The sequence below is a fragment of the Cheilinus undulatus genome, linkage group 6 (assembly GCF_018320785.1).
Source record: "Cheilinus undulatus linkage group 6, ASM1832078v1, whole genome shotgun sequence".
NCBI classification, from domain to species: Eukaryota; Metazoa; Chordata; class Actinopteri; order Labriformes; family Labridae; genus Cheilinus; species Cheilinus undulatus.
In genome coordinates this window covers 2,873,733-3,143,641 of record NC_054870.1, presented here as the reverse complement: position 1 = coordinate 3,143,641, position 269,909 = coordinate 2,873,733, and the positions used below count along the sequence as shown (strand labels likewise).

The 269,909-nt window shown below is 39.8% G+C and overlaps 12 protein-coding genes across 23 annotated transcripts; 7 read left to right on the top strand and 5 right to left on the bottom strand.

Annotated features, from left to right (window-relative positions):
- Window positions 1-2,746: 2,746 nt before the first annotated feature.
- LOC121511108 (transient receptor potential cation channel subfamily A member 1) lies at window positions 2,747-25,485 on the bottom strand. The gene is made up of 19 exons (XM_041789662.1): window positions 25,169-25,485; window positions 23,971-24,121; window positions 23,735-23,892; window positions 21,348-21,434; window positions 21,016-21,166; window positions 20,471-20,632; window positions 17,900-18,009; window positions 17,601-17,706; window positions 17,450-17,478; window positions 15,013-15,104; window positions 14,769-14,883; window positions 14,359-14,529; window positions 13,144-13,214; window positions 12,454-12,621; window positions 9,941-10,059; window positions 5,472-5,676; window positions 5,010-5,217; window positions 4,834-4,892; window positions 2,747-3,236 (listed from the first exon to the last, which is right to left on the bottom strand). Exons 1-19 carry the CDS (start codon window positions 25,253-25,255, stop codon window positions 3,023-3,025), a joined length of 2,463 nt encoding a protein of 820 aa, XP_041645596.1. The 5' UTR covers window positions 25,256-25,485; the 3' UTR covers window positions 2,747-3,022.
- Window positions 25,486-26,689: 1,204 nt separating this feature from the next.
- Window positions 26,690-54,470, bottom strand: prkn (parkin RBR E3 ubiquitin protein ligase). Of its 3 annotated transcripts, none has more exons than XM_041789548.1 (11): window positions 54,430-54,470; window positions 40,037-40,200; window positions 39,671-39,938; window positions 39,479-39,594; window positions 38,859-38,942; window positions 36,367-36,482; window positions 36,088-36,224; window positions 35,053-35,114; window positions 33,296-33,526; window positions 31,583-31,700; window positions 26,690-27,520 (listed from the first exon to the last, which is right to left on the bottom strand). In XM_041789548.1, the coding sequence occupies exons 2-11, from the start codon at window positions 40,157-40,159 to the stop codon at window positions 27,417-27,419; spliced, it is 1,359 nt and encodes a 452-aa protein (XP_041645482.1). In that variant the 5' UTR covers window positions 40,160-40,200; window positions 54,430-54,470; the 3' UTR covers window positions 26,690-27,416. The 3 variants fall into 3 exon arrangements, with proteins under 3 accessions (XP_041645482.1, XP_041645481.1, XP_041645480.1); XM_041789547.1 differs by lacking the exon at window positions 54,430-54,470 and adding an exon at window positions 42,716-42,755; XM_041789546.1 differs by lacking the exon at window positions 54,430-54,470 and adding an exon at window positions 42,562-42,697.
- LOC121511049 lies at window positions 42,941-54,807 on the top strand. 2 transcript variants are annotated; one of them, XR_005992018.1, is made up of 6 exons: window positions 42,941-43,081; window positions 45,987-46,143; window positions 47,465-47,835; window positions 48,969-49,197; window positions 49,277-49,586; window positions 54,717-54,807. XR_005992018.1 is itself a non-coding variant. In XM_041789550.1 (5 exons), exons 1-5 carry the CDS (start codon window positions 43,019-43,021, stop codon window positions 49,396-49,398), a joined length of 942 nt encoding a protein of 313 aa, XP_041645484.1. In that variant the 5' UTR covers window positions 42,941-43,018; the 3' UTR covers window positions 49,399-54,379. The 2 variants fall into 2 exon arrangements, 1 of the variants encoding a protein (XP_041645484.1); XM_041789550.1 differs by lacking the exon at window positions 54,717-54,807 and having other exon boundaries at window positions 49,277-54,379.
- Window positions 54,808-63,143: 8,336 nt separating this feature from the next.
- Window positions 63,144-84,698, top strand: LOC121510683 (protein quaking-B-like). Of its 3 annotated transcripts, none has more exons than XM_041788844.1 (6): window positions 63,144-63,575; window positions 75,540-75,676; window positions 77,187-77,303; window positions 78,250-78,393; window positions 79,988-80,075; window positions 81,790-84,698. In XM_041788844.1, exons 1-6 carry the CDS (start codon window positions 63,434-63,436, stop codon window positions 82,194-82,196), a joined length of 1,035 nt encoding a protein of 344 aa, XP_041644778.1. In that variant the 5' UTR covers window positions 63,144-63,433; the 3' UTR covers window positions 82,197-84,698. The 3 variants fall into 3 exon arrangements, with proteins under 3 accessions (XP_041644778.1, XP_041644779.1, XP_041644780.1); XM_041788846.1 differs by having other exon boundaries at window positions 63,441-63,575; window positions 75,547-75,676; XM_041788845.1 differs by lacking the exon at window positions 78,250-78,393.
- Window positions 84,699-94,578: 9,880 nt separating this feature from the next.
- On the top strand, window positions 94,579-104,466 carry LOC121511503 (potassium voltage-gated channel subfamily G member 3-like). Its single transcript, XM_041790241.1, has 2 exons — window positions 94,579-95,153; window positions 103,821-104,466. The coding sequence occupies exons 1-2, from the start codon at window positions 94,579-94,581 to the stop codon at window positions 104,464-104,466; spliced, it is 1,221 nt and encodes a 406-aa protein (XP_041646175.1).
- Window positions 104,467-123,150: 18,684 nt separating this feature from the next.
- LOC121511510 (cytochrome c oxidase subunit 7A-related protein, mitochondrial-like) lies at window positions 123,151-129,707 on the top strand. The gene is made up of 3 exons (XM_041790247.1): window positions 123,151-123,324; window positions 123,820-123,954; window positions 129,357-129,707. Exons 1-3 carry the CDS (start codon window positions 123,256-123,258, stop codon window positions 129,495-129,497), a joined length of 345 nt encoding a protein of 114 aa, XP_041646181.1. The 5' UTR covers window positions 123,151-123,255; the 3' UTR covers window positions 129,498-129,707.
- A 7,409-nt stretch (window positions 129,708-137,116) lies between these two features.
- Window positions 137,117-151,174, top strand: tspan14 (tetraspanin 14). Its single transcript, XM_041790239.1, has 9 exons — window positions 137,117-137,221; window positions 137,862-137,942; window positions 140,455-140,505; window positions 141,035-141,181; window positions 142,177-142,347; window positions 144,096-144,221; window positions 144,363-144,413; window positions 146,548-146,661; window positions 149,218-151,174. The coding sequence occupies exons 2-9, from the start codon at window positions 137,862-137,864 to the stop codon at window positions 149,281-149,283; spliced, it is 807 nt and encodes a 268-aa protein (XP_041646173.1). The 5' UTR covers window positions 137,117-137,221; the 3' UTR covers window positions 149,284-151,174.
- A 2,369-nt stretch (window positions 151,175-153,543) lies between these two features.
- LOC121511500 (echinoderm microtubule-associated protein-like 4) lies at window positions 153,544-201,244 on the top strand. 3 transcript variants are annotated; one of them, XM_041790235.1, is made up of 24 exons: window positions 153,544-154,515; window positions 161,182-161,367; window positions 162,633-162,753; window positions 163,863-164,087; window positions 171,909-172,049; window positions 172,483-172,508; window positions 176,794-176,829; window positions 180,233-180,356; window positions 181,831-181,980; window positions 182,071-182,140; window positions 182,239-182,349; window positions 183,446-183,541; window positions 186,095-186,229; window positions 186,523-186,658; window positions 189,202-189,350; window positions 189,610-189,735; window positions 190,612-190,743; window positions 190,827-190,894; window positions 191,039-191,127; window positions 192,774-192,871; window positions 197,439-197,526; window positions 197,600-197,698; window positions 197,907-198,037; window positions 198,517-201,244. In XM_041790235.1, exons 1-24 carry the CDS (start codon window positions 154,491-154,493, stop codon window positions 198,970-198,972), a joined length of 3,018 nt encoding a protein of 1,005 aa, XP_041646169.1. In that variant the 5' UTR covers window positions 153,544-154,490; the 3' UTR covers window positions 198,973-201,244. The 3 variants fall into 3 exon arrangements, with proteins under 3 accessions (XP_041646169.1, XP_041646170.1, XP_041646171.1); XM_041790236.1 differs by lacking the exon at window positions 176,794-176,829; XM_041790237.1 differs by lacking the exon at window positions 163,863-164,087 and having other exon boundaries at window positions 153,545-154,515.
- Window positions 201,245-207,109: 5,865 nt separating this feature from the next.
- Window positions 207,110-209,827, bottom strand: wu:fj16a03 (uncharacterized protein LOC335475 homolog). The gene is made up of 3 exons (XM_041789875.1): window positions 209,673-209,827; window positions 207,579-207,680; window positions 207,110-207,262 (listed from the first exon to the last, which is right to left on the bottom strand). The coding sequence occupies exons 1-3, from the start codon at window positions 209,716-209,718 to the stop codon at window positions 207,177-207,179; spliced, it is 234 nt and encodes a 77-aa protein (XP_041645809.1). The 5' UTR covers window positions 209,719-209,827; the 3' UTR covers window positions 207,110-207,176.
- Window positions 209,828-240,023: 30,196 nt separating this feature from the next.
- LOC121511171 (nicotinamide riboside kinase 2-like) lies at window positions 240,024-242,092 on the bottom strand. The gene is made up of 2 exons (XM_041789762.1): window positions 242,089-242,092; window positions 240,024-240,583 (listed from the first exon to the last, which is right to left on the bottom strand). Exons 1-2 carry the CDS (start codon window positions 242,090-242,092, stop codon window positions 240,024-240,026), a joined length of 564 nt encoding a protein of 187 aa, XP_041645696.1.
- An 852-nt stretch (window positions 242,093-242,944) lies between these two features.
- ttl (tubulin tyrosine ligase) lies at window positions 242,945-263,057 on the bottom strand. Of its 3 annotated transcripts, none has more exons than XM_041789048.1 (8): window positions 262,327-263,057; window positions 257,221-257,299; window positions 256,851-257,083; window positions 256,549-256,684; window positions 256,171-256,440; window positions 253,056-253,199; window positions 249,501-249,695; window positions 242,945-244,913 (listed from the first exon to the last, which is right to left on the bottom strand). In XM_041789048.1, exons 1-8 carry the CDS (start codon window positions 262,493-262,495, stop codon window positions 244,901-244,903), a joined length of 1,239 nt encoding a protein of 412 aa, XP_041644982.1. In that variant the 5' UTR covers window positions 262,496-263,057; the 3' UTR covers window positions 242,945-244,900. The 3 variants fall into 3 exon arrangements, with proteins under 3 accessions (XP_041644982.1, XP_041644981.1, XP_041644983.1); XM_041789047.1 differs by having other exon boundaries at window positions 242,945-244,266; XM_041789049.1 differs by lacking the exon at window positions 242,945-244,913 and adding an exon at window positions 251,623-251,659 and having other exon boundaries at window positions 249,573-249,695.
- Window positions 260,371-268,817, top strand: fignl1 (fidgetin-like 1). 3 transcript variants are annotated; one of them, XM_041789044.1, is made up of 2 exons: window positions 260,371-260,423; window positions 266,238-268,817. In XM_041789044.1, the coding sequence occupies exons 1-2, from the start codon at window positions 260,414-260,416 to the stop codon at window positions 268,193-268,195; spliced, it is 1,968 nt and encodes a 655-aa protein (XP_041644978.1). In that variant the 5' UTR covers window positions 260,371-260,413; the 3' UTR covers window positions 268,196-268,817. The 3 variants fall into 3 exon arrangements, with proteins under 3 accessions (XP_041644978.1, XP_041644979.1, XP_041644980.1); XM_041789045.1 differs by lacking the exon at window positions 260,371-260,423 and adding an exon at window positions 263,815-263,929; XM_041789046.1 differs by lacking the exon at window positions 260,371-260,423 and adding an exon at window positions 263,827-263,848.
- Window positions 268,818-269,909: the final 1,092 nt, after the last annotated feature.

The window sequence follows — 269,909 nt, the reverse complement described above, 5'->3', positions numbered from 1 at the left end:
AAAACATAAGTAGATTAACTTTTTTCTTCCTCACATATACTGAATTGTATATATTTTGGGTACCAGATGGAAACCTGGCAACTTTTGCCCATTTTTGCCTTTTTTTCCAGTTTTAACCGTTTTTCCTCGTTGTTGTTTGTCCCTTTCAAGCTGCTTGATTCAATTTTTTTACTTTTTTTTTGTTGTTGTTGTTGTTGTTATATGCTCATTTTTGTCCTCTTTTTCTTTCTTTTTTTGGGGGTGGGGGGGTCACCAACTTTTGCCGCTTCTTTTTAGCCACTTTTTGCCAATTTTTGCTGCTACTTGCCACCTTTAACCCATTTTTTCCCCCCATTTCTCCACTTTTTTAGCCAACAGTTACCAACTTTTGCCAAGTCTCATTGCCACTTTAAACAAGTTCTTGCTTTTTGCCCTTATTTGCCACATTTTCTGCCATTTTTCTCTCAGTTTGCAACTTCTATTTGCCACTTTTATCAATTTTTGCTGCTTATTTGCACCTAATTTCATTTTTTTGGTCTCTCTTCATGATTATTCAGTTGTTGTCCAATAAAGTTGTCTCAGTTTCTTCTACTTTATTTCCTTGCATCGTGGCTATGGAGTCTAGCAATACTTTTCCAGTCGTTTATTATGTCAGTGTGCCTGTCCACATTGGCAATGTCATCTAAAAAGGTCAATTCTGTTTAAAAAAAAGAGGGTTATTTTGAAAAGGCTACATTATACTAGAGCATTAAATAAATAAAATATTGTTTTGGTGCTTCAGTAAGAGTGGTTATTATTCAGGTTAAAGATAGAATATGGTTAACTTAAAAATGGACCATGAACTTGTTGACCTCCATTGGCCCCCAGTTTGGGGGCCAATGGAGGCCATCTCTAACCCAAAGATGTGGAATTTGTTATTTTTTTTCCAACAGATTTTTTGCCCCTGGTAATATGTAAAAGTGCCCCCCCCCCAAAAAAAAGAAACCAAATGTCACAAGGCAAGGCATACTTTCAGCTCCTTTTCCACAAGAGAACATTCACATTCAATATGTGCTTTTGCTTTGAAAATACTTCTATATTCAGGAGTATTAACTACTAAAATAATCTGCATAATTAATCATTCTTTATTGGCCTCATTTGATAAACTGATAAATTGACAAACTTGACCAATGTTATATCAAGATGTACAGATGCTCATCATGAGCTAAGCTACATTAAACTGAGTTAGAGTGTACAGCTGGTGCCTGATCTTATTATTAAACCCAGTTCAGACCAAAGATTCCTGAACCAACGGGGCAGGACAACGTCCACAGCTGTCCGAACTGAGCCGTCACAGCCCAAACCAAGCTGTCTGCTGATGCTGCCTGTGATTCAGCTTTTTTCAATCACAGACAATTCTCTTTCTGGATGTTGCAAGCAGATCTATGTGAGATGGGGAACGGCTGTCTTGTTTTTACAGGCTGTAAATGCTGACAAACATTTGTTCAAAGGAAAACAAAAAAAACTGTGAGTACTATTTTTTTTTTACATTGAAACTTCAGCCAGAAAACAAACATGCCTGTCCCCTCCATCAGCTGTTCACGTAAGCAGGATGAACAGCACCATATTCCCCAAAACAGATGAGGATGAAACTCTTACCCCATCTATGAAAATGTCAGTTTTCCAGTTTTGGATGCTTACACTGTTTTATGTTGTACACAGAAAAAAAAAATTATTTCACAAATCCCAAAACTACCAGGGTCTAAATTATTAGCCTCCTGATGCTAAAAGTCAATTGTGTCTCAGTTTTGCTGGACAAGAGCCTGCATGTTGACGCAGTGAAATGCCAAAACAGCATATGCTCCCATACCTGAGCTGAATACTAATACACTGGTTCCCAGTCTGGGGTCCGGGTCTCCTTGGTGGGGCACAGCGCTCTCTCCCCTGAGGCAGTCAAAATGGATTGGAATATGAATTTTCTTAAAATCACAATTAGAAACATGATGGAAAGTTTTGTGTGAGCTCTTTTGGTTAGATCACTTGTGTGCAGGCCTCTTCTGTAGGTGTTTTATCGATGTAAACAAACTTATGTTGAGGTTTTCTGTGTGGGTCTTGGGAGGACTCAGCTTTTCTTACAACAGCTTTAAATAATTATTTGCAAAAAGCCTAAAGAAAACTGAGGGATGTTAGCCATTTAGATGCTGAAGAGGGCTGCAGAGGCCATCAAAAGGTTGACTTAAACTTTAAACTAAAAGTGTGTCATGGGAATTTGTACAACCATATCGTCTTAATATGACTAAAGATACTATAACAAGCATTAAAGAGGCTATTTTGCATTGATATGAATATGTTACGCCTTGAAACTTTATCTGAATCTCATGTGAGCCTTGGGCAACCTAGAAACCCACAGAGAGGCCTCCTGACAAACAGATACAATGTGCTGGCAGTTAAATCAGCCATACTCCTACTTATGCCTAACTTCATGTCCTTATTTAAACCAAAAGAGATGAGTTATGAAAAAACCTAACTGCTATACAGTGTGTGCCAGTAAGGCATGAACTCTTCAGACCTAAATCATTCTTTGAACCTGGCTGTAAATATTATAATTTTATCCCAAATGCAGGTATTTTAACATGAATGTGACTTCTGGAGCTTCAGCAGTTTTCTAAACCTCCATGTTGGCTTCATTTTTCAACCATGCAGGCTGAAGCTGGCTTTATAAATGCATCAAACATCACTCTTTATCTCAAGTTTTTACTTCAAGGTCATCAAAACAGATAAATCCCATTTCATTTTCTGTTTTCATGAAATCTTCTTTTATCATGGCAACATTGTAGAGTTAAGTGAGGATGAATTGAGCTACAATAACTTATTCAAATGAAATGAAACAATTATGATCAGATTCACTTCAGCTTCCTTCACGCTCCAACCTCTGTTGTCACACAAACTTCCTCCTTTTTATCAGTTATTGCTCCAAAATCAAAGGAGCTCTTTCTTCTCATGGTCTTAAGATCTGATGGTTCTGGTCAGGACGGATCAGTCAGGTTCACCAGACTCAGATCTGTTAAGACTCGGACCTGGTCTGAATCAACTGCTGGACCAGGGTCCGGAGCTCCTTCAGTTCTGCTTTGATGGCCTGAAGCTCCAGTGAGTTCAGATTCTGGTCCTGCAGACCCTGGTTGGATGGGCTCTTCTCCAGAGGCTCCTGCTTGTGTAGTTTCTGGTCCCTCTGCTCCTGATTGTCCAGGCTCATGTCCTTCGTCTGGATTTCCTCGACTCTGACAAAAAGAATAACATGCTGCTGTTTTAAAATGTTTCTTTCAGTTGGATTTTAAAGGAACAGTTTTTTTGAGCTGCTCACTGCTGTTGAAAAAAAAGGTTAAATGACTCATGGTTCTAATTGCAGGGAGCAAAAAGAGACATTAGCTTTGATATAAAAAGTACCTATTTTTAGATATACAGTACCTATAAAATGTTGACCACTTGGATGTTTAACCCTTTTTATTGATCTTATAAATCAACTATGGTGAATATAATTTGGCTTTTTTGACCAAAAAAAAAAAAAAATTTCAGAGTGAAAACAGATTTCTACAAAGAAAGTTCTTTGGTCTGATGAGACTGTAATGGATCTTTGTGGCCATCAGACAAGACACTTAACTCTGCACATCATCACAAACACACCATCCCCACTGTAGAGCGTGGTGGTGGCAGCATCATGCTGTGGGGATGCTTCTTGGCAGCTGGCCCTGTAAGGCTTGCAGTAGAGGATAAAAAGAATATGGAAAAATATGGGAAAATCCTGGAGGACAGTCTTATTCAGTCTGCTAGAGAACTACGTCTTTGGAGTATATTTATTTATTTATCAATAAAGACAATGAGCCGAAGCATACAGAGAAAGCTACACAGAAATGTTTTAAAGAGGAGAATGTTCTGGAGAGGCAGAGTCAAAGCCCAGACCTCAATTCAAAAGAGAATTTGTGGCTGGACTTGAAAAAGGCTGTTCATGCAACCTGACAGAGTTTGAGCAGTTTTGCAAAGAAGCATGGAGTGAAATTGCAGTGTCCAGATGTGCAAGCCTGTTGAGACCTTTCCACACAGACTCAGGGCTGTGATTGCAGCCAAAGATGACTCTGCTGGATACTGACTAAAAGTGGGTGAATATTTATGCAGTCACTTACTTTGCATTATACATTTTTATTCAATGAAACTAATTTGTAGAAATCTGTTTTTGCTTAGACATTAAAGAGGATTTTTTTGTCATTGTTTTGATCAAAAATGCCAAATTATATTGACCATGATTGGTTTATAAAATCAATTAAAGGGTAAAACATCTGACGGTGTGAATACTTTTTATAGACACTGCATTCAAAGTTAGTTAGACATTTCCAATCAGTTTGAATGTACTGTTTAAGAGGTTGAGGATTCCTCTTACTATACTTTAACTCTTTGATGCCTGTTAACTCAAATAATCACCAGAAAATTCTAATTTTCTGAAACTGGCATATTTATTTAACCTTCTACAAAAATCCAAAAAAGAAAAATTGCCATAAAATTTCGGATATATATTTTTTTATATCACATTTGATACATTATGCATATTGGCAACTGATAATCCACTGGAGGGCATTTTTATCATTTCTCAGATTACATTTAAAATGTTTAAAGTAATTCATGGATCATGTTGATTAGATAGAGTTCTCATAAAAGTGTATATCATATACGATTCAATGGGCATTAAGGGGTTAATATACTGGTTTCAGTCTGTGATTTACATCATTGTCTATTGGCAAGTTAAACATTTAGTTTAAATGATTTGAGTTCAAAAAGCAGCATTTTTATAAATATGAATGAAAGTGAACCCTCAGTGATTCTCACCCTGGGCCTCTCACTGGGTCCATGTCTCTCTGCAGCACCAGGAACTGATCCAGTGTATTCTGCAATCACATGAAATGTGCTTTATAAATGAAGTTTGACTTCACCAACAGTCGCATGCCTCTAAATGTCTTTAACTCATTATAATTAATTGAAAACAAATCTTTATCTGAACTCACTTTAATCTGGGCTGTGATGCGGCCCATCTCATCATGGTATAAGGGGTTTGTTGTGATGTCATCGTTGTAGGCTTCGGCCAGCGGGGCACACTGGTTTGCGATGAACTGGTTGTCATAGAAATGGCGGAGGAAGGGCATGGAGTCCTCCACCTGTAGGATCACTGTGGCCTGCTGCATCACAGCATTTGCCTTTGAGTTGTCATGGACCCTAAATACAGAAATGAAGTTACACATGCACAGACAAACTCACATTAGACATCTCTGCTTTAGCCTCATGACAACATCAGATTTCGATCTGCGCAGTTTTTTTAATCATTGGATTGCTTATAAAAAATAACTGTCAGGACTGGTCCTTGGTATGGCATAAGTTTCAAAATTTTCTGAGAAGTCTGGTTCACTTTGGTTTGGCATGGTGTGTGTTTATTTGTAGAAGGTAAGGATGGAGTAAGCGTGACCTCTGACCTCTGGAAGGTGTCGCTCAGCAGGGCGATCAGCATGTTCACGCACAGGATGGAGGATGCAGCCAAAAATGTCCCACACAGAAGAGGAGCCATGATGTTGTCCACTTTGTACATGGCAGTGTACTCGTACTCATCCACCAGAGTGATGCGGTACAAACTGAACAGCAAGTCGGAGACAGATTGCATGCTGGGAACTGACGAGGAGCCTGAAGAAGGAAAGGGGGTCATAGAGTCACGGAAATATAAACAGAAACTACCTTGCCAATGGCTGAGTTCTACTTTTCATTTGCGTGGTTCCAGCCTACGTGCTTTAACCTCAATTCAAAGTTTTTTGATTTAATGGCAGCAACACCTCAGAAAAGTAGGGATGGGGCCATGTTTGCCATGTTTACATCCCGTCTTCTTTCAACAACAGTCTGGGAAAGTGAGGAGAACAGTTAACAGAGTTTAGGGAAAGGAATGTTGTCCCATTCTTGTCTGGTGTAGGATTCTAACTGTGCAACAGTCCTGGGTCTTCTTTGCTGGATTTTTTTTTGTCTATTATGATACTTCAAATGTTTTCTGTTGGTGAAAGGTCTGGAAAGAAAGCAGGCCAGTTCAGCACCCGGACTCTTCTATTGTGAAGCCATGCTGTTGTGATGGATGTGGTATGTGGTTTAGCATTGTGTTGCTGAAATAGTCAAGGCTTTCCCTGAAAGAGACGACATCTGGATGGGAGCATATGTTGCTCTAACACTTCTATCTACTTCTCAGCATTGATAGTTCCTTTCCAGATGTGTAAGCTGTCCACACCATAGGCACTAATGCAACCCCATACCATCAGAGATGCAGGCTTTAGACCTGAGCCAGGAGAACCAGCTGGATGGTCCCTCTCCTCTTTACTCCTCAGGGTATGGCGTCTATGGTTTTACAAAAAGAATTTTGAATTTTGATTCATCTGACCACAGAACAGTTTTTCATTTTGCCTCAATTCTAAACAAGCTTTGGTCCAGAGAGGATGGCAGTGTTTCTGAATCATGTTCACATATGCATTTTCTGCAGGATCCAGCTTTAACCTGCTTTTGTGGATGGCACGGCCAACTGTGGAAGTGTTGCTGAGCCCATGCAGTGATTTCCAGTACAGAGTCATTCCTGTTTTCAATGCAGTGCTGCATGTGGGCCCAAAGGTCATGAACAACCAATACTGACCTTCAGCCTTGTCCCTTGCACACAGAGATTTCTCCAGATTCTCTGAGTCTTTGATGATATTACGGACTATAGATGATGGGATTTTCAAAATCTTTGCAATTCTGCATTGAGAAACATTTTTCTGAAATTGTCCCACAATTTTTATACTCGTGTTTTTACAGATTTGTGAACCTGAACTTACCTGTAATTCTGAGAGACTCTGCCTCTCTAAAAGGCTCCTTTAATACTCAGTCATGTTACCAGCATGTAGCCAATTAACCTAACTAGTTGTAAAAAGATGAAAAGGTAAAGCGTCTCAGTTTTATCATCTAATATATAGTTTATTTTCCACTGTGAATAAAATATGGACTTATGAGATTTGCGAATCATCGCATTCTGTTTTTATTGACATTATTTACAGTGCCCCAACTTTTTTGCAGTAGGGGTTGTGCATTGTTTATTTGTCAGGCTGCTTTGTGGTGCAGCGATCAGTGTTGATGTCTTGCAGAGAGAGGGTTCCTGTTGTGAATAGTCTGATATGTTTCTGTGTGGAGTTTGCATGTTCTCCCTGTGCATGTGTATGTTCACTCCAGGTACTCCGGCTTTCTCCCACAGTCCAAAGACATTCTCTAGGTTAACTGGAGACTCTACATTGTCCTAAGGTGTGAGTGTGAGCGAACCAAATACACCCGGATTAAGTGACAAAATAGTTTTATGTATTACACTTTTAAAAAAACACTTAACAGTTTGTAAAAATTGTGAGAGTAGTGTGAAATGGGCCTTTTTGGTCCAAAGTGGCACTTTTACAATCACTGTTTCTTCCAACCAAAAGTCCAAACCTGTAAATAATTACAAATACATACCCAACTACCATCTATTATCTCCACTACTTATCCTGTTCAGGGTCGTGAAGGACTGGAGCCAAACCCAGCTGTCACAGGGACTGGACACACCCTGGACTGGTTGCCAGTCAATCCCAGGGCTGAGATATAGAGACAAACAGCAGCTATGCTCACACTCACACCTTAACCTCCTGAGACCCCAGCTTTTGTTTGTACTGAATTTTTTTTGTTTCTCCCACACATTTAGGATCAGGACCTGCAGTAAACCTAAGCCCTGTCTCTAAACAGGAAGTGGTTTTGACTAAAATATGGTGTCTACATATGGGGACAACAGGCTTTCAACATTTTATTTCACTTATTTTTTCTCAAAATCTCAAAGCAAATTCCACTTTAAATCTTTAAATCAATTCCCCCAAATTTACAAATAGATTCCAAGGAAAATCTCCCCCTGAAATATCCAAACAAAGTCCCTAAAAATTCCAGGAAATTTCTGGAAAATTTAGAAGAAAATTCACAAGCCAAACTTCCAATCAAATGTCCCAAACTTTGAAAATTATCCCAAACTTACCAAAAAAGTAAAACATTGCTAAGAACCGCCCAAGAAAATTCCTGAACATTTTAGGCAAAATACCCAAAACTTAAAAGCAAATTCCACTAAAAATTTCAAAGCAAAGTCACAGAAATTTACAAATAAATTCCATTTAAGTTCCATGGAAAAATTCCCCAAAAATCTCCCGAACATCTGAACAAAGTCCCTAAAAATTTTAAAGGAAATTTCCTACCCATCCTACTCAAATTGTCATTCAAATTCCCAAAACTTTGAAAATAATTTCCCCAAATTCTCCTTAAAATACCAAAAAAAAAAAAAAGAAAAAAAAAAAACTGGATCAAAAAATGCAATTTCAGCTGCAATTGCGTTGGGATGCTGAGAGCTAAATTGTGGAAGAGCAGCTGAAAATAGCCAAAAAGTACAACAATAGCTCGAAAAAAATAGTCTAAAAATAGCTGAAATGGCATTCAGTAGCTGAAAAAGCATAGAAATAGCTTAAAATAGCATGAAAATAGCTGGAAATAGTGGAAAATAGTTGAAAATAGCATAAAAGCTGAAGAGTGTAATACCTGATTTGTGAAGAACATGAAATCATTGCTCAAAATATAGAATTAAAAAGCATAGTAACTGAAAAAGTATCAATAGTATAAAAAAGTTTGGAAAAAAAACTGAAAAGAGCACAAGAAGCTGAGGAGTATGATAGTAGAATAGTTAAAATAGCTCAAGGAGGGCCAAAGTTATGAGAAGTTGAAGAAAGTGCAGATTTGTGAAATTTTGCCACCTGTTTAACATTGTTCAACAAAGTTAAATATTTGAAAAAAAATTATAAAAGTTAGAAATGAGAAAAGTCATAGCAGTCGAATGATGAAGGAACTGAATTTTTAAAAGTTTAAACGGTGTTGATATGACAAAGTATGAAGGAGGAGATAGTGGACACTGAAGAGGAATAATAACAAACAAAATGGCCGACGCAATATCAATAGTGTGGATGCTTACTAAGCATCCCCACTAAAAAAAAAAAAAAATCAAAATCACCCCCCTAGAAAATTCCTATAAAAAGAAAGGAAATACTGTAGTCATCCCAAGCAAATCGTCTCAAAAATTCTAATCGCAGAATTTATTCCATTTTTTAAGGGAAGCCAAAATGTGCCCATGTCCCCATACAAGCAGGAGGAGGTTAAGACAACGTAGTGTCTCCAGTTAACCTGGAGGATGTCTTTGGACTGTGGGAGGAAGCCGGGGTACCGGAGTGAGCGAACGAACAGGAAGAACGTGCAAACTCCACACAGGACCATACTGGAACATTGACAACAGAAACCTTTCCTCTGTAAGACAAAACACTGGATCGTTTGTGTGTGTGTATTTATGTGTGTATTACTAAGTATATTTCTTTATTCTGGTATTTATGTATCTAAACTTGTGTATGTGTGTTCATGTTGGTTTATTCTGAACATTTCCACAGCACAAATTTTCAGCTTTAACCTTTTAATCTTTCTATTATCTACACCACTTCTCCTGTGGCAGAGAGGAACTGATCTCAGTTGTGAATTGTCTATAGGCAGAGTCCTCCCTGAGCTGGTCGCCTGTTATTCCCAGAACTAACATGTAGAGACGGACAAGCTGTTTCAACTGTGGGCAATTTAGAATCACTAAATAAACCATATCTCTGGTCTGTGAGGGAAACCTGAAGGTGAGATCCACGCATCCAAAAAAAAACCCTCTAAACTAAACGCAGAAAAACCCCGTCCCACTGTGGAATCAAACCAGCAAACCTCTTTCTGTGAGGTGACAGTGCTAACTACTGCACCAACATGCAGCCGCTTTTGTAATCCTTAATTTGATATTCAACAGTAAAGACTTTATCATGATCTCAGGAACAAAGAAGCAGCGCATGAATAAACAAAGACACACCTCCAAATATAATCCAGAAGCTGCAGGCGTAGGGAATAAAGATCTCAGCGTACAGGAACAGGAAGCACATCACATCCCCGATGATGTTCCCCAACATGACGATGAATGGACCCATTAACCTGAAAACACACAGACATAGACATGGATGAATGGGTGGATTTTTTTATTTTAAATTTAATCAGCCAAAATCAATATAAAGTAAACACATTAAAACACTGTAACATTTAACTGGTTTAAAATGATGAAAACACGGACACACTTCATTTGGACAGTGGAGAAAAATCATGTATTTTACATTTCCAACAGTCCAGCACGGATATCTTAGTCTCGTTTTAGTCTCCTTGAAAAAAACTTTTCATCAGTTTTAATAACCAAAGATCTGTTTTAGCTGGTCTTAGTCTTCGTCGAGGAAAGAAACATGGCTGACAACATTTTTAGTCACAGTTTTAGTCGATGAAATTAACAATGCCTCTGGGTAGTGTTGTACTCAAGACCACACTATCCTAGGCCAAGACTTGCCCGAGACCAGAGTGCACTGAGACCAAGACAAGACCAAGACTTTTGGGAGTCCAGACCGAATCCAGACCGAGATCGAGTCAAGCCAAGGCCAAGGCAAGACCAAGACCATAAAAACCAATTTAAAAAACCCTGACAAGGTTGAACAGTTCAAGAACATTCTCTCTTTAATTTTAGTTTTCTTTTAAATAAATATGACAGATAAAAACAAGCTGTCTGCAACTCTTTCAAAGAACAACACGCAAAAATCTCAACTAATAACAAATCTGTTCAACTAACTTCTTGTAAGAAATAAATCCTTGTGTGTATTTAAAAGGCACTGACAAGTCTGGGATTATTTTAAATATCTGAAAATGAGATGAGGCTGCACGGCGGTTAGGGGTTAGCACTGTTGCCTCACAGCAAGTAGGACCTGGTTCGCTTCCCGCTCAGGGCCTTTCTGTGCGGAGTTTGTGTGTTCTCCCCGTGCACGCGTGGGTTCCCTCCGGGTACCCCGCTTCCTCCCACTGCCAAAAACATGCTCATTAGGTTAACTGGTGAATCTAAATTGGCCGTAGGTGTGAATGTGAGCGTGCCTGGTTGTCTGTCCCTATGTGTCAGCCCTGTGATTGACTGGTGACCAGTCCAGGGTGTACCCCGCCCCCTTCAATGACAGCTGGGATAAGCTCCAGCCCCCTGTGACCCCAAATGGAATGAACAGTATAGAAAATGGATGGAAAATGAGATGTTTATCCAGATTTGTCAGGTGAGTGAGGCCTAAAGGAAGTGTTCAGAGGTATTTCTGACTAGAAGATGGACTGATGTCTGAGTTTTTGCAGGTGTAGGTATTTGTTGTTTTAGCTTCTCCTTATTATCACACTAATGAAGTTGAAGAATAGCAGATCACTGCTGGTCTCCACCGGTCTTGATGGAAAATCCTGAGCCCGGCCAGTCCGAGACTGAGTCAAAGTGCTCTTGAATCCAAGACAAGACCAAGACTTTTATAATGTAGACCAAGACAACTACAACACTACCTCTGGGTACATTTACATACTAAGCCTCTATATAGTTACTGTCATAGTTACTGTCATAGTTACTGTCATAGTTAACTGTCAGTGGAGCCAGTTGGTAAATTCGACTCTTGCTGATGTCAGTCAGGAGAATTTCCAACAAGAGAAGCTTCCAGCGGAGCTCTCTGCTCTTCTTCTTATAAAAATGTTGCTAATAAAACGGCTGCATCCATGCTAGCCTCTTCACTCACCACCATTGTTTACAGGCTTGCACAACTTAACCACGCCCTTAGCTACTGCCTCTTTCTCCTCAGATGGCTCTGATTGGGCTGGTTGTTCTCTGACGGGGAACAGGGGGATTAAACTGGAGCTTTGAAAGATGGATGTGCTTGATGTCAGACAGAGAACCTGGCTAATCCATGTTCTTTGCAAGGCTATGATAGTCCCACTATATGAGTAAATTATAATTATATGATTTTAATGATTTGGTTCATTAATTTAGTTTAAGAAAAGGTTTTGGGTCAAAGCAAAGACTAAAATGTGAAGGATGTTCTGTAGAGTAAAAGTGGATTCATCTGCTTTGTTTATTTGTCGACTAAAATGAGACTGAAACTATAAAGGGTAAAAATGACCTAACTTTAACTAAAACTAGTGTGTGTTTTCATTTAAAGACTTGGACTAAGCTGCTAAAATCAACACTACCCCGGCGAGTGAGGGAATCTCTAGTTCAGCGGCCTCTCCTAGAAGACCTCCCCCACATTTCTGGGGCTTGATCCTGCCCACAGTCTGATCAGATAGATCAGGACCACAGTGGATTATAGAGGAGTCCCAACAGAGTCAGACTTCATCTTTGAGACGATCCTCCTGTGAACATCTGGTCCCCCTGAGCTCTTTTGTGTAACCTAACCTGACTAGTCCATGTAGATTTCTATCACCACAGTACCATGGTAACGAGAGTACATCCAAACAACAGATAGTAAGCATCAAAGCAAACAGGTGTGCGCCTACCTGAAGGCTCTGACGTGCTTCATCAGCCGCAGCCACAGGAAGATGATGGTGACGGAGAACAGACGCATGCTGATGGTATGAAGGCCGGCAGATGGTCGAAACACGTCCACCATGTGGACGCTAAACGACGCTGTGAGCAGAGAGTAAACCAGCCAATCAAACACGTTCCTGACAGCACAGACACACAGACACACAGACAGACAACAGAGGGTTAATCAGGCTGTTATTTGAGCTCCTTAGGTTCACTGAGTCATGTGAGTCCCAGAACATGAATAATTCAGTCAAAAAGAAGTAATGCTGTGAAAATATAAAAGAAGTTTAAATCAATATCTTTTAATTATCTAATTTATTCAGGGGACTTAAAAAGAACTGTTTGAGTTTTTATTTTTTTTATTATGGCACATTGTTTTTTTTCCTTACCACTCTTTTTTCCAGTTTCAACTTATTCTTTTAAGGATTAATCATAAAACTCCAATTCCAAAAAAGTTGGCCTCTGTGAAAAATCTAAATATAAGTGGAATGAAATGATTTGAAACTCCCACGAACCCATATTTTATTTCAAACATTTGAATTTCTCCATGTAGTATTTTTGGTCTGTTCCTTTTAATTTAGAAATACACATTTATTTAGACTACTCTTCATTCTTCTTTTCTTTTGTCCAATCACGACTGTGTTATTGTGGTCTGTTACCAAAGATCCCGGCGGTAGTTTCCTCTCATCCTGTAAATCCGCTGGTTCTGTTCTTGGAGGAAAACTCTCTCCTACACGGAAACACACAAACACTTTATCAGAGGTTGAAACCACTGGTGTAGTGGTGTGTGTAGATGTGGGTGTACTCTTCATTTTAAGGTGGGTAAACTCTGGTGATGAACAAACAAGTAGGCACTCTGTATACCCTAGACCAGTGGTTTTCAAACTTTTTTCACCCAAGGCACACCTAAGGTTAAGCCAAAATCTCAAGGCACACCATATTCATATCAGTGCAAAATAGACTTTTTAAATAATATAACAGTCAAGGCGGTCCATAAGGGGGATAAAGGGGAGAGGTTTCTGGGGCCCAGTCAGCTGGGGGTGGCAAAAATGGGCAAAAGTGGCTGAAAGGTGGCAAAAATTGGTTAAAAGTGATGAAAAAAACATGGCAAAATTGTGCAAAAAGTGGCAAGACAAAGTAAAAAATGGGTAACAATGGGCATAAGGGGAGAAAAATGGGTTAAAAGTGGCAAAAACATGTTGAAAGTGTCAAAAAGATGGCAAAAAATGGGTTGAAAGTGTCCAAAAAGGGTTAAATGTTGTAAAAAGGGGTTAAAAATGATGACAAAAACTGGCAAAAAATGTCCAGAATATAGCAAAAGTAGGCAAAAACTGGCAAAAACATAGCAAAAATGGGTTAAATGTAGTAAAAAGTTCAAAATAAGTTGCAAAAATGGGTCAAAAGTATTTGAAAAAGTTGCAAAATTGCAAAAAAGCAGCAAAAATAATTCAACTTTAACTTGTCAAAATAAGTGGCAAAATGGGTAAAAAAAAAAAGTTAACTTGGTTAAAAGTAGCATCAATTAATAATTTCAACACCAATTTCAACTCAATAGTTGCTGGCCAAATGAGGTAACTGTTAGCCAGGATGCTAGCACCAATGCTCCAACAAACGTACACTGATATCATCAATAAATCACAACTTGGGGGGACCAATTCTCTAGGGTTTTTTCAGGGGCCCAGCCAGATCCTCAAAGCACATCATTTGAGAACCACTGCCCTAGACTACGCCACTGGTCGTAACAATGTTCCCCACACTGCTCTTTAAAGGCCTCCTCTTTCCAGTGCTTATATTCAGATAGGATGGTTGTTGTATGATTAGCTTTGGGGGTCTAGGTTCATATTTAACACAAGTGGACTTCACTTGGTTTGTACCTGCGGCCACATAGGATGTAAACATTCAAGGTCATCTTGGAGACGCCGCTCCGCCCACTGTCGCCAAAGGCGCATCTTCTTTCTGGAACGCAGCATGTCCAGCACCTCTCTCATCACCTCCTCCAGAGTTATCAGGAGGGCCAGGACCACAAGGAAGACCCGCCACCAGTCCTGAGGAGGACCGACAACGTAAAGAAACAGTTTAGACAGGTAAAGACAGAGATTCACCTGCGTCTCTTTGGTCACACTTGAGTCCAATCACTCCTAGTCTATTTAGTTCCTCTTTTCCTCTCAGCCTTTATTAGTTCATTTTATGTCTTCTGCCCCTTTTTAATTTTGGTTTAGATTTGTGCTTTTTTGTTGATCTTTTGTTTTTTTGACAAGATGACAGAGAGAGAGAGATGCACTACCTCAGGGAGGGTGTAGCGATCAGGTGAGTCTCTGTGGACAGACACAGAGATGGCCACGGTTGTCCAGGAGACATTGAACAGGATGTTGAGGATGAGGAGAAGCCACGCCCCCAACCTGGCATCAGTGAACAGACCGGTTGATAGAACAAAAACAGGCAGGTAAAGCTGGACATTTTCATCTACAGTGAGGGTGAACTCTGAAGTTGTACTGTGAAAGATCAGATTAAATCAGGTGAGGGTTTACCTGCCGTAAAGCTTCCATTTGGTCTGTATCAGTTTGAGAAAGACTGGGTGCATGATGAGGTCCAGTTTCCCCTGGTGAACCACCACCTCCAGCTGAGAGCAGGAACCAAACACAAGCACATAAAGTCCACTTAACACCATGCACTGTTCAGTATACATGGGTTAAGACTCCCACCCTGTTCTTTAGTTTGCTCTTTACTGTGTTTACTACAGCCTCCACTAAACACAGGCCTCAACCTGGAACGACTACAGTGAGCTAGTACAGCAGGCGTCTTGAGCTGTGATGAATTCACACTGACATGCTTCGTTTTCACAATCACCTGACAAAAATATCCTCCTGAAGTGGCCGTCTAATTGAGCTGTAAGATTTAAAACTCTTCCTCTGCTCTGCCATTGTCAGCTGAGTCCTGCATCACCACTGTGCTCTTGTTTTCAGCCCCACCAACACCCCAGCATATATCTTTCTAATGAATGTAGTCCTGACACCATTTTTTTGTGAAGAAACATCCATCCATTCATTTTCTATACAGCTTATGCTGTTGAGGGTTGCTGGGTTGCTGGAGCCTATCCCAGCTGTCATTGGGCGAGAGGCGGGGACTGTCTCAGACAACCAGGCACGCTCACACTCACACCTACGGGCAATTTAGAGTTACAAATTAACCTAATGAGCATGTTTTTGGTGGTGGGAGGAAGCCGGAGTACCCAGAGAGAACTAACCCATGCATGGGGAGAACATGCAAAATCTTCAAAGAATGTGAATTATATTTTCCTTCTCATATCTTTGTTTTGTGTATTATTATTGAGTGTATTGATCACTAGCCACTGCCAGGGTTGGAGTAAAAACACAGATAAAATTCTGCTGAAACAAAAATTTAACCACACCCACTTAAGTTTTAATTCAGCTGCCATCACTCATGGACCGTCCCAGCTGCAGCTTGTTAGCTGCCCCAGCTGCAGAAAACTCTTGGCAGTCAAGATCTCCTCACCTGGTGAGGAACTGTCAGACACCTGTGCACTACAGCATCTAGCCAGGTAATCTGTCTCCTCTTAAACCTTTAAATCTAGTAATTTTTGTGTGAGTTTTTTTCCTTCTATTGAGTGCAGTTGCTGTAGAGTTGTTTTTATGCTTTTCAGTACATCATCATCATTTAGAATTAAATAAAAACACTTTATAGAGTAAAAACAACTCTGATCCTATTACTTTATAAGCAGAGTAAGTGTCACTCCAAATAGACTGGGACCAAATGTTTTCAGTGAGTCAAATTTACTGTGATTTTGAACATTCAATGTATTTCCATACCTGACTACACTCTTCTCAATCCACACAGCTGTTCACTGCAGTGTAGTCCATGAACAGTACACATTGCACTACAGCACATTGTACAATGACCTACATCAGTGGTTCTCAACTGGTGGGTTTGTACCCAAAAGTGGGTCACAGAGGCCTTTTCACAGGTCTCTAATGTGTCCCCAGAAACACAAGTGTGGTAAAAAAAAAAGTCAGCAAAACTCTACAAACATGCCTCCAGGATACATCACGTTTCTGTTCTGTATGAAGTCTAATGATGGGCTTACACCAAAAGATTTTCACAGTCACAGACTAAAAACTGAAAGTCTTTTGTAAATTTTAGGAGTCTTACTGGAGTCACGGCACACTCCCATCATCTCTATCGTTAAGTTTAAGGTGGTAATCTGTGCTGTTTTATATCAGTCTTTTCCTAGTCTTGGACTTGCGATCATATCAAACATGTTTGATATGATCGCAAGTCACAGTGACGTACCACTATCAACAACCAATAGATGATCCTTTTACGTGGCTTATGCTGTACGTACGGACTTTACCTCTGAACCAGCATCCGTTGCCTTCGTCTTTTGTTCAAACTTATCAAGGAAGCTGCTGTAGATGTAATCATAACCGTACCAACAGGCAGCAGGGTTTGAACGTCCAACTTCCTTGGATTCACGGGGGATGAGATTTTACAAGGCTCGAGGTTCATGCCCAAAACTACCTTCAATGAAACTCATTCAAAGAACAATTGTACTTAGTGGAAATTTAAGAAATGTTGCTTTTATTTTACGAAGAACTGTGATGGAAACCCAGCTAGTGACATCCTCCACGAGGAGGGTAAGCCACAGAAGGTTACGTTGCTTTTCAGTGTATAGACTGTTGACCTTGCAGGCCTAAATCACTCTGATCTGATTTTATACATGCAATAGAAAACTCTATCATATAGGTATGTTAGACTTTAAGAATAGTACAATTTCAGTGGCATTTTAAAGTCCAGTTTTAGTCAAACTAACAATAATCTTAATTTTTCTTGCTGAATGTTAACTAGTTAACCATTCACTGAGCACCTGTCGACTGTAATTAAACAAGTCAGTGCAGTAAGATCGGTCCAAGTCAGCTAATGTTCTACTAAATAAATTGGGACACTTACTGGAGATGTTGGCTCACTGATGACAGCCTCTTCAAAACGAAACCCGACGGACAGTCAGACGGAAAAATACAGACAAGTAAAAGTACAAAAACCATGTGAAGGAGGGTCATCATGGACCAGTGAAATGTGGGGGAACAAATGTCGCTGTTACCTTGTGTGGGGGTCTTAGGAGGTTGTGGTTCCAGCAGGTTCAGGTAGTAGAACTCCTGTCTGGTCATTCTGTCCGTCACATGGAACTGACTGAGAGCCAACAGGGCCTAAACATGGCAAAGACCAGCATCCAGAAAAACTATAATAGAGTCTTTTTTCTTTTCTCATCCATAATAGGTGCATTAATTGTTTTTAATAGCATGAAATCACACGTTAATTGTCACTTTCAGCACAATTAATTATCACTCATTTTTGGACTATAATCCTGTTATTTGTAGTCAGTTGTCAGTAGATGGTTACCACTGGGCTCATCCGACCAGTCAAGGCAGTGATGCAGAGTTGTCCATCAGCGTCGATCATCCCAGCCTCTGCTCCATGCTCCAGCAGTACCTGGGCTGCTTCACTGCGCTCTGAAACAAACAGCGAGAACTGATGGAGTGAGCTTATTGTCACTGATGACATCATTAGAAATATCTCTAAATCTGGTGTGAGCGGTGATTTCAGTGATTTTGTCCATGTTGGTTGTTGGAGAGATAATGTGAGTGGTAATATCCTGGTGATCTCAGTAGTGGTTGGTCATTCATGAAGTTAGCTGATGAACTCTGGTGATGTCTGAAGTACCATCAGTGGGTATGCTGATGTCAGCTGTGAGTTCAGTTGTGAAGTGGTCTTGGGTGATGTTAGGTTGTAGTATGTGGCTATGTGGCCCAAAAATTACAGCCCGACCGTATGTGATCCCATACAGACTTTCTCCAAGCCTAGCCTGGCCCCTCCTCATTGGCCTGAGCATGATTGACACCTGGCAATCAGTTGTGAATGGAAGCCCTGATGGGACTTTTCCATTACATTGAGCAGCTTGGCCTGACTTGGTTTGACTCGGCACAGCAGCCCAGTGCAGAAGGGGTTTTGCTTTTCCATTACAGCTGAGCTACCCGTTTGAGGGTAGCTCAGTTTCCAGAAGTGAGAGGCCAGTCAGATTTCAGTGGGGCCTAGTTGGCCTTGACTACCACTGGCTCTGCCCCCAAATGCATTTGGTACTACTGCTTGCTGCTGTAATCTATCCCGACACGCCAGATATACTGTTTCATATCTCCATCGCATGAATATATTTGACATTCATCTGGGAAAGCGCCCATAGAAATCATTTGGGAAAGACAGGATTCTTCAAAAAACTTCTTGAAAAGTGATTGGAGGAATGTTCTGTCTGTCACATTCATGACAGGCCTAACGACAAGACGAGGCAATGTCGTGTGTTCACGCGCTGCTCTTGAGCTGACAGGCTACGACTGCATTTGATTGGGATGTGGACGTGCAAAATCATCGTCTCTGCCAAGACAAGCTTCTGGTGTGGCTCTATGCGCTTGTTCTAAAAAGAAATGAAGAACGATTGCAAACCTATACAGAAGCAGACCAGGAGATGAGTGAAAACATCTTTTCTGTCATGAAAAGCTTTCAGTGTTGCTCTCTGCACTTGTTTAAATGAAGCCACATTGTCCTGTTATGATCAAACTGCCACTGGGGCTAAGTCTGAGTTAGTCACTCTACTAGCAGCCTCTGTATACAACCACAACTTACCCTTTTCCCTTTTAAAGTATTACCTCCAATTTCCACATACAGCGAATGCGCATCGAACCGCCAGCGAATCGTACTGCGGAGCAAATTGCCCCCTCTCCACTCTAACAGAGCATTTCCTCAGCCGGTGCTCCAGACCCGCAGTGGCGCGTGCCTGGACCGACACTTTGCTCTGCTCCGTTTGAGATAAGCTGCAAGTCTAGTTTCAGCGCCGGCCGAACCTGTGGCGCTTCAGGGCGAGGCACAGTCATCCTATGTGGAAATTGCAGGTTACACACTCATGCCGAAGCAGTTCAGCAGAAGAGCGAAAATGTTTTTCATATCCTGAAAAGCTTTAAGTGTTGTTTTTATTCTTTATTTCATACAGAAACATGGTCCAGTTCTCACAAAACTCCCGCTATGCTAAAGCTACATCCGAGGTTATTCCCGAAGTAGGGTCAGCCATTACCAACGGCTTTGAGTACAACTAAACCCCGCCCATAGCTACTACCTCGTTCTCCTCAAATGATGCTGATTGGCACAAATAATGTGGAGTGGAGCCTCTTCTTGCTCTGCAAGGTTAGTAATCCATCTGAGTGTTATAAATCAAGATATTTCAGTTGCCAATATGGTTACCATTTACAGTGTTGTCACAATTTAGTCACAATAAAACACGTCAATAAATTCTTCTTGTCAAAATGTTTGTTAACAGAATTAGCAGAGTAGCACAACCTTGTGCTAAAACTAGAAAGAACAACAAATCAAGCTCAAGCTTTATGTTCCATAGTGCCATGTGGACAACCCCTGCCCTAAGTAGACGTATACAGTACACTTTATTTTACTCCATTTTGCAGGATAATTAGTAAATTTTGGTTGTTTTCTCAAGACCATGACTAATTTTCCGTATAATGTAAGCTAGTATTTGCAAGTTAAAGGGGTTGAAAATTTCAGAGGTTTAGGTTGAAATTTCTAGTTAAAGCTGCAATAACTGGTGAAACCAATTAAAAGCCATAGTTCCACACTACTTACACAACATATCCCCCCAGTAACACCTCTGATGAGGGGTGACAGCTACTGAGACAAAAATGTAGTGTGCGTATCAGGATTAACTTATTTACACATTTCTATCGATGTCATTGGAGAGTGACCCAGGGCTAGGTGTCTTGGCCAAGAACACATCATCATGTAGCTCAAGGATCTAAAGATTACAACCTTCCAGTTGAGAGATAATTAACTCTACCACTGTGATGCTGGTGGTTATGCTAGAGGCATTGTCAGTTATGTAGTAATAGATCATGTCAGCGTTGATGACAACTGTACCAAAGTTGGCGGCGAGCTGCAGTGGCGTTCTGTGCTTGTAGTCGGTGCAGCTGATGGAAGCTCCGGCCTGCAGCAGCAGTCTGATTGAACCTGCAGCATCGTTCTTGGCAGCATAGTGAAGAGGAGTCTGCTGATCCAGAATGGTCCGGGCCTCTGGATCGGCTGAGGAGAGCAAATGCACATACCTGTTGTAGATTTGTAGTCAGTTGAACCAGTTATGTGTAAGTTCTGTTGTATGTCATGGCATAAAGCCTACACTAAACCTGATAATAAAACTAGTCAGACTGTAACTTTGCATCTTACAGCTTAATTAGACAGCAACTGTAACTTTATTGTTTGGTTAACACAGAAAAGGTTGGTTCATTTCAACTAGAGAAGAGTTAAACCCAAGCTAGCCACGGTATTCCAATATTGCAACACAATACGGTTTTCACTTTGTTTGACTGATCTTTATGTAAAAGATGCAGCAGAATCTGTCTGGCTTCTTCTCTAGTTTTACTTTGTTTATAAATGTGTTTACTTTATCTCTTTTTTTCCACACTGACCTTTGTGGTCCAGCAGGAACTGAACCATGTCTTGATAGTCCAGCGCTGAGGCCACATGAAGAGCTGTGACTCCAAACTGATCAGGTCTGAAGAGGTCTGAGCCCCGGTCTAAGAAAAACCGCATCACATCCACACTCCATGCTCTGGAAATCTGACCACATTCACCAGTGTTTGTGTGAAAGTGTGTTTTGTCCTAAAAGCAGCTGATTCTGAAGATGTGCTTGTTCACCAAGCAACTCAAATTAGACAAGGCAGGAAAACACAGTCCACTCAGTTATATTAGGATACAGCTGAATTTCTGCATACAGGATAGAATAAATACATTTATTAACCTCATGTAGGATTGTCTGTCCGTATCGGTCGCTGCTGTTTGGATCAGCCCCGTCAGAAATCACCTCATCCACAAACTGAAGGTCAACCTGATTTAAACAAACAAACACACAAATATCTTAAGAACAATTATATTATTCCTCCTTTATCAAATCAAAATAAACAATTAATCCAAATTCAAAACATGTCAGCTTGGGTCTGGTAAATAAACTGAGTAAAGGTCTACATTTAAAAGCCTACATTCCCACAAAAACTAACTAAATAACACAACAGACTGATCTGATGGTGACTCATAAGAGAAGACAATGTTTTGTTAATTTTTAATTTGAGGTTGTAGCTTTAAAGTGGAGGGTTCAAATGCAGGCTACAGGTCCAATACAGTTACCTGGTCTTTGCTACCTGGTCTGTGTTACTTATTTTTTGTTACCTGGTCTATGTTACCTGGTCTGTGTTACCTGGTCTTTGCTACCTGGTCTGTGTTACCTGCTCTTTGCTACATGGTCTGTGTAACCTGGTCTGTGTTACCTGGTCTATGTTACTTGTTTTTTGTTACCTGGTCTATGTTACCTGGTCTGTGTTACCTGCTCTTTGCTACATGGTCTGTGTAACCTGGTCTGTGTTACCTGGTCTATGTTACTTGTTTTTTGTTACCTGGTCTATGTTACCTGGTCTATGTTACCTGGTCGTTGCTACCTGGTCTGTGTAACCTGGTCTGTGTTACCTGGTCTTTGTTACCTGGTCTATGTTACCTGGTCTGAGTTACCTGCTCTTTGCTACATGGTCTGTGTAACCTGGTCTGTGTTACCTGGTCTATGTTACTTGTTTTTTGTTACCTGGTCTATGTTACCTGGTCTATGTTACCTGGTCTTTGTTACATGGTCTGTGTAACCTGGTCTGTGTTACCTGGTCTATGTTATCTGGTTTATGTTACCTGGTCTATGTTACCTGGTCTGTGTTACCTGGTCTATGTTACCTGGTCTGTGTTACCTGGCTTTTGTTACCTGGTCTATGTAACCTGGTCTGTGTTACCTGGTCTATGTTACCTGGTCTGTGTTACCTGGCTTTTGTTACCTTGTCTATGTTACCTGGTCTGTGTTACCTGGTCTTATGTTACCTGGTCTGTGTTACCTGGCTTTTGTTACCTGGTCTATGTTACCTTGTCTATGTTACCTGGTCTGTGTTACCTGTTTTTTGTTACCTGGTCTGTGTTACCTGGTCTGTGTTACCTGGTCTGTGTTACCTGGTCTGTGTTACCTGGTCTTTGCTACATGGTCTGTATAACCTGGTCTGTGTAACCTGCTTTATGTTACCTGGTCTGTGTTACCTGTTTTTTGTTACCTGGTCTATGTTACCTGGTCTGTGTTACCTGGCTTTTGTTACCTGTTTTTTGTTACCTGGTCTATGTTACCTGGTCTGTGTTACCTGGTCTATGTTACCTGGTCTGTGTTACCTGGTTTTGTTACTTCATTTTTGTGTTACCTGTTTTTTGTTACCTGGTCTGTGTTACCTGGTCTGTGTTACTTGGCTTTTGTTACCTGGTCTATGTTACCTGGTCTATGTTACCTGGTCTGTGTTACCTGTTTTTTGTTACCTGGTCTGTGTTACTTGGTCTGTGTTACCTGGATTTTGTTACCTGGTCTATGTTACCTGGTTTGTGTTACCTGGCTTTTGTTACCTGGTCTATGTTACCTGGTCTGTGTTACCTGTTTTTTTTACTTGGTCTGTGTTACCTGTTTTTTGTTACCTGGTCTACGTTACCTGGTTTACGTTACCTGGTCTTTGCTACCTGGTCTATGTTACTTGTTTTTTGTTACCTGGTCTATGTTACCTGGCCTGTGTTACCTGCTCTTTGCTACATGGTCTGTGTAACCTGGTCTGTGTTTCCTGGTCTATGTTATCTGGTTTATGTTACCTGGTCTATGTTACCTGGTCTGTGTTACCTGGTCTATGTTACCTGGTCTGTGTTACCTGGCCTGTGTTACCTGGTCTATGTAACCTGGTCTGTGTTACCTGGTCTATGTTACCTGGTCTGTGTTACCTGGTTTTGTTACTTCATTTTTGTGTTACCTGTTTTTTGTTACCTGGTCTGTGTTACCTGGTCTGTGTTACCTGGCTTTTGTTACCTGGTCTATGTTACCTGGTCTATGTTACCTGGTCTGTGTTACCTGTTTTTTGTTACCTGGTCTGTGTTACCTGGTCTGTGTTACCTGGATTTTGTTACCTGGTCTATGTTACCTGGTTTGTGTTACCTGGCTTTTGTTACCTGGTCTATGTTACCTGGTCTGTGTTACCTGGTCTGTGTTACCTGTTTTTTTTTACTTGGTCTGTGTTACCTGTTTTTTGTTACCTGGTCTACGTTACCTGGTTTACGTTACCTGGTGTACGTTACCTGGTCTGTGTCCTGGTTGGTAAAGGCCAGATGTCTAAAGTGGTTCAGTAGTTTTCTGTTCAGGTGCTGGTTTTTACTCGTGTCGATCTCATCTCTCTGTTTCTCATCACTTTCATCGTCCTCAGCCAGGCCTCTGTACCTGGTCTCCAAGTGAACACCTGAACAGAAATCACATGATCATAGCTTTAAGGAATCCAGACCTGAGAAACCAAAACCTCAGAGCTTCTGTGTCTCACCTTTCAGTTTTCTTCTTCTTTGCCTCCAGCGGCTGCAGGAATACGAAGCCCACCAGGCAGCAGATTTTACTGCTTCTGACACTCGGGACTTGGACCCATGGGGAGACCCAAAGACCTGAGGACTCTCTGAGACTTCAGGACTATCTGGGTCCTGAGAACAACCAGAGACCCAAGGACACACATAAGTTTAGTGAACAAATAATTCCTGTGACAGTTTGATCATGGAGGATTTTAGAGGAGCAGGGGCCCAAATTCACACAAGGACAGTTTAAAGAAAAAGGTAAATAAATACATTTTAAATCAAATCAGCTTTTCAGACACTGTTGACAGAAAAAAATACATCTAAAACAAATTCATGACCAAAGTTTACTTAAAACAGTGATGCATAAACCACTTAATCAAAGAAAAAACTGTTTGTGGAGGTATCTAGCCTTGTTCTCTCTAAAAATAAAAGCATTTCACACACAAGACAAGGAACTCATATTGATTTGCAATCGGAATACTGGGGGGAGAGGTCACAATTAGGTTATTTTTCCAAACTGTTCAGCCCTAGAGGCTACTGAGGAGTTGTAAAGTGAATTATGATCTTTGGTAAAAACAACAAGAGTATGCAGATTCCCAGCCAGTTCGTTCAGGTAAAGTCACACCTCTATAATAAAGTAAAATACATCAGCTGTTTATGGATGTGATGTGGAAGCATTCTCTCTATATGCTACTGCAGAGTCAACAAAAAAGTACCGAAAACACGGCTCAATTCCAGTAATTTGAGTTAATGTAATAGGATACTCTCCACCTCTGGTTACAACTTACCCCGGTCTCCCCTAATCCAAAAATGTCCCTTTCTCTGCAGAGGGAGAAACAGCAGGTGCTCAAACCTTTCTCCTGTCTGCATTTGCACATGCCTGGTTTGGTTGATTTTTAGGAAAAATTCTACTACATGAAGAAGACTGTTTTATTTTACTGTGTGGACCAGAAGGATGGATTTTATATCCTTTGTCTTAACATTTCTTTATTTCTGTTTTATTTCACCGTCTTTAGGGCGTCTCGATCTCTAATTGTTTTATTTTGTCATTAAAAAAAAAAAAAAAAAACAACTCATAGCTAATGAGCTAAGCTCCACCCAGCTGGAGTGCCCAGCAGACTAAAACAAACGTTCACACTGCAGGTGGAGCTTACTCTAGTTCTAGCTCTGTCTCACCTGGGTCTTGTTGGGGCTCTCAGTCATCTCCAGCTCAAATCCAGGATTCCGCTGGCCTGTCAGACCACTCCGGACCCCTTTGTTCATCCTGTTCGTTTATTTAGAGCCTCAGCTGCTCAGGTTAGAAGTCCACACTCACACACCTGCTTCACCCCCTGAAGTTCACCTGGCCTCCTGAAGCTGCTCCAGCTCTTGAATTCTGCTCTAGTCCCGCTTGTTCAGAAAGACTAAGCTGGTCTGAGTCTTCAGCTCGTGGTTTTTGTTTCAAGTCATCAAAACAAAACCATAAATCCAGCTGACAGGGATGTTTGTCAGCCTGCTCAAAGGTTTATGGTTAGTCTTATCAGAGGGTGGAGGCGTCAGGTCCAGGTCCTTCACTCATGTCGATCCAAGCAAAACAGTCAGAACATTTTTTTTCAAACAATAAAAGATCATTTTCAACAAACATTAAACACCCTAGGAGTGATTTATCTACTAAACTTCAGAGCTATAAAACAGACCCGCCTCCTGTTGGATAACTGAGGTTTGTTCTTTTTGGACTCAAGAGCTTCACCTAAAGCAGGGGTGTCAAACTCAATCACAGCAGGGGCCGGATTCTGAATTAAGGTCTAACCTGAGGGCCTAACAGGGTAGGCAAACTGTTAACCTCATTTTCACCAATAATAAATTATGGGGAAAAAACTAGCACTGATGGCTCATAATCTGAGAGAAAAAGTCAAACTTACTAGTTCAAAAGGTCAAAACACAAAATTAGATGTGAAAATAATCCTTTGAAAGGTTAAATATATTAAAAAGAAAGTCATGTTTTGAGGAAAAATATGACTAAAAATTTAAAATGGTGCAGCTAAAGGGACGAAATATTAGACAAAGGTCGAAATAATAAATTGAATGGGTCAAACAATTAGATAAAAAGTCAAAATTATAAGTTGAAAGGGTCAAAATATGAGATAAAAAGTGAAAATCATAAATTGACAAAGTCAAAATATGAGACAAAAGTCAAAATAATAAATTGAAAATGGTCAAAATAAGAGATAAAAAGTCCAAATAATAAATGTAAAAGGTCAAAATATGAAATTAAAGTCCAAATAATAGATTGAAGTCATAATTGTGCCATACAAACTTAAAATATGAAAAGAAAACACTAATTTATTTTCTCACTTTTCTTGGAAATCTGCAGACCTCATATTTTAGGGCCAGTTATAATAAGAATAGGATATGATCTTGCAGGCCAGTTGTAACTGTACCATGGGCCGGATTTGGCCCCTGGGCCTTGAGTTTGACACCCCTGACCAAATGGAAAGCTTCATACTTACACAAAGCTGCTAAATCCTCCTCTGACATTCAGAGACCAGCCTTTAAGGGTATAAAATGTAAATCTTTTTTAAAGCAGACCATTGATTTGTTTCTAAATGATCAACTACTAGCACCAATTAGCTGGACCTCTTTTGAATCAGGGCAGTCACTTTAAAGGAGATGAGTATTTATACAGTCACTTATTTCACATTAAATATTTGTGTTTATTTGTCATTACTTAGAAGAAATCTGTTTTTACTTTGACATTAAAGAGGTTTTTACTTGCATCGACCATGATTGATTTATAAAATCAATAAAGGGTAAAACATCCGAGGGGTGGAATACTTGAAACTGTTAGGTAAAATCGGACTTTAGTGTTTATTTTCTCATCCAACCCATCCTCAGTGGGGACCTCCAGCAGGCACTGGGACAGTTTGCAGCTGGGTGCCAAGCAGTCGGGATGAGAAACAGCACCTCCAAGTCCGAGGCCATAGTTCTCTGCCGGAAAACGGTGGATAGTTTCCTCCAGGTGGGGAGTGGCTCTGCCTCAGGTGAAGGAGTTCAAGTGTCTTGGGGTCTAGTTCACAGTTTAGAGAAGGTTTTCAGAGGAATGGTTAATAGGGACTGTGAAAAACTGAACTGTGCCTTGTGTTGATTTACAAGAAAAAGGAAAGAGGAGAATTTTGCATTAAAAACAAGAAAAAATCTTGACAGCAATATTGTGTTGTCACACTGATTTACTGCTAATAAATAAAACGTCTTTTGATAATATTTGGAGTTCAGATAAACATTAAAACAGTTTTGTCTGTAAATCTAAACTCTCCAGGTCACAGAGATGCAGTAATCATTCATGACTCCATCCTCAGAGTTTGTTTTCATAGCTGTGCGGTCAGAGTCCGTGGTTTGATTCCTCCTTTAAGCTGAAGTGTGGATGAACAACTCTGATGACTGTCTGCTATCCAAACCAGTGGTTTCCCATACACTCTCTGTTCCAGGCGACTCCACAGAGCCAGCACCACTCTGCTTTACACAGAGGACACTGCATGTGCATACAGCCACCTGCAGGGGGAGACAACACGTCACAAATCAATACACACAACATGCTATAATAAGCTATTATTGTGTAAATTATACAGCCTTTGAGACATGTATTTCTGTCTGACTTACTGACAGAATACTGATGAGGCTCAGACCTCTGGACAGTTCTCTGTTTGGTCCGAAACACCTGAAACTGTTGATTTTTAATCTACAATACAAACTGATACAGGCAAACTCCAGAACTCAGCTGCAGGGATGCTGACAAAGACCAGAAAGAGAGCACACATAACACTGGTTTTAAGGTCTCTGCATTGACTACCTGTTTGTTTTAGAATTTATTTTAGATTCCTCTATTGGTTTTTTAAGCTCTTACTGATCTTGGCCCTTCTTTTAATCTGATTTGCTTTTATCCGATGAGCCCAGTAGAGCCCTCAGGTCTTCAGGAAGTTCTCTGTTAACAGTACCCAGAGTCAGAACCAAAACCTACGGTGAGGCATCTTTTTATCACTAAGGCCCCGTCTGTGGACCTGAGGGCCACACCTGCTATTAATGTTTTTAAAAGCAAACTCAAGACCTACCTTTTTAGCCCGGGCTTTCAATTTTAAATCATCAACTTAAATTTGTTTGAGTGTTTTAGCATTTATCTCTCTCTAGTTTTAATGTCAGGATTGTTTTTTAGTATTTCATCCTCTTATCATAATTTACCAAGTTCTCTTTATGTGTTTTAGATTTATTTTATACAATTTTATCAAGTATTTTTTTCCCCTTTTTTCATTTCTATTCATTATTATTCTTTAAATGTTGCTTTGTTTTTACATCTTAGCCTAACCTCATGAGTTTCCTAATTTTGAATTTGAAGATGGTGTTTCCTCAGTTTGTAAGTTCCTGCTCTCACTGAACCCATTACTCATGACATAAAATGGACTTGATAAATGGATTTGAGCCTGTATAGTGCATTTCTAGTTATCTGACTACTCAAAGCGCTTTATGATAGACTTTCCAATACTGAGTTTGGATTACGGGCTGGGGAAGAGGCGACAGGGACGGGGAAAGGGATGGGGAGGGTGGGATGGTGAGGGCCAGAGTCATGTATTTCTCTTTTTTTATTTTGTTTTTGTGTAAAGCACTTTGTGCTACATTGTTTTGTATGAAAGGTGCAATACAAATAAAGATTGACTGATTGATTTGTGTTACAGAGATAACAAAGGCAGTGCAGCGGTCCCTGCAGACTTTAAGAATCCAAGAAACCCTTCATTCAGTCTATTTAGGACAGAATTTAACGTCAAACCCACTAACACAGTTTTGACCAAGATTCTGACCTTAACCGAAGCTTTCTTACCTTTAACTTGTTCTTACTCTCAGAACACTCTTAAACACTCTTGAGCGATGATATGATAATAAAATGAGTTATTTTGCACTCATTAGCTCTTAAATATGCTGAATTAAGTTTAAGACACAATAACATAAATTTGAATTATACATCATGCATGTTTTTAAATAATTTACTCGACTAATATTATCAAATAAAAAGCTAAAATACACGACTTAAATATGGTTAACTTCATTTAACCATGCAGTGCACTGTTTGATCCTAACTGCAGAATGTAAAAGTATATAGTCAGCATTTTAGTCTTCTTTTTTTCATCAAACCCTTACTTAAAATAAACAAGAACTACCTTCACACATGTATTTTTATACATTTAGATGATGCATTATCATTTAACCACATAGAATTTTAGAATAAATGTAGGTTTACACCGAGTCATATAACTTTTTTTAACATCCATCTGGAGTGCTACCTTTTCTTATTTTTGCATAATGCATGTCTGTGTTTGTAGTGTATATTCAATATACACTGTTGGCCCTGAACAAATGTCTAAATGGGTCTTTCTCTTTCATTGGAGCAGCGATACTTCCACTATAGAACGACCTTAAGTAGAGCTAATACTTGGAGTCAAGTGTGCATTTATAATGGATCATTTTAGTTTGGAAATTACTGACATCTCGTTACTTCTCTCACTGGTCCTGAGAGAAGGATATGGTGTTCATCAGTTTAGAAACACAATTTAGCAGTTCAAGAAGACCTCATGAATCTGGTGTAGGTTTCTCTACGAAACTTCTAAAAGGGGACATATTTTGCAAAAATCCCTTTTTCAGGCTTTTCTAACTAAAATAAATGCCCCTGGCCAATCCACAATCTTCTCAAGTACCACAAAAATCCATTCCCTTCCCTCCTCTCTTTCTTCTCCACCTTTCACAAAATGTGTGCTGAAACAAGCCGTTCCCAGATTTTCCCCTCATGATGTCATGTGGGGAGTTAGCCCCGCCCCCAGGTTCTGTTGGTCCTCCCCGCTTGGAAAAAAGTTTCGCTCTTCTCTCAGCTGCCAGAGGAGGATCAGGAGAGCCACATCCATGAAACCACATCCATTTCCTGATAGGGGTGTGGCCAGGGGTGGAGTCAGACAGCTCATTAACATATAAAGCCACAGAAACAGCTCGTTCTGAGCAGGGCTGAAACAGAGGGGTTTTTAGACGTGCAAAAATCCAATACTGGAGTGTTTTTTTCAGCAACAGACTTCACAGGCAGGTTTTGGGGATGTCTGAGAGCAGTATTAATTTGTCTTAAAAGCATAAAATATGTTAAAGAACAAATTTAAGAAAAATCTTAAGAAGATAGTGATGGTTGAGGCTGGGCGTTTGCAAGACTGGAGTTCATGAGTTTAAACAGCTGAGTGTAAAAACCAAAAGAAAAACTAGAAAGCTTCAGTAAGGAAAATGGACTCTGAGACTGAACGGAGGAAGGATCTTTCCTCAGTTTTCAGTGATGATGAAACCACACACCACATGAGTTCAGCTCCTGCTGGTTCAGACTCAAAGGGTTTAATAAAAGGTGCATGAATGTGCAGTCAGTCTAAATCCAGAGTTCCAGTTTCACCCATTTATGACTGCCATGCTAATACATGTTGCACTCATAATCTGGTTAGATGCAGATTATTAATAAAAGAAATAAATATTTCAGTTGCCTCACTGATGTTCTCTCCAGTGGTACTTTATGTGAGCGACACAGATTCTCAGCTAAGAGAATAAAAAATAAAGGTCTTTGAAAACTTGTTTCGGAACTTTAAAACTTTTAGGAAACTACATGAATTCAGTAAATCTGACTCCCTTCATCCTCCCATGTATGGGTGTAGCACAGGGGGACAAAGGGTACTGATTACCCAGGCCCACAGTAGGGAGGGGCCCTTAAGAAGCCTGCAATGAAAAGTGTTTTTATTTACTTTTTCTTAGTAATTAGTGTCCTTATTGAATTAAAAGCAACTAAATGAATCAGTCAACAGGCTGAAATTTGTATAGAGTGAAGTAAAATACTGAGGGGCCCTGCTCCTCCCTGAAAAATGTCCAAATGGCATAGTCCAGCGCTGCAAAATAATGTAATTAAATCCAATTTAACCATAGTAAAAATGTTGCTCTTACATGCGGTAACTATGGTTCAGAAATACATTTAAATGCATAGATATTTGTTAAGATGACACATTTGTTGCTTGGCTAGCTGGTTAAGGGGGCCCTGTGTAGTATTCTTTCTGGGAGCCAAAGATCCCTAGCTATGCCCTGCTTCCATGTCATTATTTCCTGTGTGATTCCTTGAAAAACAGGTTTTTAATCCTGCAGGTCATTCTTAAACTTAGACAATAATGAAGCCAAAACAGTAATATGTTTATGAATAATGTTTTTTTTCTCTAACTTTGCTAAAAACACAATGATTTCCACATGTTCCTCATTATATAACAGTGCTAGACCTAAATGCAACACTTAGTTGCACGGTTTTCTGCAGAATGCTCCTCTATCCTCTTTAACAAACATTTTGGAAAGATTTCTTCTTGCTGTCAGTTTTAACACCCTGAGAGTCGTCAGCCTGTGAACGCTACATTTTGTGCAGAACAAGTGTCAAATGATGCATCATTCCCCTCCAACCAGATTATGTTGAGGTTGTTTTTTATACTACAGCCGTCTGTTCTCATAAGGTCACAGCAGTTCAAACAAGTTCACACATATGCAGACAAGTTAGGATGGGTTCATTCTCACCATTTCTCTCCACAGGAACAGAACACTTGGGACAGCGTTTAGTTGTCTCCTGCACCAGGAGCAGGGAGGCTCTATCCCACCTCCCTCTGAGGGACGCCTCCTCCTCAACAACAAAACCCTGAGGAGCAGAGAGGGGGGACAGGTTAGAGTGCACAAATAACAGTGACCAAGATTAAAACCCTGAGGTTATTGCTTGATAATGCCATAAAATCTATGCTCTTGGAGCAACAGCCATTTTTAGGGCTTCCTTTGCAGCCTGCATATTCCAGGCAACAGCTTCATTTTCTATTTCTGGTTCATCCTTTAAAATCTAACTAGCACTCTGATGAAAGTTTAGAGCAGTGTTACTCAACCCTACACAACCAAAGAGCCAAACTGTTGAGAAATACAGTGCAATAAGTTAAGGGAGGTTAAAAAATGGTCAAATAGCAACAAAAATGGGTGAAAAGGGGCAAATATGGGGAGGAAAACGTGGAAAAAGGGTCAGAAAGTAGCAGAAATGGGTGAGAAGTGACAAAAAAATGAGTTACAGGGCAGAATGGATAAGGCGCGCGCCCCATGTACGCGGGCGACCCGGGCTCAAATCCGACCTGAGGCACTTCACTGCATGTCTCTCCCCGCTCTCTTCCCTGTTTCCAACTCTATCCACTATCCTCTCCTCTATCAAATAAAGGCACAAAATGCCCAAAAATCAACCTTTTTTAAAAAAAAAAAATGAGTTACAGGTGTCAAAAAATGGTCCAAAAGGGGCAAAAATGTGGCCAAAAAAAAAAAGGGAAAAGTGACTAAAATGGGCAAAAGCAGTCAAGATTGGCAAAAATGGGCAAAATAAAAGAAACAAGTGGTATTTAGTGGCAAAATGTAACTTAAATGGGTGAAAAGTGAAGAAAAGGGGAAAAATTGGATAAAAGTGGCAAAAGGAAGTGGCTAAAATGGGCATAAAGTAGGAAAAAAGTTGTATTTAATGACAAAAGGTATCTTAAATGGGTGAAAATGGGGAGAAAATTGGTGTAAAAGGGCAAATATAGGATAAAAGTAGCAAAAAATGTGTAAAAGTTTTTAAAAAAAAGTGTCAAAATGGGCAAAAAAGTGGTAATTAATGGCAAAAGGTAATTTGAATGGGCAAAAATGGGGAAAAAAGTGGCAAAATATGGTTAAAAATTAGGGAAAAAGTGGTATCTAATGCCAAATTGAAGCTTCATTGGATGAAAAGTGGCAAAAAATGGTGATAGAGGGCAAAAACGTTTCCCTTTTTTGGGTTTTCTGGGGGAATAAAATTTAAAATAAGACATAAAGGAGCCACAAATAATTGCAAAAGAGCCACATGTGGCTCCAGAGCCACACGCTGAGTATCACTGCTTTAGAGCTTGAGGTCTACGATCCATGTCCAGTTAGACGTTGTACACCTTCATTATGCTGGCATCATCCTTGTTTCATAATCAGGCGTTTGTGAGTTGTATGAGGTGCTTTCAAAGGAATGATCAGTTACTCTACTGTCACAGGCCAACTGTGACTAATTAGCTACCTCAAGGCAGAAGAGGCTAGTGAGACTGCAGCCGCAACCTTTCCAAATTTTTAGTCATTGCTAAATGCAAATAGCTTGCAAACTATGTCAGTGCTATAATGCTGCAGTTGGCAGATGGAAGAGGACAAATGAGCATGGCAAATATGGTAAAAATAACAGTGAAGATGTCCACTGATTGGTTTACCTACCTGAGCGGCTTCACCTGGCGGTGGGGCGGGTTCTGTGTGACAACCCCCCTCATGGTACACTTCCCTACAGTCTCTGCAGAAGACAAAACCACATCCCAGCTGTCGGTCACACTCCACCCTTCTGCTGCCCTCTACTGGGACAAGCCCTGCCCCACAGCCAGGTGATGGGCACATGAGTCCTCCAATCTCCTGCAGGCATTCTTCTGCTCCGTACTGCAGGTAACGCCCATACTGTGAAAAACAGTACACGCTTTGTAGGCCAGATTTTCAAATGAAACACAATAAAATACACATTTTGGTCCAAATACCATATCATTGTATTAGTATTTATATTTTCTTTCAAAATGTAAGTCATTTTAAGCATGAAGAGAGAGATCACTCCTTACTACCAAAATTTTTTAGCTACATATTTCTAGGATTGCCATGTAATCCATTTCTTGGCGTGACACATACACTATATTGCCATAAGTATTCACTCACCCATCCAAATGATTGAAATCAGGTGTTCCAATCCCTTCTATGGCCACAGGTGTATAAAATCAAGCACCTAGGCATGCAGACTGTTTCTACAAACATTTGTGAAAGAATGGTTTGCTCTCAGGAGCTCAGTGAATTCCTGAATGAATTCTCGCTCCTAAATATTTCACAGTCAACTCTCAGTGCTATTTTAACAAAGTGGAAGCGACTGGGAACGACAGCAACTCAGCCACCAAGTGGTAGGCCATGTAAAATGACAGCGGATGCTGAGGTGCATAGTGTGTAGAGGTGGCCAACTTTCTGAAGAGTCAATGGCTACAGACCTCCAAACTTCATGTGGCCTTCAGATTAGCTCAAGAACAGTGGTAGAGAGCTTCATGGAATGGGTTTCCATGGCCGAGCAGCTGCATCCAAGCCATACGTCTCCAAGTGCAATGCAAAGCGTCAGATGCAGTGGTGTAAAGCACGCCGCCACTGGACTCTAGAGCAGTGGAGATGCATTCTCTGGAATGACGAATCGTGCTTCTCCATCAGGCAATCTGATGGATGAGTCTGGGTTTGGTGGTTGCCAAGAGAACGGTACTTGTCTGACTGCATTGTGCTAAGTGTAAAGTTTGGTGGAGGGGGGATTATGGTGTGGGCTTGTTTTTCAGGAGCTGGGCTTGGCCCCTTAGTTCCAGTCAAAGGAACTCTGAATGCTTCAGCATACCAAGAGATTTTGGACAATTCCATGCTCCCAACTTTGTGGAAACAGTTTGGAGATGGCCCCTTCCTGTTCCAACATGACTGTGCACCAGTGCACAAAGCAAGGTCCATAAAGACATGGATGAGAGAGTTTGGTGTGGATGAACTTGACTGGCCTGCACAGAGTCCTGACCTCAACACCAGAGAACACCTTTGGGATGAATTAGAGCGGAGACTGAGAGCCAGGCCTTCTCATCCAACATCAGTGTGTGACCTCACAAATGCGCTTCTGGAAGAATGGCCAAAAATTCCCATAAACACACTCCTAAACCTTGTGGAAAGCCTTCTCAGAAGAGTTGAAGCTGTTATAGCTGCAAAGGGTGGACCGATGTCATATTAAACCCTATGGATCAAGAATGGGATGTCACTTAAGTTCATAAGCGAGTCAAGGCAGGTGAGCAAATACTTTTGGCAATACAGTGTATGTATGTATTTGTACTATATGCAGATATAAGGCACTGTGAAATAAAGATAAATATTTCAGTGGAAACATTAAAAAATATGTGTTAAGCTTTACAGTATGAACACAAACTCACCTGATCTTCACCCAGAATCCGGAAATGATGCAACTCCTTAATGAGAGAGTCATCACACCCAGCTGGAGACACAGAAATCTTCATCAAACACAAATAATCACACAAACACACAGATACATAAAGTATAAATCTCTTTTCTCTTGCATAAATCCTGATACTTGTGATGACAACTACTCACATACAAGGAAGCAAAGCTGGATTTGACAGTGCTGCTGATAATGATGATTAGTTCTAATGATGCTACGAGGGCCTGAAGTATTTTATAGAATAGTAAAGTCCTGAGGGGTAACCTGACATTTCATATATCCATTACATGCATATGTTTCACAATCATCCAGGAAACTTCACATACAAGGTGTCTGGGAAGGGTAGGGATTTTCAAAAACCTCTCAGCAGGTGATTGGACAAACGATGAGTTCATCACATTCTTTACAGGCCAATCAGTGACAAGACCACAATCAGTGACAAGACCACATGAGAAGGTAGTCTTGCACAGCTCTGGTAGTAACCTGAGCTCCACAGGCTGAGAATGTGCTGCTGTAATTTATCAGCAGTGGAGTGGTACATCCAAGGTAACAGCTACACCGGCTGCAGCCATTGTATATACCAGCTCACAGTACAACTACCACCATAACTATCACAAACTCACATTGAATCAGGTCAGAAGAAGAGCAAGAACATCTTTTCCATTATGAAAAAGTTTCAGTGCTGTTCTTTGATCTTGTTCTGCTGAAACATACGTGATGATATAGCTACACCAGAGTTAAACACTACACTAGCAGAAGCCATGACCGTAGCTACCGCCTATTTCTCCTCAAATGACGCTGATTGGTCAGGTCTGTTCTCAGACCTGGCCCAGTTGTTTCAGATTGGAGCTTTGCAAGATGGATTTGCCTGATGACAGACATGAAATCTGGCCAATCCATCTGCTTTGCAAATTTACCCAAAGGGTAGGAGTGGTTCAAACCTCACCACAGGGACTTCAGACCCACATGACCACATGTTCTTAAAGGTACACTCACAACACTCACTCACCAGCACATGGAAGTGAGTAGCCAATCACAGGATGATACACAAACTGGCGCTCGTTTAGTCGTGTCTGACAGTAAAGGCGGAAGCAGTCAAGACAGATCACATGACGCTCCAAACACTGGAAGACTACAACCGCGTCCCTGAGACATTGAGGTAGAGACAGAGTGGACAAGGAATGACAGAGAGAAAGAGAGTTATCTCCTGTTAGATTTCCTCTTCATGACAGCAGGTAAGTTAGAGATGAACAGAAAGGATTCCAAAGTGTGCGTTTGTGTCTTTTACATGATGTCTGTGCAGGCGATACAGGGGACGTCTCTGCTGTTGGTCATGATGAGGTCCAGGGCTACAGAGACATCGTCATCGGAGGTCGGATGGGCCGCACACTTCATGTAGAACTCCTGAACACAAACACACAGGAAGTGACACACAGTTCATTTTTTAATGCTATTTAGAATTTAATTTAAGTCATTAGATTAAAATGACTTTTAGTTTTGGTCACATTTGTAACTGTTATCTAGTTCTAGTCAACAAAAACTCAAAAATATTTCAGTCCAGCATTAGTAAATTAAAAAGTCCTTTATATTTTGGCCTTAACTTTGAGTCAAGGCATTATTTACTTTGAAATTATTTAATTATCAATATTGCAAATGAAAATAATACCCTGATATCAGTGCACCATGACAAATTGGAGAATAGAAATAAACTGCAACAGAAGAAATAAAGTGCCATCACCAAAAATTTCCTGGGAGAGGATTCCCTAAATCCCTAAATATGGCATAATCTAATGTCATTATCTAACTTTCTTTGCTTGTAACTTTAGGAAATTTAAACTGTCATCAAAACTTCATTGCACTTTGTAAAATATATATTTTCTTTAGAGAACCTGTTAATACCAATTTTTAATATAGAAGTAGTTCATTTAAGGGGCCAAGCTTCTTTTCTCATTTGTCTAGTACAACTTCTCTTGAAAAAGCAAGTGACTGAATAAAAAATGCAATGTTTCTTATTAGAGTACTCAATTACTCACCAGAAGAATCGATAGAGTACTCGATTACAAAAAGAATCAATTACTGCAGCCCTATTTGTAACCCCCTATCTGCCTTAAGTGTTCTTTCTTTAAAAATGAAGTTGCAATTGTAAACCTTTACACCAAATTCCTACCCTACCTTTATAGTGTAACATAAAACATAAACACCAGACATTATTAGAGGCTTGATGTATCGTGATTTTAGAACAATAATGTCTTTTTTTTTTGCACAACTGGATTAAGAAGAAACTGATGTAAACAACTATTTTTTTTCACATTGGACTGCTTCCTTTTTTGCCTAAATAATGTGTAAACTTGTTGGTATTTTAAATCTAAATTTCTGTTTATAAATGTGTTTGCCAGATAAGCATAAGATATCTGGGGAACAGCCCCCCTGCACCTTTCTTTGTTGGGGTCAGCCCTGGATGTTTAAAACATCTGGCTCCGCCCCTGCTGAGGAGTTTCGCTGTAGTTACAGAATCACACCTGGCTGTGCGAGTAGAAACGAGTTAGGTGCCATAAAACATAATAAACACGTGTGAAGCAATTGTTCTGAACTTCAGGAGTAGGATGAACTTGATTTGTCTCTGTTTTGTCCTTTCATGTAGATTTTTCTGCTTCTATGGGTCAGTGACACTTAATAGATATATATACAGTGCTTAACAAATTTATTAGACCACCTGTCATATTTGTCTCAAAGACCATCCAGCATCATGAAGTGCTTTAATGCGGACTCTTTCGTTTTCAGTGAGCTCTCCACGTTTTACCATTTTCAACAGGAATGAGGAATTTCAAACTTAACATTTTCATTTCATTTCACCACATAGCGTGGTGAATTTGCAGGTCACAACTTGTCCACAAGAGCGTTTTGGAGTTGTTGGGTTTTGTATTTGATGAGTTTGATGAGGGAAAGCAAAAAATTCCATCTGCTTCCATAGCGTTAGCTGTGCAGCTGGCATATCGGTCCCCCCAGATCTAAAAACATCGTGCACCAACAACTAAAGGAAACAAACCTATTACTAAGACTATAGGAATTATGGCAATGGGCGAATTTGCCAAAATGTTGAAGTGTCCCTTTAATTTTTTCTGCATATTCAGAGACCACAGGTCAAACTATTGAACCATGACCTTTTATCGGTCTTTTTGGTGTGCTATCAAAAGATCTGGCCCTGCCAAAAGCACAGTTAAGCAGTACGGCTTCCTCATCCCTTCTGGCAAGACGTCTCATTCTTTCAAACTGGAAGAGTGACCATCCTCCCCCTTTTAGCAGGTGGATTTGTGAGGTTATGTATTTTCTCAAAATAGAAAAGATAAGATATACACTATCGGGGACCACTGGAAAGTTTGGTGCTGTTTGGAAGCTTTTTATTTCCTGTGTGGAGAATCTTTGTAAGCCTCTTGATACTTAATAATGGTATTGCTGTGTGCTCATATTAGTCTTTGAACAAGTATTTTAAGTTACTTTTAATTTTATTCATTTGTTTATGGTTTAATTTTCCCTTTTTGTCACCTTTTTTCTTCATTTTGTGTTGTTTAATTTTGACTTTGAGATTATTATATCTGCACTTTTCATGTTCTCTTTGTATCTTGTTTATAAAAGAAAAAAATCAATAAAAATACATTGCCAAAAAATAAACTAAAATGTGACTACAGCTAAAAAGTATGTTAACTTAAACCATTTAGAAATAGCTGATAGAATTATCACTCCAACTGTGATCACCATAATAAGCAGCCCCTGCCCCCTTACCGCAATGTTGCCATGACAGTCTTCTGTTTGACAGATGCCATGAATACGACCTCGTATGAGGACATCATCCCAACAGGACGGACCCTGAAGACAGACACAAAAACCTCTGATGCTTATTTATCCTTACTGAGGATGTCTGATAGCAGAAAGTCTCTCTGAGTAAGAAGAGATAGTAATGAGGCATTATGATTGTGGGTTATCATGCCTGACTGTCCATCAGTAGGCTATCATTCTTGTGCACTTAATATCTCAATAACACTCTGAGGGACTTTTTTCAGACTTTGCCTTAATATCCACTTTGACCCAACAATGAATTGATTTGGTTTTGAAGGTTGTAGGTCAAAGGTCACTAGGCCTTACTTTCATTCCTTGCTAGTTAATGCAATATCTAAAGAACTCTGTCTGGAATTTCTTAAAGCTTGCACACATGTCTGCTCTGACTCAGGGGTAGACTGACTACATTTTGAGGATACAGGGTCATGGTCAAAACACGAGGAGTAGTGGAGGAAATACTGTCAAAAGGTCTATTTTTAGGTAAAAGAACACCCTCCTCCAATAAACTGGCAGTAGTTTAAGTAATATGTGACATGTGTATTGTTTAGTATGAGTATCAGGCTCACTCTGCTCAGTGTCAGTGTGGTCTGTTTGCAGCAGCTGCAGCGTACTCTCAGTTTCCCAGGTTGGATTGACCTGCAGCTCTTACAGTACACAAAGAACATACTGCAGACCCGTGAGCCTGGAAACACAAAGACATACAGTCATGTGGACTAGCACTGATAGAGTATGGGAGAACTGTTTACACCTTTACTGACCTTTCGAACAAGCAGCCTGGGCCCCCTCTCCTGCCCCCTCTACATCTCTGACACCTTCCCCTCCCTCACTCCCAGACTCTAAGACCACCGCCAGGCCAGAGGAGGTGGAAGGAAGGCGTGAGGAGCTGAGGTCCAGCCTGGTCAAACTGTCTAGTTCCTCCTCCCCATTTCGAGCCAGTCGCTCCTGCAAGAGGCCCAGCTGGGAGGAGGGAGAACCTGATGGGGGCAGGACTACATGGATGGTACTCTGCTCTGGGAGGTCACAATCCTGAAACAGGACAGAGAGGAGAAGAGGAGGAGATTAGAGAAGATGAGAGATCTCCATCCTATCTTCTCTTTCCACTTTTACATCTTTATATGTCTGACCTGCAGCTTAGCGTTGCTTCTCAAGGATCTCCCGGCAAAAAGCACCCTGAGATGCTCCGGTGGTACCCCCTGCTGACTGCCCACCACCTCCTTTAGCTGGGCAACACTTGCCTCCTCCTGCATCTCCACGGGAACACCTGGCCCCAGGTTGTAGCGCACAAACACTAGACAAGACACATGAAACAAACCAAATTTGCTGTGCTACTCTTAAAAACAAAGAGGACTTACAAGAAAGAGTGATAAAGAGAGCTATAAGCAGAGAAATAGAGCTAAAACACGTTTTTAAAAATCTTGCATTCAGTGCAGTCTACAGTGTTAAAAAAAGAAACAAAACAAAAACACAGTTGCATACAGAAGAGAAGGACGGAAAACCCCAACAACACTATTAATAAATAAATTTAAAAATGAATTAAAATTCACATGGTTATTAGTGATCTTATTGCCCCGGCTGAATTTCACAAGATATTGCATCTTCAGAGTAACCATTTTGCATATTGCATGTAATGATGTCAGTCAGTGTTCTTGGGGAACTGGTGTCCATTTCCTGAGAGGGGCGGAGTCAAGGGTGGAGTCAGACAGCTCACACATTGCAACGCTCATTCATGTTCGCTGGGAGGCGCTGATTTGAGAAACACGGGTCCTAGTTCTACGGTCTTGACTGGGCGGCCCTGAACCTGCTGCCTGTGAGCCTGCAGATCTGTAGTAATAGGTTATGTTGGAGTGGACAATGAAAAACTATTTCACCAGAGGTCGCCGAAAATGGCGCTGCTTTGAAGCTGCTCCATTCGGCCCATACACAGTCCGCTCTCTGCCCAGCTGACGGTTGAGCCCAGGTGAGCCAACATCATTGCTATGTTTGCATTTTCTAACTCACTCCATATTCATAGACACTTCCTCAGAAAACTGAGGAAAGTTCCGCCTTTGTCACATTATTCTTCTTCGTTGTGTTGTACCACTCTGCTCTATCCTTCAGCACTGTCCGACAACTGGCGGTGGTGCTGCAACGTTGTGAAATAAATGGATCAATAAGTAAAACCTTATTTGTTTTATTACAGTGTTAATAGTCCAATCGCATGATACAAACATTTAATTCTAACCTGGGCTTCTATTTCACTATAAATATACTACAACTTTTGTGTTCAGTGAACAGCAGGCGCCCTTTCATTAGGATTGCCCCTGTCCCAAACACATCCTTAGTCCGCCTCTGCCATACATGAACACTAGTGATTGTAGTGCTCTGAGTCGATCACATCAGTCTTAATTAAGCTCCTTCAGACAGAAGCATGGATAACTGTGTTTTGTTTTGGTGAAATGAAATCTTTCTGAGTAAAAGGGATATGGTTTTGATTGCTGTGTTTCATTCTACAGATATTTGTAGAAATTTGCCAAAGTAGTTGGTGAATTATTTACTGGAGCGATCCATGGCTGCTGTGATTTGGTGTGAAATGCCTGCCGAGGAGTGTTTTCATTCTATCTACTGCAGGGGTGTCCAAACTTTTTCCACTTTCATATTCCTCACCATGAGGATGTTAATGTTTTTAAAGCTAAACCAGTGTAAGTTTATACATGCTAAGTCAGATGTGTCAAACTCAAGGCCTGGGGGCCAAATCCGGCCCGTGGTGCAGTTATACCCGGCCCACCAGATCATATGATATTTTTTTATAACTGGTCCACCAGTATGAGGTCTGCAGATTTCCTCCAGGATAATCATGTGAACTTAACCTTGATGATTTTTAATATCCTTGTTGAGACATAAAAAATAGAAAAGGTAAATAGCAAAAATAATTTGATAAAAAGTCAGGAACGTGGGGAAGAAATTTGCGTTTCTCTATATTTTCAATTTTGCATCTCACAGTTATGACTAAAACTTATGGTTTGACCTTTAATTTCATATTTTAACCTTTTAGATGTATTATTTTACATTTTAAATCCTATTTTGACCTTTTAAAATCCTGATTTTGGCTTTTATCTCATTTTTTACCTTTAAAACTCATGGTTTTTAATTTTATCTCAGGTTTTTACCTTTTAAAATCATGATTTTGACTTTTATCTTACGTGCTGACCTTTTTCAACTCCTAACTTGAACTTTTACCTACATTTTTTTACATTAAAAACTCATGATTTTTTATTTTATTTCACATTTTGACATTTGAAACTCATGATTTCAATGTTTACCTCATATTTTGACTGTTAAAAATCATGATTTTGAATTTTATCTCAGTTATTGACTATCAAAATTCAAGGTTTCAGTATTCCATCTCATATTTTGCCTTTTAAAAACATTATTTTGACTTTAAATGTCATGTTTTTACCTTTTAAACTTATAAGTTTGACTTTTTATCTCAGATTTTTGAGTTCTTAGCTCGTCATGTTCACCTTTCGATGAATGAATATGAATGAATTATGAATAAAGTTTAAAAACTAGATATTAGAGAGAAAAGGGAGAAAGCCTAAAAGAAATATGTCATTGCAACTGTGAATACCTGTACTTATCAGATTTTACCTATCCAGAATTGCTAACTGACCCTTTCTCCGGTATCTTTCAAACAAATTCATGAATGAAACCCAGCAGAACTAGCCCGTTAGTTCTGTGAAGGTCGTTAGAGTCCACTATAGTCCAGTGAAGTCCGCTTAATGACAGAAAAGGTCAGTAAAGTGCAGTTAAACCAGCACACTCACCGATCATCTGTCTGTTCGCCCTTCAAACTCCATGTGAATGTTTACAAACTGCAAACCGCTGTGCACGCTGGGAAATGTAGTCCCTCTGTACGCAAACGACCATTAGAACGTTCTTCCCTAAACTACAACGATGTCACGCGGAGATGACGCGCAGAATGGCACCGGAAGTTGATGTATTCATGAATTTTAATAAACTTGTTTTTTTCTTCTTTATGTTCTGCTGTGAGAGGCAGCTGGCGGCCACAGCACGGTACCACAAAGGGCCCTCATAATCCCGTTAGTGTCTCCGGTTCGTGTCCACTAATGACGGAGAGTCCGGACAGTAACGTCCAGCAGCGGACACACAGCGGCGGTACCGGGCCGACGGTAAGACGCCTTCATGTACAGAGTGCCGCTGTGTTTGAGACGTTAACATTTACATATCTGGTAGAGGCCCGTGTATGTGTTTCCTATCATATTACAGCTTTTTATAAATGTTTAACTATAGGAGGGCAGTGACGTCATTAGGTTGGTTTCCCTTACATCCTCAGCCATCTGAATCCAGTGCACATAAATCTACAGTAGTATGAAAATTACTCATGTTCTCATCTGCAGGGTTTTCTCCCCTTTAGGGCTGTGCTGGGGTTATAATTCCATCCCAGGTCACCCTTTCTGAACTGTGTGTGCTAACTGTGTCACTATCTGTACAGTGAAAATTAAGCAAAAGCTCCAACAGTATAACACAGATGTTTGCTTAACTGTCTCTTTACACTGGATTTGAAACAAAAACATGCCGTGAAACAACAGTTTGACTCTAAGAAAATGTTATTTGACTCCAGCTAGCTCAGAACCACTCTGTATCCCTCATATTAATTACAATATGACTTTTTACTGTGTAGTGCAGCTCTTATATATAGGCTACTGTACCTAAAACTGAAAACCTTGTGCATCATTCTTTATTAAAATGTATTCACTGCCCATTGGAGTACTCCTAATCTTATAATATACCAGGAAATGAGGATCCCAACCAGGGACAGCCCCAGTCAAAGGGAGGCACCATAAGTCCCTCCAACTCTGCATTTTAGTTATTAGATTCTTTGTTGCAATAATAGAGATAATATTTTTAATTTCCATCTGTGTCTTTAATTTAAAAATATGGTCATTGCTGTGGGTTAATTATTTTCATTATAACATTAATCCCAACATCATTCTAACACTATTTCAACACCATTTCTTGCACACATGTAAATACATGTTTACATTTGCACACATTTATTCGTAAACCCTTGGGTGCATCCATGTGAACATCTGCATAACTACACATAGCCTATTTAAGTGTATGTTAGTGCTTATAAAAAACTCTGTTGGACACATATGTCTGCTTTGTTAATGCATTGTGACCTTCTGATCACAGGACTTTGTAATTTTCTCTTTAAATTGTTTTGCCCAGGTATTGTTCCCTTGTAAAGCACTTTGAATTACCTTGTGTCTGAAAGGTGCTATATAGATAAACTTGCCTTGCCTTTATTAGCTATCTGTTTTATTGGAGTCTTTCCCTCAACATAAAACTAGCACTAACCAGTTGAATACAAAGGTAAAGTTTATGTGTGGTCAGCGTTTTACATACATTACCTTTATCATATCTGTCTCATAAACACTAGCCTGATGTGCAGAGAGAGAGAAGTGAGGCCCCCCAGGTGATGTGGCGCTGTGTGTAGTCTGCGTATAGGGAGGGGTGGGCCTGATCCCAATAAAGCTTAGTCTTAATGCCTTTAGGACAGGATAGATATACACCCAGCCGTGATCAGCTGACAGCCAGCCTATCCCTATCACCTCACAGCTCCCACAGCCAATCACAGCTCCTTCTGTCAACACACTGGTGCGTTTAAACATGACCTACTTCTCACTAACCCCTGCTTGCATGAATGCTGGTGCATCATGTTGCTGCCTCTGGCAAGCTTAAACTCCTCCACCCCAACCTCCTCCTTAAAGCATAAATCTTGTGGCACCCTCATATTCAGATTCATGCACTATGGACTTCTAGTAGTCTTGCAAAGCTCCCATCTGAACAGTTTGGGCCCGCTTAGAAAGTGACAGGACCAATCAGCGATGAGGGGCAGTACTTTCAGGCAAGGCAGAGTCGTGACATAAACAAGCAGCAACAAGAGACCGGTGCAATTATGGTGGAAGACATTAGCATGGATGCTGCTAAAGCGCCAGTTTTATCAGAACTTAAGGACATGTCTTTGTTAAAAGAAGAACAGAGAACAGCAGCGAGTTGTTTTCTTTTCAAAAATGACAAAAGTCGTGTACTGACATGTCTACAGTCGCCATGGTTCATGTTATACAGTTCTCTATGGAGTTTAGTCTTCGGTAGCGGCTACGTCACGTGTTTTGTTGCTCTGATTGGCTCGTAAAGATGTGACGGACAGAACATTCATCCAGTCACCCTCCGAGTTTTTTTTCAAAGGCTCTGCCCTTTCCCAAACGCTGTCTATGAATGGTTTACCAGATGGATGTGTGAAACAAATCCATCTGGCATGCCAGGTTAGACTTACAGTGCACTGTGTGAAAGTCAGAGCATGCTGCTAGACTAACCTAGGGAGCTTCTTTAAAGCAGAGCCATCTCCACTAATGGTTAAATGTATGACTTGTGTGTAAGCTTACAGCTACTGTAAGACATTAATTTCATGTAGGCTTCACTAAGTAGAGGTAGATCAATTATCGGCCGGACTGATCGTTTAAGCCGATATATGGCATTTAGCTGATCATTAATATCGGCATTTTATTTTACCGAGAGACAGATGTGGAAAGACTGAAATGTAAATTATGAGCCATGATATTTTAAAAAAATGACTGAATTAATGATTGGACATACCTAATTTTGCTAATATTATAAATGATAATTTTAACATTTGAGTCTTTCTATCCTCCATAAAGGCTACAAAATGGTTTTGTTTTTCAAATGAGGATTCTTAGCACATGTAATTACAGCAATGTGCCCTCTGCAGATGATGACGATGCATTGTTGTGCACTGTCTTTGAAGTATGAGCCACATCGTCCCTAGGAATAGGAACCTTGGATTCCAAAAAAGACTAAGAAAGACAAGAGGAATAAACTTGGTATGGCTCAAAGAACATTATTTTTGCCATACCACCCATCCTCAGTTTAGAGTAGAGTTGACAGCCTTATTTACAACCATGGTAGGATTCTATTACTGGACATAACAGGGATTCATATCCGTTTTGGGCCTTCAGATACCAACTCACACTATGATCTGCCCTCCTGTAGGTGGTGAAGGTGGAGTCATGTGTGTCAGATGTGCCTGTCCTCAACCCTACACATAACCCTGAGCTTCACTTCCTCCGGTCACGAGTTCGAGAGCTGGAAAGAGAAAAGGCTGAGCTGTCAGCAGAGAACCAGAGGCTGAAGAACATGCTCGTCCACGGTGAGTCAAGCTCCACATCATTTAAAATATTTATTCATTTATTCATCTTACCATGGGTGTGCATCAAAAATAAGAATTACCCCTAAAATTAATTTAGATGATTAAAGAGTTTATTTTGAATGATAATAAGGGGCCAAGAGTGAATGTAAGAGTATCATAAAAGATTTTAATCATCCAAAAATGTCTGTGGGGAGGACCCCATGTCCCCATCAACAAGGTCCAAGCCCCACAAAAGCTCCCCATGTCTCCACATTACTCTATTTATTTATTTATTTATTTAATTATTTATTTATTTATTTATTTATTTAAGGGGGAACAATACATATTAATGAACATTTTATAAAAAAATGTAAATATGCCAGATTGTAGCCTAAGGCTAATTTCCATCTGCAGACCCCCTGGCAGGTTGATATAAGAAATAAAACATATACACATACTATTTACAGATAGGACACAGCCGCGAACAAGGACAAAAACTGTGACAACAGGATCATGTTAGTACAAACAGACAACAGTAACACATCAGACGAGCCAGACTTTGTCTGTATTGCACATACCCTCGTATTGCACTGAGTCCAACTGGACCTACCCCTATATTGCACCAGTTCATATTGCACATATCCCTATATTGCACTGATCCATATTGCACATAGCCCTGTGCTGCAATGATTCATGTTGCACATATCCTTGTATTGCACCAATTCATATTGCACTATGTCCAATTGCACATTTCTCTATAATATACTGCATTTTTAACAAGGTGCTTGGTTAGAAAAGATGAGTTATTGCACATGTCTGACTTTTAAACATGCTGTTAAATCCATTTATAATTATAGTTAAATAGATGCCTATATACATACTGAAACAATAATTAGGGGATAAATGTGCAGGAAAATGGCATGCAATAAAAAACTAGTGATTTTTGGAAGAAAAATAACTATTTCGTCAATAATTTTTACTAAGAAATAATATGAAAATCTGAGTTATGATGTTCTTCTATGAGGTGATGAGCGACTACTGGTCTGCATGTATTTTTAACATCTGCGACAGTATGTCCTGCAGTTCTCTGGCTTTGTAACCTGACAGAAGATGTTTAAATATTTCGTTGACTTGCTATGATTGTTTATTGCTAAATGTGGAAGAGTGGTCTTTGCCTGGGGCCTCCAGATCACTAAAACCTCTCCTGTCCACAGGTGACCAATCTGAGACAAAACCTAAACACACTGGCCACTTTATTTAAAAAAGAATGTTATGTGTGTTCTGGGTCAATTCTGATCAAGCAGTTAAAAGCTTGTTTTTTTACCATCCCTGTATTTCCAAGAAATCCCTGGGCTCCTGTCCACAATGTGGCAAACGCTGGGCCAGGCCAATGGTCAGAACTCCATGTCCACAGCAACAGGCAGGAACAACAGTTACGCTCCATACTCTCATCACCAACCCCCAACTACCAATCAGGATGGAGACTTCAGCCCACAGGTCTACGTCCAACAGCTCCAGGATGAACTGAGTGGAGACATGTCAGAGTCCTGGGGCCCGCTGGGCTCTGACCAGGACGAGATGTCAGGAGGAGCAGACCTGGGTCTGGGGAGCCATATGGCCGAGGAAGCGCCGCTCTGTAGTCAAACTGACATGGAGGAGCTGAGGAGGAGCTGCTCTGAGAGCCAGTGCACTAGCGGACATGCTAATGGACAGGTGAGGACAGGTTTGAACCGGTTTACACAGAATGGGCCTCATTCACCAACTGCTCTTAAGATGAAATGTGCTCTTCAATTTAGAGCGTCAGGTTTTAGAGTGAATGTACATTTTAAATGAAATCATACTCTGATTTAAATTAAATCATACCAATGCTTGATTTAACAATTGTTTACACGTTTTTTTAATGCCTAATTTTCTTATTAACAGCACGATGCTTATAATATCTGATGGAAGCCCAGTCTGAAACTGTGATATCATCCAATACATGTCTTTGTGGCATAAATTTAATATCCACTACTGTTAGAAAAAATATTTCTAAATCTTTCTCTTTCGGTGTCATTTGGAGCAGCACTACACCGCGCCCCAAAGTATTATGCAAATTGGATTTTAGTGTCATAAGAAGTCACCCCTAACCAAAGCACACAAGCAGGAATAGTTGCAGTGGGCCCAGAAATACATGGAGACTCATTTTCAAACAGTCTCGTTTACTGATGAGAGTCTTGCAACCCTGGATGGTCCAGATGGAGGAGTAGTGGACGGTTGGTGGATGGCTGTCATGTCCCAACAAGGCTGTAACGTTAGCAAGGAGGGGGCGGAGTCATGTTTTGGGCCAGAATCATGGAGAGAGAGCCCCTTTAGGGTTCCTGAAGGTGTGAAAATGACCTTGGCAAAGTATAAACACCGTCATTGTAATGGTGTAAACTTTTTTTATTTCGACTTTACTGATATTTTACTTCTTCTCTCACTCTTGTGTACCTTCTGTGTTTGCACACTACCCTGCAGTTTCATGCTTTTATAGGGGTGTAAAAGGGGCATTTTTTCTATGCTGGTTAGGAAAATTGTGCGGGTACTTACATTTTTCAGCACCAGGCATTCATCAATTTAAGGACAGAGGTGTGAACAACTCAGCAGTTTAATAACTTGACATGAATCCCATGAAAAGTTAAAGAAAAAGACATTTGAGAATGAGGCCCAATGTTGTTGGTATCATTAAAAGCTCTTCAACAGCGTGAAAACTTTTATTTCTCCCAGTTAACATTGTTTACACTTTACTTTGTTTACAGCTCTGTTGACAGTTGGGGAATTGATTGTTCAAGGTTCATTATGAAACGGTTACCTGTTCTGTCCAGGTGAGTCAGGTGGAGGTGTATCCTGGCTCCGGTGTTCTCTGTGATGTCCGCTCATGGCAGGCGGCCAATCAGGCCCAGTCTCCAACAGCAATGGCACGAACGCTGTTGATGGGTGTGTTTGATATGAACACTCTGATGAACAGTAACCTGCGAGGAGGACGGAGTCGTCGGCCAGCCTTCCACCCACAACGCAGCGCACTCGACCCACACAAGATCAACGCCATCTTCAGTAGGTTTAAACAGTTTGATCCACCAATCTTTTTGCTCCACTTGACTTCCTGTGACACTCTGCCTCTCTTTGGTTTCAGACGCCATCTTGGCTCGGTTTCCTCTTGCAAAGAGAGGAGTCATCGGTTCTGGCATCAACTCTAAACTGTCTGAGATTCGTTTCCGCTCTCGCCGAGCCAACCGGGATCCAAGGTTTCTCTGACCACCCTATTGCTGACTCCGCCCACCTGCAGACATAAACATCTAATATGAATGCCAAGGTCTTCCTCTGCTGGACCATGAGAAGCTTTCTGATTGACTGACAGTTTGAACCTGAGCCTCAGGTTGGGTGATTCAGCATCCGTTATCATAGCGGTCTGTTGTGGAGCTTTGTGTTGTCATAACTACCAGGTAATCGACTTTAAAACTAAGACACACAGTGTGTCTGTGAAGAGACACAAAACTACCTCATTAAGACTCAGAAACACACTAAGACTTGAAAAACGACTGAAATGATACAAAGATCCCACAAGGAGTCACTGACAATACTTAGTAAAAAGATCCATAACATTACGAGAGACTTAAAATGACCATGAAGGAAGCTGATAAGCATGAAAACATAACAGAAAGACTGAAGAGAGGATGGCAAAAACAGTTAAAACAATCACAAACCGACTTACAAAAAGACAAAAAGAGACAAAGACATGTTCATAAAAATACACTCAACCCCCACTTTTTATAGTAGAACAACCACATAGAGACTATAAAGAACTTCCTACTATAATTTTCACCAGTTACAGAGGAAAGCAAACTAACCACAAGGACTGAACAAAAATGGTGGTTTCCAAATGCAAATACAGCACACTTAAGTCCAGTTCAGACCAAAGATCTGTGATGAAACAACTTGTGGTGGGCCGCTCTGCAACATTTTTAAAGCTGACCAGTTCACATCGCTGCAAATAGAATTAAAATCTTCAATTTTCCTTGGGATTAATAAAGTATCTTATATCTGTCAGTCTGTTCGTCCAGCCATCAGTCCATTGAGGAGACAATGCATTACTTTCACAGAAGGGACTGTCAAAGTCACTCAATTTAAAGTGATTTATTTCTTAAGTTACTGCTCAGTAAATCTGTCTCAGTAAAGTACTGCACATTCACTGTTTTTCGTGTGTCTTTGTTGCCATGATAATGTATAAAATTTAGATCAAATACAGGTGCATGAGAGTGATTTATCACAAAAATCCACCAGGTGATTACCATTGTAGGGTGATCAACGCTTTGTATGGGAGGTTTCTCAGCTGAATGTGAAACATATCCCATGCAGTGGATAAATGAAACGGTCTATCTGGCATGTCTTGCAATGCTCTAAAACCAGCTGTCTGTGACTTACCAAGCTGGATCGTAAGTGGCATCATCAGACGGTGTGATTCATGCTGCAGCAGCTCAATCCAGACATCTGTGATTGCCACTAGTGTCATTCTAAAACTGTCTAGTCATGTCACTCTTTGGTCTGAACTGGGCTTTAAGAAAGGACTACAAAGACACAACTGCAAAAAAAGAACTGGAACATAAGTAGATGTCCAAGCAGGAACCACAGCAAACTCAGAAAAGACGACCACAATTAGTTAGAATTATAAAATATAACTTCTGTTACAAAGCAGCGATGAAAAAGACAAAACCACAAACACTGAACCATAAAGAACATGACATATCACCTCACTTCAAACCTGACCTTTAAAATGACTAAACATGACCGAAAAGAGACAGCCAACTGCAAAGACGCGACATCAAGACGCATTTTTGTTTCTCACTCAGTACGTTTACATGCACAGTGAAGCTACAGTTACAGCTCGATTGAACTACTATGTACAACCTAGCACAGAAGCACTGGAGGACAGTGGATTTATAAGCATGTCCACCTCTGCTACAGTAGATTTGGTTTATGCCCTCTTTGGACAAGTCAGTTTGGACCATCTTCCTGGTGGCCTTGCTAACAAGTTAGCCGATGATAAACTGGTTGTTTAACAGTGAATATGGGCTAAATTTACAGATCTGCACTCTTCATATATAAACTAAACTTTGCTTTTGATGTCAATGAAATGCACGCGGAACCTCGTGATTATACAGACATCTCAAGACATTCAAAACTGCAACCTCTGCTTTGCTGCGCTTTGACTCCTTGCTTCTGTATGAGACCGATGTCTGCTTATCCATAAATATATGGATGATGCATCCTAGTGTCTGACACAAGGAAGTGCACGTTTTCACAGATGGGAAACTGATGGAAACTTCATGAAGCCACGGGGGGAGGAACATGTTTGAGAATTACAGAGACAAAAACATTGCATGTTAAGAAATAAGTGAAGTAGTTGGCCTGCCACTGACGTAGTATGTTTGGTAAAATATTAAATAATAAAGGTCATAGGAACAGCTGAATGAGCTCAGCTAAGCTAACTCATTTAACTATTCAAATGTTTGGTTGGAAGGTTAAAAACAAACCTGTTTTGATCTAATCATGCCATGCTAATCCACTTAAATGTAAAAATATATTTCAAACTGCAAAGGCAATTTGACAGCACTCCATATTGACTGATAAATTGTGCTGTATCACACATCAAACTGATTAATCTGGCTGTATTTCACATCAAGTTGAGAAAAACACAACTGTTAGCAGAGGTGGGAAAAGTACAAGACTGATTTTCTAAAGTAAAAGCACAGTCACTTCGGTTAAAGGTCACATATTATGCAAAATACACTTTTTTAGACTTTTCCAACAAAAATATGTGCCCCTGGCCTCTCCTCAATCCCCCAAAACACAGAAAAATTACTCAGTAATTGATGCTTTTGAAATTTAAAGAAGTAATGCAATTCCCCTCACACATATATAAGTAAAAGTAAAATTACTGAATTTAAAATGCAACCAAAAAAGTAAAAGTTCACAAAAAGGCTACTAAATTACAGTAATTTAAGTAGATCCAGTTGGGTCCTTCCAACCCTGACTGTAGAACCATATTTGAATAACATGACCCAGAATCACAATCTGGTGGAATCAGATCAAAAACTTTTTTTTGAGTCATACAGCATTATAAACTGAATCAAAGAAAAAGTCCTGTTTGCTAGTAAGCAGCTTGTTTTTTAAGATATGTTAGCACACTGTCATACCGTCTTTCTGAAATCCATCAAAAAGTTTTTATTTATTTTATTTTAACAAACTCATAGCCTATTTTGTATCAAAATATCATAGTAAAAAGGGGAGAAGTTTCGCAGGCATGTCAGATATCACAGTGATTCCCATAGGAATTAAAGGACTTCTGGTTGACTTGGAGCATGCTCAGAGTCCAGTTTGGGTCCAGTTCAGGTGAAAACATGCAACAATAAACTGACCTCCAACTACATTATCGAGGTGTATCAGTCCAAGTCTGAGTTATTTGCTGCAGTGTGATTTCAGACTAACAAGTCTGCATTAGGGCTGTCAGTCTTAATCGCAGTAAAGTGTCCCTTTAAGCACACTTTAGTTCCTCCATGTCAGAGTCTCCCTGCAGCCACAGTGAAGCAAAACTAGTCCACCACTGCTCCTTAATGTCTCATTTCACCTTTAAACTCACAGACAGCTCAGTGAACAAGTCAAATGTCATCTGCACATTGTTATCAAACATTTGTCTTTTTACAGGTCCTGTATTTCCTTTTCAATCCATAACAAGATCCTTTTTCCATGGGTTAAGTTTATGTCATAATCTTCAATATACGTATAATAGCAGATCTGTATCCAAACAAGAAGTGAGTAACTCCCAGTTTAAAGGCCTTACACATGAAAGACAATGCAAAAAATGAGAAGGGTCAGATACTCCAGGAGTAGCAGCAGCACTTGAAGGGCACATGGTTCACTTTCCCAGACCTGATCCAGTTCCACACATGCTGGCTCACAGTCACTGTTGTGGTATTAGGCTTAAAAAGTGAGGTTTCTCCCTCTCTCTGCTCCAGTCTGTGAGTTTGGCACTTTTAAGCACATCCAGGAGGTCTGAGCCGTCCGGTTTCACTGTTTTATCCATTTAGCCAAGCTTGCTGGGAGGAATGGCCAACTTTTTCATTCATTCTATGTTAAATATTATTCCTAATAATATTAAAGGAACTCTAGAGGTTTTATATGAGAGGAGTTAACTCCCCTCACAACGAACCAATTAGCGCACCTGTTTGTGCTACAGACAGGTAGAGGAGTAACTCTTGATCTGATTGATCTGAAGTGTTTGTTAGCCGTATGTCAGAGGTGAGAGGAGACTGTGGCGTTAAATATTTCATTGGACTAAAGTACTGTAAGTTTGGAAACAGCTCCAGCTGTGATCATAGTGCATTTACATTCACACGGAGAGGTGAGGCTGCCTGTCTCCCTCTCTTACCAGGCTACGTAAGGCTAAAACCACAAACACTGTCTACAGACAAATGTGAAAAGAAGACAAACATCATGTGATGTTGGAGAGGAAGACATTTATACTTCTCTGTCCTCAAAGCTTAAAACAAGTGTTTTGATTGGCCAGATGTGTAAGTTGGGAGGGAAACTTTGCAATTTCACTCTGAAAAATTACACAGCTGCTGTGAAAGCTTGCATTGTACAGAAGAGGATTAGAGCCACTGGAAAAACATTTGAGGCCTTTTTTTTTTACTTGTGAGAAAAAAAGTCAGATTTCTTAGTTTAAAGTCAGAATTCTGACTCTTTTCTCACATGTAAAAAAAAAATTGTCTAATTTTTCCTTTTTTTCAGTGCCCCTTCCATAGCAATTACCTACTATATGCTCGATTAAAAAAAATTGTGTGAATTATTTGCATGAAAAAAAGAGCTGTTGGTGTGCAAGGACCTTTAGACAATAGAAAAATCCCCCAGACCGTTTTGAATTCCGTGTTGTGAAATTTGAAAATGGGATAAACTGAAGAAATTCTGAGTTAATCGAATTTAAAGTTGTCTTTTGACAGCTCTAGGTTTACATGTGCTAAAGGTCCAGTTTTATGAGAACCAGCTCAATAAACAGACTTTATTCTAAGTGCATGTAAACGTACTGATTGTGAGCCTGCCACTCACATTGAGGACTTTTTCTGTTTACTTTGTACATCATGAGCTGCTGACGTGAAGACATCACATGAACTGGCTCCTCTTTTTTGTAATGTTGGTTGTGTAAATTATTGCATCATCAGCATAAATTAAACCATGTTCAACCCCACTGTGGATTAGAATGCTATTTTTTTATTTTATTTCCTCTCTTACCTCCTTAATTCTTCTTCATGTCCTCATTGGATTCCTCCTCTCCTTCTCTCTTAACACCACCTCCATGGATGACATCACTCCCAGCTACATTCAGCCTTTGTAAAGAGTGTGTGAAGTGACTATTCAAAGACTTGATTTGAATATGAATCAGCTGTCATGGCGCATGAACACGAGACACAAAAATCCTCCTGCCTTGACATTCTGCTTCTCCTCTTCCTCCCTCTGCCTTTCTCTCTCTCCACCACCCCTCACACACCGCCTGGTGTCTTTGTCTCTGTCCTTGGCAGTGAAATCCAGTCCTCAGAGCGTCTTTCATGAGGAAAGAATAGCTGATTGTCTTCATTAAGGAGGACGCCTTGTTTCAGGAAGTCCAGCCCAGGAAGAGAAGCAGGCAGGGTCAGACCTCTCCCTTCTACAACACGGAGTCCGGCTTTGACCACATCATCACAGAGAAGATCAAGATCAAATCAGAGAAGTAGGACAACTGTGACTGACACTTCTACAAGAAAAAGAGCAAACAGAGAAGAGGAACTACAGAAGGCGAGAGTCTGGGAATATGACGATGTTAAAATAGACAAACAGATTCAGGGGGATCTGTTACCACATAATCATATACTTTTACTCCTCATATTGGTAAAAGAAAGAGGTTGAAGCAGGAGAAGGTGGCCCACTTTATATTACAGATCTCTTTTTGGGTGCAATTTCCCTTTAACTGAATTTCCATTACTGCCAAAGCCTCACCAACTTGTGCAGCCATATGTGTTTTGTAGGTAATCCATAATTAACCTGAAACTGCCAGACTCCATGTCTGTCACCAGGAAAATACATCTTTAAAAGCTCCAATCCACAACGTGAGCATGCTGCTCAGGACCAATCAGTGACATCTGAGGAGAATGTTGCAGTTATTGTGGGCGGGGTTTAGTTGCACTGCCTCCCCTGTGGTGATTACCTCAGAAGTAGCTTTAGCATGGCGACACTTTTACTAGGACTTCACGACATTTCTGTATGGCATCAAGAGTAAAAATGGTGGCACAGGGGTCGGCGCTGTTGCCTCACAGCAAGAACGTCCCTTGTTCATGTCTGGGTCAGGATCTTTCTGTGCAGAGTTTGCATGTTTTCCCCGTGTATGTGTGGGTTCCCTCCGGGTACTCCAGCTTCCTCCCACCACCAAAAACATGTTCATTAGGTTAATTAGTGACTCTAAATTGACTGTAGGTGTGAATGTGAGAGTGCCTGGTTGTCTGTCTCTATGAAACAGAGGCACTCTCACATCACTCTCTCCCTTCCAGATCAATGACAGTGTCCCCCTTCCAGTTGGTAGAGATGATGCCTGTTCTCCATATGGAGCAGATGTGAGCATGAAGTTTTCACCGCCCACCTTGAACATCTCAGCCAGGATACGCCCTCTGTTTTCCCAGTCTGCAGCGTGTTCACCTCCTGTCAAGCCTTCATTAGAGTTAGTGGATCACAGCTTACGGGTGGGTCCACACTAACTGCATCTGCTCCACTTGGAGCTTGTGACAGGAACGATCTCAAAGTAGCCAAAGCATCATTCCTTGATGTCCAACTCCTCTGTCAGGATCGTGCCATCAGGCAGCTTTACTGCAGAGAATCATGGACAGGATGCAGCAGTCTTGTGGCTCTGTATGGCCCTGTAGGTGGGGTGGGCATTACTTGTTCCCAAGTGGCCTTTCACCTTCTTGCACAGGCCACAATCCTTGGCCTGGACATTGCCTTTGCAGCCTCTGAGCCAGTTTGTTTTTACCATAAATTCTGGCCTTGTGACTTGCCTCAATGATATCAATGCTCTCCTCAGAAATGAGCCTCTCCCTTCCTCCTTGGTAACATAGGAATGCATTCAGGTCAACAGCCACCTGAAGTCAACCCAGAGAGGCTCAGTATCTCTAGAGCACTGATCATCAACTGGTGGCCCGAGGGCCAAATCAGGCCCCCCAAAGCTTTGTATCCGGGCCCCCAGAAGATCATTAAATTCAGAAAAAGAGGAAAAGAAGATGTTCTGGTTTTAGGAGTGTCTTTTGGCTTCAAATGTCTGCAACTGTTAAATCCATCCAAAAAAACATTACTATTGAAATAGTTTTAGAATGATCTGATTTTGACCTGTTTTTACAGAAATTCACTCATCATTCATAATTAGTAAATTTATTTTTAAAAACGGGTTAAGACTGGCAGAAATGTGGCAAAAATGGCCTGAGAAAGTGATGAAAAGGGGTTAGAGAGTGGCAAAATGGGTTGTGGAGAGACACAAAGGGGCAAAAATGTGCAGGAAAAGAGGTTAAAATGTGGCAAAAAATTGGTAAAAGAGGAAAAGAGAGGCAAAAATGATAAAAAATGAGATAGTGGCAAAAATGCTGCAAAAAGTCATGAAAAGGGTTAAAAAGTGTCAAAAATGGATACTAGAGTGGTACAAAGGGGCAAAAATGTGCAGGAAAAGATGTTAAAATATGGCAAAAAATTAGAAAAGGGGAGAAAGGGGCAAAAAGTATTAAAAAGTCACTAGTGGCAAAAATGTTGCAAACAAGTCATGAAAAAGGGTTAAAAAGTGGCAAAAATGGATATTAGAGTGGCACAAAGGGGCAAAAAGTGTGCAGGAAAAGAGGTTAAAATGCGGCAAAAAATGGTAAAAAGAGGAGAAAAGAGGTTAAAAGTATAAAAAAATGGGTTGTTAGTGGCAAAAATGCTGCAAAAAAGTAATAAAAAGGGTTAAAAAGTGGCAAATGGATATTAGAGGGGCACAAAGGGGCAAAAAGTGTGCAGGAAAAGAGGTTTAAAGGGGGTCAGAGAAAAGAAAAATGGTTTTAAGGAGGCAAAAAGGTATCAAAAATGAGTTAAAAGTAGCAAAAATATTGCAAAAATAGCCTAGCAAAGTAGTGAAAAGGGGTTAGAGTGGGACACGGGAACAGTAATCGGCAGGAACGCTGCAAAAATGGGTTAAAGAATGTCAAAATGGGCAAAAGTGGCAAAAATTATCAAAAATAAGTTTAGGGGCAGAAAATGTTGCAGAAATGGCCAAATGAAGTAATAAAAGAGGTTAAAAGTGTCAAAAATAAATGAATATTAGTGCTTAATCACAGTTAGGGAGGGCCCATTACTTGGGATTTTCAGGGGCCCAGATAATTCTGTGGGCCGGCCTGTCTCTTTGTGGCCTGCTGCATTATAGATAACAGGGATAGATCTCGCTGTAATACCTTAAAATTTCCTGGGTTTTTAAACAAAATACAAATACTAATACAATAATATTTTAATCAGACCAAAATATTTGTTTAATTTTTGTGTATTTGAAAGTCCGGCCCCCAGAGTCTCTGTGGAGACTAAATCTGGCCCTTGTGCAGATGTGGTTGATGACCCCTGCTCTAGAGGCAATAACAGCAGAACTTTTAAACTGATCTTTGAGTCCCTGTGTACAGACAGATGTTTGTTTTCTTTAGTTTTATAAAAAATAATGAACCAACATCCACTCACAAACACTTTTCATTCCTCGTCTGTTTGCTCTTCTTGTTTTTTCACAGATCAGACTCAGAGTGACTTAAAGCCAGCATAGGTTGTGAAGGTTTTTAAACTGTTACCATGCAACAGCAATTAGTCAATGCTATCCCAACCATTCAGAATCTACAAGGCATTATACTTGCAGCACTTTGATAAAAAAAACCTTAATCACTGACACTTTCATTTAAATGTTGCTTATAAAGTAATAACCTGGTGTGGTTAACTTTCAGAGAGGAAATATGCAAAGATGCTTCACAGTATTGGTTTCACTGATGAGGATTCAACAATGACAACTCTGTTGAGCAGAGAAAAATGTTTTCAGTCAGCAGAGCGGCACAATAAATCCTCCTCCAGTCTGATCGCTGATTGCTGTTTGTGTTGAGCTGCAGACATTTTGTTCTATTGTTGGTCTAAAAGAAAAGATCCTTTGCTGTGAATCTCTACCGCAGCCTTCAGCACTTATTCATCTCAGTCTAGTCACATGACTCTCTTAGGTGGCTGCAGGGCTGTGGTCTTATAGGCGTTTTTGCACAGGAAACGTTCCAAACTGAGTGACAATTATGTGAGATGCATGTGTGCTAACTGACGCACATGTCAGTTTACCCAAGGTCATGTTTTATGTTTATTTCAGTTTTGCTGTCTTTTTTTCTGATTATCTGTCTTCCAGATCCTGGTAGTCAGTGTATTTGTTCCCAGTGTGTCCTCCTTCATACTGTTTTCCTTCGTTTTTCCTGGTCCAACAGTCAGTACTGCCTGCTCGTGTACGATTCCTGCTAGTTTTTTTTAGCCTGCTTTTGCCTGCTTCTCTGGATTTGTCTGCCAAGGTGGAAGGCAGACCTGTTTGAGGTTCAGCTTTAGACAACGCTTAATGATCTCTACCAGCCCCCTCATGCTAACATGGTCTAGTACCATGAATGTGGTCTTGTCCAAATGGGGACTTGCTTCTTTTCTTTACTGTGTACTGGATATTGGACTTCAATAGATGACTTTTTTTTTTTTTTTTTTTTAGCTCCTCTGGATTCATTGTGTGCGTGTCTTTGTATTACTTATTTATTACTTACTTTTAGGATGTTTTCTAAGGCAGCCTACCTGATGTTCAGGAGTATATGTGTAGTTGTGTAATTGTGAGTTGTGTAAGGAGAGTGAGGATGAGAAGGGTCAGATACTCCAGGAGTAGCAGCAGCACTTGAAGGGCACATGGTTCACTTTCCCAGACCTGATCCAGTTCCACACATGCAGGCTCACAGTCACTGTTGTGGTATTAGGCTTAGAAAATGCAAAGGGGCAGCTTGGGGCAGACTGTCGAACAGATATTTGAAAATATATATACACTTTTATTGCCAAAAGTATTGGCTCACCTGCCTTGACTCATATAAACTTAAGTGACATCCCATTCTTAATCCATAGGGTTTAATATGATGTCCGTCCACCCTTTGCAGCTATAACAGCTTCAACTCTTCTGGGAAGGCTTTCCACAAGGTTTAGGAGTGTGTTTATGGGAATTTTTGACCATTCTTCCAGAAGCACATTTGTGAGGTCACACACTGATGTTGGACGAGAAGGCCTGGCCCTCAGTCTCCGCTCTAATTCATCCCAAAGGTGTTCTATGGGGTTGAGGTCAGGACTCTGTACAGGCCAGTCAAGTTGATCCACACCAAACTCTCTCATCCATGTCTTTATGGACCTTGCTTTGTGCACTGGTGCACAGTCATGTTGGAACAGGAAGGGGCCATCTCCAAACTGTTTCCACAAAGTTGGGAGCATGGAATTGTCCAAAATGTCTTGGTATGCTGAAGCATTCAGAGTTCCTTTGACTGGAACTAAGGGGCCAAGCCCAGCTCCTGAAAAATAGGCCCACACCATAATCCCCCCTCCACCAAACTTTACACTTAGCACAATGCAGTCAGACAAGTACCGTTCTCTTGGCAACCACCAAACCCAGACTCATCCATCAGATTGCCTGATGGAGAAGCACGATTCGTCATTCCAGAGAATGCATCTCCACTGCTCTAGAATCCAGTGGTGGCGTGCTTTACACCACTGCATCTGACGCTTTGCATTCCACTTGGTGATGTATGGCTTGGATGCAGCTGCTCGGCCATGGAAACCCATTCCATGAAGCTCTCTACCACTGTTCTTGAGCTAATCTGAAGGCCACAAGAAGTTTGGAGGTCCATAGCCATTGACTCTGCAGAAAGTTGGTGACCTATGCGTTCCCAATCGCTTCCACTTTGTTATAATACCACTGACAGTTGACTGTGGAATATTTAGGAGTGAGGAAATTTCACCACTGGACTTGTTGCACAGGTGGCATCCTATCACAGTACCACGCTGGAATTCACTGAGCTCCTGAGAGCGAGCCATTCTTTCACAAATGTTTGTAGAAACAGTCTGCATGCCTAGGTGATGATTTTATACACCTGTGGACATGGAAGTGACTGGAACACCTGATTTCCATTATTTGGATGGGTGAGTGAATACTTTTGGCAATGAAGTGTATCAATGTGATCAGTCTACTGTGTCTTTAGGAAACAGTATGGGCCTCTGTCTAGTCCAAACTCACATTTTCACCTGTTACCCACTGAGTTAAATTGCAGGCACTACTCCAAGCGATCCGACTGATTTATTCAAACTCAGAACTCTTAAAAAAAGCTCAGTCAGTCCCTGAGCAACCAGACCATCCACTATTTAAGGAGTTCTTGCTGCTTCCTTCTGGACACAGATATGTCCCTTTGTCATGTAAGACCAGCGGACTAAAAATTCCTTTTTCCCAACTGCCTTTAGCCCTTTTAATAGCTCAGTGTAAAATTCATCTAGGATTGATTTATTTTACTGTCAATACTATTGTTCTTATGTGTTTGAACTTTTATTTTATTCAGATTTGTGTAATGGTTTGTGGCTGTGAAGTAAATTGGCCCTCAGGAATAATAAAGATGTCCTTGATCCTAGACAGCAGTGTATCTGACACTCAGTCTGACCGAGCCGTCAGTGCGAACCCTCTGTTCTCTGCATGACAAATGAGGCAGCAAACCTCATTTAGCAAACCATGTGACTCCCAGTGTACACAGGGCTTAACACAATATTCTACCTGCATGTAAACGTACTGACTGTTTTGGTCTTACATAGGCTCTCATAGATGAGATGTGGCTTCTTTTTTTCTCAACACTCATCAACATGATTTAAATAACAGCAGATAAAGAGGGCGGATTCCAGATCATCTCTTCTGGTTAATCAAGGAGGATTTTGTAGCCATGAGCGTTCGCTGCAGGCCTCCTCACAGTCAGCTGGCTCCCTCCAAAGCTTTGAGCCTCTGACGGTGGTTCACACGTTCTTGTTTTTGTGTCGTTCGGAGAGACGAGTTTCCAGCCAAAACAAAAGAAGAAGTTTAGTTACACCCCTCCATCCCTCTTTCCTCTCCTTTCATGGCTTTTCTTCTCTTCTCTTGCATCCAGGAGGGGTGTGGGGGGCTCATTTCCATATGAAATGGAAGTAAAACCAGTTAACCCTTTGTAGTACTGAGTGCAACTGATTCAAACTAACTTATTCACTGAGAACAACAAAAAAAATCTCCTTCTCTCTCTCTTTTTAATTCTATGAAGAGAAGCCGGGCATTTCTCCTCAGATCCAGCATCTTCACAAATGTCAAAACAGACACTTCAGACACAGTCAGGGACCTTTAAGAAGCCTGGATTAATAACTTCATTTCTAAGAAATTATTGTCATTTTTAACCAAAAGCCACTAAAGAGATTTTTTTATCAAGAGTAAACTAAAAATCTGGAGAACCCCTACTCCTCCCTTCAAAAGACTCTCCAACCCTACCACCACATGGGAGAGCAGAGCCTGGAGGAGAGAAGCGAGGAAGGATGGGGGAGGAGCAGAAAGCAGCGATAAAGAGTAAGATGATGATGATAGAGAAAAAGAAAGCAGCGACTGAGATGGGAATGATGAAGGAGAAGAAAGCAGTACTAGAGAGCTAGACGACACTAATAAACACATAAATGTATGTGAAGGAAAGAGTACAATTCAATTTAACCCTTTAAAGCCTGAAAACACAAATAATAGCCAGACAATTCTAATTTTTTGGAACTGAAATGTTCATTTAACTTTGTACTAAAATAAAAAAAAACCCCAAATTTCCATAAAATGTAACATTTATATATCTCATTTCATTCATTAGGTGTTTTCGGTAACTGATAATCCACTTGAGGGCATTTTTATCATTTATCAGATTGTATTCATAAGTTTTTTTGAGTAAATTATTGAGCATATTGATTAGATAGAGGTATCATAAAAGTGTGTATCAAATTTGTGACAACAGGTGTTAAGGGGTTAATCTAACAACAGTAAAAATATTGCTCAATGCAGGATAATTATAGTTAAAAATAATTTGAATTAAGCTGATATTTGTAAAACAATGCAACATTCTTTGCTTGGCTGTCTGGCTAAGGGGGGGGCAATGGGTAATTGTCTTTCACAGTGCCAAAATTTTCTAGCTACGCCCCTGGTCACCTCAGTAACATCTGCTGTGTAAGAGCAGTCAGATTCCCCTTTCACGGTGGATCTCTTCTCCTATCCCCGCTCACACCTTTCCTTGACCCCGTGCCGTTACTAATCGAGGTAAAGAACACACCCATGGAGTCTGTCTCTGTCCGACCTGGCTTTGGAAGGTTACAAACAAGTGAAGTATTTGCTGCACGGTGGTGAAGTGGTAGGCGCTTTGGCCTCACAGCTCGAAGGTTCTTTGTTCAGATCCCTGATTGGAAGGACACGGCTCTTTGGTGTGGAGGTTTCATGTTGTCCCTGTGGCTCTCACTGGATCCTGCCACAGTCCAACTTCAACACCTGTTAGGCTGGTTGGTGACACTGAAGGAGGAGAACATTCATACCTGTTTGTCTCTGTAGCCATAGAAACGGATGAACTAGAATATAGAAAAGAAAGATGTAGATGAGTTTTCTGTATTTGAGCCTTTAATTTTTAACGTGCCGTAACAGACGTCAGAAAATTTCACTGTAGTTCATTCAAAGAAAACTTTATTCGTTAACAGCTGTGGACACTGAGACAATCTACATTTGTTTGTCTGATTTGAAGCTTTACCCTTAGACAGATCTTTCATTGTTAATGCTGTATTGTTGTTTAGGCTCCCCCTTCTCCCGTCCCCACACACCAACCATCCGTCTCAGTGTGAGTTTGTCGCTGTGACAGACTGAATTAGAGACCAGAGGAACAGAAACGGAGCAGTGTGGGGCTCCGGAGAGTCGGGGGACCATTGGAGCAGCAGAAGGGACAAAAGCTGTAGTTCTGTCAGATTCTCCTCTGATCCGGATGGTTCTACCCCCAGGAGTCAGTTTGGACGTCTGTGCTTTTGAACTTGTGGAATTAAAACAACAGGAGTCAGAGAACAGCTCTGGGATCAGCTCTAGATTTCTCTTCATGCTCTGTACCCAAACAGGAGGCCCTCAGTGATCAGGGCCTTATTGTGTGTGTTTTATTGTTGGACCATGGTGGAGGAGATGGAGGGGCAGGACAAAACTAAACCTGGTCCAGATTACCTGATGCAGCTGATGAATGACAAGAAGCTCATGAACAGTCTGCCAAATATCTGTGGGATCTTTCAGCACCTGGAGAGACTCCTGGACGAGGGTGAGACCTGAGCTCTCTGTTTATAGGCCTGTCTGTGTGTCTGTGTGTGTGTGTCTGTCGGTGTGTGTGGGGGTGTGTCTGTCTGTGTGTCTGTCTGTGTGTGTCTGTCTTTACAGGAAACAAGTAAATACATGCAGTTGTCTTTAAGAAACTGTGGGTGACTGAGCACTCTTCAGTTAAAGTGGGCAACAAAGTGAAGTTTTATGTCTGTAGCCTACTTTTATTTTTTTTAAAGTACAGATGCTGATTTGAGGCAAACGTGATGTTTATGCTCAGGTACAAAAAAGTACTTTAAGTACTTTACAATAAGGACTTCTATGATGAATTTTAGAGACTTCTAATTGATTTGCATCCTTTTTTTTATACTTTTCATTGTATCATCGCTCTATAGAACTATTGTGTATTTTTACCTCTGCCAAGGAGGTTATATGATCGGGTCTGTTTGTACGATTGTTAGCAACATAACTCAAAAAGTTGTTGACGGATTTTGATGAAATTTTCAGGAAATGTCAGAAATGGCATAAGGAAGACCTGATTAGATTTTGGGAGTGATCCGGATCACCGTCTGGATCCAGGAATTTTTTAAAGGATTCTTTACTATTGGGAGACAGGGCTTATGGCAGAGCTCTGCGCTGTTACCACTTTACACCAGAAGATGGCGGACATGAGTAACTTCAATCCCAGAATCATTTTGGCTGTGTTTCCATTCAAAGTTTTGGAGTTTATAGAGTTTGAAAGACGCACACCCAGTCGAGGAGACGAGTCGGAGCGTAACAGAGAGAAAGACAGCGAATTGTAGCAAGAATACTCACAATGCTGGGAGGAATAGAGGAATATTCACCCTCTGCCATGACTTCCTGTAGCAAAGCAAAGCCACTGCTTTGCCTCATGGTGTTTCCACGCCACCGGGAAGGGAGTAATCAACGAATGCCATGGTGGGGGGCACATGGGGACGGATCCAGAAATTTTTGAAAGGATTTTTCACTATTTGGAGATAGGGCTAATGGCTGAGGTCTGTGCTCTCCGAGTGCTTTGCTAGTCATTGTTTGTTTTTTAATCCTTACCTTCATTGACTTTCCCAGTAAAAGTGTAGACTTTGTATTACATCTAAGAATAATTCACTGGTTGTTGGGAGGGTGAACATTTTATTGTGCAGTATTGTAACATTTTAGTTACAGCATCTATAATGTCAACTGAGGAAAGGAGTCAGACCTACAAGGGCCCAGCCCCCCTGCATAAAAATAAATAAATAAATAAATAAATAGAAAAGAGGAAATGGAGCCGAACACGATGGTAGCACTGCTGTTGATACATTTTTACAGAAAGCACAGTTAGCAGACAAATTAAATGTTTGAATTCAGTCATAAGTCTGTCTGAGCTGAGAGACTTCATTCTTTATTATACTAAACTCAACTCTGCTCCAACAAAGAGCCAAACTGCTGAAATATCCTTTTGCAAGAGCCACAATTTTAGTGGTGAAAAATGGGTTAAAGTGGCAATAAAAATAAGTTAAAAGTGGCAAAAGTGGGCAAAAAGGGGAAAAATAGGCATAAAATGGCCAAAAACTGGGTGAGAATGGGCAAAAATGAGGAGGAAAAAAGGGAAAAGTGGCAAAAAATGGGTCAGAAGTGACAAAAAAAGAGTTAGAGGTGGCATAAAATGGTCAAAAAGTGTCAAAAACGTTGCACAAAATGATTGAGAAGTGACTCAAAAGGGCCAAAAATCAGCAAGAGTGGAAAACTGTCAAAAAGTAACATTTAGTGGCAAAAGGCAGCCAAAGTGGGCAAAAAGTGGCAAAAAAAAAAAAAAAAAGGCCGGGACGGGGCAAAAACTGCAAATAGCAGTAATCAGGATAAAAGTGGCAAAAAGGGGTGAACAGGGGCAAAAACTGTTTGTAAATTGGCAAAAATGGGGAGAAAAAGTTATCATAAAGGGCAGAAAGAGGCAATCATGGGTTAGAAGTGAAAAAAATTAGTTATAGGTGGGAAAATGGGTAAAAAAGCAGCAAAGACTGGCAAAATGTCAAAAAAAAAGGGGACGCAGGTGGCTGAGTGGTTAGGACGCGCCTCATGTACACGGAAGGCCCGGGTTCGAATCTGGCCTGAGGCCTGTCGCCACATGTCTATCCCCAGAGTCGTCCCTGTTTCTGACCCAATCCACTATCCTTCTCTATCAAATAAAGGCACAAAAATGCCCCCCCCCCAAAAAAAAGTCAAAAAAAGTGGCAAAAATAACCAAATGGTAGCAAAAAAATTGTAAATGGCAAAAACTGGTTAAAAGTGGCAAAGAGAAGTGGCAAAAATGGGCTAAAAGCAAAAGGAAATATGCAGACTAAAAATAAATGGTTGACAACTAAGTTTGACAATTAAAGCCTACAGTATAAGGTGTGGGAAACAAACTGTTGAAGTGACTTGCAATGGATAGTTTCTGACATCAAAGTTTCCTTTTTCAAAGGAATAATATTTCAAAATAGAACACAAAAGAGCCACAAATCATCACGACAAAGCCACATGTGGCTCTAGAGCCACGTGTTGAGTACCACTGGAATAACACCTCAAACTTCACACAGGGAACCACCAGTCCTGGGCCCTCTGGGAGGGACAACGTCATTGTTAAATAGTATTTTTAAAGTCTTCAAATCGCATTTTATTTTTTCCACTTCGTTATTGAACAATCACCCTCCACACATTCATTGCATTCTGTTTTGAAATTCTTGAATCACCATTTTTAAAAAAGTAGATGCCATTTCCTGTATTCTAGTGCATTTTAACACCATATTAGCACCAGATAATCCAAACTGGTCCTGTGAGATATAGTTCTGGCTCAATATAGATCAAAAAAGGGCCCAACATAAAAGTCATTGCAGCAATGTTTCATAGTATTTCTTGGTCCTAATGGTCTTCTGGAGTTTAGTGTTTTCTACACCCAGGAGGGCAGTTTAGTGTGTTTTGCCAACCAGAAGGGCACTTTAGCACACATTTAGGCTCCCAAGAGGGCACTTTAGCGCGTGTTTTTCAACAGTTGGGCCACGAAGGCGGGACCCCCCCCCCCCCCCACACACACACACACACACACCACTGATTGCTATTTTGATTGCAAATTTGCAATACCATGTATCACCGCCATTATTTGTGATGCAATTTTGAAGGGGGACCTTAGCCAAGCATGTATCCGTAGGGCACTTAAAAGACACACTTACAGTATGATTTTTTTATTGCTCTAAAGCAGAAAGAAATTAATTAAAAATGTCTGTGGGTGTTGATATGAATATAAACTTGGGATTAGCATGTTAGATATGAGAAATTGCATCTCTGGAGCGCCACTCCAATGTGCTTTGTTGGGGATATGCTGCCGGTCTGTGTTCAGTGTCAGTGCTGCCAAACCACATCAATACCCACTGATCAGAAATCTCCAAACAGGAAGTCAAAAGTTTAGAGTATCAGGTATTTCAAATGATGCCACGATTAGAACTGGAGGGGAAAAAAAACTGGAAAACTGGAAAAAAAATTATCAGTCTAACCATATACACTGCATTCCACATTATTATGCAAATGATATTTTTCTCTGATTTTCCTAAATATTAATGCAAATGACAGTCAGAATATTTTTCAAGTCATCAGCCATTAGAGCATAATTCAAATGCTTTTGAACAAACTTCATAATGACAAAAATTATTTTTTTAAAAATAAAAACCTCAAAATGCACTGTTCCACATTATTAAGCACAACAGCTTTTTAAAACATTTTATAGGTTGTAAAGAACTGAAAATGGTCATTTGTAGAAATTGCAGCATCAGGGGGTCATATTTACTGAAATCAAAGCTATTTCAATCAAAAACATCTTAACAGGCCAAGGTCCATGTTAACATAGGAGCCCTTCTTTGATATCACCTTCACTATTCTTGCATCCATTGAACTTGTGAGTTTTTGGAGAGTTTCTGCTTGAATTGTTTTTGCAGGATGTCAGAATATCCTCCCAGAGCTGCTGTTTTGATGTGAACTGCCTCCCACCCTCATAGATCTTTAGCTTGAAGATGCTCCAAAGGTCCTCAGTAGGATTGAGGTCAGGGGAGGATGGGGGCCACACCATGAGTTTCTCTCCTTTTATGCCCATAGCAGCCAATGACACAGAGGGATTCTTTGCAGCATGAGATGGTGCATTGTCATGCTTGATGAAATTTTTGCTACAGAAGGCACGATTCTCTTTTTGTACCATGGAAGAAAGTGGTCAGTCAGAAACTCTATATACTTTGCCGAGGTCATTTTCACACCTTCAGGGACCCTAAAGGGGCCTATCAGCTCTCTCCTCATGATTCCGGCCCAAACATGACTGCACCCCCTCCTTGCTGACGTCCCGGCCTCACTGGGACATGGTGGCCATCCACCAACCATCCACTACTCCTCCATCTGGACCATCCAGGGTTGCATGGCACTCATCAGTAAACAAGACTGCTTGAAAATGAGTCTTCATGTATTTCTGGGCCCACTGCAACCGTTTCTGCTTGTGAGCATTGGTTAGGGGGGGCTGAATAGTAGGTTTATGCATGACTGCAAGCCTCTGGAGGATCCTACACCTTGAGGCTGGTGGGACTCCAGAGGCACCAGCAGCTTCAAATACCTGTTTGCTGCTTTGTAATGACATTTTAGCATCTGCTCTCTTAATCTGATGGATTTGTCCGTCAGAAACCTTCCTCATTATGTCTTTATCTGCACAAACCCGTCTGTGCTCTGAATCAGCCACAGATTTCTTCAAAGTACGATGATCATGCTTAATTTTTCCTGAAATATCGAATGTTTTCATTCCTTGTCCAAGGCATTACACTATTTGACACTTTTCAGCAGCAGAGATCCTTTTTCTTTCCCATATTGCTGAAACCTGTGGCCTGCTTAATAATGTGGAACATGTGGAAAAGTGCATTTTGAGGTTTTTATTTAAAAAAAAAAAAAAAGTTATCATTATGAAGTGTGTTCAAAAACATTTGAATTATACTAACTGTTGATGACTTGAAAAATATTATGACTGTCATTTGCATTGATATTTAGAAAATCACAGAAAAACGTCATTTTCATAATAATGTGGAACATGGTGTAAAGTAGGGGTCAAAATGTTTCCTAGGGGTCCATCTTTTGCATGGTTTCCACCAATTTCTATACACTGCACAAAAAATGAAAATGCATAAAATTTGATGTTGGTGGTAACTGATGACTTGTGACCATATTTGATAATAATAAAAAAAATCACTTAGCATTTTTAATATGGAAAATATCTCATTCTGCCGAGTTGAAAATTGAACAAACTGGCATTTAAAGAGTTAAAACATATAAAATCATGACAATGACTGAAGATTTGCTATGTCATGATCAGAACTGGAAGTGTTAACAAAAAAAAAAAAAAAAAAAAAATCATGAATTTTAGCATTTAAAGATGTGCAGAAAATGTCCCTTAAAGGTAGACGATGCGATTTTTTTTCCACTAGGTGTCGTAGGAGAGCAAAGCCTTGAAAATGTAAACAAAGAGGAGTTTTTGACACACCTCTGCCACTTTGAAGCCTCCCCCTTTAGCCACTTTAGCTTCTGTTGATCCTAAACACCGATCATATACAAGTTTATATGTAACGTTTAAGGCAACCTTTACTGCTAATGTCTTTTTTCAGCTGCAGTAAACCATTTCACGAGCTCTTCTTATCCTGGCTGGTTATGTTATAGCATCAATTAAACATGAAAACATCAGCTTCAGACAAGACTTGGGTGATTTGAGATAAACATATTTTGAGACACTACCTGATTTGAGTAGAGCTACCTCCGTCTGCAGCCTCCATTTATTAGCAGCAGGCTAACATTAGCACACCTAGCTTCCATTCATTTTACCCCACATTTATTTCAGCCGTGCTATCACACTCAGCTTAAATGTCCAACCATAAGAATATTGCTGTGTCAATAAATCAACACTGGATAAACGTTGAGACAATGTGCACGATGAATGAAAAGATGTACCCTACTTATGCATCCACGAGAAGCAAAGCCAATTCTGAGTCATGTGAGAGCTTTTCAGCATCGCGTAGGGCTCGCCACCAAGAAAAGCAAGTCTGATATTAACTCTAGTTTTCTAGTTTTGTCAGAGGGTTTCCTAGATAAATGTCGAGGCTTTTTAGGTGGAGGGGAAGCCGGTGGCAGGCCTTCGGTCGGCCGCTTCGGACTGGAGTCTGCCATTTACACTCCTCTCAGCTGTTTGGCTGAAACATTTACCTGCAGCAGCACTGCTGCCCCTGGGGGTGCTTCTAGGAGGAGAGGGGCGTGTGCCAGAGGAGAAGGTCACTGCCCCAATCCGGTCCGGACAGAGTTATAAACATCCCATATAAACAAAACTACAGGGTACCGAAGTTTTAGTTCAGTGTGTTGATACTGTACTCAGAAAAACATTTACATAGCATATGTTTGATTTTTATTACATTTAAGTGTAAAATGTCGGATATTCTACCTTTAAGGATAGATGTGTGTAGTCGTTTAAAGGGATGCCTAAAAGGGTTAAATGAAGGAGAACAGTCACTTATCCAGTCAGAATAATTCATCCCTGCTGTTGCTAGGCAGGACAATGGCTTACATTCAGCTCTGTGATTGTGCCCTCTACAAAATAAAGTAATGGTGCGTTACAGTTAATCTCGGATCTCGGAATCCACCCTGAACTTTAAAACTCGGAACAACTTCAGTCACCAACTCAAAGTTTCTGGAACGTGTTTAGCTCAGGTGTGACGTCATTCCTCGCTTCCTTCTCACTCCGCATGAATACCCTCCTTACTGAGAGGCATCTGGCTGCAGCCCTCGGGCAAACCTCTACGCTGGGGCGTTCGGTTGGAGACCTCTACGCTGGGGTGAAACCTCTACGCTGGGGCGAAACCTCTCGGCTGGGGCGTGACGTATATTGCTCGAGCCGGCGGACCTCCCCGCTGGGGCGTGATGTATATTGCCCGACCCTATGCTAGGGCAAGCCCCAGTGTAGGCGGCTATGCTAATGTGTTATAAGCACAGTGTTGCAGTCATGCTAACAACAGCTAGGTCATGCTAACAACAGCTAACACGCTTCACACCCAAGCGTAGACGTCATGCCCCAGCAAAGAGGTTTCGTCCCACCGTAGAGGTCTCCAGCCGAACGCCTTAGCGTAGAGGTTTGCTCGAGGGCTGCAGCCAGACCCTGTTGTCCTTACTTGTTCCCAGCGGCATGGGCGTAACACTGGGGGAAGAGGGTACTGATTACCTGGGCCCACAGTAGGGAGGGGCCCCTTTGAAAGCCTGCAATGAAAAGTGTGTTTTTGTTTAGTTTTTTCTGAGTAATTGTTGAATCAAAAGCATCTAAATTCATTGGTCAACAGACTGAAATTTGTATCAAACAGAGTGAAATAAAATACTGGGGGGGTCCCTGCTCCTTCCCCAAAAATGTCCAAACGCTACAGTCCAGCGCTGTGAAACAATGAAAATACATTTTATTTAACCATGGTGAAAATATTGCTCATAAATCTGGAAATTACTGTTCAAAAAAACATCTAAATATGTAGATATTTGTAAAAATGACACATTTGTTGCTTGGCTAGCCGGTTAAGGGGAGCCCTGCATAATATTCTTTCTGAAGGCCCAAAATCCCTCGCCACATTCTTGCCCAGTGGTGTAGTGCGGGGTAGACACAGACATACGGAGTATACACACTCCTGAGGGCATTGGTTCCCATTCTGGGGTCTAGGATGGGCGAGAGGCTTTGTCTGCTCTGAGGCTGCCGAAATTATATTTGCAAACATTGACTAAAACAATGACAAAGCAGTTATTAAGTAGTGCATAAAAAATATCTGATTAAAAAAACATGCATAGGCCTTTTCAGAGTTTTATCAGTGAAACGATTCAAAGCTATGTTGATTTTTGGCGTCAGTGTGCCACTTTTTCTTCTCTTGGGGGGGTCCTGGGGGTGCTCCACTTTTCTTGGGTACATGTAGGGAGGGCTCCAAGGACAAATGGTTGGGAAACACTGCCTTAGAGTGTACCCATTTCTAAATTCTCACTGATGCACAACATTCAATAGTATGCTGCATTATTTCCTACTATAGGATGGAGAAGAACTCGCTTTACTTTACCTCAAAACTGGCTAGTCCTCATCATTGTCTTTGTTGATTCATTGATGCAAATCTAACTCATGGCAACACTTTCTTTATAATTCCTTAGTAATCATTACGACTTGAGGTCAAGCAGGAGAATTTCGGTATCATCAACAAATGCAGAAGGCCTGTTTTTAGTTGTACTTGAAATCCAAGAGCAGTCTAACACCGTCCATAAATACTTCCTGGATGGGTCGCTTAAAAATGTGGTGCAAAAATTAAGGGTACATGCACTCCTGCAGGCACCACTACAGCGCTGCTTATTCCTGTGTAATGCTGCTGTCCATTTACTCCAGCAGTTGGGTTTCAGAGTTTGGGATGACATCACACTGGAGTTGAATGTGGTCCAGATACTATGAGTTGGTCACCCGGGGTAGAAGACGCTCAGAGAGTCAGAGTAGGAGTTCCAAGTTCAGGGGGCACCACTGTTGACGTATCAGCCTGGAACTACATTTATGAGGGGATGAATGTGAATGACAGTAAAATGGACCAATCACATCTCTCCTCTTAGTGGTGGGGTGTTTGTTATCCTTGACTTTGTGAGTACTTCCGCCCACTGTCTCCCAATTAAGGACAAAGCAGCAAATTTATATCAGTGGCATTTAATGTTGAAGAAAATTTGAGGTTTGTCTTTAAAGGAAGAAATATATGAGAGATCAATTTGGAACAGAAAACAGGGGCTTGTGAGAGACATAACTGCAAGAATTACAATTCAAACCAGTGCTGGGCTTTAGATTCTAGTAACATGATCATCAAAGGGGAAGTTTCATCTGTGAGGCTGTCATACTGACTTATTTTATTCTAGCGCTGCTGCTTTCAGTGATTTCTAAAAACCAGAACTGTTGCTTAATCAGTAATTATTTAATCAGTGATCATTATGTGCTTTAATTCTGCATAATGGCTGTTTTTATATTTACAGGTAAATTCAGACTCTTTTTAAATAAGTGACTGTTGTTCCAGTTCAGAAGTTTTATTTATGAACAATTTTGCAGATTTCTGGTGCAGGACTTAAAACGCCACGGTCGCTGTCCATGGTCCTGAAGTATCCGTCTCTTTCCTGGCTGTGTGATGTCATGATGTGTCCGACATGACATGCTGTTGGTCTTGTGCAGCAGGGAGAAGAGTGCAGCTGTCATTGCTTTACTCCACAGTCTGTTAGCAGGATATTCTGATCAAGAGAAAAAGTGTTTGAGTTAAAGGATGCTGTTTCTTGTTTCTGTCTCTGTGGTCACGCTGATTTTTCTCATTTCTTTGCCAAGGCTGGACTTACAATGGCAGGAAAAAGTATGTGAACCCTTTGAGATGATTTGCTTTTCTGCATTAATTGGTCATCAAACGTGATCTGATCTGCTTCTTAGTAACAAGTATAGACAAATACATTGTGCTTAATCTAATACTACAAAAATAATTATAATATTACGTGTCTTTATTGAACACAGCCATTAAACATTTACAAAAAAAGTACACTATAATGCCAAAAGTATTCACTCACCTGCCTTGACTCACATATGAACTTAAGTGACATCCCATTCTTAATCCATAGCGTTTAATATGACGTCGGTCCACCCTTTGCAGCTATAACAGCTTCAACTCTTCTGGGAAGGATTTCCACAAGGTTTAGGAGTGTGTTTATGGGAATTTTTGACCATTCTTCCAGAAGCACATTTGTGAGGTCACACACTGATGTTGGACGAGAAGGCCTGGCTCTCAGTCTCCACTCTAGTTCATCTCAAAGGTGTTCTATGGGGTTGAGGTCAGGACTCTGTACAGGCCAGTCAAGTTGATCCACACCAAACTCTCTCATCCATGTCTTTATGGACCTTGCTTTGTGCACTGGTGTACAGTCATGTTGGAACAGGAAGGGGCCATCCCCAAACTGTTTCCACAAAGTTGGGAGCATGGAATTGTCCAAAATCTCTTGGTATGCTGAAGCACTCAGAGTTCCTTTGACTGGAACTAAGGGGCCAAGCCCAGCTCCTGAAAAACAAGCCCACACCATAATCCCCCCTCCACCAAACTCTACACTTAGCACAATGCAGTCAGACAAGTACCGTTCTCCTGGCAACCACCAAACCCAGACTCGTCCATCAGATTGCCAGATGGAGAAGCATGATTCGTCATTCCAGAGAACACGTCTCCACTGCTCTAGAGTCCAGTGGCGGCGTGCTTTACACCACTGCATCCCACGCTTTGCATTGCACTTGGTGATGTATGGCTTGGATGCAGCTGCTCGGCCATGGAAACCCATTCCATGAGGCTCTCTACCACTGTTCTTGAGCTAATCTGAAGGCCACATGAAGTTTGGAGGTCTGTAGCCATTGACTCTTCAGAAAGTTGGCGACCTCAGCATCTGCTGACCCTGCTCCGTCATTTTAGGCGGTCTATCACTTGGTGGCTGAGTTGCTGTCGTTCCCAATGGCTTTCACTTTGTTATGCTACCACTGACAGCTAACTGTGGAATATTTAGGAGCCAGGAAATTTCACCACTGGACTTGTTGCACAGGTGGCATCCTATCACAGTACCACGGTGGAATTCACAGAGCTCCTGAGAGCGAGCCATTCTTTCACAAATGTTTGTAGAAACAGTCTGCATGTCTAGGTGCTTGAGTTTATACACCTGTGGACATGGAAGTGACTGGAACACATGATTTCCATTATTTGGATGGGTGAGTGAATACTTTTGGCAATGTAGTGTAAGTGAACCTTTAGGCTAATGACTCTAAAAGAGCTAACTGGAGTCAGGAGTTAGCACTCCTGAAGTGATCTGAGCTATTGTGATTTAAACACTTAAACTTTTTGAGGTAACTCTTCACAAGAAGCACCTGATGTGAACCATGTCTCTCAAAAAAAAAAAAAGGCCTCAGTATAAAGTATACAGTATAAAACAGTATAAAGCTGTAAGGGCTTACAAAGCCATCCAATTTAGCCTGAGTTACATTTGGACCGGGGCAGATTGTATTTGAACTCCTCCACCGTGCACAGTGATGTTTCTTTATTCCCTATTATTGATATCAGCACGCCGTCTCTCTCTCGTTTCACTCTGCAGGAGGAATTTATAATTTATAGCCAACTAGTTCTAGTATCAGAGATTGATGTTTTTCCCCTGCGTACACCACAAAGAGGGACAAGCATAATCTTATTTTTTATTTTACAAGCTGGTTATTTTAACTGCGTCTGATTTTGGAGCTCTTGATGTTGATTTTGTAATGTGAAAATGTAAAACAACATCTCTTCTCACCAATACTGCTGCTCAGACAAGCTGAAATGTAAACAGTTTCCATCCCAACTTGTTTTTTGTGAGTGTTTTTTTTTTTTTAATTCAAAAGTGGGTTGTGCCAGGACCGTCCTAACCCTAACAGTTCCACGATCCATGAATCATAATATTAGCATTAACATTTCTTCATACTTCCTGTTTTGGGAGGCGTGTGCAGGTAGTCTGCAGCCATCAGACAACAGAGTAAAAGTGTGTAGAGGCCACAGTATCATGTTTTCATCTTATTTATTCAGGTAGCAAATTCTGGTTAAGTCCTGGTTCTGATTATTGAAGTATAATAATGTAAAGAAGCACACTCATTGAGCCTTGAAGTTTGTTTACAGGAAGCTCCTGAGATGTCAGTGACACTGTTAACTACGTGGCATATTTGCTTCATTATCAATGTTTTAGATCAGCTCTTTGAAAATCTACATACTGCAAATCACAGATCAATGTCTGACCTACGGCAGAAACCACTAATGTGTGATTATTTATGTACATTAAAAGTTGTGTTTTAAAAAGCTGTGTGCAAACACATGTGACGTGTAAGCTGTAATTCTGTGGTGTGTCCTAGAGATCAGCCGTGTGAGGAAAGACATGTACATCGACACTCTGAGCGTTTCTGGGAAGATTAACAATCTACCAGAGGCCGTGGGTCCAAACGTTCACCTGCAGGAGAAACTGTACGTCCCCACGAAGGAGCATCCTGATGTGAGTGCGGTTAATGCTGCTGTGAAGGGGTGATGGTAGACTGTTATGAGTCGAGTTAGAAGATGAAAAATGTTGACATTCAAAAACTGGTGACATTTCTTTTCTGTGTGAAAAATCTGTCTGTCAAAATTAATGAAAAAGTGAAAGAGCAAGCAGAGATGATTGGTTCTGTGTGCAGAAGTTTGGCAGAGAGAGCACAAGCTGTCAGGTAGGTTGAGTTTCCTGCCAGCAGACGCTCGCCGTCATGCTACTCCCCAGGTCTGGCTCCAGGGTGTCCCTATTCTGGGTGCGTTCACAAGTTTAGACCAAATGTCATTAGTTTTTATTGACTTAAACCAGAGTAAAATGTATCTTTGACAAGTTAATACTGTATAAACCTAATCAGTTTTTTCATCTGTTTTAAATGACTGCCAAAATAAACCCTGATGCAAAAAATGAAAATTAAACCACTGAATGATGAGATCATCCAATTTGGTCATTGATTGGCCAGATACAGTGTCTGTCATCAGGCAGATCCATCTTGCAAAGCAAAGCTCCAACCTGAAACATTTGTTCCAGGTCTGTTAATGGATCTGGCCATTCAGTTTTATTGAAGAGAACCAGGCGGTAGCTGCAGGCCTTTAGTCGTGTTACAAGCCAGTGATGGCTGCTGCCGCTGTAGCTTTAGCGTAGCCACAGTTTTATCAGAACAAGACCAGATTTATTTATTCAAAGAAGAGCACAGAACAGCACTGAATACTTTTCTTGTTTTTGCTCTTCTCTCAGTGGCTTCAGCGTTAGTTTGAGAAAGTCCCTGCTGAGGTAGGGCTGGTATGTAATGTTGGTGGAGTGATTAGCTTGGATGTAGCCAAAGCTACAGTTTTATCACAACTAACCAGCATCAGTTTATTTAGAAAACAGCAAAGAACCACACTGAAAGCTTTTCTTGGAGGAAAAGCTGCTCTTCTTTTGACAAGCTTCAGTATGTTTGTTTCACTATCTATAGTTAGCAAACATAGCAGCTACTGCAGCGAGCTGTGCATGTCGCTCTGACTGGCCTGTAATGTACGAGACAGAAAGTTTTTCAGACCACCCTCTGAAGTTTTTTTATGTTCTGCCCTTCTTAAACACTTTCAGTCGGCTCTTGTCTAGCTGGATGTGATAAATCTCATTCAGTGGATTTGTGAAACAATCTGGCATTTTTAATTTCATCAAAACAAGCAACTAGGTCTAGGATAAATCTCATCAACTCTGCAGAAATTACGCAGTTTTGAAAGTAAGCATAAGTGTTTCAGGTAAGCCAGGAGGAGTCAGAGAGGAGCGGCATGTTAGGTTGAAAGAAGGGCGATGAGGGCAGTCGGCATGAATAAAGGGATCAGAGAGAGAGACTGCATGGAGCAGGCAGGAGGGAGGACGTGATGGCTGTGTCTATGATTGATACTGCAGGGAGAAGGCAGTTTAATTGGAAGTAGGAGTTTTCAGCTTGGTCTGCTGGTGTTTTTACAAAGTGTGACCTCTACCTCTCTTTCAGTTTAACTTTGTAGGGAGGATTCTGGGTCCTCGGGGTCTGACTGCAAAGCAGCTTGAGACGGACACAGGATGTAAGATCATGGTGAGAGGGAGGGGCTCCATGAGAGACAGGAAGAAGGTAAGACTCACAAAACACTCTCTGTAGCCTTCACTGTTGTGCTTTTCTCTGCAGCTGTAACTTTAAAAACTGCTCTTTGAGAGGCTTTACAGATTTTCCTGTTAGAAAATGCTGCTGAAGTTTAACAGATTAGTTTGTTTTCTGTTACTCTAATATCAAAGTGCAACACATTTATGATCAGTGTAATATGATCTATCTGCTGTGTTCATGTGGCTGTGACAAAGATTTAGAAGTTTAGACATTCCTTGCCCCTGCTTGTTCTTCTTTCTTTCTCTTCTTCTTGAAGCAAAAATGATCTACCACTGTTTGGAACTCTTTGGCCCTGTTTACATCTGGCATTAACATCCGTCACACGCAATCTTATACCGGCCGAGACGTCAGAGTCTCCTTCTTTCCGTCGCTTATTTACGTCCTTTCCCCCTTCTTGGTCACTTGTTGGCTTGAAGTAAGGAGTCACTTTATTCTAAGATGATCCAGAAACACAGTTACTTTAGATGCATGTTTATGAAAGAATGAGGGAGAAAAGCTGTTAAAAGACTCTTAGCTTGTATCTAGGTTCCCCTGTATGCTAAATGAATGGGGTGAATTAGCAACTAGCTATGTCCGTAACATCCTTTACGATAAAAAATAAAACAAATAAAGCCAAAGCCATCCTTTCTGCTTATTGGTTGACGGTGCAGCCTTTGAATCATGCCGGTACGTTAAACCACCAAACTAATGTAGATGAAGGCATCACAGACCAACCCTGTTAGTCGGAGCTATTTGATGCCAAATCGTCTTCAGTATGCACTGAGATGCGATCACTCCTAGCATCAAGGGTCACCACTTTATACCCAGCCAGGGTGTTAATGCATGGTGCACACAGGGTCTCAGTCTCCACCTATCATGTGTGTCCTCCTCTACCTTTCTCTTCCTGTCTGCCTTTTCTCTAACCGTCTCTGTGTAGGAAGAGCAGAATCGAGGGAAGCCGAACTGGGAGCATCTGAATGAGGACCTTCATGTCCTCATCACAGTGGATGATGCACAGAATCGTGCTGAAGTCAAACTCAAACGAGGCGTGGAGGAGGTCAACAAGCTGCTGGTTCCTGCTGTTAGTCACCTGATCTATCACCATCTAACTTTATCTGTTCATTCTCTTTCCTCCATCAGCATTCTGCTTTCCTGCTCTCTCACCTGGCAGCGTAATATCATTTAGCCATGACTAAGATTTTTGTTTGGGACACATGATGCTAGGAGGGGGAATGATGTAACTCCAAGAGATCAGTATCCCTGCCAGTAAATGACCCACTGGTCTGCACTCTGACTGCATTACTGCGGGGAAATTACCGCGGCTGAGAGGGGCAGACGCCCTAAAATGGGAGTCGGTATGTATAGTCATGGTGGCAGTGTAGTCAGACCTTGGACACATTTCTTTTAAACAAAGAAAGGGGCCAAACTGAAAGTTTCTCTTAGCAGAGATATTTTTGCTGATGGGGATGGGATGGGCCCTGGAATGTCACGCCCCCCTCTTCAAACAGCGTGGTAGCGTTAGCCTGTATGAAGCCTGATTTTTGCTTCTGCATCGCATTGACAGCGTAGCTACACGTAGCCTTCTGCGTCGATGCGGACCCATACGCCGTAGCCTGACGCGCACCTCCAAAAAATCCTAACTATGCCTCACGGCGACGCGGGCCGCAAGGGCTGTGATTGGTCCGCTCAAAACGCCATTTCTGGCAGTTGCAGCCGTTCTCAGCCTCGACTCGTTTAGTGGTCGTACAGACCACCTCTGGAAACGTCTTCCCTGTCGCCTGCGCTTCAACTATGAGCTCCAACTCCAAACACACCTGCTCCACCTCGTTTCTGTGACTGGAAGATGAAGCATAAATCAGGCTTAAGTCAGCTTAGCACTGGAGCCGTACATGTCTGCTACCTTATTTTGTCTCATCACTCTGATTGGCCCGTCACAAATGTGACAGACAGAACATTCATCCAGTCACCTTCTGTGATATTTTGTAAAGTCCTGCCCTTCCCAAAGGCTTATGTTGGAGGTTTTCCAGACAGACTGTTTCATATATCAATACTATAAAAATAAAACAGTCTATCCGGTGTGTCAGCTTATCCCAGGACTATTTTGGCCTTAACTTCATTTAACAGAGAAAAAGTTGGAGCCGCAAAGTCCTTTCTATATCCAGTGAGTGGTTCACAGAGAGGCTTAAACCAACTGAACATGGACCTTTTACTAACAGGCTATCATCAAATATTTAAACACAAGTTACTTTAACTATGTAAACCATGTGGAGAGTATTTTAATTTTGATCATTGGCCTTGTAGAAAAACATCCATTCACAGACGCACTCTGAGCCTGCTGTCGCTGACATTGTCACCCATCTTGTCACTGATGACTCCATTCATTCCGACTGACTGAGTAACAGGACAGCCAGGGGAATAACCATTTAACCATAAACTCATATGAGGCTTCTTAAGAAGTAACAACAATGCTCTGCTGTATAGAAACCATGTTAATGCCACATATTTACTGATCATGTATTTTTAATTTCAGTCTTAATAGCTTACTTTTCAGCTGTTATATAACCAAGAGTTTTAATGAAAATACTCCTATAAAAATACCTCCAGATTATTCCGTAGATGAGAAATCCTGTAGTAAACTTCAGTAAAAGAAGTTCAGTTTTTTCTGTGGATTTCAGGCAGAAGGGGAGGACAGCCTTAAGAAGATACAACTGATGGAGTTAGCCATCCTGAATGGGACGTACAGAGACGCCAACATCAAACCCTGTAAGAGACAGCCAGTCATGTGTCCTGTGTTTTTATTTATTCATTTTTGTTTACACATCCTTGTATTTCAGACACTTCCTCTTCTGTTGTCTTTCCACTCTGTACGGTTATTCATCATACCTAAAGCCTGCTGCACACATAGACTTACAATTTTTAAAATCGAAATTTTTTTTTTTTTTTTCAGTGTGTGGAAGAACAAACATGGCAACGATTAATCCCTGGTTTTACCATTTATTCTGATAGTTTGTGATGTAGAACAAGAGGATTGACACAGCACACACTAAAAGATTCTGTTCACTGACCCCCAGAGTCTCAGCCTGGTCTCAACTCTCAAAAATCCAAATCATGTGTAATAAAATCTGACTTTAGAGTAACAAGCTAATGTGGCTATCTGTAAACTACCAGTTACTTTCATAGTGGATGGATTTTTGGTCCAGCGCCATCCAGCGTAAGTTTACTAATGGTGTGTTTGAAAGTACAGGTTAGTCCAAAATTACAAATTGTTCTACACATTTGTAGATCTATACACACTTTTGCAGATATGTGCACACCTTTGCAGAAATGTGCACACATTTGCAGATTCGTGCACACATTTGCAGATATGTGCACACACTTATGGATTTGTGAACACATTTGCAGATACGTGCACACAGTTATGAATTTGTGCACACATTTATGGATTTGTGCACACATTTGCAGATTTGTGCACACATTTATGGATTTGTGCACACATTTATGGATTTGTGCACACATTTGCAGATATGTGCACACATTTATGGATTTGTATACACATTTGCAAATCTAAACACATTTGTGGATTGCTGCATATATCTGCAGATTTGTGCACACATTTGCAGATATGTGCACACATTTATGGATTTGTGCACACAGTTATGGATTTGTGCACACATTTATGAATTTGTGCACACATTTGCAGATATGTGCACATATTTATGGATTTGTGCACACATTTATGAATTTGTGCACACATCTGCAGATATGTGCACACATTTATGGATTTGTACACACATTTGCAAATCTAAACACATTTGTGGATTGCTGCATATATTTGCAGATTTGTGCACACATTTGCAGATATGTGCACACATTTATGGATTTGTGCACACATTTGCAGATATGTGCACACATTTATGGATTTGTGCACACATTTGCAGATATGTGCAGACATTTATGGATTTGTGCACACATTTATGGATTTGTGCACACATTTGCAGTATTGTGAAGACATTTATGGATTTGTGCACACATTTGCAGTATTGTGAAGACATTTATGGATTTGTGCACACATTTATGGATTTGTGCACACATTTGCAGATTTGTGCAGACATTTATGGATTTGTGCACACATTTGCAGATATGTGCACACATTTAATGATTTGTGCACACATTTGCAAATCTAAACACATTTGTGGAGTGCTGCATACATTTGCAGATTTGCGCACACATTTACAGGCCTGTGCATGTTTGCAGATTTGTACACACATTTGCAGATTTGTGCACACTTTTGCAGATTTGTGCACACGTTTGCAGATCTGTAGTAACACAATTTTTCTAGTCTTTGTATGCATTAGCAAATAGTTTTGCAAGCATAATAGTTTCATTTGATAGCTTCATACTATAAACACACAACAATCCCTCCTCCTTCTTCTTTAACTGCTGACCCTCCTCCCCTCTCTCCCTGTTTTCTCCTCAGCCTCCCTCGCCCTCTGTCTTGCAGCATCTCCTCAGACTCCTCGTATGCTCTCTGGTCCTACCTCTGTCATGGCTCCATCCACTGGCCTGCGTGCCCCCGCCCCCACAGGCCCTACTCTGATGCCCCTGATTCGTCAGATCCAGACTATCCTGCCCAATGGGACGCCTTACCCAGCTGCTCTGATGCCTGGGGCGGGGCCTGAGTCTGGCTGGATCTACACAACACCTTATGACCACCAGTATGCCTTGGCTGCACCGGCTACCATCTTGGAGTACCCCCTGGACTCAGGTGGTGTTTTGGTGAAGTCGTCCCATCCCTGCTCCTGTGACTGCTCCCCTCAGCCACATCACCACCCCCACAGTCAGTGGAGCCCAGCCCCCACACTGCTCCTCAGACATGCCTCCTGAGAGATGCTAAGTGCTCTGCCATGTTACTCCCACGCACCTTGTTCACAGCCAGGACCAGAGGTGAAGCCCCCTGCTGGACAGAGTGATGACCATAATGACTGTTATAAATGTAAAGAGTTTATCCTTTAATTTATTGTTGGTACATTTATGGGAATGATTATGACTCCCGCTGTTCCCCAGTAGACGAATCCTATGGCTGGTTTGTGGGGACAGCCATATAAGCCCCCATAACTGTGGTGTATGCTGCTGCCTGCTGACTGTGACAGCAGTGAAGATAGTTGTAGATAAAAAAATCAGACAGCAGCTGATAAAGATACCTTAATCAGATTAATCAGATTATCTTACCTGTAGTTAGATTTAAATATTCAACATAATATATTTAGAGTATATTTAATATTGTCCCAGAATTAAAAGGAAAGCTTAACTTTCAGACTCATATCTATGATGAAGTGCTGTGTAAAATAAGGTAATTCTACTCACTAGTTAGCCTAATAAAATAAGAGCATTTAATTATTACAGACAAGCAATGGAAAATACATTCATAACATTTTCTTAGCAAAGACTTTTTTTTGCATGTGATGAATATATTTAGCTCTGGCTTGATAATGCCTGCTACTTTAGCCTAGCACACACTAAAAGAAACTTAATTTTGTAACCAACTGTTTTGAAGTGATAGTGCCAACACGTGTATGATGACAGATTTAACAGTTTTCCTCTTGAAGTGTGCGGTCCACATCGAGATGACCAACACGGCACACCATAAACTAACAACCAGTCTACCCTCTCAAACCTTAAATCTCACATGGTCTTTAGAACAAACAAGCTAACTGAGGCTACATCTCAGGTTCCTGATACATCCTTTGTAAAAGCAGTTTTGATTAAGCTCCATTTGATTAAGCCCATCTTGATGCTTGATGCTTCCTGTTTACTATTTGTCGCCATAGTGTTTCTGTTGTGCTTCCTTCATCCTGTTTTCTTACCATTCAATTCCAGGTAACAATCCTGCTCAGTGTTTTTGGTGTTCCCACTACGCTACAGAATTTATGATCAGAAATATAAAACATGTTTAATGTCTATGATCTCAGATCAGAGTGGCTCCAACCGTCTTCTGGGCAGATCCCTCTCAACGTACTGCACATAAGGCAAAATTGTAATGATATTTTTAGAACCTTCCGATAATCAGGCTTTTGTTGACTTTGGTCAGGAAGGTGAAATCAGGCTGAAAACTGGCTAAATTATCTTGTAGTGTGCAACATACATCATGAGCAAAGCAGAGCGGGGTAGTGCTCCTCACTCCCACAGGAGATGGACCAGTGGAACTGGAAAGATTGACTGCAGACTGGAGATTTTCTCTGGATTGTGCTTTTAGTGCAGACGGCTGCACTGACAGAGTAGGTGGAATTCTGAGGTTACTTTGCAATTCTACAGCAGGCGCTCTGGTCTGTCTCAAACACGTGCCAGAAGTACCGCTCCTTGCTGCTCTGCTCAAGATAGTAGGCCACTGTTCATCTGAGGCTGATACCCAAACATGTCAGTCCTGTTAGAGCAAATCGACTCAAACTGGAAACAGAAACTATAACGTACAGAGCATCCAGTTAGTTTCCAAATACATCACAATGTGCAGACTGCCAACTATAAATCTCATCACATTCACATAGAATATTACATCCAAATTACATCCAATTATTTGGCACAGGCCAAAAGTCATCAGTTGGTCAGAGGGCCTCAGAGGGAAGAAAAAAAAAACTTTTTTTGGCTGAAAACCACAGAATTGTCTATGAAACTTCACATCCAGTCTAGGAAACACAAACCTTTTAACTTCCTAACTACTCACCCGTGGTAGCTCACACAGCGAAGGATGAGTACGTCAGATTTGATGGTTAGGGGGCACAATGAGATGGAGCCTAACTGTTCCTACTCCTACGCCTCTTCATTCACTTCCCATTCTTGCATCATCATCATCATCATCATCATCATCATTACAGTATGGCCGCACTGAATCCGTCCAAGCAGAGATCTGGCAGAGCGTTGCCTCTGTTGCTGCGATGTTTTTGGAATTAAAGAGTCTTTTCTTTAAAAACTGAACTCCTTAAGGCAGGGGTGTCGAACTCAGTCACAGCAGGGGCTGGATTCTGGATTCAGGTCTAACCTGAGGGCCTAACAGGGTCAGGGTTTAACCATAATGTGAAACTCAGCCCTTTTGATAAATGATTTTGAGATTAAAACATTCAACTGTATGAGTTTAAAGGTTCAAAACATGAAATTGAAAGTCAAAATAATGTTTTTAGAAGGTAAATATATGAGATAGAAAGTTGATAACACGATTTTAATGGTCAAAATATGAGATAAATATCAGTCATAAATTTGAAGGATCAAAATGTTACTTAAAATTTAAATCAGGTGTTTACACGATCATAGTATGAGATGAATACCAAAATCATGAGTTTAAAAGGTCAGATATCAGATAAATTCAAAATCACAAGTTTGAAATGTCAAAATGTACCTTTAAATTTCAAATCAGAAAGTTAAAAGGTTAAAATGTGACTTGGAATTTAAAATTGTGAATCTAAAAGGTTTAAAAGATCAAAATGTGAGATTAAAAGTCAAATTTATAAGTTTAAAAGTTCAAAATGAAATTTAAAGTAAAAATAATGTTTTTAAAAGGACAAATATGAGATAAAAAGTTGATAACGTGATTTTTAATGTTCAAAATATGAGGAAAATTACAAAATCATGAGTTTAAAAACTCAAAATATGACTTAAAATTTAAAAATGTGAATCTAAAAAGTCAAACTGCACTGAAATTCAAAATCATGAGTTTTAAAGGTTGAAATATGAGATCAGTTTCAAAATTATGAGTTTAAAAGGTCAAAACATGACTTAAAATTTCACATTTTAAATCTAAAGGGTCAAAAAAAGATAAAAAGTCAAAATTATGAGATGTAAAGGTCACAATATGAAATAGAAGGTGAATTCCATAACTTAAAGTCATAATTGTGAGATGCAAAATTGAAAATGTCAAATGAAAACAAATTTCAAGTTTGCTTTTTTATACTGGAGGAAATTTCCACAGCTCTTTCTACTGGGCCAGTGATAATAAAAATATAATCTGATCTGGTTGGCCAGGTTTGACTGTACCATGGGCCGGATTTGGCCCCCGGGCCTTGAGTTTGACACCCCTGCCCTGAGGTGTAGGTGCTGAACAACACACCAGTGTTCCATTTCTGTGGATGAATTTCTCATACTAGAGGAGGAAAATGTGTTTTAAATGCCAACACCCCCTGGCCTCATCCTGCATCAGGTTCCCAAAATGCTTTGCGAGTAGCTCCACATGTACCCTGAGATTTTTAAAGGAATTTAAAAAGAATTATTGGGAAGATTTTTATCTGAATATTTAGGCTAATGACAACATTTCACTGAAACTTTTGAGGATTATTCCAAGAAAATAAGACTTGGGGTTCTTCTAACGAGATATTTCAAATGTGAGATTCTAGGTAATTTCTGTGAAATTTTAGTGAATTAATGTTTAATTTAATTTAAAGGAACATTTCCAATAAATTCAGACTTTTTGGGTTTAAATATTGCTGATGCTTGTCCTTCACCAGTCCTTGTGGTCCGTCATCAAAATGAGTCCCCATCCCTCTCTCAGTGACTGACAACACTCAGACAAATATCTGCTGTAAAACTGATCCAGGGCAGGATTTTCAGCTCTAACAGGATCTTCTGGAGATTTTAGGACATCTTGTTTGGTCCAAGTATTTCCTGTTTAAAATTAAGGCTGAGCTTTCAAACTTATCAGTTCCTACTCATCCCAGAAAGAAAGAAACTAAAAATGTATTCAAACCAAAGCTCAGGACTCTGGAGGCGGGGATGTTTCCATTAACTCATTCCCTCCTCTGTTTGTGGTTCATGACTATCAGGTGCTGCTGGGATTGCTGAACTGTTACGTGGAAAGGAAGAAAAGGAAGAATTCATTTGCACTTTTCAAACAGCTTTTCTCTCTCATTATGTGAAATCCATCCATGGAAATGAAATGTTGGTTTACTGTGTAGCACCTACAGTTCAGTTTTTCATGAAAAGACAAGTCAATAGAATACAGTAGACAGTGGAGGTGGGCTGGTTGGACTGGACGTGTTCAGTGGAACCACAGCGGATATCGAAGACCTCAAACAGGATCATTTTTAGAAATTAAATAAAAAACATGAGGGTGCTTTTGTTGATTATTTATTATTTTCTGGTTACATGTGTAGTTTTATCTTGTGGCCCGATGAAATATATGAATATATAAAATCAGGCTACAAGAGTCTCCTTTAAGAGACCAGTCTCTATGAATGAATGTGTTTTTATTATCATCATTTTCAGGCATCAGTACACTCAGTGCTGCTTTATATCCCAACATTAAAGCTGTTATTGCATAAATGTTGACATCAGTGTCCTTTTTTAAGAGAATTTGGTCCTTTTGACAGTTTCCTGTTTTATTAAGCTTCAGTGAGCCGTGGTCAGAGGCTGGATGTGTTCAGGTTGTCCATCCGTAGGTCTGTCGGTTCCATTCTTGTTGTGAATACAGAATCTTAGGGGGCTTTTACACCTAAGTCGTTTGGTCCAGACTTTCGGACTTTTCTGTTTGGTCCAAACCAAAACGATAGGTGTGAAACCTCCCCTGGACCGTGGTCCAGACCAAACAGCCAGCCCTGGTCTGACCAAAAGAGGTGGTCTCAGTCCGGACCAAACGGAACCACTGTCTGGTTCATGCCCAGTGTGACAGCATTATTTTGAAAGGTTTGGACCTTCGTATCAATTACAGGAAGTTATGCCATGACTACCGGCAAAGTAAATCACCAAAACATCACCAAAACAAAATGAGCCACTGAAGAGCCCACAACAATCTCACGCTACCGAAATTAACCAGCAGCTTGGACAGGGTGGGCTAACGATAGCTCCTTTACGTTACGCAAGGAGTAGAAGCGTCCATTATGTTAAATGGGGATTGTCTAAGCACGGAAATTTTCATGAAATTGTAGATAAAGTTGTACCTCACCATTGACAGCTCATCTTTTCAAGAGTTTACAACACATACCTTCTCTCCTGAGTCGGTGTTGCAATGGCTCGCAGGATTGCATACTTTCTTCTCCTTTCCTGTTGACGATGATAAAGTTGTCGTCTAATGATAAAACTTGTAAGACGAACTCGAACCAGCCTTATGTACAGCGCTCCAAGATGTCGCTTTTGGTAGTAGAAAATCAAAAATAATATGATAGTGGGAATGACGATTTCTTTCATTGTTTATAACATTAAAGACTCGCGTTATTCAATGCGTTGACATTAGACGCCTGCCAGCCAAATGACCAATCAATGTAAACTGTAGAGACATGCAAACCACGTAGCTGATGACGATATCACGTAGGCTCCTCATGTAAAGTCTGTTAGTCAGGTTGCAATAATGACAGTGTGAAACCCAAACAGACCGAACCAAATGTATACGATGTAACAAAAACACAGATCTTGGTCCAAACTTTCAGGTGTGAGAACATCCTAAGAATGATGAGATAGTAGAGTTTTGTCAAACTGCACAATTCTTCACACTGACACAAGGATGAACTGCTTGGGTTTTGGAGGTCAAAGGTCAAGGTCATTGGCTCATGCATCCATTGCTTGTGCATGCAACATCTCCAGGATGCTTTGAGGGATTTCTTCAAAATTTACATGCATTCACTCTCATTCAAAGGTGGCGTTCCCACTAGGGGCCCAGTCCCGGATCTCAGTGCACTTGAGCCTGAAGTCCAGTTCGTTTAGGTTAATGTGAATGCAAATGAACCGCGCCCGGGCATCGGGCCCACGTGGGGAGGTGGTCTGGGCGCGGTTGCATTCACATCTCATCCGAACCATGCCTAACAGAGCGTCGAATCAGCTTTATGCGTCATCGTAAAAACTAAACTTCTTTCCACAGAGTGGCAGTTTGTTCAAATTTTTCCTCAATAAAGAGCAGAAATCATCTGAATCCAGTCAATAAATGGTCTGTTGTGACTCACCTTATGGGTGAACACAAGTTGGAGTCAGTGAGAGGAGGTGCAAAGGCAATTAAAGTCTCCTGTCACCTCAAAAACCGATGTATGTGGGCAGCGTGAGCCCATTTAGTCCTCTGAGCTCCTCTGAGAATAATCCATGGCTGCAAGATGGACTTTTTGCCATGTTGAAATAAAAACAGTCTTCGCTCAGGTCATGACCCCAGTGGTTGCCATGGTAACTTCTTCTCTCTCCTCCTTGGTGGGGTTGTAAACCAGCTATGTGCATACCACCACCTGCTGTTTCAGACGGAGTACATGTGCAAGTGGGCCCGAGCACGGATCAGTGTTGCTAGTGTGAAAGCAAGCCAGCAGTGGAAAGGGGGAGGGGGATGGTTGGTACCAGCACTGAGTTCTCCATGATAAGTAACACTGTTGTTATTCCACGAGCAGAGATTATTTCCACCATCCACTGTTACATTATCTCGTGTTATTAGCGAATTTCATCTCTTGATTTTTGTGTTTTTGATTCATACTGGCTGCAGGTTCATGCTGTAAGCTTCAAAACTCACATATGCAAAATGTCTGTCATATTTTCATCCACACTGGACACGGCATGAGGACTGACAGCAGTCAACATACATTATGGTATGGCCATAATGTAGGACCTGCCTTCAGCTTAATCAGCATTTTACACAGCGCCCCAGCTTTGCTGGAATTGGGTATTTACGTATATGAGGCTTCAGCTCTTTTTCTGGTGTTAGGATAACTCAAACTTAGGTTGAGGTGGCATTTCCACTGGTAACTAAGCAGGACAGTTTACCAAAATTCAGATGTATTCCAATAATTCCTTATGCAATTTTATACTCCACAAATTCTGCAAACATCCAAGTACAAATTCTTCTCAGATTAGTTTTCAAAATTTATACTTTCTTTATTTTTGTATGTTTTTCTTATAAAAATGATTATTCCCATGAGGACAGTTCAAATCAAATTTGCAGTCGGAGTTAAAATAATCACAGATATTTTTGCAGAATAGTTCAGCCAGTAAGCAGGAGGCTTTAAAAGTCTCCAGGTAACTGAGATGAGATACATGTGTACAGATGATTAATGGCTGAGGCCCAAATATGTGCAACAAACAGGAGGTTTCTCTGAACCCTGGGGAACCACAGGTAATCAACAGGTAAACTTACACTGGCACTCTGAGCTAATGTTTGGAGATAGAAGGCTGAGGCATTTTTCTGCAGAGTGGTCGGACAATCAGAGGCTGCAGCTAATCAAGGAAGAGAGCTGGGAAGGCTTGTATAAGTGGTAAAGAACCATCTTACCTTGTGTGGGTGAGCGGGAAAGGTTTGAAGTTTAGTGGCTTAATTATAGATGAGGAGCAGCTGTGTGCACAGGTCAGCTGAGTGGGCGGTGACCGGCAGAGAGGGAGCAGCAGAGGTGAAACAAGATGAAAAATACGGAGACCCTGAGAGCAGAACTGTAACATTTTCTCTGGCTTGGTGTGAAAATCATTCCCAGTCAATTTACAAGACTTTCAGATCATCCTGCATCATCTGGAGCCTTTGCTTCTGAGTGTAAGTCTGTTTACCACTAATGGAGGCTTACCCAAGAGCACACATGTAATGAGGGTCAGTTTGTGGGGGCCCTAGACCCTCTATGGTCAGCCATGCTCAGTGGACCAAACCCCAGAGTAGCTGTGTGGCCCCTGCTCCATGTTAGATAGGGAAACAGCCTCAGAAATGTTGGCCCTTCTCTGGGAGGAGGCTGACGGCCACAGGAACACAGACATGGAGAAAGACCAGAGGAGAAAAACAATCGTACGCTGTAAATACTTCATCTAGACGACACTTAGGCAGACTCGTCTGTTTGGTCTCCAGCAGCTGATTCGAGTCTGACTGTGGGTACCTTCAGGTGTTCAACATCAGAGAGTGACGGTGCTTATTGATGGCTTTTCCTTTCTTGTCTGTGACACAATATAATTAGTTTCAACAGCTACTGAAACCCCCAGAAACACAAACATAGGCCGTTTTCGGCAGTAACCTTGCAAAGCAGTTGGATTTGCACGTTTCTGTGTTTTTTAGTGGCAAATCCATCTTGCAAAGCTCCGGTCTGAACCGCCCAGTGACAGGACCAATCAGCGTCCAGGGGCAGTACTTTCAGGCCTGGCAGAGTCCTGATGCATGCAAGCAGCGAGAAGAGACGATTATACGACATTAGCTTGGATGCTGCTAAAGCTCCAGTTTTATCAGAACTTAATGACATTTTTTTCATTAGAAGAAGAACAAAGAACAGCAGTGAATTGTTTTCTTTTCAGAAATGACAAAAATTGTGGACATGTCTACAGTCGCCATGGTTCGTATTATGTAACTTTATTCCTAGGTAGAGGCGCACCTCGGTAATGGCTTCGTCACATGTTTTGTTGCTCTGATTGGCCCATAAAGATGTGACAGACAGAACATTCATCCAATCACGCTCCAAGTTTTTTTCAAAGGCTCTGATCTTTCCCAAATGCTGTCTGTGGATGGTTTTCCAGATGGATGTGTGAAACAAATCCATCTGGCGTGCCAGGTTAGGGTTGCAGCTCATTGACCAGTGGAACGTGAGGCCTGCTGTAAAGTCATTAGCCTGAGCTATGAGGCTCTGTTGCCAGGTAAAATCTGCTTTTTATGTATACTTTAGAGTTAGTAAGCCAACACATGACTGTGTTCCTTGTTTGTTTTGTTGACATAAGGCTGGTGCTAAGCTATCTGCAGTAGTGTGGTAATGAATTGAGAGAGAACTAGAAAAGCACTCGGAGAGCGCACACCTCCGCCATTAGCCCTATCTCCCAATAGTACAGAATCCTTTAAAAAATTCCTGAAACCAGACGTGATCTGGATCACTCCCAAAATCTAATCAGTTCTTCCTTATGCCATTTCTGACATTTCTTAAAAAATATCATCAAAATCCGTCCACAACTTTTTGAGTTAGTTTTCATAACAAACGAATAAACCAACAAGCCCTCCCGATCACATAGCCTCCTTGGCAGAGGTAACCAGGTTTGCAGGGACGGTGTTGGCATTCAAAATCTCTGGCCTTGTCCACACGGAGACGAAAAAGATATATTTCCATTTCGTTTTGAAAAGTTTTCCGTAAACACAGCATCAATTTAGGAAATGTCTGCGTAAGCACAGAACCACTGAAAATGCTGTAGTATATATACCAAGCCTGTAAGTGGCGCTGTAACGCTGCCATTGAAATGCACCAAAACAGAGAAGAAGATTACAGAAAACTGACACAAACATTCTCCTGGTTGCCCTTCTGGTCGTTCTCTGTGGTGGATTTAAGAATATCTGGTGTATGCTGTTATCGATAGGGCTGGGCGATTAATTGCAATTTAGATTCAATTGCAATTTGGCCTGCTGCAATTTACAGATTGCAGAAATTGCAGCATTTCTTTAACTTGAAATGTGTGAAAATCAAAGTTTAATAAAACTGTTTTTTTCAGAGATTTTATGCACATTAATCAAACATTCAAGTGTCATTTTCTTTATAATCGTTTACAAAAATCCTCCTCTCCGTGTTTTATGTATGTTTTTCTTCATCAAAATGAGTTACATAATAACAATAATGTCCTTAAACAAAGCGAATGGCATCACATTTGTAACTTGAGCAAAAAGATTAAGCTCATTCTAAATAAAACTGATGAAGCCTATGAAGTCGTACCTCAGCTGGTAGCCAGCCTCACCTCCCCCACCCCAGCCACCTCCTTTATGGCTTAAAGCCTGATACACCCCCATATTCAGATTCATTCTACTATGAATTAATGGCTTTTGAAATTATTTGTTTTCAATGCACATGTTCTTCTTATTATTTATAGCTTGAATTTGTCAAAAAACAAAACAAAACAAAACACAAGACTGACCTAAGAATAATCGCATATTAAATTGCAATTGCAATATTGGGGGGAAAAAAATTGCAATTGGATTATTTTTTTTTTAAATCGTTCAGCCCTAGTTCTCGATGGTGGTAAAGGAGCATCAGATTTAGCTGTAAAAGCCATAATAAGTTTAGTAGCTTCTGCAGCACAGACACAACCCTGGAATCTGCCATGGTTGTTTTGGTTTGATTCGCGCATGCAGCGTAAGTGGACTACGCTGTGTGACGTAATCGTTTAAAAAAGATGTGGTTGGCTGTCCACACAGAGACGAGATGGTAGCGTTTACAGATTTGTTCACTCTGGGACCTGGTTTCAAAAAGTAGTGATTAGGGCAAACACTGATACAACTAAAAACTTTTGTGTATACTCCTAAATTCATTTCTGTGTGGAGGGGGAGTTTTGGAAAACACTCAAATACTTCTGGGTCATTTTCATCAGTTAAGGCCGGCTCAGACTACACGAATTTAGCCAGATTTAAGCCTTCAGAGCCTTCAGTGCTGCAGCTCCCACCCTCTGGAACACTCTTCCTGCAGACATTCGTAGCGCTCCATCTCTGGACATTTTCAAAAAATGTCTCAAGCACCACCTGTTCACCACAGCCTACAGTCTTCACTAAACCACCCCTTACACTCATCCTACCCCTCACATAGTTTGTCCATGTCTATGTGTTCCTGTAAAGCGTCCTTGGGTTTCCTGAAAGGCGTTATATAAATTCAAGATATTATTATTATTATTATTATTATTATTATTCTTTCTTATTTTACTTTTTTTTGAGCAATATATCGCTGCAATCACACGGAGCACTTTGACACTCTTTAACCCACCCCCCCACAACCTGTGAACTCGCACTCAGTCAAGGAGACGGTGGTGACGTCAGCATACGCTGTGCGGTCAGGATCACACTTGTAGTGTGGCCAGGCTGTCGGCCAAGACGGGGCAAGATTTTGGTCGCATCGTCTGGCATGATGCCATCGTGAACGACCAAAAACATCATGTAGTCTGAGCCGGCCTTTAGGAAGCTTCCTAAGTAAAAAGGACGATTCAAACCGTCCAATGGTGTTTGCCTATAGGAGGGGTCACTGATTGGTCCGGTCATTCTCAGACCAGGAACAAGCCAATCAGCTTGAAGGTTTGTGAGATGGATCCACCTGCTGGCAGACATGGAATTTAACAAAGTCTTCACACACACACCCAAACAAAGGTAGGCAGGTGTTGAGCCAAAAGAACAGAAAAAACGATTTATTAAGTGACGTATCGAGCACTGCTGCTCTTCATCGGTCAGTTTGATCAACAGTAGCATCGGGCTGCAACACAACAAAACTGAGGAAAAGGGTTTTTTTTGTTTTCTCACTCTACATGTGTAAGATGCACGGATGTTATTGTCCTTTAATCGTCTCACCAGCCACAGCTTTGTGTGTGTTTGTGTGTAAAGTCAACATTTTGTCTGCAGAACAGTAAAAAAAAAAAAAAAAATCTGTTTTTACTTAAAATCCAAGTAGAAGCATAATAATATGCAGATTTCCCAATCAGCCAACAGGGGGAGCCATTCTATCACAAACAACTGCAGCTTAATGAATTAATAAAGTCTTCTTCATTATTTATAGCTGCTTTTGATGTTCACTGAAAAATTAAATTAAAATGAAGCAGATTAAAAGCTGAAGTGTGGCTGATGAAGCTCTTGAGGAAACCGGAGGAGGAACACAAGACTGAGAATGAAAGAAGGAATGGAGAAGATGTGGAGCAGAAAATCAGGAAGAGGAGGAAGATGTTTCTCTCCAGTCTGTGAGACACGGAGGAGGTTTGTGGAGGATCATATTCTCTCCGGCTCAGACTAAGAGCCGCTTGAATCATCGACTCTGATCCTCCTCCTCTCAGACACAAGGAGGAGGAGGAGGTGGTAGAGGAGGAGGATGTGCTGCTGCTTTTCAGTCCCAGATCCTACAACGACAAAAAAAAAACAACCCAGAAGTCAAGGAGAACACAGATCTTCGCTTCAGGACGGCTAAAACATGCTGGGTGAGTTTTTAGTGTTTTTATTTCTTCACAGCTTCCACAGATTTAACAGAAAAGTCACAATAACAAAGTGTGAGGAAAAACAAGATGAGCCAATTTAAAGTGGGTCAAAATAAATGTTTTTTCTAACACATTTTTAAAATTTATTTTCATCAGGCTCTGAAAAGATGAGTTCTCCATAAGAAGTGCTGATAGATTTCAGAAGCATCAGGATTTTCTCCAGCAGTAATTTTTGTTTGGGTAGAGAGTGCGTGAGAGTCTGACAGCTGCTGGGGTTTGAATTGATGCAGAAGAATGTCTTCAAGTCTTCAGTGACCAACAGAGAATGGAGTCTGACAGGATTTCTGCACAAAAGCAACATGAAGTTTGGAAACAGTTGAAACTTTTTGGCACAGAGATGACAAAGATTGGGACCAGGTTTGTGATTTAAAAGGTAAAGACGATGAAGTTTGGGGGTGGTTTTTGCACCTTGAACGTTGGCGGCCGCAGGTTTTCCTTCTCTGCAGATCTGATGAAGCGGCTCCCTCTCAGCAGACTCAGCCGACTGCATCGCTGTGTGTCTGAGAGCGAGCTGCTGGAGCTCTGTGACGACTATGACCGTGACAGGAACGAGTTTTTCTTCGACCGCCACTCTGAGGCCTTCAGCTTTATTATGCTGTACGTGCAGCATGGAAAGCTACGCTTCATGCCCCACATGTGTGAGCTGTCTTTCTACAATGAGATGCTCTACTGGGGCCTGGAGAGTGGTGACCTCCAGCCCTGTTGCCAGCGACGCCTGGACGACCGCCTCTCGGACTGTTTCGTCCACTTCTTTCCTGAAGAAGAACCACGGAGCCACAAAGAGCCCCAGAGCCGCTGGTTGGAGAGGATGAGGAAGACCTTTGAGGAGCCCACGTCTTCACTGGCAGCACAGATCCTTGCTTTTGTGTCGGTGCTGTTCGTGGTCATCTCCATGGTGATGCTGTGTGCCAGCACTTTGCCGGACTGGAAAACTGCTGAAACCCTGGACCAGCACAGGTAGGACCTACCCGGGTGTACCTCAAACAAAGACCAGATATAAGCACAATCGAACATATTTACAAAACAGATACAAGCAGGAAACCAATATCATCACCCATTATTTGTATCAGCAGATATTATAAAGTCAAACATCAGAATCAGCAGGTATGGACATTTCTGCCCATGTTTACAGCCGATATATCAGCTGTGCGTATCTGCAGTATATTTTATATATCAGCTTTTAAAAGTAAAAAATACAACTGTACCATCAGGTGTAGGGGTTTCCCAGGGGCTAAGGAGGCCCACCATGAGCCCTGAACATTTTGGATTAAGTCCCAAACATAAAACAACTACAGGACTGTCTACTTCCCCAGCATCCCTGCACAACAGACACTTTAACAATAAAACAAGCTCTTTATGTATCAGTTTTGGTATTGGTTAAAATGAGTTGTCATGTGTCGGACCACCACAAGCTGCCAGAACAGCGACGTTGTTTGTTGGCATTGACTCTAAAAGTCTCTGAACTGTACCAGAGAATTAAACTTCAGAAGAGACTCCCTGATTTGGTGGTTTGATGGTATTAGGGAGTAACCTGACACGCCAGATGGATTTGTTTCACACGTTTATCTGGAAAACCTTCAATACTAAGAGTTTGGGAAAGGGCAGAGGCTTTGAAAAACACTCAGTGTGATTGGATGAATGTTGTCTCTGAACCGTCTCTTGTTACTGCTTGCTTATGTCACGACTCTACCGCGCCCAAAAGTACTGCCCCTCGATGCTGATTGGTCCTGTCACTTTCTAACTGGGCCCAAATGGTTCAGATGGGAGCTTTGCAAGATGGATTCACCAGTGAGAAACACAGAAACGGGCATATCCATCTACTTTGCAAGGTTAGATTGTAATGGCTTCCTTTATGCAGTGATTACCCCGGATGTAGCTTTAGCATAGCGTCAGTTTTACTAGAACTGGACCACAGCTCTGTATGAAATAAACAAAACTCGAAGCTTTCTATGGTCTAAAAGATGTTTTTTCACTGTTGACCTGCTTCAGCTTGGGTTTGTGATTGTGATGTGGGAATGCGTTAGTTGTTGTATGAATGGTTGTATACAATGGCTGCTGAAGGAGGGATTAGCTGAGACTTAGCCACAGCGGCAGTTTGGTCTTAACTGGACAGATGTCTTCATTAAAACAAGGACAGAGAGCCACACTGAAAGCTTTTCATGATAGAAGAGATGTTTTCTCTCTTCTCTGGTCTGCTTTGGCATGAATTTGTGATCAATAGCTGCTACTGTGGATGTAGCTGTAGGAAAGTGGCAGCTTAATTTGAACTGGACCACATTTCTTTTAAAAACAAGAGCATAGAGCCACACTGTGTCTCTTCTTGTGCCCCCCAACCTGTGGAGTTCCCCAAGGTTCTGTTCTTGGTCCCATCCTTTTCTCCCTCCACCTCCTTCCTCTTGGCCTGATTTTTAAAAAGCATGGCATTTCTTACCATCTGTATGCAGACGACACTCAGATTTACCTGCCAATAAAGAAAAATGATGGCAGCTCTCTTTAATGTCTGCTAAACTGTTTTGAAGACTGGATGGCCCCGAGCTTTTTAAATTTTAATGAAAATAAAACCGAACTGATCATTTTTGGCCCAAGTGGAGCCCAGGAAGCACCTCTCAGGGACCTGGACCCTCTTTTACCTTATTTTAAACCCACAGTTTTAAATCTTGGTGTAAAAGTTGACAATGATTTTAAATTGGATCAACAAATAAATTCTGTTGTTAAATCCAGTTTTTATCATCTGCAACTTTTATCCAAGATTAAATCAGATTTATCTTTCAATGACTTTGAGCAAGTAATTCATGCTTTTATTTCTACACGGTTGGACTACTGTAATGCTCTTTACGTTGATGTTAATCAGGCTTCCCTCGCACGTTTACAGTTAGTCCAAAATGCTGCTGCTCGTCTTTTAACAGGTACCCGAAAACATGACCACATCACCCCAATCCTGCCGTCCCTTCACTGGCTTCCCGTTCATTTTAGAATTCATTTTAAAGTTTTATTGTTTGTTTTTAAATCTTTAAACGGATCAGCACCCCAATACATCTCTGACCTTTTAAATGTTTAAACCCCCTCCCGGTCCTTGAGGTCTGCTGATCGGCTTCAGCTTGTCGTCCCAAAAACCCGATTAAAAACGCGAAGCGATCCAGCCTTCTCTGCAGTGGCTCCCAAATTGTGGAAAGAACTGCCCCTAGAAATTAAAACATCTCCCACCCTGCCGACTTTGAAATCACATCTAAAAACTCATTTTTACTCTTTGGTTTTTAACTCAGTATGAGAGTTATGTGACCTCTGTCCTTTTATGCCTTTTATGGTCCTAACCCCTGTGTTTTTATGGCTTTTATTCGTTTTATGTGTTTTTATTTCTTTTTAAATGTTTTTATGTTGTTCTTGCTTGCTTTTATGCCTTTCTTCTTGTTGTTTTTTATTTCAGCAGTGTTTGTGACTTCTTTGGTTTTACTGTGCAGCACTTTGGAAACCTTGAATGTTTTTCAAATGTGCTATATAAATAAAGTGGATTGGATTGGACACTGAAACCTTGTCATAGAGGATGTTTTTGCACATCCCCTGACCGGCCTTGGAATCAATTTTATTCACCAAGAAGCTCCACCATTAACAATCTATGGCAGCTTATCTGTCAGCTCAAGAGCTGCGCATACGCACAACTTAATTTTGTTTTGTTGCTCTGATTGGCCCGTTATGAATGTGACAGACAGAACATTCCTCCAATCACCTTTCAAGAGTTTCCTGAGAAGTCCTGCCCCTCCCAAACACTTTCTGTGGGAGCTTTCCCAGATGAATGTGAAATATATTCATGTAATGGAGATATCATTAGCCTCATAGCATCATTGCCTCATATTTTAAGGTTTCAGAAAAAAAGAAAAAAACATATTTTGGCAAACACAGGATTTTTTTTTTATTTATACTGTAACAGTAAGTTCAATCAGGTGTGTGAACAAATTTCTCAAAAAAACAAAAGCCACGACAAGGTCTACATAACCAATAAAATTGATTTATTAGATAATTAATAGATGACTTAGGCATGTAGTGATTATGGGCTGTATGGACTACAACAGTGAAGAACCACTGCATGCTTAATAAACAAACCAACAGCTACTGCATGCACTCTGAGTCATAGGAAACATATGTCCTTGGACAAATATTACAGCTCAGACTGTTGCCAAAACTTTTTTTTCCCACAGCAACCTAAATTTGCATAACAGATGGATTGGCCAGACTCCTTGTCTGTCATCAACATAATCCATCCTGCAAAGCTCCAGTCTGCTGAGAACAGACCAAGCCAATCAGCATTGTCTGAGGAGAACAAGGCAGCAGCTATGGGCAGGATTTAATTTTGCTGGAAGTTAATAGCAATGGCTACTACCAGTGTAACGATTAGCTCGGATGTAGCTGTAGTATGGCAGCAGTTTAATCAGAACTAGACCACATTTCTTTATTAAAACAAGAGCAAAGAGCCACACCAAAAGCTCCTATTGTTAAAGATATTTTTGCACTTTTAATGACCAGCCTTGGCATGAGTTTTATCCACCAACAAGCTCCAATGTTGATAAACTACCATAGCGCCAGGGTACAACCAGAGCTGCACATGTCTACCACCTCATTTTGTCTTGTCACACTGATTGGTTCGTCGTGAATGTGACAGAGAGAACGTTCGTCCAATCATTTTCCAAGAATTTTTTTTACCCTTTAATTCCTGAGTTTCTGGACTGTTTTTCTTATTTTGACCATAAAAGGCCCAGCCAATGTCCTATGGGTTAGTCCTTATGCCCATTTTCCACAATACTTAAAACTTTTAATAAATGGCAGTTATTTACATTTTACTGCATGTTAAGAGTGTTCTAACAGAAGAACTACAATAAAGGGGGGACTTTATGCTAGATTTTTAGCAAGAAAAGGTGAATTTACAGTAATAACCACATGTTGGCTGTGAAGAACAATTTATCAGCTTTCAGAAACTGTTTGAGTTTCCGATAACACAAACATTCGTGTAATTTTTGTAATGCAAAGTGTGCTTAAACAGCACGTCGTTGGCGACGCATTAGGTTTTAAAGGGTTTTAAAGTCCTTCCCTTTCCAAACACTTTCAATGGGAGGTTTCCCAGATGGATGTAAATTATGTGTGAAGTAGGGCTGGGCAAATAATCACATTTTAGATGAAATCACGATATTATACACTGCAATTTTCAAATCACAAATCTTTACCTGAAATGTATGTCAAAATACCAGTTTAGTAAATGTTTTGCAGCAGAGATGCTACTCTACACATCAGGCAACTGCAAAAATTCCCGCTTTCCCTCTTTTATATGTCTCATTCAAAATGAGAAAAACATAAAATAATTATTCCTGTCAATACAACAGGAACTCAAAATGATCACAGTCAAATTGTTTAGTCTTTGTTTAATCTACCTATATATATATATAAAAACACAATGATTTATTTCTTGTAAGTTTAGAAATACACAAAATGAGGAACTTTAAAATAATCATACTTTAAATCATAATTACAATATTGTGAAAATATATCACAATTAGATTATTTTGCCAAATTGTTCAACCCAAGTGTGAAGCAGTCTCTCTGCTGTGTCAGGTAAAAGTGACCCAGTGAAAACAGTTCTGCAACCCACTTTTGGGTCCCAAACCACTGGTTGAGAACCACAGCTCTAATAATAGCTTGCTTCCCCCATCATAGAGTCATAGTGATCCTTAATACCTGAAGTCAAGCTGCAGAAGTTTAGTATCATCGTGTAAATAGGGCAATTTTTAGGTTATGTAAGAGCAGTCTTACACAGGCTGTTTATCTTTTTCTGGATGAGTCGCTTTAAAAAAATCTGGGACGGATAAACATTATTCCCACTTCTGCAGACATCACTACACTACTGCACATATGTATTCAGCTGGGTTTAGCTCTACTGACTGTGAAGGCCATAATGTCTGATTCACACGCTATTCATCCTGATCAAACCATTCAGTGAGCCCACCTGAGCTGTGGATGAGGGCACTGTCTCTGTCAAGAAAAGACATGTTACATAATCAGTCAGAAGGCTGTGCCAGTAGAATATGCTCCACTTAAAGACAGATCTACATACAACAACAGAAGAACTTTCAGGGTTTTGCTTCAGTTTGTCTCGTACCTGCACAAATCATGTTTCTGCCTTCTTCCACCTGTGAGTCCTAAAGGAGAGCGAAGAGGACTAAAACATGATGAAGCAGAGGTCTGTTGAGCTCTGAAACTTAACTGAAACACAAAAAAGCTGAGAAGAATTCAACTGGACTAAACTGAACTGGACTGAAACAGACTTGACTAATTTCACTGAACTCTACTTCAGCTCAACCGAGTATTGGGCAGTGAGACTCTGCTGATCTCTTCAATTGTTTTGAGGCTAACAGTCCCGCATGTTTTCAGAAAGTAAACATATCATGCTGACTGTAGCTTTCCATTAGAGGGTTAAAGCAACATTTATAATCTTACATGGATGACAAATTTCCATTCAGTTCTTCTGGTTGGAGTCAAGTTCATCTTCAGAAAGTTTAAGGTCGACAAAACACCAGCATTTAGTAAGGCAAAGAACTCTATATGGGGGGTGATGCAGGCTGCAGGACCTGGGTAAAGTTAATAATATAAAATATTCACATATTCAGCATTCCTAGGACGATTACTCAGCAGCAGAACATCACATTTAAAAACCCACACCTCTTTTCAATCACTGTGAGACAGACTGTAAGCTTCAACCTGATTTTTCTCTAAATGAACCGTCACCTGGGCTTGACAGCTACATTGTCCTCCATGAACAGCCAGCTGTGACTAAGAGGCTATTTATTTATTTGAATTTATTTAACCAGGGAAGCCTCATTGAGATTAAGAATCTCATTTCCAAGAGCTGCAGACATGAAACATTAAACATGGAGCTAGAATTAGAGAACATTTGAACAATTTAAAGAGAACAGCTCCCTAAGACAAACTTTCCTGCAGAAACTTCCAGGCTGCAGGAGCAGCATACTAAACTCTTTCTACCCATTTTATGACAGATTTTGGACTCAGATATCAAATGTGGTTCAGGGACCATCTGCGAATTTCAACACTAAGTCAAATGTGTTAAAAACAACAACAACAAAAAAAAACATTAAATTACACCACACTCTGGATAGGTGTTGTCAACAAAATCACTGACTGCAGAAATGAGCGGAAATACAAAACCTCCCACTTTGGAAATTATACTTTCATATAATTTAAAACATTGTATAGTAATTTTTTAACAAAATCACTTTAAGTTACTAGCTAGAATTTAAATTTATTAACAGTCCGTGGAAAAAAAAACTACATTAAAGCTCTCACATTTTACCCCTTTAAGGCAAGTCTACATTGGTCTCAGAGATCCCTAAAACACTCCAGTGTTGGACTTTTGCATGTCTATAAACTATCTGTCTCATCCCTGCTCAGAATGAGCTGTTTCTGTGGCTTTAAATGTTAATGAGCTGTCTGACTCCGCCCCTCTCAGGAAATGGATGGGGCTCTTTTTTTAAACAATTTACATTCAACTGTAACATAAACATAAAATCTGACAAACATGTTAAAATATACAGAGAAGTAAATTGCAGACCTAGGCAGCTGAGAGGAGGACTCAGAGGGGAGGGCCAACTGAACCTGGGGGCGGAGCTAATTCCCTGCATGATGTCATGCAGGAAAAATCTGAAAATAGCTGTTTTTTAGCACATACTTTCTGAAAGGTGGTGGTGGTGGGGGTGTTCTGATTCTTAAGGGAATTGTGCACAGGCCAGGGGCACATATCTCTATTAGAAAGTCATGAAAAATGTATTTTGTATAATATGAGACTTTTAGGAAACATTTATTGATGTCTCCTGCTGTTGATAAATCAGCAGACAGTCTTTTGCATCTAGGAAACTTATGACACATTTTTACTTATCAAGTTAAGTCACTAAAACTCACTACATTAGAACAACTCTGCCCGTCTGTGGCGCTATAATCCACCCTCTTTAGAGCAGCGGTCACTGACATCTCTGGAGGCTCCAAGCACCTCATCCACTCTAAACCCGAATTAGCTGACATTACTAATAAGCACGAGTACACCAACTGCCTTATACCACTGAAGTTTTTCACACGCTGATACTAAAGAGGTCAAGTTGTATTAACATAGAACCTTAATTTTATGCAGTAGGCATATTAACTGTATAATAGTAGTCTTTACTAAAAATCATTAGTTCACATAAATGAAGTCTAAGTTGTATGAAATAACAATACTAAGTTTAACTTACATAAATATATTTGAAACTAGAAAAGCACTCAGAGCGCAGACCTCCATCATTAGCCCTGTCTCCCAATAGTGAAGAATCCTTTAAAATTATTCCTGGATCCAGACGGTGATCCAGATCACTCCCAAAATCTAATTCTCTGATTACTCCCTCTCTGGTGGGGTGGAGACACGGTGAGGCAAAGCATTGGCTTCACTACGTGTGGACTGTCATGGTGGAAGCATTGCCTGCCAGTGCCAACAGATGCACTGACAGTCTCACCCTAGGTTTTTTAATTTTGAAATAGCCCCTCCCCCCTCTTAAAGAACTAAACATACTAAATCTCACCTTAACATTATCATTATCATTGCATCTTTCAGCTGAATAATACAGACAACTAATTTCATTTAGTAATGTCAACGTGTTTTGACAAAACATGAAAGAATAAGTAATGATTGCTAAAAAGTTTAATTAGAAACAAAATCCGGGTTTCTAACTTCAAAAATATTGAAATATCCCTTTAAATGTAATTCAAACCTAAAACTTCAGTCTTTGAAACACAATTGAAGGTTTGAGGATGAACAAATGAACACATTTCAGTCCTTAGAACAGACTTTCGAGTGTAAAATAAGATGATAAAGAAGGAAACTTCAGCTGAAGGAGGTCTGTTGGTCCAGCCTTAAACTCTGCTAACTTATTTCTTTATGTGTTCTAATGACAGCTGATATAGGCTGATTTTAAAGCTAAAATATCTGTATAAAATGTTCATGTCTGCTGATATTTTCCTATTCACACTATCTGCCGATACCTCTATCATAGTGATAATGCATCCCTAAAGTTTAGCTTTTAATACTTTTATAGATAATTATTTGTTACATCAGCTATCCTGACAGACATCTTTAATTCCCAGAGTCTTTATTGTCATGGGATGATAGTTAATAAGGAGGTTCTGATCTAATCTGACCTGGACTGGCTGGACTAGCTGGAGAAAAGCTCCAGAGCTTTTGAGAGAAAAGCAGCTAAAATGTGTTCGACCGTCTTGCTAACAGGATGTTTTGTGTTTTTTACTTAATGATGATGTTGAGCTTTATCTTCATTTTTTCCATGTTTTACATGGTTGTTCATGTGCACCTCTGTGATTGGCTGCGTCTCTCTTCTTTCTGTCTTGCTTGTCTTGACTCCCTCTAATTGTCGTCTTTCCTTTTTTTCTGTTTTTAGTCTGATCAGATCCGCCGTCATCGTTTCTCCTGCCTCTGATTGGTCCTGTCTCTATTGTCCTTTCCTGTTTTCTAAAGTTGCTGTCTCTCTCTCTCGGTCCTCTCATCGGTCCCTGTCTCTCTTTTCTCCCTGGCTGTCCTCCCTGCAGGATCATTGAGGCGGTGTGTATCGGTTGGTTCACAGCTGAGTGTATCGTCCGTTTCCTGGTCTCCAGAGATAAATGTGAGTTTGTCCGTCGTCCTCTGAACATCATCGACCTGCTGGCCATCACGCCGTACTACATCTCTGTTACTGTGACCAACCTGACAGGAGAGAACTCCCAGCTGCAGCGGGCTGGGGTCACTCTGCGCGTCCTGCGCATTATGAGGATCTTCTGGGTGATCAAGCTTGCACGCCACTTCCTGGGTCTACAGACTCTTGGCTTGACTCTACGGCGCTGCTATCGGGAGATGATGATGCTGCTGATCTTCATCTGCGTTGCCATGGCGATCTTTAGTGCACTGGCACAGCTGCTGGAGCACGGCCTGGACCTGGAGGCTGGAAACCAGGACTATGCCAGCATCCCCGCTGCCTGCTGGTGGGTGATCATCTCCATGACAACTGTGGGGTACGGGGACATGTACCCGGTGACGGTCGCCGGCCGTGTGCTGGGCGGCCTCTGCGTGGTCAGTGGCATCGTGCTGCTGGCTCTTCCCATCACCTTCATCTACCACAGCTTTGTCCAGTGCTACCATGAGCTCAAGGTGCGCTCGGCACGCTGCACCCACAGCCTCTCTGCTGAGTACATCCACTGACAGCTGCTGGTGGAGGAAAACACGGTTCAACCCAGAAACGTTTCGATGGACAGACAATGTGGAGGTCATCCTGTGACTGCTGATACTGGGATAGAAACACGGAGTTCAACTCCTAAACATTTAGATGGACAGACAATGAGAAGGTCATCCTATGACTACTGCTGCAGGAGTGACAGGATGTTAAACATCAACATTTTTAGATGGAAAAACAATGAGGAGGTCATCCACTGATGCTGGAGGAGTAACACGGAGTTCAACACCTAAATCCATCCATCCATTTTCTACACTGCTGGAGCCTATCACAGCTGTCACTGGGAGAGAAGTAGGGTACACTCTGGACTGGTTGCCAGTGGGAAATGTCTACGGTGGTGGAAGGAAGCCGAAGTACCCGGAGAGAGCCCATGAATGCACGGGGAGAACATGCAAACTCTGCACAGAAAGGCTCTGATCAGGGGAGAGAACCAGGAACCTTCTAGCTGTGAGGCTGGAGTGCAGCTCGTTGATGAAAAGACAATGAGGAGGTTGTCCTGGGACTGCTGAGGTGGAGGAGCAACATGAATTTATTCACTCCTTTGATGTCGAAGGCGCTCTGGAGAAATTCAGAGTGTCATTCAAGCTACAAAAAACTACAAAACTGTACAAATGGTCTGTAAAAAACTTAATCAAATCAACAGAGTTTTTTTTGTTTTGTTTTGACAAATGAAGAGCTGTTTTTACGTATTCTGTTCAGGATTGTTCTTAGTGGTAAATAGTTTTAGTTTTTTAAATGTCTTTATATTTAATAGCTGGAATAATGTTACTTTCTATGTCTATAATAGATTTCCTTGAAGTCCCAGGAGCTATGGCTAATGAGGTTTCCTTGAAAATGAAAAGTTTGGTAACACTTCCTTTAAGCAGGCCCTGATTACCTAGCAATTTCAATGTAATTACCTGGTAATTTTGGTGTAACATTTTTTAGTAATAAGCATAATTTTATAATCATTCCTACAGAATATGGTGGTAATGACCTGTAATTTTGATCTAAATATCTAGTGATTTAGTGTAATTACATAGTACTTTTTAGTAATAAGAAATGAATTTCTAATAATTTCTGAAGATGATAATCACCTAGAAATAAGTTGGTATTTTACCAAGTAATAACTTGGAAATATGGTGATAAGTAATAATGTACCATTTACTCAGTAATGTCAGAATATTTTGGCTCCAGTTAAATTGTGTTTTACAAAAGTAATTTCTTAGAACTAAGATGCTTTAAGTTGCTTATGCCAAGTTACAATAAAAGCATTGTGCCTCTAATGTAACTTGACATAAGGCTGTTTTTATTAATTACAGACAAATTACTTGTGAATTATGGAGGAAAAACTTACTTTAATTTTTTGGGCCAAAATGAAGAAATTGGAATTATCAAGCATCTTAAATAGAAAAACTAAAATCTTATTTCTTAGAAATTACTTGTTAAAATACCAACTAATTACCAAAGAACTGCCAAAATATTATGAGGAATTATTTCATAATCAATACATCATTACTAAGTAAACGTTAGGATAGCTCTGAGTTATTACTTGGTAAAATTTCAAGTTTTTACTAGGTAGTACAGATTTTTTTCAGTTTTATATTCATTACTATAAAATCACTACTTACTACTCTAAAATTCCTAGGTATTAGGGCCCACTTTAATAAAGTGTTATAAAATAAAGTTTCAGTAGTTATTTAATAAAGAAAGCAAGCTGTGACTGAGAAGCATAAACTGTGTGAATAAAAGACTCCGCTACGTCACCTCACTCTCTGGTTTTTCAGCTGCAGAATTAAAGTCTTTATTGTGGGAGTTGGTTACAGTGACTTTGGTTTTGTGGAGTTTTGGTATGCTGAAGGCGGAGTGAGACGTGTTTAAAGCTAATCAGTTAGCATGGCTAACACATTAGCTGATGAATGAGCTAGTTCACCACCAAGGCTCTCACATAAAGAGAGATAATGTTCTTTCATTTCATTCACATGAACACTACACACTACGTAGATATAAAAGTTGTGAGAGAATATCATTGAACACTGCAGAGAGGAACCATTTATGACGCAGAAGCTAAATTACAGTGCATTCAGAGAGTATTGAGACCTACTTCACTTGGTCATGTAGCAGCCTGATGCTACAGCTCATTAAATTCATTTTTCCCATTAATCTACACTCAGCAGCCCATCACAACCCTTTGCAACAACACCTGACCTTTAGCTAAGGTTCCTCCCATTTCTCTCATCTTTTCTGAAATGTTCCTACACCTTGATTGGAGTCGAATAAATTAAACTCTATGGAAGTCCTCACTGCTGACATGCATATCAGAGCAAAAGCCAAGCCATGAGGTCAAAGGAGCTGCAGAGCTCAGAGACAGGATTGTTGACAGGCACAGATCTGGAGAAGACTACAAAAATGTCTGCTGCTCTGAAGGTTCCCAAGAGCACAGCGGCCTCCAGAATTCTCACATGGAAGAAGTTTGGGACAACAACTCTTCCAAGAGCTGGTCTCCTGGCCAAACTGACCAATCAGGTAGGTCCTGAGTAAGAGAGGGGAACAAGAACCAGTGGTCACTCTGACTGAGCTCCTGTTTAGCCGCTAGCTCCTGTTGTTTCTAAGCATTGTTAGAAAATACCGTACGATAACGACCAGTGTTCAGTAGTAGTCACTGCTGGCAAAAAGTAACTGAGTTAGTAACTGAGTAACTGCATTGGAAAAGTTATCAGTTACTTTAAAAAGTAACTCAAACGTTACTTTTTTGCTTCAATCCTCTATTATACACATCACATTAATTTGTGTTGTTGTGGCAGTGTGAGAGGAAATAGCTATTTTCATGTAACACTGTAGCTATTATCATTATGTTGGAAAGTGGTGAAACAATAGAACTCAGTAGAAACCTTTCTCACCTTTTGACACTGTTAAATCCCGGCTGCTAAATCCCTTAAATCCCTGTCTTTAGTATGACGGCTCTATCTCTCGTCTTATCTGGGGTTTTTTCTCATTATTTCTGTGAAGGCAGCGACTCTACAGCTTATATCAGAGTGTGTCAACAACATACCTTGCTATCAGTCTGTTTAGTGCTTCCTTAGTGACGCACTGTGCGGCTGGCAGTGATTTAAAAATCCAGTCTTGGTTGTTTGTGTGGAGTGGCTCCTCCTTAACCTGACACACCAGACGGATTTGTTTCACACATCCATCTGGAAAACCTTCCATAGACAGCGTTTGGGAAAGGGCAGAGCCTTTGAAAAAAACCCTTGTTCTGTCTGTTACATCTTTACGGACCAATCAAATCAACAAAAAACATGACATGGCCGCTAGCATGGTGCGTCTCTATCGAGTTCTAAACTCCACAGAGAACTGCCTAACGTTAACCTTGGCAACTGTAGACATGTCAGAACAGCGACGTTTGTGGTTTTTGAAATGAAAACAACTCACTGCTGTTCTTTGTTCTTCTTTTAACAAAGAAATGTCGTTAAGTTCTGATAAAACTGGCGCTTTAGCAGCATCCACACTAATTTCTTCTGCCATAACAGCACCGGCCTCTTGTTGCTCTTTGCTTACGTCACGACTCTGCCATGCCTGAAAGTACTGCCCCTCATTGCTGATTGGTCCTGTCACTTTCTAACTGGGCCCAAACGGTTCAGACGTGAGCTTTGCAAGATGGATTCACCAGTGAGAAACAAGGAAACGGGCGTATCCATCTGCTAGAGTGAGCTGTACCTGGGTTAGCGGTGTTTGTAGCATCTGGCTCTCTGGAAACTAGTTTAGCTGAAGCATGTGTTTAACTTGATACTTTGTGAGGTTAGAGAAACTGTTCTTGGTGGTGGAAACCTTTCCTTTCCTGTTCTTTTTCATAATTTATTCCAAGGAGGGAAAAGTAATGCTCGTATACAAGACAGAGAGCTCACGCTCAAGTGCTCAACCATGATGTGTGTGCGTTTCAGTGGGTGTGTTTGCCGCGGCAGATGTGCTTACGTAACGTCATCCGCTGAACCGGATGTTTTCTAACCTTCATCAACGAGTTGTCGACTGTAAGAGTAACGAGTAATAAGTGATATAAATTCTCAGTAATTAAACGGCGTTAATGATTTTTAAAAGAAATGCGTGGCACTACTAGGTACCATAAAAGGTAATTGAGTTACCGTAACGCGTTACTAAGTAACGTATTAGTCCCAACACTGATAACGACAGAGTTTGGTTGCAAAAGCAACATAAAAGCATGTTGACTGATAGAACTTGTGATTGTTTATTTACATTAACAAGACTAAATTCCTCATAAACGCCATTATGTATCTGACATGAGCTTTTATAGCACGTTACTAGTCATCTGACTGCTTATAGCTCTTTCTAAACTGCAGGCCGCACTTCTCTCCACATTTCCACACTGATGAAGAGGGCTGCTATCGTGGGATCTCTATCCACCTAAGGACACATCGGCATGTGGCAGCAGGAGCAAGGAATCAGTCAATCAACCTTCTAGTTGAGAAATGGACAACTCTGAGCCAAAGACGCCCCAGGTCATGTATTTACTATCTGCAGCCAAGAACTCCAGGTTACTGAAGCTCTTTGAGTTTCTTACTCTGAGTCTGGCTCCAGATATTTGATGTGTGTCTCTCTGGATCAAACAGACTCATGATGAGTTTCTCAGTGTTCATGAATTTTGTAACAGCAGCACATCTGAAACTCTGAGACCAAACACCAACATTTCACTGGAATATTTGGCTCACAACTGGGCTGCTGGCATCCAACCAAGTTGTGAGTCAAACTGGTGGAGGTGTTTTTGTTTTCTTAATGCTGAATTTGAGATGTGCTGTCTGAATGAAAACAGTCAGGCCAAACAGGTGTCACATCTGTTAACAGCTGTGTTAAAAGATACCACAACAAAACAGCTGAAAACATCTGCAGACAAGATCCTCCCTCTCACGTGTTTCAGTGTTCACAGTAGCTGAATCTGAAGGTCAGGCTGACATCACTGCACAAGGACCAGATTTAGTCTCGACAGAAACTCTGGGGGCCGGACTTCCAAATACACAAAAATTAAATAAATATTTTGGTCTGATTGAAATATTATTGTAGCAGTATTTGTATTTTCTTTCAAAACGCAGGACATTTTTAGCCATTGCCTGTTATCTATAATACAGCACAAGGAGACAGGCCTGACAACAGAACTGGCTGGACCCCTGAAAACCCAGAGAATGGGCCCTCCCCAGCTGTGATTTAGTACTAGGATTAATGGCACTATTTCCTGAATGTCTCTCCTCCACTTTCTCATCCCTGTTTCCGATTCTATCCACAGTCCTCCTCTATCACTAAAGGCATAAAGCCCTAAAACATATCTTAGAAAGAGACTGTTTATAAGTAGACCACGCATAAATATGCCACCAGGAAGCTACGATTCTCGGGATCCTGATGTTGTTAACCATTCCAGGATAAAATCAGCAGCCAAAATGAGTGTATTTGTCAGACTATAAACCAATAACCAATAATAAAGAGTCACAGCCCACTATTAGAAGCTCTCCTCATTATTTCTGATCATAATATTTAATAAATAAAGATCCAAGCATCAGAAAGAGACCCCACAATCTTAACCTCCTGAGACCAGGGCTTTTGTTGGAAAACATTTTTAGTTTTACCTGCTTAGAACTTATTTTGGCCAAGTATGATCTAAAAGTTCTGGAGGTCTTGGATAATTTTCTTTAAATCTACTAGAGCTTTCCAAAACATAAAAAAAAAATCAGTGAAAATTCTTTTTTTTTATCCAAAAAATTAAAATTAAAAAAGTAAATTATATTGTAAATAATATGAGTAAACTTTCTGCTTAAAAGCCTAACAATTGAAATGTAAATTTTATCAAAAATTCCATGAAAATTACCAAATAATTTTAAGTAAATTTCACCCAAAATTTTTGCCAAGAATTTACAAATACATTCCCTGAATGTCTAATCAAATTCCCAAATATCCACAAAGAAATCCCCCAGTTTCCCATGAAAATACCTCAAACTTAGAGACCAAATCTCTCCAATGCCTCAAATAAAATACTTCCAAGGATATCCCCCAAAATTTTCAGAACGGTTTCTCACAATTTTAAAGGAATTTTCCCCAGCATTAAAATCTTTAAACTTCTATAGAAAGTCAGGACAATTATCTGAAAAATTCGAATCACAGAATCCATTACTATCTAATAAAAGAGCCGAAATGTAATGTGTGCATGCAGGCTTTCAAGAGGTTAATATGTAATCCAAAAACAGGTTTACATCCATAAAGATCCATGGACTGGTTTCGTATCATGTTACATTTAAAAAAGGCCATTGCTGTATTTGCTATTATGTCTTTTTCCAGGCATTTATCAGCATTAGACACTCACATGGCAGTTTCAGACACACCACTAATAGACTGATTAATAAGAGCGATCTATCTGCACACTGGAGATGTGTTCTAATTGTTTGAAGAACAACATGCTTTGCATTTACTCCGGGTTTTCAGGTCCATAGCCAGTAAATTCTTGAGGCCTGTTTTCACCTGAATGAGGGCATGGTCGCTCTGGAGAGCTGGGTATGGTGTGTGACACCCATGGCTGGCTGTAGGCCAAAGGACAGCAAAACAATAACCTACAACAGATTTACTGATTACATTTGAACATAAAGGGTTTCAATGTTTTCTGCTTGTGTTCTAACGAACCTTTCCTAACTCCACAAGGGTGGTAAAATGCCATCACAGCTCTTTAGACTTAATCAGTTAAATACCATTTAAAGCTGAACCCAGAGGGCAGCTGGACTTGGCTGAAGTATTTTAAATGTACTTCTTTACTTCTCAGTGATTGGTGGGTGGAGGTAGGAGCGTAGGCCTCTGAGGGTCAGAGGATGTGGTCTTAGTAGAATAATGAACATGGTTAACTGAGACATATCTGACGATGTCTGGGTCTTTGGGGGATAGGATCCAGGATGTGGATGTAGGTTGAAATGTTTTAGCATTAAATTCAGAGCTGCATGCTGATGAGCGGCGCCTCAGGCCACCGCCTCTGTTAAAATGTTGAAGCGTATCGTGAGCCAATTCAGACTGCCAGTTCAGGGTACAGCACTTACACCCCGGGATGTTTCTCCTTCACTCTGAGCGTCACAGAGTCATCACGTGGGGGGACAGAGTGATTCCTCCTCCTCTCTGGCATCAAATGTAGGAGTTAAAGGAGAGAAACAGAATAACTGGAGTTCATGTCTGATGGTCTGACCATTACCCATGAGGCTATTTCACTCCTGCGCTTGTCCTGGTATACGAGCACCAGAGAAGAACGGATTCATCTACAGAAGCACTTCCACCTCCACTACAGCAGGTGGCAGTATGCCCCCCTTTAGCTTAGTTTCTACTGGCTCTGCTGTAGTGGACCCTCCTGACAGGTTTTATGTTCAATGTTAAAAACAGATGCTCTCACAGCTCTGTCAATTTTGCTCATACTCAACTCTTTAGTTCAAATATAGTAAATATAAGCCATTCCTCCAGTTCAGGGGTTTTAGTGTGTGGGGGAGTAAGCTTCCCCTGAAGGATCATTATGTATTTAACACCCCCACCCCCATAAAAAGGAGGGTTTCAGAAAAAAGACACAAATCTAGTTTGAAATACTTAAACATATTTGGACGTTTTTGATTTACAAATTTTATCATCCGTTTTCCCAAAGACAGTAGGGAAGTTGTGGAAATAAACTGCCTTTTTTTTTTTTTTATTCCTGTTATTAGTATTATTATTATCATTATTATTAAGAAACATTATTGTTATATTATAATTGTTATTGTAAGTATTCTTCTTCTTCTTCTTATTATTATTATTATTATTATTATTATTATTAATAATAATAATAATAATAATAATAATAATAAAATAATAATAATAATAATAATAGTAATCATAATAGTAATCATAATAGTAATAATACATCATTCATATTAATATTATATTATTATTGTTGTTATTATCATTATTATTATTATCATTATTAATAATCTTATCATCATTATTATTATTGTTATTATTATATTTATTATTATTATAATTGTAAATATTATTATATTATTGTTGTTGGTGGTAGTGTTATTATTATTATTATTGTTATTATTATTATTATTGTTGTTTTTGTTGTTGGTGTTATTATTATTATTATTATTATTATTATTATTATTGTTGTTGTTGGTGTTATTATTATTATTATTATTGTTGTTGTTGTTGTTGTTGGTGTTATTATTATTATTATTATTATTATTATTATTATTACTATTGTTGTTGTTGTTGTTGTTGTTGGTGTTATTATTATTATTATTATTATTATTGTTGTTGTTGTTGTTGGTGTTATTATTATTATTATTATTATTATTGTTGTTGTTGTTGTTGTTGGTGTTATTATTATTATTATTATTATTGTTGTTGTTGTTGGTGTTATTATTATTATTATTATTATTATTATTATTATTATTATTATTATTGTTGTTGTTGTTGTTGGTGTTATTATGATTATTATTATTATTATTGTTGTTGTTGGTGGTGGTGTTATTATTATTATTATTGTTATTATTATTATTATAATTATTATTATTATTATTGTTGTTGTTGTTGTTGTGATTATTATAATTATGATTATTATTATTATTGTTGTTGTTGTTGTTGGTGTTATTATTATTATTATTATTATTATTATTGTTGTTGTTGTTGTTGTTGGTGTTATTATTATTATAATTATTATTATTATTATTATTGTTGTTGTTGTTGTTGGTGTTATTATTATTATAATAATTATTATTATTATTGTTGTTGTTGTTGTTGTTGTTGTTGTTGTTGTGATTATCATGTTTAGCTCTAATCAAGCAGGAACACTGGGCGTCATTCATAAATAGATTTATATATAAATATAAATAGATTTGTCCTAAGATTGTTCGGAGGGAATTCTAAGATAAAACGTTTTGGGATTTATGATGTGTTCTTAAACTGATGAATTCTTTGGTTGGTGATATTTATAAACATATATCACAGTTTATTTTATGGCCTGACCACGATCTCTGTTTTATCACTTTTTTTCATTGCATTTTTAGGATGAATTTGTAAATGACACACAAAAAAAAAACTTTTTGTCTGTATAATTTTTCAAATGCACAAATATTATATTCAAAAGTCAGTTTTTTTCTTTTTCTTCTGCAACAACCGGTCAATGCATTCAGTTCTTTTAAACTTGCCCTTTCATAGGTGGCACCATCAGGTAAGGAGGTCAGGATATTTCCTCCCAGAATGTTTAAGGGCCAAACGTTTATTTTCCTGCATTCTGATTTATTTTCTGGAACCTCGATTTACAAATTAAATTCAAAATGTACTTTCATCTGGAACAGGGACTTTAGACTTGTGACTTGTCTTAGACTTGTCCTTGTGAAGCTCCTCTGAGTTGCTTTGTTTGACAACCCTCTGGAGGCTGAGCTCAGCCTTGCTCACTTTTCCCTCCAGTCAGCTTTCATGACTCTGCTCTGATACGGCCTCTAAGAACAGCCTGACCTTCAGCAGTGACCTTCTGTGGCTTACCCTCCTTGTGAAGGATGACACGGCTGAATGTAAAGTCAGCAGTCTTCCTCATGGTTGTGGTTGTGTGAACTGAACCAGAGTGAGAGAATAATGGCTCCGTAATGTATTTTTGCACATTATTTAATCAAATTAAACTGTTGAATTGGTTAAAATGCAGTAAAATAAACAAATAATTATATTTTATTGTGTCATTCTTAATTCAGCATATTTGAATGTTGATGAGAGCAGAATTACTCATAATATCCTCTTGTATAAATGTTTATAAGAGTGTTCTGAAATGTTTTAGATTTCAGATAAAAAAAGAATGAATGTCAGAATCTTCTTAAGTGTTTTAAGGACAAATGTCTTCTTCATGCTGCAGGGTTAACTGTAGAGAGGATTCATTCTGATCCTCGTCTGCCTTTATTCCTGCCTGGCACTCGCTTTAATCATTGCCAAAGCCCAACACCTGCACTCACACATTACTGGACGTGTTCTAACTGCATGTAAACGCACTGACGGAGCTCCTGCTGTGTGATCACATGCCATGCTCCCTCATGCTTACATAATTTGAATTCAGATCTGAGCACCAGTATTGATTGATGAGTCAATATGAATGCACAAAGGCATACAGGTAGCGTGTGTGTTTGCAGAACTGGAAAAGGCCGTAGATGTGTGCAGCAGCACCTCTCTGAGACCAGCTGGCCCCTCTTTACTGTCTTCTAAGGAGTCTTTGTCCTTTGGGTGCAGGTGGACAGCTGAGCCCTGACTCGAGGAGCTGGCTTCCCTTTGATGCTTCATGAGTTTGTGACGGGGTCTTTAAGTATTCCCATTGTATTAAGTCCCTGCATTCCCTGCTACACTGAACTGCAGGAGCTCCACTTCTCGGTGTTTATCCCCTGGGTGGACGAGTCTCTTTCATACTGAGCTGGATGGTTAAAAATGTATCATCATATCCTAAGTAGTGAAAACCCTCCTTAGTGTCTTGGTTAGTCCAGACGAGGAGAGAATAATGATGCTGTGATTGTGTTACCACTTTCAGATTTGCACTTTTCTCCTGAGCATTTCTTGTTATTTTCAGGCTGGGTGAATACGAACAGCTAAATCCGCCCATCCTGTCTCTATGCTGACCAGACTCTGCCAGCAGCCTAGTAAATGTCTGTAAAACAGCCTCATTTATCAAACGTGCAAACCACAGAACTGTTGGAGAGTTCTTAAATCCCAGTACAGTAGCTGCTCAGACAGACAGGTGCTCACATATTTATAGCTGGATAGTTTGATTAGATATGGCATCTAAAATTTAACACTACACTCCCCCTCTACCTGCTCCTGTGGGCTGTGCTGCTTTTTAAATGATGCTGAGCTGCTATCAGCTGATCAAAAAAATCCTCATAAAGCCTGAAAATTCCAATAAAAATTTCCCCAAAAATTCCATAATTAAAAAAAATGTCTTTAAAAATACTAAGACATATTTTTAAAGTACTCAAATATTTCTTTAGATAGTAAAAATTCCTCATAAAGCCTGAAAATTCCAATAAAAATTTCCCAAAAAAGTCCATGCAAATTCCTGAAAAATTCAAGCAAATTCCCCAAATATTAAAGTAAATTCCACCTTCAATTTCTTGGCATTTTCTGGACATTTTCAAGAAACATTCTCCAAAATTCCATGAAAAAGATGGAAATAACCCAAACCCCCTAAAGTTTTCTAAGAAAAATGCAAAAAAATTCAAAGGACAATCCTGAAGTCCCAGTCCAACTTTCCAATATTTCCTCATATTCCCATGAAAATGCATTAAAAAATGAAAATAAATCCAAAGCCATGAAACCCTCCAAAATACACAAGAGTACTCTCTTAATTTCAATAAAAATAATTCGATAACTTCCAAGCAAATTCCCATAAATATCCAAACAGCAGATTATCCCAGCATTTCAAGTAAATATCTTAAACTTGAACGGACATTTTGAACAATTATTACCTCAACTCTAATACCAACAATGATTGCTAGAATGTAGGAAAGCCAAAAGTAATGTCCTCATGTTGATGCAGGTTCTTAGGGGGTTAATGAATGACCTCTCCTCTGCAGATTAGGGAGCTAATAATGAAAGCTGCTGTGTGCACAGGAACGTCGCTACACCAGACTGAAGCAGGAAAAACAGTCTGGTTATCTGAAACAACAGAGGAGACTGAATCGAACTTTTGGCTTCTAAAAGGAAATATTTCTGACCAGGATTTGTTGGGAGGACGAGTGCAGTCCCGCCCACAGACTTGGCTGAGCCCCTGATAAACCCTGAGACTGGACCCTCCCTGGTTTTGATTTATTGATGATATCAGTGTGTGTGTGTGTGTGTAGGATGAGAAGCATTGGAGCTAGCATCCTGGCTAACATCTCCCTCATTTTGGAGCTGAAAAGTATGTCATGACCATTGGGATCACATGTTCATATGACCCATTCATGTCACCTTTAACCCCGTCATCACTGTTTCCCTCTATTTTCCAACATTATTTACATATTTAAACTCTTTTGCCTGTTTTAACTGCTTTATACTGCTCTGTATTACCTTTTCATTACTCTACTGCCCATTTATGCTTCTGGTTCTCCATTTTTTCCACTATAACTCATTGTTGGTACCTTTTTTATTCCGTTTTGGCCTTTTTTTTGTTTTTTTTTTTTACACAGTTAAACCTTTGTTGCCATTTAAACCACTTTTCACCATATTTTCCCATCCATTTTGAGCCCTTTATTGTCTTTCTTAACTAGTTTTTCCCACTCTTATCAACACACAGATGCTGTTAGCCTGGAGGCTGTAAGGAGACAAGACCTGATCCAGGACTTCACACATGTCAGAGTTACAGTTCAATGGGAAACAGACATGTCAGAGCATTTGGTTTAGGATTATTCATTTAATAAGCTTCATGAAAGGTCAGACGTTCTCACTCATAAAAAAGATGTGAGAGCTTTATCTCCACACGTCTCTGTCCGTCTATTCCACCACTTAAAATTAGACTTCAGAATCACTGCCACTCCTCATGATGCAAGCTGTTGACATGTCAACAGATGATTCCTAACTTTGACCGGAGCCAGCAGGTGAAAGGGTCAGGACTATTTAATGAATGAACACCAAGCACAGAGCTGACCACGTTCTCCTGCAGGTCAGTGGTCCACACTACTCTCTGCACTCAGACTGATGAGCCCTGAGGAGCATTCCCACCAAGTGTTAGAAAAGAAACTAATATCTTAGAAACCTGTCTTCTTTAGGAGATTACATCCCTGTTTGCATTAAGTAAAAGTAACTTTGATATTTCTGATATCATGGTTTAAAATCAGGTATGCCATGGAGAACTTCAACACAGTTTTACTTCCTGAACCACACTGTTGTATGGAGGCTCATTTCTGCCACTAAAAAAGGTAAATGTGAAAGTTAGGCAAATCCAAAGACATAACTATGGGACAAAAAGTCAAAAGTAAGAGACAAGAAATCATCTCATAATTTCTACTTATCTCATAATCATGGCTTTTTTCCCTCTTAACTTTGAACTTTTCCTCATAATAATGACTTTTTATCTCATAACTTTGACTTTTTTCACATAATTTCATTATAATTTCAACTTTTTATCTCATAACTTTGAACTTGTGCGAACTTTATCTAATTTCTTTGACTTTTTTCTCATAATTCTGAATTTTTATCTGGTAATTTCATCATAATTTCAAATTTTATCCAACAATTGCGAATTTTTATCTCATAATTATGACTTTTTTCCCCTTAACTTTGATCTTTTCTTATATTTATCACTTTTTATGTCATAATTATGAAATTTTATCTCATAACCTTTTCCTTTTTTTCTTTACATATTTTCATCATAATTTCAGATTTTTATCTCATAACTTTGAACTTTTTCCTCATATTTATGACTTTTTATCTCATAATTTTAATTTCTTTTTCATAGTAATGACTTTGTTATCACATGATTGTGCCTTTTTTCACTAATTTTGACTTTTTATCTTATTATTATGTCTTTTTTTTATCTCATAACTATAAACCTTTTCCCATATTTACCACTTTTTATCTCATAATTATGACATTTTATCTCATAACTTTGACTTTTTCACATATTTTATCATAATTTTAACTTTTAATCTCATAACTTTGAACTTTTTCTCATATTTATCACTTTTTATCTCTTGCTTATGACTTTTTATCTCATAATTATGACTTTTTGTGTCATTATTTTGACTTTTTTTAATCTCATAATTAGGATTTTTTTAGTTGCCTGTCATATTTTTTTATTTTTTAGGTGGTGAAAATGGGCTTCCAAACTGCTGAGCCCTGTTACATCCTTCATCAGGTTTCTCTCTCATGCATGGATGGCAGTTATATAAGGATTAAGAAAAGGTCAGCTCATAAATGGACTTGAGCTGCACAGGGCTTTACACTACCTATCCATTCTCACACTGATGGCAGAGGTTGTTCACCAGTACTAGCTAATCCTATAGCCTTCCATACCCACCACCAGTGAAGCAGTGGGAGCAAACTGGGGTTCAGTGTCTTCCCCAAGGACAGTCAACGTGGGGATCAAACCTGTAACCCTCTGACTGCAAGACAGCCAACTCGACAGAGCTACAGTTGCCCTAATGACCTTTGTGGCTGTAAATCCACCGGGGTGGCCGGCCTGAGGATCACCTATGAAAGGAAAACAAGCATGCGAGCTTCAGATTTTATTTTATATCACACAGCGCTGGATGCTGCATCCTCTCTGTATCTGTTGAATATTTCAGATCAAGAAACCAGAGTCTGATTCTGCGTTCACATGTTTCTCCATGTTAACAAAAGTTGGAAACACAAATATAGCAATTATTAATTTACCACTGTCTGCAGTCTGAAAAACAAACACTCCTGCTTGTTAAGAGAGAAGAGGGAAAGACCAGGAGTGTTCCTGTAGGACACTCCTGCAAACTCTTAGGGCCTTGTTGAAGTGTAAAAACAGCAGGTGTCATCACACTGATCTGTGCTGCCCTCATCTCAGGCTGTCAGGACGCTATAACAGGAAACAGCTGAAATAAGCTGATTCTGTCACGTATGCTTACTCACATGTCAAACTGTTAGGTCACACTTCAGGCCTGTCAAACTGTAAAATCCTCAAGTGCTTGGAGTACTGATGCAGACCAAACTTCAGAGTCTCTGCAGACGCTCCTCTGAGACTTTACCAGGGTTTACAGAAAAACACGTGACCTATGAGGGTGCAGGTCCTTTAACTAGAACAGTGGTTCTCAAACGGTGTGACAAGGAACGCTAGTGTGCCCTGAGACAAGTCTAGGTGTGCCTTGGCTGGAGCCCTGAAAAACCCCAGAGAATGGACCTGCCCTAGTTGTGATTTATTGATGAGTATGTGTGTTGGATCAGTAGCATTGGTGCTAGCATCCTGGCTAACAGTTACCTCATTTGGCAAGCTATTATGGAGTTGAAATTGGTGTTGAAGATATCATTATTCATGCTACTTAAACCAATTGTTCTACCCATTTTGCCACTAATTTTGTCAACTTAAAACATTTGTGCTGCTTTTTTGCAATTTTGCAACTTTTTAAAAATACTTCTGACCCATTTTTTGCAACTTTTTTGGAACTTTTTGCCACATTTAACCCATTTTTGCCTACTTTTGCTATTATTTGGACATTTTTTGCCATTTTTTTCATCACTTTCTACCACGTTTCAGCAACTGTAACCCTTTTTTTTTAAGGTTTATTTTGGGCATTTTGGGCCTTTATTTGATAGAGGAGAGGATAGTGGATAGAGTTGATATGAATATGGTGTGCCTTGAGATTTTGGCTTAACCTCAGGTGTGCCTTGGATGAAAAAAGTTTGAAAACCACTGAACTAAAGCATGAAGAGAGTGAGAAAAAAACAGAAGATTAAGTTGTAGGGTCAACATCTGATCGCTAGAGCAGTGATCTGTTCCAGGTTTGTGGAGTAGTTTGTGTCTTCAGTCTCCTCACTGGAGGAGTTCTCTCCAGCTTTAAAATCCAAACATTGATCGTTGGTCTTCTCACTGGTTATGTGGCTCTTCTGCCCGTTCTAAAATGGTAAATTGTGTTTCTCGCGCTGGTATGTGTTGTTACAACACTGTGTCCCATAATGGACTCATGCTTGAGTCATGCCTGATGTCACTAACATCTCAGAGGGCTCAGCGCCTCCAGGGGGAGATTTGGGTTATTTCTCATGGGCACAGGTATCAGGACCATCAGCAGATCTTCTGCTGACCTCTCAGAGGATTTCATATGATACGGTTTCATGTGGACTCACCCGCTGGACCACTGCCACATGCTCAAATATTTGGGTTTCCTCCGACCCCCTACGGACCCTCACGGGTTAAACGAGCAGTCTGTGCTGTAACTGGATCTGTTTCCACTGGCTCAACACCCTCCATGGTTTCCACAGCAACAGCAGACTCAGAGACAGGAAGTTGGGGTGTTGGAAACATTTGGTTTTGAATGTCAGGAAGCTGAAGTGTGACTTATCTCACTGAGAAGTCTACTTTTATGTATTCTTCAGTTTTCGTGTGAAATACAGCAGAGTTTCACAGAAGCACAAACATCTCTCCACTCACTCTTTCTCCACATCTCTGCTTTCTTTCTTATTTTTCTGAATAAACTGAAACTCATGACTTTGTGTCTTAATTCATTACTCTGTATTAAACATTGTTAAATCATTCAGACATCTCATGACAGCCTTAAGTATTGGTTTCCATGAAATCCTTTGTATAATGTGTTTCTTAACCAATCCTCATCTTATTTTAGATTCAAACTTCAGTGAAATGATTGAGGATGGGCGCTTCATCTTTACCCTTGATTTCTAAAACCTTTGATAGGATCAAACACCCTTCATCTCAGACTTTGAAGGCACATGGTTTCCAGGACAATTTCATAGATCATAGAGACTCTAGAATACTGACAGCCTCAAGCCAAAAAGAATCCCACAGCGATATCTGCTTAGCCCAGGTTTATTTATAAAGCTGCAGAAATGCAGACTAGTAGGATTTAGAGAACTCAAAAATATGATTATATTTTCTGAGCTCCATTAAATCAGATGGCAGACAATACAACCCTGATCCTTAAGGACAAAATACACATTCCAGCAACTCTGAAAAACACCAAGCTTTTTTTCAGTCTTCTAGATTATTCCCTGACATGCAAAAGTGTAGAAGTTAACAGGATGCAACTGGAAATATATATGGTAATATGCTGCAAAACATTGTTTATTATGTAACAAAAAAGTCTAAAAGACATTTTTGATTTAATTTGACTAACTAGAAGAATGAGACAGGAGTGTGTTTACAGGGTTAAAGGACCTAAAAACTCTCTGTAGAGGTTGGGGACTGCAGACTCTAATAGTTAAAGTTAGTGTTTAGTACTCCAGAATGGTCTTGGTCTTGTGGTCGGTCTCAAGGCCACATTTTGAATGTCTTTGTCGTGTCTCAGACTTTAGAGCATTTTTACTTAGTCTTGTCTTGGTCTCAGACTGGCTGGACTCAGGATTTTTCATCAAGACCAGTAGAGACAAGCAGCGATCTGCTCTTCGTCTTCTTCATTAATGTGATGATAAGAAGCTAAAACAACAAAAAGCTTCACCTGCAAAAACTCAGACATCAGTCCATCTTATTTCTAGTCAGAAATATCTCTGAACACTTACCTTCACCTGACAAAGCTAGATAAACATCTCATTTCAGATATTTAAAATAATCCCAGACTTGTCAGTGGCTTTAAAAATACCTGCAAGGATTTATTTTTTACAGGAAATCCGTTGAACAAATTTGTTAAGATTTGAGATTTTTTGCATGCTGTGCTTTGAAAGAGTTGCAGACTCTTTGTTTTGATCTGTCAGAAAAATAAATCAAAGAGAGAATGCTCTTTAACTGTTCAACCTTGTCATGGTTTTTTTAAATTGGTTTTTATGGTCTTGGTCTTGGTTTTGGTGTCATCCCCCAAAAGTCTTGCTCTGGTCTCGGTGCACTCTGGTCTCAAGCAAGTCGTGGTTTTGGATAGTGTGGTCTTGAAAACAATGCTACTTAAAATATTGAAAGTGAAATTCTTTCCTATTCTTGCTTGATGTGCATCCTAAGTTGTGCAACTAAATAACTAATAATATAGTATAATATAATATAATATAATATAATTAAAAATAATACAATATAACATAAAATAAAATAAAATATAATATAACATAAAAATAAAAATGCTATATTATGTAATATAATATTATTGTATAATATAATAATACATAATATAATATCATGTAATGTAAAGTAATATAATATAATATAATGTATTATAATGTATAATAGTCTATTATATTATGATATAATATAAAATAATATAATACAATAAAATATTAAATATTATACAGAAATGGCATAAAAGGTTTGAGTCAAACATTTTAATACATTAAAAAGGTTTGGTTATTATGCCATTTTTTAAATGGTATTATATTATATTATATTATATTATATTATATTATATTATATTATATTATGATTTTCAAAATTTTAATATTTATGACTTTTTATCTCAGAAATTTTAATTTTTACCTCATTATTTCGACTTAGGTTTTTTCACACTGTTTTTTACACCTACCATCATATTTTTTTCTTTATCACACAGTCATTGAAGAGATCTGAGGCTCTCAGAGGGATTGTAGGTAAAAAATCCTTTATTTGATCAGGGACTAATAAAAACATGCTAAGATCATGTCTCATCCATACTCCAATGAAGGCCAGTGTGGCTGAAACATGCTAGCCTGATTTTATGGGTCTGTAGCCCTGATGGAATAAAAGTTTTTTATTCACGATCCCTCTCTTCAGTTACTATTTTAACCTAATTTCCAACTTTTGTGGGCCTGATTGTCGTTCTTTTAAATGACTTTTATCTGACTCTGTATGTTATTGCTAGTTTACAGCGGTTATAGACATGAATCTACTTTGATACGTATTCACTGGGTACTTTGAACATATCTCGAATGTATTTGTAGAAGTTTGATTTGAAGAAATAACGATTTTAAAACAAACAAACAAACAAAAAAAACGTGTGGAACTGAGGTGTACGTTTTGCACAGGCATATAATGGACGCCCCCCAGCCTCGGGTCCTACTGCATTACTGTGACGTCATCACGCAGAGCAGTGTTGTAAGCAGGTGGGCGCGGAACGAGCAGTCAGTTGTAATTTACTGATCAAATCTCGGAGTTTTAGGGTGTTTTCCTCGATTCAGACATGTACTACAAACTGAACGGAGTGACGCAGCGGCTCACGGGAGCTCCAGCCGCCGCCTACAACCCACAGGTGAGCCGTGTTTACCGCATGACCTTGTTAGCACCGGGAAGAGGACAGATGCTAATGCTAAAGCTAATGTCCAACAGATCTTACTCAAGTCTGAGAGTCTCTGATGATAAGTTATTGATCATTGATCGATCTGTTTAAAAATATCAGACCGAAACGTCTCAACTATGTCGTTCATGTACTAATAATGGCTAAGATTAACAACGTCTGTCATTAAACAGAGGGGGTTTTAATGTAAGGTTTTGTGTCAGAACCTGAAAAATAATAAATAAACCTCAGTCATGATTTCTGAATTCATCTGTCTCTAACTTATGAACACTGACTGGCTTTGTCCCCTGTCTGCTTGTGTTTGTTTTTGGTGGGGTTGTTGGGGATAGAGACGTAGATGACAGCAGAGAGGATTCATAGAAATACTGTTTATGACAGCAGACACCTGCTACACTGGTAACCTTTGGTTGTTGTGTTGACTTTTCTCTTTTCTTGTTTTGTGTCTCTCAGGGTTTGCGGCCTGGTGTCCCACCTGCCAGTCCTCCCATGACCTTTGCGTCCCCAACCAAACTGGTCTCAGAAGCAGGAAGTTATGTGGAGTACATGGGAGCAAACAAAGTCCCAGACTTGCAGAAAATGTTCCAGGTAACTTTAAATTTATCAGCATAGAGTGGAGGATTGAAAAAGATCACATGGTTGCATTGATAGTTGGGGGAAGGAGAAGATTAGGCCGATAAAGGGAGAGAGACAAGTGGTGTAGAAGAAGGAGAGAGGACTAGGTTGGTAAAAGCTTAATAAGGAGACACGAGTGAACTGAGGAGAGGTGAAAAAAGAGAGTTATTGAAAGGTTCAGAGATAATGAAGATGTATCAGAGGTGTTACCCCCAATGTATACTTCTATGTTAATGCTGTGACATGCAACACAGCCCTTAGGCGTGTTCTAAAGAAGGCATTTCTTGCAAATCCATGCACAGACTCAGATATTAGAGAATAAATATGTCTGTCTATGCTGAGGTTGTGTGTGCACAATAGTGGAAATCTGATATGCTGTTATTTACAAATTAGTTTAGCTGATATTGATATAAATATCAATGATTAATTGTAGTTTAGACCTAAAACTTCAATCCTTAAAACACAAAATTTGTAATTTTAGGATGAACAAATGAACAGATTTCAGTCCTTAAGCACTGTAAAGTGTAAGGAATGAGGATGAATGATGAAAAAGACTTCAGCTGACGTAGTCCTTTTGGTCCAGCCTAAAACTCTGCTAATGTATTTGTCCATACGGCCAATATTTACAGTTGATATCAGCCAGCTGTCGTTGAAATATGGGTTGTAAATATCTTCCAAAATGTTCACATCTACGATGCAATAATTCACTTTGTAAGCTAATATCTGGTGAATCTGATATATCAATAGAATGTGTATTCCAAGGTGGCGTTTTTTTAAGGATGTACCTAAATCAGGGGTCCCCAGACTTTTCAGCCGTGAGCACCAGGAACGGGGGACTGCCACCTGCTCTGGAGGTGGTTAAAGTGTACAGTGTTGCACAAAACATCATGTACAAATTTACATTTGAGGTTGGTTCTGTGCATTTTACCTACATTTAAGCACAAATCAAATGTAATAACTCTTTTCATTTCAAATTGAACTGATTTTAACAATACTTTCGCAATAATTTATATAATTTTCCTCTTCAACTCATTTTAAATTTGTCTTTGTTATTTTGGAAAGCATCCCATGACTCCCTCTTAAGTGTCTCATGACCCCCTTTGGGGTCCCGACCCCCACTTTGGGATCCACTGACCTAGAGTACAGTTCACAGTACTGCTAATAGACAAAAGTAACATGATGCAGGACAACCAAAACAAATGAGCATGGATGAGAAACTGTACACCACCAGCAAAGTGGGAGGAAAGACTAAAGGAGTATTTTAAGATTATTTTGACACAAGAAAAGTATAACCAAAATGTCACTGTTGTATAAAAAACCACACAGTGGAGAAGACGAAGATGGCTTTTTAAGTTGAAAAATCAAGGAGTATTTTAATTTGCATTTACTAATAGGAGATTTTAAACCACTAATTCTATCTCCGAGGACTTGAATTTAAGTGTTTTAAATGGATGTGCCCTTAAAACTATGGCTTTGTTGTTGCTCTCTGTGATAAAGAACAGCTGTTGTGTTGTCAAGACAAGGAAGTATGATCAATGAAAACAGTTACACACTGTGGTGAAATTAATGAGATCATCATCTGAAATTTTTCAAGACAAACTAGTTTATCAGTCGTCCGACTTTGTTGTAAGTTGTTCCACATTTTTGGAGCACAGTAGCTGAACACAGATTTACTTAATTCAGAGTAAACCCTTGGGACCTGCAGCATTAAACAGTCAGTAGAGCGAGTATTGTAGTGTCCAGTTCAGCGTAGATGTTATTGAAGACCATGGCTGATGATGATGATGATGATAAGATGTGGGCTCTGCCTTTTTAAAGAAATCTAAATCTTTGGTTGAGATGGATAGGTGGATCAGTCAGTCAATTAATCGACTGATGATGATGATGATGATGATGATGTTTAGTCCCAAACAGGGACATGGTGGTGTTACAAAAGACAGTTAACAAGCAAGTAAAGCATCAGAAAATAAATAAAACCAACTGTATTTAAGTAGAAAAGACTAAATACATGCAGAAATTTAACTCAAAATTAACATCACCATCATAAACGTCCCAACTAGAGTAGTTTGGAGTTAAAGAGATTAAATTAAATCTATAAACACTGGGTCAATTAGGCCTAAATATGAAGTATAAACCAAAGTGTTAACATACTGTGCCTGGAGGCAGAAGTTTAAAAAGGCAAACTTATGCAAAAACATTGACCACAGCCATAGACGTCTTTACATAAAGTAGAACCGTTATGTACAGTAAAATAATGAGATTGGAGTCCGTCCGTCTGAGTAACCCTGGATCAGTGAAATGTAACACCAATCAGTTGGTGCACTGGTTGTGTTATAAATCTATAAACTGAGACACTGCCGTTTATCGTAGCTTTTTCTAGATAATTTTATAAATAACAAACATTTGAAATGATTTTGTTTTCCCTGTTTTTTTTGTATAAAGCAAAAACATGCGAAGTAATTCTGCTGAACTTTTGTTCCCTTTAGTTTCTCTTCTCCACACAGACAGACGCTCTGCCTCTAACTCACAGCAGTGTCTCCAGGCTCGTCTCTACTTTTCTCTGCCTCTGTGTGTCTGCTCTAGTGACGATACATGTATCGTACATGTTATCAGGTCACCCTTCAACATTTAAACAGTTAATTTTATGAGTACAGGTGAACTGTGAGCCACCAAACATTTCACTTTCTTTTGTTTCCTCTGCTGTAGTTCAGATACCGTCATCACTTACAATACACCGTAAGTTTGTCACTTTCTAAGTAAAATCGGTGTTTTAATACAAACAAAATAAATTATTCAGAGTGTATGACAGCATACACTGCAGTTTCATGGGAAAGATTTAAACTGAACATTAGATCCTTTAGTTTTCTAACTACCATGTAGTTTTGCTTGAGTATTGATATTTTGTGACTGGGTACAGTGGAAACAACTAGGAATTCTCTGCTAGGATCAATTTTTCACCAGTTGTTGGGGGCCGAGGGGGACAAAAAGCGTTCAGCAAATGTTTTGTTTCCTGTCCAGTCACTGGTGAATCCATCTTGCAAAGCTCTCGTCTGAAGCGTTAGAACGTGGCGGGACCAATCAGCGATGAGGAGCTGTACTTTTGGGCGTGGTGGAGTCATGGCGTAAGCAAGCAGCAACAAGAGGCCGGTGCAATTATGGCAGAAAACATTAGCGTGGATGCTGCTAGATCACCAGTTTTATCAGAAATTGTCAACAGTTCTTTGTTAAAAGAAGAACAAAGAACAGCAGTGAGTTGTCTTCTTTTGAAAAACAACAAAAGTCGTGCACTGGCATGTCTACAGTCGCCATGGTTCATGTCATTTCGAGTATTTTTTCCAAAGTCTCTGCCCTTTCCCAAACACTTAGTATTGAAGGTTTTCCAGATGGACGTGTGAAACAAATCCATCCGAGGGTGTCAGGTTAACCAGCTTCACTTTGAATGCAACAATTAAAATTGATATAAAATGCTACGATGCTTTTACTTCATGCTGACTGTTTGTAAGACAGAAATTTTAAATACTGTTTAAAAAAACCTTTGAATGACACAAATATAAAACAACATTGTTAAAGTAAGTATATAAACTGAGAAGGTATAGGCTATGCCTTATTTTTGATATTTGCTGGTCAGGGCCCCTCCCCACAGGCTACTGCTGCATAGGGGGGACCTTAGCATGCCAAAGGTGAAGAGCCTCTTCTCAGGTCAGTGGAGGCTGCATCGTTCATTCGTCAGTGTGCATATGACAGAACTCCAGCCCCTTTTTCTTGATGCTTTTTAAATATTCTTCATATTAACTGAAGGGTTTGATTTTACAGCACTCCTGTCCCAGTCAGATCAGGGCAATAGTTAGGGAGCCAAATGAATAATACAGCAATAACTAATGATCTGTTGTTGATTGTAACTGTATTAGCAGCTTGCAGGACTGGGGTGTAAAATATTGTCACACTTGAGGTCGTGATGTGGCGCTGAATGTCAGCATGCTGGGATTGTTTAACACTTGTCCTGTGGCCTTGTGCCTATGACCAAATCTCAGCCAAGATGAGATTCAGCTCCACATCACAGCCTTAAGTGTGATACTGCTTGATTTATGTTTGCCGAGGTGTTAAATACAGACTGGGTTTGGTTTTACTGAATATGAGCTATTAATACAAAACAGAGAAGAAGGAGGGAAAAATCCTTTGGTGTATAATGTTTTGTTTGTACAGGTTTTTTGCTTTTTGGTTGGTGCCTACTGTACTGATAATAAGAGTTTAATATTTATTCAGTTAGCCTGATACCTGTATGGGGTTAGACCCCTAAAAATAACTAACTGTACAGATCTGTTAGACACACCCTTATGTTGTCATACCTGTGTCTCACATGATCCCTTTAAAAGGTGTTTAGTTAAAGGTATGCTCAGTATACATTTATGACTTTTATGAGCTTTAAGAGATCCTTGAGGATTTTCTGAAGTCTGGGGTCTGTTCAAAACTCCCCCTTTATCTGCTCCCCCTCTTCTCCTGTCTTACTCATCAACATGAATCATAGGTTTTAATGAAAATGATTGTTAAATTTAGTGGTGACATTTAAATGTAAAATCATATTAATTGCTTGTTGTCATGAAAGGCTGAGCGGTACATCATGGTAAATGAAGTTGCAAGGAATTGTGGGTGAATTTCTCTTCTCCCCCTCTTAGGAAAGAATGGCCCAGGGCCTCCTGTGCTGAAGGAGATGATAATGGAAGCAATGAAGGAGTGTTAATTTGGTCGACTAAAACTATGACTAAAAATGTCTGTCGACGGCCTTTTTTTCCATGACAAAAACTAGACTAAGACTAACCAAAACAGATCTGTGATGACTAAAACTGACAAAAACTAGGTTTAGTTTAAATCAAGATGACTAAAACTAGAGAATTGTGAAACTAGAATGTAGTTTTCGTCTGACATTCAAAATTTGTGATGTTTCTCCACTGTGGGTAAATCTGTCAAAACACAATGCAGCTGTATCTATTCTGCCTCTCAGCTGTAGAAAGCAGGGATCCCAGGTTAGACCGAGAACACACTACCATGACTTGGTATCAGATTTAGGCAAGAGAATAAGTGCTTGGACTAAAAGTAAAGACTAAAATGTGAGGACTTTTCACAGACTAAAACTAGACTAAAACTAAAAACAACTCTCATCATTGCCTACACTTTAATATTTTGGAGTTTCGCTCGAGTAGGAAAATCATGGAATAAAGAGGACTATTTAAATTGATCCCTAGTACAGACGTCTCAGGAGTCCATGAGTGAGAGCAGTGAATGAACTTTACTCCAGTCTAATGTTTTTATCATTATGCGACCAGTTTGTTGATGCATTCATCCTGTCATCTACAGGTAACGTCTTCTCTCTCTTTCAGAAGTCAGACGGGGTCCCGGTCCACTTGAAGAGGGGTCTTATCGATAAGCTGCTTTACCGGACGACCATGGGCCTGACTGTGGGCGGGGCGCTCTACTGCCTTGTGGCGCTCTACATCGCTGCTCAGCCCAGCAACAAGTGATACTGTGGAGCTGCTTCCCTCGGATCGTTGGAGAAGATTTTGAGAGTTGGACCGATAAGACGGTGCTCAGAGACCACCGATGGGTCCTGGTGAGGCTTAAGAGACAGATGATTTATAGAGCTCTACAGAGATCAAACATTTTGTACAGAAAGGTATTGTTGTGAAAAAAACTAAAACTAAAACATTAAAATGTATTTTGTTTTAAATGAATCAGATTGTCTCTCTGGGTTTATTAATGATTAACATGTAACCTCTGGGCAGGTGAGCAGTTTCTATCAACCTTTGCTCCAAACTCCATCCACATTAGGAGTATTTGGACAGGTTTATCTGTGACCAATCTGAGATTATGTTTGTTATTGTGTGAGTTTCAGGGCAGTTTCAGAGAAAATATCCAAAAGATAGTAAAATTATTCCTCTATTAGTGTTACGGATGCACTGATACCATATTTTTTCAGACCAAGTACAAGTACTGATAGCAAATATGAGTACATAATAATAATGTAAAGTTTGTTTTATTTTTATAAGCTGTTCTTCATCTCTCTACTTGATCATTTATTATTGCACAGTTAAAATATGACAGAACTGCACATATGGCTCCAACTTTGTTTTGAGTACTGGTACTAGTACTTAGGCTTTGTATCGGCACCAGTACCTGGTATTGGTATCTGTATCTGTGTACCCCTAATTAGTATTATAATAATGAAATGTCTAGACCTCAGATCAGATCCCTGTAACTGAGTACAGGCACATCCCAGAGAGTTTGAACATCATAGAAGAGCTATTTTTTTATGCAATTATAATAAAACTTTCAGATGATCTACATACATCACTCATAAAGTGAAGCATTTACAAGCATTTTATTGTTTCAATCTTGATTTTTCTTAAAAAAAAATGTCTTTTTAACTGAAATTTTAGAATGCTGTGAAAAAAATCAGCAACTCTAATGTTTGTCAGCAGACAGAGGAATAAAGTGCTCTAAACTCTGCTTTGACTCTGGACTTGTTAAAACACAGAGGACCACCAGCAGCAGACATGGCGCTCCCAAGCATCACTGACTTTGGAAACTTGAGAAAGACTTGGGCTGCATCTCATGTCTCTAAAATTGTGTCCTTAGTCTCTGACTCGAGTCTTTGCCAGTCCTGCCAGAGACTCGTGGAGAGACTGGAGGAAATGAAGCAGAGGACAGAGGACTGATGTTTTAGGAGGCATGAGTCGTCTTCCTCTGCAGCGTCACATGCAATAACATCAGATTGTGTTGACGGTGCCATCTGATCATCTATCAGCTGTTTGTCTGCTTAAACGGCTGATTGTGTCTGTGTAAATATGTCCTGTATTTATTCTAAATAAACATCTACACTAGCAGAGTTTGGTCTCAGTATGTGTGTGGTAACAGACACCTGAACATGAAGAGAAAAAAACACTGCCAAAAACTGCCAAAAAACAAACCTGCTTTTTTCTGCACAGACTTTATTATAAAATTATTTGTTGGCTGAATTATTCAGTGTGTGGGCTACTGTATTTCATCTGATTGTGAACTCTGTCTTTTACTAACTGATTCTTTGCAGAGTGCCACACACAGCGAGGAGTTTTTTGTGTGTAATTGAAGGAAAATAATGAAATTTAATAAAACGATCAGACAGATATAAACTTCACTGATCCCAGGATGTAAAGCGTGTTTCATACTTGCAGACTTCTACTCTTTCAGACTTTAACTCTCTTCATAATCTAATAAACATGGAAAATTACAGACTAGTATAGCTTATTCTCATCATTTTTAGACCTAAAGCACATTTTATGATTGGTGGTGAATCAGAAAATGAATCAAATGTTAAACCCCCAGCTCCTCACTCATCAACTATTTTAATCTGCTGATGTTTATGATCTGTTTAGTGCTTGCTTTTGTTGATTTTGTGTCTGTTTTATGGACTGTTTCTGCTCTGCTCGGAAACCTGCTGATGTTTTGAAGTTTCATAGAAGTCTGCCAAATATTGGCAGAAATATTCAGATCTGTTGATGCTGATTCCATGCAGATAATAAGCTACATCCCTATTGATTTTCTCCCACATATGGTATTGGCACCTGCCCAGAGTGAAGCCAGTGCTACTAGTAACTTATTTGCTGACTGTGGTTTTACTGTGCTTCATTGGCTGGCTCGGCTTTAACAGAATCCAGTCGAGAATCTGTGGAGTATTGTTAAGAAGGAGATGAGAAATAGTGAAGCCAACAATACAGACAAGCTAAAGGCTGCCATCACAGCTACCTGGGCTTTGTGTCATCTCAGTATGGGCCCTGGTATTCACCTCTTTGCCATGCTGCACACATAACCATTTCTACTGACCCAGTGAAATATCAAACACTTTGAGCTACTGGATTTCATCATTTTGTTGCAAACTGTAACCATCAAGATTTTTAAAAAAGCGTGAGGTACTTCAGTTTTCTTGTAATAAATCCAGTTTGACTCTCAACATAAATAAATAATGTAAAAGAAAACTTTCCCCTAATGTTCTATTTTTTAAGATGGGCATGCATTACAAATTTTAACTTTACATCTTTACCTTTATACAGGCCAGAGTAGCGATGGTCATCCTGCAAGATGGGTTGCTTTGTAAAATTTAAATAAAGCAGGATGCAATGTTCTGTAAATCTCATAACCCATAACGGAAGATAAACAACATATCAGATGTTGAAAGTGAGACATTTTCCTATTTCATGAAAAATATTAGCTCACTATGAATTTGATGAGACATTAATGCAACTCCATATCATCAAAGATGTAGGCTGTTAAGCTGTGCAAGAATAACCAGCAATATGATCCCTATCCTCTTCAGTCTGCAGGACAAAAGGACTCATTCGACCACAGAACAGTTTTCCATTTAGCCTGAGTCCATTTGAAATGAGCTTTGGCCCTGAGAAGGCGGCAGCGTTTCTGTGTGTTAACATACGGCTTCTTCTATGCATGATTAAGCTTTACCTGTCATCTGTGGTAACAGACGGTGATTTATGGCGTGTCTGAGCCAACACAGTGGTTTCCAGTCCAGAATCATGCCTGTTTTTGATGCAGCAGCCCTGGAGAGCCTGAAAATCAAGAGCTTTCAGTATTGACCTTCAGCCTTGCCCGTGTGCACAGAGATTTCTGCAGACACTCTGAATCTTTTGATGATATCATGGACTGTCGATGGTGATAGTCAAAGTCCTCAATATTTTATGTGTAATTTTTTCTTCTTAAACTGTTGCACAATTTGAAACATAGTTTGTCACAGATTGGTGGAACTCTCCATCTTTACTTCTGTGCAGGCATTTTTCAGTAGGAGCCACTTAGATTTTCTTAATGTCTTTTGTCGCCCAGTCCCTACTTTTTTGAGATGTTTTGCTACCATTAAATTCAAAATGAGCTAATATTTTTCATGGAATTGTAAAATATCTCAGTTTCATCCTCTGATATGTTGTTTATGTTCTATTGTGAATCAAATGTGGGTGTATGAGATTTTTAAATCACTGCATTCTGACTTCATTTACATTTAACAGTGCCCCAACTTTTTTTGGAATTGGAGACATAAATCAGATCTAATTCATTGTTGAACACTGAGGTATTTATCTTGGCATGCACAGTATGATATCTTCACTTAACTGCAGGCTCTACATGCACAGTAGAAGAACACGCTGCAGAGGAACAGAGTTGGTTTTAAACCTGAACTTTACTGTTGGAGCACACAGAGTGAGCACGTGGCCCTGAGCAAGCGCCATCTAGTGGTGCAGTGTCCAGTTAATCCCTTGTCTTTTGAAGCTCACCTATGTAGATCAAACGTTTACCCATCTTGTTGTCTGCATGTGAAGACTAGACCTGAACCCTGAACCTGAAACTGAACGTAAACTAATTGTCTTCAAAGTTTCTTCCAAACTGAAGATTTCCACTGGAGCCGATCCTGATAAAGACAGAAGAAAAGCCTGCCAACCCCAACAGGCACACACAGACACGCACCCACACTCACACGTATACTTTCAGACAAAAACCATCCAAATATTGTGTAATGTGTCATATTGCTGGCCTTGTTGCCATGGAGACAGTGACTAGATGCTGGAGGTGAGGCGTCACGGTAACAGATCTCTCATACACAGACACACTGAAGACAAGAAGCCGTGAAGTGAGGCTAAAAACACCAGAACCTTGCCTCGCAGATTAGAGAGGCACAGAGTCATCGTCCTCACTGGCCTCTCTCAAAGAGAGATTTCACAGGTCAAAGGTCAATTAGATAAAACATAGAGGAACAGACCAGACCTTCAGGTGTACCAAGGGGCACAGAATCCAGCGCAGAGTCACAACAAACGTTTGAATCTACAGCTAACGCTGAACATCAGAGTCTGACCCAGAATCCTGTCGGCTTTATCACCATGGTGACAATGAACACAAGGTCACCGTCTCCATGGTTACAGCGTTACAAGGCTGCAGAATCAGAATGGAATTCTGAAAACGCTGTCTGTGGCTCAGGAGGTACAGAGTTCGACCGTCCACTCAAGATACTCAACCCCAGAGCAGGATACTCAACCTCAGAGCAAGATACTGAAACCAGGAGCAGGATACTGAACCTCAGAGCAGGATGCTGAACCCCAGAGCAAGATGCTGAACCCCAGAGCAGGATACTCAACCCCAGAGCAAGATACTCAACCCCAGAGCAAGATACTGAACCCAGGAGCAAGATACTGAACCTCCAAGCAGGATACTCAACCTCAGAGCAAGATACTGAACCTCAGAGCAGGACACTCAACCCCAGAGCAAGATACTGAACCTCCAAGCAGGATACTCAACCTTAGAGCAAGATACTAAACCCCAGAGCAAGTTACTCAACCTAGGAGCAAGATACTGAACCTCAGAGCAAGATACTGAACCCATGAGCAAGATACTGAACCTCAGAGCAAGATACTGAACCCAGAGCAAGATACTCAACCCCAGAGTAAGATGCTGAACCCAGGAGCAAAATACTGAACCTCAGAGCAAGATACTGAACCCAGAGCAAGATACTCAACCCCAGAGTAAGATGCTGAACCCAGGAGCAAAATACTGAACCTCAGAGCAGGATGCTGAACCCAGGAGCAAAAGACTAAAACCCAGAAAAACACACTGAACCCCAGAGCAAGATAATGAACCCAGGATCAAGATACTGAACCTCAGAGCAAGATACTGAACCCAGGGTCAAGATACTGAACCTCAGAGCAGGATGCTGAACCTCAGAGTAAGATACTGAACCCAGGAGCAAGATACTCAACCCCAGCGCAAGATACTCAACCCCTGAGTAAGATACTCAACCCCAGAGCAAAAGACTAAAACCCAGAGCAAGACACTGAACCACAGAACAAGATACTGAACACCAGAGCAAGATACTGAACCTCAGAGCAAGATACTGAGATCCAGGAGCAGGTTACTGAACCCCAGAGCAAATCACTGAACCACAGAGCAAGATACTGAACCCTTGAGCAAGTCACTAAACCTAGGCAACATACTGAACTCTGGAACAAATACTAAACTCAAGATCAAGATATTGAACTCCAGAGCAAGAGACTGAACCACAGAACAAGATACTGAACCTCAAAGCAAATTTAAAGTCACCAGTTAACCTAATGAGCATGTTTTGGTGGTGGGAGGAAGCCAGAGTTCCTGGTTAGAGCCCATGCATGCACAGGGAGAACACACAAACTCCACACAGAAGGCCCTGACCAGAGAATGACTCAGGGGCCTCCTTGCTGTGAGGCAACAGCGCTAACCCCTGTGCCGCTGTGCAGCCCCTAAGATACTGAATCACAGAGCAACAAACTGAATCCAGGGGCAAGATACTGAACCCCAGAGAAAGAAAATCTGAAACCAAGAGCAAGATACTAAAGCAATGTTTAGAGATACTATTCATAACTGTGCATGCATTTCACTCAAATTGTGCTTTACATTTTTTAAATGACAGAAAATCTTACATAATTATTCAAAAATATCCTGATTCCCCAGAAGTGTCTTGTAAACTGGATGAAAGTGACTATGATCCCCAACACAACTTTATTCTTTCAAATAATAATAAGAGAAAAAAAGAAAATAGGATCCAGCTTAAACTGTTCTCTTTGAATTGGCTCATTTGTGAACAGTATATGTTGGGATACCAGAACATGGTAGGAGCAACAGAGATGTTGGGCCGCTGCATAAGTGGTGGGACAGTGAGTTCTGCTGTCAAGTTCTCTCTGTGGTATGTAGTAAATGCTAAGATATTGGACCTTGTTTTAAAAAGCAATCACTTGGTATCCGAATGTTTGAAGCATCACTAATGTAACATGTTAACAGGGCCACTGAAAACTAGGACAGCAAAATCTGATCACTGAGAGAAAGAACTGTAACTGAAAAAAATCTATCAATGAAAAAGACTGGCAGTTCACATAATAAAACACATAATGTGTTTGCAAATTTGTTTTTGAAAGGATCTTTTTAGGTGGGTTGGAGTAACCCCCCTTTACTCCTCATCAAAATAGACTTTTTTTCTGAGACTTATGAGGCATTGTCACTGGTAATTACCAAAATCATTTTTTGTGTTGCTGCAATGGTTAATACACCAATATGTAGAAGCTCTTTAACCAAAATGATATTTTTAACGCTAAAATATAATTATGATTGTTATCCATGAATTTAAAAATTTACTGATTGACAAAAAAAACTAAAAAAAAGAAAAAAATAGTAAAGCACATTAATATTTCTTGATTGATGTGTCAAATTATAGTTATTTACTTACATTCCTGAAGAGAAAAATGACTTTTAGTGCTTGAATGTTATGCTTGATTCATTTCTGACTTCTCTGAGAAGCCCAGATTTGGGTGAATTCAGTTTGAAATTCCTCATTCCTGTTCAAAATGGTAAAACGTGGAGAGCTGAACGAAAATGACAGAGTCCGCATTAAAGCACTTCATGATGCTGGATGGTCTCTGAGACAAATATGACAGGTGGTCTAATAAATTTGTTAAGCACTGTGTTAAATTAAAAAAGCACATAAAACACATATTTACATGTCACAATCATATTTGTTGTATAATAGCATTAAATGTATTTCACTATAAAGATGCATAATCTGTTTTACTAATTATATATTCAAACTTTGTTAAAATTATTTTCTTTTATCTAATATCAAATATAATATAATTTAATATAATACAATATAAAATAATACAATATAATATGTTATAATGTAATGTAATATAATACAATACAATACAATACAATACAATACAATACAATACAATATGATACAATACAATAACTTTATTCATCCCCGCAGGGAAATTCAATTGTCTGGAGTCTCTCTCATCTGTTTACGGCAGAATTATAAAGTCTAATTGCTAATATCATATCATATCATATCATATCATATCATATCATATCATATCATATCATGTCATATCATATCATATCATATCATATCATATCATATCATATCATATCATGTCATATCATGTCATATCATATCATATCAAAGATATATTTTGTAGTTCAGTTATCTGTGGATTTTTTTAATCGAGCTCTCCTGCTCTCCAGCAGGTGGCGGTATGTATAACCAGAGCACCATCTGTCTACCACCAATAAAACCAAAGAAGAAGAGGCTTGTGTTTTGTTTCTGGCGGAAACAGCCGCTCGAGGGTGTGTTTGGGTTCTTTTGATTAAAGTTTCCGAAGAACTTAAATGTGTTTCTGAGATCAGGTCAAAGGTAAAACCGATTATAGTTTTCTTTGTAACTTTTTAACGAATTACTTCTTTAGTTCTAAATACTTTTGTACTGCTTTATAACTGTTAGCTTTAGCTGTTAATGTACTGATAACTGACTGAAAGAGCTCTGCATCAGCGGTTTTTAACGCTTCAGTAACTGCTGTTGTTCAACATATAAAGAACTGAAGAGATAGTCATTGACCCAGTTGTTGATTTACGTGTCAAGAAAACCGCTAACTATCATATTTCCTAAGAAAAATTAGCTTTAGCTAACTGCTAACACTGACTATTGTAGTAACCTGCCAGCAACAGTCGTTGTATTACCCTGGTTTATTTATTAAGAGTCGTAGTCACCTACTAACTACTAACGGATTGTGTTTTACTACTTGTTTGTTGTGAAATAGTCAGTGTTAGATTACGCTGCTACATATACAACTCAGTTAAACTGCTTACAGTTTTATTTACCTCCTAGCTGCCAAAGTCAGTTTAGTTTAACACTACAGTCAGTTTTTACTTATTTCATAACTTCTCATGTTAGTTTGCCAACAGTTAGTGTTGCATTCACGAGTCTTGCATCAGCCTTCAAATAGGTAACTGCTGATATTGCTGTTTTGTGTATAACAGCAGTGTCTTTTTGACAGATGTACTACTATCGATATGAGAATGCAGAGGTCAGCTGCTGCTATAAATATCTCATGTTTAGCTACAACATCATCTTCTGGGTAAGTTACCAGCTTTCACACCAGTCTGCATGTTTAAATGTCATTTGTTACTGTGGCAGACCATGACCAGCTCTTAAACAGAGAGAGAGAGAGAGAGGGAGCGAACAGCCTTCTGTCTAAAAGATAACAGGAAATATGTCTGCCATCCTGTGTGGTTGAGTGAGTAGGAAACTTTTGCAATCTGTGTTCCTGTCAATGACTTGACTCACAGTTCTGCTCAGAGTTACATCTAACAGAAGTTTCACAGTTTCATTTTAAATGACCCCTAGGGCGTCACTCCTCCTGTTACAATGAAAGTATTGGTGACCCAGACTGGTAGAGAACTTTTACAGTTAGAATTCATATGAACCACATAAACAGGCACATCTAAAAAACAAAACAAAACAGAATATCATTAAAAAAAGGGTGTTTTTTTTTTTTTTGCTGTAATTTAACTCAAAAAGCTAAACTTTTATATATATTTTAGATTCATCTTATAAAAGTGTAATATTTCAGGACATTTTTGTTTGATCTTAATGATTGTTTACCTCGCAAAGCAGATGGATACATCCGTTTCCTTATTTTTTACTGGCGAATCCATCTTACAAAGCTCCCATCTGAACCGTTTGGGCCCGGTTAGAAAGTGACAGGACCAATCAGCGACGAGGGCCAGTACTTTCAGACGCAGCAGAGTCGTGACATAAACAAGCAAGAGCTGGTGCAGTTATGGCGGAAGAGCTTAGCGTGGATGCTGCTAAAGCGCCAGTTTTATCAGAACTTGAGGACATTTCTTCATTAAAAGAAGAACAAAGAACAGCAGTGAGTTGTTTACTTTTCAGAAACGACAAAAGTTGAGTACTTACATGTCTACAGTCGCCATGTTTCGCATTATTCCTCAGTAGCTGCGCAGGCACAGCTCAATAACGGCTACGTCACATGTTTTGTTGTTCTGATCGGCCCGTGGAGATGTGACAGACAGAACTTTCACCCAATCACACTCCATGTTTTCTCAAACGTTTCCTATTGAAGCTTTCCCAGATGGATGTGTGAAACACATACATCTGGCGTGTCAGGTTAGATGATTGTAGCCTACAGCAAAAACCCCAGTCTCTTAGATTAGAATATTACAAAACCTCAATCAAAAAAGGATGTATGAGGCAGAATAGTTGGAAATTATCACCACTTATGCTCTTAGTTCTTGTTCGGGGCTCCTTTTGCACAAATGACTGCATCAAAGTGTGGCATGTGCCAATCTGTGGTACTGCTGGGGTCTTAAGAAGCCCAGGTTGCTCTGATAGCAGCCTTCAGCCTGTCTGGATTGTTCTTCCTCTTGACCATACTCAAGAGATTCTCTGTGGGATTCAGGTCACAACTGTTGGCTAGTCAATCAAGCACAGTAACACCATGGTTGGGAAACTAGTTTCTGGTAGTTTTAGCTCCACTGTGGGCAGGTGCCAAGTTCTGCTGGAAAAAAGAAACCAGTATCTCCATAAAGCTTCTCAGCAGATGGAAGCATGAAGGTCTCCAAAATCTCCTGGTAGACGACTGACAGCATTGACTCTGGACTTGATCAAGCACAGTGGACCAACAGCAGCAGTTGACATGGACCCCAAACCATCTCTGAGTGGGGAGACTGGAAACACTGGGCTTCAAGCACTGAAGGATTCTGGGCCTCTCTGATCTTCCTCCAGACCCTGGGACCTTGAATTCAAACTGAAAAGCTAGATTTACTTTTATCATAAAACAGGACTCTGGACCACTGAGGGACCTTCTAGTTCTTTTTTACTTAGCCCAAGTGAGACACTTAGGGCGTCTGTGGTTCAGGAGTGGCTCCACACTCAGAACACAACACTCACTGCCCATTTCCTGGACCCCTCTCCATGGTGGCTCTTGATCCACTGACTCCAGCTTCAGTCTACTCCTTGTGAAGCTCCTCTAAGTTCTTGAACCTGCTTTGTTGGACAATCCTCTAAAGGCTGAGCCCATCCCTGATGGTTGTTGAACAGCCTGACCTTCTGGAGCTTACCCCCGCTGTAGAGGGTGGCGTTCTTCCTGGCAGCTGTAAAGTCAGCAGTCTTTTCCATGATTGCGGATGTGTGTTCTAAACAGGTGTGAGAGAAATAACTGGCAAGAAAATTGGACTTTTCCACAATATTCTAATATTTTGAGATAATGCATTTTTTATTTATTTGACCCGTACACCATAATCATCAAGATTAAAACCAAAAAAGGTCTTTAGACATTTCACTTTGTGTGAGATGAATCCAGAATATATGCCAGTTTCACTTCTTGAATGATATTCCAGGAAAAAATGAACTTTTTCATGATAATTTATTTTTTGAGATGCACCTGTATATATTTGTAGGCATTTTTGGTAGAAAAACAGCTGCTATGTCACAGCTTGACATTATTTTTCTGTCTAGTCTTCTCAGAAAAAATGCTGTTTCTTACACATTAGTCTGTATCTTGTTGGAGGTTTACGCCCCCTACTGAGTCTGATTATCCAGTGTGTTGTTGTGTCTCTGTGTTTCAGCTGGCTGGAGTTGCCTTCATTTCAATCGGTTTCTGGGCATGGAGTGAAAAGGTGAATGAACACCATCTGTGTGTAATCATCATTGAAACTATAAAGTCACACAGCTTTTCCTAACACATGCTTTGTTTAAATCTGTGGGAATTTTGTATTTCTAATCAAAGATAGGCTGATACCAACATTTTTGAAGTACAAGTACCCACATTGGTTGCTCACCAATACCCAGTATAAATATGAACACTTATTTTGTCATGCATAGTGTTCTGTTTACCTTTTTATCCTCATTTATGTTAAACATCACCAAATTGCAGGCATGACTCCAACTTTGCCTTCCTTTTCATAATATGAGATGCTGATCTCATGCTGCTATATGAAACAAGTACAGTCTCTGCAGTGTTTCATGAGTTTGGGTACTTTGGCTTGGTGTCAGCATGTTGGTTTTGGTATATCCCTATTTTAACGTATATGTCATACACTTTCCATGTGATGACAGTCATCATTGCATCATATAATGTCTTTAATTCATGACTAGACTGTCTCCTAACCGCTTTCATTTCCTCAACTGGACTGTCTTGCTGTACAGGGAGTCCTGTTGGATCTTACCCAAGTAACCCGGCTTCATGGTTTTGATCCAGTGTGGTTGGTCCTGGCAGTGGGGGGAGTCACCTTCATCCTGGGTTTTGCTGGCTGTGTGGGAGCTCTGAGAGAAAACATCTGTCTGCTTAAGTTTGTATGTCAGAAATATCCATCTGTTAATATGTTTATGTTAAAACATCTGTCTACTAATGTTTTTACATTCAGTAAGTTCCTCAGTCAAATCATTCTGTAATGTACTCTACGCAATATTAGATCAGATTAAGGCTGCTCAATTAAAAGATCGTATGGTGCTTATTTTGACTTGTATTGCAAATTCAGTATGAATTGTTGTGAGAGAATGATTATTTTCCTTTTTAATTAAGAAAAACAAACAAAAACGAGGAAAGAAGTTTTTTTTTTTGTAAACTGTTCCTAAAAAAAGACACTTGAATGTTGGCAAGATGTAAAGGGCATAACACCCCTGCTGCAAAAAAGTTTTAAGCTCAAAATTTGACACACATTTCAGCTTAAAGAAATATTGCACCAGGGCGTATTGTGATTAAATCAAAATAGTATACTTCAGAGAAATTCAGTATGTTTTATATCCACTAAAGTTTGTCAGATAATGTATCTGTCTTCAATAAGGGTCACATATTTTACCCCTTTAAGACAAGTTTATGTTTTTGGTCTCAGAGGTCCCTAAAACATGCTTGTGACATTTGCTTCTGTAAAAAACACTTCAGTATTGGATGAGCTGTTTCTGTGTCTGTGGCTTTAAATGTTAATGAGCTGTCTGACTCCGCCCCTCTCAGGAAAAAGATGCGGCTAAATGGATGTGACTCTCCTGATCCTTCTCTCAGCTGAGAGGAGAATCAGGAGAGGAGGGCAGAACTTTCTTCCAAGCAGGAAGGGCAAACCGAACCTGGGGCGGGGCTAACTACCCACATGGCATCATGAGGGGATGCATTTTTCTAATTCTTGTGGGGATTGTGGACAGGCCAGGGGCGTATAATTTTGTTAGAAAAGCCTGAAAAAGTGTATTTAGCAAAATATTTGACCTTTAAGTTAAAAAAATGAAACACTTTTTGGTTTTTTTTGCTTCTTCTTAATATTATTGTTATAACAGATCTGTTTGTTTTTTCACTTCAGTTTTCTGGTGTGATCGGCTTCATTTTCATCCTGGAGCTGACAGCTGCAGTTCTAGCAGTCGTTTTCCAGAGTCAGGTCAGACAGTGGTTCAACGACTTCTTCTTAGCGAACATCAAAGCATACAGAGATGACATTGACCTGCAGAACCTCATTGACTCTCTGCAAAGAATGGTGAGAATTTCTTTATTTTTTCATACTTGTATTTTACGTTTGAGCACAGACAGGAAACCTCCAGGAAGAGCCCAAACTTAAGGCAGCCGGAGCTTTGGCTTAAAACTTTAACGGTGCCAGTGCTGTTACATATGCATTGCTCATTGTGGGAAAGTTTTTTTTTTCTGGTTATTAAAAATGTGAAGCTGCCATACATTCTAGATTCATTACTCATAAATAAAACATTTCAACTGATTACAGCTGAAAGCTCAATCATTGAAGACCCTCCTTGAAGTACAACAAATATCCTTAGAATTATGCAGCAGCAGTTCTTCCATTGGCTTACTTTGTTCTAACATACATTACACAAATAATTACATAATTTTCACAGTTCATACTAAGCTAGCTATGCTTGTGCATTTTACCGTCATTATGTTCTCTGACTTGTTTGTGATGGCTCCGCTGTTGTCTCAGCAGCATGTTGGGTCTTGATAAAAAAAAATCTGGCAAATTTCAGTGTTCAGAATATGACTGCAGATACACTATATTGCCAAAAGTATTCACTCACCCATCCAAATAATTGGAATCAGGTGTTCCAATCACTTCCATGTCCACAGGTGTATAAAATCAACACCTAGGCATGCAGACTGTTTCTACAAACATTTGTGAAAGAATGGGTCACTCTCAGGAGCTCAGTGAATTCTAGCATGATACTGTGATAGGATGCCACCTGAGCAACAAGTCCAGTGGTGAAATTTCCACTGTCCTAAATATTCCACAGTCAACTGTCAGTGGTATTATAACAAAGTGGAAGCGATTGGGAACGACAGCAACTCAGCCACCAAGTGGTAGGCAACGTAAAATGATGGAGAGGGGTCAGTGAATACTGAGGCGCATAGTGCGCAGAGGTCCAAGCCATACATCACCAAGTGCAATGCAAAGCGTAGGATGCAGTGGTGTAAAGCACGCCGCCACTGGACTCTAGAACAGTGGAGACACGTTCTCTGGAATGACGAATAGTGCTTCTCCATCTGGCAATCTGACGGACAAGTCTGGGTTTGGCGGTTGCTAGGAGAACGGTACTTGTCTGACGGCAGACAACTTGATGAACTTGACTGGCCTGCACAGAGTCCTGATCTCAACCCGATAGAACCCCTTTGGGATGAATTAGAGCGGAGACTGAGAGTCAGGCCTTCTCGTCCAACATCAGTGTGTGACCTCACAAATGTGCTTCTGGAAGAATGGTCAAAAATTACTATAAACACACTCCTAAACCTTGACGAAAGCCTTCCCAAAAGAGTTGAAACTGTTATAGCTGCAAAGAGTGGACCAACGTCATATTAAACCCTATGGATTAAGAATGGGATGTCACTTAAGTTCATATGCGAGTCAAGGCAGGTGAGCGAATACTTTTGGCAATATCGTGTAACTGAATTACACGCATCAAGGGATTTATAAGCTTTGGGTTTTTCTAGATCTAAGTGTAGATCTAGGATTTATTTATAAGGTTTACAAAGATATTCATCCACTGTAACGTTGTATGTGTAGTCTGACAGTTAACAAAAAACTAAAGGAAAAGGAGAAATTATCCAAAACTGGCTGCCAACAATCCATGTCATCAGTATAAAACAGAATGATTGCCTGTGTTAAGTGTCGTTTCTCCTTTCTTTTCCATTGATGCACTGCTGATGAGCTTAGGAACCCTTTGTTAAACTATACATGTTAGCTCCTATTAATCCAAATGTTTGAACCTTTTTTGCCACTAACAGAACTACTGCTGTGGAGCTCAGGAACCAGACGACTGGGATCTGAATGTCTATTTCAGCTGTAATGGGACTCATCGCAGCAGAGAGAAATGTGGTGTTCCTTTTTCCTGCTGCATCACTGATCCTGCTGTGAGTCGTGGCCAGTGTGCAAATAATAAATATTAAAACGGTTTCTCGGAAAAGTTACTCACTTGATGTTTCTGTTGGTATTGTTGAACTTATCTCAATCTGTTATATTAGTGGAGGTTTAATAAAGTTGTTTGTTTGCAGGACTCGGTGGTGAACACTCAGTGTGGCTATGATGTCAGAAACGTCCCAAAGGTGAGATATCTGTTAAAGATCAGGTTTATTAAAGTTCTTAAAGGGGTTAGGATTTTGGTCTTGGTGTTTGGGTAAGGTTCAGCTGAAATGATGCATTCTGATAAAGCAGTTTTGTATAAGTAACAGTCTAAAAGTGGTAAGTACGCCTGCTGACAACTTCAGAAGCTGTGCTTGCTCAGCTGCTCATAATGCAATTAGTCAGCCAGTGCATTAAGGCGTGTGGACATAGTCAAGACGATGTGCTGAAGTTCAAACTAAACATCAGAATGAGGAAGAAAGGTGATTTAAAGACTTTGAATATACAAAGGTTTTTGGTGGTCTGGCAAGCCTTCATGTTATCGAATGTTGTAGCAGAAATAGAGACTCAATAAACCAGGTAACGTTATTCCAATCCTGCGTTGTTCAATTTAGGTGAGACTGTGTGATTTGTAGTCTGACTTTCAGTGATGACATATCCTTTAACCACTGGCTGTCTGGGTGGTTTCCAGCAGACGATGCGTGCTTCATAGACAACTGGAAAATCTTTCGGGGAAAACCTGGTCTGATAGGCAGAGACGTCAGCGCGTGGCATCTGGAAAACCTTCAATACTAAGTGTTTGGGAAAAGGGCAGAGGCTTTGAAAAAACTCAGTGTGATTGGATGAATGTTCTGTCTGTCACATCTCTACGGGTTAATCAGAGCAACAAAACACATGACATAGCCGTGACTGAGGTGCGTGTGCGCAGCTACCGAGGAATAACGCGAACCATGGTGACTGTAGACATGTCAGTACACGACTTTTGTCGTTTTTGAAAAGAAAACAACTCACTGCTGTTCTTTATTCTTCTTTTAACCAAGAAATGTCGTCAGGTTATGATAAAACTGGCGCTTTAGCAGCATCCATGCTAATCTCTTCTGCCATAATTGCACCGGCCTCTTGTTGCTGCTTGCTTACGTCATGACTCCGCCGCGCCTGATTGGTCCTGTCACTCTCTAAGCGGGCCCAGACGGTTCAGATGGGAGCTTTGCACGATGGATTTGCCCGGGAAAAACAAGGAAATTGGCGTATCCATCTGCTTTGCAAGGTTACTGACTCAGACCATTAATTTAAAAACTAAAAATATAACTAAAATGTGCTAATCTAATGAAAATTATCGATAATAATCTGACCACTGATGAGACAATAAAATGTGGTCTTCTTAATATCAGGTCTCTGGCATCTAAATCTTTGCTAGTAAAAGATCTAGTATCAGAAAATCATACCGACTTATTTTCTTTTATTGAAACCTGGCTACAGCAGGATGAACATGTAAGTTTGAATGACTCTACTCCTCCCAGTCCCAGAGAGAGATATTCTTCTGCATGTCACAGTCGTACCGAGGGGTTATTTGGGTTATTGTTACCTTTCTATCATCTCGACCCAGTCAGGTCATTCTTCTCTGCCATCAACAAGCCGCTTTGGCCCAGAGAACTGTGGCTCACTGGATATTTCCTCTTCTCCTCACCTTTCTCTGTAAACACAAGATACGATTGTTTGTGGAAATCCCAGTAGATCAGCAGTTTGTGAAATACCCAGACCAGCCTGTCTGGCACCATTAACCACAGCAGCATCAAAGTCACTAAAGTCACCTTTCTTCTCCATTCTGATGCTCAGTTTGAACTTCAGAAGAGTTTTCACTTCTGTATCTACATGCTTAAATGTTTTGGTTGCTGTCTTGTGAGGTATTTGCATCGATGAGTAGTTGAACAGGTCAATCCAATGAAATAAAAGATGATAAACAAATAGCAGGTCTTTTAAGCAGAAGTAAACCCAGACAGTGTGGTTGTCAGTGTTGGGGGATTGCTCCATGCTGTCCTCTTTATTATCTGGATTTTTTATGAAGTTGTAAATAATTTGACACAAAATCATTTTATTACAATTTTATTTCCTCTACTGTAGTTCTGCTAAATTCAACCATTTGATATCTGATGTTCATAATGGTAATTTTGGTCATTTGGTCATTTTCTTTTTGAAGTAGTCCTGCAGTTATTGGTGGTCTTTCAGTGTCTTAGTATTAACTCAACGTCAATACAGATGTTTGATCTTTTCTCTGCTATAACAAGGAGTTGATCATGTTTACTTATCACACATCTGTTGCTTGTCGAACCTGCACAGAGAGAGTGGAGTAGCCATATCTACACTAAAGGATGTATCCCTGCATTGGAGGACTGGTTACCTGGAAATCTCTACACAGTTGCAACCGTCTTCATTGTCATCTCTTTGCTGCAGGTATGTTTTTATTTATTTATTTTACTGAATGGTGATGTACAGTATGTCAATATTTTTCTGTTAAAAAAAAAGAACAAATGGTTGTCAGAATATTTGAATTATAAGCTTTTATAAGATTCTAGTAAAAATGAAACTAATAAAACTTGTTAAGATCCAAGGTAACAACATTAGAAATCCTAGACTCACTATACTGGGACGTTTTTTTTTTGTTTGAAAAAATTGTAAGCAAACTTATAAACACTGTCTGAATTGTACCAAAACATTAGCGACATCTCTGTGTGTTGAGGTTGTAAATTTTTATAAACTCTTAAATACCGTGTGTTTCAAAATGCTGAAAACACTGTTGTTGGTAGGTACAGTCCTGCTTTTAACCTAAAGAGAGCGAACACTGTCTCTGTGGCACAAATACTCAACATTTGGAAAAGTGGGAGAACTGTAGAGGAACTTCAGTTCTACTCTTTTATTACAGATGTCACTGATGTATTTATGCTATTCAAACAGTGTGCAGGAGTTTACCTTCTTTTGGATAGTTACTCAGAACTGGATGTGAGGGACTTCTGTTTATGTTGTCCTTACCATTGGATGTTTCCCAATAATATAAATGCTCCTAAGCAATCTGTCAAAGGTTCATCCCTGGTGTTAAAAACTGGATTTGGGGTAATCAGTCTTGTCAGCACTGATCCTGTTAGTTTCATTTAGCACCTCCTACCTCTGAAGTGTGCACCGGCAGCTTCTTCTGCAGAGCTGGGAATCTGCATTAGTGTCTCAGGCACTTTCTAATGTAGTTGATATATATCCCGGTTATTTAGCCTACAGCAGGGGTGTCCAAACATTTTCCACTGAGGGCCACACATAAACATATAAGGACGTTGGGGCCACTTTGATATCCATAAGACAAGGTATATGACAGTGATTAAGTCAGAAGCAGAATAAAGGAGGAGCTGGGGCAGAGGACGGTTGCAAGAGCAGCTTGCAGAGAGAGCAGCAGAGCGTGGCCAGGCAAGGGCAGTTTAGATGAGGCAGCATGAGAGCAACTGGCCAATAGCATGCTTAGAGCAAATCAGCTGGTCGTCAGCTGATGAGGGCTTGCGTTGGATAAGCTGACTGACAAAATTAGCATGGTAGCACCGTCTTGTGCTGACACTATGAAGTCCTGTACAGTTGAGCACAAGCTTCACGTTGAAATGAGGCTATATGTCATTTTATTTCTAGAATATGCTGCAGGCCAATCAAAATTGGACCGTAATGACTTCATAATGCTGCTGTTGTATCTTGGTTATTTTATGATGTAACTACTAAATCTTGCTTCCTCAGAATGCTACTGATGAATTTTGGTTGCTTTTTTGGCTGAGGTCAGTCCTACACGTGGGTCTGTATGTGCCTGACTGAGTGAGTGATGACACTTTCAGAGCCGCACGTACAGAGCTGTGCTATGGGCGGGGTTTAGTTGTACTTAAAGCCATGGGTAATGGCTCCCTCCAGTGCAGTGATTACTTCAGATGTAGCTTTAGCATTGCCTTAGTTTTAGAACTGGACCTGGCTAGATTAACATGACAACTGAATCTAGAGTCATTGTCTTGACAGTACCAGGTTGTTTTCAGAGTTAAGGCACAAGATCAGCCTGGTGTGGTTGATTTGATTTATTATTACCTGGAATTGCTGCTTTTGGGCATCATGGATCTTGAGTTAAAATAATAAGGGCATTTTTACTTTTATGTCTACATACATTAATGTGCATACGTTTTAGGCACATGGGGCACTAGGGATTCATCATGGCATCCAAATCTGCCAAACCCCAGCCAGGGCTGGAGAGGGTAGGGGCTGCAAGAGTCAAGCTTGACATGTTGACACGTGTTCGTCACTTGACAGCCAAGATCAAGCTGGGCAGCATCTGTTTTGACCGGGCCTTTTCACCCCTAGTAATACACCAATGGTTTGTGGGCCCTAAGGATAGTCACAGCCTGACCAGGGGCTCGTGGAAGCCTGGACAATACACCAGACCATGTTTACTTGCCATATCCAGCCCTTACTCCTTTCAGAGTCAAAATAGAAGAGTTGTGCTGTATGAGGTTTTCATATTAGAAATTAAAGTCAGGCATTAACAGTTTATCAAATATTAAAACTAACTTTTTTTAAAAGACACAAATTAAAAAGTGAGCCATGTCTAGTCCTTCCATGCAGCAGCAGGGGTGTTTTTATCACAGTAACTTCTGCAGTTTCATCATTGCTTGTAATTGTTTTCATCTGATGTAACCAGAAAGCATTGGTCCCTTTTTGGGAGGGAAGAAGCATTGAATGGCATTTTAAATACCCACTTAAATGTGGGTGTGCTCACAGCCTGGAGCAGAAACCCTGGCATAACTAGCTTCATGTGTGATCTCTGTAACTGGATCTTTAGTCTTTGTTGAACCAGATATCTAAATGAACCCTTGGTATGTTAAACTTGCTGGGTGGTACACCCCTCTGAGATTCCCACAGACATGATGTGTTTCTGGTTTAGCCAGCATTGTTAAATTGTCTCTTCTAATGATTGTTTCCTTGTTTATCCATGCACAGATGGTGGGGATCTACCTTGCCAGGACTCTGATATCTGACATCATGAAGGTCAGATATAGCTACTGAAGCTTGGACTGCAGGGAAAGTGGCCTAAACTTACACAGGGGCCCCCTATAGCAGTGGCCCTTAAAGGTGTTACTGGACCAATATTCTTCAGTCAGATGTGCCTTCTTCTTCTTCTTCTTCTTCTTTTTATTTTTTGTCATTCTTCCTCTTTAGCGGCTCTGCCTTATCAGCCCTCATTTCATGTCATCAGTAAAGTCATCTTCTGATGATTATGTTGCAATGGAACCTTTTCAGCCATGAAAGAGGAATGCGCTGTTGTCTTTTCGTTCTGGACGCTTCAGACTCTACTTCTTTTGTTCTATCTGTGAAAGTTTCATCATCTGAAAGGACACTGCTCACCAGATTGCCTTCAAATCAAACTGGCTCAGTCTTTTTTGTGAATGTTTATGAACTTTGACGTGATTGGCTGTAAACCACTCAGTGCCTCCAGTATCCCCATCGTCATCATCATCAGTCATTATCACCATCATCAGATTGTACTCAGGTCTTATAACTCCAAACATGTGTCTTATTGATTGTTATTTTGTCAGTATAACTTGAAAAAGTCTTAAAATGTTTTGTTTGCATTAAAAACTTAAAAACAGGCGAAAAAAGAATGAAGAGAAAACAAGCCCAGCAGGAAAATAACCATCCATCACCCAGACATTCTCTGATTGATCTGTTTTTCTTGTTTTAAATGTCTGATGTAATATCAGGCATCAGGGGTCTAAATCCAGCTGGGCCAATGAGAGAAGGATGATCCAGTGATGTCATCCTGTTTCTCACTGCAGTGACATTTACAGAAATCTGACAGCTTTGTGTTCATAGTAAACATAAATTATTGATTGAGATTACAGTCTTTATCAGCCTGTTTCAGATTGATCAGATCTGTTTGTATGAAAATATTACCAACCCAAAGCTGATGAATCATCATTTATGACAACAAGGAGAAATAGAAATATTTGCAGTGCATTAAAAAGCATTCAAATAACCAGTATAGGTTATCAGAATCCTAATCTTCTGTGATCTCGTGATTTAAACTTGTTCATATTTTTATGAGGTTTAATTTCAGTATCTTGAGTAAGAATAAAACTTTATTGCTCATTGACTCACTGGAACCATTTCCCTGTTTTATTTCAGCAACAAACAAACCAGAAAAGGTTTTATATGAAGAAACTTAACAGTAAAACCACGTGAAACTACAACGTGAAAACAAACTCAGTCTGAAGTGCAGACTGTTCCTTTGTGACATTGCCTGTGTGACTGATGAATAGACTTTAAGCATTATTGACACTGGATTCATATTAGCTGAACTTTTTAGTTTGAATGAAGATTTCAATGTGATGAGCCATTTAAAAAATAACTTTTATTTCAATGTTCTGCTTTTGCAGATTTATTTCTTTCAGTTTATGATTTTATTTGTAAAGTGTATGTTTGAAGTTTGAGCCGGATGACTTATTCTGAAGGCACATGTTTTTATATCAAAGGGAATTTGTACGTCTTCTTGTACTCTACAAAATAAAAAGTTTGGTTTGCCTTCTTTCATATCGTTATTTGTTCATAATCCTGTAGTAGACTGGATCTTAATGTTGCTTTTAGTTAAAGAATTTCTATGTTTGAAGTGTACTTCTTAGAATTGTTCAGTATTTTTTCTTTTTCATGTTAATTTTAACCCTTATGCCCTCCTCAGGCATTTTTGTCCATTTTTATCAACTCTTTTTTTGTTAAATTTGTGATCATTTTGGCAGTTTTAGAGCTTGTGGCATGATTTTTCTTTCTAGTTAAATTTTTGAAATCCAACATGTTTTACTCTTATATGTCATTTATACTCTATTGATGCATTTTATACCCTCTGGACCCCTTAAGGAAAAAATGTACACGTACAAAAAACTGCCATTAAATCACCATACATCAATATTTTTTTCTACTTTTTTTCATAAATCTCTTAAACAACTTCAGACCTGCTCAAAACTACTAAACATTGAATCATTTTCAAGATTTTAACCCTTTAAATGCCAGTTCGATTATTTAAATATTTTATTTTTTACTGCAAAAAACACAAAAACTGAATTATTTTCCATGAAATTAATAGTGGAACGAAGACGCTTTGGTGCTGATAAGAGTCTTGGATGGGTCAAAGATTAGCAACAAAATTGTGTTGATTGCATTTGTACTTTTTATGTAGTGCCAGCTCGAAGGTGTTCATATGTTAGTTAATATGAGGAGGGCACAAGGGTTAAAATCTCCCCTCCTGACTTTTATTTCAAGTTTAATAATTCCAGTTTTAAAAAATAATGCTTAGGTTATTAAGTAGTACATTCATATTTTTATCCATAGCATAACTGATGCATAGTTGTAGCAAACAAAAACATGTTAACGATTCACAATTTACACATTACATCATACAAACAATAGTAGCTGAGGACAGATGACAATAAAGCTGTTACAACTGTAAAATAAAACACATATACAGATGTATAATAATAACTTCACTATTTTGTTGCAGGCTGATGCTACAGTTAAAAAAATCATTATTCACACTGATCAACACTCAGAACCCCATCATGACAAAGTGAAAACAGAATTTCATTTTGCAAATGTATTAAAAACTAAAATATCACATTGACATAAATATTCTGACAATTTTAAACAACTCTAAATGCAGCTCAGGGTCCTCCCATTTCTCTGATCTTTGCTGAGATGTTTCTACCTAGATTGGAGTCCACCTGTGGTAACTTAACTTGATTTGACATGATTCAGAATGAGTGACATTACTTGGTTTTCATGTGGAGTTTTCTTAAACTCCAAGCAGGCTTTCATGTGTTTTGCACTCAAGAGAGTCTTCAGTCTGTCCACTCTGCCATAAAGCCCAGATCAGTGGAGGGCTGCAGTGATGGTTGTCCCTCTGGAACGTTGTCCTTTCTCCACACAGGATCTCTGGAGCTCAGGCAGAGTGACCATCAGGTTCTTGGTCCCCTCTCTTACTAAAGGCAACCAGCTCTTGGGAGAGTCCTGGTTGGTCCAAGCTTCTTCCATCTGAGAATTCTGGATGCCTCTGTGCTCTGAGCAGAAATGTTTTTGTAGCCTTTCCTGGATCTGTGCCTGTTAACAATCCTGTCTCTGAGCTCTGCGGCAGTTCCTTTGAGCTTGTGGCTTGTGTTTCCTCTAAAATGCATTGAGAGCCGTGAGGCCTTCTACAGAGAGGTGTGTGCCTTTCCAAATCATGTCTAATCAATTTAATTTACAACAAATCGACTCCAATCAGGGTGTAGAAACATCTCAGCAAAGATCCAGAGAAATTACAGTGTTCCTGCAAAGTGACTGGATACTTATGTCAGTGTGATATTTAATTTTTGTTTAATTTTTCAAAAAATTTGCAAGCATTTCTGAAATTCTGTTTTTACTGTTATATGTTTTTAAAAAACAATCTAACTAGGTTTAAGATATAAATGGATTTCTTCTCAGCCATTTTTATGGTCTCTCAATCAAATGTTTACTTAATTTCATAGAATCTAGATTTATGAAAATGAAATTCACCAAGTTAAATTAGGCGGGCAATTGTCTGAATTTTGGGATTTTATTTTCTTGCAGTAAAGTAATGTTTTTTAGCATGAAATTTAGAGTGCATTTCATATTATTTCTCAAAAAATTTCAACAGCCGTCAAGAATGATTTGGTTACTGCATATTTATAAAATAAGTGCAATATATTGTCTTCTGTCTTTTTGCAAAAATCACAAAAGTTTCTAATCTCATCTTAACAAATCTTGAGATGTATGACTACAATATTTTCCCAGGAAAATAAGAACTACTCAACCCTGCTCAACCAAAGAGCCAAATTGTTGAAAAATATCTTTGCAAGAGCCAAAATCTAAGTAATGAAAAGTGTCAAAGATGGGTTAAAGTGGCAATAAGAATAAGTTAAAGTGGGAAAAATGGTCAAAAAGGAGCAAAAAAGGGTGAAAAGTAGGCATAAAATGCCAAAAACTGGGTAAAAAATGACAAAAATGGGTAGAAATTGTGGCTAAGGAGGTCAGAAAGTGGCAAAATTTGGGTGAGAAATGATCAAAATAAGGGTTACAAGTGGCAAAAATAGTGAAAAAGTGGCAAAAACCTGACAGAAAATGAGTGAACAGTAACTAAAATGGGCTAAAAGCAGCGAAGAGTGGCAAAAATCCTGGAAAACAGTGGCATTTAATGGCAAAAGGCAGCTACAATAGGTGAAAATTGGCAAAAAGCACTGTAAAAGAGTCAAAAACTGGGGGGGAAAGGGGCAAACACTGGATAATAGTGGCAGAACTGGGCAAAAGTGGCAAAGAGCAGTGGCAAAAGTGGGCTTAAAGCAGTAAAACTGGATTAAAAGTGGCAAGAAATGCAATTAAGAGCAATGGAAATGTATAGACAAAAAATAAAGGTTGACAGCTAAAGTCTACTGTAACAGTGTGGGAAACAAACTGATTAATGTGACTTGCAATGGATAATTTCTGAGGTCAAAGTTTCCCTTTGTTAAGGATTTCTGAGGGAATAATATTAAAGATTAAGACGTAAAAGAGCCACACGTTGAGTATCACCGCCTTATGGCGTTATTTACTGTAGAAGTGGCGTCTCGTGTCTTTTAGTACATTTGTAGCATCTTAAATATTTCCTAGGAAACTGTTGTACTCAAACGTCCCTCGTCTTCAGCGGAGCGTCACTTCCGGTTGTTATTGTTTCTGTAATGACGGTTGTCGTCCGCCGGGGGGCGCTGCAGCTCTTTGAGTACTGCTGCTAACCCTGCATACCCTGCGTCCCCCTCAGCCCTCCCACCGTCTCCTCCCTCGTCTTCACTACCCCATCACACAAACACACACGCGCACAGACACTTGAAAAACCCACAGGCGCGCACGCGCACTACCACCACCTCTCCAGGGGAAGCGCGCGTTGCCAGAGCAGGCGGAGTCGGAAGCACGCAGCAGCGTCGGTCCGTCGTGTCTGCGGCTCCGCGGATTCCTTCGTCTGTGTTTCGGTTGTTGGATTCTCCGGGAGCGGCTTCTCCTAGCAGTCCGCAGGCAAGCGTCCGATCTTTGGTGAACCGGACGGACGGGCACTGCGGGCAGCGCGGTGGGAAGAGATCCTGCTCGGCCCGCTTTTTGCTTTCACTGCTGCGGTGGAAAACCCCGGACGGAGGCCCGCAGTGTGCGCTCAGCCTCCCGCAGGCCTCCGGCCCGGAATCCCGCTTTTCTCCCGGAAAATGGACGGATTCACCGGCAGCCTAGGTAAGACTCAGGCGCAGCTCGCGCCGAAAAGATTCGCCAGTCACCTGCCGTGCACGGGCGGGACGTTAAGAGCCGTACGCGCCTCTGACGGCTTTACACGTGTCACTGCTGTATTTATCTAAAAGGTCTGCACCGCCCCTGCGGCGGCTGCAGGGCCACAAAACCAACAGCTACTTATGAGGGGAAGGAGACTTGTCAGAGTTCCTGGACCCCCCTCCAAGATTAAAACCTGTACTTTTTAGGGACAAGCACGAGCTCGTAGATCCAGAATTCCAGGATGGTCCAGGAGATCTGCTGTGTGTGTGTGGGAGTGCACGCGCGCGTGTGTGATGCGGTGGTTGTGGTCGTGATTGGTGTGTGTTTAAGAAAGTTTCACATTTGAGTCAAAGTCATCCTGAAGACGTCTCAGCCTTCAGTGAAGGCTTTCAGAGAAGCTTTAGTAGGAATAAACCAGAGACAGAAATGAGATTAAAGCTGCTCTATCACTGAATATACTTTAATGTGATTACAGGCACTTCAGAGTGTAGAAACCTTTACGCAAACAGGAAACCGAGGAACGCTTTGGACTCTCTTTGGTGGTAACCAGGTGTGCAGCAGTCTGGTTGTGGTTGGAGGGTCTGAGCAGAGTCTGGTTTATAGTCTTGGAGTCAGTTATCTGAGCTGGAAGGGTGCCTGGTACAGATGCACTGAGGGCTGATACTGATATTTAAAATAACAATTTAACTGATTGTTTTTTTTCACTCCCATCTTTTGGAGGAAGATTCCAACTATGCCAACATTTTCTCTCATTTGACCATGGAAACAGACCAGACACTGTCTGACATGTGACTTCTTCTCCCCAGGACTAAGATCTATAATTTGGCCCAGCAGTGAGGTGTGGTAGATGCCAGCATTAAATTGATTTGGCACAATGGATAGTCTTTGGCTGTTATCTGTTCATGCCACATTATTTGCTGTCTGTCAACAGGGCTACTATCAGCAGATAAGGAGGGTTAATGATGCATCAGTGCGTCTCTGGTTTCAGGTGTGAATCATGGAGGGATGTCAGCAGTTTGGTTTATGAAACATGTCTTTGAAGCTTCTTCCTGGTGGTTGCTGTATTTAAAACAGTGTATTAAAATGATTTTGGTCAACCTGGACACAGACATAGAGGTGGAGCTGAGGTCTAACAGTCTGATCAGTCATGGCCCTGTTCTTTGATAAACTCTCACAACAGATGCGTTGTTATAGAATTATCCTCTTTGCTGTGTGTACATAAAAACATGAACAAGTCCAACCAAAATCTTTTCTTGATCCAGGCTGTAAAGATGTTGATTCGAACTGTAAAACCGGGCATTTTAATAGAGGAGGGAATTTTGAGGCACCTCACGATAAGAGTTGATTACAATTCATAGGACTACGATTGGATTCTTAATCTATTATTGATGCATTGTGATGTACTTGTTTTTTTATACATTTCTGTTCTTCTCACTGTGTCAAACTTTAAAGTGCATAAGGTGGTGATACTCACCGCGTGGCTCTTTTATGAAATAGACTCCCCCAGAAAACCTTAGAAAATGGAAACTTTGGCCTCATAAATGAATCACATTAATTAGTTTGTTTCCCAGATTTATATAGAAAGCTTACATTTAAAACTTAATTGTCCAATTTTTGCCACATTTATCACATTTTTGGCCTTTTTCACCATTTTTTGCTTCTTATACCCAATTAAGCTATCTTTGCCATTAAATGCCACTTTTTTCCCTACTTTTCCCCATTTTTGCCACTTTTATTCCATTGAAGCTACCTTTTGCCATCAAGTACCCCTTAAGCCCCCCCTTTTTTCCAATTTCTTCCATTTGTACCACTTCTTTTTGCCACTTTTATCCCATTTGTTCTCGTTTCACCATTTTTCAGCACTTTTCACCCATTTAAGCTACCTTTTGCCCTTAAATAACACTTGCTTCCTCTTTTTTGCCCATTTTTGCAACTTCTTTTAGCCACTTATATTTCATTTTTGCCCCCCCCCCTTTTTTTTTTTTAAACTATTTTTGCCCATTTAGGCTACCTTTTGCCATTAATGACCACTTGTTGTCCATTTTTTGCCCTGTTTTGCCACTTTTTACTGCTTTTTGCCCATCCTCAAAAGCTCCCAGTCTGAACTGAAAGAGTCCTCTTTTATTTGGATGAGAGTGTAGGGATTAGGAAGAGCATGGGGTTTGCAATGCCCTGTTGTCCAAGCTATCCAGTCCATGCATGTGACTAAATAATGGGGAAATGAGCTACTTAACATCACATTTTCTACTGAATTGTATTCAGTTTGTGATGGCTGCTGAATGAAGGAGTTCATTCAATTTTTAGAATCTTGGTTCTTTTTTAAAAAACTGTTGTCTAAATGGTTGCACACTTTACTGAGCTGCAGCAGAGGAGAGAGGCTAATCTTTGTAGAGAAAAACTTGATCTAACCAGGGCGAGGTAGGGCTGGGCACTTTATCTGCTGTTTACCAATAATGAGGCTATATGATAAGGCTGAGTAATATAATAATCTATTACATCATTTTATCTTTCAATGAGCTAAAGGATTAAACATGGTTTTTCACAAAAATAAAAGAGATTTATTTCAGGCTAATGAGGCTATGCTGAAGTTGTTATTTTAAATTATCTTTCACTGTGAAATACGTTCAAATAAGAAGCTCTTCTGTGGATTTCTGTAGCTGAATTTGTCGGCTATGAAGTGAAAAAAAGGCAAGTATTATACTGGTGTTCACAAAAAAATGTTAATTCTGGTCCCTGGCCTGAATAAGGAAGTTAACATCCACAAAAACTGAACAAGTAACAACGGATAATGAAAAAACCATGGGCATCTGCCAATTTGTTATTTTAATATCGGTATCAGCCTTGATTTTCACAATCAGTGCATCACTTAGCCAACATGTCAGGCAGATTTTATTACCCATTATCCGTTCTAAAGAAATGCTCATATCTGCCGATACTGCTAATTTACTCTTTGAGCTAATATCTGCTGATACTAATATACTGAAAATATTGTGCACTTTTTTCTCGCCCTGTTGCAAAGAGCTAATAAGATTAAACCGGTCAGCATATTTGGTTCAGGTGCTAAAGTTAGCCTGCTAGCTAGCTAGCTAGCTTGTCATACATGCAGATGTTACGGTTTGTGATTCAGCTTTGGCTTGGAGCGCTGCTATAATTTTGCATTTGTGTTGAGCATTGTTGTGAGGGTTTGAATTTTAATGAATGTGGTGCTGTGGTTAAAACTATGAATGGCAGCAGAACTGCCAGCAGGTCAAACACCAGCTAGTAACTCTAGACTTTTGAAACTTACATCAAAATCTATTGTGAAATCTATTGTGAATGGGCACAATGTGTTCCTGATATAGCAGCTAAAGTGCCAATGTAATGTAACCCAACCCCCCTAAACCATTCCCTGGAAAGTCCTGGAAAATGATCTCTTGAAAAGAATGGGAACCCTGGAAAGGTCACAAAAACAAGTCTAATAGATTGTTGCTGAGCTTTCTTAGAGACTCGCACTGCTGAGATTTTCTCTCCTGTTCACCATAAAAAAAGCAAATCAGAGAAGGTAGCAGATAAGTTCTGCCCAATTAAACACCTCTTCTTTGAATTGGCAGTAAGGTACATTAGCAGTAAACAGATGTGATATAAGAGATAAACATTTGATGGTGCATACCAGGTCTGCACAATAGGAGGAAAATATACAACGTGCAATATCACTGTTCAAAATTGCAGTTATGATAAACTGTTAAACAAACAAACATGTTCCTCTGTGCGTGTTTTATTTAGCACACTACATTATCAGAAGCAAACAGCACACATCCATCTGATTAGCAGTCTGCAGAACTACAAATGGAAACCGGGAGCACAGATTGATAAACAACTGTTTGGTGTTATGAGGAGATAAAAAAGTATGGACACTACGGCAGAAGAGCTTTAGATCAGTCCACTTCATGAGCAGAGTCAGACTCTGGTCCACCATCTATGATCTCTGTTTACAGACTTCATGTCCTCAGGTAAATCACCTGTAAAATCACATATTTATATCATGTGCCCAGCTAGATCACCTGTAAAATCACATATTTATATCATGTGCCCAGCTAGATCACCTGTAAAATCACATATTTATATCATGTCCTCAGCTAAATCACCTGTAAAATCACATATTTATATCATGTCCTCAGGTAAATCACCTGTAAAATCACATATTTATATCATGTTCTCAGGTAAATCACCTGTAAAATCACATATTTATATCATGTCCTCAGGTAAATCACCTGTAAAATCACATATTTATATCATGTGCCCAGCTAGATCACCTGTAAAATCACATATTTATATCATGTGCCCAGCTAGATCACCTGTAAAATCACATATTTATATCATGTCCTCAGCTAAATCCCCTGTAAAATCACATATTTATATCATGTGCTCAGGTAAATCACCTGTAAAATCACATATTTATATCATGTCCTCAGCTAAATCCCCTGTAAAATCACATATTTATATCATGTGCTCAGGTAAATCCCCTGTAAAATCACACATTTATATCATGTCCTCAGCTAAATCCCCTGTAAAATCACATATTTATATCATGTGCTCAGGTAAATCCCCTGTAAAATCACATATTTATATCATGTCCTCAGGTAAATCCCCTGTAAAATCACATATTTATATCATGTCCTCAGGTAAATCCCCTGTAAAATCACATATTTATATCATGTCCTCAGGTAAATCACCTGTAAAATCACTGCATTTTGACATAGACTGTAGAAAAAATTGGACTAAGCGTGTGTGACGTGAGCCGTCTGCTTACAATAGACTCAAACTCCTCTTGAAGCCAATCCCCAGTAGCATCCATATTGAAATTGTGGTCTCAGTCGAACTTTGGATCAACCTTACAGCTCGCCCACTGAGCTCAACTTCCTGTCAGCTAGCTGCTAGCGCTCTGACAGAAACATAGCTCATAGCTTCTGCCTGTTGAGGTATCTGTCAATCAAATGAGACTGGCCAATCAGTTTACAGTGAGGTTTTTCCTAAATATAATCTAAACGATTGTTGTTACCCCCCCCCACAGTACAGTGAGAGCACATGACAACATTATCTAATGAGACAAGTTTGTTTTTTTGAACCAGGCTGTAAACCAGTTTATTTCTAGTGTCAAAAAACAGCTTATTAAAAGGTGTTCAGATGGACTTCTGGTGTTCCTGCAGCCAGCCTCAAGTGGTCACTCGCTGTATTGCAATTTTTTGCACATCCTTACTGGCTTCATTTTTCGGGACCGGAGGTTGCTGCTTGTAGTTATATCATGTCCTCCGCTAAACAATGAATGCTACTGACGTTTCTTGTAATGATGACAAAATAGTTGACTGTCTTCTACGTGATGTTTTTGTTTTTTGTTGTTTAGATGTAAGTTTTTGTGTCTGGGTCATGTTTTGGGCTGGAATTATGAGGAGAGAGCTGGTAGGCCCCTGAAGGTGTGAAAATGACCTCGGCAAAGCATAGAGTTTCTGACCGACCACTTTCTTCCATGGTACAAAAAGAAGAACCGTGCCTTCTGTAGCAAAATTATCTCCATGCATGGCAATGCACCATCTCGTGCTGCAAAGAATACCTCTGTCATTGGCTGCTATGGGAATAAAAGGAGAGAAACTCATGGTGTGGCCCCCATCCTCCCTGACCTCAACCCTGTTGAGAACCTTTGGAGCATCCTCAAGCTAAAGATCTATGAGGGTGGGAGGCAGTTCATATCAAAACAGCAGCTCTGGAAGGATATTCTGACATACTGCAAAGAAATTCAAGCAGAAACTCTTCAAAAACTCACAAGTTCAATGGATGCAAGAATAGTGAAGGTGATATCAAAGAAGGGCTCCTGTGTTAACATGGAACTTGTCCTGTTAAGATGTTTTTGATTGAAATAGCTTTGATTTCAGTAAATATGACCTAATGCTGCAAACTCAACAAATGACCATTTTCAGTTCTTTACAACCTATAAAATGTTTTGAAACTCTGTTGTGAATAATAATGTGAACAGTGCAGTGAGTTTTTTTATTTAAAAAATAGTTATCATTGGGCGGTTTGTTTAATAAAATTTGAATTATGCTGTGATGGTTGATGACTTAAAGTTATACTGACTGTCATTTGCATCGAATATTTAGGAAAATTAGAGAAAAAAATCATTTGCATACTAGTTTGGAATGCGTTGTAAACTATGTCAGTGTCATCTGCACCTCTGTCTTGTATGATATTGTTAAATTATGATAAGAATTTTTGATTTATATTGCCCAGCCCCACTATACGTACTACGCCTCACTATGTAGCATAGAATGATTCATTTATTTTCCAGTCTGGAAGATCATAAGACATCCAGTGTATTTCAATACAGAACAACAGTATAGTTTAGTCCATATTTGGGCCTTATTATAGATGAGAATGTAAATCCAATGTTTTCTTTCCTTCACTGTGACTCTATTTAGAGACTGGATTGTGCATCTATAGATGTGAAAGTATTAGGAGCACTTCTCTACTTCCTGTCAGATGGCACTGTTCTGAGGTCCAACGTTTCTGCCTCCTGTAGTTCACATTTTAATGAATATCAGTGTTTGCCTCTGTATAGATGCCAGTTCACTGAGATCCAGTGTCTCTGCCCTCCTACAGATGACAGTATGTCTGGAGCAAGTGTTTCTGATGTCAACGACCGTCTTTCTGCTCTGGAGCTTCGGGTTCAGCAGCAGGAGGACGAGCTGACGGTGATGAAAGCTGCTCTTGCTGATGTCCTTCGCCGCCTTGCTGCCTCTGAAGTGTCTGCGTCGTCCTCAACAAAGAAACAACATGGAGGGAAAGGTAATGTCAAAAATTTCAGTTCTTTGTACTAAATCAATGTGTGCTATCTAGAAATAAATTAGGGCTGCAACTAACAGCTATGTTAATAATCAATTCAGTGCCCTGCCCCCAACTAAGCAATGAATGAGATTTAAAAAGTGGCCTCAAAGCCTGGTCTGTTTCCACATGCATTCCTGCACACCTGGAGCAGTGAAGTGGCTGCTTGCAAAACAAAATGCATCAGGTCTCGTGCTGCGTGTGATATAGTGACAGCAGCATGCATTTGTGGTCATGACTTCGGTGTTCAGGGTGCAGCCAACTTTTTAGTAAGGGAAAAAGCTTTTGAAACTGTCTTAAACACTGGATTTAAGGATTATTATTTAAAATTAAATGATGGAAGGCTGTGCTACATCAAATAGGGTATGAAGCCAATGGAGTCACACTCAGAAAAAAAGCAAAACAATTGCTCCACCTCACTCCTCATGTACAAACACACACACTTCAGGATTATTTAGATGAAATCACTGATTTATCCTGAATGATGGATTTGTGAGAGATCCTTTCATAGTGCAGCAAGAGTCATTTAACTACTACCCCTGGAAAACAATATTTTATCACAGAAAAGCAACAAATCAAACAGCTTTTTTGCACATTTTTAAAAAGGGAAGCCTTTGCATGTGAAGATTTTTGGCACACATCATGGTCACTTCCTGATTGGTCAATCCATCATATGGCCATATGTGTGTTCTGTAGGTCAGCTCTCCATCTCTGTTGCTTTTATTTAGTGGTACATAAACCTGTGCACACACCTCAGCTATTGCTTCTCTAGCTAGTGCACACACATCTTTCTCCTCATCAAGTTCATCAGTTTTCCAATCACAGAATTATTCTCAGCTTGCAAATGTCTCTCATGTCTGTCATGAAACAGCAGTTTCTGTAACCATGATATTAATAAATGAAAATGTGTGAATAAAGCACAAGCTTAAGTCGACCAAGTGATGAACAGCTAAAGCTGCAAGCATAGACCAGCCTGCGGCCTGCTTGGCCATGAATGATGATCAGCTGATCCTCTCCTATATTCCCTGTTTATTTTATTTTCTCCAGACACATGTGAGCCGTTTTATTTTACGCCATGCACACGGTGGAAAATGAACTCAGGAAAAAATGGTCACGTTTCTGGATACTTGTGGTTAGACTTTACCCGATCAGGTTCCTCTCTAAACTAGATGTTGTGTTGCCAGTTAGCTGTTGAACTGCTTGTGTTAACAGCAGTGCTCTGCCCCCAGGCGGTGCTGCCCTGCGTGAAGCTTACTCCATGTCCTGTATCGCTAATGGAGGAAATTCTGGACGAAAGAGAGACTCCACCTCTGTCACCAGGAAGGAGACGGTGTCATCTGCCGCCAAGAGGTTAAACACACTCACACGCAAACATTGTTGTTGGTTTCAAGATTTCTTCTCTGTTTGCACTGTCTCACTGTTCTGTTAACTGTTGATGATTTTCCTTCAGGCTTTTTGATTTAAGCCTCCAGAATGCCTGCTGAACAAATCTGATAGATGTTACTGATACAGTCAAAAATAGCTGGCAATACAGATATCAGTGGACAACCTGAGATTACTTCTTGGACTGCAGCAGAATGAATGGGTTTATTTCATGTTCCACATGTGGGGGGAAATCAGTCAGTACGTTTACATGCAGAAAGAGCATTGTGTGAGTCCAACTAAAAATGCATACAAACTTGTTAGACCAGCTAAAATTGTCAGACTAATGCACCTGGAACTAGATTTATTCTTGCATATTTACACCCTTAATCAGACCCAGGATGGACTAATGTTCTACTCATGCTCCATGGTTTCCATGCTGGACTTTACCTCATAGGTTGATGATCAGAAATACAAAGAATAACAGAAGCCATGCACCTGTCTGTCTTTCAATATCATTGTAACAGAGATGGCCTGTGTCTTATTTATGCTAAAAATAAAAATAAAAAGTCTGAAGAAAACACACAGAGCTGTTTTTTCCATAATACACAGCTCAAGTTTACCACTGGCTACCTTTGTGTAAATGCCAAGTAGAAAAAGGTCCATAGGAAGTTGCTGAAAGGGGGCATATCACCATCAGCAGAGGCAGGTAGACGTACTCTCCTTAATGAATAGATTCACCCCTGTGCATGTGGGACAAGGACAGTAGTCCAGTTAAATGGCCTGATTGGGCCACCACTGTAGCTAAACTTGAGTTTGCATGTAAACGTACTGAGGAAATGATTAGACTTCTGTCATGAACTGTAGAACCAGAGTGTCCTGGCCTCACACAGTCCTGGTTTTGTCCACAGTGGAGCAGACAGGAAGGAGGAGGTCAACAGCCGGCGGTCTCAGAAGGATTTTGGTGGTTTGAGTCACTGCAGTAGAAGTAGCGTAGGCAGTAGATGTAAAGTAGAACACATAGATGTAGAATAGAACCAGTAGAGAAAGTCCAGTCTGTTGTTTGTGGTGTCATACGGTCCTGGTTTTGTCCACAGTGGAACAGACAAGAAGAAGGAGAGCAGCAGCCAGCGGTCTCAGATGGAGGAGATCCAGGAACGTGAGGAGCCTCCTCGCCTAAAGAACTCATCCCCCTCTCCCTCCTCCCCCCACCCTCCCCAGACCCCCCAGACTCCTCAGACCCCTCAGACCCCCCAGAACCCCCAGCCGCAGAGAGCGGCCCAGTGCGCTGACACCAGTAAAGGCCACACCCCTCCTAAAAGGTTTTACTTTGTATTCTGTCAGCTGGATCTAAGCTCCCTTCTTGCTGATGCTGCTCTGACATCTCTCTGGCTTTGGTTACTAACCCTACCCCTGAGGACCCACAGTTCTCCTGCTTTGCCAACACCTAATGACTTGCCCCAGATCCAGTCTGGGGGCTCCTGGTGTGCATAACAGTCCCTCTAGGTGTGGATAGACAGAGCCATACCCAGCAGGACTGTGGCTCCTCAGTAGGCGGCCTGTTGATTTTATGGACATCATAGAGTCTCCTCAGATCTCCTGGAGATAAAACTCTTCTCAGACCTTCTAGAGACAGCCTCCTCAGACCTCCAGGGCCAGGTTGTTCAAAAGATTTTAGATGAACCAAATTTGGTTTCAACATCCCCCTCATATAATCCCTACTATGATCACATAATCCAGCTCATTTTGTCAGATTTTCAAAAACTAAAAACTAAAAAACTTTATTAGATCAACCTAATCTAGGCACTGACATTTAAAGGTATAACGTGTAGCTGTCGCTTTAATTTTATAAGAAAATATCAAATAGATGTAAATAGAACCCAGCAGAAGTCAATGAAACAGGTCTAAGGTCTTTATTTAAGAGCCTCAAACTAATTTCATTCTGCCTCAGAGAAAATAAAGCAGCAGCCATTGTACGTGCCACTCAGCTCTGCTTCATCGCCGATATGCTGCAGGTCTATTTCCAGTGCTGGCCGCTGCCAAACGGCGTCAGTCCACGCAGAGCGGATTGATCAACACAGCTGGAAAAACTTGGAAAGTAATCGGTCAGCTTCAAAATAAAATACAATGCACAAACTCCAGATAGTAAATCATCAATTTTCCAATGTTACACCTCATCCTGCAGCACAAACAAAAGGTCGTCCGGAGGTCAAAGCTACTTTACTTTTTACTTTTGAGGTAAAATATATTAAATGAAATATTACATGAAACCACAGATTCTTTGTAGCAAATATTTAGCATTAACTTCAAAAAGTCCTCACCCACAGTGGAAATAATAAAATTATGGAATCATGTCAAAATTAAAGGCAAATCAACCCCAGACGGGGTTTTTATAAACTAGTTCATAACTGCTTTGTCAAGGTTTTGGTCAATTTTTGACCCCCCTAAGATCTTTGGCGCCACCCCCTGGGGGGTCCTGGACCCCAGGTTGGGAATCAGTGCTCTAGACACACTTCCAGTGTGAGGTCACCAGTGTTCTGTCAGAGCAAAACCACGGTGCAGCGTAGCACAGCGCATCCATGGCATGTAGAAATTATGGGTCACAGTATGACTAAAGATCAGGGGAAGAGCAGACACATCTTTTCTGTCAGACATGCTGTTCTTTGCTCTTTATTTCATGAATAAATGTGGTCTAGTTGTGATAAGACTGCCACTATAGCCACAGCTGAGCCAAGTGCTTAGCATTGGTGTAAGAAAAAACCCAAACAGTACCAGGGTTCAAGTGAAGCACAGAAAACTTTGTTGTAACTTGGTCCAGGTGGTATCAGATGCTACTTATTTTACCCCAAAAATGTTTTTGGACGCCAGAGAAATCCATAATTTTTGTTGCTGTTATGGGTGTCGGACTTTTATAAAATGATATAATTTTTGATTTACATTAGGGTCAGGGATTGACAGGTAGGCTGCATATCTGATGTCACAGAGTGATCTTCAGCTCTCTGTACGTCTCTGAGCATGATTGGTCGTTCTCTGTCTCCAGACTGAGCTGTTCTCTTGTTCACGACTGGAGAATGAAACCGCTCGGATCAGCTTTACCGTAAAACTGATCGTGTTCAACAGCTTTAGTAATCGTTTTCATTGAAAGCCCTCTGGCGGTGGAATTTTCATTCAGTATTGTACGTTTTAGGAATTTTCAATCCAGACTACCAGGGCTTTAAAGGGGACATCATGATGTAGACTTTGTCCGCAAGGTCGCCAAAATCCACACAAACTGAAATATCCTCAAAGCATTAGATAAAATTTAATTTTTAGTGTTGATGCTCTCTATGAGGAAATTCCTTTATCATTTTATCGCCCTATTTTGTGTCATTCAAGCAGAATAGATTTCTAATAAAAGTGTTTTAAAGTATAAAATATATTGTCAAAAATCCATTTTGGTTTAACAGTAAAAGTTATTTTAGATTTTTTCCTTATTCCAGTCTGAGTCCAGTCCTCTGCTAGGATCAGGATGATCCTTAATATTTTGGATTTTGATTATCGCAATCCAGCTAAAAACTTTTGAACACAAGCTGGTTTAATCCAGATTAAACCTGGATTGGATTACTCAACCATGTTTAATCCTTTTTTAAAAATTTGAACTGTGACTCTAAAAGAATTATTCCTCGATAGCTTTAAACCTGCTGGATTAGTTTTGAACTACCGGGTCCAGGAGGTCTGGGCATCCCATCAGGCCTCCGCGATGTCTGAGAGAAAATGAGTCCCCTGGAAATCTGAGGCCCTTAGGAGATCACAGGGCCTTCTTCACCAACATCTCTGAGAGTTTCTCTACATTTGATGTCTAAGAGGAGTCTGATTCATGACCCTGCAGTGTCATCTGCATTCTTAAACTGATAAATGCCGTGTCCTCATAAGCTGGAGGGTCATGCCAGTTGTGTCTAATTGGCACCGATACATGCCACTCCATTGAGGATTAAAGGTTTCCAGACTTTGTGTTTGCTTTTCTTATGAATGTGTTATCTCAAGAACAACGTTGAGGAATTTTGCACAAATGTCCACCCTGACTCTCGGATGGTCTGATTACATTTTGAAGCTTAAAGCTCATTATTTTATGCTTCGATCGACCACTAAACACTTGCTTGGCTTCATACATTAAATCTTTCATTTTGCAGTTTAGAACAAGCATTGTATTGTTGAATTAACCCTTTATGGTCTACAATAAAACAAGTCCGCCAGAGCATATCTTTACATTTTTACATGCTGTAGTGCTGTTTTTTGGAATATTTGAATTGGCTATACATCAATATAACCATTAGAACCCAAGTTTTAATGATATGTATGTGATAAGTCTATAGTAACAAATTAAATTGCTTAAAAGCTGTATCCCTCAAAAATATGGTTATAAAAAAGTTGCACAAGATCATTTCGAACCAAAAAATTAATATTTTGAGTATGTTCATAACTTCATTTTTGACATACACTCATCTTTAGAAACTGTGGCAAAAATGAAAATAAAATAAAACTGTGCTCAATTTGCAAAAAGACAGCATCTTCTTTAAAGAATAAACTATGTACAGTAGTGCAGTCAAATCTCTCAGTGTGCCAGATACTTCTGAGCATGCATGTGTTTGCAGAAGAGCATGCTGAAACAATAATTAGTGTTCCTTGTGACCTGCAAGAAAACAACACAATTATAGCCCGGATTATATCATATTACATTGTTTTTGATGTGTGTGCTTCATACTACATTTCTGCAAGAGAAGGAAGGATATTGCTAGAAGGAAACAGTACTCTGGAACACACTGAATGTGTGATGTGTTAGTGTTACTCCTCCAGTTTTATATGCAAAAAGAATTATTGCTCCACCTCCTTTGGTTACAATTCTACCCGTGGTTAAAAATAGTTATGCAAACGGAAGTGCTGGCAATCCTGTAGGTTTTAAAGGATAAAACGCTGATGATATTTAGCTGTTTATGTGCATTACATAATAATACTAATGAAAATGCACTAGTTCTGCACTGGCATATCAGCTCTCACATCAATGCTCTTTAGTGTTTTTATTTATATTTCTGTATTTTATGAAGCAAACTGTGGTGAATGTCAGACTCCTCTTGGACTCTAGGGTTTTTTTTAAGAACAAATGATATCCAAAGAAAGCTTGTTGATTAAGGCCCAGTGCTGAGTTTTCCTGCAGTCTTTAAAGGCCTCGTTGAGATCATGGAGTCTCCCCTGACCTCCCTGAGATCATGCTGTGTCCCGACTCATCCTTGAGGTTTAAACTTTGCTGGCTGAATGCTCAGACTTGGCTTTGTTTGTGTTTGTGTGTTTTAAACTTCTGTTGTCCTCTGTGAATCCTCTGGACCTGCTCTTCTCTAATGGGGATTCGCTGTGACTTTTCTGGAGATCACAGAATCTCCAAAGCCCCCCTCCTTCCCTCCTCTTTTTGCTGATAGATGACTCAGTCTGGACTTTTAAAGGCTACTAATATTTTCTCCTCCCAGCCTCACCTAAGGAACTTCTCCTCCCTTTCCTCCTCCTCTTCCTCTTCTTCCTCTTCCTCAGCAGGCCTTCTGCATCCTGGGGCTTCATGTTTTGATGTATTCCAGCTCACTAACCTCTTTCTGGGTTGTGTGTTGAACTTCTGTCTGCTGGGTTTTATATCTTTGGAGGATGAAATGAGTCATTGAGGTGTTTGTTTAGCACCACAGACTGAATCTACAGCATTTAGGACTAAAAAAGTATTCGATATGATATTTTTTTGTTAAAAAAAAAAAAAAAAAAATCTAACCTGTATGGACCAATTGCAAAATGTCACACAGGGACTTTTATTAACAGTCAGCTGCACGTTATCAACATGTTCGTTATAATAGCATTAAAATAAAGAGTAAAAGGAGTGATCAAAAATGCATTTTGGTCTACCATTTTTAATTGTGTTTTTGGTTGATAAGAATAATGCTGTTAGTGGTTCTTACTGTTAATATCACTTTAACTGAGCATCAGGCCTCGCATCCTTTTATTTTATGAAACATCATAAATGATATTTTCTTATTTTTTTATCATGTTTGAGATTATACTGATGTATGTTAAACCCTTAAAAACCCAATCTCATTGTCTGAGTTTACAGCAGGTTTTAATAAATCAGTTTTCTCTGATAGACAAAAAGATTGACTTTTACAGATTGGAATAAACCTTGCAAGGCAGATGGATGCCCATTTCCTTGTTTTTCACTGGCGAATCCATCTTGTTAAGCTCCCGTCTGAACCGTTTGGGCCCGGTTAGCCAGTGACAGGACCAATCAGCAACGAGGGGCAGTACTTTCAGGCACGGCAGTGTCGTGACAAACAAGCAGCAGCAAGAGCTGGTGCAGTTATGGAGGAAGAGATTAGCGTGGATGCTGCTAAAGCACCAGTTTTTTTTTTTTTTTAAGGTTTATTTTTGGGCATTTTGTGCCTTTATTTGATAGAGGAGAGGACAGTGGATAGAGTCGGAAACAGGGAAGAGAGCAGGGAGAGACATGCGCTAAAGGGCCTCGGGCCAGATTCGAACCCGGGCCGCCCGCTTACATGGGGCGCACACGGGCGCCTTATCCATTCTGGCGTCTCTGCTAAAGCACCAGTTTTATCAGAACTTGATGACATGTCTTCATGAAAAGAAGAACAAAGATCAGCAGTGAGTTGGTTTCTTTTCAAAAACGACAAAAGTCAAGTATTAACATGTCTACAGTTGCCATGTTTCGCGTTAAATCCTTGGTAGCAGCGCAAGCGCCGCTCGATAGCTGCTACGTCATGTGTTTTGTTGCTCTGTTTGGCCCATGGAGATGTGACAGATAGAACGTTCATCCAATCACACTCCAAGTTTTTTTCAAATCCTCTGCCTTTTCTCAAATGTTTCCTATTGAAGCTTTCCCAGATGGATGTGTGAAACAAATCCATCTGGCGTGTCAGGTTAGATTTGAATTAGATTAATTCAGAAATGTTTATCGAGCCAGCACTGCTCTGAACAGCCTAAACCTTAACAGATTTTATTGACTCCATCTTTAACAGGTAATTAGATTTTCCTGCCTCCACTGGTCAGCCACACCCACTTTGCTCAGTCTCCAATCAAAGGTCAGGCTCCTCATTCACTGTAACACACCTTGGCATGGACTAAGAGCAGACTGTGCCACTGAGAGAGAGAGGGAGAGCTTGGTTATTTAATGAATTCGAGCATAGCCTGACATGACTCCCCACTGGTGGTTTTGACTTGTTGGTTCATGTCACATCACTCGATTCTGAACTTGTCTGTCAGCCGTGAAGCTAATCATGAAAACTTGAGGTTTTTCACTCAGTAAATTCTTAGGATGTTTGTTAATTTGAGGCTGCCATGAACTCTGCTGCCTCAGGGGTGGTGCAGGCGGGGAGAGCTCTGATCAGGTGTTTTTACAAAAAATGATTTTGTTATAATATCGATGCATGCTGCACCATTCGTTAATAATGTGCAATTGTAATTCGGGCTTTGAATATTGGCTCTATATACAATTTAGAATGTAAAGCAGTGTTACTCAACCCTGCTCAACCAAAGAGCCAAATTGTTGAAAAATACCTTTGCAAGAGCCACAATCTAAGTGGTGAAAAGTGGCAAAAACAGCTTGAAGTAGCAATAAAAATAAGTTAAAGGTGGCAGAAATGGTCAAAAAGAAACAAAAATGGGTGAAAAGGGGTAAAAATCGGGAGGAAAAGTGGAAAAGGGGCCAGAAAGTAGAAAAAATGTGTGAGAAGTAACAAAAAATAAGTTACAGTTGTCATAAAATGGTCCTATAGTGTCAAAAACGTGCCAGTAAAAATTAGTGAAAAGTGGCAAAAATAGGCAAAAAATAGGAAACAAGTGGTATTTCGTGGCATAAGATAAATGGGTGAAAAGTGGTGAAAATGGGATAAAAGTGACAAAAATGGGTAAAACGTTACAAAATAAAAGGTGTCAAAGTGGGCAAAAACGTAGGAAAAAAGTGGTATTTAATGGCAACTGATATCTTTAAAGGGCAAAAATGGGATAAAAGCCAAAACTGGAACAAAATGGTGAAAATGGGAAAAAGGTTTCCCTTTTTTAAGGTTTTCTGGGAAAATAATATTTAAAATTACGACGTAAAAGAGCCACAAATCATCACAAAAGAGCCACATGTTGAGTATCACTGGTGTAGAGTTTAAGATTGGACCCACAAACTTACACCAGGTGAAGCCTTTTTCCTTGTTCATCCTCAGTCCTTAAACTTTCAGGTATGTTTTGAAGACTGAAGTTTGGGTCTGAGACACATATTTTAAATATCAGTATCAATTAAAGTAAATCTTTGAATCTTTTTTCAAAACTACAGTTTCTAATGGAGATGCCCAGATAGCTCAGAAATAGATAATTTTGGCCATTTTTATTAAAAATAAGCAATCAGTAGATTGAATTTCCTGCTTCTAATACTTCAAGTGAAGCGCTATGCTTTTGGTGTACAGTAATCATATAGGCTAATTGAATTGCCAGCTAATAATCATCAACATTGTGAATCCAATTAATCTCTGCTTCTCAAAGCAGCCGTGGTAAAATCCCTCAAATCTTTTAAGTCCCTTTCATTAGAATATTAATCCTGTGCTGAAATCCACATGTAAGTCGTTAGGATGAAAGCTACTTAGCTAATTAAACCAGGTGACATTTTACATTATGGTGAAGGTGAATAAATGTCATCATTATGTTACCAAATGTGACTTTCTGAAAAGGAAATGTATGTTTTCATAAGAATAAAGTTGATGGGAGATTTGCTCTTAGCTTTGAAAACCTCGAGTTCACTGACCAGCCAATAAACCAGCTGCTTTGTCAAAACAAAACATGCTCAGCAACTCTCTTTGGATCAGCTGATCTCACTCACAGATGATTGGTTAAGGCAGAAAGACTAGTGATGGGAGCATCCCAGAGAACCGGGTCCTTATTTCTGATTTATCTCTGTGGTTTATATAACATCAGCACTTCTCTGTCTGTGAAGCAGAAACACTCATCCATCGTTCAGTCCGAAAATTATAAATCGGATATCAGTGACTCCTTTCCTCCTCCATTACTACTGTCATCCTCCTGCTGTTGCAGCTCTGTGCAGATTTGGACTGTCTGTGTGTTTGATTGTGTGTTTTCAGAGGGCCAAGTGTGAAGAGATCCTCCGGGATGGAGCGCTCCCAGAGCAGCACCTGGGACAGTTCAGATGAAACCAGGAACAAGCTGGTGAAAGCTGCGTCCACCTCTAAACTACTCAGTAAAATGGTGAAGAATGCTGACAGGTAAAAACATCCCAAAGACTGATAATTCTACCCAGATGAGTTACAGTATGTTACTGTGTGCTAAATACAGTTTGTTCTGTAAAGAGTCGTGAAATAAATCTGTGACCACTGCCTCCTAAAGTGTGGCTTGTAGCCCCCAGGTAGACCTCAGGGGTTCTGCAGGTGGGCTGCAAGCGAGAGCACATTTACAATAAATCAAAACCATAAACAGAATTTTTTTTAAATTGAAATCACAATTTAAATGATGGTTAAATACTTGATGACAGTTTTATATTACTTACAAGAACAAAAAAACAACAATGACAGATTTAACTTCATTGTCACCTTGTCATCAATTTTGTCTAGTTTTTTAATTTTTGTGTTTTTCATTTTATTTATTTCTCTTTTTTTTGCTGGAAATGTAACAAGTTTGTTTCCTTTTTTCTTCTTTTAGACACAAAGATCCGGTGGTAAATCAAGGTAAATGCAGTTATTTAATTTTTTGTTTTTTTAGAAGGTAAAAGGCTGTCGTCATCATCATCATCATCATCATCAGTGATGGTTGATAGAAAATAGCATCAGCACTGATGATGTGATATACAGCACTTCACAGGCATTTACGGTTCCTGTTCAAAAATTCAAACATCTCCTGTCATGACTCAGGGATAATGAGGATGAGGATGATGATGAGGATGATGATGATGATTTCAGCATGGTGGCTCAGAGATCTGCCCCATGTATCAGATCTTTATAAAATCCCCATGATGACATCTGACAAGGATACCGAGGTTAATATCAGAGGACCTAGATATTTGTTCATGCATCCTTGTAAAAATGAATATTGAAAAAGTGCTTGTAGTTTATCTGTAGCTGCTTGCCATCAAAACTCTGCAATTGTGTCATGTTTTATATGTTTCATCTTGTTGATTTACGTGAGTCACATTTCATCTGGCATAATTTTAAGTTCTTTCTTCATTGTTCATGTTTTTTTTTCTGATTAATAAACTCAGAGTGAAGCGAGTCGGTTAGTTTTAGCTTCATGAAACAGCCCCTCATTCCTGCCTAAAGACAGGAAACACAAATAGAGACAGACTAAGATCATCTTCAGCGTCACTGTTCAGACCTCTGAGGAGAATTTCATCAAGATAGATGAAGGGAACGCCAGGCTTATTTTGATAAGTCAAAAGACAGTTCAGTCCATTCAGTTTTTGTTTTACTGCTTTAAAATCATTAAAACACAACACAGAGCCAGCCTGTTCTGCAGCAGGTTGACTGTCAAGATAAATAATATCTTTTTTATGTAGTACCTTTAAAAACAGATGTCTGCAAAGTGTTCTGACAGATGGCAAAGTCAGGAAGGTAACATAATAGCCATCAGCGTCCAGGCCAACAGAGAGAAATTCAAAGGCAAGAGCAAAATGTGAAAAACTAAAGCAGAATGAATTTAAATATTGTAATAAGATAGAGAGAGAGGTCCTGCCATTAAGATAAAGAAATGCAATTGAAGAGGATGAAAAGCAGTAAAGAATGATGATTAGTTCAGAAAAATTATAATCATGAGACAACAGCACATCACAGGATATTAAACAAAAATAAAGTCTGAAACACATGTATGAAAACTAAATTAGTAGATAAATGAAAGCAAGAAAGGAAGCTAAAAGCAGGAAATCAGATAAGAAATCAGATAAGTGATGGGGACAAATTAAAAGACATCATTACAAAACTGAGAATGGAAAAGTTGCTATTAGCAAGTTGTTTCAAAGAAGTTAGCTGATTCTGCAGACTTCTTCTCCTCAGGAAAGCCTTTCCAAAGTCAAAGTGCCCCGATGGCAAAATATAGTAATAAATAAGCTTCATTTAGTTATGGATCAAAAAAGTGTAAACTGCCCGTAGGTTTTTTTTAAACAATGTATCACTAATATTTGAGTAAACAAACATGTTGGACATTTTCTTATATTGTGACCACTGGCGTTCATGAAAAGTTTGTTTTTGTCAATCAAATATTTTTTCAGTTAAAGAACTAAAATCCCTCTGTTAACTTTACTTTGTAAAGAGTAGGATACAAGAAATTAAAATTTAAATGTTGGACATAAAAGAGACCAAAAAAAATTAAAATTGATTTAAAAAGATGCCACCTGTTTACAGTATCTTCTCCTTGTCATAGTTTAATTGTTAACATAATTATTATAATTAAATTTCACTTTGGAGAGAGTGTTCAAGTTTGATACCAACGTGGGTGCTATCCTTGATCAAATTCCTTCCCTGGCACTGTCTAAGCAAATGAACTTATCTTGAGAAGGCAGGATTCCTTACAGACTGCATAATACTGTAAACATCTGAGGCTTCATTGAGGAAACTGCACACATTCTGTTCACAAGGATTAAGCAGTATCCATTTTTTAAAACCATTAAACCTTCACAGATTTTCCTCTGGTACCTCTGTTGGAACAAATTTCAGGGTTCGAATATAATTCTAAATATTTAAAAATTCATTAATATTTGAAAGGTGAAGTTACTATTGAGCTTGTTTTGAAAATATTTTTGCTGTTTATAATCGCTTTCGAGTCTCTACGCTTTATCCTTGGCCTCTGCTTCACCTATACGTAAAATAGGAACCAAATGTTTCGTCACATCACACGTGACATGTTGAACAATAACACACCAAAACACAGAGGCGCAGCAATGGCTGCCATTGGGGATGTTTATCACCAAGGTGGTGCACACACTGGTGGGGATTTGGCAAGTGAGGCTTCGCTACATCAAGAGATGCTGATGCACAAGAGTAAAACTGCGATGCCCGCCGACAGTTACCCGCTGTCGTGGTGAAAACATTCTGGTCCAGGTATCCTCTCCTGTCTCAGCTGGCACGCTGTTACCTGTGCATCCCAGGCACCTCTGTGAGGGCAGAGAGGGTTTTCTCCATGGCTGGACGATAGTGAACAAAAACCATGGATTCAGAAAACGTGGATCACCTCGTGATTTTGGCTAAAAACATGTAGGAACAAGATAGTACCAACATTTTTAAAAATGTGTTGTTCATTATAAACATGTCATCACTACTATAAGTGGCACAATTTAATTTATTTTGTCTGACATTTAATTTCTAAGGCCTCTAATTAAGATTACATTAAAATTAACATTAACTACTTATGCTTTCAGCTCATTATTTCTTCCTTGCTATCTGTAATGTAATATTGACAGCCCTAGTGGTTTTACTACCAGGTGTTAAAAAGCCACACAATAGAACAGCGCTATTCAACTACAAATTCAGCTGGGCCAAATTTTAAAATCAAGAAATTTAGTCGGGCTGGACATGTTCAGCGCACAGTAAGCAGCTGATAATGTCAAATTTTTAACCTTTACAGATCAATTTGATGAAAAATCTCCACTTTTCATTCATAGTTTCCCTTTTAAATTTGGCAACATGACAAAAGCACATGAAAAAGTGATTGAAAAAAACACAACAGAGCTGTATTTGAACACAATCTGAGGCAGTAGAAATGTTTTTTTTTTCACTTAAATAGAAATAAAATAAATAGAATGAAAAATAGATGAACTTCTGTAAATAATTATTTTGGGCACATCTTACACAGGCATATCTTAAAGTGTATAAAACAACTAAATTTGCACAGTTTTAGCTACAGTTGAAAAGGAAGTTTTATACTCAATTTTTTGCGGCTTCTTCTGTCAGCATCGCTAGCCTCGCTTCAAAACAATGCAGTGCATTGTAGGTAGACTACTGCTAACGCAGTGTTGTGTTCATGGTCTGTAATACTGTGGGTATTTATGAAGACTTGCGAAACAGGTTTCCCTCTGCATCTCTAGCATGACCACAGGTTGGGCCACTCAGGGTTTGGTTCTGGGCTGCATGTGGCCCCTGGGCCTCCAATTGAATAAGCCTGCAATAGAAGAAGCAGCTGGACCAGGCATTTCAGTCAGTTCTTTTACAAAAATGCTTCAAGTCTTAGAAAAAAGAGAGACGGTTTATCACAGAGGTGCTGGAAGTGGTTCATAGTTGGAGCATTGTTCTCACACCTCGCAGGCAGACTGAGTTACATCAGGACAGAAGATCACATTAATTCTTTCTTTTCTTCCTCTGTCTGTGTAATATAGACGCTCCCTTTTCCCCTTCATTTAGAGGAAGTATGAGGAAAAATAACCCCAAACCATTACCAGACAGGATCTAGTGATGTGAAGAAATGATCCGTGTGATAGAGATCAGCCATAAATCAATGTTGAGCTCTGTTCAGCCGTAAAGGAAGCATAAAGGCTCCGCCTACTTTAGCACTGAAAACAACCAACAAGAGCCACACGTTGAGCATCCCTGCCTTAGAGCATTATTTTAAACATGCAATAATGTGTATTACTTACTAAAACCATAGTCATACTATATCTGACATTCTTAAATTTAAATAAATGTAGAGTTTAAAACTAGTTAAATAATTACCATCTATTAGTGCTGTTGTTCTCAGATTTACTGTATTTATCTCTCATTAAAAACGGCCACAGATATTCTGTGAACCAGTCAAAACCAACATGAATGCCCTAAATAATTCGAGTGAGGCTTTCTTATGCTATGTTGATGAAATATCCCCCTGGTCTCAGTGCTCCCTCATTTTGACAGAGCTGATGCTGATGTTGTTGTTGTTTGTGTTGTTTTTATTTCTTTAGTTGTTTTTGTTTGAGTCGTAAAAGCTTTTTTTCTGTTTGTGTTTTTATTTGTGTTGTTGGTGTTGTTGAGTGATATTGTCTTTGTCTCAAACCAGCGAAAATGTCAACAAGAGAGAAAAACAGCCAAGCTGGTAAGTCCTGAACTGTTGCTGCAGTGAGCTAGCAGGCTAACAACAGGCTAACAACAGGCTAACGTGATGCTAACAGCAGCTGATTGATTTTCTCCTGCCCTGAATCAATCTCGTCTTTCTGTCTCTCTCTGCTCTACATCGTCAGCCTCGCTCACTCAACTGCTCTCGCTCTCCTTCAGATTGATCAGGTGATGTCACACCTGACTGTGGCTCCGCCCCCTGCTCTCCTTTACCTCCATTTAAGGTGGAACCGGTGCTACCTGTAAATGTATTAAGCTGTCAGATGCAATAATTTATTAGTAGTCCATTCAATGGCACAAAAGAAGCCTGACTCAGCGCCTAACATGAATTATGCCGTTTGACTCTGATGTTGCTTTCATACTGATTGGCAAGTAATTCAAAGAGCAACTAAACCCCAGAGGCTCAGCTGAGGTGGATCTAGGCTAAAGGCTAATTTGGGATCCTGAGGAGAAAAAAATGACTTTACCTTCGATCCTAGAGAGTCACAGTGATCTCACTGATTGATGGAGCCTGCTTTCACCACCAAACCTTTGCTGTAAGCTTCTACAAACCCCAATGCCAACAACACTGGGACGTTTTGTAAAATGTGACTTAAAAGAGAGTACACTGATTTGTAAATCCTTTTCAACCCACATTCAAACAAATACAGCCCAGCACAAAGACAAGATATGTGATGTTTGAATGTAAACATTTTTATTTGGGGCAATATACACACATTCTGAATTTGATACCTTGACCATTTTCCAAAAAAAATCTAGACAAAAGTTAAAAAAAATCGCCTGGAACATTCCATAGGTAAGTAGGTTAATTGTTACCAGGTGATTATACCATGATTGGGTATAAAGAAGCACCCCATAAGACTCAGTTATTCTCAAACAATGGTGGCATTTCACCATCTACATTCCATTGTATCATAAACAGACTCGGAAAATCTAGAGGAATCTGCATCCATCATTCTTTGATGGATATTACAATGTTGGCTCTGGAAAATTTTTGAAGACCTCTGTCAGCTAACATAGTGTGTCACTGCACTTTAAAAGCCAAAAGCTAGTGTGTAATGCTGACCTAACAACAGAGGTCTATGCTAAAACTCTAAAAAGACTGACACCTGAGACCCTCTCACATCTAAAGACAATTTGTCGGCAACGCTGCTGAGTTTTTAATCTCCAGACTAAGATTTTACAATGACTGTGGGTCACTAACTACAAGACTGGAACACAATTCTTTCTGAGATTATTTCCCAGAATAAAGAATAAATAAGACGGAATAAAGACCGCCTTAAAACGGCTAAAACGAGTCTTATGACCACCTCACAACTGAGACGATGGGAGCGAGCTGCAGTTTTAGCAGGACTCCCAGGATTTTACTCCGCCTTTGGAATTTTGTCTGCGACTTTGAAATCGGAGGGAAAGTTGTTAGGTGTAAGGCCGGCCTAAGTACACTAAGTGTGCTGTAATCAATGCAAAGTTCAAAAGCCAGCATCTGTGGTGGTGTTGGGGTGTTTTAGTGCCCATGGGTTACTTGCATAGCTCTGAAGGCACCATAAATACTGAGAAGTATAGTAAGTTTTGGCAAAGCATATGCTTCTGTTCAGACATTTTATTATAGGGACATTCCTGCTTATTTCAGCAACATAATGCCAAGCCACATTCTACTCAAATTACAACAGCATGGCTTCAGAGTGAAAGAGTGCCACTTTCAAAGTGGCCTCCATGATCTGGGCTGCAAGAAGCAGCAGTTTAATATTCAAACAATCTGTATCTTTAGTCCCAAGACATTAACAGATTGTCGGTGGAAGGAACAGTGGTGCAACACAGTGGTAGTCATGCTCCTGTTCCAACTTTTATGGAATGTGTTATTTCCAAAAAACCAACAAAGTTTCTCAGTTTTCGCCTGAAATGTCTTGTTTTCGCATGTATTCAATTGAATATAGGTTGAAATGATTTGCAAATCAATGTTTTCTGCTTTGGTCACATTTTAAACAATATCCCAACATTTTTGGAATTGTGGTTTGTACACAAAAGGATTTGAATGGGGAAATTTACTTCTGAAACCACAGCTATGGAAGAACTGTGTGAAAGCTAGAACCACCTAAGTCGCCTGCTTCCATATCAGCAAATAGAAAAATCCATCCGCAGTAGCCAGGTTTCAACCTGTAGAGGACGGCGACTATTTAAGTTTCTTACACAAAATGTGAAATTCAAATACTTAATTCACAAATGCTGAGCTTTGGACCCAGATTGATCAACGATAGCACTATCCACAGAGCTGAAAAAGTGGTCTGGGGGTTCTGTTGCTTTTTAACATCAACTTAAATTGAGATTTTCTCGTTCGTATCCATCTGTGATTGTAAGGAGGTAAACAAAGACAGGGCAGGTGTTTCTGTCTGATCTGCTTCTACTGCTTCACCTGCTTCACCTGAATGTCATCGGTGCTGCTTCACTTGCTCCTCTTCTGTTCCTTACCTGTCCTTTAAATATCCCTCACCCGTCTATCACCTGTACCTGAGCTGCCCCTAATGTGTCCTGGTCTCGTCCCTCACATTTCTCTCACCCTCTGTCTGACTAACGTTTAGTGTTTTTGGATCTGTGCTTTGGTTTAACAAACTTTTAAGGTCTCACACTGTTGATCTGACTGTCAATCAGGCTGAGATTTTTAACTTTATTTAACTACAAAGTCCCCTCACTAGACACAACCATTTTGATGTTTATTCACATAATGTCCTCATGTATGTTTAAAGAATGTCAGCTAATGATGGAAACCTGATGAGGTCCCAGGCTTAGAGATCCTGTTTAAATGACAACAGTTGACCCTTTGTGAAGCCCTGCTCTCCATTGGTAGAAAATCTCTTGTCCCAAAGCTCCTTCCCATTTGAAACAATATGAAATACCTTTGTTTAGAGTAATAACTACCTTAACATGCCATATTATCGGCATTATAAATGTTTCTCTTACCTTTAAGCAGGAACTACTCTTAGTGTTCGTCAGGGCGCTAAATTTTCAGCACAGTTTTCCAGAGTTGAAACTATAGGAAGTATTAATTGAAGAAACAGGATAAAAAGTACTCCAGATTATGACATGGATATCTTAGTTTGCTCTTGCAGACTCCCAAACACACCCTTTAACCATGTTGAAGTAAAGAAATGAAGGACACAATCTCACCACAGGACACAGAAAAGAGTGAAAGCTTGCCCTACTGAAGTAGCTCACCTATGGTTTCTTTGAGAGGGGGCTCTCTGATTGGTGGGCCAGTTGACCAGTCAGAGCCAACAAAGGGTCAATTGAGTTCCTGCATGTCTTAGCTGACATGCTCATAAATGTCACCTCGTCATCTCTTCAAGTCAGCGTGTTTTAATTGCTGCCTGTTTGTGTGCTTTTTGCAGAGGGAAATGCCATCAAGATGTTCATGCGTGGTCGGCCGATCACCATGTTCATCCCTTCAGATGTGGAGAACTACGACGAAGTTCGGACAGAACTCCCCCCGGAAAGACTCAAGCTGGAATGGGTGTATCCTTTATGCTGCTTAAAGGGGGCGATGTTACTCTGAATTAAAGAAGTGCTTCTTGTATTAATCAGAAGATTTACTAAACCAACATTGTAAGCAGGAATACTAAAAACCTCAGGGCTGTATGTTGCACAAAATTACTTAACCTCATCATACTGTAGCACCAAACAAGAGAACACGCATGCGCAGATTTGACTTCAGACTTAAAGTGGATTCTAGGTTTGAGACCTGAGCCCAGACATTATATTATGTATTTCTGGTGCACTTCAAATACAAACTGAATGTCACCTCCTCACACCATGCATAGCCTTTTGTAATGGAAGTGAGAGCAGCACTCAACAGAAAGTCACCTGCTGCAGCTGATATAAGACTTTAAGACACAGGTGGTCGTCATGTTTAGGAGGAGTACCGCCTTAAAACCCCCAAGAGTCTTTAAAACTCCACCAAAGATTTGCGATGCAGTGAGACCGTGTTAGAGCGTTGCTGGCAACAGTTGCAGCGGTCTGAACCGAGCTGTTGCAGCTTGTTTCAAGTCATCTGATGATGCCTGTGATCATTCTCATCAAGTTGCAGATGACTGGTTTTAAAACGTTGCAAGAAGATAATTTACTTTCACTCCTCTTCATCAGCTGTGCACATATGCAGGATGCATGGTGCTAAATGAGCTAATACATGAGAAATTAAAGGCTGTAGGAGCTAAATCTGTGTGGGGAAAATTATTTTCATCAAGTATCTTGGATGTGACAAGACTGAGCTAGAAAAGCAATTTTGTGTTTATTTGTGCTGTGAAATTTCGCTGCCCCGCTGCGATGATGATGACAATCAATAAAACTTTATTTATGTAGCACTTTTCATACAAGACAATGTGGCACAAAGTGCTTTACAAAAAGGCAAGTAATTTAAAGAAGATAAAAGGAAATATGACCCAAACCCACTCCACCCAACCCTCTAACCCACCCACCCTGCATTCTATACACAATATTGGCAAAGTGCATCATAAATAAGAGCTCCATAAGAACAGGAAACTCATGTACGCACTGAGGAAACGCCATCTCAATGGTTTAAAATGAGTAAACACTGAAGCTTAGATTAAAGTGTGGAATAAAATACTATAGAATAAAATAAAAAGTAAATTAAAATGAAATAAAAATAAATAAAAGAAGGGTGCTGTAATGAGGAAAAAAATGCCTTAGTCATTAAAGCATGAATAAAAGAGCTGGATGTTACACTTTATTAATACGATGACAATGCAGGAAAAAATCTTGAATGTGCGGTACCGTCCGTCTTGTAGAAAGAGATTTAACTTGAGTAACTTCAGACATATTTCTCTTTAAGTTCAGTGACTGTGAGAGTCATTGGTTCAAGTCTTCAGTCGCAGCAGAGTGAACTGAAATGAGTTCAGATGACTCATCAGATACCACATAGGTGATCAGGTTTAGGTTCTTTTGAGGTGTTTTCCTCCTTGACTGCCTGCAGTTATGGTTACCGTGGCAGAGACTGCAGAGCTAACATCTACCTCCTTCCAACTGGGGAGATTGTTTACTTCATTGCCTCTGTTGTGGTTCTTTTTAACTACGAAGAGCGAACTCAGAGACATTACCTCGGACACACGGACTGTGTCAAGTGGTATGAAAACACACATTAATCATCTGCTGCTTTCCTACTGGTGGGACTGTGTTGACATGTGTCTAATATCATTGTTCGTCTCTTTTTCAGTTTAGCCATTCATCCTGATAAGATCCGGATTGCTACAGGACAGATTGCAGGAGTGGACAAAGATGGGCGGGTAGGGTTATAAGACATTTTTAAAGCCATATTTTCATGTTTTCTAATAATAGCTGCCGATTCATCTTTTAAAATTATACTTTTTTCTGATCTTTTCAGCCGCTGCAGCCCCATGTTCGTATCTGGGACAGCGTCAGTTTATCGACTCTGCAGGTTATTGGTTTGGGAACATTTGAGCGAGGCGTCGGCTCCCTGGCTTTTTCCAAAGCTGTGAGTATCACCCAGGTGCATGCTAGTTCATGTTTGCCACATTGATCAAACCTCCCACGCAGTTTATTATTAGATTCAAATTATGATCACAAATCTTTACATTAAAGTAGAAAAATGAGGTGAGAAGTTAAGAATGCAACAAAAACATTTTTTAATTCAAAAAATAAAAGTTAAATTCAGAATCTTTTTTTCTGTCTTGTCAAATATGAGCAGCATTTACTTCTTCTGCTTAAACCTCCAACATTTACTGCAGTGACATTGCTGTTGGATGGGATAGAGCTGGACAACTTTGGAAAAATATCTAATTGTGATTATTTTGACTCCTTCCAAAATCAATTTGGATTGCTGTATTGGGGCAAATTATTACTATTAATTATTATTAGGGGGTTATGTAAAGGGTTCCGTATCTTTGTGTTGTTTTTCGTTTCTTTGTTTGTATGTGTACAAGATAACTCGAGAACGGAAAGTCGGATCTTCACCAAACTTTTAGGGAATATTGGGATGGTGACAGGGAAGAATCGATTAGATTTTGGTGATGATCCACGCACCTGTTCGGTTTTTGTCTGACTTTGAAATTTTGAACAATATAATAAACAATGGGAGCGTAAGTTCCTCGGTGGCGCTGCTTAGGCGTGGGTCTCCTCAGACGACCATTCTAGTTTTTTATGTTATCCTCCTCTTCAATAAGAGAACACATACAAAGATAACGAAAGTAGGATTTTTTTTTGCAAACCTTTCTAAATGAATGACACTTGAATACTTACATGATGTGCAGACCTGTGGTTGTTTTTTTCCAAGGCAAACATAAGATTAGTTTAAAATCCCAAGGCACATCACATCCATATCCATGAAAAATCTCTGTAAAATGTGTCAGTTTCTTTGCCTTTGGACAATGGGAGAAATTATCCTATTGTGCTTATTCCAGGATATTTTAACTATAATAAATCAATAAATTACCAACTTCAAACATCAGGCATATGTATGCTAACAAAAGCAGCAGTCAGAGATGATTAAGTTGTTCTTCTGGATGATGCTTGCGCCTTTATTTTTGAGTCTCTGTCTTACATCTTGTATTAAATCTCCGTCTCTTTATCAGGACTCCGGTCAGCACCTGAGTGTCATCGACGACTGTAACGATCACATGCTGACAGTCTGGGATTGGCAGAAGAAGTCAAAGATTGCTGAGATCAAGGTAATTATTTTGCATACATAATATATGACACTATTCTCTGTTAAGTTTTATCTTGTCATAATGTAAAATATTTAGTTATTTTGTTTCACAGAAGAATTATATACTTATACTTGGTATTACAATTGGACAAATGTTCACAGGGATTCACAACAGTTCTTTATTCATAGAATCTTGGACTGTTATCTAGTGCAGGCCATAGATGGAGGAATTTTTAAAGTTTTTTATGCTGGTTGGATTCTAACAGAAGTAGACATGGTTAATGGTCTTGTTTTCTCATTGTTAAAGTTATAGAAGTATTCCTCGTGCCATACATCCCTTTTCAGCTTAAATTTGTGTGAATGCAACCAACATCAGCCACCATCTGTCAGACAACGCCTTAATGATAAAACAGGGTTTAAAGAGTCAGTTAAATGTACCATCTGAAGCTCTCCACTCTCCAGATCACAATATTCAAACAGAACAGTCCTGCTGCATCAGAGAGGGTCCTCGAGATCCAGATCAAGTGAAAGATTTAATCCAAACACAGTATATTTGTAAAGATCTATGAATTCAAATATATATTAACTAAATAAACTCTGATGTAGCATGCCTCTTTATGAGCAGACTTGGGCCATGACCAGGATATCCAGAATAACTGGCAGTTTCTGCCTTAACAATAGAATTACTGGATTCTTTTTAAATTTATATGGAAAATGATACAATTCCAGCAGAGTCTGCCTTTATGTCTCTTGAGAGTCAGGAACAAATGAGGTCAGCTAAATAAGGATGACAGTTTTATCAGTGGGAGTGGATTCAGGTCAAATTAAGGACCTCAACAGAAACTACATTTGACTGATATTAAAGGCTTCGTGAGTTGTTTTTACAGATTATCATCCATCTTTAAAACTAATGAAAAAATGAATTTAAACTATGAATAATGAATAAAAGATATTTAATTTTATTTATTTACCCTTTATTTTAGCAAGGAGAACAGACTGGACCAGACCAGGGATGCCCTGCAGCAAAACAATAAAACAATACACAAATAAAATAATTCCATTTTTAAACACATTAACCTTGCAGAGTGGATGGATGGTCCAGGTTCCATGCCTGTCATCCAGTGTTAATTTCATCGACTAAAACTATGACTAAAACTATTTGTCGACAGCCTTTTTTCCAATTACAAAAACTCAACTAGCTAAAAAAATAGATCTGTGATGACAAAACTGACTTAAAGTAAGTTTAGTTTTTTTGTCAAGATGACTAAAACTAGACTAAAATGTAATGCAGTTTTCACCAGACATTCAAAATCAGTGATATTTGTCCACTGTGGGTAAATCTGTCAAAAAACAATGCAGCAGTATCTATTCTACCTCTCACCTGTAGAAAGCAGGGACCCCAGGTTTGGCAGAGTGCAGAGAACACACTACCATGATTTGGTACCAGATTTAGGCAAGAAAATAAATGCTTGAACTAAAAGTAAAGACTAAAATGTGAGGACTTTTTGCGGACTAAAACTAGACTAAAACTAAAAAGGGTATAAATTACTAAAATGTGACTAAAACTAAAAGACATTTCATCTAAAGACTAAGATTAAAAATAGCTGCCAAAATTTACACTGCTGTCATCAGGTGGATCCTGTTCACAAAGCTCCAGTCTTAGAGGATTCTTCCTGGTCTGAAAGTGGACCTGACCAATCTGTATCGTTTAAGAATGAGGTGATAGCTGTGGGTGGGGTTTAGCTCTACTGGTAGCCAAAAATTATGGCTGCTGCTGTTGTTGTAGTAATTACCTCTGTTAAAGCTATTAGTGTAGCAGCAGTTTTATCATAACTCAACCACATTTCTTTAAAAGAAGAGCACTGAAATGCACTGGCAGCTTCACACGGAATAAAACATGTTTTTGCTCGTCTCCTTCGGCATAAGTTTGTGATAATTACAGGCAGGGTTTGGCTCTACTGTTTGCTAGTAATGGCTGCTGGTGAAGTTATTAGCTTGACTGTAGCTTTAGCAGCACATTTTATCAGATCTGGACAGTATTTTTTTATTCAAAGAGGACCAAAGAACCACACTGAAAGCTTTCCATGGTAGCGTAGATGTTTTTGCACTTCTCTTGACCGGCCTCAGCTTCAGTTTTATCCACCAACATTCTCTGCCTTTCGTTAACTACTGCAGTAGTTACTGCAGTCTTGCCCTTCCCAAGCACTTTGTATGGGAGGTTTCCCAGATTAATGTTGTAGTATATCTCATGAAATGGATATGTACAACAGTCTATCTGGCGTGTTAGGTTATAAACACACAATAGTTCATCAGACCCATGCCCGCATTAATAAGTCATGTTTTGAAGCAGTTGCAGCCACTTTAATTAGTAAAAGGAGCTTACCAATGAGCACTCTTTAAATAATCAGAATTCTGTGCTGCTTCTATGTTCACTTTAAGAGAGCCAGCCAGTAGAGCTGTACAAGTCACAGCGATGAGTAGAAAATCTCTCCAGTTCCTGATTTCAACTTTTTTAGCTGATTCTCACCTGATCTCAAGTGCCTCTGGTTACTGATAAAGTGAATCTGTGTTTCAGACCACCAACGAGGTGGTCCTGGCAGTGGAGTTCCACCCCACGGACGCAAACACCATCGTCACCTGTGGGAAGTCCCACATCTTCTTCTGGGCATGGAACGGGACGTCACTGGCTCGAAAACAGGGAATCTTCGGGGTGAGGAAACTTTTTGATTTTGCTTCTTTGAATTGAAATGAATAGAATAAATGCACTATCTGTGACAGAGGGACCAAACTCAGAAATCCCAGTCTTTGTCTGTGAGAGTGTAGATGTAAAAATATTTAGTTTTATCGTTATCTTCTCTCTGACAGTGGTGGTAGTGTTTCTTTTTCTTTTCTCAGTGCCTTTCTTTAGACTGTTTGTGAATACAGGCCCTGCTCTGGTCTAACTTTAATGTGGTTTCCTAAATATTTATTTATTTATTTATTTATTTTTAATTTTTTTTTCAGAAATATGAGAAGCCAAAGTTTGTTCAGTGTCTTGCCTTTTTGAGTACTGGAGACATCCTGACTGGAGACTCAGGAGGAATCCTGCTGGTCTGGACCAGGAACACGGCAGAGACACCCACCGGAAAGGGACCAAGAGGTGAGGAGGAGACTGGGGCTTAGACTGGTTTTTATGCCTGTAAATGTTATACAGACAGGGGAGACCAGAGATTTGACAGTCTATAGTCTACAGTTTTTGAATTTTCCTGCAGTTTTTGATGATTGAACATAAAGAATCGGCCAATGTTGGAGTGTAGGACTTCTGTTTTGTTTCTGCTATGTTTTAATATCATGAGATTTTTACTGGAATCATATCAGAGATTATACTCCTGGTGTTGTGTCTATTAGGGATGTGTGATAGGATGATCTTAGATCATGAAGAAATAGAATGTATCAACAATCTGCTAAAGCTGAGAAATGAGAGAATCTCATTCTAGTTTCACCTGTCTACGTCCACTCACCCCTCCCCTGCAGTTTCCCTTTGGAGCCTGGATTCATGGAGGATTCATGGCTCAAAATAAAACTTAAACTTAAGATTTAGACCTTCTGAAAGGGCTCCAGTTGGGCTTTATGGAACTGGGGTTTTCTAAACTATCAGGGTGCAAGGATTAGTTATTTGCACACTGCATAAAGTTTGCAAAAATCTCAAAGAAACTACATCCTGAGAGTCAAACAGGTTAGGGACCAGACACACTGTAGTCAGTAGAGGAGACGTTTATACCTTTAATACCTGATGCAGAATTACTATCATTTGGATGATCTTATTGCTCTTTAGACATGTAGCTGACAAACTGCAACATGATTCACTTAAATTTAGGGTCGAAGGGAGATGAGATGATGTTTTAGCCTTTTAGCCACCATATGGAAAAGGTGATGGATGGATAATATTTAAAGTTGAGCAGTGACAACTCAGGAGACTCAGAGGCAGACTACATAAATCTTTTTAGACTTCAAAAACAACAGTAGATTTGACAACAACCCAGATTACTATGTGAATAAAGCCCAGGCTCAGTGAAGCAGAGGACACTGAATACTTTGATTTGATCAATAATTAATAAAATGTTAAACTTTAGGGCAAAGGCTTTTATCAACATTCAAAGCCAATTATTATTGCTTTTAAATGTATTTTATTTCATGACTGTGATTGCTAATTAGGAAGAGAAATAAGCATTTTAGTAAATGTTTATATTCTGTGCAGTTTTGCAGAAAAGCATCTGGTTTTTGAGGTTGTTTAAAAATACTCCATTTTTAGAGGCTGTTCTTTTAGCCAGGGTTAGGTCTAACTGGGTTAAGATAAAAATAAGGCCACGTCTTTACTGCATGACAGTGTATTGAAGAAAATAATCCCATTCTGGATTATTTTTCACTTTTCAAATTCTTACTAGTCTATAAACACAGCTAAAGTAACCCTAACATACTGACTGATATAATCCTGCATATGAACATAACACCTGTATAAAACTGCAACCGTATGAATTCTGCTTTTAGTCCATATTTTAAGATAGATATCACCATAGAAATGCACCTCATGAATACTAAAGGAGTTTTAGAATACAGATGAAATAAGAGATATCATGGTAAAGAGATAAAAATGTTTGCCTCCGTTATCTGGTGGTGTTGGCTGTAAATGGCAAATATTTAAGCATTTTATGCTTTGGTCAACAGGTTGTTACTGAAGAGGATAAAATAAATAGAATTTACTTTTAAACACAGTATTTGTGCATTTAAAAATAAACTTGTATAGGATATGAGTTTGATTTTTGCTCAGTAATTAAAAATCAGCCTTAAAAATTCAAATGAAAAAGAATAATGATAAATCAAGATCCTGATCCAACCATGGAAAAAATTGCAATTTCTTTTCCATATCGCCAATTCTTAGTGACAGCTGTTTGATATTTCTTTACAGATAAAATATTTAAATATCTATGTTATCACCTTTAATCTAAAAAAAATCATCAGTGTATGATTTTTAGTCCGTATTGCCCAGCCCCAGTTCAGACCTAAAACTTCAGTTCTCAGAACCTAGTTTGAAGTTTATGGAATAGAGATGAAAAAGGGGAATCTTAAACAGGGGCAGGTCTGTTAGATCTGCTTAAAACTTCATAAGTTAAAGTCTTCATCTAATGAGATTAAACACTGTATTAAAATGTGTATATTCTGCAGATATGTATGACTGATAAAAGCTAACATTTACACATTTACTGATACAATAAGTAACTTTAGAAGATGTTATCTGCTGATAATGATATTTTTCTAATAGTATCATAGAAAAATCACCATTAATCATCAACATGAAGCCGAGCTTATGCCAAGGAGATTCCTGATGGAGTTCAGAGTTCATCAGATTCTCTCTGAATCAGACAGAAGTCTCAGAATGAGACAGACTTTTCACAGTCAGTGAAGTCTGAGTGAAATTTGTCAGAAAATTTGTTTCATCAGGAAGACAGAAAAAAAACCCCTTTCCTAACAGGAAGTGTTGTCTGTGTGATCTGCTGCCCCCTGCTGGCCCCTGACATCACTATGATGAAGTTCAGTCATCTAACATAAACAAATGGTTTTAATCATTCGACTCCATTCATTACCTATCACCATGATCACACCAGTGTTGGCTGATATGTTTAACCAGCTTCTGTGTCTGTGCAGCCTTCCAGATCAGTCGGCAGGTCAAAGGTCACGAGGGCAGTGTGTTCTGTATGTGCGAGATGAGGAGCGGCACGATACTGACAGGAGGAGGAAAGGACCGTAAAATCATCCTGTGGGACCACGAGCTACGAGCGGACCGGGACATTGAGGTCAATCACAGTCAATAACTTTGATAAAAACTATGAAGGGAAATGCTAACGATAATTTTCATTATAGTGTGGAATCTTTCACCTTTACTCATAAAAGAACACCAAAAAGCTGCTCATTTTGAGTCCTTCTTATAAAAGTTATTAGTCACTCTAGTTGAGACTTTAAACATGATTTTTGAAAAACTTAAAATATTGTAGCTGTTAATGTTTGTCATTGAGCCATGGTCACATGTTCCTGAGGTCGCTTTTGTGTCTACAGGTCCCAGATCAGTACGGAGCAATCAGAGCAGTGTCTGAGGGGAAGGGGGAAGAGTTCCTGGTCGGGACATCTCGTAACTTCATCCTTAGAGGAACCTTCAACGATGGCTTCCTGGTGGAGGTCCAGGTGAGATTACATGACATGACTCATAACTTCAGCATGTACAAAGCAGACAGGGCTCTGATTTGTGTGATATGACACAGCATTTCAGTAATGTGAGAGCAAAATAGACTCAACTGGTTAAATAACTGCACTGCTTTCATACAGCCACTAACAGTGCTGTCCCATCATGCTTATGGCTACAAGCAGCCCATTTTCACCCTAGTTTTCTGTCTCAGTACCTTATTCACACAGCGACAAGGTGAAATAATGGACTTACTTAGGTAGGCTGTGTGTCAGGGCTTCAGGATCTTAGTTTTGTTCTGGGTCATGTTGTCCATTGTCAGGGTACTTTGATCAAACAACCATTCTTTGTTTGTGCAGCACCAATTAATAACCCAAGTTATCCAACAGCTCTTTACAAGAGAGCTGGCCTAGACTGTGCTCTCTACCACCATTAAGACCAGCATTAATCCCCTTGAGCACAGCACTAGCAACACTTAGCCCTGTTACAGAAGTGGCATAAACCTTCCCTTATTATTGGGCAGGACTGTCAAGCAGACCAGACTCATGTTGGTAGCCCTCTGCTGAAGCTGCATTGGGGTTGGAGGGGGCTAGTTGGAGGGGTTGGGGTAAAAAAAAAAGTGAGGCTGTCCCTTCTGTAAACTTACCTCCCATTTTGTAGGAAATTGCTTTATTGATGATTGTAGCAGTATGTAAAAAAATAGCAGCTTTGATTGATCGAAAGCAGAACATTGCAATATTCGCATTAGTGACTAGCATGGTAATGAAATAGAAGGAAGTAGTAGTAAGAATTACAGCAGTAAAGTATTATTGCTCTCAGATTAGTTTTAGCTGTTCTGTTTTATGTTTTATGTTTATGTTTTCTGTTGTTGTGTTCAGGGTCACACCGATGAGCTCTGGGGTTTGGCGTCCCATCCCTCCAGAGACATGTTCCTCACCTGTGCCCAGGATCGAATGGTGTGCGTCTGGAATTCTGTGGATCACAGTCTTCTGTGGAACCGAACTCTGGAGGTAAGACTGTTGTGTCGGTGCCTGTCAGCTGATCGGTAGTTTGATTATTTAATCCACGGCTGACAGCTCTGTCTCTCCCTCAGGAACACGGACACTGTGCAGACTTTCACCCGAGCGGATCTGTGGTCGCCATAGGAACACACTCAGGAAAGTCAGTACATGTCATTGATTGTGTTCTACATTTGTGTTGATGGTGTCGCTGTTCTTCGTGGCGATTTAACCAGTCTTAACAGTCTTATAAGGGTGTAACTGGTCCACCCGTCTTACGATGGTTTAACGAGTCTGCCTGTCTCAGGTGGTACGTTCTGGACGCTGAGACCACAGACCTCGTGGCGATTCACACGGATGGAAACGAGCAGCTGTCAGTGATGCGCTTCTCTGTAGGTGGGTGGAGCCAAGTTAAAACATTTGTTTTTTATCAGGAAGATTGATGGACCCGGGTCCAGAGACCTGCTGGATGTCAACTCTGTTGGTTTATTTTTTTTTACATCAAAATTTTGATGTTTTACCATAAAAGGAGCAGTGACTCTCATGTACCACATTTAATCTGCCTCAAACTATCACGGAGTCTGCTGTCTCTGAAATCAAATGATCAGTACTCAGGAAACCAAACGGGTAATGACTATTATAACTAATTATTTTCTAAAGTGAATATGTAATCCTATTTCCCTTATCTTTATGTATAATCAACAAATGAATCCTCAAGCTGGTTTCAGTGAAGAAAATTATCTGGATGAGTATCAACTAGGGCTGGGCAATTAATCGAAAATTAGATTAAATCGCAATAAGGACTGCTGCAATTTTCAAATCGCAAAAGGTGCAATATTTCTTCAACTTGAAATGTGTCAAAATGCCAGTTAAATAAATCCTATTTTTTTGTAGCTGCAGAGATTGTTTGCATTGCAAATTTGTGTCAAAATAGCAGTTTTAGACTTATTTTGGCAACAGAGATGTTATGCATGAAATATCATGCAATCATTCAGGTGCCATTTTTTTAGAATAGTCAACAAAAAAGGCTACTTTCTTCATTTTTTGTACTTTTTCTAATATGAGAATGACAAAAACCCTTTAATGCGATAATTCATATACAATTTGCAATATGCCATTTTTATGGATATTTGGTAAATGTATTTGTAATTTTGGGGATGTTGATTTAAGTAGGAATTTTTGTTGATGTTTCAGGGAATTTTCTACCATTTTTATGGAATTTTGTGTGGCTTACTGGTCAATTTTGAGGGATTTTCCAAGAACTTTTGGATGGATTTTTCTTTAAATTTTGGGTTTATTTACTTCATAGTTAAACTAATAGTTAAGGAAAATTATTATAGAAAATGGGCTCTCTTTTGGGCTATTTTGAAACATGTTTGAGAATATTTGCAGAATTTTTGGAGAATTTGTGTGGATGTTGGAAATGAAAATTTCTAACAATTCAGAACTTTTACTCATCCAGAATAAGTGGGATAAACTAAATGCATTCCAAACAAAAGCTCAGGTCTCAGGAGGATATTCATGGGCCATGTGCTTGCTGTCTGAGTGAATAAACAACCCCACATCTGCACGAAAATCCCCTGAGTTTAAATTAAAGGATTCCTGCTACTTATCTTCCTGGTTACACAGTATATAATATATAATTATTCACTGTTCATCTGGTAATTGGCATATTTTTCAACCCGACATTTTGACCGTTTGGATGTTTATCTGCCAGATTTCCAACTGTGAAACTGGCCAAAGACCAGCAAATAACAGATTCTCAGATCAAGGGGTAAAAAGCTTATAATCACTCTACAATCAGTGCTTGGGATACAGTTAGCTTTCTGCTGTAACTATTTAGAACATGTTGATGCTTGATAGAACACCAAACCACTGACTAAGCGTTATTGTGAAGCAGACTAATGATATCAAAAAATCTGTATCCCTACAGCAGCCTGTAAAACTGCTTTAGTTACACTATAAATATGCCCAGTAGGATTGTACTCATGAATTGGAAGTAAACAACATGTTAAATACTGCTCCTCTCTGTGTGTCTGCAGACGGCTCTCTGCTGGCTGTTGGATCTCATGACAACTTTATTTACCTGTACACCGTCTCTGACAAAGGACGAAAGTACAGCAGATATGGGAAGTGCACAGTGAGTATATTTGTTCCTCTTTTCATTTCTTTTTTTTTTTTTTGCCATTATAAAGCATTTTCTTCTGTTATCAGGCTGTGTTGTTAAAGGTCTAGTCCGCGTATAGGCAAGTATTTTTGAGTTGAAGTTTTCCTCCTTTTTTACAAAAATTATCCCATCTATAAATAATTGGTTTTTAAAAAACACCTTTGTCCACATGGAAACTTAAAAGACGTTATATGCTGTAAAGAGCACGCCATGTAAACAGTAGTCTGTTCTTAACTGTGTGGGTGAAGCAGCTCATTTCATTTTTAAAATCGTCCCCCCAACCTGAACAAGGTCTCATCCAAAGCTGCTGACATTGGCAGTGGAGTTTGCGTCTCCTGACTGATTTATGAAGCAGCAGTGAGCTTCATTGTCCTTTTTTACACATCTCTGTTCATCGACATAGTGAGAGAGCAAGCATGTCAAATGTCCAATTAGCAATGTTAACACCAGCACAAGTTTGGCTCTATCCACTGTTGGCCTGAATAAAAGTGTTGACGTTGCACCACAGTGACATCACAATTAGACCTTTTAGACCGGCAGGGCTCCAGGACGGTTCCGGTCCCTGAACCTTACTTTGAACTGACCTGCATGTTCAAAACAAAAAACAAACCAAAAAAACGGTTGAAAACCTGAAGAGTTGGTTCTCATCTGGAACAAAAAAAAAAATTGGTTCTTCCTCAAGAACCATGTAAAGACATCACTGGGCGTGCCACATTCTAGCTTGTGAAGACGAGCAGAAAATGGAGAAAAGTGGTCTGCTGAAGAGATAAAATGTTTGGTTGCTATCTGGGCATGGACAGGATTCCAAAAAAAGCTGGAGAGTAGCACAGGGAAGAGTGAGTGACACGCCGAACTTGTGGAGGAGATAACAAAGGCTGGATTCACTCAAACTCCAAACCAAGTCATTAATAAACTCAAGAAGCTGCCTGAGTAACAGAGTAACATCCTAAATTTGTTTGTTATAATAATAATAATAATAATAATAATGTCTTGAATTTATATAGTGCCTTTCAAGAAACCCAAGGACACTTTACAGGAACACATAGACATGGACAAACTATGTGAGGGGTAGGATGAGTGTAAGGGGTGGTTTAGTGAAGACTGTAGGCTGTGGTGAACAGGTGGTGCTTGAGACATTTTTTTAAAAATGTCCAGAGATGGAGCGCTACGGATGTCTGCAGGAAGAGTGTTCCAGAGGGTGGGAGCTGCAGCACTGAAGGCTCTGTCTCCATAGGTTCGGGGTTTGGTTTGGCATGGAAAGTAGGCCGGTGTCTGAAGATCGAAGGTTGCAGGATGGTGTGTATGGATGGAGGAGATCAGAAAGGTACTGAGGAGCCAGAGCATGGAGAGATTTGTATGTGAGGAGGAGGACTTTGTAGTTGATACGGGACTTGATAGGGAGCCAATGGAGGTGGATGAGGGTCGGAGTGATGTGTTGCCAGGGTCTAGTGCAGGTGAGAACTCTAGCTGCAGAGTTTTGGATGTACTGAAGCCTGTCCAGGGTTTTGCTGGGAACTCCAGACAGGACTCCATTACAGTAGTCCAGGCGGGACGTTATGAAAGCATGAATGAGTGTTTCAGCCACAGAATCAGGGAGTGATGGTTGGAGTCTGGATATGTTCTTGAGATGATAAAGGCAGATTTGGTGACAGACTTTATGTGGGACTGGAAGGAGAGCGTGGAGTCCACGATGACGCCCAGGTTTCGAACCTCAGAGGACGGACAGATGGAGGTCCCGTCCACATCGAGCATGAGATCTCCAACCTTCTGCAGCAGCACTTTGGGGGCCACAACCATGAGCTCTGTTTTATTGCTGTTGAGTTTGAGTTGGTTAGATGTCATCCAGGCTTTGATGTCATGGAGGCAGTTTACCAGGGAGTGGGGAGGGAGCTGAGTGGATGGTTTGGTGCTGAGATAGAGTTGGGTGTCATCTGCATAAAAGGTGGAAGCTGAGACCGTGTTTGTGAATAATCTGTCCAAGGGGAAGCATGTAGATGGTGAAAAGGAGAGGTCCAAGAACAGAGCCTTGAGGCATGCCCTGGTTAACTGGGGTGGGGGATGAGTGAGAGGTGCCGATGGTAACAAACTGTTTTCTTTGTGAGAGATATGAGTGAAACCAGGAGAGAGCTGTAACAGTGATGCCAAGATGGTGAGACAGGTGGTTGAGGAGGATGGTGTGGGATATTGTGTCGAAGGCAGCGGTTAGGTCAAGGAGAATGAGGAGGCTGATGTGTCCAGAATCTGCAGCTGTGTTGGTTATTTTGATAAGGGCGGTCTCAGTGCTGGGGTGAGTGTGAAATCCTGATTGAAGAGGTTCATGGAGCTCATGGTTGGAAATGTGTTGCTGGAGTTGGGCAGCGACTGCTTTTTCGAGAATTTTGCTGATGAAGGGAAGGTTGGAGATCGGTCGATAGTTGGAGAGGTCCTTGGGGTCTGAGCCGGGCTTCTTGATGATGGGGGTTACTGAGGCAGTTTTGAAGGATAAGGGGACAATTCCAGATGATAATGAGGTGTTGATGATGTCTACCATGATGGGGCACAGAACAGACAGAGATGCTTTCACCAGTGGTGTGGGCATGGGGTCGAGAGAGCAGGTGGATGCCTTGGCCTTCTTGACCCATTCGGTCACTTGGAGAGTGTCCACGGGTGTGAAGCAGGAAAGACGGCAGTGAGGCAGAGGAGCAGTGTCCTGGTGTGAAGTGAAATCCTGAGGTGGGGGTCCAGATGAAAGTTGCTGCTGGATGGAGGCAACTTTATCCTGGAAAAACTGCAGGTGCCTAGTGCAGCGGTCGAAGTTGGCTGGTGGATGAAGGTTGTCAATGGGGCAGAGAAGGCGATTTATTGTGGAGAAGAGCATCCAGGGATGGTTTTGCTGATCACTGATGAGGGATGAGTAGTAGCTGGACTTTGCTCTGGAGAGAGCTTCTTTGTAGGAGCTCACATGCTCTTTATAGGCCTCCAGATGGACGGTGAGGCCAGAATTTTTGGAAAGTCTCTCCAGCTGTCGGCCAGAAGCCTTCATGGAGTGGAGTTCAGCAGTGTACTGGGGGCTGGGTGGGTAAAGGAGACTGAGCGAGTCTTCAGAGGGGCAAGAGAATCCAGGCTGAGGGATAGTGCTGTATTGTAGTGATTCGCCAGGGCATCAACTATGGTTATAGGGTGTGTAGTGGTCAGGTTGGTAGCTAACATGTTCATGAGGGCTGGGATGCTAATTGACTTGAGGTTACGGAAAGTGATTTTGCGTTTTGTAAGCTGTCTGGGGAGGGGGGTGGGGATAGAGAAGAAAACAGCATGGTGATCTGAGATGGCTAGGTCCAGGCATTGTGGAATGAATGGGGTGAGACCAGTGGAGCACACTAGATCCAGTGTGTGACCTTTGGAGTGGGTGGGTCCTTGGACATGCTGTGTGATGTTGAGGCAGTCCAGCTTAAACGTTTGTTCTGCTTAAACGTGTGAGCGCGGGCTGGTTTGCCAGAAAGCACTAAGGTTCTAAGACTCCAGAACAGAACCAGGACTGTGTCTGTCTGAAAGCACTCAAAGAGGGAAAAGCAGAGCCCAAACCCCCAAACCTTTGTTTTCCCCATCTACATAAATGCTGTGAACAGAGTTTCTAGAAATTTTCACTCTCTTACCCAAAACGTCCCACAGACTTGATGAGACTTCCTGGCAGGCCGGATTTGGTTTGCATGCCTTGAGTTTGACCCCCCCTGCTCTAGATCAGTGGTTCTCAAATGGTGAGGCAAGGCACACTGGTGTGTCTTGAGGCAAGTCTTGGTGTGCCTTTGGGATTCTATAACAATGCATCGTTAGTTCAACTCTACAGTGACTAAAGATACTATAAATTACCTAATTATCACCTCCCAGCTCCCACAGCCAATCACAGCTCTTTCTCTTGACACGGCAGTGCATTTAAATTATGTACTTCTCATTAATCACTGCTTGCATTATTACTAAAACACCACGTTGCTGCAACTCCTTTACACCTTACAGCTTATTGCAATTTCATATTCAGATTCATGCTACTATGGTTTAATTGTTTTTGAACTAATTTTATTTTATTCAATATTACAACAAATGTATCTATCCACATGGAGGTTTCTAGCCATGCACTCCCTGGAAATTCAAAGCATGCAGCTTGAATTGCCAAATAAAACTGTATATTCATTTTGCAATGAAACGGTTAAATGAATGACGAGTGTTCATGACTCAACATGAATTAAAGCGGTTATTTTGCAAGGAAAAATATCTGATGTGCCTTAAGTTTTAATGCAATTTCAGGTGTGTCTTGGGTGAAAAGCTTGAAAACCACAGCTCTAGTTCAGTGGTTCCCAACCTCTTTTCCTTTAAACCCCCTCTACTTGTATATAAGAAAACTTGAGCCCCCTCAGGACCGTCATGAGAAAAAATAGTGATAAGTTGGGGCCAAAATTAACATAAATTGTAATTCTTTTTTTGTGTAAATCCAAACAAAGTAGCCCTGGTCAGCATTCCCCACTGTGTGATCAGGTTTATTTTTGTAACGATCTCAACATTTCCACAGGGACATTCCAGTTACATCACTCACCTGGACTGGTCACCTGACAACAACTTCATCATGTCCAACTCTGGAGACTATGAGATCCTCTACTGTGAGTACTCAGATGTAGATCTGCACACTTCTGTGTTGCTGAAACATTGGTGCTAACGCTGCAGTGTTTTTAGGGGATGTTCCAAATGGATGTAAGCTGATCCGAAATCGCTCCGAGTGTAAAGACATTGACTGGGCAACTTACACCTGCGTACTGGGATACCACGTGTTTGGTAAGTTTGTCTGTTAACGACTTCATAGACATCTCTTTGCCAGCACACCTGTACAGGTATGCATTTGTAGTTCTACTGAGCTCTACACATGTATAACAGTGGGCTTACCTGTGTCCATGCATTTGTGCCTAAATGCTGTGTCTACACACCTCCCTGTGCTGGTATCTTTGTATTCTTATGTGGATCTCTACCTGTCTTTGTTTGCTAGGTGTGTGGCCAGAGGGTTCTGATGGCACCGACATCAACGCTCTGATTAGATCCCACAACAGAAAGGTGATCGCCTTGGCTGATGACTTCTGTAAAGTTCACCTGTTTGCCTACCCGTGCTCAACCTTCAAGGTAAAGAACAAAAACCTCCTTCTCCCTCTTTCTTTCAATCTCATAAGCTCTATTTTTCTCTCACACAGATCCACTGACTGTCATTGGTGCAGGGCTCCCAGTGTAAAGATTAAATGTTCATTAAAAGCAGGTTTTCCTCTATGCTGTAGCCAATTACACACCCTTCTGTGGAAAACTCTGGCAGTGAGACCGGCTGAACTGTGATTATGTAGAGGTGTGATGCCTAAATAAAATTGTTAACAGTTTCCACACAAACCAACGCCCTGTATTCGACCTGTCAGAAGATGATTTCTGGCCTCAAGCCTGTGCTGGTTTCTACACCAGACTGATTGGGGGCCAGCATTACCAAAGCTCAACAATGTTGACCATTCATTATGGCATCCATGGTTTAATTATATACAAAAAGGTTGTTTCATCTCTAACCAAAACACTTGTCATAGATAATTAATCAGGAATCACTCATCCGTGTGTTTCTGCAGGCTCCCAGTCATAAATACAGCGCCCACAGCAGTCACGTGACAAACGTCAGCTTCCTGTATAACGACAGTCACCTGATTTCCACGGGAGGGAAGGACACCAGCATCATGCAATGGCGTTTGGTGGAGAAAACGTCGCTGTCCCTCACTGATGGCCTCCTCTCTAACTCCGTCCCCCATCGGGCAGACCCAGTCTTCACCCCGCCCCCTCCTGCCCCAGCTACACCCACACAGGAACCTGCCGAGCCCCCTACAGCCAACGGCACCCAAGAACCCTCCTGGGGCACCACACCCCCCACAGAGCTACCCCCACCCATTACAGAGTTGACCCCACCCCACTCAGAGTCCACTCCTCCCCCCTCAGACAGCACCGTGAGTCTGAAGGACAGCCTGGAGCCGAGCGACGACACGGCCACGCCAAGTGACGAGGGGCTGCCTCCCCTCACTCCCCCCTCCTAGAAGGAGGGGTTATCCCTGTCAGGACCAGGTCTTTTATACCTTTGAAGACATTTTGGCAGACTGAGGTCCTTTCCTACGGTCCTCTGTAAGTGTCGCTTTTAGTCTTCAGGATCAGGTGTTTTCAGTTCTGGATTATGGGTTTGGCATGTCGCTGCAAACGTAAAGTAGAGATTATAACAACGCAAATATGATTAAAATGTGAACACACAGGCTTAACACAAATACAGCTCATACTCCACGTGAAGAGGATATCATCAGCTCTGATGTGCATCCAGAAAAAAATCCTCCATAAATCAGTGTAGAGAATCATTAAGCTTTCAATTCTCTCCATGTCAAAGAAATGTTATGTTAGTTTTCTGTTTTTATGGTAAACAGGAGCTGCTGATGGCTCATTTCACAAGCTGATGATGGAAATAAGCAGTGACTAAATGTGAAATAGAAATCAAGAATTCTCAGTGAAGGTGGAGGACAGAGGTAGGCACATTTAATCCAAAATTGATACGTTAATCTGTTAAAGATATTGCCTAGCAATCCTTTCATTTAGCTGAAAGCTAATGGAAATTAGCCTTAACGCTAAAATTTTCCTCATTTTTAAGAGTTATTTACAAAACTGCAGTGTTAAATATCATGCCATATGTCATTAGAAAGTTATGATTCTTGTGATTCCGAACATTTCAAGATCCAACCGGCACAGATCGTGTAATCTACGCATCCGTCATTGATCTTGACATTTACTGTGCTCTCCTCATCATGACAATCCAGCAAAAACAGCCCTGCTGCATCATGAAGGGTTGAAAATATCCCAGTCCTGCAATGATTTAGAAATCTATAGATTAATTCAAATCTACAAAAATCAACTTTTTTGATCCATTCTAGTAGATTTCAGAAGTATGTAATTATGTAGGTCAAACAGCATTTCACAATAAAAGCACCCAGGGCAGAGAAGGGCATTTTAGCTGGTTTTCAATAAGCTCTCTAGAGTACAGGAGGCTGTATGCTTTCATTTAAAAATGGCAATGAACAGAAAAAGAATTTAACGATTTTGATAATCGTTTGCAAGGTAGCATCCATGCTGGGGAAAAAAAAAAACAAAACAAAACAAAAAAGGAAAAGTAAAGGATTGATGGACGTGAGCCCAGCTCTGAGAGTTTAGTGTTATTTGAGGGCGTAGGGCGTTCATGCATCATTAAGGGTAGAAGTACAGCTGTTTAAATGTATGTGTACATCAGAACTCGAGCCTTTGGCAGGAGAGATGCATGTTTTCTCATCACTCAGAGATCAGGATAGAAATCATGGTGTTGTAGTTAGAAACAGCTGCAGAGTGTGATTGAGACTAGAAGAGAGTGCTTACCTGGCCTAAACAAACACATCTGGAAGTGACCTTTATGTTTGAACATTGTAGAAATGCTGAGTGGTAGGTTCTTGCCAGGTTTTCCTTTTACTCATGTGTCACAACTGGGCAGGTAAGAGCACCTGCACTCAGCTGAAGTGACTCAGTACGTTTACATGTAACTAGAGAATGTTGAAGACTCATTAGTCTGAGTTAAACTGGCCTTTAAAATACACGTGAATGTGAAACTGTCATTCAATGCATAAATCAAAGCCGGACTGAGATAATGCGGTTGGAGATCAATTTTCTCTGTCATATTCAGATCTCAGTCCAGTCCAAACTAGCCTTGGCATTCTGCCGTGCCCCACTGCATGATATGGGCTCAAACCTAGGGATGAGCACAATTAGCCTGCTAACGAGTTACATTCTGATCCTTTTGCATTAGATTTACAAGTTGGTTAAACTAGATATTAACTTTTTTTTTATCAGATCAGGCCCACAGTCCCGGTCTAACTGTAACGCAGCTGCCTGTCATTAGTAATCCCTGTAGCTGTTATTAATGACGACTGCCTCGCCGCCACAATTTACTCTGATTGAAACAACTGCCAGCTGCTGGAGTACCTATAACATCTCCAGGGAATGGTGCAGTTTAGTGTTGTTGTGATCTAAAACAGTGTTTCCCAACCATTTTCCTTGGAGCCTACATGAACCTAAAAAAGCAGAGCCCCCCCAGGACCCACACGAGAAGAAGAATGACACTGCTGTCAAAAATCATCAGATTTTAATTGTTTCACTGACAAACCCCTAAAAAAGGCCCATGCATGCTTTTCTTATCAAAGGACCTTTGTATACATGACTTAATAACTGCTTTATCATGGTTTTAGTCATTATTTGCAAATCATCAAATTTTAGCACCCTCAGAGCAGACAAAGCCTTGCGCCCCCTTTCAGATCTTTGCCCCCCCCCCCCGTCGTTAAATAACGACAAAAAATGGCAAAAAGAAATCTGGCTTTTAAACAGGAGCTAGCTACAGTGGCTAACATTAAAGCAGTGATAATTTCGTTGACTAAAACTACGACTAAAAATGTTTGTCAACAGCCATTTTTTCCATGATGAAAACTAGACTAAGACTAGCCAAAGATAGATCTGTGATGACAAAAACTGATTAAAAGTAAGTTTAGTTTTCGTCAAGATGACTAAAATTAAACTAAAAATGTAATTGAGTTTTTGTCGGACATTCAGAATCCATGATATTTCTCCACTGTGGGTGAATTTGTCAAAATACAGCTGTATCTGTTCTGCCTCTCAGCTGTAGAAAGCAGGGACCCCAGGTTTGGCAGAGTGCAGAGAACACAATACCATGACTTGGTACCAGATTTAAGCAAGAGAATAAATGCTTGGACTACAAGTAAAGACTGAAATGTTTTGGAGTTTTTGTTAACTAAAACTAGACTAAAACTAAAAAGGATATACATGACTAAAATGTTACTAAGACTAAAAGACATGACTGAGACTAAAATTAAAAATAGATGTCAAAATTAACACTGCATTTAAGAGCCGTTTCGTAGAACAGACTCGTTGGTGAGCGACACATCATTGCTCAGTCGTTTGCCCCGCAAGGTTTATTCGGTTGACAGTACATCATGGTTTCAATGAAAGCAGGTTTGTGACAAAGTGAGGATTTTTTGGAATTTATTAAAGGGGTTCAACTTGCCTCATAGCTCAGTACAAGGCTCCTCAAATTTCACCTCCCTTCATCTGGCAAGATGACATGAGGAGGTAAGCAGGACTGAGAGAATTATAATGTTGTTGACCTCCATGCCAGGTAAGTCGGTTAAAACTTTGTAGAATGTAGGGATCATACTCATATTTAGAAATATTCTGATGATAGCTTCAGCATAGGGGCCCATTAATAGCTAGGAAGTACTAACTTTGCTTGATTTTCTTTCATTCCTGCATCATCAGAATCACGTGACTTCGAATAACCTATTGGGGCAGGGGGTGGTTATGTTGTGTTATGAAGGGTAAAACATTTTTTATAAAGCTCTACAGCTGGAAACAAAGATGACACAGCATATTTGCATGAAACTGTGTAATGGGCAACATGACACCCTCAGAATAAGTAGCTTCAATATCTCAATCGCCCCCTTGTGGCTGTCTGCAGTATAGGTGATGGGGACCAATAATGTTGAAGGCCAAAAAAATCCACGCACTCTGAAGAAAATTAACAAATTTAAAAAGTATGTTAATTAGAACAAATGAATTACTCTATATGTATTTATTTTAATATCTGCCCCCTCCGTTTCTGTCGAGAATAAAGCTGGCCTTGTACAAATGAAGTTGATGATCCCTGAGCGAGAGGCCTCTATGAAATTTTTTCATGTTATTAACAAGCTGAAAGAAGCCTATCTCCATCAGGAGAGGCGTGCTGCTGTTAATAAATCAGTTCACCCACAAGAGAGTCCAGTTAGACAGCTGAATGGAACCAGGACTGTAGCTCGACTTTCCAGTGCATGTAAACGTACTGACTAACAGGATGTAAGCTAACTGCTCAGGTGACTTTCTCCTCCAATCAGAGTACAGCAGGTGAGGAGAAGGTGTCTGCAGTTAAGAAGTCTTAAGTGTATTTTAAAACCATTTTAACTTCATAAAACTTCCTCTATTTGTGTTGTATGGATAAAAAAAACATCTCAAAGATTATTGATTCCAGATGATTGTTGATCAAAGTACATAAGCTGAAAATTTTACTGTCAGAGACGTTAAAAATTTGATTATTCAAGCCACTGAGTTTTGTGTAGCTTTCATTTGTAAATCAGCCAAGCTTCCCACTAAAGAGATGTTTCATATTAAAAGCCCCTCAGGAAAAAGATGGAGGGCCTAGAATCGAAACGTATACAACACGAAGGGGAGTCTTCAAACGTAGGGAGGTTTTCTCATAGCCAATCACAGTGCTTCTAATTCTTTTATCTCAAATGAGGTTGCTGATCCTGGGCCTGCTTCAGGAGCTCCTCTCCTGAGATCTTTAAGCTTTAGACCAGAGTGTCAACACATCGAAACTGAATCAACCTCACTGATGGAAATGAGAAGTAAATTGGAAGTTAAACAGGATGTGAATGGGAAGTAACCAGGAAGTAAGGGAAGTTTAAAGTTGACCTCCAGGAAGAAACTGTGACTAAAGTATTTTAAAGGATTTGAATGCAGAGGTGACAGAATTGGACCGGAGTGAGACCCTTCTCTCACAGGAGGGCGCTGCAGCTCTGTTTGTATATACTGCAGATACCTGTGTGTATATTTCTGCTCACAACCAGGGGGCAGCAGCTCCTCAGCTACACTGTAAAATACCCATCCACCCTTCACATCCAACACTCGCATCTCTCAGCCAATAAGGTTGCAGGATATACATGAAATCCTCTCCTCTGATTGGTTTTCAGTGACTCACTGGATGACTGCTGATGATGTTAGTTTTTTTGTCTCTTCTGGACCATTTCTGTTCAAAATGTTTTCTGAATGTCATGATGTCATGATGATGTCATTCTGGGGGCAGGGCCTTATAAGGGGGAGGGGGCATTCATGTTTTTGCCTTTTTAATACTGTTAATCTTTAACATTAGTCTTTTCTATGCTCGTCTTTCTGAAGGGCTTGTACAGAGTTCAGGGACACACCTGGATGTTCAGGGAGGGGTGGGGGTGGGATTGGGTCCTGGGAGGGGGGGCAACGGTAGAGAGGAGGTTCTGGATTTAAGTGTTTCAGCATTCAGATAAGACATTGATACTGATTAATGATTATGAAAATGTTCATGTGACTGTTTTGAGCCAATCATGTCTTCTTTCATGCATTCCTGTCAGATGACAGACTGTATTGAAGATTTCGACAAAAAAATGCAAAAATAAAAGTTTTTGAAACTGATGGCCCTTTGATTCATTTCTGGTTTTGCTTTTAAAGTTAAAGTTTAATGTAAAGATCATTGAAATGACAGTGGGGGTCAGGGGTTAGGGTTAGGGTTAGGGGTTAGGGTTAGGGCAGCCCTCCTGACCCCAGACAGGACTGGTGGTATGAAGAATGATGGAACATCTCAGTCGCCCCCTTGCGGCTGTGTGCAGTATAGGTGAGAAGTTAGGAAGAAAATGTTTAAATACAAATATGTTGCATAATACCAAATATTTTCCTTTTATTTTATCCCACAGTGAGAAAAAAGCTGGTTTGGATTAATGTAGTTGGTGAGCCCCGGTCTAGGATTAGATTGTTTTATAGCTTCATTATTTAGTTATATTTAGGGGTGTCCAAACTGTGGTTAAAGGGCCTACTATGGCCCTTGATCCATTTTTAAAGTTTTTCACAGTTGCTTAAAAACTTTTTCCCATTCTCTGAACCAAACATTCAGTTATCTTAACTTATTTATTGAATCAACTCTTCTGTTGGTAAAACCTTAGACCAGGGGTGTCAAACTCAATATCAGCAGGGGCCAGATTCTGGATTAAGGTCTAACCTGAGGGCCTAACAGGGTCAACTTTTAACCACAACTGTCAACCTCATTTTCACTAGTGATAAATTATGAAAAAACAGCACTGATGATAAATCATTTGGAAATTCAAAAAAGTAAAAATGATAAGTTTAAAGGCTCAAATCTGAGATAAAAAATTCCAGTTTATCAGTTCAAAAAATTAGAACAGGATATTAAAAATAGAAAAATAACATTTTTATAGAGCGAATATACGAGGAGAAAGTTGACATCATAACTTTAAGTTGCTGTAAAAGATCAAAATATGATATAAAAAGTAAAAATTATGAATTTAAAATGTCAAAATATGAGAAAAATTTGAAATGATGAGTTTAAAAGTCAAAATATGCCTTAAAATATTAAATTGTGAGTCTCATAGTTCAAAATTTGGGATGGAAAAGCCAAAATTAGGAGATGAAAATGTCGAAATATGAGCTACAATTCAAAATGATGACTTAAAAAGTTAAAAATATGACTTTAATTCAAAATTGGGAGTGTAAAAGTTCAAGATATGATATAAAAAGTAAAAACTATGATTCAAAATGTCAAAATGTGAGAAAAAATTGAAATCATGTGTTAAATAGTCAAAATATGGGATTAAAAGGCCAAAGTAAGGAGTTGAAAATGTCAAAATATGACTTAAAATTTAAAATTGGGAATCTGAAAGATAAAATTGTGACATTAAGTCCAAATTATGAGTTCAAAGGCTCAAAGCATGAAATGAAAAGTCAAAATCATAAGTTTGAGATGTAATCTTGAGATGCAAAATTGAAAATATGAAATAAAACACAAATTACCCCCCCCCCACATTCTTGACTTTTTATGAAACCTTTCTTACTTTTTAAAGACCTCATACTGGTGGGCCAGTAATAATACAAATATGATATGATCTCTCGGGCCGGATATAATCGTTCAATGGGCCGGATTTGGCCCAGTACTCGCAGCCAATCAATGCTCAAGTCAGAGGAAGCATTCCTATTGGCTGCTGTAGTAGGTGCGCTTGAAATCTGATTGGCCACCCTTAAATCCTCAACAGTAATTGGATGTTTGTCTTATCTGTCCTGAATAAAAAGCAATGATCTGGGCTATTTTTTTATTCTTTAAATATTTTTAATTTCGAAATGTATCCTAACCTATATTGAAGGATTTTTAATAACTTGAATAAACTAAATACCTGACATGCCAGATAGACAGTTTCATCAGGTTAGGTTGATCCAAAGTTTGGTTCAGACAGTCATTTCAGTATGGAGCCCGCCCACTTCAAAATCAGTTTGAGTCTGCCTATTGTAAGCAGATGGCTGACCTCACACAGGCTTTGTCCAGTTTTTTTACAGTCTTTGGTTCTAGCCAGAGCTATACAGGCTAGCGCTTCTGTAGTATCTGAATGGTTTAGCTTGTCAGTGGCTAAAATTCATGCCAAATCTTAGTCGGAGATCTGCAAAATTTGCAGGATGGATTTGCCTGATGACAGACACGGAGTCGGGGATCAGTCTGCTTTGCAAGGTTGTAGGATAAAGGTATCAAAGGGGCCCAGTCATCCCTATGTCTTTCTGCATGTGGCCCTCAGTGAAAAAGTCTGGACACCCTTGTGTAGTGTGTGAATTCAGCCTAATCCTTTCTGCAGCAGACCATGAAGTATCAAAATATTTAAAATTAATCAGAATAACAGTTCAAAACTTAAAGTATTTGTAAAGTTGTGTATTTAACTGCTTTAATTCCAGCCTTTTATCCTTACATTATAGTTGCCAATGCTAATATTAGAGTGGTCATCTGTCATTGAACATGTTTCTTACTGCACGTATCAAACACTAACATTACTCCTGTTGTGTGGTGTGTATTTGGGCCCCAAAGCTTTTCCAACTCTGTGTTTATCATCCGTTTCCACTTCTCTTCATGCAACTCTAAGTTACTGTTTATCAGGGTGTATTTTCTTGCCTGCCTGTGAGGGAGCTTTTACCTCTGTTTAGAAAGCACCTTTCAAAATTAGAGTTATATTCCAATGTTTTGACCCTAGATAAAGGTGAGTAGTTTTAATGTGATTCTTAAAACAGTTAAAATTATTTTTCAGTTAATATAAAACTACACAAACATGAATCCATGTGATCTTTGATGCTTGTTACTTACTGCTGTTTTGAACTATCCGACTGCACTTTATTCCTGAACAGTATTTGCGTAACCTCAGATGATATTGGCTTCATTAAGTTTAGACAAACAATACTCAGACAGGATTCAAAGTCCAGGGGCAGACCCATAGTAAGTAACAAAAAGTACATTTTACGGAGGCAGAGATTAAACTGCATTCTAGGAAATCTGTCTCAACTTTTTATTCAGATCATTTGTTTTGTGAATTTCAGTGAATCCTCCGCCGTGGTTGGCTCACTGGTTGCAGCGGTCGGTGTAGCAGCAGTTCCAGCCTGCATGTGAGCAGTTATGCAGCTCAGTACAGCCCTTTTCTCCATTATCTGCAAAAAAGAAAACATGTCATCAGCCTTAGTCCCACACTACTGCCCCCTTACAGTGATCATGCAGTGATCTACAAATCCAGACGCAAATATTTCATGTGAGGCGGTCATAAATTTTAGGTGTCATCTGGTTGAGATAACGCTCCTTGTACCTGACCATTAAAGACATTTATGGACACAGTAAAAGGCACACTTGAAGAGCACACTTAACAAACACACATAAAGAACACAGCAGTTCTGTAGTGTTCCTCATCTGTATCTTAGGCTGCAGGGACAGTTTCATCCTGAAGTCTGAGTAAACATGCAGAGGACTCACCTCTTGTGTAGCAGGCCTGTTCCACATCACTGGAGCACTGCAGCAGCATGTTGTTGACCCACACGAAGTCCTGGCCATAGCACTCAATGTTAAACTTTTTAGCTGTAACACAAACACATCACACCCAAGTGAGAATGCTAATTTATTGCAGAGTAAAGTTCGAAGAAACCCCATCAAAGTATTATTGAGATTTCACATTCACAAATGAGGGATAATAATGGTACCCAAAAACCTTGACCTTTGACCAACAGCTCACGAAATGTAAACACTGTAATTCTTGGCTTAGAATGGATGTTTGAGCAAATTTGGAAGGGAATCCCCAAAGTAGGGGGTGTCCAAACATTTTCCACTGAGGGCCACATTCAAAAATATATAAGGGCCACTTTCATTCTTACCTTGAGAATATTAAGGTCGGGACAACCAATCAATTGTTTAAGATTTGTTAAGTGACTGAGTTTGCTCAAATTGCTAGCTAATGCCTTACAAGGCCAACAGCAAATCATTTTACGGGTTTTGAGGAGGTCCTGGTCAGCCCTGGCTATATTTGCTGCTGTTATAAATAAGGGAATTATAAATCACGATATCATTATTTAGATAACTTATAACTTAACTGTTTGTCGTTTACAGTGTTGTCTCAATTTAGTGACAAAATGAACTCAATAAGTTCGTCTTATCAGTGTTTGTTTACAGAATTAGCAAGGTAGCACCACCTTGTGCTGAAACTAAGAAGTACAATACAGTCATGCAATTTTATTTATTTTTTTCTTAGAATGTGCTGTGGGCCAATAAAAATGGACTAAGAATGGAAAATGGGCTGCATTTGGCCCCCAGGCCATAGTTTGGACATCCAGCGTAACCTTGCAAACCAGATGGGTGGGCCTGCTTTAGCATGAGTTTGCGATACTTACAGGCAGAGTTTAGATAAATCTACCTATGACCAATTCTCACATGAAGTGGAACTGTATTCAACACAGAATAATGCCATGCAGAAAGACATGAGCCATTAGGGCTGACAGCGAGGGCCCCATGTCACTTTCCTGTGGGTGTTCATGCTCAGGACGTCCTGGCTAATCAGCAGCAGTGTGGGAAGAACCATGGATGAGGGGAGGACTGGACTGAACTATCCACAGTGGACACTTTTGTCTTTCTTCAGGACTACTGCAAAGATACCATGATGGTTGGATTTTTCTGTTTCAGAGTTTACAGTTGAGATCATCAGTTTATGGAGACTAATATGGGATAAGTGGCCGTGAGACTCTTTTGTTTTAAATGCATTGTTTTAAGGTGGTGTCCTTAACAATGGCTTAGTTACTTGGATGATTTGTTGGTGTTTTCAGTAGAGGATGGTATTTGGGTGTTGTTAGCTGCTACGTTATAGTAGCAGCCAATATGCTAATGTAGGTGTATGTAACATAATGTAATGTAGTGCTAATATAAGGCTAAGAGCTGCTGTTGTTTAAGTGTTAAACACAGGCTTATATTGGGCAACTGACTGCATGTGTGTCATGTAATGTCTTTCCACTGTCATTTCCAGGTCTGGTCACGTTTAATATGTATAAAAAAGCAAGCTGTAACAACAGAGTACCAATTACTAAGCTTCACTGTCAAGCTCTTTTTCTACTGTCTCGGTGTTGGGTCAGGTTTGGAAGTAAAAACATGTCCCCAGTCCTGCTAAGTGCAGACGTGATAGTGTTTCTGTTGCGTTCGATTGCTGTTAAATGCAGGTTATTGGTCTCTCATGGCTATCTATATAGCTAATGTCCTGTCGTTCTGAATGGCTGGAATTCTTGATAACTGTTGGCACTGTTGGAAAATGGCACTGCCATTTACATTTACATAAACAGTTTGATTTTTAAGTATATGTTTATATAAGAAATCCAGGTTTTTGTGTTTATTTCAACCTTTAGTGTATGTTTTCAATGATAGCATTACATAAACCAACAACTTTACTCTGACAGAGATTAAGTTCTTTTCAACACAGTTTCTCATACTTGTACTTCAGTAAAACTCTTCAGTAAGCAGTCTGTCTCATACTTGAGTAAAACTCTTCAGTAGTGGTCTATCCATGGTGTTGTGTGAGTTTTGGGATTGTACCTGAGCAGAGAGGCAGCAGCAGCAGCAACAGCAGGTAGGCCTTCATGTTTCTGGTTTGCCGTGTTTCGTTTCAACTATCAGCAAAAAATGAGAGCAGGCAAAACTTATCTGACTTTATACTCTGAACACACACACTCTCTCTCTCTCTCTCTCTCTCTCTCACACACACACACACACACACATACTATCATACACACTGATATCTTATCTGGAAACAAACTGAACTGACCTCAAGTCCTGAATGATGACCGTATGTCTGTTTTTGTTCCTGTTTTTCATCACAGCTTGTCTTTAGCTAATTTCTGCTGAGTCATGACTTGACATTAGCCTGGAAAGCACTGGCACTTCTGCCGAGTCATGATTGCACATGGGGACATAAGGTTGTTCAGTGTTTATTTTGAGCCAAAAGGATTTCATAACCTCATGTTGGTTACATACATTTAAAGTTCCTATGCATGGGCATTCCTATCAGTGCAGGGTGTTTTAACAGATTTTAAATCTTGGCTCTCCATGATTATAAAAACAAGACAATAAATGTTGAAGTCTGAGAGACAAAAATAACTTAAGAGTTTAACTATATCTAAATAATTTAATCTTTTAAACTCTTTTAAAAGAAAACAAACAGTGAATCCAGGAATAGTTAAATAAAATAATTTATAAATTAGGAAAGGTCAAGGTAATGTCTCAAAGGTTAAACTGAATTCCATTTTGGTCACAAAAATGGAAAAACAAATAACATTTTAAAGAAGGGGGTCCAATTTTTGTTTTTCAATTCCAATATTTTGTTTTCTTCATTTAATGAAATATTTGAGGAAAAGGAAATCATGTGACCTTTGGGAAAGTTAACAATTTTGAAACTAAAGCTGCAAGCAGCAATAACGGGCCCTCGCAACCTGTTGCATGTCGAGGTGTTACATGAAAGTGGATACATAGCAACCGTCGCATGCCAGCGACAAGGCGCACTGCACCCATGGGTTATGTGAGCTTTGCAACACTCACACTGTCACAGAAACAGAGGGTGATACCCGTCATTAATTTCCAGAGGTTGCCATTATTTAGGCAGTAAAACTAATGAGGAGGCATGCGCCCTGAAAATTTCTAATGCAGCTCCAGATTATGAACAAATCACTGTACTGTCATTTTCACAGCTCCCCTTTCTGCTCTGCTGGGCTCAGCCACTGTTTCCCTCTCTCTCTCTCCTGCATGCTCGCAGCCTCATTCCCTCTGACCAAGTGGCTAAATACATTAACTGAATGTTCCAATCATTAGTGATGAAGACCGACCAGAGGAGCACATAGAGAGCTCAAGATGTGTACAAGTTTGTTACATCATTTTCGTCAATACTTTTATATCTATTTATATCTCCTCTCAAGATGTGAAAATGGTCTTCAGCAGCAAAGATTATCACTCATGGAGATGTGCAACTCAAGATGTGAAAATGGTCTCCAGCAGCAAAGACTGTGGATCGTAGAGATGTTCTACTCCAGATGTGAAGTCTCAGAGAAAGTGCAGCTAGCTCTAGCCTGTGTGTTAGCTCAGTTGGACAGGTAACTTCCCTGGAATCATGAGGTTATTGGTTCAAATCTTCAGTGGATTTTTGAAGCTGCTGGTGTAAATCGCTGACTCAGGAGTATAGAGGACTGCCATAAGGTTGTGGGTTTGATTCTTGGTGCATTTTTAAGTCCAGTTTCCAAAAGCAGAGAACAGATCCTCTGAGAACCATGAACAGGTGTGTGTCTCAGTGGATTAGTGGAAAAGCCAATTGACTATACATCAGGAGGTTATAGGTTCAAATCTTACCATGGGTTTATCTACTTTAAAATTCTGAGTCCAAATATAGACTTCGGGAGACCTGGACAGGAGTTAGCTTTTCAAACCTAACCAATGTCTTTAAGTTTTCAAGATTTGAGTCCAAATAAAGAAGGAAAAGCCCCTCTGAGGCTTTGCTGCAGGTCTGGCTCTGTAGCCTAAAGAGATAGTGGACTGACTCAGAGTCTGGAGGTTCCAGGTTCAACCCCCATCCTGGTCTCTGTGAATTTTAAAGCCACAAAACATGAGGAGAAATGCTCCAGGAGAAGAGATGGTAGTGTGAAAGGTATGGCGGCGGTGGCACAGAGGACTGGACTAGACCAGTTCTGCTGGGGTTCAAACCCCACTGTGGCCAGTACCTGGATCAAGGCATGATGGGGAAGGGGAACGCGCCACGGTGCCCCCCTGGGGAGCCGTCAGAGATGTAAGTAGGGGGTTATGCAACAAAAACGCAGACACAGCTGGAGTTTTACAGGATAGAGTCTTTATTTGCATGCATGGATGATCACTGAGTCCCTCACGGGGACTTCATCTCCTTTGCTGTAGAAACAGGAAATGCTTACTACGCTCTCCTCCAGGGTCAGAGTACCAAAGTATCATTTATTTTGAAAAGGCATTTGAACGTACGGAAATCAAGAAAATGGACAACTTCACTCGTTCTTCAATTCTGGAAACAAATCATCATGCTTCATTCATCTCTGTGGACTTAAAATCAAAATTTTAGGCCTGGTTTAGACAATCTTTGACTAAATTCCAGATCCAGTTTAAGTCTTGTCACAGACAGTTATTAGTCTAAATGAGTAAAACTCAACGTGTGGCTTCATTAGGATGGTTTGTGGCCCTTTTATGCCTTCACTTCAAACATTTTTCCCCAGAAAACCTTAAAAAACTTTCACCTCAGGAATTATCAGTTTTTTCCCACTCTTATACAGGAGGATTGTCAACCTTTATTTTTTCTCTTAGTTTTTTTCATTACCCTAATTTCTAATTCTTCTCCCTTTTTTCCTTTTGTTGACACTTTTAATCCATTTTGCTGCTTTTAGCCCATTTGTGCCACTTCTTCTTGCCAGTTTTGTAGTTTTTGCCACTTTCATCCTGCTTTTTGCTATTTGTAATTCTTTCCCTTTTTGGCAATTTTTTGGCCATTTTTCACCCAATTTGAGCTGCTTTTAGCCATTAGATGACACTTTCTACGTTTTTGTCACTCTTTGCAGCATTTTGCCCATTTCGTCACATTTCACCAATAATTTACCACATTTTTGCCACTTTTTGACAATTCAACTCAATTTTCATTTTGCATTTTTGTCGCTTTTCATTATTTTACCACATTTTTACCACTTTCTGACCATTTTTATCATCCTTAACTCCTTTTTTATGTCGCTTCTCACCCATTGTTGCTACTGTTCACATAGTTTTTCCCATTAAATTTTTCCCATTTTAGTCACTTTTCATTCATTTTTGCATCTTTTTGCCAATTTTAGTCACTTTTTTCACTTTTTTTAACACATTTTTGCAGGTTTTTGACCAACTTACTCACTTTTATCTATTTTTTAGTACATTTTTGCCACTTTCTGACCATTTTTATCATTTGTAACTACTTTTTGATGTTGCTTCTCAAACATTTTTTGCAATTTAAATTCCAATTTTACACCTTCTCACCAATATTTTTGCTGCTTTTGACCTTCTTAGTCACCTCTCACTATTTTTTTTACCACATTTTTGCCACTTTTTGACCATTTCAGTCACTTTTCATTAATTTTTACTACATTTTTGCCACTTTCTGACCATTTTTATCATTTGTAACTCCTTTTTCATTGTCACTTCTCACCCATTTTTGCCACTTTACACCAGTTTTTTGCCATTTTATTCGAATTTTGCACCTTTTCACCATTTTTGCTGCTTTTGGTCATTTTAATAACTATTCATTCTTTTTTTTTTAAGATTTATTTTTGGGCCTTTTAATACCTCTATTTGATAGAGGACGGACAGTGGATAGACTCGGAAACAGGGAAGAAAGTGGGGAGAGACATGCGGAAAAAGGGCCACAGGCCCTTGGGCAGCGCCTTAAACCACTCGACCATCTGCACTCCCAATATTTTTTCCTTTTTACCATATTCCTGCATATTTTTGCCCATTTTAGTCACCATTCACTATTTTTTAACCACATTTTTTCAGCTTTTTGCCATTTAAGTCACTTTTCACTATTTAATACCACATTTTTTCACCTTTTTGACCATTTTAGTCACTTTCATTAATTTTCACCACATTTTTGCTGCCTTTTGCCCGTTTAAGTCACTTGTTACTATTTTTTTACCAGATTTTTGCAGCTTCTGACTATTTTTATCATCCATAACTCCTTTTTTATATCAATTTTCCCTGATTTTTGCTACTTGTCACCTAGTTTTTGCCATTTAATGCCTATTTTTCACCTTTTCACCAATTCTGTTTCCGCTTTTTGGCCATTTTAGTCACTTTTCACTAAGGCTGTTGGAATGAAATTCGGGGCTTGAATATAATTCGAATATTAGAGACTTCCTGAGATTCGAATGCTTAAATCACTATTCGACTGTGTTTTTTATATATATATTTAGATGTTTTTAATCGTTCTCAAGTCTCTCCCCTCGAATGTGACTGTAGATAAATACTGACAGCCTTAATTTTCACTATATTTAGCACATTTTTTGCTGCTTTCTGACATCTTTGTTATCTCTAACTCCTTTTTTGACACTTTTCACCCAATTTTTGCGATTTTATACCAATTTTGAACCTTTGAATCATTTTTTTTTCGCTTTTTGACCATTTATATGGAGGACTGAGAGTGCCAAAATGAAATATATAATTCATTAATTAATTAAATTTGCCATTAATTAATTAAATGTGCCATTAATTAATCAAATGTGTCATAAATTAATTAAATGTGCAATGAATTAATTAAATGTGTAATGAATTAATTAAATGTGCCATTAATTAATTAAATGTGCAATTAACTAATTAAATGTGTAATGAATTAATTAAATGTGCCATGAATTAATTAAATGTGTCATAAATTAATTAAATGTGTAATTTATAAATTAATTAAATGTGTCATGAATTAATTAAATGTGTAATTTATGAATTAATTAAATGTATCATGAATTAATTAAATGTGTAATTTATGAATTAATTAAATGTGTAATTTATGAATTAATTAAATGTGTCATGAAATAATTAAATGTGTAATTTATGAATCAATTAAATGTGTCATGAATTAATTAAATGTGAATTACACATTTAATTAATTCATGACACATTTAATCAATTCATGGTTCCTGCTCCAGCAGTGCATCATGAATTTATTTTATCTGTCATCCTCTCCCATCAAACTCAGTGGGCGGGACTAACGTTGACCAGTCACAAACCATTGGTTTGGTCTGCAGGATTGCCACATGGGGGCACTTCCCACCAAACAAACTAACACACAAACATGGCCCCTATCAGAAAAGTGTTCAGAAAATTAAATTCATGATACACTGCTGGAGCACATAGTGCATCATGAATTAATTTTATCTGTCATCCTCTCCCATCAAACTCAGTGGGCGGGACTAATGCTGAACAGTCACAAACCATGGGTTTGGTCTGCAGGGCTGCCAGACGAGGGCGTTTCCCACCAAACAAACTAACACACAAACATGGCACCTATCACTGAGGACCTGCATGAGCTCTCCCATGAGTTAATAACAGATATTTTAGTCCTGTCAGAACACGCTGACGCTGGAATTTCGGACCCTGAGCATGTGGCTAGCAAAGCAGAGGGATTTATTGAAGTTCTTGGAGTTATTTCCGCTCTGTCTGACCAAGATATTGACCGAAGAGTGTTCACAAAGTGTTGATTAACTGGTTTATTTGTCAGCGCAGTAGTAGATGTTGTATTGTTTCGTACACATACATGTTTTGCCAAGTTTTCCAGGCACTTCAGGTGTCGTCTTTGCTTTGTACATAAACTACGCCTCTGTCATCAACTGGTCCACTATCTCAGTGCTAGGATAGATCTCTGTCACTTGGGAGACCGGGGTTCAAATCCCCCTAGAGTCATAATTATTGATGTCTCTATGGTTTCTTTTATTTGTTTTTAATGATTTTTATGGAATAAAAAACGATATGAACCCCTCTCTGTGTCCTTACTGGGCTCTGTTAACCTCCCCTGTCCCCCCCTTGGCCTGCATTCACACTGTCCAACGTATCCAAGCCAGACTACTGATACATCACATGTCATCACAGAATATATTACCTAATATTACCTAACAGCCTAATAATACACTAAATATTGTTGATTTTTATGATAGATGATCTGGCATCAGGGTTATTTTACCTGATCTAGGATCTGTGCACTACGTTAACAGAGCCCAGTAAAGACACAGAGAGGGGTTCATATACTTTTTTATTCCATAAAATCATTAAAAAAATTAAAAACTATATGAACCATAGAGACATCAATAATTATTACACGGAGGGATTTGAACCCTGGTCTCCCAAGTGACAGAGATCTATCCTAGCACTGAGCTAGTGGACCATTTGATGACACAGGCGTAGTTTACGTACAAAGCAAAGACGAAACCTGAAGTGCCTGGAAAACTTGACAAAACATGTATGTGTACGAAACAATACAACATCTACTACTGCGCTGACAAATAAACCAGTTAACCAACACTTTGCGAACACTCTTCGGTCAATATCTTGGTCAGGCAGAGCAGAAATAACTCCAAGAACTTCAATAAATCCCTCTGCTTTGCTAGCCACATGCTCAGGGTCTGAAATTCCAGTGTCAACATTCTCTGACAGGACTAAAATATCTGTTATTAACTCATGGGAGAGCTCATGCAGGTCCTCAGTGATAGGTGCCATGTTTGTGTGTTAGTTTGTTTGGTGGGAAACTCCCCCATGTGGCAATCCTGCAGACCAAACCCATGGTTTGTGACTTCATCTGTCCACACAAACATTTGAGTGTCAGCCATGTTTGTCTGCTGACACTGTCAGCACCTGGAAACCCAATTTGTACTGCACATGTGCAAACACGTGTCTGCATCCGCTCGGCGGCCTATCGAAGCATTTTACGGCAGTTACTGATCGGGCAGTGATGTTGCTGCCTGATCAATCTACTAATTTTATAGAACTATTACTGTTTTTATGAAGAGTTTTCATTGCTGAAGAAAAGTAGTCACCAAAGCCAAACTTGTTTAAAGACTTCCACCAGGAGGAAGGAAAGGTGAGCATGCATGTGTTTCATTGTCAGTCACACTGCCAACTATTGGCCTGGCATGCATACTACAGCAGTTTCAGGCACATTAGTGGATCTGAATGACATTTAAACACCAAACCTTAAAAAAAACAAAGAAAGGGGATTCTGTTCTCAGAGGATAGTTTTTGTGTAAAAATGGCTGTAGTGATAATTATGCTAAATGTGCTGCTATTTGACCACAAAAATAAAAATGGCAGACTTTCTATTTTTTTATGGCATGGGTCCGAAAGGCTTTTTCTTTGTAGAACTTAAAATGTTGTATAAACTCAAGAAATTTTCAAAATTCTCGGATAATCCTGCTGCAGGGGCTGAATTTTCAAATTACTGTAGGGGGCGTTACTGAGCCAAAAAGCCATGCCCACCGACAGTCATCCTATCACCTCACCTCGTTTTGCTACTGGGTGTTTTTCTGCTAAGTTTAATGGCTTTACATGTTTTGTAAGCACTAGATAATTCACATCCTGTTACATGGCGAATGAAAATTTGTCACCGCCACACCATTTTAGGTAAGGACTCTTAACCTTCAAATTTGAGTAATACCAACCTTGAGGGATGTCTCTGGGCTAATTTCAGCAGGATTTGGCCAATCTTGTAATAAATGGAAATTTTTTTGTGAGCACCAGCCACTTTTAGCACATGATGGAGCATTTCAATTTAAGGGGTCGCCATGGCCACGCCTTTCAACTAATGAGAAAATCCCAAATAACTTGACCTAAGACATCTCTTCTTGCTCTACACCAAAGGATGAACGCCCTCGGACTAGTTTGTTCAAGTACGACCCCTAAAATATGCCTCGTTTGACCCAAAAAATTCAAAATGGCCGACTTCCTGTTTGACTTACGATATGGGTCCAAAACAAGGGTGTACAGTGCAATATATATGTCTCAAATGCTACGAGAAAATTGGTCTATGCTAAGGGGTTTTTACTCCTCATCGCACGGGTGCTATGACAAGGTGAGAGAGGCATGTGCATGCCAGATGTGCAGATAACACTTAAGGTTTGACTTGTTGCCCCAAAAACTTCACTCCACTTTGATTTGAGATTTTAATTTCATGCCCAGTCCATTTATTTCTTATTTTTGGTAAATTTCAGACTCAAGCGGAATGTTTTTTGCTGTCGTCATGTGCAATTCTGTGCGTCTGGAGCGCTAGTGGCCACGCTCCACAATGCTGAGAGAGGGACCAGCTGCTGCTCTTACAGACGGGGCAGGCCCAGGGCAGATGAGGTACAGGTGTCATTATGTTGAAGAGGAGCGCTGCTATAATCCCAAGTTTTATTTTAAGGCACATAGGCTAGACCATGTTAAAAACGTGTACTACGTTAGCCTCGTCCTCTCCAATTACGCACAGACGAACCCAGAACCCAGTGTGACACAACAATATGGACCAAACACTAACAGTGTTTAATGAATTTCTACTAATGTTAGGAATATTTTCCTATACTCTGAGTATCAGTAAATATATAAGGGGTGTCCAAACTATGGCCTGTGGGCCAACTGTGGCCCTTGGTCCTTTTGAATTGGCCTGCAAGAAATCCATTAATAAAGACCCACATAGGAACATAAAACTTTACTATATTTCTTAGTTTGACTAGGAATGCACAATATTGGGGTTTATACATTATGGGGATATTTACAAATTAAATTTAGCTGATATCACTACCTAGTGATGCACGATAACTTTTTTGGAACCGATACCGATAACCCATAATTTCCTACTCCTGATGGCCGATAACTGATAATAACCAATACATTTTTTTCAATTGTTGATTTAACAAAATAAGTTTATTTGATGTGTTTATGCACATCTGGGGGTAAGAAGGGGTTACTATGTAGTGGGCAAAGATATTTATAACTAATTTTAACTAATATCACTCGGGTTTTTCAAAAAACAAAGAACTATTCTGACTGTATAGCTGTTATTATAGTTAACTTTTGTTTAGTTAAACATTTGTGTACCAAGTACAGCATACACAAACAACTGACATAGGTTCTCCTCCATAAAACCAAATGATAACAGGCTGTTATGCTTAACAAATTGAGATATTTGGGGGTCTGGGATTTTTTTTTTTTTTTTTGCTTAAGCCAGAATTAAAGCGAGTTGATGTTTTACATAAAGATTAAAAATATGCACTGACGGTAAGCTCGAGACCGAGGTAACCAGTCTGAAAGAAAAATGCCTTGACATTGAAAGAAGGATGAGACGTTCTAATATTCAGATTCTGAATGTGCCGGAGACCCCCGGTTCGAGCACTCCATCTGCTGTTTTCAGTTTGCTGAGAAAAGTGCTGAACATGGACAAAAACATTCTGATTGACAGATCTCACCGGGGCCTCCAGGCAAGGAGATCAGATAAGCCTCGCGCCATTGTGGCGAAGTTACATTATTATCAGGACTGTGTGGAAGTTCTCTGCCGCGCTTGAGAATCTGGACCACTTCAAATCAACGGGGTTCCCATCTACATATTCCCGGATTACCCCCCGAGCATGGTACAAGCCAGATCAGCATTCACGGAGGTCAAACGACTGCTACGAGGACAGGCAAACGTCCGCTATGGCCTCATTCATCTGGTGAGACTACGAGTCACACACAACGGGACTGAGAAGCAGTTTATAAACCTGGAAGAAGCCCTGACATATGTGAAGGCCAAAATTCTACCAGAGACACCATAAAATTGAACGGATCACAAGTAAGAGTGAGCTGTTTATCATGTAAATTATGTTGATGCTATTATTACTCCCGATGAGTAATAAATACACACAGTGACTGTCATTGCAAGGACTCAAGATGAAGATGCTGATATATTTCTAGCTGGCATAAATTCATAGTTAATAATCCAAAATAATGCCAGAAGAATATTTGAAGGGAAAAACACAAGTCAAAGAACACCTTATAGTTTTGAATATATATTCTTTACTTTTTAGTCAACTGTATTACTTATGTTTCTAATGCTTTAACTCTTTTATCACATTTATAAATACTTAGATATATTATTTGGCTAGTCACTAAGTGACTCCCAATTTTTCATTACACAGAGCTATGATGGGATATTTTTCTTCATACCTTTCTTCATATGTTCTCAGTTCATAGCTCAAATCTAAGTTCTTTATTACACAGCTCTTATAGTTATTACTACTACAACTCTCCTAATAGAGTTTTTTATTTTAATACCTGCAAAAGGAAATATGCCTGTAAGCAGAAAGGTTCGTATATAGATGTATCAGTATTTTGTTCAGTGTGCCTTATATTAAGCTATTCTTTGGATTCAGTAGAGCTTACCCAGTAAGGTTAGTTTATTCCCCCTATAAACACTTAAATGTGTGGATACCACTGCAAAGGGTTTTGAACACACCTCGTTCTAATAGGTGTAAGGGTATGGGAAACAAATATACCTAACTCCTTATTGTTTTTTCCAATTTATTTTTCCCTTTTCTTTTTTTTCTTTTCTCCCTCCATGGGTATCTTATCAGCTCCGTCAAAACTTCAGTTCATCCTGCAACAGAATGGCAATGATACTTTCTGTTATCACTTAAGATAATGACTACACTAAACTTTTCAAATGGACCAGTTGGTTGCAATGTAACCTTTGTTAGTTGGAATGTGAAATCCTTAAATCACCCTATTAAATGCAAAAAAGTATTATCTCACCTGGGAAAACTTAATGTAGGTATAGCCTTCCTCCAGGAAACACATTTGAGTACTTTCAATCATTCAAGACTCAGAGGGGGATGGATTGGTCAGTCATATCATTCAAATTTCCACCCTAAGTCCAGAGGGGCAGCCATCCTCATCAATAAAAACATCCCATTTGTTATGTCAAAGGTTGAAACGGACTCATCAGGTCGCTACATAGTTGTGGTAGGCAGACTATATAATACACCAGTCATCCTGGCTAATGTCTATGCCCCATACTGGCACGACAGCTCTTTTTTTTACAAACTTTTTTCCCAACTTCCAAACATGGATACACACCATCTCGTTTTAGGTGGAGATATGAACTGTGCTATGTCACCTGATGTAGATCTCAGCTCATCTAATGTTTCAATCAAATCCAAAACAGCTCTTACTATTCAATCATTCCTCAATACAAATGGAATAGCTGACGCTTGGCGCTTCTTGAACCCCAAATCTAAAAGTTACTCTTTTTTCTCACCTGTTCATGGAACATATTCTTGCATCGACTATTTTTTTTTAGACAACAGGCTCCTTTCTTGGATAACTAAATGTGAATATCAAGCTATTATCATATCAGACCATGCTCCTTTATTGATGACTTTATGAGTGCTGACCTCTCTTACCAACTATCGTCCTTGGCGTTTTAACTCTGTTACTTTCTGATGAAAACTTTGTTAATTTCATATCATCTGAAATAACTTCATTTCTCAAATATAATCAAACCCCAGAAATGCCTGAATCAACAGTCTGGGAGTCAATGAAGGCTTATCTCAGGGGACAAATTATCTCATATAGTGCAAAACTTAGAAAAAGTCACAATGCAAGACTCAAACAATTAACAAATGATATTTTAGATTTAGATAAAGTCCTCGCTTCTAACCCAACCAATGACTTATTTAAACAAAGATTAGTTCTCCAAACAGAATTTAATCTTCTGTCAAGAAAACATATTGAAAATCTCATTTCCAAAACACAGAGCAAACATTTTGAATTTGGTGAGAAAGCTGGAAAAATCCTTGCGCATCAGCTCCATCAGAAATCCTCAGACTGAATCATAGCGGAGATAAATGATGAATTTAGATCCAGACACACAGACCATTTAGAAATTTATTCATGTTTTCACAAATTTTACTCAAAATTATATACTACACAATCTCCTGAGAATGAGTCTTTGCTGCGTTCGTTTTTTGAAAAATTAAAGATCCCTACAATTGATAATGAGGTCGCCACCAATCTGGAAAGGCCATTTTCCACAGCAGAATTCATAAACGCGACAAACTATGCAAAACGGAAAATCTCCCGGTCCTGACGGATTTCCAAGTGAATTCTACAAGAAGTTTGCCACCCATCTTGCCCCTGTTTTGCTTTCTATATTTGAGGAATCTTTTAATACTTCCTCCCTCCCCCCGACAATGCGCCAGGTGGTTATTTCACTCATTCACAAAAAAGATAAAAGTCCCCTGGAGTGCAGTTTGTATCGCCCTTCTAAATTTGGACAGTAAAATTCAAGCGAAGATGTTAGCACATTGTTTAGAAACTATTCTTCCTTCCATCATATCCGATGATCAAACGGGGTTCATTAAACCATCACTCTTTTTTTAACATACGACGCCTAGTTAATATCCTCTATGACCCCACTCTACCCGACACCCCAGAGATATTAATATCCCTTGACGCCGAAAAGCATTCGATAGGGTGGAGAGGGATTATCTCTTCTATACCCTCAAACAATTTGGCTTCGGTTCAAAATTTGTCTCCTGGATAAAAGTCTTATACTCCTCTCCAACAGCAGCTGTCCGTACAAACAATAGCCTCTCTGCTTATTTTCCACTTCTGTGCGGCACTAGACTGGGATGTCCGCTGTCACCCCTATTATTTGCTATAGCAGTTGAGCCATTAGCTGTTGCATTACGTGGTGATGGTGGCATAAAGGGAATATGGTGAAATGGTTCAGAGAATGGGATATCTCTTTACGCTGATGATATTCTTTTATTTTTATTTGACCCATCAACTAGTCTGTCAATTTTACTAAATATATTGGGAGAGTTTGGCAAAGTATCAGGATTCAAAGTTAATTTACAAAAAAGTGAAATCATGCCAGTTAACACTGCTGCCAAAACACGTAATTTCGACCGTTTGTCCCTCAAAATAAATACACACAAATTTAAATATTTAGGAATCTGGATTACACATGAATTTAAAGACATTTTTAAAGCTAATTTCCCCATTAATATGACAGGATCTGGAACGCTGGAGTTTGCTGCCTTTGTCATTAGGAGGGAAATTTAATGCAATCAAAATGAATGCGCTGCCCAAATTTTTGTATGTTTTTCAGAGTATTCCTGTGTTTTTGTCAAAATCTTTTTTCACATCAATAGAAAAACTAATATCAGAGTTTATTTGGAATAAGAAAACACCTAGAATACGTAAGAATATGTTACAGCGCCATCGCCAATATGGTGGATTTTCCTTCCCTAACTTTCAATATTACTACTGGGCTGTTAACATACGGAACATACTTTACTGGAAAGAATCCCCAGATTTGAATACAATCCCTAAATGGATACAATTAGAAATTAAAGCTGCAAGCAGCGATGACGGGTCCTCACAACCCGTTGCATGTCGGGATGTGCTGCGACCACGGGTGTATGGCAACCCATTGAGTGCTAGCAACAGAGCGTGCTGCCACATGGGGGATGTGGGTTTGCCACACTTACAGTTTAACAGAAACAGAAAGTGATCCCCCTCATGAATTTCCAGAGCTTGCCATTACATTGGCAGTAAAACAAAATGAGCAGGAGGTATGAGGCCTGAAAGTTTGGAAAGCTGCTCCAAAAAAATGAACAAATCACTGGATTGTCAGCTCACAGCTCCTCTTTCTGCTCTGCTTGGCTCAGTTACTCTCTCTCTCTCTCTTTCTCTTTTGCATGCTTGCAGCCTCATTCCCTTTTCCTCTTGTTCACGCTCACTCCACAGGAGAAAAATGACTGAGTGGCTGAAAGCATTAGCTGTTCTTAGATTGTTGCAATCATCAGTGTGGAAGATAGAGAAGAAAATATGTGTGAAGATGTGTACAAGTTTGTTTCATTATTATCTTCAATGCTTTGATATCTCCTTTCAGATTTTTTCTTACGATGTATTTATGGATAAACAGACAGATACAAACAGTACTTGACTGCAAATCAAGCACCCTCAGTATTTTATATTTCATGCCTGCGACACAAGCCGAGACTCCTCAGATTCCAACAGTATCCTTCTTGTCACTCTATGATCAAAACTCAAGGAGTATACAGCAGACAACCAGACCAAGCAAAAATCCCATTTGATAATCAGAACAATAAATTTCATCCTAAGTTTAAAGTTTTTTTTTAAATTAAAGGTAGTTCTAGTCAAATAAATCCACCTGTAGCTGATACCCCAATGTCTTCCCATCACTTTGACCCTTCAGAGCCTCACAGCTACAAAAACATGGTCTTTTCTGCCATCTGGTGTGTCACTGAAGGTTTTGACCTTTATATTATACATTCCTGTAGCTGTAAAAAGAGGGCTTGGATTGACATGATGACACGATTGAAACGCAGGATTCAGAATTGTCTATGCATACATGGAACTATTGATCACAGTCTAAAAGATCTTGAATACAGACACTTTATAATAAACCTAATTCTTTTATATCCAGGCTGTTGCTCTCGCTAAATCATTCATTTTTGAAGATATTTTTCCAGTTCTTTTAGTTACCCCCACCTTTTTTTTCATGACTTTTAATGTTTTGCCACGGCGACAGATGTGTAAAATAAACAGATATAGATGCATAAAATACAGAGGTACAGATGCGTACATGTTTGTTTCATTATTTTATTCAGTGCTTTTATATCTTATCTCATTTTGGCAATTTACCTTATATTCATGGACAGATGGACAGAAGTATACTTTGTAATGTGTTGTTTGCTGTTTGGACCCTGTCCTTAAATATGGTGCAGTGTATCATCAAAAGATGGCAGCAAAGCCTTAATTTCGGTTCCATTAAGAGAGGACAGAGTTTTGAACATTTCAACATGGAAAATGACAGAAATAGACTTGCTTTTGTTTTACAATTTGGGTCCAAGAGATCCTGAGATGACAGATATGCTGAAGCATTTTCAAACACCTAGGTAGTATGAACTGCAGGGGCTGATTTTTTGAAATATTGTAGGGGGCACCACTGAGCCAAATAGCCAAACCCAACAACAATCATCCTATCTATCTGCTCATTTCCTAATTTGGTATTTTTCTGCCAAGTCTCATGGCTTCGTAAGTTTTGTAAGCCTAGGATAATTCTACTTCCTTTTCATGAGGAAGAAAAATTCTCCATGGCCACGCCCCTTTGAGTAATGAAAGATTTCTAATGAAATTTTCAACTTTGACATGTCTTCTTACAATATCCCTAACATGATGTGTTTGGATGAATTCCTCATGAGAAATTTTGAAAATTGTGAAGTCTGCAATGTGCTGCTTTTTGACCACAAAAATCAAAATGGCGGACTTCCTGTTTGTTTTGTGGCATGGGTCCAAGAGGCTTTTTTGTAGAACTTAAAATGATGTATAAGCTCAAGAATTTTCAAAATCCTAGGTTAAACCTGCTGCAGGGGCTGAATTTTCCAAAAATTACAGGGGGCACCACTGAGCCAAAAAGCAACGCCCACCAACAATTATATTATCAATCATCTTGTGTTGCTACTAAGTTTTTTCCTGCCAAGTTTCATGGCTTTACAAGTTTTGTAAGCACTAGATAATTCTACTTCCTGTTACATGGCGAATGAAAAATTGTCACTGCCACACCATTTTAGGTAAGGAGTCTTGATCTTCAAATTTTAATAATATTAACCTTGAGGATGTCCCTGGGCTAATTTCAGCAGGATTTGGCCAATCTTGTAATAAATGGAAATTTTTCTGTGAGCACCAGCCACTTTTATCACATGATGAGGCATTTAAATTTAAGGGGCCGCCATGGCCACGGCTTTCAACTAATGAGAAAACCCTGAATAACTTTTGACCTAAGACATCTTTTCTTGCTCTCCACCAAAGATGAAGTAGTTTGGATGAGCGCCCTAGGACGAGTTCATTCAACTATGAATCCTAAAATATGGCTCGTTTGACCAAAAAAAAAAAAAAAAATGGCTGATTTCCTGTTTGACTTACGATATGGGTCCAAGAGGCTTTTTTGTGTGTCCTGACATGACGCATCTGCCCACATGTTTCGAGCTCCTAGGTCAAACCTGCTGGGGGGGGCTGAATTTTTGAAATGTTCTAGGGGGCGCCATTCAGCCAATAGGCCACGCCCACCTAAAAACATCACATCAGTTATCTCAGCATTCTAGTGAGAACGTTTTTGCCAAATTTTGTTGCTCTACACATATCACAAGCCCCTGAGAATTCTACTTTCTCTTTCATCCAATGAAGCTAGCGGACTTCCTGTTGAGATTTCGGCATGGGTCCAAATAGCTTTTTTTGTAGGTCTGATGATGACCTGATATGAGTACCAAAATTCATAAGCCTGGGTTAAGCCTGCTGGGGAGGCCAAATTTTTGAAATGTTCTAGGGGGCACCATTGAGCCAATAGGCCACGCCCACCTACAAAATGAGCATCAATCATCTCAAAATGCCAATGAGATTTTTTTTGTCAAGTTTCATTGCTCTCGGTGTCTTATAACCATTTGAAAAATCTACTTCCTCTTTCATGGCGAACAAAAAATCACCATGGCCCCGCCCTTTAACATAGATCTTTGACCATTATATATGTGAAAGGCCAACTCCTTGGGAACAGCCTGAGTGAATTTTCAGAATGATCTGTCCAACCATGTAGATTCTGCAACGTGAAATTCAGGAGAAGTGACTTTCTGTTGCCAGAGGGTGGTGCTGTACAATTTTTCAAAATTTCAAGTATGGATGTGTTCTGGCCTGGACTGTTACCAAGCACATGAAATCTGTTTCAAATATGACCATGTATACTAGAGTTCTGACTGTTTAAATATTTTTGATGAGACAAAATGGCAACTCTTGACTTTGTCGCCCCATAGAGGCCACGCCCTCTGACGAAAAGTCAATTTTATTTTTCACAAAGCTAAATCCACTTCTTTAGTCCTTCCTGACACAAATTTGAAGTGGATATCTTGGATAGTTTTTTTAACTGTAGCTTGCACCATAAACCTTGACATTTCCTGTCACCACTAGGTGGTGCTTTGATCTGTATAAAATCTGACCATATGAATGGGTGCAGGCCATGACCATCAATATACCTGAGCAATATAAGTCCAATCGGGCAATGCACGTAATGAGAAAACCCCGAATAACTTTTCATCAGCCATGTCTCATATAGCTCTGTGCTGAAGTACAAGTCGATCTGATGAAATCCCTCGAACGAGTTCATTCAGTTATGACCCCTGGAAAAGGCCAAAAATAGCCCTTTTTTCTTATTTATTCAAAATGGCAGAATTCCTGTTGGAGATAGAGTGTCGGCCCAAGAGGCTTTTTTGTAGATCTCCCCAAGCCGCACCTGCACACAAAATTTGATGAATCTACAACAAAGTCAAAGGAGGGGGCTTTAACTTTGAAAACTGTTAGGGGGCGCTATTTTTGCAATTCTAAATTTTCATGTTGGAGACCCAAAAAAATATCAAAATTTTCACAAGACCAGATGTATGTGCAAAGTTTCCTGCGAATTCATAAATGTTAAGGGCCTCAAAATGCCATGCAATGACGGCAAATGATATGTTGAATAATCCTAGCAGATACAATTAGGTCCTTGCACCACTCAGTGCTAAGGCCCTAAATATGTCTTGTGACTCTACTTCTTTAAGTGCATTACTTAGTACAAAACTCCCTTTACTTGAACCTATGTCCAAATACTCTTCAAACCCAATGGTAAAACACTCCTTTAAGATATGGACACAATTCAGAAGATTATTTTCATTAAGAGATATCTCAGTCCATGCACCCACAATGAAAAACCACCTATTTGAACCATCAATCATGGACAGAGCTTTTGATATTTGGGTTAAAGGAGGAGTCAATACAATAGAAAATCTATTTATTAACAATTCTTTTGCATCTTTCGATCAGCTAACATTAAAGTTTAACATTCCCCGCTCACATCTTTTTAGATATCTTCAAATTCGTAACTTTATATCAACAGCTATCTCCTGTTTTCCATCTAAACCGACCAGCTGTCTCCTCAACTCTATTTTAAAACTTAATCCATCCTCCAAAGGGTCCATCGGGCTTGTTTATTTCTTAATAAATTCTCATGATTTGAAACCTTTGACTCGGTTAAAGACCTGTTGGGAAGGAGAACAGGGGACAAGGTTTTCTGAGAAAATCTGGGAAGAAGCTTTAGAAAAAATACATTCTTCTTCTATTTGCTTAAGACTTGCTGTGATTCAATTCAAGGTTTTGCATCGCCTCCACTGGTCCAAAGTCAGGTTATGTAAAATGCTTCCCACTTTTGATCCCATATGTGACTGATGCAGACAAGCACCAGGCACCCTCTCACGTATGTTTTTGTCTTGCCCAAAACGAGACAGGTTTTGGAAATTGATATTCATAACCTTTACAGATGTCTATAATAGCAATCTTTGGAGTTGCGCCACCTGATCTACATCTCAGCCGCCGGGCAAAAATTATGATAGCCTTTGGTTCTCTCCTGGCACGTCTTCCTTAATAAGCAGGGTACATTGGGGAAGGCGCTCTGCTGGAGCTTTGGGTTAGGGTGGAAGTGTGGGGGTGTTTCAACTGTTCAAAATGAGACACCATTGTTGTTTATATGTTTGTTTTGTATAATTGTCGAAAAAAAATAAAAAGACCTTGACTAAAAAAGAAATATGCAGACATAAATCATATCAGAGATAGGTTAAGAATGTAAAGTCCACTGTGGTCTAACTGACTGAAACCACGTCAAACAGAGCAGGCAGGTACACGTCTATGAAAGTAGCAATGGATCAGGAGACTGTCAGACTGATTTTGTTATTATAAGGTTGCGCCTTTTGGCTCTGACAAGCTTTCTGCAGTTTTCAATGCCTGCTTAGGATCAGAGCTCCGCTGACTTGGTCCTGATGCCTGCGGCTGAGGCTAGTGGCTGCTGCCGCTTCGTTTTAATGTCGTTAGGATGATGACTGTAAGTGACTTATAAGATCAGTCGAGGACTTCTTTGTACTCTTTGTGACCTTTGCAGGGCAAATTCTACACACACGGTTGTGTTATCCTCCCCGTAAATACTGAATAACGCCACCGTGTTGTTAGCATTTTAGCACAGGGCTGCTACTTCCTCTTCTTCTCTGGTGCTTTAACAGCGGGTCGTGTACTGCGGCGCCACCTGCTGTTTCGGAGTTTTTAGTCTCCTGAGAAAGAAAACAAACGCCAGCACTGCTGTGCTGACAAAAATATATATGTTATCGGGACTCGTCGTCATGGTATCGGACCGAGAAGTATGACATAATAATTTCCTGTTATTGGCCCGATAACTATCGACCCGATAGTTATCGTGCACCCCTATCAATACCAATATATAAATGTAGATTATAGACCTAACACTTCAGTCCTTGAAACAGTTTAAGGATGAACAAAAAAAAAAGACTTCAGCTGTCTGCTGGTCCACACAAAAGTTTAAAAAATTGACGAATACAAACAAAAGGATTCTAGCAGCAAATAGCGGCACTAACTGAGCTCATCTGCTCCTCTGTCTGATCTCAAAGTCTGGTTTCCAAATCATACTGCTCTAATCATCTTCAAGCACCACACTTCTGTAAATTTAGTCAGGTTCCAGCAGTTTGCTCTTGTTTTGTGTCTGAATGTGGAGATGAACCACCAGCGTCTCTCTTCTCTGTCATTAGCTGTTTGCTTTGGTAGACATTAATGAGAGCTGTAATTTAGGCTGTTTTGGTTTTGTTTTTCAAGTACATTCATTTACTACACATATATTTTGGCTACATGTTGGTTTTAGAGATGTAATAAACATTTTACAGGGTCCGACATTAATGGTTGCCCGAATGCCTTGGACAACTTCAAAAGGCCGACACGTAAGCAAAACGTGTAAGGACTTGCCTGAGCTTTTCTATTTGTTAATTTTATCATTTTCCTCTCTCGTTTCTGTTACTACGGAGCCTCTGAGATGCAGTGTGTCTACTGACATGCAGACAGCTGCTGAGAGAAGGCAAGTAGTGTATTTTTACCATTGGATGCGCTCGACCGAGGAGTGTGCGTAAGAGAAAAGTGCAGAGGAAGTCTGCCGGCTGTCCGCCGATGCGCGTCATCAACGAACATAACACACAGATCACGGATCACACGTGGAGATAATGTAATATCACGTGAAAGTTGTCCAAATGTGGGCGTCTTATTTGATCTTTAATGCACTAATGATCATAAATATTGTCAAAAGAGCAGAAATATAAAACCAAAGCTCCCAATTGTCCCAATAGCCAACCATCATTCATCATTTTCTTTGAAAAGCATCTCAGAGCTCAAACTCAGCACATTCTAATATCTTAAAAAATCTTTAGTCCAGGTGGAACTTTCATAACGCCGGTGTTGGGCCAAAGATTGGTATCTCCAAAATGACCACTTTACAGGGAATGAAAAAAAGTATCCTTTGACATATTTCATTGATTTGAAATTAGTTAAAACCACTGGTAGATGTAAAGGGTGACCAATCGCACTGATTTATAAAAACAAATTAAAATCATGAAAAATTGAGATACAAGGTTTTAGCCTGATGTCAATGATAAATAAAATGTAAAAATAAAATAAAAATCAGTGACATATTGTTTCATCTGACATTATACAGACATTTGTATCCCATTAACCTCATAATTATCCACCAGTTCAATGTTTTATCTCATTTCAACTACTGATTAACTGATCTATTATCTACCTTACGTTCCTGGTTTGTACTGTGGCTCTCTCTAAAGTATTTCTAAAGTGTTTTTTAGACAATGTGGCTCTTTGGTAAAATAAGGTTGAGTACCACTGGTCTAACTGTTACAGTTACACGGTGGAACTGTGAAACAGCACTTTAAAGGGGCACTCTGTAATTCTGGGGAAGGCATTTTTAATCAAACAAGAAAAATCTTAATTGGTGGATTTTCACATGTTGGCAAAATTTCTTCAATTTCATGATGAATAAACCAAATAAAAATAGAAGAAAAGCACCATTTTATACTTGGTGCATATGTAACAGACCCCGCCACCTCTCTAGTGTCAGTGTTTTGCTGACCTCATTTTCCTCTGAGAATAGCTGGTTTCATCAGTGACGAAAAAAATATGTCTGAGTTGGTATTATTACCTTATTAGTATTGTAAATATGAAATTCCTGATTTTGAATTTCTCCAGAAAACAACCTGGTGCAGCTTTCACATTGCACTGATCTGTACAAAGTTAAATGTAATTTTCAGTGGGCTAACACATAGCTAATAAATACAGTTTTCTTAGGAAAGACGTGTTGTATATTGCTTTCCACAGTCGACAGGTAATGGATTTTAGTTCTAAGTATTGTTGTGAATAAAGGGGCTGTTGTCAAGGTGATAACTGAAGATTTCCCTGAGTTTTTGACTCAGATAAGTGTCTATGTTTGGGTCTGTTTGTGCTACGTATAGCGTTAGCATGCTAGCTATACTTTAGCTCTGCCATCACAACTGATGAGATTTACATTTTGCCGTTGTCTGTAGGGATGTACAATATTGGATTTTTGCTGATATCCGATATGCTGATATTTACAGATTCCTTTTAGCCGATACTGATATCAATACCGATATTCAATTATGCTTTCAGGCAAGAAATTTTGGCCCTTTTTGACACACGTTAAGGTTTGAGGATGACCACGGAAGCAAACTTTAATCCTCTAAAACACTTTAAAGTTTAAAGAATGAGGATATACGAAAAAAAAAAAGATCTCAACTGGCATAGGTCTGTTGGTTCAACCTAAAACTCCTCCCATTTATCAGTATGAACAAAATTTACAGTTGATGTATGCTAAAATACACAGGCAAAATATCGGATGTAAATATTGGCACAAGGTTTGATATCTGCCAATATCGACATTTGCCTTTTTAAGCTAATATCTGCCGATACCGATACCAAACCGATAATATCATGCATCCCTAGTTGTCTGTAATCGCTTTTCGCTAAAGCATACAGACAGGCAGATATGTTATCCCTCCTTCTTATTTAGGCACATGGCAACAGTGGTTTTCAAAATGCGAGGCAGGCCTCCCCTGGGGGGCCCCACAGAGCTTCAGGGGAGGCATGGAACCATAAACCAGAAAAAAGGTGATTTGCTTTGCGAACCTCTGCTGTGCATTGAGCAAAATGGATAAACTTATAGTTACTATAGGGACTACGCTATAGAGCAGTGTTACTCAACCAAAGAGCCAAACTGTTGGAAAAAGATACCTTTGCAAGAGCCACAATCTAAGAGGTGAAAAGTGGCAAAAACAGCTTGAAGTAGTAGTAAAAATAAGTTAAAGGTGGCAAAATGATCAAAAAGCAGCAAAAAATGGGTGAAAATGGGGAGAAAAAGTGGAAAAATTGTCAAAAAGTAGCAGAAATGGGTGAGAAGTGACAAAAAAAATGAATGGAAAATGACCTAAATGGGCAACAAGCAGTCAAGAGTGGAAAAAATGGGCAAAAAAAGAGGAAATAAGTGGTATGTAATGGCAAAGGGTAGTTTAAATGGGCATAAAGTGGAAAAAATTGTGAAAAAGGGAAAAAAGTGGGAAAAAATGGCCAAGAGAAGAGGCAAAAATTGTGAAAAAAGGAAACAAGGGGTATTTAATGGCGCTGGGTAGCTTAAATGGATAAATAGTGGCAAAAACTGGGAAAAAGTGGCAAAAAGACATAGCAAAAATGAGCAAAAAAAGTGGAAAATAGGGATATCTAATGATGAAAGGTAGCTTAAATGGGCAAAAATGGGATAAAGGTGGGAAAAAATGGGGGAAAAGAGGCAGAAAGAAGTTGTAAAATGGCCAAAACAATATGAAAAGGGGGTGTTTAAGGACATTTGCAAACCAAAACATCCAAATATATTAATGTTGAAAATGTTTTAAGATTAGACATATATGTTTGAAATGTTGTTGTTTAATTCTTTTTTCAATTTGAATCATTTTTGTGGGTGGGGCTCCACCGAATGGATAATTTCTTCTTAGGGGAGGCTCACTCTCATACACTTTGAAAACCCCTGTTATAAATAAATCATGATGGAAATGTTCTGTTCTTATTGTTTACAGGCTAGTACTTTATGCCTAAAACTAGAAGAGAGAAGCTTGGAAAGGGTGGGAGTATTCTTTAAAAAGGCTCTAATATTCTCATAAATTATAAAGATAAATCCTCGCAAAGGTAAAGATAACAAAATCAGAAGTATATGAATAATAGATCACATAGTTTATCTGAATTAACTATGAAATATTAAAACACCAATATCCATAAATGCATAGATAATGAAGAATATTGTCCCATATTCCTCTTAATTTAAAAAAAGTCTACATAAAAAAAATAACATACAAGACAAGAAGTCCAAGAGCTCCTCGTACGCTATCCTTTTCTTTGAAAATTATAAGTATGTCCTCTGAATTCAAACTGAAATAAAAATATTAAAATACATGATAAAACTATTCATACAATGCGACCAGTTATGACATTTGACTTTGAAAGTTAGAAGTATTTCCTCTTCGTTTATATAAACGAAATAGACAGGACCAGACGTTATCTTTCATTTTAAGAAAAGAAGGTATTTCCTCTTCATTTAATATTAAAAACTATATATAAACAATCGCTGTCACCTCCTAGAGGTCTGTATTTCAGAGGTCTCTGGGCTGCAGCCATACACTCTTGGCCTAGGGGGGCACAACCAGTTATTAGGTTCAAGGGGCAATTACTTTTTCACATGGGCCAGATAGGTTAAGATTGTTTTCCCATTAATAAATAAAACCTTCATTTAGACACTGCATTTTGTCTTTGTGAGATAATAAAATTGGTTTGATGATCTGAAACATTTAAGTGTGATAAATATGCAAAAAAAAATACAAACAAAATTTAGGAATCAGGAAGGGGCAAATACTATTTCATGACGCTGTATGTGATTATAAAGGGATTGATGAATGTATACCCTAACTGTTTTAACAACAAATTCCTCTTTCAAAATCACTCTGTTGTTTTGTGGCTTTATTATTTAAACCAGTGGTTCTCAAATGGTGTGGCAAGGCACACTAGTGTGCCTTGAGGCAAGTCAAGGGGTGCCTTGTAGTGATGGGTCATGCTCAAAAGCTGCGGCGCTGAGAGCCAATGCTTTGTAGTGAATCAGAAGAGCCGGCTCGCATAAAGTGAGAGCCGGCTCCCAGTGTTTTTCCCTTCCACTGCTTAGCGCTCACAGTGCTCAGCCCCAGCTCTGGTCAGAACTTTGTTTTGATTGGCCAGCATGGCGACCATGTGGTCAATCACATGTGAGGATAAAGAATTATACCATTATGTGAAAAGAGAGGGGAGGTGTCGATACCCAATACGTCCCGGAAACCCGATTTGTACTGCGCATGTGCAAATACGGGTCTACATCTGCTCGGTACGGTGGCCGAGAAGTCTCACACGAATGCAAATTCAAAACGCTTTGCAAAAAGAAAGAAAACGACGACATTTGAGAAAAACACAAACACAAAAACTTGCTGCGGCACATGAATACAAACACTCAGCGCCGTGCAAGGATACATAAACTCGGCACAGCGCGGAGGCAACCAGATTCCACAACAGCACAAAAATACAAAAACTTGGTGCAGCAGATGCAAATAAAAACTCACAACACAACGGAAGTGGGGCCGTTATTAGGGACGGACCTGCTAAGCCTGCTACAAAAGATCATAAATAAAGAGCTGTCAGGGAGTCAAAAGAGCTGGCTCTTCTTTGGGAGCCGAGCCAAAAGAGCCGGCTCTCTGAAAAGAGCTGAACTTCCCATCACTAGTGCTTTGGGGATCTGGCTGGGCCCTGGAAAAAACCCAGAGAATGGGTCCTCCCCAGTTATGATTTATTGATGAGTATATGTGTTGGATCAGTAGCATTGATGCTAGCATCCTGGCTAACAATTACCTCATTAAGTAAGCTATTAATGAGTTGAAATTATTATTATTCATGCTACTTTTAACCAAATTAACCAATTTTTCTACCCATTTTGCCACTTATTTTGTCAACCTAAACCATGTTTTCTGCTTTTTTGTACTTGTGAAACTTTTAAAAATATTTTTGGTCCATTCCTGCAACTTTTTTGGAACATCTGCCACATTAAACCAATTTTTCCTACCTTTTGCCAGTTTTTGTTAATATTTTGCCATTTTGGCCATTTTTGACCACCTTTAAGCAACTTCAACCCTTTTTGACACTTTTCTGCCACTTGCAACCTATTTTGCCACCTTTTTGACACTATCAGCCTATTTTTGCCACCTTCCTGCCAATTTTCACTCACTTTGCCTTTGTTTGGCCACTTTTTTGCCCAATTTTTAACCACTTTTAAACCACATTTTTACTACATATAACCCCTTAGGCCACTTGTAACCCATTTTTGCCAATGCCAATTGTTAACCATTTTTGACTTTGTCTTGCGACTTTTTGCCCAATTTTGCCATGTTTTATCATCACTTTAATCAATTTTTACCACCTTTGCCACCCCCAGTAGTCTGAGCCCCAGAAAGCTCTCCCCTTTATCCCCCTTACAGCCGCCTTGACTGTTCTATTATTTAAAAAGTCTATTTGGTACTGATATGAATATGGTGTGCCTTGAGATTTTGGCTTTAAGCTTAGGTGTGCCTTGGGTGAAAACAGTTTGAAAACCACTGATTTAAACACTGTAAACGCTTAGGCAAAAAAATCATAGCAATGCAAAGAAAATTTCAGTAGAAAGTCAAATTATTAGTGTCTTTCCATCTTTGCCTGGAGTTTCTGGCTTTGTCTCTTATAAACAAACACAGCGGACTACTTGAGTTCAATGACGCCTCACCTCTGTTTGTTTACTAGCTAACGTTAGCTAACGTTAACATTAACATTAATAGTTGGCGGCGTTAAAACGTGATGATGTTTTTTCATGTACAGTTCATCAAACTGTTTTCTAGCTTTATGAAGGTGTAGTTAGAACTTACCTGATATGAAGTGGGTGCGGCAAACGCGAGCATCTCTGATGGTACCTTCGGTCCAGTCGACTGGTCTGATAGCCTGCAGCCACAGACGCTTCCGGATGCTCTGAAACGTCGGGATCCTGTCGGAATTCTGCAGAACTTTAGTCCACGGTTGGAATACCGATTCTGACAACTGACCGCGCAACAACCACATATTTTTAATTTTCTGATAACTTTATTTTTAGAACAAAGTTTCGCTAACGCGCAGTAGATGGAGCAGAGAGCCACTTACGTTGCTGAAATGCGCGCGCATGTCATTGATGACGTCATGAGTGGGGATTCCCCCAGAGCCCCAAGATAAAAGCTTTAATTGCTTGGATCCCAGAACCACTGCTAATTAAAAAAACATAAATAATAGTAGTACCGGATAGTAGTAGTTTTTATGAATTGATAATTTTATGATTTAGAGTATTCTGGCTGGAGATATTAGAGCCAAGCTATCTTTACAACCAATAAAGACATGTCAGAAACAGTGGGTTCCCAGGGCCAGCCCCCGAAATCTGAAACATGTAAGTTCTCCAGAATTTGGAAAACAATAACAGGTGGGCTAGGGAAAATATTTCAAAAAATTAAGTGCAGAGCCACAGTCACTCCATCCCCGGAGAAAGGCCCGGAAAGCACAGAAAAAGTTACAGAGAGACCCCAGGCCAAGGTTACCCCACCTAGGCAGGAGGTCCCAACACCCTCAACTGGACCAGGGCCCAGAACGCCCCCCAAGCCCCTGACAAAATCAACTGACAGTGACAGACCCCAGGTCAATGCCACCCCGGTTCACAAGGCCACAAGACCACAAACCGGATCAGGGCCAGAATCAACAGTCACTCCGTCCTACAAGCTGTCAGAGAAATCCCCGGACTCTACACAAATAAGACCCCAAGTAATTTTAGAAAAAACTGAAAACAGGGTATCATTTACTCCTAGTGCATCAGTTCCAAAATCTAAAACATGTAAGTCCTCCAAAATTTTGAACTCAGTAGTAGACAGTCTACAGATAATATGTGAAAGACGTAAGAGCAGAGCAACAGTCACTCCATCCTCCAAGCTGTCAGAGAAATTTACAGACAGCACACAAAAAATTACAGAGAGACCCGAGGCCGAGGTTGCCCTGCCTCCGAAGAAGGTCCCAACATCCTCTACTGGACCAGGGCCCAAAAGATCCCCCAAGCCCCTGGCAAAATCAACAGACAGTGACAGACCCCAGGCCAAGGTTACCCCACCTAGGCAGGAGGTCCCAACACCCTCAACTGGACCAGGGCCCAAAACGCGCCCCAAGCCCCTGGCAAAATCAACTGACAGTGACAGACCCCAGGTCAGTGCCACCCCGGTTCACAAGGCCACAAGACCACAAACCGGATCAGGGCCAGAATCAACAGTCACTCCGTCCTACAAGCTGTCAGAAAAATCCTCGGACACTACACAAATAAGACCCCAAGTAATTTTAGAAAAAACTGAGAACAGGGAATCATTTACTCCTAGTGCATCAGTTCTGAAATCTAAAACATGTAAATTTTCCAAAATTTGGAAGTCATTAACAGGCCGTCTAGGGAAAATATGTCAAAGACTTAAGTGCAGCGCTACAGTCACTCCATCCCCGGAGAAATCCCCTGACAGCACACAAAAAATTACAGAGAGACCCCAGGCCAAGGTTACCCCACCTAGGCAGGAGGTCCCAACACCCTCAGCTGGACCAGGGCCCAAAACGGCCCCCAAGCCCCTGGCAAAATCAACTGACAGTGACAGACCCCAGGTCAATGCCACCCTGGTTCAAGAGGCCACAAGACCTACAACTGGATCAGGGCCAGATTCAACAGTCACTCCGCCCTGCAAGCTATCAGAGAAATCCCTGGACTCTACACAAAAAATTACAGAGAGACCAGAGACCAAAGTTACCCCACCAAGGCAGGAGGTCCCAACACCCTTGACTGAACCAGGGCCAAAAAGCCCCCCAAGGCTCCTGGCAAAATCAACTGACATTGACAGACCCCAGGTCAATGCCACCCTGGTTCAAGAGGCCACAAGACCTACAACTGGATCAGGGCTTAAATCAACAGTCACTCCGCCCTGCAAGCTATCAGAGAAATCCCTGGACTCTACACAAAAAATTACAGAGAGACCAGAGACCAAAGTTACCCCACCAAGGCAGGAGGTCCCAACACCCTTAACTGAACCAGGGCCAAAAAGCCCCCCAAGGCTCCTGGCAAAATCAACTGACATTGACAGACCCCAGGTCAATGCCACCCTGGTTCAAGAGGCCACAAGACCTCGAACTGGATCAGGGCTTAAATCAACAGTCACTCCGCCCTGCAAGCTATCAGAGAAATCCCTGGACACTACACAAAAAATTACAGGTAGACCAGAGTCCAAGGTTGCCCTGCCTCTAAGGAAAGATTCAACACCCTCAACTGGACCAGGGCCCAAAAGACCTCCCAAGCCCCTGACAAAATCAACAGACATTGACAGAACCCAGGTCAAAGCCATCCCGGTTCACAAGGCAACAAGACCTCAAACTGGATCAGGGTGTAAATCAACAGTCACTCTGTCCTCCAAGCTGTCAGAGAAAGCCCCGGGCACTACACAGAAATATACAGAGAGACCTGAGACCAAGGTTGCTCCACCTCTGAGGAAAGATTCAACACCCTCGACTGGACCAGGGCCCAAAAGACCCCCCGAGCCCCTGGCAAGATCAACAGACATTGACAGAACCCAGGTCAAAGCCATCCCGGTTTACAAGGTCACAAGACCTCAAACTGGATCAGGGTGTAAATCAACAGTCACTCTGTCCTCCAAGCTATCAGAGAAAGCCCCGGACACTACACAAAAAAATACAGAGAGACCAGAGACCAAGGTTGCTCCGCCTCTGAGGAAAGATTCAACACCCTCGACTAGACCAGGGCCCAAAAGACCCCCCAAGCCCCTGGCAAAATCAATAGACATTGACAGACCCAAGGTCAAAGCCATTCAGGTTCACAAGGCCACAAGACCTCAAACTGGATCGGTGCTTAAATCAACAGTCACCCCGCCCTCCAAGCTGTCAGAGAAATTTACGGATAGGACACAAAAAACCAAAGAGAGACCTCTGCCTAGAGTGGCCCAGATCCAGAAAAAGGGTCCAACATCTGAAAGTGGATCACGGTCAAGATTAAAGAAAACTGATTTGTCCTCCAAAAATTTAAGGAAATTTACACATGGGAAACAGAAATTAACAGATAGACCCAGGACTAATGTAAAGCAGGTTCCAAGACCTTTAGACAGATCAGGGCCAAAATCCAAGGCCAAAAAGAATTCTCCAGACGAAGTAGGCAACAAAGCAGTTAGACCCCAGACCAAAGGGAGCCTGATCCAGTTGGAGGATTATACATTTGATATTAGCTCATTCAGTCAACCACCAAGATTGCCGGAACAGACAAAAGAGGAGGAGCCCGAAATGGCATTCAGATGGCCTAAACTAAAAAAGGATTTACCCCCAGTACTAAGAATGAGACATGCTAAAACCGTAGATGACATCAGAACCTGCCCCTCATCTGCTGCTGATTTGTGTTAAATTGAATTCTGATTTGAAACCTTTAAATACAGAAAAAAAGTAAATGTTTTGGGGGAAATGCCTAAAAAGAAGGTTCATTACAAAGTAAATCCAAACATCTCAATAGATCTTATTTTCTTAATTAACAGTCTGGCGTCCCACAATGTCACAATGCCAAGCAAAAAAATCTGGCCCCTGTGCAAACCTAGGTGGTGATTCCTGATCTAATGTGACTGAGCTGTCACTCAAAAACTCGTTGGCCAATAGGGAAACACCCCAGGAAAGCCCGCCCCCATGTGAATTTTGTGAAAAACAGAAACTGTAAACAAAAAGATAGACATGGAGGAGTGAGAGTGCCAAATTAAAAAAATAAATCTACAAAAGAATAAGCAAATAAAAGTGGAAATACAAGATTCAAGAAGTTTTATTGTCATACTTGCACACGTTTACATGTGGATAGCATGAAATTTCACCCTCAAGGTCCTGTTTTAAAGCTTGATAAATATCTAAGAAAACAATATATAAAAATAGGTTTGACAACCATAAATATATAAATATAAAAATACAAGTACAAGTACAAAGTAAAACTAAAACGGAGGCAGCCGAATTTAGCACTGTTAAATATGTGAGGAAGTCCAGCAACTGCAAGTGATCATAGTGCAGATACACACGTGGACAAAATTGTTGGTACCCTCTGTTAATGAAAGAAAATCCCACAATGGTCACAGAAATAACTTGAACTTGAACCACAGTTCAAAAGCAATGTCTGATTTTCATCCATTAATTTTCATTGAATTTTTGTTTATCACTTTTGTCAGATTCAAGTTCAAGTGGGTTTTTCTTCGATTAACAGAGGGGTACCAACAATTTTGTCCATGTGTGTATGTGTGTGGGGGGCTACAGAGCACTTGTGTTCTTGTGTTTCAAACACATGGGCCAGACGTGGCCATCAAACAGGCCAGGTGGATCTGGCACCCTGTAGTTCCTTGAGCACCTCCTCTTTTTGCATTCTTCATATGGGATGGAAATAAAGTAACGTTGGTTCAGCACGTCGATCAAAGGTTCGTAGGTGTAAAGCAGAAAGCCTTCCACAATAAGGATCTGAGTCTCCTCCTCCATAGTGTCAGACTTTGGGACAATCTCAGTGTCCAGGGTGTTATTAACGCCATGAGATTTCTCAAACTTCACCGGGTTATCCAACCATGCGTAGATCACACTCATCAAGGCATCGTACTGCTTAAAGCCATCTTCACTGACTTCAATCTGATCGTGGGGCTTAAAGAAGTCATCCTGATGGACCACACAACAGTTGGGCAGGTTTTTGATCAGTCTATTGGTGAGGGTGGTTTTTCCTCCATTGGTTACGCCGCCGATACCGATGATCGAGTTCAACAGTCTAACAGCTTCCGGGAAGAAGCTGTTCCTGAGGCTGGTGGCTCCGAATACTCCGCAGCCGCCTGCCAGGGGGGAGAGGGTCAAAAAGTGTATCTCATCCCTTTAAATGTGTGTGGCGATCACAGACGAATGAATAAAATAAAAAATAAAAAATGTGGCTATATAAAGCAATATTAATCAAAAAATGAATCCATAAAAGAAAGGGCTAATAAAAGTAGAAATATATAAACAAATAAATTAAATCATTTAAAAAAAAAAAGAAGAAATTTGCTTTTAAATAAATTTCATTTTTTATGTTTCTGCAATGATTAATACACCAATGTGTAGAAGCTCTTTAACCCAAATGATATTTTTAATGCTAAAATATAATTAGGGTCTGAGGACCCCTTCTAGCAGGAGCTAGAATATTGTTATTCATCCGTTTCTTTCTTCTTATTATTCCCTCGTCTCTTTGAACCTTAATTTGATCCCCTTAACACGCTCAAAAACTCACCAAAATTGGCACACACCTCCGAATCGGTGAAAAATTTGATAAAATGAAAAAATTATCCCCAAACATGCCAAAATGTGCTCTCTAGCGCCACCTAGGCACACTAAAACGGCCCTCACAGCCAGTAGGAATGTCGTAGAGAGATCAGACAAACGTTAAAATGCTCATCTCATCGAGACCCACAAATTACATGCTGACACCCCTAACCTATCTCAAACAGGAAGCTGGCAATTTGCCTTTCAAAATAAAATTTTCCAGGAAAAAAGGGCTCCGAACAAAATGTATCTTGTCCTAGGCTGTAAATCGTATCAGCTTGGACCTCGCAGAGAAGACACACTAGGCCATGCTGATCAAAAGTTATTTGGGAATTTGTTGTTTCTCAAACGGTTTCCAAAAACCAAGCCCTCAAAGTTGGTCAACCCCCGAAGAAGCCCTCCCTGCTGCCCCCATTCATTTGAATGGGAGCAGCAGGGAGGGCTCTGCATAAGCTGTGGCAGTTGGGCCTCTACACAAAAAACCAAAGGTCCTACAGCTTTGAAAATGACATGGATGGATTCCTGACAAAATTTACTACAAAAATATCTTATTTTTAGAGAGATTTGGTCAAAATTGTGGCATCTGTGAGGTGAGATTCAAAAAGATTTCAGTCAATTTCACTCCTGATCAAGAGAGCAGTTAGTGATGATGTCATCCACTGATTGACAGATGAAAACACCCAGAATGCAGGCATTAGTTACCATGGCAACCAGGGGAAGCCCCCTAATGAGCTCTGATCACGCACACACATGGAGCTGTTCCAATAAAGCTGCCCATTTAAGCAATGCTGTAACGGGATGGTTGGGACTCAGGGTGGCTTCTCATCCACATACAGTCCCCCATAAAGACAGCCATACATATATCCCATATGAAGTAAATGGGAGAGATGGTGCATTTGTGTGTGTGTAAGCGTGCGAAGCGTGCATGAGTGTGTGTTTGTGTGTCTTACAGATGCAGCTTTGTTGAACATTTCAATAAGCTTACCATGCAGCTGGTTATGTGACTCACTGAAGGCGGGAAAATGGAATGTCTAATACCCACCCATTATAATGTCTGGGGCTCCTGACAGAGCTGCAGGGACACACCTCAGTCTAACTTTGAGCAGGTCAAAGGGTCAAAGAGGGATGAAACCCTCAAAGTGGAGGTCTAACGGGCATGAGGGACGTGCGACAGACCGAGGACCGTCCAATGCTGCTTGCAGCTTTAATTATTATTGTAATCCATGAATTTTCAAATTGACTGATTCATAAAAAAACTGAAAAAATAGTAATGCACATTAATATTTCTTGATTAATATGTCAAATTATAGTTATTTACTTGCATTCCTGAACAGAAAAATAAGTTTTAATAGTTGAATGTTAAGCTGGATTCATTTCTGACTTCTCAGAGAAGCCCATTGAGCCGGCTCAAATTTGGGTGAATTCAGTTTGAAATTCCTCATTCCTGTTCAAAATGGTAAAATGTGGAGAGCTCACTGAAAATGTAAGAGTCTGCATAAAAGCACTTCACGATGCTGGATGTTCTCTGAGACAAATATGACAGGTGGTCTAATAAATTTGTTAAGCACTGTAGATTGGTGAGAATTATTTTTCCAATTGTAACATCAGACTGCATCATAACAAAACTAAAAAAGTGAAGGGGTCTGGGTACTTCCAGAATGTGCTGCATCTCTCCACTGGACAATGAAGCTACTCATCATAGCACCCTTTACATGCCTAGAGCATGTCACATTCTGTAACATCAAGTTTGTTTTCTGAGCGTGTTTTTGTTTTAAATATTCAGAGTGTTTGCTGAATCTGTTAACTCAGTTATAATTATCTTTATTGTCTTATAACAGTGTATATAAATGTAAGGGAATGAAGCAGGTTACACATCAAATATACACAGTAGAAGTTTGTTAATAGTAAGACTCCTTTTTAATCTAGTTTCTGATAGAAACAAATATTCATGCAAGACTTCTGGAAAAAAAAAAACACATCAGCTACAGAAACAGCACAGACATCCCTCTGAATGTTACTTCTGCTTTTAGACCTTGTACAATTTCAGATAAATGTCCAGATCTTAACAACAAACATGGTTATTTGACAAGGATCATACAGCATGAATTTGGTCTTTGGTAAAGGTAAGGAAACACTGACAAAATCTGAAATAAAGTCTGGTGTGCAAATTATTCTGGATGACAGGAAATGACATCATTGAATGAATAAAAGGTAAACAAGGAATGAGGCATATTCACTACAGTAAATGAATAAAGGTGCATTTAAATGCAGGAGGGTCATTGCTTCCTGTTATCAATATGCAATTCCCTCTAAGGCACCCTTCCCTTTGACAGAAAGACATTTTCCCTAGAAATTTAAACAAATACTGACAGTTTTTATACTTCAAAAATCAGCAAACACTTGTTAGCTAATTACCTGTACAATCATGACAGTTTTTCTACAAACACTGATACCTTTCTAAATGTTTAGACTTCATTTCAGCCACAGCAGGGCTCTGTTCATCAGAGGAACCCAACCTTCATTGACCTCGGCTACAGGGATCAATCTACTTCACTGTTAAGGTGAAAGGGTTGCTTTTAACCTGCTCCATAACCTCCTCATCTGTCTGACCCTCAGTCACTTACATATCCTTTCTTTCCCACAGTTGTCTGGTAGAGACTAATATATGGTTAGCAAAAAACAGAAAACAAATCCATAATGATTTCCCTAAACTGATGCTAGTCATCACAAGGAAGCAAAGCCTCGCAAACGGGTTCTTTGCTTCAAATAGAGGAACAGCAGGGGGGGAAATACTTTAGACTATTAGCATCTAACCCCCCCGAACACATCACAGTTTAAAAACACCACAAAACATGCAGCTGTCATCTTTTTTAAACTTTGTTAACCTAAAATCTTTTCTGTGGTAGAATCAGAAAACAAGCAAAAACAGTTACAATTAACCAGCTCAGACACAACGCTCTTCAACAAGTTACTTCAAACTTTATGCTAAGCAGGGATGCACAATATTATGGGCAGATAATGGCTGAAACCGTGAATCATCCGTGTCAGCAGATATTGAAAAATGGAAATGTGACTGTGCCATAAGGCTGAAGATATACCTGCTGTTTCACCTTGTGTTTGCATCCAGTTGCACCATAAGCTTTTTTTTTGTACTTGCCTACACGTCAGTGGAAGAAACTGTAGAGATCACACCAGAGCAAAGGAACAGAGCTGCAGACATCTGTAAGAGCATGCACATTAAAGTCTCAGCTTCTGATCGGTATATCAATAGATCGATAGATACACTAAGAGTTAATTCAAAATTATGGGGTGCAACACTTGTGATCAATTTGGATGTTTGAACAGAAATAGCAGTTACAGATCTTAAAAAAGGAAGAATTTCAACATACTTCTTGCCAATTATTTAGATGCTTGCATTTTCCAGCTTTTGTTTGGCTCCTAAACCGCTAACGTAATCCTGTAAATCTCACATTTACAGCTAGCATGGTCCTTCTTGCTCTGTTTACATCTGTTTGTTTTTTTCTTCTTTAAACGTCTCTCTCTTTCTACCGCTCCTCTTCTAGTTAGAGTTATAGCTGAGAGCAGCAGGAGTTGTTGGTAAATGCAGATTTCGATGCTGGATTTCTGCAGCCAGGTGCCTCTACACCTGAGTGATCAGTACAACTAGCTTTTGTGTGAGATGTAAACTACAAACATGGAGACACTCAAAAGCCGTGTTTCCACCAGGTGGTCCATTTTGATTGAGTATGGTTTAGTATGAACCCCAAAATAGTTTGCGTAACCACAGGCACACGTACCCTCACTTGGTGGGCTGGCTGTAAAGGCTATGAATGTGACGTCACAGTCAGCGTGGGTCAGCTGGTCCAGCTGCAGAGTTTTAGAAAGGATGAGTCACAGAAATTAGTATGGAATAAGCATTAAACTGCTTTATTTCAGCTGAAAATGCTTTTTTAAAAAATAACTACATCTTAATAATGTTAAACGCTTTCAGCACAGATCCTCAGCTGATGGAATACGTGTACAGAAACGTTTTGAGTCGTAACTGTACGTTAATATGCGAATATATCAAGTCTAGAACAGTTTATACAACAACATATGAAATTTTAGAGCTGTGAGAGTTTGCCAGATTAAAAATAAAGTAAAAGTTCAGCTGGTGTTAAAATCAAACTAGATGAAGTCAGAAATCCTGGGGGCTCTGATCTCATTTTTAAAATAGGCTGCAGCCTGAAGTTGTACAAACACATCCAACAACCACAGAGCGATGTTTTCACAGGTTACCTAAAGTAAGAAGTAGATGAGTAACTAGTTACAGTACAGAGAATCAGCTGATCAAAAGCTTCATATTCACAAAACTTAAGCATTAGTTTCACATCCATTGCGGATAGATCAGGCTGATGTGAGCCTTTAGGCTCTGCTCTGTGTCCTTAAAATCAGGTCCAGATAAACTTGCTTTGTGGCAGATATCAATATCCATAGACTAGAAACAGTGTGGATCTCCGTCGAGTCTAAATATTTTCCATTTAGGCAGATATTAGTCTGTTTTTCTCCTGTTTTTGCTGGTCCTCACACAGCAGACTTCTGTGTTTTGCAGCCCAGAGCCAAGCAGCTGTGTTGCGGGCTCATGTGATATCAGTGCAACCTCCTATTGTTGTGTGGGACGGATTTTTGGGACGGATAGGTAAGATTGGTACCCCTACGGTAGGGTGCCGAAAAGTGGGATAGTATGGGTCGTTTCTTGGGACCCTTTCTAACTTTTGCTCTATGGAAACGCAAAAAAATGTGTGCCATTCCGCACCAAACTGAGCCAGACCACTTGGTGGGAACAAGCTAAAAGAGGTTACTTCAATGCTAGCAAGATATTAACATTAAAACAGCTCACACTGATGAACATCGTCTGCAGCCGGTGTATTGGTTTTTGTAATTACAGTGTTAACTGGTGACTCTCGGCTTACTGCGTTCATGGATGTTGTTACAGCAGCTGATGAAAACAGAAGAAGTCCTCATGAATCTCTCTGTCATTGTACTTTCAAAATGTTCTCATCAGATATGAATTTAATGGAAAACTAAACACAGGCGGGAGCCTCTTAGCTGAAAGTCACCAGATTACGTGGTCACTGAACGTTGAACGTGCATCAGTGTAGTAAACAGCAGGTCTACATCCAGCCTAACAACTCATCTTATAAAGTAAAGCATTTAGTTTGAGGAATTTAAGCAGAACTGACAGACCCAGCTCAGCTAGTTTTTCTCTTTTCTAATCCTTATTTCATACATTTTAATTGTGTTTTAAAGATTGAAGTTTTGGGTCTGAACTACAGCTAGCTCGATTTTTGATGTGAGGGAGTCACTCTGCAGATATAGGATAAACATCTATTAGCATAAACTCCACAATAAAGGTCAGACTTTTATCTAGTGCCCTGTAGAGCTTACTGTCTGTCAGCAGGCGCTCACAAAGGCAGGTGATGCTTGGATTTACTGTGAAGGTCTTTACGCACTGAGTTCTCAAACAATGCACACCAACACTGATGCTTCTGTTTTTTCTATTCATTACAAAAATCAGAAAACAAGAATGGTCTTATAATGTAAAGAGAAAAAAAAACAGTGAAGGTGGTTTTAACTCCTTGAAACAAAGAAAAAAAAGGGGCTCTGTTTGTCCAGATTTAGACCTTTGTATATTTGGGTTTCTTTGTGAAAGCTCATGATGCTGTGTAAAGTTGGACAGATGGAGTGCTACCTTTTAAATTCAGTCTCTTTTTTACATAGCTGCGAGTACAAATGTGATCTACTACAGTTGATATCCGCATGGACAGAGCATATTTAAAGTTTCAGTGCCATGGAGAGAGAGAGATAGGGAGCTGCAGCAGCTCCACTGAAAAGTCAATGACACATTTAAATGACTTGGATGGATGTGAAAAAACAAATCAGAAAACAAAACAAAAACAAAGAATTAAAGTTTTGATGTCATTGAGCAAACAGTCAAAAATTAAATCATTTGTTTTGTAAATGTGGCAATCTGGATGAAAAACCAACTCACTGTGCAAAGGCCTTTAGTGTTAAATTACATTTTGCACATAATGTACATGGAGTCCAAAAAAAGTTTTTACATTTCTGAATATTCTAAAAAATAATAAATGTAACATTTATGATGTCTTTTTATGTGTCCTTCTCGTAAAGAAACAGAGTTACTATAAGAGTAATGTCAATTCTAATTTATGGGAGACCTGATGTTCTTAACGTATTGTTAATATTAGCATCCATTTGAGCTTGGATGGATTGGCTTATGGGAAAACAGGTTAAAAATTCACATGTAGGCTCCATTGTGCATCCCTACTTTACTACTAACAAGAGGTTAAGTCAACCAAACATAAAGAGAAATGAAAACACTCTAAGGACCAAATAAAAAATGATAATTTATAGTTTAAATAAATGTAGTTTGACTCAGAGAAAAAAAAATCAGGAGTTTAGAAAGTGGGCCAAACAGTGACATGATCCAACAGCAGCAGTAACTGAAGAAGAGGCAGTGATGAGATGAAGACCTGAGACTGACTGCTCTCTGGCAATAACACATTTAACACAAAATTATTCATTATTGTAAAGAGTTCAGTCTAGGATGCTTCACATGTTGTGTGATCAGGTCACTTTTGTCATAATTAGGATGTATACAGATAAAAAATATAAATAAAAACAGATATTTCACTAGAGACTGTTGTATGAGGGTTGAATGTGGGGACTGAAACGTTATACATAATCAGTAATAACTGATTTGTATTCTTCTTTCATTTAACAATTTAAAAACACAAGGGGCACACTTACTGGTAACACTTTAAAATGTCAGTCTAGAGTTTCATTCATCCCCAATAATACTACAGAACATCATCACCACTAAACACAGAAATTAGGGCAGCTCTTTACAAACTACGGGGTCGTTTATATCCTTCATGAACATCTGCTCTGGGCATTCAGACACCAACATGGCTGCACTTACTATGCATTAACAAAACAGATTAAAAAGCAGCTTTGGGTGTCTCTTAAACACTTGTCTATCTCTCATTAATAGATATGAAAAAAGCCTAAATGCTACCAAAACAAATGCCTTTTAGGAGCTGCAAAACCTACCCCTATTGCTGAGCTGAGCCAAATGATCAAGATCTTTAAAAGAGTCTGCATTGTCATAGTCACACAGCTGTTTGCTTTACTGCTAGATAGCCACAGGTCACGTTAGTTTAAAGGATGGTCTTCAATGCGGGCCAGCGCACAGTGTCTACACCATCAAACCAGTCTGGATGAAGGCATCCACTGTATGCAGTCTGAGCTACCAGGTATTTCTGTCATCTTCAGTAATTAAGATGTGTTCAAAACCAGCATTTAGGATAATGCTGCTCAAGGTAAGGTTATCCGAATGCCAAAAACTGATGTTAATGCAAAGTATAAATGGCCCCTAAGGCAAAAGGTGCTCCGGGGACTTGTATTAAGATGCATACCACGACATGCTTTCAGACAAACATGCTCTGAAATTTTAAAAAAACATCAACTTGTAAAGAAAAAAACTGTTTTGCAAAGAATTTTAAAGAGAGGAATACTGAAGCCAATACTTATTCCTTGATCCCTTTTTAGAGTTCTCTTTTCTCTTTGCAGGAAACCTTGAGCAGAACTTGTTGGGACGGACTAAAACCTGAGTTTACCACATGATGGACGGTCTCCTTGTATCATGTATGCTACCAAGCTGCCATGGATGTAATATTTTATTTTATTTTATTTTAAGCTCAGAGTAAACCGATCTAAAGGCCAGGATTGATATTTTTAATATCCATCTCATCAGACACACTGAGTTGATAAATGAGACATTAGAATGGCCGTCTATTGAGCTTCCTGTTCACTGTTGGTGCACATCTCTGAAACTAATAGATGCAGATGGCTGGATTTTAGAAAAAGAAAGTTTTATAGTGTCTGATGAGAAAAAAATTAAACACCAATTTACTTAGATCTCGAATATCAACCTTTTTTTTATTCTAATTCCTGTGGACCATAACAGCATTGGCTTTCTTTTTTTTTAGCAACAGTGCAAAGGCTTATAGTAGGTAAACGTCACCAAAAAGAGTTCGCTAAATGGCAGTCTTTTAAAGTGAGCGTGGCTGGAAATGTAAGGCACTACAGTCTCATTAGGAGGGTCTACACATCCTTAAGCCCTCCACTGATCTTCTAGTGGAACTGAGATGGTAGAGCATCTGCAGAAACTCCCACAAACTTTGACGATTGGTGCATAACCATCCTCACAATCATAATAAGCATTACACACAGTTCAGTAAAAGAAAGAAGACCCCTCCAAGCATAAAAGGAACAGTACAAATAAAGGCTTGGCTGGCCAGCATGTGCTACTTGCAGCTAGAGTTTAGGAGTGAGGGCAGAGCATAGAAGAAGCCTCTAAGAAGGAGACGGGGGAAAACTTGGTACGCTTACAGGCGAGTGAAAGGACCCACGTGAAGAGGCCCTCTCAGTTTGGGAGAGGAGCAGGAGTTGGTGGTGAACGTGGAGGACGGGGAGGAAGAGTATGGCGATGAGGAAGCCGATGAGGAGTCACAGCCACTGTTGAGAGTAAAGACACTGGAAACTGCCACGTCCACGATACCTTGACAGAGCTCGGAATAAAGTTTCCTGGGAGAGAGAGGAAAGCAGACCGTCACATTTGTGTTACTGAGTGAGTGAGTAAAAATGAGGGCTATTGGACACGCTGACAACTAGAAGTGTAAGGATATCAACATTTTAAAGCACAATTACCATGGCCCATAATTTCACAGTTATTAGTAATCTCATAATTTCCATATAATGTCCTGAAAATCTACAGAAAGTACTGGTTCATCATTTCATTAAAGATATTGAAACACTAAAAACAAAAAAAGTAGCTCTGGATCTTTTTGTTTGTATAAAATTCCAAACCGTATCAAACATGCACTGACAAAGGCACTTTGTTAAAAAATGTTGTCAACATTTTTGATACAGTTTTTTGATATTTCATCCTTTAAACAACACTTCCAGAGTCAAACAACCTCTTCCTGCAATCCATTTTTAACAGCAGTGGTAGAAGAAGAGAAGATCCTGAGTTATAGTTATAAATCTGCTATATCTATCTTATAATGCTGAAAAGCAAACACATTTGTCATCCTAACAGCTAGATCTATTCAAGTTTCTCATCAAAAACTGAATTGTCTTCCTAACATTCGAACACGTCATGACATTTAATTTAGGCTTGAGAAATCTTTTTTTTTTTTTTTAACTATCATTGAATGCATCATAATATAACCTTCAGTTGGCTCGTTAGCTTGTGAGCTAATGAACTTCTACCATTTTTAACATTGAAATAATATTTTTAACAAATGGGACTCCCCGAGCTTACAGTAGAAGGTAGGCTACTGTGTTTCTGTTTAATTTGAGACATAATGCTGATGTGTATTGAGTTTCTGAACTGATTAACCTACAGCTTAAGTTCTTCCAGGCCTACTTGTTAGTCCGTGTCTTTGTACTTCAGTGACATGAGATACAGGCAAGAAAGCAGAGGAGAGAGACAGCCATGTCTCCCTGTGATCACCTGTGGATTTTATTTTGTCTTCCAACCTCAGTAAACAAACCAATGCAGCATGCTGTCTAGATGTTATTCACCATAATATTGAGGCGGCTATCGCTAATGTTTTTTTGTTGTTGTTGTTGTTTTGTAATATTTATTTTTGGGCTTTTAGTGCCTTTAATGATAGAGGAGCACAGTGGATAGAATTGGAAACAAGGATGAGAGAGCTGGGGAGAGACATGCGGGAAAGGGCCACAGGCCGGATTTGAACCCAGTCCATCCACGTTGATGGAGCGGGCCTTAATCCACTAGGCCACTGCTTTTCAACTGGTGGGTCGGGGCCCAAAAGTTGGTCCAAGAGACCTTTTCAGTGGGTCGCAAAGGTATGTCTAGAAACAAAATTTGCCAAAATGTGTAGGAAATTCTCTTGAAACACATTTGTTTTGTCCTGAATCTTTGATTTGTTACATGTGTTGAATTTTCTGGGGTCTAAACTTTTTTTTCTCTAAATAAATCTGATTTTTCTAAAAATATCACACGTTTGGGTTACAAGTTCTTATGGAGGAGGTGTTGGCAGGTCCTGAAGCTCTGCCAGTTGAGAACCACTGCACTAGGCCATCTGCGCCCCATTGCTAACAGTTTTATGATAATAAATCTGTTATAATTTATATTAACAACATACAACCAAGTGTGATTAGGGCTGAGGAGTATGCATCCGTTTTTATAAAATATAAGTCAATATAATTCAAAATATAATATGGGGTTAGGGACTATTATCCATTTTGATAAAGTTTATGTTCATACCGATCCAAGAAAAACATGTTAACTGGTATAACACTGTATCTGCACAATATCAGGATCTGAAGATATGAGCGTTTCTGCTGATATTTACATCCATTATATCTGTTTATATACCAGCATACACACTGGCAGAGGTGGTGGGAGAATTTATTTTAATTTGAAAGAATAAACTCCATTAAAAAAGTGCCACACTTCTATTTAGTGCTCAACATCACTCACGGTCTGTCAGCAGGTTGTCACAGTGCTGTTTGTAGCTCTGAAAAAGGCAGATAATGCTTTAATATTAATGCTAAAAAAACATTTTCAGGAAAATGTTCATCCAAAGAAATGTCTTGCAGTTTTGCATAGTGAATGTCTACCTTTGAGGAAGAATACATTTATAATTTTAAGAATCAAATTTAGTCTTGTTTTACATTAGATTCTAGACACATAGTCACAGGTTGCATAGTCACAATAACAGTGAAAGCTCGATCCTAATACAGCAGACACACAGTGTTCTTAATGATAAACAACAGAGAATGTTTAATTACACTGGTGCTGAAAATGCTGAAAATGTTTCGCAAATAACAGTATATTTGCAAAATTCTAATATCTGCACCACTAATCTTGATGCAGTTTGAGGCGATCATGGTGAGAAAGCATCCGTACATTTTTAACCATATGGTTCCAAAGATAACAAAACATTGTTTCATTTTGGTGGAATTAGCCGATACCACTGACACAAAAACAGTTTAGAAATGTCAATGAAATGTCTGAGGTGACTTCCTACCTTTTGCAAACATGCCACAGGAATATGAAGTAACATGAAACTGTTTAAAGTTTAGTGAATGTTGAGAGTTTTGAAAAATTTGCCCAATAAATTGAGAAGAAAATGTATAAAAATCGGCCTGTGTGACTTTTTGTATATGCCAATATGTTTTTGACCTACAAGTTGCTTTAGTTTTTCTATACAGGATTTTTGGTCCACATCCCCCAACCCTAGGTGACATTACATTAAGCTTGCCATTTTATTTTGTATGACTTTTTTTTTAATGATCATTTTTCTTAAAGAAAATTAATCAGTGATCAATCATAATCAATGCCTTAAAATATAACCTTAAGAATGTTTTATATAACCTGGAAAAAAAGATTTAAAACTAGGGCTGAACGATTTGGAAAAATTATCTAATTGCCATATTTTCCCCCAATATTGCGATTGCAATTTAAAGCACGCTTATATTTTAAGTTCCTCATCTTTTGTATTTTTAAACATACAAGAAATACATCATTGTATTTTATAATCACCACAATGTTTGGTAGATTAAACAAAGACTAAACAATTTAATTGTGATATTTTAAGACACCTTTGTATTGACAGGAGTAATTTTTCTCATTCTGAATCAAACAAACATACAAAAGAGGTAAATTTCTGTGGTTTGAAAACTGCAGTGTGTAATATTGCGATTTAATCTAAAATTCGATTAGTTGCCCAGCCCTAATAAAAAACCCTAGTGATAAAAGTGAAAAATCTGTCAAAATGTGGAATAGAGACAATGACATCGATAATGATAAGACAGAGTAGAGGGTGAAAACTGTATTAAAGAGTAAGTTTAACTTGAAGAGAGGCTCAGAGAGAAAGAGTGAACATGAACGATCTGCTGAGTATTACTAACTGTGCACAGGCTGGAGCCCCGTTGATCTCAATGAGCCAAACTTTGAAGCTCTGGTCCACCATGAAATCAAATCCAAAGAGCTGGAAGCTGTGGTAGGACAGGTGCTTGGTGCTGATTGTCGGCTCAATACATGTCAGACAGGTCCTGTGAAAACACAGATTTTATGGTAATCTGGCTCTTGATAACAAACACCAAAACAACTCAACATCATATTCCACTCCCACTGCAATGACAGGAAAAGCTGCAGTTTTTCTTGGCAGTGGTTTGATGAATTTGCATTTGTTTACTTTGCATCTGTAACTGAATTTAGGGTTGGGCGTTGTATGTTTTTTTCCTGATACTGGAACTAAATGAAAACTTTTGAAATGACGCTGGTGCCTAAACATTGCCTGACTTAAAACTTTTAGGAGAAAAAATTGGTCAAAAGTCAGCAGGAGCCTAAAAGCCATCCTGGTATCATAAATAACTCAGAGAAGTATCTTTAAAAGATGCAAATAGAATATATAAGTAAAGGTAGCAGGTATAGCTTCTTTATGTAAGAGGCTCAAGCAAAATTCATATACTCGTGGTACACCAGAGAAAAACGAAGGAAATGGGCCAGTCAGTGTGACCGTGTCCTTGATAGGTACACAAGCAGAGACAACAATTTAATTTGGAGTGGTGGGGCATTGCATGGGGATGGCGACTCTGGAAATGAAGCACTAAAATCTGTACGGTAATTCAGTTCCGCATCAGATATGTTGGTACTTGGATTTGGATACTCATTCCTAATTAAAAAAGCATCTGATTTTATGGCAATTTTTTCAACTTTTATAGGCACAGTGTTTGTGTTTATTTGGATTTTTGCATGTGATCTTGAGTTTGCTTGATTTCTGCATTTGCAGAACATTTATCCTGATGTAAACCGTTTGGGTCATATCAGGCTGGTTGCCATTTTGACCACCACAGATTTGTGATCAACCAAGTTATTTGAAGTAATCTATTAAAGAAAGGAAAATGTCCCAATTGTTGAGACATTAAACACCTAAGTTCTAGAGAAGGAATCAGGAAACCACAGAGTCAATATACCAAAACATTCCTGATCGTCTTTTAAGACCAGTTGAAAAATTGCAAGAATTTACTTTTTACACTGTTGAATCTTCAGAAGGTTCTAATTAGAGCTGCAAAATGCAAAAAGAAAAAATGGAAGTGAGACAAAAAAAAAAAAAAAAATTTGAGTAAGCAATTTATTGAAAACAACAATTAAACTGAAATAGGCTGTTCATCAGCTGATCCAAAGTTTAAGATCACAGGCTTTAAAAGCCAAAATCTGCGCAAAAATGTGGATGCAATGTCATTTTCTGTCAGTTATTCACGTTGTCATGACGTCCTGATGGCAAAGGCAAAAAAGCTTCCTGTCTTTGAACGTGGTCGGGTTGTTGAGCTGCATAAGAGAGGCCTCTCGCACCATCACTGCTGAGGTTGGATGCAGTAAGTCAGTCATTTTGAATTTCTTCAGAGATCCTGAGGGTTATGGAACAAAAAAGTCAAGTGGTAGACCCAATAAAATTTCACCAGCGCTGAGCCAGAGAATCCGACTGGCTGTCCATCAACACGCAGGTGCTGACTGCAGCCCAATAATTATCAGACGGCATCTGCGAGGGAAGGGCTTAAAAAACAAACAACATCTTCAAAGGTCTCCTTCAACGCCATAAAACTGCCTATTTGGACTTTGCAAGGGAGCACCAAACATGGGACACTGAAAGGTGGAAGAAAGTTTTACTCTCTGATGAGAAAAAATGTAACCTTGATGGTCCTGATGGCTTCCAACGTTCCTGGCATACCAAGGAGATCCCACTGGAGATGTTTTCTACGCAGCACATTGAAGGGGGCGTCATCATGATGTGGGGTGCTTTTTCCTTCAATGGAACAGTGGAGCTTCAGGTTAGCAGGGGCGTCAAACAGCGGCTGGCTATGTGGAGATGTTGCAGAGGGCATCCCTCATGACTGAGGGCCCTCGTCTGTGTGCTAATGACTGGGTTTTTCAACAGGACAACGCTGCAGTTCACAATGGATGCCTGACAAAGGACTTCTACCAGGAGAAGAACCTCACTCTTTTGGACCATCCTGCATGTTTCCCTGATCCAAATTCAGCTGAGAGCATTTGGGGATGGGTGGCAAGGGAGGTTTACAAAAATGGACATCAGGTCCTGACAGTGGATGACCTTCATGAAGCCATCTTCAACACCTAGAGCAACACTCCCACCAGCCTCCTGGAAATACTCGCATCAAGCATGCCCAAACTAATTTTTGTAGTGATCAACAAGAATGGTGGAGCTCCTCATTACTGAGTCCTCTTTTATTTCTGTTTTAGAAGGGGTTTTTGTTTCATTTATAGCTGTGGTCTTAAACTTTTGATCAGCTGATGAACAGCTTATTTCAGTTTAATTGTTGTTTTCAATAAATTGCTTACTGAATTTTTTTTGTCTCACTCCCATTTCTTCTTTGTGCATTTTGAAGATCTCCATCCTAAGATCCAACAGTGCAAAATGTAAATTCTTGCAATTTTTCAGCTGGTCTTAAAATTTTGATCAGGAGTGTGTATACATCTATAGAAACTATTCCATCTATTTTTGAACCAGGCTGTAACACTCTCATTTCTACTAATAAGGACATTTTAACATGGGGTATGTGTGTGCCTTCCAGCGGTTCTGCAGTCACTTGGTTACACCTCATCTTCGACATGCAACACATCGATGTGGAAAGGTTTAGTGAAGTGATTTAGCCCCTGAGCAGGCACTGGAGTTAGTAACAGGGGCACAACAGGAGCAGGACAGTGGCAATGTTTAACATCAGAGCTGGCAGGCCAGAACTCTGCTGAGTGTGTGCATGTCTGAGTCTGTGTATGTGAAGCTCCTGCTGTGTGATGATACGTCATAATGTGTCACTACATAAAGGCAAAATGATTGTGAAAACTCATTAAAGTGCAATTTATAATGTAACTAGAGCTTTTGTGTTTGGGATAAGAAAAAGCCGAGACTATGAATGAACTTCTTGAGCTTATGGTGTGAAGGATATACTTTCTTTTAGATAAGATCTTAAAGTAAAAGCATCTGCAAAATCACAGAGGACCTACTTAATGATCTGCTTGATCTGAGGTAATATCGTAGCCTCCAGGGTGACGTTGTGAGTGTTGAGCAGGTACAGCCTGAATTCATCAAAGAACATCTCATTCCCCTCTTCGTATCGGCCGTAGTTCTGGGAGTGCTCCTTCTGGATGCAGTGATTGGTTAAGTGGCTGGTCATGTCCTGGAGGTCAGAGCTATTGTAGGGCTCTGAGGAAGTACGCAGCACTCCCTCCCGGTACAAATAGATGTTGTACTGATGGTCCACTAGCACCCAGCTCCTGTCAATAACAGATCATGACTCATTAGACCCCATTAGACCCTTATTTAAAGTGATAAGACAAACAAGCATATTTTCTATAGGTTTGTGTTACACTAAAAGGACTGACCTTATGTCAAACTTCCGATGTCCTGGCTCCAGAAGCAGAGGTTTCTCCAGGTACTTCTGAATAACATGAACCTGTCCCTGATTATCGATGTGCTCCAGCAGCTCATTAGCATCATGAGATATCAAAATGCCAGCACCTGTTCCAGTAAAACCAATATTATAAGCAACTGCTGATATCATTAGCCACACCCCTAGTATTATTTGTGAACCAATCGTAAACCATACAAGCAGCAGATGTAATCAGACAATAGTTTGAGCTAATCTATTTTAGGTTTTAACAAATGAAAAGATAATAAATGTTACCTTTAGCTCCAGCAGAAGACTTGGCAATCCATACTGAGCCTTCCCCACTGTCTTTTTTATTTTGATAGGAAACCAAAAAAACCTCTCGCTCATCCGTCTTAGGGTTGCTCTTTAAATGGCTAATGCCGTTGGTAGCTGGAGCAACTGGGGTGTTGAGGTTAGTGGGATAAATGATATAGGATTCTGGGAACCAGTTCTGAGAGTCGGACAGTTCCGGGCTCGTCTTTATAAGCCTAATGGTGAAGAACGGAAATGGTCGGCTAATGTAACCCCTTTTGAATAATTCACTTCCAGAAGATGCATTAGAAGCATAGACGGTAGCAAAACGGAGAAAAATACATATCATTAATTTAAAGAAATAGTAACATACTTGACCAAGGAAGCCTTTCTGCACAGTTTATCTGCTCCTCTGTAGTAATTCACCAGCTGCACCAGTCCTGGCTCATGACCTGTAAGAGCAAAGTGGAGAAAAGGATTACCCACATGTAGGCACTGAGACAGCCTTGCACATTTCTACGACAGACAAAATCCTTTAACAGGAAGCTGGAACAAGCCCTGCACACGGAAACAGTCTGGAGTTTACTTTGTGTTCTACAGCAATTTCAATACGATACAGTTTGTCTTCCTGCAGTCATGATAAAGGAAACAGGGTTACTGCACTTCATGCTATACTGCACTGAACTGTCCATGTGTTTTGTCATGTGTGGTAAATGGAGTACCCCCTCCCTTCCTTTACAATAGTTCTTCTAGTTTCATCACTTTGCACATCCTTGCTCCCTCTCTGCTCGACTGCCCTGAAGTCGTTCACTCTCTGCCATGATGAAGGATCTCCCAATTCCTTAAATGCTCCGAGAGGAGACAGGGCTCGAGGAGAGAGGAGGCTTCTGGAGAGTCCTGAGTCAGGAACATCAGTGTTTAATCTACAGAACTCTTTTGACCAAAGACGTAAAAAGATTGGTTTGGAGGCGCGGCACCTCTGTACAGATCTGGACTTTTCTTTCACAGTTTATCCTCACAGCTATGATCTGCTTGAAATGCAAGTTGAACACGCAGCAGTGATGAAGAAAAGGTGAGCCAGTGGGTAAGTTAACCACATGCTGCATCTTGGCAACTGTGTGAATATTTTGTCATGTGACCATAAATTCAGGACGTATCCATCATTTCTGTCTTGCTATGTTGGAGCAGAGTACATGGGAGATGTAGTTAGTACTTTTTTTTAATATAAAAAAACTGTCTTTGTTGATGTCAGGAATAATGAAGTTTATATCAAACAAATTCATGCAGGTCTAAATGAAACATAAGTTAAACCTTTTGGCGGTTTATGTCCATGTAAAACCATGTAGATCACTTAGCTTTACATTAGCCTGAATTGCTAAAGTAGACACTGGCTGTGTCCAAAATCACTCCCTATTCACTCTATGGTGCACAATGGCATAATCACTACATAGTGGCCTATATAACGAATACGACATTTTGTAGTGGTGTCTTGAATGCATTGTTATACACTAAATAGTGCACTATTCTATCCCACAATGCATTGTGAAAAGTAGTGAACAACCCATGGTCTCTAGCCCAGCAGTATTTACCATCATGCATTGCTTTTGCTGCCCTCAAACATGACAGATGAACGAGAGGAGCACAGGATCGCATATCAGTACAGTTTTTTAGGCTTTTTCTTTTTTTTGGTTGGTTGGTTTTAACAACAGTATAGAATCTGTAAGAAAGTGTTAAGGATTCATGATAAGAACAGGGGTTCTCAAACTTTTCAGGGCTAGGGAACCCTTACAGATACAAAAAATGTTCCAAGGACACCCACATCACCCTCACGCTGATTAAACATGTTAACTGCCATTTGTACTCCTAGATGCTGTATTTTAAACTCTTAAACCTAAATACAAGCTCTTGTCCAATCAAGCAGCCAAATAAGAATCCCTCTGTGCTTTTTTGTGGTCAGGTTCACTTTTTGTATTTTCTGGCTGATATATTCTTCACCCTTTCTTTGGAAAAAATCTTTAGTCTTGTCCTTACACTAAGCATGCTTTGTTATCAGATGAGACTTTAGCTTGGCAGGCTTCATGGCTTCATTTGCAAACACATGAAGACACACAACACATTTTGGTCTTCCGTTGCTGTTCTTAATAAAACCAAACTCCAGGCAGCTGTCATCATATTTTCTCAGTTTAGCTGGTATGGGCTGAGCATCACTTGATGAAGTGGACGTGCTTTAATATTTATCTATCGTTGCTAGCTGGACCTGCACACCAAATGTAACCTGAGCAAAGTGACTGGTGTGTGATGAGTGATAAATTTACGTGATATCTCACAATCATATCAGAGTTATTGGCCCAAAGCTGAATTATGTGAGAGTCACTGGTTCAGTATGGTTGTTTTATGGCGCTGTGGTCCCTGTATGTCATTGGTCATCAACTGGCGGCCCGAGGGCCACATCAGGCCCCCCGAAGCTTCCTATCCGGCCCCCAGGAGGTCATTAAATTTAGAAAAGATGTTGCGGTTTTCAGGGTATCTTTAGGCTGCGGCTATTAAATCCACCCAAAATGACTGAAATTGAAATTGTTTGAGAATGTCTTGAAATCTGATCTGTTTTTACAAAAATTCAGACAGGTGGAAATGTTGCAAAAATGGCTACATAAAGTGGTGAAAATGTATGAAAACTGTCAAAATGGGTTGTGGAGTGGCACAAAGGGGCAAACATTGGCAGGGAAAGTGGTAAAAAGAGGATAAAATGTAGCAAAAATGGGTAAAAGGGCAAAAATGGGAGAAAAAGTATCAAAAATGTGTTCGAAGGGAGTAATAATTGTTCAAAAAAGTAATGAAAAACAATAAAATGAAGAATAAAATGAGAAAAAATAGACTAAAAGAGTGGCACAAAGGGGATAAAACATGAAGGAAAAGTGGTAAAAAGGGATTCAAGAATTGAAAATTTTGGTTTAAGAGGCAAACAGTAGCAAAAAGTATAAAAAGTGAGTGAAAGAAGAGAACATATAGCAAAAATACCTTGGCAAAATCATGAAAATGGGTTTAAAAGTGGCTTCCAGGGGCAATAATTGGCAGGAAAGTGGCTAAAAGAAGTAAAAAATGGTCAAAAAGTGAAAAAATAAGGGTTAAAAAGTGGCACATTTTAAAATGGGTAAATAATGGCAAAAAAAATGGCAGAAATGGCCAAATGAAGTAGTGAAAAAGGGTTAAAAAGTGTAAAAAATTAGTTAATACTGGTGCTAAATTACCATTGGGGAAGGCCCATTCCCTGAGGTTTGAAAGAAAACATTATTACAATAATATGTTTATTAGGCCAAAATATGAACTTTTTATTTTTGTTCATTGAAAAGTCACAGAGTCTCTGTCGAGACTAAATCTGGCCCTTGTGCAAATGTACTTGATGACCCTTGCTGTATGTATTTATTTGAGTTTTAATGACATGGCTTAACTTTAACAACCTATTTCAAATTATTTCACAGACCCCCAAGCTGTGGCTCGTGGACCCCCAGAGGTCCCCAGACCCCAGTTTGAGAACCACCGGATTACAAGACATGAGACCATAATCTATGTGCAAAAGTAAGTGATAACACAAAAACACTGAAGACTTTTTGCTATAAAAGACTTTGTATCTATTAGTATTATTATTTTTTGTGAAAATACGTTACATTTGGTATCAGTTTTTTTGAAGTGAAAATTCTACCATCAATTTTGATCCTCAGCCGTTGTCATGGATATCTACCAGCCGTTGTTTTAATTCTGAGACGATGACATCATCATCACTGGTCAGAGTAGTGTCCAAAAATCATTTTTGTGTTTTGCAGATGAGTCCACTATGTAGTCCATATGCTGCTCACTGCATAGTGCATAGGGAGTAGGGAACGAGCGCGTGGTTTCCAACACAGCCATGTTTTACAAAATGGTATCAATGGGGCCAAAGGCTATGGGGTAAAATGAGCCAACACCAGAAGGTTTTTAAGATCAGACGTTTCTAATGAAATTACAGGAACAATACTAATTTAATACACTTAACAAGTTAATCTTTTCATTGCTGCATTTGCAGATATTTCTGTACTTATGAGGCTTTGCTTTTGCCTTGTACTTCTTGAAATGAGAGTCTTAACTGGACTTGTCCAGTGAATGAGGCCCATTACATGTAATGAGTTGCTTCTTCTTTATACTAGACAAATACACTAATAAAATTTAAGTCTTCAACATTTTTGCCCAAGCAAATTAAGGCTAAATTTCCCTCTGTATGCAAAAGAAGACAAAGTATTTTATTCTTTTTTGTTTTCTTACAAATAATTTGATTAGAAGGATCTCACAGCAAGATGAATGAGTCTTCTGCTTTATTATGCAAATGATTTTTTATTACCTGTTGACCACCAACCAGAATAGAAATGTAAACTCTACCCTCCTGTTTTCATTTCCATGATCTGTCCTTTAATCAGATTCAAACACCTCAGATCTGTTAGTTGGTGAATTTGTCTCTGTAAATTTTGCATCCAAGTGGAGAAGCGACCTCTACTGCAAGGAGGAAGCAACAGCTCATATTTCCCCACAAACTTGATGACTAGAACATTATATGAGTGTTTTGATTGGTCAGTGGTCCTTAGACTTACCAGTTGTTTTTTTTTCTGACAGGTTCATAACTGAAAAAATATTTATTACTGCATTTATGCTAAGGTGTTTAGTTTACCCCATGATGGCTCCATTTACCCCCCAATCAATTTACCCCTTACCTGGGACACCTTGAGCCACAGGGGGACTACAGCAGACAGCTTTTTATAGATTCATTCTGAAAACTCCATTTGATAGCAAAGATCCTGAAATAAAGGTTCAAGTTTTCATTCTACAGTGGTCCCATCTCTGTCTGACCTTGAAGACTGCATAACTTAAAAACTGGCTCATCTTGCTCCACTCTCTCCTACATGACGTCACTCAGACTGACGCTGTGAAATGAAGGATTTCTCATTCAGTAAATTATCCTCCAACGTCCTGTGTCTCTTCCACACACTCCCCACTGAGAAGAGTTAGGAACGTAAGGAGAGGCTGATATCAATTAAATAAAACCCTGCATGCACTCTGCCCTCCCACATCAATGGCTCTCACTTTATTTTAAGTGAGGAGCAGAGAGCCACAGCACCCCATTTACTTCAATAAGAAAAAGTAAAGAATAAGTAGGAAAGGAAAGGAATAAGAAAGGAAAGGTTAAAGGACTACAGTCATATGGAGCCACTTTGGGTTTAAAGAGACAGACCTAAAGCATTTGTTTCAGGTTGTGTTCACCTCTTAAGGCAAAATGACAAATTTGATAACTTAAAATTCCCAATAAATGTAGTTTTAAGAAAAACTGCACTATCATGATGATTTTTTGCCACAATCAAGCAGCTCTTTTATCAGGAAGAGCTCAGAAAAGTAGACTATTAGTCTGCAGCGGCATATAAAAATATTAATATTAATAATAATAATAATAATTTACCTAGACGTCCAAAGGGCAGTCTGTTCCGTTCACCAAGCATCAAGTTGAACCTTGGATTGTCCTTTTTTAGCTTCTTCCACTGTCCAGTTCCAAGAAGGATTTTGGAAACTTCCGCATAAACAGTACTGTTGTCGTCACGCGTGACAAATGTGTAGGTTGGGGAATTCATAATGCCACACTTACTATTAGGTATAGTAGAATAAAAACAACTGGAGCTGAATAGCTTAGCTTTGTAGCAAGTTATGAGGCTATCTTGATGAAACTGCAGCAGACAGACTGGCTAGGGTCATCACCTCTGTCCGAGCCATGATGATGAGTCAGTCATATACAGCTCACACTTTTTAGTTAGCAAAGTCAAACTATTGCCCTGGAGCCTCAAAACAGAAGGCTTACACAAGTATTAATTTACATGAAACATCATAACATGCGTTTTTATGTTATTCCGACAACATCAGTCGAAAATCCCAGACTAGGGTGTGACTGACTGCTGCTAGCGGCTCCAGGGGCTAGTCCCGTCTGGATTAATTTACATCCCGTCTCCGTTTTAGCGTGAGCTAAAGGACTGCGACAACTGTGAACCGTTATGAAGAAAACTTTTCCGGTGTTCCTCCCTCGAGACAAAGACCAAAATCAAGTATGGCGGATTAAAGAAGTTAATAAAATAACCAGATAGTTTAACAGCTATTGCATACAAGCACCTTACAAGCACACCGGCGGCGTATGCTTTTCAGAGGCTTAGCAGCCGCTGTCATCCACTGTCGACAGCATAAACAAAAAGCTCAACGGTTGTGGTTATTGTAGTTTATGTGTGATCAAATGAAGCGTATTTATATTTTCAGGGCTTTCATTAAATTGTAAACTTAATTATCACATCTTTACATGCAAGTAATTTCAGCATACAATGTATTTGAAGAGATTGTACGATGGAATTCAATAAACGACAACTTTCCATTTCCAATTTTACTTCACTTCCCAGATTGCAACACGATAAAACGACATACTGCCTTTTTAATTTTTTACGCCAGTGGAGGCCACAAGGTGGCGTCCAAGACCTCCGATGATATCATTAGCTGCGACTCTGCTGTTAAACCAAAGTCGACGTGAATATTTGAGTTTTTAATTGATTAAAAGTTTCTACATCGACGTGAAGGGTCGTGTTTTTTGAATACTCATACAACGTAGGCTAAAACAGCGCCTCAAGTCTCCGCTTTCTCAGCAACACTGGAGAGTAAATGGAACACCCCTGGTTGTGCCAATACGGGTCGCGTTCCAATACTTTAAAGTTGTTAATTTGCTGTGGCCGAGCGTGGTGGTTTACTCGTATTTTCATGCATTTTTACGTAACTGTCTCATCAGGAGTTAAAGTCGGGACAGCTGTAGAGTCTGTGTTTTTTCTAGGCCTCTTTATGTTGTCACAGGAAGTCATCGTGATACGAGGTGGGGTTTTGAAAAACGAATTGGAACGTTGCAGGAAGTATGACGGGCGAGGAAGAAACAAGAGGCGGGAACGACCAGGCGGCATGTTAGTGAATCAGCTTTGAAAACGAGTCTTTTTTCGTTGTAAACCTATGTTTTTGTATCAATATAAGAAGATAACCGTATAGTAAGTGACGTCTCCAGTACTATGTTACTTTGCCTGTCATGCTGTTTATCTAGATGACACACATATGTCCGCAGCTTGGTGAAAGTCCAGTCCAGGGACTGTTGACCAGTTTAAAAAGACTTTAGTTATGGGACACTACAGTTGATTTCCTTCTTGCACACCAGCCACATGTCATTAATATGCATTAAGTAGTCTATTTGCACAGCAGATGCGCCCCAAACACTCATACACATTAACATGAACTCATCATCATTAAGATTGATTGCATATTTACAGTTTCGTCAGCTGTAACAAATAGAGGTGTTTTAAAGTCAATTACTTCCGTCAGGTGGCTGAAGTGCAGGTGAGCAAATCAACTAATTACACTGACACGTTTTAATTAAATTGGATATTTTTTTGTATTAGTACTTTTTGAGTACATTTTGAAATCAGTGATTTTACTTTCACTTGGATAAAGTCTAAGAGAAGTATGCACTTCATGACATTTTAAAAAGCATCAATTACTGATTTAGAAAATAGTCCTTAAGCCAAACATGGAGGATCTGTCGTTCTATCATGACAGTCCATAGCACACAGAGAGAGAGTGATTCCACCTTAAATCCCAGAACAGCTGTTGCATTTTACTCCATCATAAAGGTGTGACTTCACCTGAACAGCCTGGTTGGAGAATTATATTCTCATGGTGTGAGGCCCATCCACAGAAAATCCTGGGCTCCTCATAGACTCAGTTAAAGGGCCCTCCTTCGATCTGATTTAATAGTATCAATGCATGAGGGATGGACAATGTTATCTACATTATAGGCGATTATGAGAATGGAGTTTAAGGCAGAACAGACAGGCATGCATCAGTTATTTCTTGTTCTTTGTTCATCCTCATTCTTCAAATGTATTTTTAAGGACTGAAGGTTGTTAATTTGTTCAGCCTCAAACTTTGAATTGTGCTTAAAGGTAGGGCTGAACGATTTGGGATAATAATCTAATTGTGATTCCCCCCCCCCCCCAATAGTGTGATTTCAATTTGATATGCAGTTATTCCTTACTCATATTATGTATCTTCCAGCAAACACAAACAATAAATAAATTACTTCTATGTTACAACCAGCACAATATTAGATAAAACTAGGGCTGAGCAATTTTGAAAAAATATGTAATTGTGATGATTTTGACTTGTATTGCAAATTGGATATGAATTGTTGTCTTGAAGGGAATGATTATTTTTTATGTCGTCCTCATAATTCAGAAAAATGTACAAAAATGAAAAAGAAAGTAGGATTTTTTTAGACTTCTCTAAAAATGGGTCTTGAATGATTGCATGATATGTAATGCATGACATTTACGCTGCAAAAAAACTTTTAAACTGGTATTCTGACTCAAAATTCAGGTTAAAGAAATATTGCAACTTCTGCGATTTGAAAATTGCAGCAGGCCATATTGCGAGTTAATCTAATATGTCATTAATTGCCCAGCCCTACTTAAAGGTCTAAAGTTTTAGAGTTAGACAATATTTAAATATCACTATCAATTTTAGCATTGGCTAAAATTAATTTGTAAATATCTGCAAACAGCGTTGTGCTAACCCTAACCCTTATGGCTCCTTTTCTTGTCCTCTTTTCCAGTAGATATTTTTGAAGGAATGAAGAAAAAGGGTGCATTTTTGTTGCTTTATTAAGGATGTTTAAGTATGTTTTGTGAAAGTGTTGTGGTTATTATGTAGTTTTTCCAACCTTCATATGCCCTCTAATGTGGCAGGGCCCCAGAAACTTTCTGGCAGAAAGCTTTCCCCTTTATCGCTCCCTGATGGATGGCTTTCCATGTTATTTCCAAAACAAATGATCATATTTTACTGTACAACTCCTCATTAGCTACTCACTATTCAAGTAAATTTCAAAGGAATTAGGCTACTCTTAACTTTTTCTTAAGTAGATTTATTTGCCAGTAATCCTTCTTAAGTACATTTTAAGCAGAGTTACTGTTCTTTGACTTGAATACAACAGTCTTATAACTCTTTCCACTGATCCTGAGTAGTAAAATCAAGGAAGGTGGTTCTGCATTTCTCAAGCTTGAGCTGTAATGTTGACCTTAATCTGTGCTGTCTTAATGTTGACCATTTTTTAAGGCTGTTCTGAGGAGAGCCCAAACTTCATTAACCGTTTTACTGACCCGCTGGATTCCTGTATCAAGTGCCTACAACAGACCTTAGAGTAAAAAATGTAACTTTCTTCCTATTTATGGGTCAGGGGTGATGTCAGCCTTTGCCTTTCCTGAGGACATGTATTTTTAATAACTTTTGCCCCCTCTTCTTCACCAGACTGGAGCAGGCCAGGCATGAGTGGTGCACACCTGGACGAGTGGCAAAGGAGGTCCTTTGACATTTCATCTGGCAGCTGTACACCTGAACAGACGGCCGATGCCTACCGGGCCCACATCCTCTCCATTCAGTATGCATGGGCAAGCTCCCAGGTCTCTCAGGCAGGCATGGACAGCCTGCTTAGGACCTACTCGGAGCGCTATGCTGCAGTCCTGGACTCGGATGACCCCTGCAAAGGGCTCAACAACTATGCAGAGAGCGCACTGCATCTGGCCCGCAGTCAGAGGAACTACAGTGACAAATGGGAGTCCTCCCTGACTGCGGAGAATGTGATGGAGCTACCAAGTGTGAAGAAGATGATTCAGGCGGTGGGAGGAGGCTCCCTGGTGGCATCAGAAGATGCAAACATATGTGTTGGGCAAGAGAGCAAAGGAAACCCTTTGTCTGCTCCATTAACTGCTGTCAGATCAGATGCTGCGTTATTTAAACCTACAGTCACACCACAGCCTAAAAAAATAGATTATAACACCCCCAGTAATCCTGCTTCTAATTTTATGCCAGAAAGGCCGAGAAGCTCTGAGGGTATCTCAGGTAATTCAAATTCATTCTTCCGACCCCCAGCTAGACCACAGTCAGTGTTTAGTCATCCTTCTGCGACTCTTCCGCAGGGCAACCCAGGCCCTGCAAACGGCACACAAAATCATCAGCCCTCTGTCTTTTCCAGCTCCAACCCTGCTAAACGTAAGAATTTTTACAGCCCAGACGCCGGGGATGGTGGAAGGGGGCAACACAGAGGGCAAGCAAGCAATGAGCCACGAGGTGGGAGCAGTTTCAAAACCGCTCGTGAGCAGTTCATCGTTGATCAGCAGAAAAAGCATTCGCAGCAACCCCAGAGAGGTCAGAGCGCCGGTATGTCAGCAGCTGTTAAGAAATCTCTGGGTGCTAACAGACCCCGAGGGGCATTTTCTAAATTTGTGTCACCTATGCCACGACAAGGAGAGGAAGAAGGTGGGGCGAGCCGGGATTCTGCTGGGGAACCTCAGATTCTGGATGAGCGTCTGAAAAACTTTGAGCCAAAGATTGTCGAGCTCATCATGAGTGAGATCATGGATCACGGACCCCCTGTTGCTTGGGATGACATAGCAGGCCTGGAGTTTGCAAAGACCACAATTAAGGAGATTGTGGTTTGGCCCATGCTGCGACCTGATATTTTTACTGGCCTCCGTGGTCCACCTAAAGGAATCCTGCTGTTTGGACCCCCAGGTACTGGAAAAACTCTGATAGGAAAATGCATAGCTTGCCAGTCCGGTGCCACCTTCTTTAGCATCAGCGCTTCATCGCTCACGTCCAAATGGGTGGGCGAAGGAGAAAAAATGGTGAGGGCCCTGTTTGCCATTGCACGCTGCCACCAGCCTGCTGTCATTTTCATCGATGAAATTGACTCACTGTTGTCCCAGCGCACAGACGGGGAGCATGACTCATCACGCAGGATAAAGACAGAGTTCCTGGTCCAGCTGGACGGGGCAGCCACGGCTGCAGAAGACCGCATTCTGGTGGTAGGTGCCACCAACCGGCCGCAAGAGATAGATGAGGCTGCGCGGCGACGCCTGGCTAAAAGGTTATACATCCCGCTGCCTGAAGCCACCGCGCGATGGCAGATAGTGACCAACCTCATGGCTCGAGAGAAGAACCAGCTGAGAGAGTCAGAGCTGGAGAGTGTGGTGACGGCTACAGAGGGCTTCTCTGGAGCTGATATGACTCATCTGTGTAAAGAAGCAGCACTGGGGCCAATCCGCAGCATCCAGCTCAGTGACATCGCCACGATTACTGCAGATGAGGTGAGACCAATCCTCTACAGTGACTTCCAGGAAGCCCTGAGGACGGTACGGCCCAGTGTGTCATCGAAAGACTTGGAGCTTTATGAAGAGTGGAATAAGACTTTTGGATGTGGACGTTAGATCTGGCTCTGCCACTCTAATGTAGTTTTTGTCATGTTGAACTGAGTCGAGATAAAATGTTCAACAGAATTTTTTTGCTGTACACAGAGCGAGTGGGTGTGTAAATACAAGAGTATTTAACCTTTTCTCCTAAAAGAGAGAGCCCACATTTGTTTCAAGCTTACCAAGAATCTAAAAAAAAAAGGTCCTTTTACAGCCTGATTTATTACATAAGCTCCTTCTTTTACATGACAAGACAAGAAAATCTTGGTTAACAGATTTTATGTAGTCTAAAATACAGTTTTTTACTCATAGTTAAAAACAGTTATCTTTATGCTGTAAATTGAAGGAGTAGGAGTCCTAAAGCTTGCATTGCTCTGAAATGTTCTAATCATTGTGTGCTGCAGTAACTGTTTTGTTAAGGCGTTCGTCTCACTGTTGCTTGGTGGGTTAGGAATGTAGACTGTGTACCAGACAAAGCACTAATCTCTGTTTGAATTTATTGCAGTTAGCGTTCTTCTAATGATATGGTGGCAGTAATTTAACAGTACATTTAGTGTTACTGACCTGTGATATACTCTTACCTGTTGGTCTAATATTGCAATTTCCCTTGATTTTGTTGTTTCTAATAATTGCAATCCAGTTTTTTCTGTCCAAATAAAAATTTTGAATGAACTACATTTTGTTTTAGTCTTAGAATATAAATAACAAGGCAAATGTCCTATATTACCCACAGAGGAGTGTGCTAACTGTTATACTTATTTTTCTACAGAAATGTTCCTGAAGCTGAAAGTGAACCTTTGTTGATCTATGTCCACAGAAGATGCTGAAACGAGTATTACAGGCCTTAAAGCTTGCAGGGTTTTAAAATGAGCCCTCTAAACCAAGGCTCACCAACCTGCAGGTCCTTCTCTGCTGGTAGGTCTTAAAAACATGACATAACTCAGTTTTCTTCACCCCTTTAGTTTTAAGTGTGAGCAAGCTATCTGGACTGTTAACAAATATCTTTTACACTTGCACATACTGTTGCAGTCCTATACTTATGTTTCTTTTAACCCTTTAGGCATCACTAGAGGGACATTTTTGTCCATTTGGGCACATTTTTCTTCTTTCTCAGCTCACCATGTTGGCTGAGTTAGTGCATATGATCAAATTTTTTGCAACAAAGTTCCTTTCTAGGCAAATTTTTGAATTCAAATTTCAATTGCTTTAATAGGTCAGGAGATCACTGAAACAAATGTACTACCCTATAAAGGTGCAGAAGGAATAAAATGTCCAGATAGCCAAGCCACACACAGTTTCTGACAGGAATCCAAGCAGGTGCATAAACTCCCTAAGCATTGTTTTGGTTTTCTCCACAGCAAACTCCTTGAAGTGCATGTGTGACCTGAGTAAGGTTTGAGGTCAAGCTGTCGATCTGTCTGATTCAAAGACACATGACACACATGCACACACGCAGACACACAAACACTATCTTGAAATAGCCTAATAAGCTCAATAACTCAAGCACACAAACTAATGAAATGACAGGCTTTTCATGCATAGGCCTATAATGGGGAAATGACTGATTTTAGTGATGAACATAAAAAATGACAGATATCATGCAATGGCTATGAGATCAAAAAACATGGTTTGAATGGGAGTCATTGGGACCTTTTTCATCCACAAGTGACTTGAAAGGGTTTTACATTTTAAATCAGATGCTTCGCAAAAACTAATAATGCATCAAAGTCAA

Excerpts from the sequence above, each read along its gene's own strand:
- LOC121511108 (XM_041789662.1), bottom strand. The coding sequence starts at position 25,255 with ATGAACAAAGGGGTCCGGAGTGGTCTGACAGGCCAGCGGAATCCTGGA. Across the intron at positions 17,479-17,600 it reads TCCTAAGACCCCCACACAAG|AGGCTGTCATCAGTGAGCCA; the intron begins GTAACAGCGACA and ends TTCGTTTTGAAG. Across the intron at positions 14,884-15,012 it reads AAATGGAAGCTTTACGGCAG|GTTGGGGGCGTGGCTTCTCC; the intron begins GTAAACCCTCAC and ends CACTGATGCCAG.
- prkn (XM_041789546.1), bottom strand. The coding sequence starts at position 42,592 with ATGAATTTGTTTGAAAGATACCGGAGAAAGG. Across the intron at positions 38,943-39,478 it reads CCACACTGACACTGAGCAGA|GGTCCGTCCTGTTGGGATGA; the intron begins GTGAGCCTGATA and ends GTCTGTCTTCAG. Across the intron at positions 35,115-36,087 it reads CTACTCACTTCCATGTGCTG|CTGGGTGTGATGACTCTCTC; the intron begins GTGAGTGAGTGT and ends CTGTGTCTCCAG.
- LOC121511049 (XM_041789550.1), top strand. The coding sequence starts at position 43,019 with ATGACGGAGAGTCCGGACAGTAACGTCCAGCAGCGGACACACAGCGGC. Across the intron at positions 46,144-47,464 it reads GAAGAACATGCTCGTCCACG|AAATCCCTGGGCTCCTGTCC; the intron begins GTGAGTCAAGCT and ends TGTATTTCCAAG. Across the intron at positions 49,198-49,276 it reads CAAGATCAACGCCATCTTCA|ACGCCATCTTGGCTCGGTTT; the intron begins GTAGGTTTAAAC and ends CTTTGGTTTCAG.
- LOC121510683 (XM_041788844.1), top strand. The coding sequence starts at position 63,434 with ATGGTGGAGGAGATGGAGGGGCAGGACAAAACTAAACCTGGTCCAGAT. Across the intron at positions 63,576-75,539 it reads GGAGAGACTCCTGGACGAGG|AGATCAGCCGTGTGAGGAAA; the intron begins GTGAGACCTGAG and ends GGTGTGTCCTAG. Across the intron at positions 77,304-78,249 it reads CCATGAGAGACAGGAAGAAG|GAAGAGCAGAATCGAGGGAA; the intron begins GTAAGACTCACA and ends GTCTCTGTGTAG.
- LOC121511503 (XM_041790241.1), top strand. The coding sequence starts at position 94,579 with ATGAAGTTTGGGGGTGGTTTTTGCACCTTGAACGTTGGCGGCCGCAGG. Across the intron at positions 95,154-103,820 it reads GAAACCCTGGACCAGCACAG|GATCATTGAGGCGGTGTGTA; the intron begins GTAGGACCTACC and ends TCCTCCCTGCAG.
- LOC121511510 (XM_041790247.1), top strand. The coding sequence starts at position 123,256 with ATGTACTACAAACTGAACGGAGTGACGCAGCGGCTCACGGGAGCTCCA. Across the intron at positions 123,325-123,819 it reads CCGCCGCCTACAACCCACAG|GGTTTGCGGCCTGGTGTCCC; the intron begins GTGAGCCGTGTT and ends TGTGTCTCTCAG. Across the intron at positions 123,955-129,356 it reads ACTTGCAGAAAATGTTCCAG|AAGTCAGACGGGGTCCCGGT; the intron begins GTAACTTTAAAT and ends TCTCTCTTTCAG.
- tspan14 (XM_041790239.1), top strand. The coding sequence starts at position 137,862 with ATGTACTACTATCGATATGAGAATGCAGAGGTCAGCTGCTGCTATAAA. Across the intron at positions 140,506-141,034 it reads TCTGGGCATGGAGTGAAAAG|GGAGTCCTGTTGGATCTTAC; the intron begins GTGAATGAACAC and ends CTTGCTGTACAG. Across the intron at positions 144,414-146,547 it reads ATGTCAGAAACGTCCCAAAG|AGAGAGTGGAGTAGCCATAT; the intron begins GTGAGATATCTG and ends GAACCTGCACAG.
- LOC121511500 (XM_041790235.1), top strand. The coding sequence starts at position 154,491 with ATGGACGGATTCACCGGCAGCCTAG. Across the intron at positions 189,736-190,611 it reads GCTTCCTGGTGGAGGTCCAG|GGTCACACCGATGAGCTCTG; the intron begins GTGAGATTACAT and ends TGTTGTGTTCAG. Across the intron at positions 197,699-197,906 it reads ACTGGGATACCACGTGTTTG|GTGTGTGGCCAGAGGGTTCT; the intron begins GTAAGTTTGTCT and ends TTTGTTTGCTAG.
- wu:fj16a03 (XM_041789875.1), bottom strand. The coding sequence starts at position 209,718 with ATGAAGGCCTACCTGCTGTTGCTGCTGCTGCTGCCTCTCTGCTCAG. Across the intron at positions 207,681-209,672 it reads GCTGCTGCCTCTCTGCTCAG|CTAAAAAGTTTAACATTGAG; the intron begins GTACAATCCCAA and ends TTTGTGTTACAG. Across the intron at positions 207,263-207,578 it reads ACAGGCCTGCTACACAAGAG|ATAATGGAGAAAAGGGCTGT; the intron begins GTGAGTCCTCTG and ends TCTTTTTTGCAG.
- ttl (XM_041789047.1), bottom strand. The coding sequence starts at position 262,495 with ATGAATTCCCCAACCTACACATTTGTCACGCGTGACGACAACAGTACT. Across the intron at positions 256,441-256,548 it reads CATCGGAAGTTTGACATAAG|GAGCTGGGTGCTAGTGGACC; the intron begins GTCAGTCCTTTT and ends TGTTATTGACAG. Across the intron at positions 249,696-253,055 it reads GGGGCTCCAGCCTGTGCACA|GAAACTTTATTCCGAGCTCT; the intron begins GTTAGTAATACT and ends TCTCTCTCCCAG.